Raw genomic sequence first — 251,217 nt, forward strand, 5'->3', positions numbered from 1 at the left:
TAGAAAAATCCATAAAAAGGAAGCAACAACCACAGTGTCTACAGATGTTCCATCTGACATCTCAGGGAGAATTTTCCAGCCAGAGTACAGGAAGATACAGTGTAGTAGCTGTCCCCCTGTCATGAGAAGAGCCCAAGAGCCCAGAAAAGGCAAAGGAGCTACACTTAGCAGAGCAGAGTTCCAGAGAGGAGAAAACCACACAATGACACGGAGGCAGAGAAGATGCTCTGAAGATCTGCCCAGGTGCTCTGCTGATTTGTCAGCTGAACACTGTTGTGTGAGGAAACTACCAGGAGCCATGAAAGGAACCACAGGAATGGAACAGAAGGAGCAGTGCTAGAGAGTTCACTGAGACCAGAGGTAGTTGGTGTCTCCATGTTCCACATCACAGGCAGGAATCAGCTAGAGTCATCAGGAATGAAGTGTTGCAAAAGTAAGGTAGATCCTTTCTAATCAAACTTTGTTTGCAGGAATCAGAGGTATGTATTCCATGGAGGGGGGACCTTTGAGTTCATATATAGGAGTAGAGAAATATACAGAATCCACAAAGGTGAAATTTGCAATGCCTATCCTGTAATAATAATTTAAAAATTGCCAGGCATTCAAAGAAACAGAAATAGTCTGCTTGTTTGCTCTCTATTGCTGTGATAAACATGACAACCAAAAGCAGCTAAAGGAGGACATGTGGGGTCAAAGGTTTTGTGGGTGTGTTGACCTGAATATTCTTGAACCCCAACAAGCCTTCAGAGGTCCTTCATTTGCTAATGAGAAAATTAAAGATGGAACATGGAAGGCAAACCAGGTCTTCCTCGTCCCTAAATATATATTCCATTAAAAACATAAAATAACATAATCCAGAACTGACTGGAAAACACACTTAGCCATTTCCGCATAAGGTTTTCACCAATGCTTTTTCTAAAAATAATTGACCATAAGTTTCAGAGACTCCTCATATCAACACATGACTTAAAAGCATGCTAGTTCAACTGTATTCAGTCCTTGCTCCAAAATGTAGGCTTAGGGTTGGGGAGTTGGACTTAGGGGTAGTTCTTACATTACAAGCATGTGAACTTCATTTCAAATCCCCAGCACCTACATTTTAAAAACAAACATGGATGCATGTGCTTTTAGCCTCTGCATTGAAAAGCAGATAGATGGACCCAGAGCTTGTGGGCCAGGCAGCTTAGCCAAAAGCAAACTTCTAGTTCAGGAAGACCCTGACTCAAGCCAATAACAAAGGACACCCCGCCTCCTGCTCTAGCCTTCAGGGGTACTACACTTGGGCACAGACAAACACATACACACACACACACCATCTGAATGTCCACTAAGGCATACCATTGGTAAAGATAGTCTCAATAAAAATGCTTTATTGTCACTAAAAGCTTGGCCAAATGGTAGCTGATTGATTCATTGGTTGGTTGGTGGATTGAGCTTTGAAACGGGATCTCACCATGTGACTCTGGCTGACCTAAAATAGCTCTATAGACCAAGCTGACCTCAGACTCAAAGATCCACCTCTCTCTACCTCTCACATTCTGCCCAGCCAGAGAAAGTAATGTGAATGGCTGTAGTGTAGGTCGTTGTGAAAAGCATGGCCCCTAAAGCTAAAAATTCTTGGGTTCGAATCTAACCTGTATTTCTTACCAGAGAAGTGACCCTGACATGGTTTTTCTCTTGTCTGTACCTCAGTTGCTTCTTCTATAAGTGGCAACAGTGGTGTGTGTGCCCTCCCTGTGCATCACTGTGAGCATGAACAAGTTGGCTTACAGTGCTACATAAGCGCTAGCCAGTCGGTCTTAGAACAGAGTTGGTGTCCTACCAGGAGTAGAGCATATTCATGTGTTTGAAAGGCATGATTGATTAAGTCAAAAAGTGAGAAATCAGATGTTGCTTGCACAGGGAACCTTTCTGTGTTAAGGGCTGCACTCTCTGTCTATGTCTATGCCGCTGGATCAGCACTCTGACCCCTCCCAGCCAATCAGAAGTGAGTTTGTCCACCGTGAGATGGAACTGGAACTTGAGGGCCACTTTGTCATTCACCCACAGTCCAGTTCCAATTTCCAAATATCATATTTATAGAAGTGCCAGCCTGAGTTCACTTAACCCTGAATGGGTATTTTAAGCATTATTTTCTATATTGCCTTGAATTTCTTTTAAGTAACATCAGACGAATAACTTTCAATTAATACCGAGCAAGTGGAATGGAACTCCTTGAGATCAATACTCATTTTTTCCTTTGCTTTATAATTAATGGAGTGACTGCTATGCTTTGGCAGCTACAGCTTACTATTGGAAAAAAAAAAAAACCCACAGGATTGGGGAGTAGAAAGAGCTGTGAATTCACACTGTGTACATATTAAATATTTCAGTTTCTTTTCCCGTTTTACGTTGGGCTTTCTTTGAAAGCTTCTGCCCCATTCCATTTTTCCTCATTTTGTTGAGAATGATGGTGTAAACTCCATCAATTTGTTTCACAACGAATCAAGACCAAGGCTTGTTGTAGCTTTTAGACGTGTTTAAAGAAAACCGTCTGGGCAGCTATCAAGGCATTAAGGGAAGCTTATGCACAGCCGTGTGATGAAGCTGCCAAGCAGAGGTGCAGAGAAGAAATTACAAGCTGGAAGGCTGGGGAATGGCAGCTCAGCCCTGACCTGCTGCTGCAACTCAGTAAAAACAGGTTTGTCCTCCCGGGAACTCACTCATCTTCTTTAACCCTCACTCTTGGCTTAGGAATTTCCAGTGGGACCACAAAGCCAGAGCATCTTAAGAACTAACATTTTGTTATTTAATTGTGTATATAAAATTTTTAGAGTATGTATTTTCCAATGCACAAATTTGCCTTATTAAATTGGTAGGTCCACAAAATAGTTCTATTCTAGAATCATCTTTCTTTTTTTTTTTTAATTACTTTTATCTTTTTACAGTCCAGTCATCGCCCCACTCCTGGTCCACCCTCCCACAGTTCCTCATTCCTCCTCCTCCTGTCTTCAAGAGGACGCCACCCCCACCCCAGTCAGATCTCCCTACTCTCTAAGTCTCTCATGCGTTAGGCACATCTTCTCCCACTGAGGCCAGTCCAGGCAGTCCTCTGCTGTATATGTGTTGGGAGCCTCAGACCACCTCTTGTATGCTGCCTGGTTGGTGGCTCAGTGTCTGAGAGATATCATTCAAAACAATTTTTCAATAATACGATTTTTCCCCAGAAGAAAATATGCCCAACCATTTAGCATAATGGGTAGGGAAAGGTATTCTCTTTATACTAACTTCTGGACATTTAAAATAATAAAAATGGGTGGGGAGATTCCTCAGTGGTCAGGGCATGCATATGGATCTGAGTTCTAATATCAGCACCCACACAAAACGCCAATCATTGTTGTGCATGCCTATAACCACAGCTCTGGAGGCATGGAAGCAGAGAGATCACAAGTGTTCACAGGAGTGCTAACCTGGCCAATAGGGCAATTCTCCAGTCCAGGGAGAAACCCTCTCTCAAGACAACAAGACACAGAATAATAGAAAAGGCACCCAACCTCCTGATCTGGCCACCAGGTGCACGCACATGGATACACATAGCTGCACATGGATACACACAGCTGCATGCATGCACCACTATACATACACAAATACTAATTATAATAATAACAATCATAATAATATGATAATATATCATAATAACAATATAAACATAACAATAACCATATATTACTAATAATCTGTTGTGGTAAATCTCCAACCCAAATATGCCCTGACAATAACAATACAACTCAAAAAAAAGTTAACCATTATAGAAATTAGTTGTAGAAACAAGCTAAAGGATAATTAATAAAATGAAAAATTAACGTGAATCATGTAATACTTAGCCCATCCAACAAGGTGATCTTACATGTGAAGTTTTCCCTCCCATTCACTCTATCTTAATGATAGCTCAGCCAACACCATTCCAATCAGGCCTTTTAAAATGCCCTGGCATTACCCTTTCAATAGACCCAGTTTTTAGACAGGGCCTTACTATGTAGCCCTGGCTGGCCTGGGAACTTTCTTTGTAGACCATTCAGACCTGGACCTCAGACATCTGCCTGTCTCTGCCTCTCAAGCATTGGAATTAAGAGTGTTCATCATCACACCCAGCCCAATTGATGCATTTTTAAGAAAAATAAAGAGAACAGATTCTTCATGATTGTGTAATGTTTCATGGGGAGGCAAATGATCAAATATTCATTTGCCACAGATTTAGCAACAACAGACAACATAAATTACTCCACCCAAATAGATATATATTATATGTAATTATATATGTGTATATATACATGTATGTTATATAATGTATAATACATAAATATGTGTATATAATATATGTAATCTATTATATATACAACTAAATAATATATGTAATGTGTACATATATATGTATTATTGTGTGTATGTGGTTGAAATACAAAGATTTAACTATGGAATGATTCTGATCTTAACTGCAGTTGTCTTCATGAGAAACACTAAATCATTAGGGAAAGAAATGACCCCATCCTGATGCAATTTTTTTCTTCATTATCTGAGAACCTTCTTTTAACTTCATGTTTACCAATATGCCAGTCTCTGATGGCTTACTTGCTAATTAAGGGCAGCTCTGTGTTCTCAGTCTTTGCTCAGGGTCTGTTTCATCACCTACAGGTCAAACTATAACTATTATTTAACCCTTAACTTGACACCACATGATTGAGAACCTTAAGAAGGCACATACTTCTCAAATTATGCTTTGTAAATCTCCTAGCACAGCAAGCTCTTCATCATGAGTGAGGTCAAGGATTATGTTTATAATGAGTTTGGATAAAATAAGATAATAATGACGAGCCGGGCGTGGTGGCTCACGCCTTTAATCCCAGCACTTGGGAGGCAGAGGCAGGCGGATTTCTGAGTTCGAGGCCAGCCTGGTCTACAAAGTGAGTGCCAGGACAGCCAGGGCTACACAGAGAAACCCTGTCTCGAAAAACCAACAAAAAAAAAAAAAAAAAAAAAAGATAATAATGACGATGATGGTGGCGGTGGTGGTGGTGATGATGGTGATAACAATAACGGTAAAGAGAGTAAGAAAAATCCATTACTATTTAATAAGATGATGCTGTCAAATATTCTGTCGCCATCTGAATCAGGGCTTCATTTCTGAAATATAATTCCCACTTATTATGATAATGGTGATCAATAATAAGGGCCACTTAAATAGCACAAATAAGTGCCATGGAATTGGGGGAGGGAACTTCCAGGCTTCCTTTCGTGTTCCTTCATCCATTCAATGAACCTTTACTGGTAATTGACCAAGCCCCAGGATGTGAGGCAGTGCTGAGCAAGCTAGATGTGTTTTTTCTATCATCGTAGGCATTTCAGTTATACAGGAAATGGTCACACAGAATAATCACAAAATACAAAAAGACCTACGCCGGGAGCTTGTAGGAATAATGGTCAATGTGGAGTGGGCCATGATGAACATTTGGAGGGAAAAGAAGATTTATTTGGGCTATAGTCAACTACTAACCATGTTCATATGTGTGTGTGCATGTGCGTGTGTGTGGTAGGCCCCCCTGGACAGAAAGGATAACTTCTGGGTACGTTTAAAGTGTGAGCACTAATACTAATAAGTTGATCTAGCATAAATGGTACATAATACTTCCTGTAGAAACATATGGACTGAAATCTTAAGACCCATCTGGTGGTCCCTCTCATCTTCCCTCTGTCATGGCAGTCATCGGTATTCCAGAAGCAAGTTGTTCCACATCCTGAGTCCTGGAGTGAGGATGACACAGACACCCCATAGTGAGCAGGCAATACGAGCATGAAGTAAACACTAGTGAATTAAGCCCTTGAAATTCCATAGCCAGTCATTAACATGGAATAGTGATAATAGCAGTTCTCAAGTGTGATCCTCAAACACTTGTGCATCCTCGGACCTTTTGTGAGTATCCATGGAGTCAGAACTACTCTCATGATGATGCTGAGACACCACTGACATTTCCATTAGAGGCAGAGAATTAACTGTGGGTGAAACTGTTGGCCCTTACATGTGTCAAAACAGCAACAACTAGCTGTATTTAGCACCATTGGCTTCTTGGTCCTACTCAGTCACCATTCTGACAAAAACATCTTTAGTGCATCAGTTGAAGAAACTCAGGAAATGACTAGTTTGATGATTCTTCACATAAAGCTCTCTCACCACTTATTAAAGCACTCATTAGGGCTTGAGAGATGGCTCAGAGGTTAAAAGCACTGACTGCTCCTCCAGAGGTTATGAGTTCAATTCCCAGCAACCACATGATGGCTCACAACCATCTATAATAAGATCTGATGCCCTCTTCTGGTGTGTCTGAACACAGCAACTGTGTACTCAAATAAATAAATAAATAAATCTTTAGGGAAAAAAAATATTAAAGAAAAAATATCTATATCTCACCAATGCTGCACCCCTTTTAAAAAAAGTACTCATTTGTCTTGAGGAACTACACAGGGATCATTTGATGACAAGCCAAATTAGTCATTTCCTTTAAAAATTATCTTCCTGTTTGAGAAGACAACTGACAAACAAATTGTGATTACTTGAAATTAATTGTTTGGAAAATGTTTTCTTAACAATGATAAACTACATAGTCTTAGATGATTTGGAAAAAAAAAATATGCCTGCCACTCTAAACTTAGTAACTCCTAAAACTCTGTTTTGAAAATAATATCGGTAACATGAAGGAATGTAGTTTGCTTGTTGTATAAAGAAACAAAGAAGCATTGAAATATCTGAACAACTCAGAAAACCAGTATTTTCCAAATGGCCAATAAATGCCATCCCAGTCATTCATGGTCAAAAACAGAGTCAAAATACCAAACAGACTTATGGATTTTAGTTTCAGAGTGGTCAGTGTATTAGCCTACTTTCTATTTAAGGAAATAGCTTGTACCAGCTAGTTTTACTTTTTAATAAAGTGCATTTTATTTCATTTATTTTTAATGTATTTTATGTATATGGGTACTCGTCTGCATGTACATCTGCTTGCCAGAAGATGACAGTTGTGAGCTGCCATCTGGGTGCTGGGAATTGAACTCAGGACTTTCAGAAGAGCGGTGGATGCTCTTAGCCACTAGATAAGCTCTCCAACCCACAAGCTCTCCAACCCACAAGCCAACATCATAAAGAGAAGAGTCTGGTTTCACTTACAGCTCTGGGACGTCCCAAGGGCACAGCTCCTACATCTTCTCAATTCCACCTTGCTCTGACAAATTCCTCAAGGTGGGTGGCAGAACACATGAAAGATGAAGATAAAACCCAAAAGAGGAATGCAGAGAGATTCCTGGTCGTCTTCAGTTTTCATCCTGAGCAGTCCCTCCGGGACAGCAGCATGCCCTAGCAAACAGCTCTCCATCTTCCACATTCCCACACTGGAAACCAAGCTTCCAGCACAAGGATCTTCTGTTGACAGTCCCTCGGCTATAAAGCCTCACTACTCACCTGGTAGATTCTACCACTGTGGCCTTGTGCTTGACCTGAAACATAATGGGGGTCAGGGGAGGTAGGGGGCCACAATCAGAGCAAAACTATCACTAGTTGAGTTTTGATGTAGCATCAAAGAAGCACCCCACACTTCCCTAAAGGGTTATAAACATCCTCCTCCATTTATTGCTACGAGTCTGTGAGGAGCTGGGGAATTCTGAGCTACATGACCTATCCCAGCAGAGGAGGAAGAGGATACGAGAGCCGTGATGACTTCTATCATCAGGTATGAAGACCTTTGCAAAAATGACTGTCTCATCTCTTCTCACTAACGCCTTTTGTGTTGAAAATGTAGATTTTTTTTTCAATGTTGTAATGTAATAGGTTTCGCCCCTTTAAGGAATCAGCTTTAAAACGTCTTTCAAATGTCTTACTTCTACTTCCCTGTATAACAAATATCAATAAATACAACCTACCAGAAGCACTTTGGGGTCTTTAAGGATATAAATGGACCCCAAGGTAAGTATTTGAGAGTCATTATTGTATTCTGACTGTGTGAGTCACGAGTCTAAGGAGACAAAATTTGTATAGGAACCAGAGCAGGGCAAGTTTGACACTAAAGCTTATTAACCGCAAGAGAGTAACTATAACGATGTAAAGTGAATGTAAAATGAATGCTAAATATTACTCAAAGGCCAAGGAAAAGTACTCAAGGAAGGACAAATTTGGAAGTAGGATTCTTCCTCAAAGCAAGGATTCGGATACAATTAAAACACGCGGGGTTGGGGCTCTTCAGTTTGCAGAAGATCCTTGAAATGCCAGACAAGGCCTGATCCTCCGTGTTGAGGTAAATAGAAAATCCCTCTAAAGAGTGAGCCTGAGGGCTGAGCTCTACAGTTGAGAGCACTGTGGGGCTGAGTGCGTGGAGTCAAGTAACAGCAGGGCGAGCCGCTCCTTTCTCCTGCAATGTTCCTCCTGCGCCCTCTACTGACGAAGCTGGAGTTTGCCGCAAAGGAGAAATACTTTATGTTTCCTTTACGCTTCAGGAAAAGGTGAGTATGCAGCTGAGAGATTATAAATAAGAACAGCACTCGGGGGTGGAGGGCGGGGGGAGCGGGGAACCACATCTAAGCCTCCTAGCATAGAGTACACCTACTAATATTTCCAAAACTGTTCCATGGAATCATAGTGTAAGACACTGGTGCAAACGGTTGGTTTTCAGCCTCCTGTCTCTCTTACATGCACCCGTTATTACGAGATTCCAAAGTCCACGCGTTCAGAAGCACATCTGGAAAGGACCACCACATCAGGAAGACTGCCAAGAGCCAAGTCCATGGTGTTACAGGAGAGTTAAATCTGCAGTATTTCTTGTTATAGTGCAGGAAGCCAGAGGGATCGATGACTCAATAAGGGCAATTCAGAAAAATACATCAACAAAATGTTGCATTCAGAGACAATACTATGAAGATTTCCCTGTTAGTCCAGACCTCTCATTATGTGGGTTTTGAAATGCCCAGATTTCATGCACCTCCTAAGCTAGTGTATCTGTGGCATGGAGCACAATGCCCTAAAGTTTCAGAAACAAGGCCAGATGCTTTTCAGAGCTCACAGAAAACTCTCAAGGTCTTGGTTGTCCTTCAAGTCATAGTAAATAGGCTCAAGTGCCTATTTACCCAAATTAAGATAGATCTCTGCTTCCTCTGGACTCTGCATCTTTCATCTTTTTTCATCCCCGGAGCTAACTTATTTTGTCTATGCAGTCCTTTTCCCCGTAGACAGTGAGCACCTCAAGGGCAGGAAGCAAGCCTCATTCATCTTTGTCCCGAGAGCCATGCACAGTGGATTGATGTGAACTAATCTCCCACCTGTATTTGTTGACCCAAATATGTTAACATTAAGTGAAAGTGAATCTTGTACTTATTCCCAGCTTGCAGGAGGCTGGGCTAACACACTTAGCTGGGTTTTGCCGTGAGCAGTCTTCGAGGCATTTTGAAAATGGTGGTCTTCAGGGCAATCACTTTGAAAGAGGCAGTGTTCAGAATTTGTGGATCTGGAATGCAGGAATATAACTGGCTAATTCAAAACCCTGAAAAATAAGCAGGCATTACTTTATACAGCACTTCTGATATCACTTGCCTAAATGTGATGTTGCTCTTTTCTTCATCCTCATATCTCTTATCTCTTATCTGAGTCTTGATCATCCATCATTTAAGACAGTACTATCTGGTACAACCTAAAGATCATCAGTAGCATGTAGATTGCCAAGCTTATTTTAAACCTTCTCTAAAAGTAACTGGTTATGATCAACTGGCTTAAAAGGCTTGAACGTGTGTGTGTGTGTGTGTGTGTGTGTGTGTGTGTGTGTGTGTGTTGCACAAACATACATTCAAAAGTTCTCAAGTTTCAATATAAATTTATTTCTCATGATTGAAAAGTTCTCCACACATAAGAGCAGCTTTCCAGGGCGACTACAGTGCACGTGACTCCGTGATTAATGCGACCCTCACATTAAGACTCAGACTTCTCAAGACATGAGTGGAGTGGGGATATCGTGTCTTTGTACCCTGTGCCTGGGCTCTGAACTGGCATTGCATAAGCCATAGCACTATGGCAGAATCAGACACATACATATACCTCTTGCTTGCTCCAAGGACGCTGGGAAACACATTCCTCACTGGGTTGGTGAGCTCTGATGTCCACTTAGAAAGCATCACAGGGGCTTTATCAGCTAACCACATACAGCGATTCTCCCATCAGCCCACTCCCCTGGAAAAGCCACCCAGGACATGCACCTAACAGAAACAACAGGTGGAAGAGGCTGCTTGCTGCTTCCACTGAAAGTGAACCTGAGCAGAGACCTAGTGCAGGTTCCCTGCATGCCCTGGAAGCAGAAACCCCTTCACTTTTCTCACCTATGACATTATTATTATTATTATTATTAATTTATTTTTAAAAGATGTATTTATTTTGTTTGTGGGCACACCTGAATATACGTGTGTGCACCACACACATGCAGGTGCTCATAATGGCCAGATGAGGGCCACTCACCTGTATCTGGATCAGATGATTGACCACTGAATTGCCTCTCCAGATCCTCTTTTTTTTTTTTTTTTCCTTTCTTTTCTTCTTCTTTTTTTTTTTCTTTCTTCAATTAGCTTACTAGGTAACTGATTTTTCATGGCATTTTCATAAGAACTTAGTTTTGGTTGACTCTCCTCCCACCCATTCTTCCATTTCTATACTCCAGTCCCTGCTTAAACTTCCCTTCCCTGGGCGTCCCCTTCTACACTCCAACTGCATGTGTTCTAGTACCTTCTCATCAGCTCCTTTAAAGGCTCTCTTCTCCTCTCATGGGTTCCTTTCTAGTTGCCTGGCCACTCACTCACTTGAGCAAAGATACGAACATACACAATCGAGAAGCTGTACACACAAGAAAGAGAGAGAGAGAGAGAGAGAGAGAGAGAGAGAGAGAGAGAGAGAGCACGCACTCACCTTATTTATGTGAATGCTTGTTTGTTGAACACATGTGTTCCAATATGGTTGAAAGTATTTAGACAAATAATTTCAAGACATCTGACCTGGAAGGGTGTCTTAACCAGAAAACAAAACAAAAGTTAACCCTGAAAGGTTTCAGCATTCTCAAAAAAAAAAAAAAAAAAAAAAAGAAAAGAAAAAAAAAAGAAATCAGAATACCATCCAGGAATGGAGTCATGTGTGAAGAATCTTGAGTGCTGGTGAGAACATCCCAAGAAAACAAGAGTCTTGTGACCTCTGTTTCTTCAAAACACAGGCTTGTTCTTGGAATGTGTTTTCATGCTGCTCCTGGTGAGTTGGATAGGAGTGAGCTTACTTCAGATTACTCATTATTGCTTGCTGTTGTTAATCAATTAAAATGTTAAACTATCCTTTATATGCCTCTATGCACAAACAGGCTCCTGCTGCCTGTGGCTTGTCCTTGTGTTGTATACAGCTTGAACTAGTGAGAACAGTACTTATGTGGTTTCTCTTAAACCTCTGGGTATAAATTGTCGGATGCTCTCAGTTTGCTAGTGCATGAGACTTTCATCTTGCCTCGTTCATTGGCTCAGTTCTCCCAGATCCCCTCACCTCTAGAGCAATGGCAAAAAATAGCTAATTTTATTTTTTTAATCTGGTTATTAATATAACTCACCACCTACAACAATTCTTTTAGCAATTCCATAAATCCTCAAAAGGAACATGAATGCAAATAATGGTAACTATAGAGCTCTAAGTTTCACACTAACTCCTTTCTTCAAAGAAATGGATTCATTCTTTTTGTTTGTTTGCTTGCCTGCTTTGGCAGCCCTTTGAGGTTATTGTTACTCCCATTTCTTAGTCCAGTAAACTGAGGTTCAAAGCACTAAGTCAAATGAGGTAGCCAGTGGGTATCTTAAGCGGCCCTCTGTCCTGCTCACAAGAAACCTCCCGTAGGCACCTCACATCAAGCAGAACTTGAAGGCACTGGGCTGACAGCCAGGGTCAGACACTGTGCTGTGTGATAAGTGTAATCAAGAGACCTGTCATCAGAGTAACCACAGTTCTGTTAAAAAATACAAGATAATCATATCCTTTTGTACTCATCCTTACACCAATTTCTTTTTCTAATGAGTCACGGAACAAAATGTAGTCTTGGAGCACGGTCAGAACTGCACTCCCACCCACAACTAAATAAGCACTCAATAAAATCCCTATAACAAGTAAGTAAGCATATGGATTTTTTTTTTAAATTCAGCTTTTATTTTGTTTGGAAAATTTGCAGAACACTGGTTCTTATTCTCTTATAATAAATGAAAATAAAATAATAATGAAAAATGCTAATAAACACCAGAAAGCTAATAGAACTGAGGTAAACGAGACAATAATTATATTCACATGGCTGAAGTGACAGATCTTTAGCTTCAGATGATTATTAATGGGGTGCGTAATCAATTGTGATCATTATATGGAAGAATAAAACTAAACTAAGACCACCAGGAACCAATGTGATGGCAGCACACCTTAATCCCAGCATTCAGAAGGAAGAGGCAGGTCGGATTCTGTGAGTTCAAGGCCAGCTTGGTCTACATAGTGACTTTCAGGCCAGAAGGAAGGAAGGAAGGAAGGAAGGAAGGAAGGAAGGAAGGAAGGGAGGGAGGGAGGGAGGGAGGGAGGGAGGGAGGGAGGGAGGGAGGAAGGAAGGAAGGAAGGAAGGAAGGAAGGAAGGAAGGAAGGAAGGAAGGAAGGAAGGAAGGGGGAGGGATGGAGGGAGGGAGGGAGGGAGGGAGGGAGGGAGGGAGGGAGGGAGGGAGGGAGGGGAAGAAGAGAAGAGGAGAGAAGTGGGGAGGGGAGGGGAGAGAAACGGGGACAGAAGAGGAGAAAAAGACTGAGGGAGGAAAGGAGAGAGGGGGTCCTAAAATTATGAGCAAACATCAATGCAAGTTATAAATTGAGGCTTTCTAACGTTTTTGGTTGAGACCAAACCCTTCCTTATCTTACCTGTGATTTTACGCACATTGTCAGTAGCCACCGTCCACACCATTCTCACAAGCAGTTTAGTGGTTGCTGCTGCTGCTCCACCCAGTAAGGCTACTTGTCTACAGTACCCCAATACTCAGTGCAGTACCTTCCGTGAATACAGTCTCTTAGGAAAGTTATTTGTTAACATTACACATGACCAGATCACACAGGACGTGATGCTATTTAGGGAACAGGACAAAACAATTCCAAAGTGTAAGCTAAATATTTATGAAGGCGAGACCTCCTTTCCCTTAGTACACTGTGATGGCAAACTTCACCTGTCAGCTTGACATAACCAGGGGAAGCCAAGCATTTGGTCAAACATTCTTTTAGGCACGTGTGCAATGGCGTTTGTGGATGAGATCCACATCCTGGATGCACAGACTAAGTGAACGTGATGGTCCTCTCAGAAGTGCTGGGTTCTAAGCCTCCTACAGTTCACTGAGGAGAGCCCTAGAGTTTTGAAAGAAGGAACTTATGATTGGCTCTCTAGGCTGGGACATTGTCTCTCCCAGCTGTTAAATGTGAGCTGAAATATTAGCTCTACTTGAGTTTTGAGCCTACGCTTTTGGACTGAAACTCACATTGGATCCCCTGGGTCTCCAACTTGCCCATGGCAGAGTTAATACCCTTCCAATCTCCACAATCACATAAGCCAATACCTTTTATAAACAATCTGTTGGTTTCAGAAGAGAACCCTGACTCATCCCTAGTTACAAGACATTTCTGTCAAAGGAATAGCTTAGATGTTTACCCATCCAATGAGGGTGGGTGTTGTTCTAATGCTTTGAATTAATCCGGTCCCCCAAATTGGGAATCTGTGTCCAAATGCTGAAGGTCCTTGTCCCCAATTGGCTTTTGGGTGACCAATAAAGAGCCAACAGCCAATGGTTGGCAGGTAGACTGAGGCAGGACTTGGAGATTTGCATGGGATGGGAACTGGGAGACAGAAAGAGCTGAATCCCTCATGATGACTGTAGGAGAAAAAGCCATCCAGCCATGTCAGTATTCAGGTAAGTGGCCACTGGCTGCTTCCCTGATTGAGCCTAGGGTAGCACAGGAATGTTTAGGAGTGCCCATCCTTTGAGCTAGTCATGGCATGTCAAAAATTAACATGTTTGTGTGCATGCATGTGCATGTGTGTCTTTCACAAATCCAAAGAGCTCCTGGGCAGATGCCTGGGTGGGGCATATATGCAACCCACTGGGAGCCTAAGGGGTTAGCAAAACTCACTGCTACAGGTGGGCACTAAGTGCCTAATGTTGAAAGGAATATGCAGGTGATTTTTTAAAAGGGTAAATGAAATAATAACTGCAGGTCCCTGAGCTGTCTGGAAGCCGTGCCTCTGTGTCATCCACTGAAGACCATTAATGTATGTTAGGCTGGACTGGGAGAAGAGCTGGGAGACAAAGCTGAGAGCCATCCCAGAGTGCCCTAATCTTTGTTTTATTGCCAACTTTCAAAATATGACCCTCAGTTTTACCTTAATAAAAGACACACACTCCAAAGGTTGTGCTTCACTTATGAAGGATCCACCTTGTTGACTGGATGAGGGCAGGGCTAAGCTGTCTGGCCCTTTCTGAGGGACACTGATGCATCTTCTATTCAAGAGAGTCAACTTGTATTAAAATGTTCCTTCCTTTGCTCAGTCATAAACTGTGAAGTGTTACCTGCTTAGGGGCTGTGCTGCTCTTGACTTTGGTGTGGAGGTGCCTCTGCAGTAACAGTGATTGTCTGCCAGGCTATCGCTCATGCATTGGCATCATGGTCAAGTTGCATCTGAACTCAGCCCTGAGTTTAGCAGGCAGTTTGCTCCTTGCCCTGAGGACTTCATACCTCCAATCTGACACTATAGGCACTTTTGAGACAGGCATGACCAGGAAGGTTTCATCCAACCAATCAACCTGATACAAATAATAGAGAAGAAATCGCCACACCAATGGCAATTCTGAAAGGTGATAACACTATATTTTCAAGAAGCATTAGGAAACAGTAGAGCTTTCAGTTCAACTAAGAAGTTTTAAAATCTGTATTTGCTGCAGATCTGCCAAGTATAGGGGCAAGACTGGACCAGACACACACACCTAAGAGACAGAAAAACAGTCAATAGCTTCACATGTCTTCCCATACCTGATTTTCATACTTTAATCAGAAATTTTAATACCCAATCTCATTTTCTTGTAAATGTTCTTGTTGAAGCATATCCTACACAGAGACATCTTCATGAATGCACAGCTCAATTAATTTGGGCTAAACTGATACAGTCTTGGTCAAGAAATAAAATCTACTAATGCCTGACCTTGGTACCTTCAGACGGTTATTTTTTAAAATAGATTTTCCAGCTTGCATACTTTTAACATTGGAAGAATGGCTATCACTTCACCCTTAAGCAGAAGATCATTGTTTGTCACTGAATTTTCACAAATGCCTATGAGACGGTGGGCCAGTTGCTTTTCTTGTCACTGCAGGAAAACATCTGAAAAGAAACTTCTTGAGGGAGTGAACACTTGCATAAACTCACAGTTCTGGGGACAGGACCCATTGATCAGCTAACGAATAGCAGCAGTGGACTCATAGCTGCAGAGATAGAACCCTCTCACATCTGGGCAGACATCTGCTTCTCTCCTTCCTTCTTTTGTATTCAGTCTGGGGCTCTGGTCTATGGTATGTGGGTGATGACATTAGGGGCGTGTCTTTCTAATCCTCCCTAGAAATGCCATCTTGTAGTAAGAAACCTTGAGCAAATTTTTCCAGACCCTGACCAAGATACTTTCCTCCCCCAAGGTGAATTGAAACCCCCAGCCTCCATGTTGAAATCCCAGCTTCTTCCAATCTCACTGCCATCGCCACACTCAGTCACCTACTATGGCCAGCATCCTGATAGTTAGGGCAAGGCAGTTTCTAAAGATAAAGCCAGTCTTATCTGGACAAACAACTCCAGAAACTGTCGCTTGCATGGGGTCTCAGAATTTACGTCTAACTTTCATCCTCCCAACCCCCTATACCAAGTCCTAGTATCCCCCTTCTTTTTCAGCAGTCACTCCTTAACTTCTCACTGATTCCCCAATCCTTTCTGACTCTAGTCAAGTGGCCACTCAAAATGAACCATCCTAAGCCAACCTCTGGTCAACTTGAAACCCAAATGGCTCACTTGAAATCATAATCTTCCACCCCAGGCTCTTGTAGTCTCATGACCTTGTCATAATTTGAAATGCATGAAGCCCATCTCGAAGTCTCTCCCAAATCTTAACAGGGCTCCACTGTAGGACTCAGTCTCAAACAAGCAAAAAAAAAAGGAAAAAAATATTACTATGATTTAGACATTTATGACCTTGCCAAAATTCATGCTATGATTTATCCCAACATTACAACATTAAGAGGCAGTGCCTTGAAGAGGGACTCTGTCCTCATGAATAAAATAAATGGCATTACCAAAGGTTGGAAGACTTGCCTGAGCCCTTCCTGCCATGCTGTCTTCCACATGAAGACACAAGGCAATGCTCAGGCTTGGAAGCAGAGAGCCCTTCCCAGATACTGAAGTTCTGGCAGCAAGGTCATTGATTTATAAGCTCCCAGAACTGTAAGAAATATATCTCTATTATTTACCAACTATCCAACCCTGATTGTTTTGTTATGGCATCATTAATAGGTTATTATATATAGGTTGATATATGGGTATATTATATAAGATGAATTCTATTTTTAAGATATTATCTCATTTCATTACCACAAGGCTCCCAGGAAAAAGGAATTGGTCTTCTAACATGAAATACATGAAACCTGAGACTGAGAACATCTACAAACCTTTCCTAAGTATGTGGCTAGTAAATACTGTGACTCCAGAGACTGGCCATCCCTCCACTAATCAGAACCAGCCCACATATCCATGCAATCTATATTTAAAAAGAAGAAATAGTGTAGTATTCACTTGTAGCTATAATTTGATAACCAGGACAATTCCATTGTACCGAGATCATTCCCAAACCCAGAATGGTGTCTACTGACTGGCTTAAAGTCAAGCCCTGTGAGAAGAGATAGGATTCCATCATCATGTGGCATCTTTGGGTTTTTTTCTAGGACAACTATAACCTATCTCCAGATATATCTCTCTCCCTCCTGGCCCTAAGTTATTATTTACTCTGAAAACAAAGAAAGTGGGAGAAAAGAAGCTGGTATACTCAGGGCTGGGTACACAAGCAGAGTACTCTGCTAGAACTTAAATATGGTATCTTTAGGTTTTGATAAGCTCAGAAGGGAGTGGCTAATCTTCCAGGTTAGAGATAAGGAAGTAAAAAATGGAGAGGAGAAGTAACCTGCCAGAGGTCACACAGAAACCTGAGGACTGGAGAGCTGGACTCTCATCTACCTCACAGTGCAATTGTAGGTCCTTTTCTGGGATCTAAAAGCCTTAAAGGCAGCAATCACCCATAGGCACAATGCCAATCCCATGGTGAAACTGTCCATAATCAGTTACTCAACCTCCGTGGTTCTCAGTCCTTGTCATGCTGCCTCGCCAACGTTAGATTTATGGGAGATGCTGCCTTATGCTCACTTTCCTATATAACAAGAGCATACTCAGCAGTGTGCTCTCTGGACTCAAGGTTCTATTCTACTTAGGAAAGGCTATTTCACTTCCTACACAGACAACCCATCCATGAATGCTACCCAAGAAGACAAGACACATTGACCATTGAACTGTCTTGTCCTCTAGGAATGGGACTTCCAGCTTGGAACCCACAGCTCAGGAAAGTGCCTAGCCACTCACAAAGCCTTGATAGAGGGTCAAAGAAAACCAGGAACAACAGAATCCCTTCCCTATATTGTCATCCTCACCATATTAATTTTCTTTATTTCAACTTTGTTATAAAATCAAGGAAGGCTTTCTGGGTAGTGTGAGACATGCATTAGACAGCCCATAATGTCTAAATGTTCTAATACCATCCACTGATAAAGTCAGTAAGACATCAATGCTAAGCTGTCTTTTTTTTCCAAATAACAGTAACATTTAATTAGAGTTTAACCTGGTTGCCTGCTTTCACCTAATGACGTACAAGACACCACAGTTCCCTGAAACAGGAAAGACCTACATCCAGATCAAATGCCATATGTCATAGAGCTGAACACTGCTGGTGACTAATTATAAATCTCACTGTCATTAATTACATACTTTTCAAGTAGCTTGGGGTTCAGCAGGATTTGGGTCCTTCATATATGATACCAAGTTAGGTGACATCTTTCCCAGGCTATCACAACTGCTTTGTGACGATTACTTCTACTGAGACCCCCCACACTCATCCCATCAATCTGTGAAATGACTCATTATGTTTCTTGATGCCATTTCAACTAAAAATACAAAGAGAAGAAAGCCTAGAATCGTCCCCAGGACACAATAGTTCTTTATAAACTGTAGTTATATGCATAGTGAATGCTTACACCCTTAAAATAGCTACCTTATTTCTAATTATGTATCTATCTGTGTGATGGGGTGGAGGGTGACGACATGAGTACAGGTGCTCAGAGGTCAGAGAGGTCAGAGATCTCCCTGGAGCTGAGTTTTAGGCAGTTGTACAATGCCCAACATGAGCGACGGAAACCAAACTTTGGTCCTTTGAAAGAGCATGTGACCTCTTAATTGCTGAGCCATCTCTCTAGCCCCAAATGTTATAGATTTTTGGGTTTTTTTTTTTTTACTTTTTATTGATTCTCTGTGAGTTTCACATCATGTACCCCAGTCTCACTCATCTCCCCAGCCCCCCATATCTTCCCTCTCTCTGCCTTTGCAACCTCCCTCACAAAAGAAAATAAAAAACAAATAAAGAAATAAACAAACAAAACAAAGCATAGAAAACATCTCGTGGAAGCAGTAGTGTATCACAGTGTGTCCCACAGTGTATCCCTCTGTCCACACATCTTCACTTGCAAAAAATTCATTGGTCTTGTTCAAGGCCTCTAGCTGCTGTCATTAGCGGATCCTCATCCACACTCCTCCCAGTTTTCCTGTTGTTGCCCTGTGTCATGGAGATCCTACAGCGTTGGATCAGCAGGACTGGCCCTTTCACGTGTCCCAACAGTTCACAAATGAGATAGATTTTGAGGTGGGCCAACTCAGAGCCCTGGATCTGGACCTGGGTGGTAATGGAGGTGATCAGTTCACTGGCCTCTCCCTTATCTGCAGCACCAGGGCAAGCTCTCCAGCACTGCTGCAGCCAGCTCCACAGTGCCACCTACAGGCAGAGGGCAGGGTCAGCTCTCCAGGTCTCTTGATCTTGGGGTCCAGCCCACCAGAGCCAGCTCCACTGTGCTGCCCAGTCAAGGTGTGGGCCCCACTCTCCTGAGTGCTGGAACGAGCAACAAGCAGGGCCAGCTCCACTCTCTCACACCTTCAGGGCTGGCTCACCCTTGCCTTCAGGGCCAGCTCCACTGTGTTGCGCAGGCGAGGTACAAGGTCCACTCTCCCTAGTACTGCAGCCATTGAGGAGCAGAGTCACCTCTTCTGTTCTCATGACCACTGAGCCAGCTCTCCCAACTGCCACAGGGGCAATGGGGGAGGGGGACAGGGCCCGCTCTCCTAAGTGTTGTACTGCATGTACCAGGGCGGGCCAGGGCCAGTTCTGCACAGTCCTTGGACATCCATGTGGTTCCAGGCTGCTGCTCACACCAGGGTTACCTCCATGTCTCTAGTAATAATATGAACCACGGACCAACCCCTGCCACTGCCTGACCACAGACCTAAACACGGCCCTCAGCAGTAGCACTGGCTGGGACTTCATCACAGCCACAAGTAGCAACTTTGTCTATTCAAAACAGGCTTTTCCTCTCTTCTCTCACATTTCCAGGATTGTCCTTCTTCTTAACGCTCAATCTCTGCTTCTCTTTCTCTCCCACGTGTACATGTAGTGATCCCGCTGCCTGCGGGCCACACAGTAGGCCTCTGGGGGACCTCTTCTGCCCATACTATCTAGCAGGGTGGCAAGCAGGCCTCTGTATGTCTACAGTCTGCCCATGTGGCATGGCAGTGGGTGGGTCTCTGAGAAGTTTTTTCCTGCCCACACTGCATGGCATGGTAGCATGTGGGCCTCTGTGTGTCTATGGCCCACTATGCCATGCAGCAGGCAGCAAGTCTCTGGGTGTCTTTTCCTGCTTACCCCAAAGGTTATAGTTATACATGTAATCATTGCCATAGCTGAGGTTATACTAAACTGTGGGGGAAATCATCTTTCTCACTTTAGCCTCCTGAAGTCAATCATCCATGACATCTACTAATTAACTCATGCCCCACACACAACTGGATACTTGCTCAGTGCTAGGCACAGCTTCTTTAGACAGTGACCTCAAAAAGACCTCCCTCTTAGAGATTTACAATGCACATATTAGAGGCTCAGAGAAGTTCTCCAAGGGACGGTTCAATACACACATGTATGCAATCACACACATGCATTCATACATATATGCATGCAATCATACGTACATTCACAATTATACACACATACAATTATATATATATGTATATATATATATGCATGCATACCTGATAAATAATGATAAAAAGATAACAAATGGTGCAGATTTGAGACATAGACAATATATAGATATAGATCAACTCATAAATGATATGGATTAGATATTAGAGATAGATGATAGATGACAGGTATATGGTAAATACATTGATAGAAAAAGAGATGATAGATGATGACAGATGATGATAGATAGATGGATGGATGGATAGACAGACAGACAGACAGACAGACAGACAGATAGATAGATAGATAGATAGATAGATAGATAGATAGATAGATAGATAGATTTGGGTATTTTTCTTGGCAGTGATACCTTAATGTCAAAGCCTCCTGGTCCCACCATGACATAATGGTGTACTAAGGAACACTCTTGGTCATGGCATAGAAGATACTCTTGACCAAGATTCTCTCCCTAACTACATTTTAACCAAGTTCTGAACTCTTTCCAGACTGTTTATCAAGCTTGGCACAAAAATACTTGAGAAAAAAAAAATTCATTTCCATAGTTCCTAACAGTTCAAGGCTGTATCACCCTCGGCCATCTTACAGTGCCTGCCAGAGGAAACTAGAAGCTTCCAAAAGAATGTGCCGCCTTTTTGAGGATTCTCTGAAGATAGGACTCATCTCCCACGCTCTATGGAAGGGAGGGGCCTGACCTCATTAAGTGTCAGTTAGCAAACCTAGATAGGTTGCACAGAGACCAAGTCCTCCATCTCACACTTCATAAATTGTCACTGTCCAGACTCTCCTGCCCCTCCCCCACTCTTCCCCTCCCCCTTCATTCTTCCTTTAAAATATCTAGCCAGCTCTGCAAGTTCCGTTTTTCACCCATTATGGTAGCCTGTTGCTGACTGAATCCATCCTTAACACTTCAGTGTCTGCTTTTGTTGATCTTTGACACCCTATCAAGAGCCATTCTCCACACCAAACCACCATCAGGGAACAATTACCCAGCTTGACCCTGAAGGATCAACTTGATACAAGGCTGAAGTCCTGGCAAGACTTGAGATTAGCAGATCCGAAGCAGGCACCAGCATACCTGTTGCAAATTCCAGAACTCCCTTGGAGCCACACAGAGTTGATTGGAATTCTAGCTGGCTCTTTCAAGGCCAATGTATAGTGTTTGTGGATCCAAGGGTCATGGTAAGGACTCCTGGGTTAAAGTAAGAGGAAGACCAAGACTCCCCCCATGTTTGGCTCAGGTTTGCTCTTCAGTTTGCCTGTGTCTGTGTCACTTCTCACCATGGGTGCTCCTCTCTGTCACTCAAGATGCAGATAAAGAAATCAGCCTTCCATTAACTGGGGAGAGGAAGGGATCAGGAAGAAAAATTTTAGCCATCAGGAGTCCGTCATTTCTTTGAAGCACATATGATATGCCTGTGCGTACGCGTGAACACACACACACACACACACAATTTCTAAATAACAGAAAAGTTGCAAGGCAAAAATGAAACCCTCCGGATAAATCATGAACATGCCAAGTGTGCACAGCCTTGATCCACCTCAGCAAAGCTGAGTGCAGCCATTACTCTAAGTCTTCTCCAACCTCCGTGTGGACAGATCAACTCTTTGCACCCTTAACTTCCAGGTTTAACTCCAGGTCACCAGTTCCCCCAAAGGGGGTCTCATGACATGGCCTACACTTACTAGTAAGTGATTTCACTTTCAGATACGGACGTATTCCTCTGCCTAAACCTTATCCACAAGGGTCCCAAAAGAGTGCAGAGTCCCAAAAAGGCCTTTAAGGAGGCAGCTGTGACATAAGGCAGTATTTGCTGACCTTTACTTGGAGGTGTCCCTGTATATTCATCCATGTCTACTGTAGGATAAAATAAGGCCCCCAATATGTAAGGAGCCTGATTCCTGGAATCTAAGTGTATGATATTACTTCACAAAACCATCCTTACACATATGATAAAATAGGAGATAGAGGGGAAGAGGGGGAGGGGAAGGGGAAGAGAGGAGAAGGGAGAGGAGTGATTTCTGCTAGATTTCCCAGTACCAAGTTTAAGAGCCGGAGTTTACCTGTAGGCCTCACGTATGCAAGGTCAAGATAACTTCCTGGAATACTGGAAGCTGTAGTTCTTGGGAATTAACAAGCCATGCATTTTGACTCCCCTGAACAAGTTTAATTAATCTTTTTATACCAGATGTATTTGATTGGATGTAGGCAGAAGACACATAGGCAGGAAAATATGTCAGGATATATTTTTGCCCCTGGTTTGGAACTAATGAGAAATGCAATGAATTGTGGGTTTTGCCTTTTTAAGTCCTTGAAAAATGTAACTTGTGGCCATTCCCTGGGAGCCCAGGAGTATACCTGGCCAGAGTCCTCTGCCTGGACAGCATTTCATTAAAGCTTGCTTTAAATTTGGTTCAAAATTGTGGAACTGAGTTTTTTTTTCTCGAGAATCTCAGGATGGGCACAAGCCTGACACATAGTAAGTACTCAATAAATGTTAAGTGGGCCTAAACTAGGGTCACTTACCATTTTCTAAGTATGGAGAGTGACAGAACCTATACCAGGGGTCCTGATACAAACAGTAGGGGACCAGGTCTTTCCCTGGGGCTAGGATATACTCTGGAGAAATGTGCTAACATGGAGGCTACTCCCGTTGTCTGTGCTGTGTTGTGTTTCTCTTTCAGGGACTTTAAGGACCTGCTCGAGCGATGGCTTAGAGCAGTGGCTGTGACCCTTTAATACAGTTCCTCCTGTTGTGGTGACCCCAGCCATAAAATTATTTTCGTTGCTACTTCACAATTGTAATTTTTCTATTGTTATGAATCACAGTGTAAATATCTGTTGTGCAGGATACCTAATGTGCAACCCCGAATGGGCTGCAACCCACAGGCTGTGAACAGGCTGTGAATTTAGAAGCAACCACCTTGAGAAGTTTAGGAAGCGTCTGCTATGTCGTCAACCAATTTTCATTTTGGTGAAAGAAGTAAACAGGAAGGATGAGGGAGGGGGAGGTACATGAACAAGAAGGTGGCAGCATGCACAGCAGTGGTCTCCAGCACTGGCAGGTGGCTTGTCATCCTAGGTCTGCACAGAGTCTGAGTCTAAGGAGCCTTGTTCCTTACGAGCTGCCCAGCACGTGTGTGCATCTGTTGCCGACGCCTGCCCCCTTGTGGAATTGTTTCAAACTGCATGCTGCCTTCAAAATGCTCTTTTCTTTTCTTTTCTTTTTTCTCTTCTTTTCTTTTTTTCTTCTTCTTTTTATTGGATATTTTCTTTATTTACATTTCAAATGTTATCCCCTTTCCCAATTCTCCGCCCTAGAAAAACCCCTGCCCGCACCTTCCCCTGCTTCTATGAGGGTGTTCCCCACCCACCCACCCACTCCTGCCTGCCTCCCCGCCCTGGCATTCCCCTACACGGGGTCATTGAGACTTCACAGGACCAAGGGCCTCTTCTCCTATTGATACCTGACAAGGCCATCCTCTGCTACATATGCAGCTAGAGCCATGGGTCCCTCCATGTGTACTCTTTGGTTGGTGGTTTAGTCTCTGGGAGCTCTGGGGAGGTCTAGTTGATTGATACTGTTGTTCTTCCTATGGGGTTGCAAACTCTTTCAGCTTTTTCGGTCCTTTCTCTAACTCCTCCATTGGAGACCTGGTGGGTTGGCTGTGAGCATCCACCTCTGTATTTTTCAGGCTCTGGCAGAGCCTCTCAGGAGACAGCTATATCAAGCTCCTGTCAGCAAGCACTTGTTGGCATCCACAATAGTGTCTGGGTTTGGTGACCGTATACGGGATGGATTCCCAGGTGGGGCAGTCTCTGGATGGCCTTTCCTTCACACATTGTCTCCATATTTCCTCCTGTGAGTATTTTGTTCCCCCTTCTAAGGAGGAGCGAAGCATCTACACTTGGTCTTCCCTCTTCTTGAGCTTCATGTGGTCTGTGAATTGTATTTTGGGTATTTCGAGCTTTTGGGCTAATATCCACTTATCAGTGGATGTGTACCATGTGTGTCCTTTTGTGATTGGGTTACCTTACTCAGGATATTTTCTAGTTCTATCCATTTGCCTAAGAATTTCATGAAGTCGTTGTTTTTAATAGCTGAGTAGTACTCTACTGTATAAATGTGCCACATTTTCTGCCGCAGACCCTCTGGGTTCCTTTGTCTGCATGGAAAGGGTCTCTGGGTGCAGATGGGCAAGGAGTTGGCGAATGACAGACAGATCAACACACGAGATTGTGTAGAATCTGAATGTAATTTGTCAAGTCAAGCATCAAACTTTTTATACAGAAGAATAGCAAGAAACCAGACGAGATACAATCCACCAAGTTACAGTGACATAATACAAAAGGAATGTATACATCAAAAGAAGGCGGGGACCAGGCCACTGCCACTAAGAAGGGAGCCACGTGTAAAGCTAGTCTATTGTTAAGCCCACCACCAGGAGTTCTACTTTAGCAGACCTTCTCATGAATAATGCAATACCACAACCCCCCTATTTCCTGGGCCCTGATAATTTCTAGTATGAGAGTAACTTTTAAGTATCTGTGGAAAATCTCCATTTGTCAGAAGAATTCACCAACTTGCTTCTAATATGCAATGTAGCCTGTACTGAAGATTTCTATCTCAGTGGGATTCCCTGGCTCTTTCCTGGTATTCCCTTGATTGGGTGAGATTTGCTACTGTCCTTAGTAAATACTCTGCAGACTAGCCCTGAGCTGCTGGTTCCGTCTTTTGTAATGCTTAATTAGTTACTGAATAGGTAACTTCCTTACTGCATTCCTACCGGATTCCAAGCTCGTTGGCTTCAAGCATTTTCTAGGACATTGGAACGCTGGCGAAGGCTTAACTATGTCAAAATTCAATCTTTAAAGGCACTTATAATAAAATAATACTAAAAGAGAGCATGTGGATCCAAACACCAGACTAACATGGGGATAGGGTATGAGTATACGGGTTAATGAGAATGCCAAAGCTCCAGGAGGTGAGTTTCCGTGAAACTCTTTGCCTCGTGAGTGCTTCCAGGCCTCTCAGCCTGCCAAGCAAACTTCACTGGAGTGTTCGAAGCAATTTTCTGAATCCATTCCTCCATTGAAGGACTTGGTTTCAGTGGTCCAGTGTGCCCTGTAAACTACAAGATAAAACTACTAGCTAAGCACATTTTATGATGTGGTCGTTGCCACCTGAGTCTTCCTCCTCTCTCTGTATTCCCTCAAGCCTGTGTTCTCCCAGAAGACTTGTCCATGGTTCCTTGGTAATTCAACAGAAGTAATCTTGGGAATCTAGAGCTCAAAATTGATGTACTTCCTTCCCAAAGCCATGTGACTCTGCAACCTAACCTCTCTTACCTTCTTCCTCATGTGTGAAATAGGTAATAATAGCATCTGCTATCTAGGGTTATTGTGGATTCAAGGAGATTAAACAGAAAGCTCACTAGGGAGGCCATGAGCCTCCAGTGCCTAGCCTGTGGGTCATTTACAGACCCACGATCTCTCTCTTTCTAGACTGAACAGCTATGAACCACCACATGACTGATGAAGCACTCTCTGCTAACAAGATCTTGCAGTCTGATGAGACAGGAATTCAATATTAGCAAACTTGACAAAGGCAGTCATAGAGTTTTAAGATAGTTTACATTGCCACCACCCTCCAAAGAGGAACAGGAAAGATAAAGGTTGCAGGTGAAATGAACTGAGATAGAAGGTCTGAGGGCAGGAAACCCAGGAAAAGAAACAGGGAGGCAGGGGAGGCAGGGGCCAACACATCCCATTATCGAGTTGGGTCAGTGCTGGGCAGTAGAGCCTGGCCCTTAACCTAGGCTGTGATGAGTCCCCCAGCACCTGGATCAGCAGACAGCAGTAGAGCTGCCTGTCAACTGTTTAAACTTATGTGTGGATTTAAAGCATTTTGATGTCCCACAGTCCAAAGGATTCCTCAAAGGACAAACCCCAGAAAGGCTAATGAGAGAAGGTGAAACTGTCCTAGTAGGGTAGGTTTTACCAGTCATTCATATATATAGTCATACCTCATTGCACCTGTTTTCTCATCTGTAAAATGGGAGCTAACAATGCTTATTCAATAGGGTCATCGCGAGGATGGAGTAAATGGTGAGGAGTTAGAACAGTCCACGACCCACAGTAGTCACCAGGCATTGTCACTCCTGAGACTCACAAGTAAAAGAAAGTGTCAATCAATGAGTTAGTATTCATTAACATCAGGGTGCAGATAAACAAGGTCTGCTATTATTCATCAGCCAGCAAGAAAAATGAACAATACATAACTGAGGACAAATAATTAAATGAGGAGAAACTGAATAAATTATATTTCTCCAGCAGAAGGCAGTACTGGGGATGAACTTGTGTATAAACTTAGGGAACCTCCACAGGAGTGGGAGAGATGGCTCATCAGGTGAGAGCACTTGGGACTTTTCCAGAGAACTCGAATTCGATTCCCAGAATCCACATCAAGTTGCTCACACCCTTCTGTAACACTGACTCCTGGGGGATCTGGAGCCTTCTTCTGGCCCCTGAAGGCACTGCACTCACTTAATATATACTCTGGCAGACAGAGAGATAAACACACACACACTAAAGAATTAATAATTCTAGAACTGACTCTGCCAGTACTAGCTGGAGCAGTGCTGGAGAACATGCCCTGGTGTTGTGGATAAGGGAGAGCCCAAAAGCTGACTACCTTGGGTACAACCCAGCCCCAGATGCAGGGCTCTGAGTTGAACCACCCCAAATCTGTATCATCTGGGAAGAGTTTGGATGTGTGAAAGGGCTAGTCTTGCTGACCCAAAGGTTTCTGCATCTCCACTACACGGGGCAACAACCGGATAGCCAGGAGTCCCAGTGCGGATCCAATGTTGATGATGTCACAGAAGCCAGAAACCTTGACTCGTTGCAATGAATATTTGTAAGTGAAGATGTGTGGACAGAGGAACATACTGTGGGACACACTGTGTCATACTACAGCTTCCATGATGACATGTTTTTATATGCTCTGTGTGTGTGTGTGTGTGTGTGTGTGTGTGCTTGGGGGGTGGATATGAGGGGATAGGGAGATTAGCAGGACTGGGATACATGATGTGAATGAAATTCACAAAGAATCAATAAAAGGTTAAAAAATAATAATTCTAAAATAAGACATCCTATGACCAGGGCCCCTAGCTCATGTTGATACTTGCATTTTTCATCTAGCCTTTTCTATCTATGCTACACAGTATTTCACTGAATCTATTAACAGTTATGTTATAGATTCACCATTACTCAGAACATAGCCAGCCACACCCTGACCCACTAGCCATGACAGGACAGCAATGATTTCAGTAATGGTGAAATCTTCATGATGACAGAATGTTTTAGTGTGATTGGAATGACCACCTATATGACATGTGTGATGAGGACTTTCTTACATCGCTAAGAATTATCTCAAACAGATCCTTAATAACACCATCATGTATATTATTAACAGAGTTGTGCTAGTTAAGTGCACTACTTATTTGCAGTCTGATAAGAGTGCAGTGCCCTGAAAGCCCAGCTGTAATGTAGCTGTGTGATGTGGGCAAGATTCTCTCTTTTCTAGTGCTGGGGGTTGGGAGGGAGACAGTAATTCTCTCTTCTTTACTCTCCTCAGCAAAACAGAGAAACAGAAGGTCCCTTGCTGAATCTGTGAAGATTGCACAATACCCATAAAGTCGATCCTATAACAGGTAAATGTTAGAGAAATATAAATGTGGTGGGTATTTCACAGCATCCGACTGAGGGTCTTTGGGGTTGTTCCTAAGATTTCAGTAATTTATGACATAGGATACGTCCATTACCAGCCTGTGTCCTAGTGTCTGGTTCTTACCTAGCATTTAGTGGAATTATTAGCTCAGATGATGCAAGAAAAATGAAAACATACAAATAAATTTTCACATGAATATTCATAGCAGCACACTTCATAATGGACAAAAGGCTAAAGGGACTCAAATATCAACCAACTAATAAGTGGACGTGATATATCCATATGAGATGTTATTTGGAAATAAAACTGAGTCACTGAACTAACCAGTACCCCCAGAGCTCATATCTCTAGCTGCATATGTATCAGAAGATGGCCTAGTCGGTCATCATTGGAAAGAGAGGCCCCTAGGTCTTGCAAACTTTATATGCCCCAGTACAGGGGAATGCCAGGTCCAAGAAGTGGGAGTGGGTGGGTAGGGGAGCAGGAAGTGGGAAAGGTATAGGAAACTTTCCGGATAGCATTTGAAATGTAAATAAAGAAAATATCTAATTAAAAAAAAAACTGAGTGACAGCAAAGGTAGCTCCATAAAGAAAACTTATAGCTGTGGTTACATTAAAAATAAAAATAAATAACTCAATGGTATACCTCATGGTTTTATGTAACCAAGAACAAGCAAAACTCAAAGCAGTATATGCAAAGAAATAATGAAAGTTAGGGGAAAATTAATAAACAGAGACTAAAAGAACAAATATTTTCTTTCATATGGGGAAATAAACATAGCCATAAATATATATGTCATATCAAAGGAGAGAGGTATTACAAAGGAGGAAGGGATCTAAGAAGAGGGGACAAGAGGTTAAGGTAAATTTTCTCTTATATGCAGAATATAGATTGATTTATATGTATATATATGTGTGTATATGTGTGTGTGTGTATATATATATATATATATATAAATAAATAAAATATATTTTGTATATATATATATAAAACATGTGTATGGGTCTCCCTTCTCAGGGGTCACTGACCACTCACTCACAAAGGCAAAGGGAGCAGAAGTGGCAAGCAGAGTTCAAACAGCTCTAAGTATGATGTAAGGACCTCCAGAGAGACAGCCTCAGTGAGAAGCTCTACTCCAGGATAGAGTAGATAAGGGGTTGGGGAGTTATGGGTGGGAAGGGTTAATTGATCATAACAGAGTACTCAAGTATCACTCTTGGGAAAGGCTGAGTGGGACTTATGTGCTGAATCATGCAGCGTTTGCAGGAAGCTGTATGCGGGGTCATCCTCCAGATAAGGCCAGTAGAGAAGGGGAAGCAGAGTTCATACAGCTATCCAGACATGGTGGACTGCTACCTTAATAATAGGGTCTCCCAACACATGCATGCACATGGCATGAAGATAGAAGGCTACTGTTTGAAGGGAACCAGGGAGAGTGGTGGGTGATTGAGCAAGGTGCAATGACTTACATGTACAAAAATGTCATGAAATGCATTGCTTTGTATGCTACCTAAAAACATGAATAAAAATGTAAAGACCAGTGAAGCTGTCAATAAAGCAAGCAAGAGGACCTGGGTTCAACCCCCAGCACCACGTGAAAAGCTGGACACAATGGTGCACAGCTGTGATCTCAGGGCTGGGAGGTGAAGACAGGTGGATCCTGGACTCACTTGCCAGCTAGTCTATCCCTATGAGCGAAGCCCAGGTCCTAGATGTTAGAATAATACCTGAAGTTGATCTCTGGCTTCCATATGTGCACACACATGCTCACATACCAGCTCATACATGTGTACTCACACATACACATGTGTATGTGCATGCATGCACACACCACACACATACACACATTCACAAACACACACACACACAATGAGCTGTTGATACACAGTATCACATGGATGGCACAACATTCTGAGCACGTGAGTATGCCAGACCCTTAGCCTACATTTGTTTCATCCTTGGAGATGATTTTGACCTCACCCTATTACTGAAACATGCAGAGTCTCAGGCTTATACAGAAATAAGTGGAATAACTGAATGCCAATGCAGAACACCTTCCTCAGACTACCTAGTTCTCCATCCCACTGCTGTGGGTGAGTTAGACTCAATCTCAATTGCTTACTTAACAGACCACAACAGGCACTTCCTTAGCACTCTACAGTCATGCCATGCAGCTCTGACCATTCCCAGAAGCTGTGAAAAAGCTGGGCTTCTGGAAACTCACAGGCTGACCTCCCAGCTAGCAAAACCCATTTTGAGAACAATCTGGCTGAAAATGAGCACCTAGGGGGGACACACTCCAGACAGGCTGACGGAACCTGAAAAGTTCAATAAACCAGAATTCAAAGCCCATGTATTGTATCGACTCCTCAATAAACTTTAGCAGTAGAGCCAACCTAGGAACAACGCAGAAACGAAGCCTGGTAGACACTTCTAGATTATATGCAAGGATTAAGTTCACAGTCCCCATCCAGTATGAGTTAAAGGTGTCTGTACTCATATAAGGCTGATTTGCTTCCTGCACTAGCAGAGGTGTGATCTTTCCCAGCTGCATATAATTTAATTCTGGGAACTCTGGAGAGGACACAAATGAGAGCGCCTCAGGGGGTAGTTCTAGGAGGCTGCTGGTCCTCCTTGCTGTTGTTGCCGCTAGAATAGAAATTGGTGGCGCACGCCTTTAATCCCAGCACTTGGGAAACAGAGGCAGGCAGATTTCTGAGTTGGAGGACAGCCTGAACTACAGAGTGAGTTCCAGGACAGCCAAGGCTACACAGAGAAACCCTGTCTCAAAAAACCAAAAAGAAAAAAAAAAAAAAAAAAAGATTATGCTTGCCTCAAGGAACCCAACACACCTGATCATTATAAAATAGTTTATTTTGTTGGCTAAAAGAGGCCTACACCCTCTTTTCCTCTAATCTTCTTTCTCTCCTACCTAGTGTTGGGGCAGTTGTAGGGGATTAGGGTGGAATAAAGGTTGGAAGGAAGTAGAGATAGAAGCACCCAGTCTGCTATAACTTGGATATGATTTGTGTCTCCTAACTGTTGACCTGCTGAAGGTTAACCCCACAGCTCATGAAAGCCTGTCTTAGGAATATCCCACTATGCAGGTACCAATTTGTCTTGGTCAGGGTTTCTATTCCTACACAAAACATCATGATCAAGAAGTTGGGAAGGAAATGGTTTATTCAGCTTACACTTCCACACTGCCGTTCATCACCAAAGGAAGTCAGGACTGGAACGCAAGCAGGGCAGGAAACAGGAGCTGATGCAGAGGCCATGGAGAGATATTACTTACTGGCTTGTTCAGTTTGCTTTCTTATAGACCCAAGACTACCAGCCCAGGGATGGCACCAACCATGATGGGCCCTTCCACTCCTGATCACTAATTGAGAAAATACCTTACAACTGGGTCTAATGGAGGCATTTACTCAAGGGAGGCTCTTTTCTCTTCAATAACTTAAGCTTGTGTCAAGTTGACACATAAAACCAGCCAGTATAGAGCCCTTGGACCTCTTGAAATGTTAGCAGCATAAACCTTGTTTCTTTATAGTTACCCTGCCTCTAGGATTTCTATTGCAGTAGCATAAGATTGACTAGTTTTTCTTAAGTTCACTCTTATGTGAATGAATGTTCTGCTAGCATGTATGTCTGTGTACCACATGTATACCTGGTACCCACAGAAGGCATCAGATCCCCTGGAACTAGAGTTACAGATGGTTGCTGGGAATCGAACCCAGGTCCTCAATGTTCTTAACCACTGAGCCATCTTTCCAGCCCCTCCCTGGAAATTTTATTTTATATATATATATTTTTTTTTAAATTTTATTTTGTATATTTTAGCAAACTCAGTCCCTGGTCTTCTCTGCATAGTTTTAGTGCCAGTTACCAGCTAATTTCCTCTCTGCTCTAGTCAGCCCATTGCCTGCACTGACAATATGCGAATACACCTACATGAATGTTGACAGCGTTAGTCACAGCAGCAGGAAGAAGCAGCCCAAGTATCAACTGGAGACCATGCCATGTGTGAGCCGGTCATAAAATATCAGCTAACTGCCTCTTTGTGAAATATCCAGAACAGAAAAATTCGCTGAGACGGAATGAAGATGGGTGGTGGCCAAGAGCCAGAGGGAGTAGGGCACTGAGAACTTCGTAAGGGCCATGAATTTGATTTTGCCAATGAAAATACTTTGGAACTAGAGGTGATGGCTATACACCAGAGTTGTATCCTAAATGCTGAAGCCCTTGCCTTACAATGGCAGGGATGTTTCATTCCATGAAAAGAGAAAGCAAACTAAAGGTCTTTATAATTTGTGACCATCTGGTGATGGGATTCTAGGCTCATGAAAGTCCTAGGGGCAATGATGATGCTAGTCATCTTTCTGGGCTGCAGCTTCCCCATCTGTAAACTGACCAGACTGGATCACATCCCCAGTCCTTAACCAGAAGGATGTGAATCAGTCACATGGAGAGCTGCTTCTGACCTCATGGAGCCATCCCACCCTCTAGTCATGTGCACATGGCCGGCTGGAGCCTGTGTTGCCATGTGAAATATACTCATCTCAGATCCACTCTACCCTCTTTTACTACAGCAGGAGAAAAGACCCTCATTCCTCATACTCCCGTTCTTCCAGGACCCCTATGTGTAAGTCAGGACTTGAGTGAAAAAGACAACACAAGACATGAAGTGTGTTTATTAGGAACAACACTCCAAACACTCACAAATGGTTTTCACAAACACTTAGCCTAGGCTGGAACACAAAAGGATATCACAACAGAGTCCATTGGATTTTGCTTGCTTACATCACCAAAGACTGTACATGGCAGTTAATTTTCAGGCTGTAAAAACTACATCTATGGCACCAACAAGGAATTTAAAAACAAGTTGGATTTCAAAGTGCCCCAAATGCCAAAAACTGAAAGTACTATCAAACGGGTCTCCAAATAAGTCTAGGATGCTGTGATGCAGGCCTGTCCGTATACCTCCCTGGGCCCTCAGCACTGATGGTGCTACCTACAGGCCTCTGCTCATTTCCCATAAACATACCTCACCATCCCAGGACAACAAAGGAATGCCATGTAAGAAACAAACAAGACTGATTATCTCCTACCACAAACAGGAATACAGAAAACATGGGGCCAGATTCAGCAACACAGACAGGTTAGTGATGTTTCGAGAGGGCTCTCCCAGGCACTGAGATGCAGCTTAGAAATATGCTGGAGTAAGCTCTGTCTTCCCATCTGTGGTTACCACCTGGATTAGGCTTCCTGAGTTTGGCCGTTTGTTCCCAGTGATCCAGTCATGGAAGGTTCTAGAATAACAAGAGATATGTTATACTTTTAAAGCATTCTTTGGGCACATACTAATATTCATACTGGTAGCCTTGGGTGTGAAGGGTGGTTTCTAGAAGGGACTGTGAGAAAGCCACTAGGCATCAGAGACATATACACAGGTCCCCAAAGAGCTCAGTACCTGACTCAGAATTAATGTAATCTTAGCTTTCAATTTTGCCTTTTTCTACATGGTCAAAATGCTTCACAACACAGTAGTATGATTTTAACTAACGAGACAATTTTAGACGATTAACTGTAAGAGACAGATATATGCACCAGACAGGCGTCCCTACAAGTTTTCCAGACTGCTGAGGACTCTGACATCCCAGGAGGTCAGTCTGACCCTTTAAATAAAAGGACATGCTATCTGCATATAACACACACATTCTCTCAGATGTTCCCCAAATCACCTCCAGACTATGGACAGTAACTTACATGACACATGTGCTATGTAATATACAGCAGTTAAAACTATACTGTCTTTAGGGAATGGCAACTGGGGTGGGGGGAGTCTCCACCTATTTAGCACTGAGCATATCCAGCGGTTTGATGTGAAGTTGGTTGAAGTGGCCATAAGCCAGCTTATGCTCTGTTCCTTCTCAAATTAAAAAAAAAAACAAACAAACTCGTCCTTCAATTTTAGCAAACATGCCTTGGGTGCTCAAAACAAGTTGTAAAGAAGCAGGCTGTTACAGAAAAGTGTATTGGGACTTAAAGCAACCAGATGATTGCGGAGGGCCAACTAAGTCTACCTGGACCACAAGGAAGACCCTGTCTATGACATTTAAAAAAAAAAAAAAAAACAGGGAGGAAAAAAGGCTCAAAGTTTTGTGTGAAAAAGCAAGGAGCAGATGACAATTTCTATCAGTGAGGCATTTACACTGGAGTCCCATCCACCTGAGGATCCAGTGTCAGGACCTCAAACCCTTAACCAGGAAGTACTTGGCTCTTGGGACACTGTGGTCCCAGTGTATAACCCTGAGGACTAGGTTAGACATTCAGTGGCCAGACACTTGGGTATCTTCTCTTGATATTGTACAAGCCAAGAAAGTGTATGGACTCAAAACCCAAAGCACTGATAAAAACACCCTGAAATACTGCCAACAGATTATGGTCCCATTTCTTAGCTTTCACTTTTGCCTTTTTCTACATGGTCAAAATGCTAGAGCTGAGCTGGGTGTCTGGGAAAAACAAAAAGTGACATTTGGGGATTTAAGGGTTTCTATTTTCATCACAGAAGTCTGTCTTGCCTTTGCCTTCCCAGGAGTGTGGAGTGGATGAGAGCGAAGGCATGCTTACCACAGGGGGTACAGAAGGTATCGTGCTCACAAGCATTTCAGACAAACTTCACACTAACTTGCCAAGCGAGTTTCAAGTAGGAAAACTGATTGCTAGAGCAAAGGGTGCCTGATACCCCATGTCGTGATTGGGTACTCAGGCCCAGGAGCCTCAGTGCTGGGTCCAGAGTCTAGATTCTAGGTTAATATGTCACTCACGCATTGTGGGAGCATTGGCCTTTAAGGAGAGATGGAAAAGCAACCACAAACCAAATCACGGTGTCTTCTCAACTTCCCTTCTCCAGCCTGTGTTAAAGCATGACTGCAGGCTCACCGTGGGGTGTGCAGGCCCACCCAGGCCTGCAGCCATACTGCCTAAGTAAGAGCCTGGCTTTGCTGGTCTTTGGGCAGGTTACTCAGTCTTAAATAAAAAGAATCTTCTATGAGCACTAAATAAAGTAATGGGAAGTGTCTGGGCTGGGCGGGTCAGGGGGCAAGGGTTCAGTTCAGTCACTATGCTTGCCACAAAAGCACAAGGATCTAATTTAGATCTCTGGAAAGTGCATTGAAGAAAAAAAAAAAAAGGCAGGCACAGCTGCACATGCCTATAATCCCTATACTGGCGAGGTGGAAGATATGAAGCCCTCTGGTGTTTATTCCAGCCAGTAGAGCCAGAACAGTGAGCTTCCAGTTACTGAGGGACTCTCATAGACTAAGGTGGAAGGGCTGCAGAGGTGACTCAGTGGGTAAGAGCTCACACTGCTCTTGTAGATGAGCCCAGTGCAGTTCCCAGCATGCACATCAGGCAGCTCAGAACCCCCTGGAATTCAAGCTCCAGGGACCATCTCCCCCCTAACTCCAGCCCCATGGACCTCCCAACACCTGCCTTCATGGGCACACATCCACAATCAGACACAGTGCATATAGAAATTTAAAAAAAAATACATCTTTTAAAAAATGGGAAATGGCTGAAGACACCCAATATTGATCACCTCTGATTCCCAATGCATGCATGCACACACACACACACACACACAACTAGTAGAAAGGGTTTAGAATAGTGCTTAGTATATAACTAGCACTATGCGGTTAAACATAAGTAGAAGTTCTCTCTATTTAATTTAAATGACTTGTAACAGTAGGTCAGAACTGCAAACACCGAGTACAGACATCAAAGCAGCTATGACATTGGCACCATGGGGAAGGTCACCTATAGGAACAGACGGTGACCTAGCCATCTCATGTCCAGGCAGCACCTGACTGTGGTAGGTGCCCAATGAACCTAGACTTATTAAAGCAGGCTTTAAGGAACTGAGATCAAAGGGACACCATAAAGAAAGACCTAGTCTTTCTCCAGGGAGCTTTCAAACTGTGTCCAGGTTCACTAACAGTTGACGAGGATTTTGAAAATGAAGGCATACATCAGTGGCTCAGCATCGATTGAGTCATGAGACTGACTTCCTCCTGTCTTCCTGCCTCCGAGTTGCTCCTGGATACACTACCAGTTTATAAGGAGGAGATGGGGCTGACAGAACACGTGGGTCACACACTGCCAAGTGTGTAACACACACAATCCTGCTTCCTTCTCATCATGGACCCTCGTTACACAGGCGAGCAGTCTGTATGCTAGGACACTTTACAGATATGCATACTTTGGTAGGACAGGGATAAGAAATAGAGTCAGGACTCATAGCAGGGCTATTAACCCCTTCATATAACTGCTCTTCTCCTAGACCAGCTGCCTCAGGCCCTCAGAGCCCCAGACCTTCACCCAGGGTCACTGAGAGTCCCCAAAGGGCAGGGAACAGAGCCTGGGGGCTGCTTAGTCACCCCCTTTCCTGTGATACTCACTCCACCAGGAACTCTAAGGGTGTCCAGGAGCTGAAGTCTGCCTCAGGCATTGATTTCCTGTTCATTGGGGTATCCAGGGTAACGCTGCAATGTAGAGATAAGTGTGTCATTTGTGCATCGTCTTCATAATAACAGGAGTCTGGTTCTTGACCATGAAAAGACAAACACAGCACTGCCACAGGGAGCCTCTGGCACTGAGAGTGACATTTACATGGAGAGATCAGACAAGATAATCAGAGACCAGCAAGCTGTCCACATTAACAAAAATCACAGCTGAGGGGAATCCAATAAGGCTCTTGGTGGCTTATACTTGGGGCAGACAGAAAGAAAACAGGGTGAGTCACATTTTACCTTTATGTCAAACACAGCCTTATCAAAGGCAAGTGCCTCATTAAAGCCTCCAATACTCTCTAAAATGTGGCAGATTCACTTCTAAAGATTTATGTGAAATAATATTCCTCAAAACATCAAAATGGTAAAATGTCATTTTTAACCATATGGCTGCCTTCCAGGAAATTTATGATATTCAGGAAGAAAATACAGAACTGGCTCAACACATTCGGCCATCAGTCAGAACAACCAGAGGGCAGCTCAGCCATCGAAACCTCACAAGTGAAGGACTGGAAAGCTAGCCAGTCCCGGTGCTGCCCCGGGAGCCCTTACAGCACAGAACGCAAGAGGCAAGCCAGTTGGCACTAGAATTCTTCCACTGAGAAACAACATGCCATGCCCAAGGCAGCAGCCTCGACCTGAGACAGACAGCTGACTGGGGATTTGCTTCCTGTCAGTTAGAAATGTCCCTGTGCATTCCCACAATCTCCTACAGAACTTCCCCAGGCTGCTGCACATGCCTGGCTCTACATGCACACTGACCTTATAGCAATGTGAAAACACAACTATATAAAGAAGAATAAAGTGTGTAGATAGATACTTGAAAAGTAAGAGTGGGCTTGAAAAGAAGGCACAAAAGATGAAAAAAGATAGATCCGTCCTCAAAACAGATGAATGTCTGAGATACTGCTACTGGCTGAATGTGCCTCCCAGGTCAGAGTCTTAGGTTGAAACCGAGCCTGTAGGGTAACAAGAGTAGGGCCTTTAAGAGATAATTAGGTCAGGGTGTGGCCCCATCGATGGATGGGGCACTGAAAGAAGGGCCTGAGAGAGCCCCTTTGACCTCCTACCATATGACAGTAGAGAGGTATCATCTAGGAACAGGCTCTCACCAGACACCAACCCTGCTGGCACCCTGTCCTTGGACTTTCCAGCCTATACAACTGTGATGTACAATGCTGTGGCTTATAAAATACCCAATCTAGGGTGTTTTGTACAGTAGCAAGAATACAGACAGGAGCTTAAGGGTCTTCAGTGTCACACACTCAAAGCCCTGATAGAAAGAGCCTCTCAAACCGTCAGCACTCAGAGGTGGACAAGATGTAAGCAATGGGACTCCCGTTCCATGCACTTACGGGAGCACAGCAATGGCAGCAGCCCCGGGGGGCATGCCACTGTTCTTCCCTGCAAGGCTCTGGCAGAGCTGATGGACGGCTCCCTTGGCCATGCCATAGCCGATCATCCCTGGGAAAGAGGAGAAAACAGCTGGTTACATCAATGTCAGATGCTATAGCTCCTCAACCTCTCTGTCCCCTTAGAACTCTAGCCACAGCTGTGTCCTTTAGCATGGTACCTCCACTAGCCCTGCCAGAATAACAGCAAACAGAGCAAAGTGATGGGACAGCTAGGCCTCTGGCCAGTTTGCAAAAATGCAGGTTTTTAAAGGGCACAGTGCCACAAGCTATTCCCCTTCTTCAGGTGACACGGAGGAGTACAAAGAATCCTAGGAGTTTTTTGTTTTGTTTGTTTGTTTGTTTGTTTGTTTTTTGGTTTTTTGAGACAGGGTTTCTCTATATAGCCCTGGTTGTCCTGGAACTCACTTTGTAGACCAGGCTGGCCTCGAACTCAGAAATTCACCTGCCTCTGCCTCCTAAATGCTGGGATTAAAGGCGTGAGCCACCACGCCCGTTTTTTTTTTTTTAAAGACAGGTTCTCATTATGTTGTTCTGGCTAGACAAGAACCAGCTATGTAGAATACACTTGGCCTCAAACTTGCAGCTATCCTACCTCTGCCTATGAATTACTGTCATGAGCTACCATGCCCAACTTCAGAAAAAGGCATTCAATGTATTTTTTAAACTACTTTATTTATTTATTTATTTATTTATTTATTTATTTATTGTGTGTGTGTGTCTGTGTGTGTATGTGACTATGCACATGTACACACATCATAGCACATGTATGGAAATCAGAGGACAGCTTGTAGACGTTGTTTTTTTCCTTCTACCATGAGAGTCCTAAGGATCAAATTCAGGTCATCAGGCTTGGTGGAAAATGCCTTTTCCCACAGAGCCCATCTCCCCAGCCCTCAATACATTTTTATTTATACGAACATGATAGTCATGGTGGCACAGACCTCCCATCCCAGCAATTGGAGTATGAGTTCAAGTCCATCCCAAGATACGGAGGATGCACTCTGCTCCAAAACATAAAAAATGCTTTTAATATAAAAATGTGTGTCTAGAAAGAGTGTGGTTGGCTGCACATAAGATCACATATAGAATGCTTCTGGATGCCTGAAGTCTATGACTAACTGTACCTGGGGAGTGCTGTAGGGATCAGGCACTTGAGCAGGCGCCAACCTCCCTATTAAGTGTATGTCTTTCAGCCCCATGTGAAATTTCCTATATATGCTGGTGAAAACGAGCTAATAAAATTACACTAATAAAAATAAGACATTGCCATCCACTTTCTCCCTAAGTTCTACTCATCCCTTGGACACATCAGCTCCTCCATACAACATTTCCAGGGACAGAATCTTCTCTATTCTCTCTTTTTCCCCCATTTCTCCCCTTGACTCATCCAGGGTATTTGCTTAGAAAGTAATTTAGCAGCACAGGTTCCCTGCTCCCTGCTGCTGTGGCAGGCCCTCAACACCCTGCCAACAGTCAATATATGAACCAGATCAATCTGCCATCTGCCAGCTCACTCCTCACTTCCCAGCCAGGAAGTCTCAGAAAAGCCACCTAAAATCACTCAGGTTTATCTCAACTGTAATCAAGAGACAGTCACTTTCATATCTTCCAGGTACCTCTCTCTGATAAACAAAAGAACATTACACATAGAATTCCAAAAATCTTATACTTCAAAAATAAATGGACCAATGTGCAATGTGCATAAAAAGCTGCACATGTTCAGGGTGTCCCATTTGAGCCCATCTTGACACAAGTACACAGGCCTCCTTCAGCTTCCTCTCCCACAACAGCTCACTGAGGCTCTAAGTGAAGTCAGAGATGCTCTGTCACAGACGGTCTGCAAGTGTAATAGCTCAAGAGGCATCCCAAGTCCAGGGAGGTGGGATTCGCAGTCCAGTCCAGGAACCAATCAGTGATCAGCTTCAGCAACATCAGATTGCCAAAGAAGGTCAAGGTCTCAAGAAGTTACTTAGAGAGGGATTTCACCATCCTCCTTTCTCTGTCTTATCAGAGGGCAGGGAGCCAATGGTTTAAAAATACAACAAACTCAGCAAAGCACAGGGAGCGCTCTACCTCTCCACTCCCAACGCTGTAACAGCTGGGAAGCTCTGAAAGGAAAGAAATGAGCACCAAGCAACCCAAGAATAATTCAACAGGACTACACAGATTCGACGAGGTTGTCTGGGTTAGGTCCTTTGCAAAAGACTTTTTAAAAGTACGGACAACTACAATGAACACTTTCTTCCAAATTATAATGTGATCATATGGTCCCTTAAAAGTGGCTTCCAAACACAGCACAGGATGGCTGCAGAGCAGAAGGGTCATTCAGAGGAACCATCACGTCGAACTATCTGCACTTATAAACCAATGGAAATGGGAAACTGCTTTGTCTTTTAGAAAAATTAGTCTTTCAGTCCCAAGGTTTTGTTTTTGAAATGTCAACCTATTACTCATTTCTCTGTTTACTTTCTAGTGCCGCTGCCCTATGTTCCGTTTAATAAAAAGCAGCTCTCAAGCAGAAAGACACCTAACATTTACACAGCTTTAATTAGCAATAGCCACGGACCTGTTAGCTCTTGTGCCCTGCGAAATGCAATGAACAGCAAGAAATTACTAATGAGCAAGAGACTCAGGGTTCAAAGAGTTTCATTTAAAATTGAGAAGGGGCCCCAAGATCTCTACTACTTAGATTTTCAAAGGAATACATTTTAAACCCAAGCAATACAGATAAGACTGCTTTCCAGCTGGAGAGATGGCTCAGCGGTTAAGAGCACTGACTGCTCTCCAAAGGTCCTGAGTTCAAATCCCAGCAACCACATGGTGGCTTACAACCTCATAAAATAAATAAAATTTAAAAAAAAATCCACAATGAGGAAAGAATTTAAAAAAAAAAAAAAAAAAAAAGACTGCTTTCCACCAATCTGTCACCTACTTAAATTCCTCTAGCCTTGGCCCTAAATGAATGTACAAAATGCACCCATCCCCCAAATGGGTGCTGTCCTAATCCTAAATTCAGAAAGGTACTGTGTATCTAGAGACAAGGTCTTTAAAGTGGTAATTAAGTTAAAGTAGGATCGTTAGGGTGTGACCCTCATCTAGAATGACCAAGGTGTTTCTAAGGGGTAGAACTTAGGACACAGACACACAAGGCAATGACTATCTAGAGTGCAAGAAGGCAGCCATCTATAAGCCAATGAGTGAGGAGTAAGGCCTCAGAACCAACCTACCAACATCCTGGTCTTGGATATCTCATCTCTAGAACTGTTAGGAAGCATGTGTTTGTTGTTTGATCAAGCCAAGGCATGGCAGCCCCAACAAACATATACAGGGAATAAGAAATGCAAAAGAAAGGGTCTTTGTGGTGGCACATACTAGAAACAATCAGGGGTTTTCTCCAAAGTATATTCACTACATATTAATTAAATAATTATGGACAATTCATTTAATTCTCTAAATTTTGTTTTCCTAACCAAGGAATTGAAAAGGTAATAAAGATTCAATAAATACATGTGTGAAGTGGAAAGTATGTATAATAATACTTGATATTTCATATGAATATAGTAAGCTCTAACATGTGGTAGGCACTATATGTCTATATGTCAGCAACTTTGTGGTTGCTCTTAAGTTAGATAATACAGTTTGCAATTAAAGAAACTGGCAAAAATTTGACCAGGAATCAGGGTCAAGAATCCATCTGCCAAGATTATTTCCCTGGGACAAGATTAAGAGTGCTCCTCACTCATAAGAGGATTCGGCATAAAAGGCAGTAGATCCACCCAATGGGAAAGTTCTTGTGGCACAAAGGGATTTGCACCTCCTCAACCCAGGATGTATCCATCTCTGCAGCAGGAGAATTATTCACACTGCACACATGGAAAATGAAGGCTTACCAGGAGTCCCATCCAAGGCAGCTTTGGCCCCAGCCAGGGTCAAGAGGCCTCCTTCCTTCAGGTGCTTTGTGGCCAAGTGGCTAGAGATAGTGGATGTCCACATACTCTGCTTCCACATCATGTCACAGTTTTTAAAAAGTGCTGAGGAATAGGACAAAAAAAAAATATATGAGCTCATCATTTCCAAAGAAGAACCCAGAAAGCAAGCTCAACTCACACTGCCTGCACTACAGGGACCCTCCAGAGCCTGCTGGTCTATCACAGCGTTTAATAAAAACAGCACAGGGCTCAATGGTGAGAGTTGCAGATTCAAACACAGGCCATACCGTCTCCCAAGGCTCAGCTTCCTCGCCTGCTAACTGCCAAAGTTTTAGCCAATAGACTTTAGCAAATAAGTCTGGGGTCAACAGACTCACCAGACTGTCATGGCTTTTAAAACCATGGCTTTAAAACCAAAAATGGTTTTACTTTATAAAAACGCTTAGATTAATAATAGGAATACCTATCCCTATTCTGGCTTTTACCAATGATAAAATTCCATGTTACTACTACCCCACAGCCATAAAAAGGGTCTTTACAGAGTTACATTTTCATGGATAAAACTTTCATGAGAGCCTTTAAGAGTCTGTAAAAGAGCACTGAAACAGTGACCACTTCATAGCTGTGTTGGCCTTCTGGCCCTGCCAGAGAGACTGGGAAGGAACAGGTGGTGACACTGTCACACTGTCAGCCTCCCCCACCCTAGCTCTCATGCTCTCTTGACCTCCCTCCTTTCACCACAGCATGATGCTGGAAGAAAATACCCACTAGACACCCGCCTGTGACTCTGGACTTCCCAGCCTATAGACCTATGAGCAGTCAGTCTCTACAAATCATCCACTGCTTTCACCACAAACCAAAGAAAGAGACGGAGCTGTGGCAAGGATCCCGAGAGACAAACAGAAAAGCAGCTGGCCTGCCGCTTCATGTATACCAGAGCTCTGTCAGCTAGATAAAGAGCAGAGCAATGATTAACTCAGAGAAGGACTCACACTTGGATTTGGCATTGCCCCCGGCCCATCCTCCAGCCACACAGAGAATTGCGTCCACCTTCTGGTCACCTAGGAGCTTTCCAACATCAGCAGTGACCTTAAACAAAAGAGGCAAAAAGATGTACAAACTGGAAGGTGAGTTTGCTTCTTTATAAGCTAGTTTACCAGCCGAGCAATTGGCCTGGAATATTAGATGGGAGAAGTTCTATACGTTTTAGATAGTAAAGTCAACCACCTCTCAATATGGCTTCCATAAAGTAGCACCTCTACATGAACATTCTATAGGGCAGGGACATAAGCACTCCCTGAAGCCAAATAATAAAGAAAGGGAGGGAAAGGGGTTTTAAGAACATCACTAGGGCCTTGTGACAAACAGGTGAAGTTTTGATATTGCCTTTCCATATTTTCTTCAGGAGTCACAAACTCATGATCCGAGAAGGTTCATTTCACTCACCCTCCCCCACCTCAAACAAAAAAACACTTTAACAAAGAAATATCACTAAAAACCAAAAGAGGAGAAAAAAAATCAACTGCAAAATGTAAGTATGTGCGGAGTACACAGAGTTCATTTCAATGGTCTCTATGTTTAAAATCTTCAAGCCCTGAGCATATACCACACACTCTCACTATCATTTATTAAAAGGGAAACCTGGCACACAGGCTATGTTGGCTGGCCACTGTGGCTCTTATTTGCTGGAATGTCTGAGGTAATGCCTCTGAGGTATTCAGAATGCTCCATTTTTTTTTTTGAAAACTCACACTAAGACCCAACATCTCTCCAGTGGCCTCTCCATGGAACCATTACTTCTTCTCTGAAGGCTATTGTCTCTGTAAAAGTAATGCTCAGCCAATGAAAGACAAGCTTTTCCTGCATACCCCACCTAATGCTTTCCTTTTAGACAGATTCTAGAACCCTGTGCCTTTTACTTAGCCAGGTATATTGTTTGTTGATCTTCCTCCTATGGCCCTGATCCATCCTATGGGCTCCTCCCTTCTTTCAGAAGCCAAGTCTCTCTGCTCAGAACCTGGACCCTGACTGAAAGAGGCTGTATTCACTCTTCACTCTCCACATATGCATGGGCCCAGCATCCATGCCATCCTGCCTACTCGTCAAGACGCTCATCAACGCTTTTAACCTTTCTTCATTCTTACAATAAGATAAGGCCAAATCCCAGCCTCTTATATTTTGCTCTCTGCCCAAGAATCTCCTAGAGATTCAATTCACTTCTCACTTCTAGAACTCTTGTCCCTAGCTGAATTTCTTGACCAAGAGACCAATTTCACATATGCTAAAATTAGAATTTCCTCTTCTGGTACCTCAAAATTAAAAACCAAGTATCATATAGTTGACTCAGAAATTCACAATGGAAAGGAAGGAAGAAGATCTATAGATTTATCATAAGGCATTTTGCCCTACTGATACATTCCATGTAGTCAAGTCTTAGGTGGGGAAACTTTGACATTCAAAAACCTATACGGTGGCTAGCAAGATGTCTCAGCAAATAAAACTGCTTCCTGCACAGACCTGTTAGCTGACTTAGACCCCTAGATCCAGTGGTGTAAGGCAAGAACTGCTTCCAAAAGTCACCCTCAGGTCTCCATACAACCATTATGGCATGAGCATCCACAATAACGTTCTCATTCATTCACTCACCTCCCCTTCTTCCTCCTCTCTGATAATAGCAATAACAATAATGATAATAAATAGATCAGTCCACACTGATATCAGAACTTATACTTAACAAGAACTGAGGAGACTCTAAAAACAGAACCCTCACCTAGAAGAGCTATGCCTTTCCAAGACCAGGCATTGCTCTTCACATGAGTTTTTCCTTTTATTACTTTATTCACACGACGTTAGTTTGTTTTGAGGCAGTATAGCTCACTACAGAAGAGCACAACTGTAAAGCCCACTGCCCAGGCTCAAACATTAGCTATGCCACTCTCCTACCTGTGTGACTTTATGCAAAGATCTTTCCCACATTTGGGATTTAAAACAGTCAAGGAACATGAAACCTCAGCCAGTGCTGAGACCACCGGAGAAAGCACAACAAAGCAGACCGACTTACAAACTAAGTTTGGGTCAGGAAACTGCTGCCCTAGCTGTAGCACCAACTAGCTTTTCAGACTGTCACTGGCTGAAACCGAGTGACCCCACTTGCCTCCCCATCCTGAAAACATTACTAATGCAGAGAAGGAGCTGGGGATTCCTTGGGAATGAGGGTGGGAACACAGGCCTGAGTCCTCCAGGCAGTGGGTCAGAGGCCTGCTCCAGATGCAGGACTGCTTAAGAACTCTGAGATACTCATATTAAGCTATCCATGAAATGGGCAATATCATCCCTTCTGAGGAGGAGTGGTATCTTGGGAAGAAGGGTGACATCACCATTTATTTACATGTCTCTAGAGTTTTATTGTTTTCCCTGTTTTATAATTTGTCCACAATTTCACAACTGAAAATACTAAGTTCTGTCAGTATTTATGCTTTGAACTAGCTTAACTTCACTTTTCAAAAGATACTTAACCACACTATTCTCATTAAATAGTAAAAACAAATTAATTTAAATAAGAAAACCTGAAGCCTACAATAAGGAAAAATCTAAGTAAGCCACAGTTAGCCAACAAAATAAAATTTTATACATCACCAAAGTGTTTAGGTGAGATAAAGTATTTAAACTAAAGGGTAAATTTTTTTTAAAAAGCTAACTATCAAATATAGAACATAAGACATGCAAAAAAAAAAAAAAATCACAGGACACACACAGGAAAGACGAGGACATTTGCCAAAATCAGCCAGTCAGAAATAGAGCCTAGAGTTTACTTTTTGTTGTTCAGGTTTTCTAAGTGATCCCCCAGAGGACTTTAGAATTGGCAGACAAAGAACACAGCCGGCGGAACCTTCCCTGGGCCTCTCCCGTCACAGCGAGGGATATTAGAATTACCTGGTCAGCCTGTTCTGTGAATGAATCCGTCATCTTAACAACCACGCTGGCGCTGGCCTCTTCGTTCTCCACCACATCGATGCTGGCTACCCACTGGGGCAAGGAAAACAGCTTCGGTCAAGAAGTGGTGGCTTGTGACTTCTCTAAAGAGCAACCCCCAGAAATGGGAGCAAAGAGACTTAAACTGAACGACACAGGACCAGAAATGTTTCCAGTTTGCAATTTGGTACTATGAAATGTTTGCATATACTTATCTTGGAGATGGGACTAAAGTCTAAACACAAAATTCACATGTTTAATATAATCTGTATAATTTTACATAGTACGTTAATAATCTTGACCATGCAACAGACTTCATTCATGGTATGAAACTTCCCATCTGGGGTATCATATAGCCCTTTAAAAGCGCAAGATTTAGAAACATTTCAGATCTTTGGATATTTACCATGTAAACAAAAACCCACTAGAGAAAGGTAATAACAACTGACCTCCCAGACATCCTTCAGGGACCACTGACTGCAGCCCAGGGTGCTCTGAACACCTTCCTTCCCCTTCCCTGCTGGACTCTGAAGGTCTAGAGACACCTGATCTCTGCCACCAAAACTTAAACCTGCGCCCATGGGAGACAGCTACAAACAATATGGAGTTGGAGGGGCAGGGATGGGCCACCCTGAGAATGACAGATGCTGAAATAGAAACTATGTGTCACATATTGTTACTCTTCTCATGTTATAAAGCCATTTCAAAATGTAAAACCCTTCCCAATTCACACCGCTTGGGTTCATAGAGATGATGGCTGGCCTATGAAAGACCCCTGCCCTCCAGCAGAGGCAAATGAGCCTTCAGTGCGGCCATCCGACTGAGGTATTAGCGTGGCAATCTTTTCCACCATACAAAGTGGGTGACTGATTAACAGGGTCAGTAAAAGTAAAATGATGTGGATGCTCAATACTCCATGGCAGAGTTTTACCCCAGAAACCTCCAGGTCCTTCAGACTGAAGACCCAGGTGTCAGTATCTACCTTTAAGAGCAATTACAGCCTTACTCAGCACTCATTACTTGTATACCACAAACCATGGGGAATAATACAAAGTCAGCTCCAACCAGCCCTCCCTTGGGTGCCAGGGAGGAGAGGGAACAGAATCCAGGCAAATCAATTAAATTAGCATATCAGACTCAATACAGGGGCCAAGGAGGAACAATGCTTACTGGCTGGCTCCCTGGCTCCTGTTCAGCTCCTTCCTAGCCATAGTGTCACCTAAGGCCTCCCATATCAACCATCCACCAAGACAAGCTCTCACAGACACGGACAGCCACGGGCAAATCGGCCTGTGCAATTCATCAGCTGAGGGTCCCTCTCTCAGGGTGACTCTGGATTGTCAATGTGACAATACAACCCAACCAGCTCAAGAGGATCAATGAAGTTAGAATCCACGAGAGCTGCTATGTAGGAGTACAGAGCCCGGTGGGGGCAGACACACCCCGCACCTTCAGTGCTGCCTGTCTCCACTCTCCAGTACACCAGTCTTCGAAGATTGTAGAAGACATCCAGTCTCCCAAGGATCTAAATAGGTCGTGGTATTATTCTTGTACCATACTTAAGCCAGAACAAAATCCTGTGTTCCTCTTTGTAGTCCCAGGAGATCCTTTGCTCAGGCTGTGCCGCTTCTGCTAACTAAACTCTCAGGAAGGTGCCCCAAACTCCAGGGCTTACTCTAGAAGTGTCCAGTGCTGAGCCATTCTGATCCCTGCTAAGAGGCTAGGGCCATGATCAGCTCTCTGCACTCACTTGCCACCATCTGAGGGGACACCTGACAAAGTAGGTGAAATATCCTTTACTAAGCAAAGACGTCAGCAGCTGCGGGGCTGAGCCTTCGACTACGCGTTCCAACAAGGCTAATAATATTGCCTGCAACACAGACTGCAGTGTCGGTAACAGCTAGCACTTAAACGGCGTTTACCTACTATCTCATTTACTCATCACGATTGGCCCAAGAATAAACAGGATCGTTAATGCTATTTTAATTTACAAGGGAACTGAGGCTAGCGGGAATTAGGGAAATCAATTCAAGGTCACTAGGCTAGTAACTTAGGGCAGCCCAATTCCAGAGTCTTCATTCTGCTTTTCCCCTCCCAGTTCGCCCACACCGCTCCACTTCCCTCCCGAGTCACGCTGGACCTTCCGGGCCTGGAGGAGGCCTAGGGAGCACCTACACCCCACGCTCTTTGCAGGGCAAAGGCCAGGCACCTGTGACCCAGAGCAGACCGGTGCGTGCGCGTGCAGCCTAGTCACGCGTGCACATGGCCGGCAGTCCCCGATCTCCCCGCTACTCCGAGAGCCTGCCGCTTGCAGCGGCCGTCACGCAGTGTTACCCAGTTGCGGGCCCGGAAGGCCTGTACGCAGCGCGAGCCCAGAGCGCCCCTGCCGCCGTACACCAGCACCCGGCGCGCCTCGCCTGAAGCCGCCATCCTGCTCCTGACAGACTCCCGCGGTACTGAACGCCGAGCCCAAACGCACTTCGAGGCTCACAGCTTCCCTGAGAAGAACTCAGGAAGGTTGCCTAGAACACCCGCCCTGCCTGTGCTCCGCCCCCAAAGCTCCGCCTCGAGGTGGAGACGGAGACATTGCAGAGCCACGCCTCCTGCTTCGGCCAATAGGAGCGCGAAAGCCGGAGCGCGTGATCTCGACTTGCCCCGCCTACTTTCCACGCCCTAAAACTAAGATACAGTAAACCACGCCTTTCTCCTGTGGACCTTTAGAAACTAAGCCGCGAGACACACGCTCTCTACTGCGCCCCGCCCATCTGCCCCGCCTTCACCTCCCTGGAGCCAATAGGAGTGTAACAACCTAGGCGCGTGCTCTAAGCTGTGCCCTGCCCACCTGCCCCGCCTCCTCTTGTAGCCCAGTAGGCGCGCAGCACGCTCTTTGCAGTGCAGTGAACCCTACCTAGGGCGCGGACAGATGCTAGGTTCCGCCCTCAGGCAGGGAGTTTTCTGGAGCGCCACCACGCAGCCAGAAGCAAGGGTTTATTAGAGCAGAAGCTGCTGGGCTCAAATTAGTGAAAGTAATTACAGATACAAACAGACCACAATATTTTAACTCCCAAGTAAGACATGAACTTTGACCCCATTGTATAATAGCTGCATGGCCTAAGCGACTTCAATTGTTTTGTGCTGTGCGTCCGTTTCCTAGCAAATAAAATGTGAATAATAGGCTGTGCCTAGAGTTGGAGAAAAGAGTATAAAAGGTACATCGAGTAGTGCACAGCTATTAGCCTAATCAATACTGGTTATTAAAATTCCCTGAGCATCTTAGAAGTCTGTTCCATTTGATCAAAAGGAGGACAACTGTGTAAGAGGGGTCACATTTAAAAGTGAAAATCTGCCAAAACAGTAATACAGAATGTGTAGTGCTCTGAAGTTTAAACCTTTCCATTTCTTGAATTAGTGCCTTTAAAACAAAGAATATGATGGGGAGCTACTACTATATTTAAAATAGTATTAGTATATAGCACAACAGCTTTTGATCTGGTAGGGGCACAAATTTCCACTGTCAGGACCTGTGCTATCCAAGGTAGAATTGTTGAGAAGTCTGAGGAGAGAGAAAGGTACAGTGCCCTCCACAGGTCAGGCACTGCTTCACACAATGTGTGTGTGCGCGAGTTCACTTTCCTGTACACAACAATCCTAGAGCTGGCTGTAAAAACTAGCATGGGAGTCTCAGACACCTGCCTAAGGAGAGCAACCCTGAACCTGGTCTTTGATAATTAAGAGTTGCTCTTGACCACCACTTCAGTCAGCATGGCATGAGTTTGCTAGAACTCAGGTGTGACACACCCCACCCCCCAGAATTCTTCTGAAAACCTCAAAACATTGAAATTTAATATAAGTTCATCATTTAATTCAGATCTATGACTCCGAGGTATTAAGTATATCCTATCCTCTCATTCCGAGTGTTAAAATAAGAATGCCAGCTAACATTATTTGCCATGAATTAATGTGCCGGGCAGTCTTCCAGAGCTCTTGTGTGTACTGTCTCATTTATTGGCAGATAAACATTTTCTACTTCCAGAACACTGTGGGAACGTTGAACTGCCATACTTCGAAGACCTACATTCCAGCCCAGCATCTGCATTGCTTTGCCCATAAGGAAAACAATGGCCCACAAGGTTGCTGGAGCATCAGAGATGCTAAATCCCACGCCAAAGCCCTTTGTACCTGGTAGAGCACCCCAACAGGCTTCAGAATGCTGTTCTTTATTTCCCTATGGAGAAGCCACCGTAGCGAGTCCCCTCACCAGTGGGAATCGTGTCACTCCTATAACATGCTCACAAGTCTCCATGAGAGAATCCCAAGGTTCCCACTGACCAACAATGAAACTTGAGAAGCCCCTCCAGGGATAAGTGACAACACTGGAGAGTTTACTGTGCCACTTTTACCTAGCTTTGCTCCCCAAGGTTTTCACAGAATGGCTTTTGCCAGTCTCACAGGACACCTACATTCAGCAAGACAGTGAAGGTCACAATTCTAAAAGCCTAAGTATAAAACAGAGAATAGAAATTTTTCATTCCTGGGGTCTACAGATTATAGAAAGAGACAGAGGGGCTTGCTGGAAATAAGGGATCCAGAGGAAGTGGGAAGGGAATAAGAAAGGGAAAGGGGTGAAGAATATGATCAAAGTAACATTATATGCATGTATAAAGTCACCAATGAGATAGATATAGGTACATACATACACACAGATACATAGATAGATAGATAGATAGATAGATAGATAGATAGATAGATAGATACAGAGAGATATAAATAGATGAAAGATAGATGATAGATATAGATATATACATGCACAGATATACATAGATGATAGATATATGTACATACACAGATATAGATACATACATACACAAAGATCTAGATAGATAGATAGATAGATAGATAGATAGATAGATAGATAGATGAAAGAAAGAAAGAAAGAAAGAAAGAAAGAAAGAAAGAGAGAGAGAGAGAGAAAGAGAGAGAGAGAGAAAGGAAGGAAGGAAGGAAGAAAGAAAGAAAGAAAGAAAGAAAGAAAGAAAGAAAGAAAGAAAGAAAGAAAGAAAGAAAGAAAGAAAGAGAAAGGAAGGAAGGAAGAAAAAGAAAGAGAGAAAGAAAGAAAGAAAGAAAGAAAGAAAGAAAGAAAGAAAGAAAGAAAGAAAGAAAGATAGATCCTACATAGATGGATAGATAGATCTTCAGTTTTAGATGATAACTTTTCAACCGGACAAGAGCCTCACTCCCTAATCCCAACACCCAGGAAGCTGAGGTAGGAGGACTGCAAATTCAAGGTCTGAGATGCATAGGGAAATCCATTAAAGAAAAAAATAAAAGTGTCTGACCCGTGTCAGATGCCATGGAAAAATGGAATCAGGAGAGAGGATGGCCCTGCAGCCACAACCAATAGATTTCATGTTACAGTTCAGCCAGCAACAAATCCCTACAGTTTTCATTCATACATGTCAATTTAAGTCTTATGAACCGAGGTCAGTTCACGGTATTAGTAACAGCTCCAGGGACACTGTCAGCAGTGACATTTTAGAGAAAGAAATGCCAGGGCACGCCTGGAAGAGATCGACATTTGATCCCACACATTGTTGCTAACACACGTGAGCATTAATGGGTCCGTTTCTGTTTTGTTTCTAGCACGCAGTTTTTCAAAGTCTACTTAGCATTCTTTGTCAACAGTTCTACATGATTTTGCTTGATAGTAACTCTCTGGTCATTAGGATGTCCACAGCAGGATTACTTAAATACTTGAAGGGAGGAACAATTAAAGCCTCTGCTGAAACCCTAGTCTGTTGGGAGATATAGGGTTACTTCCTTGGGTAACACACTCTGCTATATCAAGCAAGCGGAAGGTTGTCTGCAGAGGCTGGGGATGTGCATGGGGTAAACAGAAGCTGAGGAGGCAGGCACTGAGGGAGGATGAGCTAGCGTGTATGGAGCAGGCTATTATGGACTGTCTGAAAGATGTCCACTTGCCCAAGGGTTGCCCAGAGCTCTGGGGGATGATTTGCACTCACTAGCATGCCTGGATGGTTCAAAAAGGTGTGGTACGGGCTGGCATCTCTACTCAGTTTCTCATCCTTCCTTCTGATCATCGTCGCTTTGTCTCTGCCTCATTGGTTGAGTGGGAAAATCTTGTGTCAGACTGGAGTGGATTTGGTCAATGCCACAGACCCAGAACTGGTCAAATTCATCGGGGACATTTACTACGGGCTCTTCCGAGGATGCAAGGTGCGGCAATGCGGACTTGGGGGACGCCAGTCCCAATTTACAAGTGAGTATATTTGGGGATGTGTAAACTGATGTGTGTGCACTTTTTGTTTGGCAGGGTGCTTATGTCTAAACGTGAGATTTGAGTATTGCCTGTGTAAGACATAACTACAAAGTCTGTGGGGCAGCCAGTATCTCCTATACAGCAATGCAAAGAGAACTTTCTTTTCTAAAAGAGATAAAAATGCTATGAGAAATAGGAATTTGTGTATTGTGTAGTTTACTTCTAGTAATAGTAACTAGTAAAATACCACGTGCTCATGTGTCAGGCATCCCACTAGAAGCCGCACATTGCCTGATTCATTGAAGCTTCACAACACACTTTCATGGGAAACATGGTGAACATGCCCATTTTTCAGCAAAGTACATTGAGTCTTGGAAAGTTGCATAATTCACCTGGAGTCACTCAGACCCATGCCATGTGACTCTGGTAATCTTAACCTGTCCGCAATAGTGTACAGGTGCAGACAGCCTGCCGAAGGGAACCTCCAGGAAGCATGGTAACTCCTCCCACATCCATGTGTCTGAAAGCTTCAGAGCCTGAGGAAGATTGGAGGGACTTCTCAGGGAGCATTGAGGAGAAGCTGACACGTTTTCTGGCAGGGAGGCTGGGGAAAGCACTTGATGACTTAAAGGTGAGCAGCCAGCAGCATTGGCCTGCGTTCAGAGCTCCTCAGAAGGTAAACGGAGTAGTCCCTTGAAGCCCTAAGGCAGGAGTCCAAAAAAGGCTTGGGAAAGAGAAAACAAAACAAACAAAACAACATTCTGCAGCCCTTGGAATCAAGCAGGTAGATCACTAGTAAGAGGAGAGTTTAATAAAACTATAGTTAGTCAATGGCTTCTTAGCACATGGGCATAATCATACCCATCTCTTGATTTTTTTTTTGTACCTCAAAAACTTTGGCAATGTTTAAAAACCTGGCCAGGGCATATATCTCATTAAATACATAAAAATAGAACATCAAACCCCTGACTACAAAATATAAAGGGTCTTCATGTCTATACAGAAAGGAAGTACACATTTATTATGTTTATTGAGAAAAAATCTGAGTATATTTCTATTCACCCAGTGATTAAAATGGAGCTTAAGTGTTGGGGAAATAGCTTTATCATTGCCACAGCTGAGGCTCGAACATGGTCAAGTGCTTGCCTGGGACTCCAGAGCTGTCGGGAATGGAGGTAGATGGATTCTGACTTCAGTGAGAGACCATGTTTCTAAGTAATAAGCCAAAGATTGATATAGTAGGACATCCAATGTCTACCTCTGGTCTCTGAAAGTGCACACACAGATGTGCAAATTATACACACACCCACATGTGCATTATATATATATATATATATATATATATGTATATATGTGTGTGTGTATATGCATATGTATTTGTATGTATATATGTATACATATGTATGTATATGTGTGTGTGTGTGTATATATATGTGCTTATGGCATGTGTATACACACACACACACATGAGCACACACACAAAAGTCTAAGTTGAAAAATAATGACACAAACAAATAAAGAAAAGGATATGTTTAAAGGAGACCAGGACAACGATGGTACTTTATCTGTGTGCTCTGCTGCCTCGTATGTCTATTGGACACTTAAAAACTTTAATATGTGGGAGGATGGCAGGGCAGCCACGTGTCTGTGGTCCTTTAACGTGCTACTGGTACCTGAATGGTAAAGCCCTGCCACCCTCAGCTCCCAGAAATTAAACCGCTTCTAGTGGGAGCTGTAACAATGAGTACTTTCTGTTTGCCCTTTGGGAAAATTCAAATGTCTCTTTCTTTCCTGCGCCTTCCTTCTAAGGAAGATATCCACATCCTTGTTTCCCCTAGAGTGGTCTAGTCTCAAGCATCACAGCTGTGCGAGATGTATAGAAGGTATTTCATTTTCAGCTAGTTCGGCGGTATTTGAGAGTGCTCTTTTCAGCTACTCTCTGGTCATCCCAGAGGAGGTATTAAGTGTTCATTCACCAGTACCTTGGAAGAGGCCATGCTTGAAAGATCTCAGGAAGCCCAAGGCAGCTTCTTCCTGTAATCAGCTCACTTTGCATGCTGTAGTTTAAGGTCATTGTATGTCTTACTACCTCTCTTTCAAGGTCACAGCTCTCAAGTCCAGTACAATTTAAACTCGAAGTAGTTATGGGGCATATTAGCATCTTCCACCCTTAACAGAATTTCCCACTTTCTGAAGGTCTACAGAAAACTATCCCTGTTCTCAAGGCTGTACACAAATCATCAGAAAAGAGTTTGTGCAAGCGCATTATAAACCTTATAATAGGGAAGTTTTTATTGAGTCTCATTTACATGCAACTGCTTGCCTTACCTGGAGACCCATCTGAGAGACTCAACTCCCACATTAGTCATGGGAAAACCAAGAAAATAGCCACCACCAACCACTAAGGTCCTTTTTATATCTAGAACATCTGAAATCAATAATGTCTGAGTAGAGAAGAAAGAAAGCAACAAACATTAAATTAATTAATGATTTGCACGCCTTTGGGTATACTGTTCAGTAGGTACAGCCAGGCACCACCAGGAGAGGAATGAATGGTGCCTGGCCATTCACAAGGGCTTGCCCAGAGAAGGCTGCTGTGTGGCAAAAGAGTCATGAAACATACTTGAACTAGACTCTAGTGACTAGAGACATAGCACATTCCTCTCTGAAGCCACCTCTGTGGTTCGTTTCCTCTGTCCTAATTTTATCATAATATTTTATTAAAGGAAAAGATGTGAATCAGAGAAACCAAGGCATGGAGGAACTTCTGTGAAGGTGCCTAACATACAGTATGTTGCAGTTTTAGATCTATAGCTCTCCCTATTGCTTACTCCAGAAGCATCTCCCTAAGTGCTCAAACCTGGGTAGACTTCCAATTCCTTGCTTGTTTATTTATCTCACCAGAGCAAACGATCATATGTATCTAGAATCAGGAAGAAACAAACCATTTAAGTTTTAGATGTTGATAGGATAATCCGTTCTGATAGTCAAGCAAGGTATCACTTCCATAAGTAAAAAAAGAAAAAAAAAAAGAATTTAAATTCAAAGTGAGCCCTCTAGAATTTGAACTGCATTGTGATTAAACTTTTAAACTCTCATTTATCGAAGGTTCTGATTTGTCCCCTGCCAGCCCTTTAGCAGAATAGTTAAGGCATTGCTTCCTGGCTGTGTTGGTCTTGGCTAAACTATTTAACTCATTTGGGCCTCAGTTTTCTCATCTGTAAGAATTCGAGAGGGTGACCTGAGGACCTCAGTCAGCAGTGTGCTCTTCATGCAGGCATGATCAGTTCTGTCCCCACTGTCCATGTAAAAAGCCAGGTATGGTGGCATGCCTCTTTGTAATCTTAGTGCTGGGGTCCTACAGATGGGAGGGTCAGTAAGGCTTGTTTGCCAGCAAGCCTGGACTAAATAGGAGAACCCTGGGTCCCAGGGACAGACTCTCAAAAAACAAGGTGGAGAGCATCTGAGAGGCAACCTGAGGCTGACCTTTGACCTCCACATGCATGAGCACATACTCATGCGAACACACATACAGGAAGAGAGAGAGAGAGAGAGAGAGAGAGAGAGAGAGAGAGAGAGAGAGAGAGAGGAAGGAGGGGGGAGACAGAAACAGAGTCAGAGAGGGAAAGAGAGGCAAAAGAAGGAATGTGTATGACATGCCTGCACAGAGCTTATACCTGATTATCAGTGGAGCCATGGATCAGCTGTACTCATAGCTATGGATTCCAAGCTACTCTTTGGGAGTTTCAATGCAACACCTGAATTTCTAAGTGGTGATAAAAGGTAATCAAAGCCATGGGGGGTCCTGAGCTAGAAGAACCACATATGAGCATGAGAGTTAGAAAGATTTACCACATACCAATAGACTGTACGCAAAATTAAGACTTCAACAGGGGGCTTGGCCTGGGTTCTCTTTACCTCCTTACTCACAGTACTCTTTGTACCCCAAGTTTCCTCTTCTCCATCATCATAATATAGTTCTCAATTTCTCATTTTATCAACTCCAAATATAGGTTAGTATTATCATGTGCCATGGCTGACTCTTTCTAAAATCTGCATTGCGATATAAATATATTCAGCCAATTTGCTGATTGAAGGAATTAATCTATCTTCAAATTTCTGCTATTGTTATGAATAGCCAGTTTATATACTCAACTGAATGCATTGGTCTGAACAATAACTACCAATGAAGTTGCCCTGATGTTGCCTCTGATTAAGTTGCTTTTTAATGGGGAGGTAGGAATAAGGATCCCTACAAGATTCCAGTGTGCCTTTCTCCTATACCACCATCAATGAGTAGTTTTGAACTTTGCCAATCATGTGAGTGACTGATTTGGATTTTCAGGATTTAGTGAGGGTTGCTGTGCTAGTCGTGTGTCTTCAGGATCTCATGATCAAGAAAAGGGGAGGATGAGACAGGCAACTAGGTATAAGCTACTATATCTGGACTAAGAAGAGGCTCAGGGTTTGAAAAGTGGGTGTTGGGTCTCCAAGAGGAGGGAGTTGGAATGGAAACAAAGGGAGTAACATGCCTGAGAAAGACAAACTCCTTGGAAAGGAGCCCATCTTCCTGGTCAGAGTTTCCAAAGTCATGGGGATGACGGTGCAGAGATAATGACAAATGGAAAGAAAGTTGATTCAGAACCTAGGATGTAAATGTGGGTGGTGCCTGGAAACAGATGAATGGGAAGGACTCAGTACAGGGATGAGAACTAGATCTCTCACTCCTGCCCAGTGTAGTGGTACATGCTTTAATTCCAGCACTCAGGAGGCAGACGCAGGTGAATCTTCGTGAGTTCAAGGCCAGTGTGGTCTACACAGCCAATTCCAGGCCAGCAAGAGCTATATGATGAGACCCTGTCTAAAATGGTCAAAATAGACTCTGGTTCTCAGGCTTGAGGGATTCCAACCTTGGCGTGTGCTCAGGGATTCTTTAGTATTCATCCTCTTAAATTTCCCATATAGAATCACTAACAACTCACCTTAAACTCTTGATACCACATCATGCACAGGCCTGTAATTCTATGTAGGGTTCAGGGTTGCCTTGTCCAAAGACAATGAACTTCATATCTCCAAGCATGTGGGTGAGGCGAGCTGAGAACCTTCACCAGATGCCTTATCACAAACACTGAATGAAGTGATGACCCTAACGAGCTCACTCAACCCCTAACTGTGGTCAGCAAAAGGCAATGACGCGTATCCCACACAACCATGGCTAGATGTCCGCTGTACTGGCAATGACAGGAGGCTCTGAGAGGCCACATGCCTTTCCCAAGTTAGAGAGTAAAGACTCATGACAGTGATACCTACAGATGCCATTTCAGAGAACAGATTGTCCTGGGCAGTCTTTGAAATACTCTTAGTACATCATGTCAATTTTTCTACTAGCACCAAAGGCAAGCATAGAGAAACAAAACACAAATGAGTATTTCACTAACCCTTCCTACCACATTCATATGGAAAAATCAATATTTTCATGAAGTAGTACACAACAAGAGTATTATGTGTTCTTGATACTTGGTACAATAACATTTACTCTGCCAAGCCAATGCCTTGGGCTTATGAGAAGTGCAGCAGTCGACATCAGATCCCAGAATTGCAGGGTCACTGTAATGTCAACTGTGAGGCACATTCAGATTTTGTGTCCACTCCAAGACAGAGAAGATTGCTGGCCAGTTAACAAGTGGCAGCCCTAGGGTCTGAGGACCCGTGTCAGGAAGTCTCTTGGCTTTTGAAAACCGAGCATTCTTGTGTCTTGCTCTCACCCTCTACTTGCTTACCTTGGGCTATGCAAGTTCTGGCATTTGTGAAAGGAGCCACACTCTGACCTTGAAATATCATTTCTCTTCGCAGTCTTCCCGCATCTGGTGAAGGAGCTCAATGCAGGCCTCCATGTCACGATTCTCTTGCTCCTCTTCCTGGCCTTGGCCCTGGCTCTGGTCAGCATGGGTTTTGCTATTCTCAACATCATTCAGGTCCCCTACAGAGCAGTCAATGGCCCTGGTGGCATCTGCCTTTGGAATGTCCTCGCAGGTAAGAAGTCCCCAAGAGAGAAAAACTAGTGTCCAAACCATCAGGCTGGGCTCCCAAGTGTTAGCCAGGGAATCTGGGGGTTCCTTTTGGGGGTTCTTGGTCTTGTTGATGAAAGAATTTATAAACAGACTCAAAAGGAAGCTAAAGGGCACTTTTATTGCGGTCTGGAAGAGAAAAAATGAGAGAGCAGACAAGCTGTAAACCTTGCCAGCTGCCAGGAGGCTGGAGATGGAAAAGGGAAAGGAGCTCATGTCTCTAGCTGCATATGTCTCAGAAGTTGGGATAACACTGGAAATGTAAATGAAGAAAATACCCAATTTAAAAAAAAAAAGAAAAGAAAGCAAGAAGCTTCAGCCATGGAGGTTAGTAAGTTGTGTGGTCAAAGGCGGACCTTCAGAGAATGACTGAGATAGCCCAAGGTATCCTGGCAAGAATGCTCAGGCCTTTGGCAGTGGTCAGTATCCAAATAGTGAAAAGAGGGAAAAAAGTTACATTTTCAGCAGTGGGCAGGCTGCATAAGAAAGAAAAGGCTTTGGGGAAAGGTAGGAAAATGATCTAATTAAGGAGACAATTACTTCTTCCGTCCCCGTAGCAGATTCTCACAGAAGTCAGATTTCCTAAGGGACATGGAAGGGTGGTCACCTAATTGGATCACTGGCAGGCCTGGCAGGATAACTCCTCAACATTTCCATTTCCAGTGCTACTAGGGAAACAGAAGACAGAGGTGCAAAGACAACCAGGAGGGGGGAAGTCCCAAACTGATGATGACCAGGGAAGGGTCCACCTCAATGGCCTCCAAGGCCATCAAGCACTGAAACATAAGTAGTTGGGTGTAAAGTATGAAGAAATTAAAATATTTATGCTCCACCCCTTCCCATGCACCTCTCTGGGTCCATAACCTTGGTGGAAATGAATGTTTTCTTTGCCGAAAGAGGCAATGTATCAGTATGTGTTCATATTGATTAGCTAATAATTTATTAATAATAATTAGCACAGAATTTACCTTTAATTATGTACTTAGTAAATCATCTATAATGAAAATAACAAAAGCCCATGAAAACAGAACTCTCTCAAAAGCCCATATTGGATGGTCAAGGTTCTACTGTGGCAATAACCTCTCCCTTCCTTTGCTTTGTATAAGAGGACCATAAAGTAGTATAAACACGGGTGCTGGTTTGGTAACATATATATTACAGTGCATCAGCTGTTCTGTATCTGCCTTTGTGCACAAAAGTCATCAGTTTTGCAGGTGTCTTTTACCTGTGCAGACTCTCATCATAGACAGTAGTCTACTCACTAAGTAAATACTTATTTCCATACACGTCCTTCCTCAGCAGTTCTCAACCCTTGGCTTGAAACCCCGTTGGGGGTCATAGTTTAGATATCCTGCTTATCATGTACTTACATGATTCATGACAATTACAAAAGTACAGTTATGAAGTAGCAACAAAATAATGTTACGGTTGGAGGTCATCATAGCATGAGGAACTGTATTAACAGGTCACAGTGTTAGGGAGGCTGAGCACCACTGCCCTAATTCCACTGGTGAGATCGTAACAAATCCGTGATCAGAGGAAACATATTGTCAAAAAGAGATGTAGATAGACTTTTATGTTTTTAGATTCTTTTACTGAAGAATTCCATATAGGGATTCAAAGTTTTCTTCAACTGCTAGGGAGATAAATGGGGATGGAATTCCAGAGTTTCCTTGCTTATAGAGAGAACACAGAAGGAAGAGAATACAGAGACACATAGGATTCAGGCTTTCCTGCAGCCGTTCATATTATCTAGAGTCCTAGAAGCTAGGCCATCCTTCAAAGAAGTAGGTAAGGCTCAAGAATAAAAGAGTGTACATGTTTTTAAAGTCATGCCTTTATGGGATGTTTAACAAAAGGGGAAAATGTTCCTGTGAAGGGAAAAAGAAACCAAATTTAAATTTTAATTAAGAGAACTTTAAATTGTATTAAAAAGAATGAAATGTAAAGAAATATACTAATGTGTACAAAGTATGTCTGGCCTTCAAGGTGAAACAAAGTTTGAATTTCTCACGCTTATAGTTGTCTCTGTTGTTCAAGTTTTCTTTAGTGACTATGTAACAATCTTTTATAAACACAAAAAATATGTCTGGTTATACTGTGATTTTTTTTAAAGATAAGGTCTTAAGCTGTATCCCACCATCACTGCCAATTCAAGGCCACACTCATGTTTCAGTCTCCCAAGTGCTAACATACAGGTGTGAGCCTAAACACACAGCTAAAAATGAGTTTTTGTTTTGTTATTTTTTTTTTCAAGACAGGGTCTCACCACCTGGATGGCCTGGAACTCTCTCTATAGACCAAGCTACTCTCAAACTCAGAGATACAGAGAGACAGAGAGACAGAGAGAGACAGAGACAGAGAGACAGAGAGACAGAGACAGAGACAGAGACAGAGACAGAGAGATCCACCTCTCTCTGCCTCCCAAGTACTGGGATACCACTTTGCCCGGCCTCTGTTTTTTCCCTATCGGATTCTTTTTTTATAGGTCAACTGTTCTCAGACTGTCTTAGCGTCACAAGCCTTGACATGACAGACATACACTACCAGACTCAATCCAACATGTCTTTTTTGGTTATCAATTTAAATCAAAATGGTGGGGGAGACCTACCCAACAACTTCAAAGTTTTCCTCAGTTGCTAGAGAGATAAATGGAATTTCCGAGATCCCTTGCTACTTCCCACCTTCCTGAGAACAGTGCAGCCAGAGTGTGAACCTCACCCTGCAGACTCTTCCTACCCGGCGCTCACCATCTACACAGAGGTACAGGTGCCTAGAGAGCAGTCTTCTAATGGGGATACTGCTGGATAAGAGGGGGTGAGAGACAGCATTCCTTTTCTCAGAAAACCCTCACTCTTGCCTTTCACACTGTATAGATCATCCACTGCTTTTAATCGCGAATTCAAATTTGTGATGCTCTATCAGTTCTTAAAACCCAATCGCCGGGCAGTGGTGGCGCACACCTTTAATCCCAGCACTTGGGAGGCAGAGGCAGGAGGATTTCTGAGTTCGAGGCCAGTCTGGTCTACAGAGTGAGTTCCAGGACAGTCAGGGCTACACAGATAATCCCTGTCTCAAAAAAAAAAAAAAAAAAAAAAAAAAAGACAAAGCAAACAAACAAACAAAAAGATCTTCTTTCACATGGCATAGAAGTGCCACCTTATACCTGCAAAGACGTGTAGTAAATAAAGGTGCTGTTTTGGGTTTCAGGTGGAGTCGTGGCACTAGCCATCGTCAGCTTCATGGCTGCGGTGAAATTTCACGACCTGACAGAAAGGATCGCCAACTTCCAGGAAAGGCTCTTTCAGTTTGTAGTGGTGGAAGAACAGTATGAAGAATCATTTTGGATCTGCGTGGCGAGCGCCTCAGCCCACGCAGCAAACTTGGTTGTGGTGGCACTCAGTCAAATTCCTCTTCCAGAAATCAAGACTAAAATGGAAGAGGCCACAGTCACCCCGGAGGACATCTTATACTGATAACTGACTCCTGCGTACACCTTGTGACGTCAATGGGAAACAGGTTTGCATTTTCCAGCTTTCTCATTCCACAGTGTCCCCATTCTTGGTAGTAAAAAGGCGGCTATGGAGGGACTAAATGGGTGGTTGGGCCAGAAAGGAAAAAACTCTCCTGATGACCCGGGTACTTGTGCTTCCTTTTGATGCCCTTGGAGATGAACTGGAGACTCCTGAACTTGTCAGCTGTGTCTGACACTGGACAACTCACTCACTCATTCTCGGTTCCCTCGTCTGTCAAAAGTGGGTGTAATAACAACATTGCATGATCTGTTGTTCCAGCGGTGCTGCAGGTGGTGCCGCAAGCACGGCTCTCTGCAAATAAGTTATATATACTCCATTAAGATTCTGTAGAACCTTGCTCTGTTCTCTATAGTATTGGAGGTGTGCAAAGAAAACCGTGATGATCGTGTCTCTGCCCTTGAAAAGTAATAATGTATTCACATGACACAGAAATCAAGCATCAAAGAACAGAATATGCGGCCACCATGTGTTGGACACTGACTTCTTTGCTTAATCTTTTTTGGGGGGCGGGAGGGAGGGGCAGGGGTCCTGATGATGCTGATGATACTTTGCCTACACTAAGCAAGCACTCTGGGAATAGCCCAGAGCACTATTCCACCCGTTAGCTGGCTAGATCCTCTTGATATTTCCAAGTAGCCAGCACCATTCTAGCTTCACTTGACAGATAGAAAAACCAAGGTACAGACACATTATATAGTGTGGGTGAGGTGAGGGATGAAATTTAGTAAGTCCGGTACCAGAATTTATATTATTTTTAAATAATATAAGCTTTTACTTCAATTATGGTAGAAGCTAGGCAAAGACAGAAGAAAATGCAGAATATACATATCCATACTAACAAAGTGTATATCCATACTAACAAAGCAAAGCAAAATATCTTTACAATTTCCCACCTCTAGTTACTTGTGACAGCTGTAAAGTGTGGTCAACAGCAAACAGTTGATGCCCATTCTTTCTAGGTCAGGGTCTCTGGTTCATGTGGCCCATCCAGCAAGGCTGGGCAAACCAGAACCTGACCAACGGTAGCCATTTCTAGAAGTCTTTCAGCTTCATGGAACCCATTTTTGAGCTTCTAAGTTCTCATAATTCTAATGTCTTCCCCTTGTTCCTCCTTGGGTCAGTGGTTCCCTCCAACAACTGCCACCTTCAGGGGATTCTATTATACTTTTAAACCCATGCTGTTGATTTGCAGTTTGGTATACAAGGGAGGCAATGTAAGAATATAAAATAGCCCAGCATAGAGGGACAGGAAGGAAGGAAGTCTTCTGGATGGGGTGCAGTATTGAAGTTTCTCTGAGCTAACATTTGATCTGAACTGTGAAAGATGAGTACACTTTTTCCAGCGGTGAGAGATGCAAAGTTGGTAAAGGATCCCAAGATGAACCAGTAATGAGAGAAAACACAGGAATGAAGTTCCAGGGAGGCCAGGCATGGGATGAGAATGTGGCCTTCGTGGACCTGTTTTGAGTGACATTTTCTAGGCAGCTTGCAAGAGTTAATCTAATCTGTTAACTCACATAGGCCATAACAGTCAAAATTTTAGATGCTTCTTTGAAGACACTTTTTGATAAAGTTAACATTCGCATCTAACCTTTTACAAGTTCGAGAACCTTGTTCAACCAATTGAATGCCTTAAGTGGGAAAAACAAAAAACAAAACCTGACCTCCCCTTTTGGAGAGAATTCTCTGTTTGGAATGGATCTCTGAGTCTCCATTCAGCCACTGATGTTACCAGGTGAATGGTTCTTCTCAGTTCTTGTCTTCTTCAAGCAAAGGATTCAAGAAAGAGGTACAGGCAATTTAAGCAGGCATTTATTTGGCAAAGCACACTGATATGTATACTCCAAACAGAGAATGAAGTATACTATCCCAAAGGAGGGAGAAGTCCAATGGGTCAAGCCCTGAAGGTTTATAAATACTTATGAAGTGGATGTTACATTCATGGGGGTAAGATGACCTCTTTTCGCTCCCAAATCATGGGAGACCAAACCTTCCTTTGTAGGGTCATTCTTCCCACGGTAGTCTTGGAAGCTGCAAAAAATATCATAATGCAAATGATACAATAATAAGGTCGGAATCATTTGAGGATGCAGACTCCTTCATTAGTGTGTGTGTGTGTGTGTGGGGGGGGGCGATGGAAGAAGTGCCCGAGTTACTCAATTATTTATATAGAACAAAGAACATAAGGTAGTATATTTAACCCCCAAGTGGAGTTCTTACTATCAGGAGACAGCTACCAAGATCTGTGCTGTTTCCTTGGTTCTCTGACAGCTAGCTCCCAGCCTGCCCAGGGACAAACTCCCACGATCCAGTTGCCGTTTCCTTGGATCCCTCACATGTATCTCCTGACCTATCCGGTTTCAGCAGCAAACCCTGCAGAGCTCAGACATATCATCCTCCACAATCATATGAACCCATTCCTAAGAATCAATCAGTCGAGACCTCTCTCAGACATCCAAATGTCTTCTGTCACATAGCCTATATGAAATGGCATGATGGTCACATATAACCTCATATATTTGCATATACTTTACATTTTTTTTTGGAAAATATCTAATTTTTTAAATTAGGTATTTCTTCATTTACATTTCAAATTCTATCCCAAAAGTCCCCCATACTGCCCCCCCACCAACTCCCCTACCCACCCACTCCCACCTCTTGGCCCTGGTGTTCCCCTGTACTGAGGCATATAAAGTTTGCAAGACCCAGGGGCCTCTCTTCCCAATGATGGCTGACTAGGCCATCTTCTGATACATATTCAACTAGAGACACGAGCTCTAGGGGTACTGGTTAGTTCATATTGTTGTCCACCAATAGGGTTGCAGACCCCTTTAGCTCCCTGGGTACTTTCTCTAGCTCCTCCATTGGGGGCTCTGTGTTCCATCCAATAGCTGACTGTGAGCATCCACTTCTGTGTTTGCCAGGCACTGGCATAGCCTCACTAGAGACAGCTATATCAGGGTCCTTTCAGCAAAATCTTGTTGGCATATGCAATAATGTCTGCATTTGGAGGCTGATTATGGGATGGATCCCTAGGTGCGGCAGTCTCTAGATGGTCCATCCTTTTGTCTTAGCTCCAAACTTTGTCTCTGTAACTCCTTCCATGGGTGTTTTGTTCCCAATTCTAAGAAGGGGCAAAGTGACCACACTTTGGTCTTCATTCTTTTTGAGTTTCATGTGTTTTGCAACTTGTATCTTGGGTATTCTAAGTTTCTGGGCTAATATCCACTTATCAGTGAGTACATATCATGTGAGTTCTTTTGTGATTGTGTTACCTCACTCAGGATGATACCCTCCAGGTCCATCCATTTGCCATTTTCTCCAGGTAACTTAGAATACTTAATAAATGTAACCGCCCTGTAAACATTTGTCATGCTGTGTTCCTTAGGGGATGAAGATGAAGGGGAAATATGTATGTGTTCAGTACAGACACAATCATTGGCAGACTCACATCCATTTACAATCTATGGCTGGCTAAATGCATTATTGCTGAACTGTACATATGGCAGTTTGACTGTGCGCACACATACACACATATACACACTATTGTCTTTATTTTTCTGGAGAAGTTTTACTAGTAACTATATCCATTCATCTTTTTTCAATGATTCTACCTAGCTGGGATGACCGTATTTGTAATATCTTATCTTTGGGCTAGGCATAGGTTATCTATCTCTCAAACTACCTACCTCTTTAAAAAAAAAAAAAAAAAAAAAAACCACACCTTACCTTATGATTTCAGGAAGTCTATACATGGCCACTCTGTATGGTTGTTGCTTTGTTTTATTATTTATAATTTGATTGTTCCCAAATGATTTTTATTAGCAAATATTAGTTACATGTACTGGAGCCTGTTATGATATTTTCACATTTATATGATGCATTTTGATTATATTCACTCCTGGTTACACTCTCTTATACCCCTTCCTACATCCACAGACCCACTTCCTCTACCCAACTAATATGACTAATGTTTTGACATGATTTCTTTCGTCTTTTGATGACTTGGTGAATTACACTAGGGTTGTTCATAAAAGAGTGGAGGAATTTTTGCAGGAGTTTGGGAACCTTACCAATGACTATGCCACTGAAGCAAACATCTTTCCCTCCCTCGACATGCATTAACTGCGTATAAATCCTCGGGCAGCAGGGAGGGCTTCATGGGCTCCTCTCCCTCCATGACAGGATGTTGGCAGGTTCTGTCTTAGACAGATCTTGTATAGTAATCACCGCCCATTCCTACCCATCCATTCCACACTCCCCTTTACCCTTTCTCTAACTCTTACATTTTTCCTTCTCCTTTGTGCTGGTTAATTTTTGTTTACTTTGTTTTGTATGTCAGCTTGACATAAGACAGGGTCAGCTGGGAAGAGACACCTTCAACTGAGAAAGTGCTCTCATCAGATCAGCTCATAGGCAGGTCTGTGAGACATTCTCATGATTAAAGATTAGTGTAGGAGGGTCCAGCCAACTGCGAATGATGGTATCCCCTCCCCAGGCAGGTGATCTTGTGTTGTATTAAAAAACAGGCTGAGTGAGCCATGCAAGCCAGTAAGTGGATTCCCTTGTACTGTGAGCTTCCCTGTGTCTTGATACACACGATACAAGTGATAAAATATTCAGCTATAAGCTGTCATTTATTTATTCTCATCACATTGGCCAACTATGAGAATTTGTAGCCACTGACTGATGCTCATTGCATAGTGAAACTTCTCTGATCAAAGTTGACAGCATCTATAATCTTTCAGTATAAACTTGGTTCTTTAGAAAGTAATTTGATAGCCACAGCACATCTAAAGAATTAATCTTTTCCCCACTAGGACTTTTGATATCATGAGCCATGGTCTTTTGAGTAGATTAGCAGTACCAGATAACATTCCCTCCAGCAAAGTGGACTTCAAATTAAGAACTGAGTGATTGGTTATCCCTGAAAACACAGACTTGTCACTGTTATACCAGTGGGAGCATTTTGACTAGCCTCTTGGTAGTGCTGCATGCTGGGTAAGACAACAGCTCACTCACAGCAACTTTAAAGCACCTTCCAGCACTATGGGAGTATATGAGTCACTTTTCTACTCCTGTGATAAAACAAAGCAGACAGAGCAAATTAGAAACAGCACGGGGCTTTGAAACCTCAAAGGCAGCCCCAGTGAAGTACTTCCTCCAGCTAGGCCACATCTCCTACACACTCCCAAACACTGCTACTAACTGGGAACTCAGTATTCAAACAGTCAAGCCTGTGGAGGACAATCTCAGTCAAACCACCACAGGTAGCATCTGTGAGGCAGGAAGCTGTCAGTACAATCTCAGCTTGATTTCTCTATCTCCTAAAAACATAGACTGTGGTGTGTCTTTAGCAGTGGAGTTTTACCAGACTTCAGGAAGATTTCATGGTGTCTTCTCTGTTCTAAATGCCTTTGACTCCTCTCTACCCCTCCATCCCTAGCCCAGGCCAGACTTCAATATTATCTGTATTTTCTATGGACAAATAGTTGGTAGATGGCTAGATGAGACAGTGAATCTGACAAGAAAGGGATCCAAGAGAAAGCAATGGACAGCCATACTTCATTGAAAACAAGAGGAAATGTTATATTGAATGCAAAAATCTGTTGACCGGGGCTTTTTTTTTTTTTAATTTAAATCAACATAAACATAGAAGAATCTGAAAACAGTTTAGGTGGTAAGTATATTTGAGGGTTTTAGGACATATATCCATTCAACAGGCGTGAGACTGACCTAGACAGCACACAGCACTGAACATGCAAGCACGAGTCTCTGCCTTCCAAAATCCCCATTCTTTGAGGGCAGGGTGATTCATTCATAAGCAGAGTGCCAGGCCTCGAGGAAAGTTAGCACTGGTCTGGTGTTTGACTGGTCACTGCCGTCAGACATGTGCATAGCACCTTATGGAAAAGGAGGCAGAGTTAACTGAGTTCTGCTTCAAAGACTAGAAGTGGGATTGGCTTGCATCAAGGTGCATGTGTTCTGGTGTGTGGGAATGCAGGGTTCTGTGAGTTTCTAGCGAAAGGACCCATAGCTTTTGAAAGAATCAAAGAAGCATCTATAACCTCTTGGAAGTTTCAAACATTCCAAAGAGAATCGGGTTCAATCTGAAAGAGCATCTCTCATAAATACCATGGGAGAAAGTCTTATGTGAAATTTAGCAAAATTTTAGGAAGGGAAATTTAGCAAAATTAGGAAGGGAAAATCTGGAAATTTAACAATGTGAGAAGCTTCCCACCATCATCTCTATTATATATTGATTATATAGTCTGTGATATTTACAGCTGAGTTCTTGGCTTAATAAAGCTGATATAAAAACATATGAAATTATTTTTCCCCAGAGTTTTTTTTTCAAGGTGGGGGAATGAAGCAGGATAGTAATCAAAATGACAAATGACTGTCCAACAAAAGCTATCTTTCTTCTGCTCTTGAACTCTTGGATAAGAATATACATTGGCTACCATGTGTCTTTTTCTCATTTCACAACAATTTTCTCAAGTTTAGGGACTTGAACAGGTAGGTGTGGTTCCATTTTTCCATTTCTTTCCTCGGGATGTCAAGACACTGCTGCACACCAAGTGGGGAAAAGATGGGGCAGAGCTGAGTTCCAAGGTTCACCTCTTTCCTGAAGTGTCCAAGGTCCAAAGTACATCAGGCAGAGGACAAAATGAAAGCGATGGCAGGAACAGGTGGATCAGCAGGATCCTCATCTGGCAGTGAATGCTGCAGGGAAGGAGGTCTCCAAGTATTTCAGAGTTATAGCTCTTCAGTGTTACAGCTCTTTTGAAAAACAGCTCTCTTGCTGAAGGGGAGGGCAACCCTATAGGAAAAACAACAGTATCAACTAACCCAGTCCCCTGGGAGCCCCCAGAGACTAAGCCACCAACCAAAGATCATGTGGGCTTCTCTGTGGCACCAGGCACATATGTAGCAGAGGACTGCCTTGTCTGGCCTCAATGATAGAGGATGTGCCTAATCCTGTAGAGACTTGATGCCCAAGGGAAGGGAGATCCTGGGGGAGTGGTTGGGGTGGGTGGATAGGGGAGTGGAGGTGGGCAGAGGACCACCCTCTCAGAGGCATAGCAGAGGTAGGAGGGGGTGAAGAACTATGGGAGGGGGGACTGGGAAGAGGGGCAACATTGGAATGTAAATAAAGGAAATAATTTAATAAAAACAAACAAACAAGCAAACCCAAAACAGCTCACTTAGTCAACTAAGCTCATGTGCATGCATTTTATTGGGGTGAATCGGGGGCTATATAAACCTTGGAAAGTGGGAAGAGATTCTCCTTAGGGGGATGTCTCATTAGCTGAGGTTTAAGGTTCTAGGGATACCTCATTTGCATGGAGAGGCATTCCAGAGATCAAGCAGAGAAGAGGAAGCCCCATGTAGAAAATTTTGTGCTTAGGAAAGCTATCCAGACATGGTAGACTACAACCTTAGTAGTGAGGTGCAGCAGGGATGGGGCAGAGAGCGCGCATGGATGTTCATGAGAACAGAAGGCTTCTTGGTACTGCTGGAGAGAGAAATGCACTGTCCTCGGGATGTCTTTGTATGCTGGGGATGCTCTCCTCCTGGGTCCCATCTAGGAGGTGCCTCTTCATGTGCTTGCTGGCTCCCAGCTGTGTTGTTAAGGGGGACCTTGGCTTTCCAATCAGGCTATTCTACAGGGATTTTTAAATGACACACACACATACACACAAGTTTGTTACTGAACGATTTGAGCATGAAGTGCAGATGTTACTTACCCATAAATACTTCAGTCTGTGTTTCCTAAAAGCTAAATAAATACAGTGCAATGATCAAACTCAAGAAATTAATGTTGCCACAGTTCTGTTCTCTTACCTGTAGTGTTTGCTCCAATTTGCTGGAGATCCCAATTGTCCCCAGGCTTCCGTATTAAGCACAATATCCACTGGAGCCATGGCCTCAACCCTGGGGTCGTGGGTTTTTTTTTACTATTTTCTCCTGATGCAGGGACCAGGTTACACCTAGGCTGTGCAGTTCTTTCCTTTCCTTTACACACAAAAGCTCTTGGGTCATTGTTGATGACCTTGATATTTTTTAATAATACAGATCTGCTTAATAGGGTCTTCCTCAGTTTAGAGTTCCTGCTCTTCCCCTTCAGACTTGGACTGCATCCTTGGCACAGACATCTGCAAAGTGACTTGTGCCCATCCTACAAAAGACCCACAGAACCCTCGCCTCCAGCTCGTCGTGGTGCTGACATTCACTGAGTGGCACAGCCACAATTTTTCAGTGTACTACTTTTCTCATGATAGTCAGTATTAAGCATATGCAGAGGATTCTAGTTCAGCACTCAGGTGCCATGTTGGGAACTTCCCCACCACCTGCAATTCCAGTTCCAGGAAATCCAACATCTTCTGGACTCTGAAGGCAACTCTACTTAGATTCACACACCCCATAGGGATCCCATGCAAAGATATAATGAAAAACTACATAAAATGAAAGGGACAACTTGGTCACTTCCAGAATCATAGTCATCACCCCCAAATAAAACCCCTCATATCCTCTCTCTCTCTCTCTCTCTCTCTCTCTCTCTCTCTCTCTCTCTCTCTCTCTCTCTCTCTCTCTCTCTCATTTTCTAGCCGTCTCTATAGATCTGAGGATTCGTGGCATTCCAGGGAAATACAAAATTAAGAGCACGCCCTTTATGGTTATAGTTTTCCATTCAGCCAAATGCTTTGAAGGCTCATCCATTGGCGTAGTACTGTATACCTCAACCTTTTGATTTATGTAGTTAAGCTGTGACAGTATTCCACATCTCTAGGTCAACCAAGAACTTATTTTTAGTCTCTTCACATCAAATCTACTTCTCACTTGTATGTAGTTTTCTGTTGCGGCCGACCCGCAGTCCACAACGCGAACGGTTCAACTGAGGATGGCAGTTCGAGCTGAAAAGAGAGGAAGCTAGACGGGGCGGCCGCAACAGTTTTCATCCTTAAATTTCTTTAATGGCTAAATTTGGTATCAAATCCCATGACATCATCCCCCTGTAGTGGAAATTTCCAGGCGTCTCACATCAGGCAATGCCATCAGTTCCTGTGATCTCTTGTTCCGGCCATTGTTAAAGAGGAATCGGTTTACAGAATCTGAGCCAAAGCGTGACTCATGACCATGCCCCGTTTATGATCTGATTGTTACTTCTCACAGCTGAATGGGGGTTTTATCCCTTGGAAACTGAGACCCGTTTCAAGGGCTGACAAGCCAAGGCAGTCAGCACCCTCATCTTGGCTTCTCCCCCAGAAGACAGTAGGTATCATAGTCATTGTTCCTCACAAAGGGTTCATGTGACAAAATGCAAAGTAAACAAGCTGGCTCATTATCACTCTGCCAGCTCCTTCTTGCACCTGGGGATCTCAAACAGATGTGAGTTCGTTTTTTTTACTTCTTGCTGGGGGAACATTTTGAATATAATTAGAAGCAGAGAGACTGCAACAATGTAGTCTGTATGCCAATTAGCTTGTTTGCAGACCATCAGCTTGATCTGTTCTTGCTACAGCCAAACCTTGAACCCTGTACCCTATTCTCCCTGTCCTTTAGCAAGTCTTAATGTAATACCATCAGGTGTGCGTTGTGTTGACCCTGCTCTGTTCTCTCCTAAATCCAACTATTTTAGGTTTACTATCCACGTCTTGGGAGAACTATACTAGCCCTCGAGTGCTGCTGGGTCCTGAGGACATAAAGATGAATATGCATTGTTTGGAGGCAGAAGCACAAATAATTCATTGGCTCATAGCAAAAGGTTGGGCACTGGACCAACCCCACCCTGACACAGCCTTGCTCCACCAGTGGTAGGTTTAAAAATGAAATAATTAGCAATAACCATGTGCCAGGGCAAGAGAAATTTCCAGAGAAATTGCCGTTATGAAAAATGCTTGGCTGATTTTATTTTTAAAGTTAGAAAGGATGGGCACAGTTATTGCAGTGAAGTTGAAACTGGCTAAACATGAGAAAACAGGGCCACCCCTTGGAATTTGATCAGCTGGACAGAGCATAACAAACCTCCCCTAAGTAATGCCTGGCACCAGCTTGACTGGGGAAGGAAAAGGGTAGGGAAGGAGAGTTCTGAGTTCAGGTTCTCTTCTCGGGTAGCTGCACATCAGGGTAACAATCAAAGCTACCTACTAGGACAGTAAGTAACACAATCACATGCATATCTTTCTTTAAGGTTACTTTGCAGCAAATCAGAATTAATGTGTTTCACGAGTTGAGATGGTGAGTCAGAAAGAAATTAGATGGGTCACGACGACCTTTGACTGCCGCAGATACTATTGATTCTTTTGTTAAGTAGCTGCAAAATGGTTTTGGCATTATGATACAGCATCACACACACACACACACACACACACACACATATATATATATGTGTGTGTGTGTATCACTAATTCAAAACAATTCACAAGAAATTCAAGTCCTAAACACATGTGGAACTCAAGTACCAGAGCCATCTTCACCACTAGGGGGAAGCAGACTATCGCCTATCAATTATTATCCTTGGTTCCTGGGTTGCAGGATGGTTGATCCATAGACATTGAATCATAATTCTAACATGCTAACTTCCACTTTCCAGTCTCAACTGAATAAAAAAAAAACATTTCACACTTTATTCACTATTTCTATGTATAGTAGGAGGTCATTTCTCAGGGTGTTGCAGGACCATGGGATCAGAAAAAGGACTGTAGAGATCTGACATCTTATTCATCATCAGTACGTAACAAAAGTCTTTCTGATTTTCTGCAGCAACAGAAGGTCAACAGATTGACCTAAAACGACAATCCAACAGGCATAATGACAAATGACAGGGCTCAATATTTTGCCTTTAAATGTCTACCTTTTGGGGGAGTTCCTGTTATTCTAATAATACAAAACTAATAAAATGCAAAATTAAAAGAAAAAATAAAGATTAAAGCACTGCTTTATTTTTATTTATTTTCTTAAATTCTCAGTTTCCTAAACTACTATGATGAGTCAATATGTTTCATCATTTGGGGAGAGTAAGGAAATCAATACGGAAGCACGAGAACTTATTCCAGTAGCAAAGTTCAAAGTGCCCTGGTTAAAGTTCAAAATTATCTATCAGGAGTATTTTGTTTATAAGACCCAAACACTAGGCCCTGTTCATGTTGGCCAAATTCTGAACCACCACTAAGCTACATCCAGTCCCAGCAAAATGCTTTTGAAAATGAACTATAGTTCATTGAGAGATCCTGTCTCAGAAACTAAAGTAGGGGTTGAAAGAGGAAGGCACTGGTCTCTGAACATTTGACTGTAGGGGTGTATTCAAAATACACTGCACACACACACATGGAGAGAGACAGAGACAGACAGACAGATGCACACGGTGGGAGGGGGGAAGAAATGGGCAAAGGAGGAAAACAGCAAGAAATGCAAAAAGGAAGGAGAATGAATAGGCAAGGCCACTACTCAGTGAGGGTTTGAGCCAGTAGCCGTGGCAGCGGCAGGCAGCGGCAGCAGCAGTGGCTGTGGTGGCTGTGGCTGCTGTGGCGGTGGCGGCAGAGAACTTGATGTAAAGGCATCTCAGGGCCACCCCAGTCCTACAGACTCAGAAAGTGTATCTTCACAGGACCAATAGACAACTGTACCTCCTTGCAGTTAGGCATTCTAAGTCTCCCCACACCTGTGAGGTACTGCCCTAGTATAGAGGATAGTGCTGTGTGAGCCATACCAAGGATGCCTGTGATGAACGTATTCCTAAACTCAGGTGGACCGACCCTCAGCCTGCATGTTCCAATATAAGTGCAGAATTACCTAAATCTGTAAGTGATCAGCCTCCTCTAGTAAGAACATCAGCCAAACCCACAGATCTCAAGGGCCCAGGAGGGAAATGTGAGGTTATATTCTTCTTGGGAACTAGTAAAAGTGGAATTTATTTATTTTTCTGAGCCCGTCTCTTTTCAGAGGCCAGATGACATGTTCCTGTGCTCTAGCATAGTCAGGCCTGCCCCGTGCCAAGGGTGCACTACCGGATACACACCATTCGCACGTGCATGCGTGCACACACCCTTTTCCTTGGGTTGAATCCATGCCTAGCTGGAAGTGGTTGCTTCTGTCTATGGCTGTATTCCACTCATATTGTCCAACACTGATTTTTCTAACTAGAACCAGAGTTTACAGAACTACGGACAGAGTTAACAAGTATTAAATTGGCCTTACAAAATATTTTAAAGTAGCAGATTTTCATGCTACTTTAGAGGTTCTGAGGAGTGGAGCTAGGGTGAAACTGGGAGTCTCTTCAGTAAACACTGGAGTGAAATTATGCTTTGGAACATGGCTTCTTCTGAGAAATGTGGTTCTGCCTATGAAGAATCACTCCATACACATTCCTGGGTCACCTCCCAAGGAGTGAAGATGGATTAATTAGCAGCCCCCAAGACAGGCTGGCTTTGTAAGCATTCCCATTGCACAAGCAACACGTCAGGCTAGACAATAATGCAGTGCAAACTGCCTATTGAACTGCAGCCAAAGAAAATGCCTGCCAAGTGTGGAGGGATGATCGCCAGTGTCTGCCACCCACGGCGGAGAACAGCGACTCACGTTGACATGAGAGCATGCTCTCGAGACAGAGATACATCTAAGCTGATGCAACCCCCCTCCCCCATGTTAACAAAATGCCAGCAAACTCTCCTCCCTTGAGACTCTATATGTGTCTATAAGACAGCTGTCCAACTGTAATACTCGTAGAAGTTACGATTGTACAAGTTTGCCCCGGGTGCTGTAGTTGCTGTTGAAAATACTGTGAAGGTGTCAGCTTTATTGGGTGGGGGAGGAATAATTCTCAGTCACTTGTGGGAAGGATGAGCCAGAGTCAACGGTGCTATATTCACACCTTCACAGACACAGCCACTGTCAGCTACATCCACCAAGTTCTCTCAGATACTAAAAGTACGCCAAACACAAAAGTCTATCAACCTTTAACCTGTCTTTGAAAGTTGAGAGGAAACAGTTATTGCCAGTGTGACTGAGCCCCTTTGGTGGGCAAATCTCTATACAAAGGACTTTTGATGTGCTGATTATTTCTCACAGCCTTTGTAAAGTAGGTTTACTGCTCTTCTTGTACTGTGAAGATGCTGAGATAATTTTTTAAAAATAATAGTAAATGATGCTATGAAAAAATAATAAAGTAGGAAATAAGGACGGAGCTCTCAGGGACTCTATGATCTAAATGTCTATGATCTAAAGTGTCAGCTGGGGTCACTTACAAGTAGCACTGAAACAAACCTGTGGAAAGCAGAGACAAGAGGTTAGCAGAATCTAAGAGCATCATTCCTGACTAAGCAAACAGGCACCAGGGCCCTGTGGCAGGAAACTCTGGCTTTCCCAGGAACAGTAAAGAGTCCGTGTGACCAACAAAGCAGAGATTCCAAGATGAGGCCCATGGGTGGTTGTTTGGAGGTGGCGAGCTTCACACAACTCCAGGGTTGTGCAAGGTCCCCGTGAATCTGCTAAGCAAGGAGCAGGGAAGGCCTGTTGCTTTGAACAGAGAAGTGGTGTGAGTTGGCTTTATATTTCTACATGGCCTGTTGGAGATGGCAACAACCAGTGCACTCTCTCTTGCCAAGATGAAGAATGAGCTCCACATTGTAAACCTGTAGGATTCTTAGGTCGTTATTCTTGTTGAGTGGCTTCTCCTCACCCACCTGTCCTTTTGCCAGGCGTCTACCACCTACCTGTCTGGACGACTTCCCGGGCTCTTTTCCTCTCCTGTGCTTATGGTTATGCGGGTGGTGCTCACAGCCTATGAGCATGGGTGGTCTTCCTGGCTAATCTCACGCCTCCCTGTCTCATCTGCAGCAGTGCACTCGGGCTTCCCTCACTGGCAGCACTCCAGGATAGCTTACCCGAGCTGCTGCCAACTCATCTAGGTGCCTGTTGCATGCCCCCTCGTGACCTGGGTGGCCCAGGGTTCTTTAAATCAGCTTGGGAAATACAAGGGCTGTTTTCCCAGCTTTCCTGAGAAAATCCTTGTCTAGCTAAAGGCAGGACACAGAGGGCTGGGAATACAGCCCAGTTGGGAGACTGCTTGCCTACAATACACAAAGCCTTGAGTTCAGTCTTCAGCACCACACAAAGATAGGCCTGGTGGCATATGCCTGCAATCCTAGCATTCAGAAGGTGCAGGCAGGAGAATGAGCAACCCAATGTCACCTTTACATACATATCAAGTTTAATGCCAGACTAGGAGAGTTATTAAAAAAAAAAAAAAAAGCAAGGCATCTGCTTTGTTGCTTAAGCCAGATGTCTATGATTATTTTAAAAATCTCCTTCTCTCTTCAAATTCAGTCCATTACCAAACCAATCTTGCAGCTAGCATGGCCATTCCCAACACCTCTTCCTTGCTTCAGCCTTATCAGCTCTTCCCAGAGTGCTACCCAGCTCTTAGCCACACAACTGTCTACCGATCCTGCTCCACTGTCTCTGCTCTGTCTACCCTGCAGTCACAATGGCTGCTCATGTACTCTTTCGCTTTTTCATGATCTCCTCATCTGCCTCCTCTCTCCTCCCTTGTTTAAAGCCCATGTGTTGTTCAGGTGGTAGCTTCAGTGTCACCTGTCACACAACAGTGTCAACACAGGTTTCCTGAAGCACACAGGTGAGAGCCCCTTGGCTTTCCTGTCTAGCCCTTACTCACTACACATCATTGGTGTTGCCCATCAAATTTTCCTTTTTCCCTTGTTATGTGATCCCTGAGTGAAGGTAGAGATTGACAACTCTTTATGTTTGATTTCTAGTGTCTAGCTCATTACCTGCCATATGGTAAGTGCTATGGTTTAGATCTAAAATGTTCCCCAAAGCTGTGTAAAGGTTTGCTCACTAGCTTGTGGCACCATTGGGAAGTAGTGGGACCTTCAAAAGGTAGGACCTAGTTTTAGGAAGTTACGGGACACTGGGGACATGGTCTATGCCTACCCTCTTTACTTCCCAGTTCCATGAAGTGAACAACTTTAGTCCAATACACAATCTCTGTAATGACATCCAAAACAATGATGCCAATTGTTTATGGAACTATGAAACTATGATTATAAGTCTTTCCTCCTATTATGTTGATTGTCTTGGGTATTTTGCTACAGTATTGGGAATCTAACTAGCACAGTTGGTTCCCACGTACCTAAGTGAATACCTAGCTCCTGTGGCTCACATAACTTGGGATACCTCTTCTGTCTTGTTAACAGCTACTTCTTCAGGACTTGGAAAAGTCCTGATAGAAAGCAGGTGTCCAGTAAGAACAGAAGTGTGAGAAATTACTCACTCTGTGATATTGTTTCCTTGAGAAATAGCTCCTCAATTCTTTTTTCCTGGCTTATTTTTTTATTGACTCTTTGAGAATTTCATACAATGTATATTGACTACCGTCCAACATCCCTTCCACATCCACACAGATGTTTGTACCCTTTTTATTTTTCATCCAGCTAGGGCAATTTGTGTTACCCATACATTCTTGGGTATATGGGCATCCACTGCCACATGGCCAACCTATCAGGACATACCTTAAAGAAAACCAACTCTCCTCCTAGCAGCTATCATCTACCAATAGTTCCTCAGCTGGGGCAGAACTTTGTGCCAACATGCCCTCTCCATGCTGTGATTCTGTCTGGTTAAGATTTGCACAGTTCTTGTGCATGTTGTCACAACTGCTGTGGGAGCATACCTGCTTTGTTATATCCAAGGCTTTCTTATAGTCAGTCAACCGTTACCTCTGGCTCTTAAATAAAAAGTATTCCCCTCTTCTAAAATGACCCTGGGGCCTTGGGTGGAGGAGGAAGTATAAAATAGATGTCTTGTTTATGGTTGCGTACTCCCCAGTCTCTTATTTTCTGCACCCTGACCAGTGGTGGGTCTCTGTGTTAACCACCATCAACTACAATAAGAAGCTTCTTCCATAAGAGCTGAAAGATGCCATAATCTGTGTGTGCAGTGCCATAAGGAGTCAGTTTAATTCAGTGCCATTTACCAGAGTAATTTTAGTAGGCTCTCCTCTAGGGCCTGATAGAGATTGGTTCTAATGCTCTGATTCAATCCAGAATCTGCATGTTCAGATGCTGAAGATCCTTGTCCCCAATTGGTTTTTGATCAATCAAAAAAGATGCCAATGGCTAATGGCTGGGCACTGGGTGGGACACTTAGAGTTGCGCAGGTAGGATGAAGAGAAGAACGGAGCAGACTTGGGGTATTGCCATGACTTGGGGTAGAATGATGGGATGCAGGAGCTGCAAGAAATAAAGCCATGTGAGACTTTGGGTAAGTGGGGGAGCAACTACTTACCTGATTAGGCCTGGGGTAGCAGGAGAAGATTCCAGAGTGCCCAGCCTTTGAGGTAGACAAGGCATTTTAAAAATAAGCTAGTGTGTGTGTGTGTGTGTGTGTGTGTGTGTGTGTGATTCTCTGATCCAAAGATAGCTCCTGGGAGGGTGTACACATTCAATCTGACAGAAGCCAAAGCGATGTAGCAAAAACTTACTGCAACAAGGGCCTATGACCTACCTAGCCATAGGTTCTTGCAATCACAACACCAAATTAGGAAGTAGAAAATGAACCCAGAACCAAGAAACCATAGAAGCAGGTGTCTGGTGAGGCACATGAACACCGGTAAGGGGTGGCATGCATCAGTACACACATCCAGAGGCTAGAGCAGGATGTCAGATGCCTTCCTTTATTCTTCACCTTAGTCCCTTGAGACAGGGTTTCTCGATGAACTGGAAGCTAACCAGTTAGCTCCTGATATCTGCCTATCTCTTCTCCCTAATGTTGGGGTTGCACTTTAGGCCATGCCCCATGCTGGAGATTTGAACTCAGGTCCTCGGGCTTACAAACCAAGCACTCTTAGCCACTGAGCCACCTTCCTACCACAGCAATAGTTTTACACACGTCTGTTTTCCCTCCCTCTGGCAAATGTATTTTCCTCAGCTTCCCAGAAAATCAGGTCTTCTATTTTAATGAGTAGATTGGAGACTCCCTAGATCTCGGGTCCCTGGGAACAGCTCAAGGAAGAAGAAGTACCTAGATGAATATAGGGAAATTAGATAAAAAGCTAGAAATTAGATTATTCAAACCAAGCACTTTCTTCTTGACTTGCTCCAAAAAACCAATAGTTAGGCTACTGAAGCACAGACAAATGAAAGAAAGAGCCCATTTAGGGCAAAGGTCTGACCAAAAGAAAATTCTGCAGATTTTTGACACTTTGGGAGTGCTAATGAAGTGACTGGGTTCCATCAGTCATCCAGGGTAACAATTATTGCGAAGCTTCTCCCCTGAGCATAAAACAGTTTGGTTTAACCTTTGATATCTCACTTTTAAATATTACCAAACAGCCAAAGATGACTCTACAGCGCAGTGGAAATCTGACAGCAAAATTGGAATAAAAAAACAAAGAAGAAACAAACAATTCAGGGAGCAGAACAAAGTTTTAGAGAAAGCATAACTAATGTTTATAGACAGGTAACAGCAAATCCCACACAAACAAGAAAATAAAGCTCTTGAAAATTAAATATTTGATAGCAGCAATGATATATTCATAAACCAAAGGGTCAAAGAAATGGAAAGAAAGGACATTGATATTAAAATGTATGACTTGTTTTCACTTGCTCAGATTAGATCCTTAATATATTATAGCCTTGTGGGTCTTATTCAGAAGATAAACTGTCAGTGAACCTTGTACATGAGAGTCCTTCTCCCTGGAAAACAACGTACAAGATTGTTTTATTAAAGTGTGAATCACAAAGTTTATCACACATTATCTTAAAACAGCAAACTTTGATCCACACGCCACAGGGAACTCACTCAGCATACATGATAAGTGATGCAATTGCATTGCATTCAACATGGCAAATGCCTGATGACTGTCCAAAAGCTATCCAAATGAGCTAGTCTCAATAACTACAGTGTGGACCAGTCTCAGGTCATACTTATGAATATGGCTTCTAAAAACATTCAGAAAGTTCCCTTTGGCTTTGTGTGTAATTTTAAAAAGACCTGCTGTGCCAAAACAAAGAATAAACTTAACTTTTTTAAAAATCGAATTTTTCTACGTAGACCATAAAAAATATGTTTAATATAACCGTTGAGTCTTTTTTGTGCATTTCCATTCACTCTGCTGATGTAAAATTAAGCATATAATACTCATGCTTAAATAAATAGAAAAAAAAAATGTACAGAGTAACTGTGACCATTATATCAGGCACTTGTGTCCTGAAGCACCCACTGCTTCCTCTGGAGTCCTTTGTCCCCATTCTCCTGGGAAGCCAGTCAGTTGTCCTAAGAGCTACATACAACTTCCAAGTTCCAATAGCAGCTGACTTACAGGTTCATCCAGCCTTTGGCTTACAGCCCAATGTGACCAGAGGCAGCCACGAGCAGCTAAGAATGCAGCCCAACACAAGACTATAAACTTACTGAAGATGCTTTCCCAGTGTTTTCTTTTCTAGAAGAAAGGAACTAATATTGTATGGCAAGGTTAAAAACCAAAGCAAAAAGATGCATTTATTAGATTACCTAATTAAACAGTGTAGGTAACTTCATTTGTTTATGTTGCTTTCCCACAAATGAAGAGATTTGAACAGGGAAGCCCTCTGTGATATTTGCCTCTTGTTGATTGCACATAATTGAAAAAGATGCTGCACTTGGCCATCACAACCACAGGATGACCATGAAACAGCTGATAGGGAAGTTATTCTAATGTCTCGCGCAGGCCTATTCAGACCCTCAGACTGGTCAGCAGTTTAAATAAACAAGATAAGGAAAAGACCAACACTTTCTTCCTGAGCCTTGCAGTAAAAGGTCATCAGTACTATTGATGACAAATTCAAAGTTCATTGTATTCTCTGCTCTCAATATAAGTTTCTGGTTCCCCCACCCCCACCCCCACCCCAGCTTTTCTGAAGTCTTGGAAGTTCTAGAACTTGGGACTTAAAGGTACAAACTCTAGAACTAGGAGGCCAGGATCCAAATCCCTGTTCCAAGGACTATAGTTTAGCCATGGACGGGACACGTCATACCTCTGAGCCTCGATAATTTATCTGGCACCATGTAACAAGCCTAAATCAACAGCAGCTGACATGTGGGATTTACACTTTGACGCCAAGTGACTACAAGCATAGAGGTCACATCTATGACTAATATGTCATATCCACGTAGCCACCAGGTACACTCTTGCTCTGTTTTCCACCCTTTCCCTGAACCCTGTGTGTGTTCGACTTCACAGCCCAAGATGGCACCAGGAGCTCCATCCACTTCACCCAGGTCCCAGGCCACAGGATGATGGAAAGGACTGAAATATGGGTTTCTGATTCCTTCAAGTGCTCAAATACCACATACTTAATAATTTCCTGCCCTTCCTTCCTTTTGTCCATCCCTCTTTTCTTCCTTTCCTCTTTTTTCCCTTCCCCACTCCCTTTCTTCCTTCCTCTTTTGCTTTTCTTTCATTTGTTAACACATTTCTCAGAGGCTGCAGGCCCCACAGTCCAACAATCTAGGATCACTTACACAAAAATCCCAAACTAGAATCAGAGACCAGATGGCCTACTTTACCTTATAGGAAATCAAAGCAGTCTCTACACAGGCCAGCTTGAGTGTTGGCGCCCAGGAGTCACCAAACAGACAACTCTCCATCAAGCAGACCCTGGGACTGATCAATCAAGCAGGTCTGACTTGGAAACTGAGCTACAACCTTGACTGTTTCCTAGGGAAAGCTTATAAAAGCAAGACCCACAAAAACTCATAGCAACCATAAAAGCTCAGACACATGTACAAGAAGTACTGCCAGGCAGTTGTGGTGGTTGGTTCGAGTCCCAAGTTTACAGCAGCTAATGATACAAAGCTATTTGTTGCTGTTGGATCTAAAGGAGGAAGAGGGTTTGGGGAATTTCAAAGAACACCAAAGCATAGAACTTAACAGGATATGCCTTTAATGGTTAATTTGGGCATGAGAATGTTCCCCTCTAACAATGTAACTTGGCTGGCTAGAGGCATAAAACAAAATGGCTACAGTAAAGGCAATGGCTACATAGGTCTTAACAAGAGTACTATCACAAGAAAATCCTTCTGCTTTAACCTTTACAAGTCAAGTATCTTTGAAAAAGATCATCTATTTTTCTATTACTGCCCTTTCCTGTCTACACAACCAACCTCTTATGTTCGGTATCTCAGAATAAAACAGGGCTCCTATAAAAGTGGACTCCAAGGAGTTCAAATTTCCTCAGGAGTCCTGGAGCCTAAATGCGCAGGAGGAATGTTCAGCCGGAAGGACTTTCACCCAGTGCTGTCCATCTGTCCTATGGCTAACTCAGCATATTCAGATTGTCCATCTCTTCCACAAGGTTGATATCCTACCACAGAGAAGGCAGAGAGAAGAAATTGAGAGCCTTTCTCTTTTTCTGGTTTGACTAAATTGTAAATAAACCCAAATTTCTTCATCAGCTCCACTCCTAACTTCTTTGAAATTCAAGAAAATTAAGGCTGTGAATTTATGAATCTGTGTGTTCAGTGTAGAGATTTAAAAGGCCAAAAGTCTCACTGATAAGTGGATATTAGCCCAGAAACTTAGAATACCCTAGATACAATTTGCAAAACACAAGAAAATCAAGAAGAGGGAAGACCAATGTGTGGATACTTCATTCCTCCTTAGAATAACTCCCATGAAAGGAGTTACAAAGTTTGGAGCTAAGACGAAAGGATGGACTATCCAGAGACTACCCGACCCAGGGATCCATCCCATAATCAGCCACCAAACCCAGACACTATTGCATAAGCCAGAAAAATTTTGCTGAAGGGACCCTGATATAGCTGTCTCATATGAGGCTATGCCAGTGCCTGGCAAATACAGACGTGGATGCTCACAGTCATCTATAGGATGGAACACAGGGCCCCCAATGGAGAAGCCAGAGAAAGCACCCAAGGAGCTGAAGGGGTCTGCAACCCTATAGGTGGAACAACAATATGAACTACCCAGTACCCCCAGAGCTCGTGCCTCTAGCTGCATATATAGCAGAAGATGGCCTAGTTGGCCATCATTGGGAAGAGAGGCCCCTTGGTATTGCAAACTTTATATGCTCCAGTACAGGGGAATGCCAGAGCCAAGAAGTGGGAGTGGGTGGGTAAGGGAGCAGGGCAGGGGGAGGGTATAGGGAACTTTCAGGATAGCATTTGAAATGTAAATAAAGAAAATATCTAATTTTAAAAAAGGGCAAAAGTAAAAGCAACAATTTAGCAAGTAGATGGTTGGCTACCTGTAGCCTGATCCTTATGACTTTAAAATGCTTATAAAACAAACATCGAAATGTTAAAACCTAACTCCTAATGACTGTTGGTGTGTTGAGGCCAATGCCTTGTCTCAAAAAAAAACCCCAACAAAACAAAATAAAAACAAACAAACAAACAAAAACCCACTGGAATCGAAAGACTTACTTAAGAGGTTTACCCTTATCCTGACATGCACTCCACAACAGTGGCTGGAATGAGCACACCACCTTCAAGAACTCTTGTCATGCTTTTGGATACTCTGTGAGATTGCACAATGACCCCAGAACAGGTTTCACTGCCTAAGCAGCAGATAATTAGTGCATTTCTTGGGAATACAATGGACGTACTGTACATAATTAGTGCATTTCTTGGGAATACAGTGGACTTACTGTGCACAGTATGCCCTGTGTAGGATTTGCCTCATACACAGGTCAATGATGCTACCAAACAACAAATGTCCAATTCACACAACGCTAATGGAAACTAACCATTGTGCCACAGCCCAAGGGGAGTAGCACTGCCGCACATGTAGAGAAGTACTGAGGTTGGTAGCTGCTTGGGTACCTGGGCCATATGCCTCTGACATTCAGTCTGTGATAGCAAATTCGGTGTGTCCATTGTTTGTTTTTATTCTTTATATTTTTCCTGGGGCTATCTTGTGTGGTTCAGCTCTCATGTTACCCCAGGTAGGGTCCTTGACACTGATCTGAAGGCAAGGGTTCCCCTGAGGAGAATGTCCATTTAAAGGGACCTCGACATTACCACTTGTTTTTTGTTTGTTTGTAGTCTTGATTTTTTTGAGTTTTGTTTTGTTGTGTTGTTGGCTTTTGATTTTCTTTCTTTGCTTCTCCTCCCCTTCCTTTCATCCCCCTCCTTCTTCAATTTTCCCTATTTATTGAAAATAGATTCTTTTTTCATACAATACATTCTGACTATGGTTTCCCCTCTCTCTACTCTTTCCAGTTTCCTCTCCTCTCCCTCCAAGTCCACTCCCTTTCTGTCTCTCACTAGGAAAGAACAAATTTCTAAGAGATAACAACCAAACATGACAAAATAATATATAATAAGATGATGCAAAAAATTATCATGTCAAACTTAGACAATGATAACCCAAAAGAAGACTCCCCAAGAGCTAGAACAAGAGTCAGAGACCCATTCACTCTCATAATCAGGCATCTTATAAAAACACTAAACTATTAGCTATAATATAAACATATATAATTTTACATATTTATAATACATAACAACATATTATATTGTATATGTCATATAATTATTATATTGTATAATATACAATATATTATATGTGTGTGTGTGTGTAGTGACAATTTTGGAACTTTGGTTTCTTTAAAAAAAACACAGGAATATTTATAAAAATGTGCTTTCATTTTAATCCCAGGTGTAGGGATGTGGGGCTGCTTCAGACTGCCCACAGCCGCTGAGCAATGGATGATTTGCCTCATGCTGTAGCAGAGGCATGGTTTTGCCAGCAGCAGATAAGATTCTACAAGTGTATGATGTTTGGAATTCTGGGAAATTTTCAGAGGTTATATAAATGCTAGGGCCCTGAAGTGAGGGGTGGTGGTGGTTGTTGGTCATTTAGGGAGGTTGAAATTTGGTTTGCTAGTAGCCGTGGTTAAAGAAGAAGAAACAAAAGGAAATAAATTAGATTCAGGGATCTCTCTCTTTCTCCCTCTATCCTTCTTTCTCTTCTATCTAGTGATGAGGGTTAAACTAGGGGATAAAGGGTGGGAAAAAGAAGAACCTACAAAGTAGCAGAAACCCAGCTACACTGTGTTTTATATACTGTATAATGATAAAAGGCTATAATATAGACACAGAGGACCTGGCATACCCTGGGCTTGCTGCTTCAGTCTCTGTGAGCTCATAAGTGCCTTGCTTAGGTGTTTCAGAGTGCTTTGTTCTCCTGCTGTCCTCTAGACCCTTGGCTCTTAAAACCTTTCTGTCTCCTTTTCTGCAGCATCCCCTGAACTCCGAAGGAAAGGATGAAGACCTCCAATTTACTTAGATTCTTTCTCCATATAATGTCTAGCTGTGGATTTTTGCATCTGTTCCTGTTTGCTGCCAGAAGCCTCTCTGATGATGACTGGATAAGGCATCTATGACTATAGCAGAATATCATGAGGAATCACTTTATTGCTTTTCTTTGATATTACCCTAGGTCTCTGGGCTATCTAGTCTCCAGTTCTTGGTTACCCAAGCAGTGTCAGTTACAGATTCCTTCTCATAGAGTGGGCCTTACATCAAATCAGATATTGGTTGGCTACCCCCCTAAGTTCTATGCCATCACTGTTCAGGCATATTTTATAGTCAGGACACAAAGTAGATCAAAGGTTTTGTGACTGGGTTGGCGTCCATGTTTCTCTTTCAGTAGCCAGCAGAGTACCTTCCCACAGTAAAGAAAGTAAAAGATCAGGGTGAAGGTTCCATGTATGCACCAACTTGATTTAAAGTGAATTGTGTGAGTGTTGTCTTCAGCAATGGGCCCACCCCTGTCCGTTTGCAGAAAGCAACACTTTGCCTTAGCAATAGCATGGGTTGTTTGGGGATTTCTATGGGACCCTTTTGGCCAACAACTCAATTGAATGCAATCCTCACCTGGCTACAAGAGATGGTCAGCTGAAACTCGGTGTCCACCATTTCTAGGAGTCTTTAATGCACTGCACCAGGGTTTCACACCACCCCCGAATGTCCCTCAATTCCACCTGACTCTCCTCAAACTCTCTCCCTCCACTGAATCTTCCCCAATCCAATTTCCCACCTCATTTCCATCCCCACCCTCCCCTAGTCCACCCATGAATCCATTCTATTTCTCCCTCCTTTTTACCTAACCTCTCTGAGGCTTTGGATTCTTACTTTGTTATCATTTCTTTAACTGCTATATCCCTATGTAAGTGAATAAACATTTTTATCTTTCTGACTCTAGGTTACCTCATTCAGGATGATTTTTTTTTTTAGTTACATCCATTAGTCTATAAATTTTATAATGCCACTTTTTAAAAAACAGACAAACAGTACTCCAGTGTGTCAATTAACACATTGTCTTTATCCATTCTTCAGTTGAAGGGCATCTAGGCGGCTTCCTGCTTCTGGATATTATGAGTGAAGTCACGATGAATGTGGTTGAGCAAGTATCCTTGTGGTAGGATGGAACATCCTTTGGGAATATGCCCAACAGTGGTATAGCTGAGTCTTGAAGTAGATCGATTGCCAACTTTGTGTTGAACTACCATATTGGTTTCCATAGTGGCTGCAAAAGTTTTCACTCCTACCAGCAATGGACGAGTGTTCATTCCTCTTGCTCCACATCCTCTCCAGCATGAGCTGTTACTTGTGTTTGAGATCATAGCCATTCTGACAAATGTGAAATGGAATCTAGAAGCCATTTTAATTTGCATTTCCCTGATGGTTAGGGTCGTCTTGATTAGGGTTTTTACTGCTGTGAAGAAACAAGGTCATAACAACTCTTATAAAGGAAAACATTTGTTTGGGACTGGCTTCTAGTTTCAGATGTTCAGTCCATGATCATCATGGCAGGAAGCATGCAGACAGAATTGGTGCTGGAAGAGCTGAAAGTTCTTCATCTTGATCCCAAAATCAGCAGGAGGGGGCCTGCCTTCCACAGGCAACTAGGAGGAGGCTCTGATTCCAAATTAAGTGAAGCTTGAATATAGCAGACCTCAAAGCCTGCCTGCACAGCTGCACACTTCTTCCCAACAAGGCCACAGCTACTCCAATAAGGCCATACCTCCTAATAGTGCCACACCATATGGCCAAGCATTGTAACACATGAGTCTATGGGGGCCGAACCCATCAAACCACCACAGATGTTGACCGTTTCTTCAAGTGTTCTTCAGCCATTTGAGTTTCCTCTATTGAGAAATCTCTGTTTAGATCTGTACCCCATTTTAAAATGACATTATCTGTTCTTATATGTCTAGTTTCTTGGGGTCTTTATGTTTTTTGGACATAAGTCCTCTATTAGATGTGGCAATGGTAAAAATCTTTTCCCATTCTGGAGGCTGTTGTTTTATCCAATTGACAGAATCCCTCGCCTTACAGAAGCTTTTCAGTTTCCTGAGGTCCCATTTATAAATTGTTGATTTTAATGCCTGTGCTATCTGTGTTCTGTTCAGAAAGTCATTTCCTGTGCCAATGCATTCAAGTTTATCCCCCACTTTCTCTTCTAACAGATCCAGTGTGTTTTATATTGAAAGCTTTGATCCAATGATACTTGAGTTTTGTGCAGGGTGGTGCGCATGGATCTATTTTATTATTCTATATGAAGACATCTAGTTTGACCATAGCTATTTGTTGAAGATGCTTTCTTCTTTTCCAGTATTTATGACTTCTTTGTTAAAAATCAAGTGCTCATATGTGTATGGATTTATGTCAGGGTCTTCAATTTGATTCCATTGATCACTGTGACTGTTTCTATGACAATATGGTGTGGTTTTTATTGCTATAACTGTGGTAGAACTTGAAATCAGGAATGGTGAGACTTCTGGCATTCTTTTATTATTCAGGATTGTTTTAGCTCTTCTGTGTTATTTTGTTTTTCCATATGAAGCTGAGAATTGTTCTTTCAGGCTCTGTAAAGAATTGTGTTGGAATCTTTATGGGGATCGCATTGGATCAGTAGTTGCATTTGGTAAAATGGTCATTTTTACTATGTGAATCCTACCAGTTCCTGAGCATGGCAGATATATTCATCTTCTAATATCTTCTTCAATTTCTTTCCACAAAGACTTGAAGTTTTTGTCATACAGGTTCTTTTCTTGCTTGGTTAAAGTTATCCCAAAATATTTTTCTATTATTAGAGGCTACTGTGAAAAGTGTTGTTTCCCTGATTTCTTTTTCAGTCTATTTGTTATTTGTATATAGGAGGGCTACTAATTTTTTTTTTTTGAGTTAAATCTTGTATCTAGCCACTCTGCTAAGGTGTTGTGCTTATCAGCTGCAGAAGTTCCCTGGTAGGATTTCTGGGGTGGCTTATATATACTATCACATCTTCTGCAATTAACAGTACTTTTGACTTCTTTTCTGATTTGTATCCCTCTGATCTCCCTCAGTTTTCTTATTGCTCTAGCTAAAGCTTCAAGTATTAAGTTGAATAGGTATAGAGAGAGTGGACAACCTTGTCTTGTTCCTGATTTTAGTGGAATTGCTTTGAGTTTCTCTCCATTTAAGTTGATGTTAGCTATGGGCTTGTTGTAAACTGTCTTTATTGAATTGAGGTCTGTCCCTTTTATTCCTAATCTCTCCAAGACTTTTATCATGAAGGGGGCCTTTGAGCTGGGATTCTTCTTTCTCTTCTACACGAATTATTCTTAGGTCTGGCCTTTTCATAGTGTCCCGGATTTCCTAGATATTTTGTGTCAGAAGTTTTTCAATATTAGCATTTTCTTTGACTGATGTATCCATCTCTTCTAGCCTATCTTCAACACTTGAGCTTCTCTCTTCCATCTCTTGTATTCTGTTGGTGAAGCTTGCCTCAGTACTTCCTGTTTGAATTCCTAAATTTTTCACTCCTAGAATTCCCTCAGTTTGTGTTGTCATTATTGATTCTATTTCTGTTTTCATGTCTTGAACAATTCTATTAATTTCTTCCACTTTTTTTTGTGTGTGTTTTCTGGAATTTCTTTAAGGGATTCAGCCCTTTCCTCTTTAAAGATGACCTTAAGTACCTCAATCATCTTTATATAGTTGGTTTTAAGGTCTTTTATTTGTGCTTCAAATATGTTGTAATATTCTGAGCTTGCCATGGTAGGATAGCTGGGCTATAGTGGAGACATATTGCCCTGGACATTTTTAATTGTGTTTTTATGCTGGCATCTAGGCATCTGGGTTTAAGAAGATAACAGATCTAGGTGCTGATTTCTGGTTTTGTTGCGTGGGTGTTTTTGTTTCTTGGTTTCTGTTTCCTTTCTGTAGTTTTGGAGAGTATGAAGGCTGTGTGTTGCCTGATTTCCTGGCCTGCTCAGCTGGTGTGTTCACAGGAAATACCTGCTCGTAAGGATCCTGGGATGACGTGGGGAAGGAAGGTTAAGAGAGAAGGTCTTTATGATCTGTTGGGGATGGGGTCAAAAGGATAGGGAGATCAATACAGAGCTGGGGATGAGACTAGGGGGCTGGATCTCAGGAACAGTAGGAGAGGTGTGGTCTGCCTTCAGCCTCCTTGTTGCCCTGTGAAACGTGGCTCATGGGTTAGTAGAGTGTGCCTGCTGGGTTTGGGGTCTGGGACAAATCAAGAAGTGTGTGTAGTGAGTTTAGAAAGAGAAGATCTAAAAAAAAAAAAAAAAAGGAGAAGATCTGTGGGATTCACAGGAGATGGGAGCAGGAGGCCACGGGCAGGAGACCAGGGAAGGCTGCCTGCTGGCTTCTGGTTCTCAGAAGATGAAGATGAAAACAGGGGCCTTTGGGGGTACTAGTCAAGTGTTCTACCGATAAGCTCATCTCCAGCTCTCTCATCTCCACATGGATGTCTAGCGGAGTTTGATATTCCTAATCTGTCTACCCACACCTTTAAATAAATATTTCTAAATGACTGGATGAGTAGACAGGTGGGGTGGGAACACAATTGGAGGTGGCAATGGACTTGCATTCCTTCCTCTGACCTAGAACCACAGAACCACCCTTACTGCACTCATTTAGAAAGTATAGTCTTGTTTGGATAACATTGTATTTTTTTTTAAAGCTTCTATTACTGGAAGGTAATAGGAAAGATCAAGATGAGGGTTACAATTCACAGACTCAGCACCTTTCGGAATGTATGAGTGACAATAACTATCCACTTGTGATCTCCCCACTATTGGTCTTTCTTTCTTTATCCTGGACACCAATACGCATCGTCCTTCTGTGGTGATAAGTTATTATAAAAAGCTTTCTTACATTCTGAGACTGAAACTTATGCTGGACCCCATAGCCAAGTTAGCACAACTGGAAAGTTTTTAAGACTTCAGAATTATGTCCTATTGTATAATCAGCCTCTTTGTTCAACCTGCCTTTCAGAAAACAATACAAGAACTAACCTTACTTGCGTTGGATTTGTCATGTGATCACTAGTACAACGTAAGCTAAAGGATACCTTTGATGTCAGTTATTTATTCTTCCATGTCCCTGACCCAGATAGCAATGTACATTTTGTGCTATGATAATCATTTGCTAAAAACATTAAAGAGGTTAAAAGTGACCTTATAAAACAAATAAATTTCGAAAGCAACATGGATATAGGCTGCAAGAGTTTGACTTATTGTCCTTACTCATCTGAAGGCTCCTGGGTCAGGTGGAATCAGCAAAGTTCAGTTCCTTGTAAAACTGCAAAAGATTTCTGTAAAGTAGCCCCTCTCCCTTCCCCCCATGTGATGCTTTCTGTGCTGCTCATTAAAAGAGAGAACTAAAAGCTTTGTGAGGGACAAATTCACAAGACAGCACTGAGGTGGACACAGATTCAGACTCATAACAACAGGCAGATTGCAGACAAGCCAGGAAACATGAGCCATAGATACTTGGATGACACAGGGAGAGAAGCTGGGAGGTCAAACTTTGGCTCGCTCTTGGTCAAATTACCCCAAGGGGGAGGTGCTTTGGTTTCTTTCCTTGAGCTGACCCAGACACATTTTGGTGCCTCAGCTTTAATGCGTTTAACTGATGCATCTATTAAAGCATAGCTTTCCCTGCAGCTTCTGTGAAGATCATTCCTGGCTCCCTGCTGACTCCCTCATCCACAATAAACGGGCTTCTTGCCTTTTAAGATTCTCTTTAAACCAGGGACTTTGTCTTTGTATCTTCTTTTTTATTAGGAGCAGGCTGATGTCTCCACCCCATGCCAAGCTTGTGCTCTTCCTGATCCCGATGTCCCTTTAATTATCTTTCTACTTCTCATGCAGTTTATTATCAGGAAATCACACTGGCAGCTAGCCTGGTCTTTAATTAAATGCTGCAACCTCAACTGGACTTTGATCATACTTTCATTCAAATATTTATGAGCACCTTGTTTGCATAGGCCCTAGATATGGACTAGATGCTAGATTTTGGCATGAATACACAGAAGTGAAAGCTATGCCCTTCTACACACACACACACACACACACACACACACACGAGCAGGATACAGGTGATTAGCAATTTGAAACGATTGCTTTGGGAGTAGGGGACATAAAACCCACAGTGGGATGATCTGGAGACATTTCTTGTGGAAGAAATGGCATTTAACAAAATAAAGAAGGCAGAAGGAACTTGAACTTATTACGTTAGTAACCTTTTTATCACCATGACAAAACTTTCTGAAGCTGTCAAGTTAAAAAGAGGAAAAACTTACTTTAGTTCCTAGCTCCAGAGGTTCCCGTGGTCATTCAGTGCACAGGTTTAGGGCCAGCATAGCAATTATGCTGAACGCACATGATGGGATGCCTCTTCATCTGTGGTGAATCAGAGACAGGCAGCCGGGTGCTGGGATCACAGCATTTTCCTTGAAACCTTCCAACTTCTTTCTACTAGGTCCCACGTCCTAAGCGTTCCACCTCCTACCTGAAGCACCAGGAGCTGCTGACCAAAGCTTTAAAATATGAGCCTTGGCAGTAGTGGGGGTGGGCTACCAATGGGGACAATCATGGCCCATATCCGTATATGTCTACATAAGACACTCTTCAAAACAGTTTTTGTAATCACTGTACTTCTTGCCCTTACTGGATAATGAAGATATGCTACATTAAAGTATGCCACTTAAGCATCAATATTTTGCACCTAAAAGGCACTTGCATAGAACTAAATGCAAGAAGAGCCATCTTTGGGTCTACCAAACCCCAAAGCAGAGCATCAAACCACCATGTAAACTACCGCTATCCCCAAATACTTTTACCTGAGGTGAGAAGTTAAGGAAGCTAGAAATTTGCCCAAATGAACCTTATTTAGCTAATCCTTACATTCTTTCTGTTTTCCTTTATACTTACTTTTTCATAACTATTTACTCTATTCAATATAAGCACTTAGACCTAATCACTTTCAGGATCCTCATTTTTCAGTAAGGGCTCCCATGTATACACAAACTTGTTAAATAAAATTGACATACTTCTGTTAATCTGCCTTAAACCAAAATCTCAGGCTTCCCAAGCGAGCACGAGCAAGCTGACACGCCCCTGAGCCCGCAGAAACCACGCCCACGACGCCGGCCCGCAAGAAAAGAAGCCCCGCCCCCAAGGGCCTGCCCGCCCTTCCCTAAGGCTCAGAAGCGGGTCTCCGCCCAGTTGCCGACGGCCCCGCCCCCAGGGGCCCGCCCCTTAGGCCCAGCACGGGTCCGGCTTTCTAGCACGGGTCCGGCTTTCTAGCGCGCGTCCGGCGACCCCGGAGGTCCCGCCTCCAGGCGCGCGCCCTGCCACGCGCCACGTGCTCCTTCTCTGGAGGGCGGCGCCGAGGGCCGAACCGAGAAGATGTACTTGCTGCCCCTTCCGGCTGCCGCGCGAGTCGCGCTCCGCCGCCTGGGAGTGAGAGGTCTCTGGGGTCGGGGTCTGTCCACCGCAGACATGACGAAGGTGAGTGGGGGCGGCTCGCTCTCGGGCGGCCGCGCGAGCCCTGGCGGCGGGCAGCAGGGTGACCCGGCGAATCCAGGCCGCGATGTGTAGACGGACGCATCAAGTTGCAGAAATGTTCCCTGGGTTTGCAGGACACCAGCCTGGGCCCGGCTTGCGACGAGGGCGGCCGATGCTGTTTGCCGAGGGCGCGTCCTTTCTTCCTAACTGGACAGTGCTGGGTTCTGAAGGCTGAGCAGAACCGCTCACTGCACCTAACCAGTCTTTACTGACTCCTCCATCTCTCTGATCTCCGAAAAGTTACACGCGCCTATTTCGCCAATTCTTTTAGTTCTCACAGAGACCCTAGAAAGGACAGCGACAGGATTGTCCCAAAGCCTGCTAAGCAGAGTAGCCAGTCACGGCCTGGACCCCCCCCCCCCCCGCTGAAGTGAAGTGGAAGGCCCTGGGGGAGGAAACTGCTGGATTGGGTTTCTGTCCTTTTAGGGAAAAGGGTTTTATTGAGAGAGGTCATCTTGAAATTGGAAGAGGGTCTTCTCCACAGTCTGAGAAATTATGAAGGACACTCAGATGTGAAGAGTCTGGAAGGGCTCATTGGAGTACGTCATGCTTCCAGGACCTGGTGAGGGAGGAATGTTCCAGATGAAGCTTTGAACTCAGGTCGCCTGCAGTTATCACAGATAGCAGAGGAGTTAGGCAGACACCTTTCCAGCCCTGGTCAGTAACAGTGGATAGTCTCAGCTCGATCTCATGGAACCCCAGAATGAGCAATCTTGGGAAAGTTAGAACCTAGCAGTTACCATTGCTAAGGAAGCCTGTTTTCTTCAGTGGAAAGATGGGTCCAGAGTACCTGGGGTGTTTTTGGAAAGGACCCAGACCAGAAAGAAGGCATGTGCACTGTCAAAGTTTAACTACGCAGGAACTCCAGTGTCGGGGACTAGGTTTCCTTACCTGGCAAATGAGAGAAAAGTACTCCTTGAAGTGGCCGTAAGGGAGGCAGTATTTCAAAAGTCGTGAATTGCCTTGTGAAGTCAAATGATGAGCAGTGGTTTTACATCCTTATTTCAGGTGTTTGGGGCGGGGAGCGTGTGATGGAGATGTGGAGCCACACCATTAAGTGCTTGGCAGAAGGCCCTGCTTCTTCTGCCCTCTCTGCAAAGTCACACACTTTCCTCGATTGACAGGGTACTAAGCAATGTGGACATCCCTGATCTGAAATTTGAAGCACTCCCAAAACTGAGCGTTCGTTCACTAGACTTCTGAATGTCTGTAGAAGGTCCTGCAGCTAACCCTTGAGTCAAAACACAAGTATTTTAAATGACCGAACCCTGAGACAGTAGATCTGAAACAAGTGATTTTCAGGTTTAGGGCTGGCCCAAGATGTCTCACATAACCCCTTCTGCATCTGGACAGCCAATGCTCTCTGGGGGATCTACTCTGTATTTATCTTTCTTGATTTTTTTTTCAGGGTCTTGTTTTAGGAATTTATGCCAAAGACAAAGATGATGACCTGCCACAGTTTACAAGTGCGGGAGAGAGTTTTAATAAGTTGGTGTCTGGAAAGCTGAGGGAAATGTTGAACATGTAAGTGTTACTATAATTGGGCTTCCTTTTTGTTTGCGTGTGTATTTTGCATTGTGAGACAGGGTCTCTGCTGTGTAGCTCTGGCTGTCCTGGAACTTGTAGATCAGGCTGGCCGGCTTTAAACTCATAGACATCCACCTGCCTCGTTCCCTGGAGTTCTGGAATTAAATGTATTTGTCATAAAACAGGGCGGGGTTGTAGTTCTTAAAGGCCCCAAGATTTAAAGAGAGTATTCTCCTTGTATCAGATAAACTTAATGGAGCCCTGACCAGCAGGTTCTCTGGAAATGAAAGTATGTTCTTGAAGAAGCTGGGCAGTTGTTTGAGTGTGGGTGGGTCTGCAGTTCTGGGAAGTCATGTGGTTTCTAGCCAGTCAGGAACCTATTGTGAAGGATTTCGGGGGGGGGGGGGGGGGGATCCAGAAAGGAATAGATTTCCTCAGCCCACTCCCTAGGCTCAGGTTCACAATTCGTACTCTCCTGTCTGGCACCAGCCTCTGAATGCACTTTAACTGAGTAATTTAAAAACAGCCTAAGGTCCTGCCCTTTTATTTCATGGCTGGACTTTGAAGGCTTTTCAAATGTTAAAGTACGAGTGGGTCATCTGATTAGCAAGAGTACAGCCTGAAATTCAGTCAGTCTGGAGAGGGCCTGAGATCCGATCTCTCTCTCCTAGATTAGCAAGGTCCTAGAGGAAGTAGGAAGACTTTAATCTGCTGACCACATTTGGCAGAAATAGAGAGAGCAGCATAAGCCCCTTTAATGACCTGTTACTCAGGTAACAGACAGACTGTATGTTAGAGGGTCCCAGGTGTCACCTGATAGCTATAGTAATTCTATCTGATACATTGTAAGTACATTGTAGGACTTGTACCTCCTCTTGCTTGCTAGTTCTTTATTAGTACATAGCCTTCACTAGGACCTAAATCTTTAACCCAGAAACTAACCTGTTAAGAGTCCAGAGTGCAGAGGCCTCCCTGCAGGGTTACTGTGGGGCTACAGCCTCAGCCTCTGTATTCCTGGTCTCTGGCTACAGTAGAATACCTCTTTTGTTTGGAAATTGCTATCTCTCATCTCAGTAAACAGTCTGGGAAACGCCTATGCTGGAGACAGTACTGTCAAGTCTGTGGCTTTGGTCACCACTCTGGGTTTGTTTGTTTGCTTGTTTGTTTGCTATTTTATGGTATTTCTTTTAGTAGAAAGGTTCCCACCATTTAGTACACCATCCAGTGCTCAGAGGGGTACTTTACCTATCCATTGGATTGCCTTCTCTTTTGAAAAAAAAAGGACATGGCCACATTCGGTAGTCTAGGCTGAGCCAGAACTCACTACAGACTCTAATGTTTAAAACAACCGTCTCCTCTTCCTTTAGATCTGGACCTCCTCTCAAGGCAGGCAAAACCAGAACCTTCTATGGTCTGCATCAGGTATGAAGTGAAGGGCATGCTGGTCTGGTGAATCCATATCGAGACCTCCCGTGTGCTCATTACTGTGGGCGCAGTTTGGCTAGCACTTTTGTGCTTCCGTTAAGCAAAAGCACTCCTTATGGTCAGGAAGGAGAATGGCTGTCTCTCTGGCTCGTATTCCTCAATGTGGAGGGGAGGCACCACCTCATGCAGAGTAACTTGGAGGATTACCTCACTCTGCCTCTCACATCTGTTGCACTTACCAACACACAGGGCTCCAGTTTGTTAAACCTAGAGTGGCTCTCTGCCAGCTCTGTCTCCCTCTATCATAACTTTCTGGAGGAGCTGTTTTAAAAGTTCACAGTGGTTGATGGTTGACTTGGTGTGTTTGTGGACCAGGACTTCCCCAGCGTGGTGGTGGTCGGCCTTGGCAAACGATTGGCTGGAGTTGATGACCAGGAAAATTGGCACGAAGGCAAAGAAAACATCAGAGCTGCTGTTGCAGGTTGGCTTTCTTGTTATGTTTAATAGCTGAAGGTTCTCGAGGGCTCGTTCCCTTTTGTCCACTCACTGCCACCAGCCTTACCCTGCCCCCGTGCAACAGCTCAGCAAGTTCAGTGTATAGAGATGTGTTTGACCTTACCTAGATACAGAGGCTAGCTTGTGACATTGTCATGTTTAGTATGTTCTGCTTTCTGTTGGGAGGTTTGCTTCCATTTCTTCTTAGAAATATCTTCTATCAGAAATTGTGATGTGTAGACAGTTTTCCATTTTGTAATGCAACCACAGTGCTGCCTGACTTTAGATAGTACAGAACCCTTAGATTTACAAACTAGAGAAAAGAGTAACAGAGCGTGGGATACTTATTCATTGCTAGCAAAAGACGAGGGCCTGTCCCAGTTGGCTTGATAGGTGGGTTGGGGGAAATGAGGCCGATGTCATTGAGCCACTGTGTTGCTTAGCAGCAGGGAAAGCCTTTCCCACAGGACAACTGCCCCAAATGCAGTTGGAGAAGCACTCTGAGGCAGCAGTAATTTGCTTGACTAATCCTTGGCCTGGGTATTATCATAAATGCTTATTAAGTTTACTTTCAGAGTTAAGTGGCGATGCCTAACTTTTATTTGAGAGTCTTTGTTGACACAGTTTTAATAAATGCTGTTGATGATGGCTTTTGCTCAGTTGCTTGGCTGAAAGCTCAACGTCATCATTTCTTGGTCCCTTTAATCTGGCAGCTCCCGGTGATTGGGAAGCTTTGTCAGGAAACGCTAGCACTTCTGAAGTATTCATGGTTGTGTCTGCCTCTCACTGATGGTTTCCCCCTTGAGAGGTTCTGTGCCTTTGTCCTCTGTACTCAGCTCGGCTAGTGAGGCACATACCATCCGCACTTTATAGAAGGGGAAATGAAAGTTTAGAAGTAGATGACGGTTGCCAGTTGTTCCCCTGGCACACCACCGCGTGCCTCTGCTTTGTGTTGACTCGGTTGGTTTTCTGCTTCTGCTGTCTGAAGCGGGATGCAGGCAGGTCCAAGACCTGGAGCTGCCGTCCGTGGAGGTGGATCCCTGTGGAGATGCGCAAGCTGCTGCAGAAGGAGCTGTGCTTGGTCTCTATGAGTACGATGACCTGAAGCAGAAGAAGAAGGTGGCTGTGTCGGCGAAGCTCCATGGAAGGTGATGGGAGGAAACCAGGGTATGGGTGGCACTCACAAGCAGGCATTCTGACAGCATGCTTTGGAGAGACGAGCTGCCTGCTCTTCAGGGTCCAGCAGTGCCAAGTGGCTTGTGTGTATCCTGCTTACTGTCTCAGCTCTCTTTACAGTGTGATAGTTGTCCCCAAGCTCCGCTCCTGGTACTTGTCATGTGTGTGAATCCTCTGTGGCTCCTGAGAATTTTTTGTACTTGCTGGTCACTAAGAAGCATTCACAGTGTTGGCTTTTCCCAGAAGGAGGGATGCCTTGACAGAATATCCTAATGAGCTTTAATCCAAATACTTCCCATTTAGCTGGGAATGTTTAGCTGACATGCTAAACATTAGACCTGTGTGGATGAGAGCCTTCCACCTCTGCCATGACAGGAGATGGTTTTAGAAGATAACTGACTACCTATGACTGCAGCCCTATTCTAGTCTTAAAGGGACTGGTCTGTGCTGTCAGGGACAGACAATGAAAGATCTTCAGTTCCAGGAGCTGTGATGCCAGCAGGTTGCTCTTGGCATAGAATGATGGTTAGTGTCTGTTAAAGAGGGGTTGGGAATGAAGGTTCTCTAGAAAGTCACCCACATTTCAATCCTGTCTATCACTTACGTGGGGAAACCTCAGTTAAGTGACCTGAATCAATAGTCCTTTCTTTTTATTTTAGATTTATTTATTTTATTTATATGAGTATACTCTAGTTGTCTTCAGACACATCAGAAGAGGACATGAGATCCTATTAGAGATGGTTATGAGCCACCATGTGGTTGCTGGGAATTGAACTCAGGACCTCTGGAAGAGCAGTCGGTGCTCTTAACCACTGACCCATCTCTCCAGCCTTTTTTCCCTCTTTTTGTATAGAAGAGTTGTAATCCTGGTGTAGAGTTTTGAGTTTTAAGAGACAGTCTCATTGTATAGCCTTAGATTAGTGTTGAACTCACAGTCTTGCTGCCTTGACCTCTGCAGTGCAGCAAGTACAGGCATGTACCATCATTCCTGGTTGATCTCATAGTTTGTATGATAATCCAAAGACAAAATGTGTCAGGTGGGTGGCACATAGTGACTGCTCTGAGATGCCAGCTATTATTTTGTCTGTCTCCGTGTTGCCCATAGTAACTGCTGTCAAAGCGCTAGGATCATGCAGCATGCACCTTTGTGTGTTCTCTTCTAAAGCCAATCCTTGCTGTCTAGTGGGTTGGGATTTAGAGCCTTGATTAGGCACAGTAAGGTGGGAGAGCCTCCAATTTCCCATCTGAATCTTTGCTGCTTGCTGACTTCCCAGTGAATACTTGGGATGGTCATCTCTGCAGAGGACTGGACCTTGGGTAGGAATCACTGCATAACCTTTGCAGGTAGATTTACAGCTTCAAATACGCATCAGACCACACACACACACACACACACACACACACACACACACACACACACAATATGGGGGGGGGGTGTCAGGTCTCTCTTCTTCTTTTTTTGACACAAAGTTTCTTTTCATAGCCCTGGCAACCCTGTAAATTGCTCTATAAACCAGGCTGGTCTCAAGCTCAGAGAGATCTGCCTGCCTCTGCCTTCCAGGTGCAGGGATTGAAGGCATGCGCCACCATGGCCCAGCAAAGGGGGAAATTTGTGAAGTGGACTGCTCAACCAGATTTATCTTACTTCCTCAGTGGGGCGGGCCTGTTTTCTTACTCACAGGATGGATCTAGGTCTTTGGCAATCATTTTTTGCTTGTAGTCTGATTTTTTTTTTTTTTTTTTTTTTAAGATAAGTGCCTCAGTTAGCAGCAGAAAGGTCAGTGTACTTGAGGTTATTTGAGAGTAACTCTTTTCTTCCACAGCGGTGATCTCGAGGCCTGGGAGAAAGGGGTCCTCTTTGCTTCTGGACAGAACTTGGCCCGTCATCTGATGGAGTCTCCAGCCAATGAGATGACACCTACCAGATTTGCTGAAATTATTGAAAAAAACCTCAAAAGTGCCAGTAGTAAAACCGAGGTCCATATCAGGTAATTTCTGATTATGTCATGGACTCGTGGGACACACAGCCAGAAGAATAGTGTGTGCTGTCTTGGCTTTATATCACTTTGATGGTGCAAGCTAAAGTCACTTTGGAAGAAGGAATGTCAGTTGAGAAAAATCCCCTGTGGTGTATTTCCTTGATTGACAGTTGACGTGGGAGGTCCCAGCTCACTCTGGGCAGTGCCATCTCTGAACCAGTGGTCCCGGGTGCTGTGAGAAACCAGGCTGAGCAAGCCATGAGGAGCAAACCAGTAAATAGCACTCCTCCATGGCCTCTGCAACAGCTCCTACCTCCAGACTCCTGTTTGATTTCCTGTTCTGACTTTCCTCAGTAATGACTGTTTCCTAAAAGTGTAAGCTGAAATAAACTTCCCCAAGTTGCTTTATGGCTGTGGTGTTTTATCTCATCAATAGAAACCCTGACCAACACAAGTCAAGATCCTACAGTTGACCTGTGTTCAGGGGAGTGAATTGAGCCCACTAGCAGCTATACACAAAGTCAGACAGAGTTACATTTGAGGTTTGTTTTCCTCACCTTCAAGAAAGTTTCATGATTTCATACTGTGTTGTGGGATTTTTTTTAAAAAATCCATTTTATGGATTAAAATGGAGACATAACTTTCATGTTTATTTCTCTTGAATAAAAAATGGGGAGTTGAATTCCTAGGTGAAAGGATAACTGGTTAACTTTTTTAAAAAAATTGTTTTTATTTTATATGTGTGGGTATTTAGCCTGCATGCATGTCTATGTAGTGTGTGAGTGCTTCAAAGCCAAGAAGACCAGAAGAAGGTGCTGGATCCCAGAAACTGGACATAAACCAGTTATGGGGCACTATGTGGGAGCTAGGAATTGAACTTGAGCCCTTTGGAAGAGCAGGTGGTACTCTTACCTGAGTCATCTCTCCAGCTCCTTGTTAGCATCTACAAAGCTTTCATGATTTTATGTGTTGTCCTGTCTCCGTTTCTGCTTATGATGCAGGTGAAGAGTGCAGTATACTGACTGAGTGGGCACAGGGTGAGAACCCACCTGCCTCATGACCTTGGCTACAACGCATGGGTGCCTTGCCAGGCCTCCCGAGTGCTTGTCAGTGGTATTCACAGTCAGTTCCTCTAGTTTCCATTTCCCTTTCAAAAACTGTCTTCAGCCCATTGCACACCCAATGAGCTTGGGAGTTCTGATTAACATAAATGAACAGACTCTTCTTCTACTTTACTTTCAGGGTTGTTTCTCAAGGGATCGTTTCATGTAAGGGGGATTTTTCAGCACCTAGTTGTGATAAGAGTTCATGGTTTCTGTTTGGTCTTTTAGGACAGTCCCGGGACTTTAGACAGTTTCTATGTGTTGAGGCTGTCAGCGTGTAGGCTCCATGCATGTGTCCTGTCTCAGAAGTGTCTCCTGTCTCAGAGAGTGCCCTGCTCTGTCAGCCTATAGTGGCAATGCTGCCAGGTCAGGGATGGCACGAGGTTCGTAGGCAGGCGTGCACAGTGATGGATCTTGCTGCAAAGGGAAGGACAGGCAGGAAAATGGCTCTGGGAGGCTGCTGCAGAAGCAGGAGCGGGGCTGTTCTGGTAAGGTGTGCAGCAGAGTCTTGGAAAAGCCCAAGGCTATGGGTGAGCAGAGGAAAAAAGAGTTCAGAGAGGGCAGCACGATGCCCAGGCGGCTTGTGACTCACGCTGCTACCCAGCTGCACCACACCCCACTCAGGGTGGGTAGAGCTGCTTCAAAGAAATACAGCTCTTCCAGAAGGGCAAGGCAGCAGTAAGATACCAAGTACTAAGCTTGGATTCAGACATGTGTACACGTTATAAGCTTGTCTTTTTTATGTGATTTATGTTTCTGGTTTCCCTTTGAAATAAGGGGACAGTTTTGGTGTAATGGTCTTGACTAAATGGGCAGGCAAGTACAGGAGCAGTGCTTGGATCTGGCTACTGCTGGTCTTCTCTGGTAGTACAGACTTTGTTATTGTGGCTCTCGGTCAATACAGAACACTTCTTCCTTACCCTAGAAAGAACAGCAATATGGTGTCTTCTGTGTTCTAGCTTGCACTACGATGGGGGTTCATGTTCCTACACTGAGTCTGTGTTTATCATGAGAACTAAATAGTTTTCCCGTTCAGAGACGTCTCAAATTGCACTTGGAACTAGGAGAAATGCTGTGCTAATGTTGAAAAGACAAGCAGGGAAACCGGATATTTTATTCCTGTTGGTGACGGATAGCCTTGTTGTTTTTGTTAGTTTTGTATGTATGCCATTATTAGTAACACAAAAGAAAGCTGAATGCCTTGACTTTAAATTCCCTTCTGTGGACTAAGAGCCTTGCTAATTTCATTTTCAAGTTAAAACCAGAAAGACTTGAGTATTGAACACTATTTATTACCCGAGCTTCCTTTAGTTACCAGGTATAAGCTCTCTGAGTGGTTGTCTCATCCTTGGTAGAGGAGTGCCTGATTTCAGTTTACTGTTGACGCATCCCCAGAGTCAGAGTCAAGTCTTTCCCCTGCGAGGAGACCGAAGCAAATGCTAGGCTCTGATCACTGCTGCCTTCAGCCTGTGTTTGTAGCCTGATGCTGGGATGGAGCTCCTGGTCTTGTGCATACTAAGGATGAGCCCTATCACTGAGTGCACCGGGTCCTGTTCAGCATTTGAATAACTTGCATGTTGTACATTTTTTAGCATACTGTTGAAATTTTTCTAAGTTATTTTGGAATAAATGTAACAGTTCTCTCCTTTTTTTTTCTTTCCCCTCTTTCTGCCCTGTAGACCCAAGTCCTGGATAGAGGAACAAGAAATGGGTTCATTCCTAAGTGTAGCCAAGGGGTCTGAAGAACCACCAGTCTTCTTGGAAATCCACTACACGGGCAGCCCCAATGCAACCGAAGCACCCCTGGTGTTCGTGGGAAAGGGCATCACCTTTGACAGGTACATCTTCGGGGTGACTGACTGGGCTCTCTGTTCTGGTGAATGCCATGTGGGTATAGTGTGATTCCTAAGCACGGGGTTTGCTTGGGTCTTACACATTATAGAAAATGGACTGTGCTGTCAGTTTTGAAATGCAGGGCTTATATATGCCTAAAACAATTGGGAGTTTTAATAACCATGCTCCTGATCTTAGCCCTGTGACCAACAGGGGAGGGAACCACAATTCAGAAGTTCTTTGTTCAGTCACATTCCAAGTACAGTCAGTGGGTTAGAGATGGCAGCTCAGTTGGTAAAGTGATTGTCGTGCCCACACACATGCAAGCATGAACTTCTTACATAGATACCTTTCCCATGCCTTTTCTCTCTCAGTAGCTATCTGCCACCAGCTGGTGTCAGAAGAACTCTTACCTTTTCTGTCTTGTGTGCTTCATAAGAGTGTTCCAGTGTTCCATGAGCTTGTTGGATTTCATGAGTTAGTTAATTCAAAGATTAATTAATTTATTTATTGCTGATGAGATACTCCTTGTGGGTATTGGTGTTAATGATCGAAAGCAGTAATGAATCATAGGTGGCTTGATAGTACATGATGATGTTTCTAATGGCACCTGGTCAGGCTTCATTCAAACAGAAATAAAAGGACCTACCTCACTGTCCATATTTCTGTAATTATTTTCTATCTGTATAAAGGCTATAGAATTGAAGTAATTCAGATTGCAAGTTTAGAAACATGACTTTCTTTGGCAGATATGTGGTGCCTTTGTGTGGTAGTGAACTCTGGGTTTGTATGGGATTTGGGTTTGTTTTGTTTTGAGACAGTCTTGCTGTGTCACCAAATCTGGCCTCCAAGTTGAAATCGTGCTTCAGCTTCCAGAATTCTGGGATTGCAGGCACACACCGCCACATGGATGGTGTTGTGTTTTACATTTTCATGTATTTATTATGTATGCATGCATACATATGGAGACCCAAGTGCCATAGCAGGTCAGGGGAATCACTTCTCTCCTTCTACCATGTGGGTTGGCAGACTCAAACACAGGTTATCACACTTGGCAGCAGGCACCTTTGTCCCTACCCGTCTCTGTTTTAGAGAAAGCAATTTGAACTTTCAACATTGCCATTATTAATGCTGCACATGGTTTCCCTTTGTCTTACAGTGGGGGTATCTCCATCAAGGCTTCTGCAAATATGGACCTCATGAGAGCTGATATGGGAGGAGCAGCAACAATATGCTCGGCCATTGTGTCTGCGGCAAAGCTCAATTTGCCCATTAACATCATTGGTAAGGAGGGAAGGGTTGCCTCTCGTAGTGCTTCCGAATCTAGCCGTATGGTAGAACCGAAACATCCAACAGTTTCTTTCCTTAGACACTTTTAAGTAGCTTCTCATCGGGCAGCAGCTGATTGGCTGAAAGAGGCGTTTTCTGTCTTGAGGTGACTGAGTTAACTGTGTTGTGCAGCCAGCAGGCTGTAACTTGTGCTCAGCCGGCTGTAACTTGTGCTGACTCGTCTTACTTAGGCAAAAGTGGTTAGTGTCAGGAGCACAGATGTCACATCGTTACCTCCTTCCAGCAAGAAAGCCTGCCTGTGTGGAGTGGAGGGTGTCGTCTTGGCCTCATTTATTGATGCCTCATAGGACTCTGCTCCACTCAATGCCTGCTACAAATAAGCAGTTAGTACGAGGGTCTCCTGGCATCACAGATGCGAACTTCCGGAAGCAGTGCTGAGAGTTTATACCATTGCTAATACCGAGACTCAGAGGAAGAAGGGGCTGGGTCTCATGCGTTGTGTGGGGAACCGGCTGGTACTTTAAATCTGTCCGACCTGAATCTCCCTTCCTGAGCCATTCCAGCATCATACGTGGTCTTTTTGTTCTGTGATCAGTCCTTTTTAAAACACAAAAACAAAAACTTACTAGAAATCAATATGCTGACATTCCAACTTGTTTTTACCTCTGAGTACTTTTAACATGTCTAAGGAAATGACATTCTATGTAATGATAATACAATTACATTTCAAACGAGATTATCTAAGAAGGTCCATTTTGTAGATACTTGGTATTTTTTAAGAACTGTTTTTTAAATTATATATGTTAGTGTGTGGTTCTGGGTACATGTGAGTGCAGGTTCCCATGGAGACCAGAGAGGGCGTTGGAGCCACTGGAGCTGGCGTCACAGACTGGGTGCTGGGAACCAAATTCAGGTCCTCTAAAAGCAATGTACACTCTTGGCCCTGAGCCATATCTCTAGCCCCCATATTTAGTTTTGAAATCTAGATCGCCAGCAGAGATAGCATGTTGCATCTGTCTGTTACATTCCCTTACGTTTCTTGCCAAGAGTGCCATTCCTTTCCCTTTCCTTCACGACACTGGGAGTGAGAGAGGTCTAGGCTGTTCTGCGGTTCTGTAACCTGCGTTTACTCCTTCTGGATTAGGATCAGTTAGGCAATGCTCCACGTGCTCCATGCTACCTGACACAGCCTCAGCTGTGCCCCTGGTGATACCACGTTTTGTCACTTGTGAAAGTGAAGACTGTATCTGTCTGTGTGCTTTCCATGGCTCACCGGCAGCCTCCAAAGGATGGTGTTTTTGGATCCAGCGTGTTTCATGTTCTTTACTATATCTTTCCAATAGGTTTGGCCCCTCTTTGTGAAAATATGCCTAGCGGCAAGGCCAACAAGCCAGGGGATGTCGTCAGAGCCAGGAATGGGAAGACCATCCAGGTTTGTGAAGGGACAACACAACAGCCCCATGTGGCATTTCTCAGAACCCCATCCTGGCCACACAACTGCAGTGTAACATGGGTATAGGACCCTGGCTCCTCTTTGGGTCAGGGTGATGGTTTTAGTACAGTTAGTTTCTGATGGAGATTTTTAAGAGTATTTTTTCTTCCCTGTTGTATCTCCCACTAAATTTGCTATAGGTTGTAATCCCAGATGTGCGCCTGGCCTGAAGAGCGCGCCACACCAGGAGAGCATGGGCTCTTAGAGGTGCTTGTGCCATGATGAACTTCTTTCTCTTTGTTAATGTTCAATTAGAAAACACTGCCCTGCGCTTGGGCTCTGTGCTCTGGCATGTGCGGAGCACAAGTACACATGTGCACACAGCTCAGGACCCTGTATCTTTTGCTGAGGGAAGGGAATGGGATTAGAAAAGGTTACCAAAATTTTAAGAGTTTTTGAGCTCGGGGTTCTGATTGCCATGTAATTTTTACTTCCTTGGTTTTGTTTGGTAAGAGAGGGAAGCTAGGGACGCAGGCATGCTGCCCCCTCAGCCCTGTCGCTCTTTCACTATCTCTTCCCAGTTTTCCTTCTTGTTAACAACTGCCATTCTAGTGGACCAGACACTTCCCTACTTATTTTCAGTGTGTGTGTCAGCAGCCAGGACAGGGACTTACAAAGTCACCTTCCAGGTTAGAAACATTCCTGCAATAGCTAAAATAAGTGTCCTTTAACTGCTTCACAACAGGCTGACTTTTCCCATGTCGCCATCAAATGCTGTTGTGTCTGGGTTTTGCAACACGGGTTGTCTGAGCCCTTCTGTTTTTATCTGTGCAGGTTGATAACACTGACGCCGAGGGGAGGCTCATCCTGGCTGATGCACTCTGTTATGCGCACACCTTTAATCCCAAGGTCATCATCAATGCTGCCACCTTAACAGGTCAGACACAGACTCCTGTCGCTGAAACCTGACTTGTTGGTGCAGTGCACACACTGTACTCTGGGCGTTATTTTGCTGAAATTTGGTTTCATTTACTCACATCCAAAGACCCTTCACTAAAGAAACTGCCTCTGCAGTTATAAAAATGTTCTCAATATTAGTTCTGTTGTTTTAAAGCATTCCACAGTCACTTTATGAGTGCACACTACGTATGTGGAGGGCAGAGGATAACTTGTATGACTTGATTTCCCTCCAGCACGTGGGTGTTGGGGATCAGAGTTAGGTTGTGAGGCATGGTGTCAAGCACTAAGCTTATCTTTCTGGTTCTTCAGTGGTAACTTTTAACAGATGGGTCAAATCAACTCATCCTGATTCAAAGAAAAAGAGAGGTGTTTTTTGTTATGACTCCCATCTAATACAAATCTGAAAAGATCAATACATTTCAAAATCAGTGGTATTTATAATATACTAATCATATCATATCTGATTTCCAGTCAATTTTCTAAACTTATAGTTCATACTGTAAAGAAATAAAGACATTTTGAGGATAGCAAGACCTTTGTTTAATGGACACACGGCGGTGTGATAGGGCATGCAAGGAAAGCCCTGGCTTTGGGCCAGCTTGGGTGTATCCCCTGCTCACTAGCTGGGCAGCCGCAGGGAGTTTCTTGGCCTCCAGTGTCAGAACCTGAGGCTGGCTCTGCTTGCTTCACAGATATTAAGGGTTGGGAAGAACTTCATGGAGCTTGTTGAATGCCAGTGTTCCCTGCAGGCCTTGACTTGGCTCTGTAGAGACTGCAGAGCTTCCTGAGGGGTGAGATGGATGGAGACTTGTTACACAACTCCCAAACTCACGATCTTCCATCCAAAATCTCTCCCGAGGAATTCATCTGTACTTCTTTAAGATAAAATTCAGATCATTTGTGTCTTTTGGTTTTGACCTTTCCTGAGTCAAGGAAGCCTTTGCCTGAGCAGAAGTGATTCCCTGTTCCTCTTGTGGGTATAATAACCGTGCACCGTGGTTTACCAAGAATTCCTTTTTATTTCTATTTTTTTTGGAAGTCTGCTCTTTTTTAACTAATTTTTAAAGCTGCCATACAAAGATACAGTTTCGTTTGAGCAGTTTCATAAATGTTTTGAATTGGGCATTATATTATTTCTGTGTCATTTGGTCTCCCTATTCATTTCCTAAAAACTTAAAACTTGGAGAGGCTTCTATCTATGGCAAGGTTGGGGCAGTGATGGATAGGTGGCCTAGAGCCAATGAGATAACACTGGCCCATTGTACTGACCCTTGTCAGTAAGCGTGCTTCTATATTGCAACTGGAACTGTGACAACAGCTGTAGGGTTTTAGAAAACACAGTAAGTTAAAATGTGTACTATGAAATCCTCTTAAATCAAGATACGACATTAAGCCGGGCAGTGGTGGTGCACATCTTTAATCCCAGCACTTGGGAGGCAGAGGCACGTGGATTTCTAAGTTCAAAGCCAGCCTGGTCTACAGAGTGAATTCCAGGACAGCCAGGGCTATACAGAGAAACCCTGTCTTGAGAAACCAAAACAAAAAAAAAAAAAAAAAAAAGAAAAAAAAATGACATTAAATATTTAAACTTATCATTTTCTATTCTTTTAAGTGAAAATATCACATATTGTTTGTAGCTAGTTTTTAATCCTTTTGTGAGAAGTTTAAAAACTGATGGAAATATTTATTAGTTTAGTAGAAAACTTTTGAGGAAAAATGAATATTATAGCAAAACCTACCAACTTGGAAAATAAGGCATTAAATTGATTGGCTAAAATGTGACACACATATCTCACATAGATGGGAGATCTCAAGTGATTACTACTTGCTAAAGTGCCCGATATATAATTGATAGCAAATGATGGCAGTCAGCATGCATTTAACTCCTGCTGAGTGCCAGGTCTCTGCTGGGACCTGAACATAGAGGACATATTCTTAACTGTTTAGAATTCTAGGAATAACTATCAAAAATAAATGATAATTACCTTGGAATGGGCTTGTTGCTAATTGATATCATTTTCCACAATGAAGGGGAATTCTAGCTTTAGAATAGACATAACTAGCTACAGAAGTGACTATTTCTCAAGCTTATATAAGTTTTATAATGAAGGACCATTACAAAACTTTGAGACCACAGTTGTGGTCTGAACAGCAGGAGAGATTGGCCTGAAGAGACTGGCACTGACCTCAGGAACTGTGTCTTACAGGTGCCATGGACGTAGCCCTGGGGTCAGGTGCCACTGGAGTCTTTACCAATTCGTCCTGGCTGTGGAACAAACTATTTGAGGTAGGCCTAAAACATACACCTACAAGTTACAGTGATGATAATTTTGGTGGCCCTTGAATAATATGCTTATACAAATATTAAAGTGATTTTTTTTTCCTGTTGAGTTGCCTTTGAGTTGAAAATAGGTCATTGCAATAAACTTCATTCAGTGGCTTTGGGGTTTCTAAAGATATTTCTAAATTATGGGTGTGATGCCACTTCTCTGTCCTTATAGATGCAGAATGGTGTTAGAATAACTGACAAATTTCATGGCCAAGACTGAAGCTCTGAGGTGCAAAGGGCATGAGGCCAACTCTGTGAAAGCATGCCCCTCTACTGAATGCGTGTGGATTGAGCAGTGTAGACAGTCAGTGGGTCAGGAAGGAGGAGTCGGAGTCTATTCTCTGCTCTGCTCTGCACCTTCCCAGTCATCTTCCATCCTTGCCCCTCTCCCATTACACATTACACTGCATTCACTGCTATTGGCTTTACCTGTCAATACCACGCTTAGCCTAACCTAGCCAGTTTGTAGCCAGCAGGTGACAGTGATTTCTTGGTGACCCTAGTCCTTGCCTTCTGTCATCCTCTCTTCTGGCTGACTTATGTGGCTGTCCTGCTCCTTTGCTAGCTCTGCACTTTGTCCTCCTCTTTGGACAGTGTTTAGTCCTTGGCCTGATTCGTGCTCAGAGTCCTCATGATAGGCTTGTCTGTTCCATGCCTGTTAACAGCCGTGTCTCCAGTGCTCCGTGTGGCTGCTTGGCAGCTCCATCTGGTGGCTCATGTTTCCTTTCACAAGCAGTTAAGGCAGCTTAGCATGGGAATAGACACGTAATCCATGAGGTTTCTTTAATGTCCTAGATTTATTTCTCACTTGACAGTGCTTCTCCCACGTCTCCATCTATTTTGTGAAGCTCACTCTCAGCCTCTGTAGTAGCCAAGCTGTTTCCTTGGAGGCTGAGCCAGGAACCTCTCCTGGTCTTCCTTCCATATTACCCAGCATCTCTCTATTATCATGGTACACACAATATTTGGGTTTTTTGAGTTATTTACTTTTCTAGCTAAAATGATGTGTTCACAGGCGCAAGTAAGCCAACAATCAGCAGCCCATAGTCTGCTTTTCCCAGCGGTAGCTAATGCCTCTGACATACTTAATTCCTAAAACAGGTGCTTTTGGATCTTTTGCTCTAAAGCTTTATTTTTTTTTCTTCTTGTGAAAATGAGTATACCAGCCTTGCTTATCTAGTTTGAGCCTAAACCTTTGATGGCATAGATGTCAACACTGCAGCTCAGTGCCAGCAAGTGAATGGGGAGTTAAGCAGTACACGAATGATGCAGTCTTTCTCAGGACTTGGTGTTCAGTGATGGAGGTCTAGCATGCGTGTCTCCTGCAGACCAAGGTGACCACACCCTTCCTAGTCTCCCACCCTAGTTAAACTCTCAGAGCCTAAAGGTTCCAACTAAGAATTTACTCAATGTCCTATTTCCTAATTCTGTGATAAATCTTTTGTGACCTAAAGCAATCTCAGACATCTCTCCCACCCTTTCTTTGTAGTAGCAGGCTAGAATGGCTCTTCCTTCATGCATCAGACTGTAGAGTTTCTCAGAAAGTATTCTCAAACTGTCACACTTCCTTTCAGGCCAGCGTAGAAACTGGGGACCGAGTCTGGAGGATGCCCCTCTTTGAGCATTATACAAGACAAGTCATAGATTGCCAGCTTGCTGATGTCAACAATCTTGGAAAATACAGGTATGTGAAATGATCTAAATTTCTCTTTCCAATCATTCTTGGTTCCCAAACTACCCTTTAGTGTCTTCCTCCTTACAGAAGATTTTAAAACTAACCAACTTCCTTTTAATGTAGTACTTCTAAGCTTACTGGTGTTAGATTTTTCTCTCATGCGTTCTCTTAATGTTAGAAATTTTCAAATCTAAGGCTTATTTTAAGAAAGTAAGAAAAAGTGATGGGAACTATAGGAATCCATTACGCAGAAAAAGAAGTCTAGAATTTGTCATTCATCCTACAAAGCCGTATCTAAAAATATAGGTTCTCGAAGTGATTTCTGGTTAATTTCTTAATAGATTACATGAGATTAACTTTTCCCTGTTCGTAGTAGAATCTAGCTAGTACAAAAGTAATATTATTTTTAGAAGTCATTTATCGTGTGTGGAGTGATGGATATGCCATGGTCCTGTGGCATGTGTGTAGACAGTAGAGGGCAGCTTTGTGGACTGGGTGCTCTCCTTCTGCATGTATGTGAATATGTGTGTTCCAGAGACTGAGCTCAAGCTGTGTGGCTTGTAAAAGAAGCATACAGTTCCCACTGTCCCACTGGCTCGGAATGTAGCTTCTTAATGACATGTTAGTGCACCCCGACATAAGGAAAATGACCCTGTTTTGCCTTTCTCTTCAGATCTGCAGGTGCGTGTACAGCTGCCGCATTCCTGCGAGAGTTTGTGACACACACGAAGTGGGCACACTTAGACATAGCAGGAGTGATGACCAACAAAGATGAGATTCCCTACCTGCGGAAGGGGATGAGTGGGCGGCCCACGAGGACTCTGATCGAGTTCCTACTTCGCTTCAGTAAAGAGAGTTCTTAGTTCACTCACAAATTGCTCCATCTGTCTTGAATTGGATATTTGACCTTCAAAATATTTTTGAATGAATGAAAATCTTTTAAAGACTAAAATGAATGTTGTTCTTTTTTTTAATCTTAATTTTTGGAATATTTTAATATGCTTGAATCATGGAAATCTAAATGATATATGACTTAATATAGGCCCTTTAAACTATTAAAACATCTTGTAATAATATGCATTTTCAAGCCATATTTACTATTTTTACAAGACAGGGAAAATCTTAAGTCCATAAAAATGGACAAAGGCCAGGGGGTGCACAACTTTGATCCCAGCATTTGGGAGGCAGAGGCAGCTCAATTTCTGAGTTTGAGACCATCGTGGTCTACAGAGTGAATTCCAGGATAGCCATGGCTATACAGAGAAACCCTGTCTTGGAAAAGCAAAACAAAATAAAAACAAAAACAAAAACAAAAAAAACAAAGCATACCACCACGACCAAAATGTAGAAAGGAAAATATAATGAATGACTTTGTTACATTTTTCAAGTTTTGATTCTTAAGGTAGATTATTTAAGTGTTCATATAACTTTCAAAATCTGATCCAATACAGTAAATAAATTAAAATATTTCCTTCTGATAGTTGTTTTTTCACTGTGATTCAGTTCTGTGAAGGGTCATCCTTTAAGAAATGTCTGAGCTAGAATCAGCCATATCTGGTTCTAGGTCACTGACAGAGGAACACACCAGATCTTCACTGGGGTGTATGCAAATGCTCTATGGGGGTGTCCCTTATGTGCGAATGTTCCAAAAGGGTGTCCCACACATAGAAATGTTTGTCAGCAAGCCCCATAGTGCCGTGCCTCATTACTGCTGCCTGCTGCCCCAGGCGCTGCATCCCTGGGGTTGGATTTGAGGACACACACACACACACATACACACACAAACGATGGCATGTGATCTCTCACAAGCTCCTTTTCCTAACCTGTAGTTCCTTTTCTTCACTTCTGCTAGAATCCTCCATTCAGCAGTTAACCTGGGAGAGCTGGGTGTGTTCCCACTTTGTTCATGGAAGGCCTCTCAGTGTTGGCCTCATTAGTCACAAGCTTCACACTTTGTCCCTTGGCAGCATAGCGAGAGGCAGACTCTTGTGAGGAGAGAGACTAGCTGGCAGAATGCCTGAAGAGGCTGACTGTTCCCACTGCAGTTAAGTCTTAATAGGACTTTTCCTCTCTCTGAGCTGGGGGGCTAGGAACTCTGTCCCCGATGGCACTTGTAGCAGGCGTTCCTTTGGGGTGGTTAGAGCCCATGGCAGCACCTCTCGCTTCTTTTTGAGTAGATGCTTCTTTTTGTAGGTTTGCACTTCAGCTTTAATTCATCTAGCTTAGCTCTCAGTCTCGTAGTTTCATTTTGCAAGCTGCTGGTATCTTTCATTTGCATTTCTGCCCAATATACAGTCTGCTGTTTCTGAAATATGCTTTCGCCCTCTGCATGGATGATTTGCCTTTTGTGTTTTCCTTTTCCTTAACTTGTCAAGCTCCAGGTGAAGTAAATCCTACCGAGTCTCTCCCAATCCTTTGTGTCTCCCTGCCCAGTTCACTGGTCTTGCCTGTAAGTGGCAAGACCAGTGGATAACTATTTTCCGATAACTATTCGGAAAATAGTTATCTGCAAGTGAGTGCAGATGTCTGCAGAGGCCAGGGGAGGGTGCAGTTACAGGTGGTTGTGAGCCATCTAGTGTGGGTGCTGGGATGTGAACTCATCCTTCTAGAAATGTAGCGCATGCTTTTAATCATTAAGCCATCTCTCCAGCCAATGGATAACTAGTTTTGAAAGTTACATTATAAAATAAATAAATAAATATAAAAATAAAAAAAGAAAGTTACATTGTGTTACTCTTAAGTTAGTCTGTCTTGGGCTATGGAGCTGACTGTGTTGCACATTACTATAGTGTAAACCACTACAGAGAAGTTGTCTCACAGTAATCTTCCCAAGACTGCTCTCCTGTTTTATGAGTGAAGAAACAAGAGTTAGAAAACCAAGAACTGAATGCTTTATGCTCTGGATGCATCCACGAGAAATACATTGATGTGTTCTTTGTCAACTTACATCATGGTTAGACTAACTGGGTATTAGATTTGCAAAAAACAAAACAAACAAACAAAAAAACACACACACACACAAAAGGAAAAATATTTTGTCACTAAGTGTCACCACTCTAGAGGCAGTAGGACTTGGGAGACTAGAGCATGAGGCTGACTAAAGTCTCAAGCAGTAGCTAGCAAACTTTATTCTGAGCCTCAGACAAATTATACTGAGGGTCAACAGGGAGTCATCATCTGAGTGACGTCTCATGAGTTCAAGCTGTACACAATCACAAGGACAAGGCAGGTGTCCATAGAGGAATGTAAAGGATAGTTTAAACATTTCATTAACAACAGCAAGCAACGAGTAATCGAGTAATGGGCAGTAAATTCTCTCCTATCCACTGCACTGGGGAGGGCATGAAAACGCATTTCCAACAGAAACTCGTGTTTCAGCCTGAGATCACCAGACTCTTGCTTGGAGTGCTCTCACAAGCACTTAGCATTCTCCTCACATGAATCCATTCCTGGATCATGTTCTGACAACTAATTAATTTGTTGCTGTTGTCTTGGAAGAGTTGTGATTTCCATAAACAGGTTAAAGAGCTGGCTTTTGGGTGCCAGAGGCAGGCTGAAGAAAGCATCCTTCAGATTGAGCATGGTGTGTGTGGTGGGTGGGCTCAGGGTGGAAAGGGTGCTCATTGGGGTGGAAGGGTTTGGAACTGGAGGTGGCGGGGGGGGGGTGTGAATATCCTTTATCTACTTATTTACCTCAAGTCCTGCACAGGTCAGTAGTCACAGGAATGAGGCTTTTTGACTGGAAGGAGGTAGGTGTTTCATGCTTGTTGACAAGGGATCAGGCTTCCAGCTTCCTAGAGCCAGGTGATGTGTGGGGTTATCCCCAGTGGGTCTCTCTTGGCATTGGATATTGTCTGCTGTTAACTGGGAGAGCCCCAACCTTCAATTGTAGTATTATTGGGGCCCTCTGATGGGCTAGTCTAATTGGATTTCTCTGTCAGGAAACTCTGGAGCAGTCGGCTTGGTGAGGGTATTGGCTGAAGGAACAACTTGTATTCTTCTAGAGCCAGGGTCAACACATAAATAGGGCCATTCTCCCCACCCCCCCACCCCCCCAGACAGGGTTTCTCTGTAAAGCCCTGGCTGTCCTGGAACTCACTTTGTAGACCAGGCTGGCCTCAGAAATCTGCCTCCCAAGTGCTGGGATTAAAGGCGTGTGCCATGGCTGCCCTGCTATGCAGCACTTCCACTCCCTCTGGGCCAGAATGGATTTGGGCTCCCATTTTGGTGAGATCACTCCCCATCATAGGGAAAATCACAAAAGAATGAGTTACGTGTTCCACTCCCAAGTTTACCTTTCTTCCTGTAGTCCATGGATAGGGCTTAGTGCCCATTGTTCTTTGTACCCATGTTTGTCAATCTGGCAGTGGTCCCAGTGGTTGTTTTAAAATGGAATGTTGTGCATCAGTGTCCACCAGAAAATCTATTGGTTTTCACCTTCAGGTTACCCAGGGCACATGGAGCTGGGTTGAACCCTGCCACTGCCTCAGAAGTCACTGACTTCTGCTTATTCCAGGACTTTGGGTCTTCTATTGGAGCATTTATTTTCCTAATGGCCCATTTCTTTACAATAAGCACATTTGTCTTTCTTCAGTTGTCACTTGGGCCTGAGATTCCCCACCAGTTGTACCCTACTTACCTTTTTTCTGGGTCATGTCTCTCAATCCCCTATTGTCCTTGTGGTCTTGGTTGGCAGCAGCTAATATTATTTTGGTCAGTCCTCCATTTTGTCGCTCCTCGGGGATTTTCCTATTGTTGTACACTTTTTCTGCTATAGCTACCAGCTCTGACAACTGTTTGCTTTTAAACCCCTCCAAGTGTTGGAGTTTTGGCTGACTGTCAGGGACTGTCTGGTTAACAAAAGCCACATTCACAGTTGACTGGTTTTTCTCTAGCTTTAGGATCAAAAAGGGGGTATATGTTCTGTAGGCCTCTATGTGTCTTTCTAGAATCCTACCTTCCTTTGGTAACCTGGCTTACCTTGGATAAATATGTAGGCCACCTGGCAGCCTCTCGGAGCACCCCATTAGAATCTGGTGGTAGTCCCAATGTTTCTCCTTACCTCCATCAGGGTTAGAATCCAAGTCAGGTCGAATCAAGGGAAAGGCTGCATCAATATCAGCCTGAACTTGGGTTGGGGTCCTGTTTGCCCCGGAACCCACTTCTGTATGGCAACCACAATCCTTTCCCTTTCTTCTATGGTAAAGAGGATCTGAAGCAGTTACTGATAGTCACCCCAGATGGGCCAGTGAGTCAGCATGACTGAGTCTAGAAGGGCTGGAAGAGCTGATAGCCTTTCTGAAAATGGGGGTGGAGGGGGTTGCATCTTCCAGTTATACAGGTCATTACTGGCAAAAGGTAAATAGGTCATAAACTGTCTCTCCAGGGGATCTGAGGGGTTGGGTGGTGGTCTGGTCAGAGTAATAAGAAGCTGAGTCATCTCTCTGGGGTATGGGGTGGAGAACGGGAGGAAGTAAGGCTGACCCCCAGGGTGCAGCTGGTAGCAAACCATTCCATCCAAACAGGGGGTCTTTCCACTAAATACAAGGCACCTGGTCTGGGTGACCGAAGGCTTCATAAACTACAGCTTTTACCTGGTCAATGATGGGCAGATGGAAGGTCATCTCCTTGGAACAGCCAACTTTAAAGATGGGCTGTTTATTCCTTTAAAAGGTGATGGGATTATTGGAATGGACAACCAGCCCTGAATCCTCCCCAACTTGGCAGAAGTTGCTAAAATGGCCCAGAATGGCTACAGGCAACATCCTGAACGGCTACTTTATAGCCTGTCATGGCATCAGCCTGACTCAGGTCAGTTTACTCCTTTCAGCATGATGATGTATACCTGTAATCTCAGCACTCGGCGGGTAGAGGCAAGACTGCTAGATTCAGGTCTTCCTGGGCAGCAGAGTGAAGCCCTACCTCAGAAAAACAAACCCAGTCAGAGGGGAGAACACAGCAGTTGGACTTTGTTGGGGGAAAAAAAAAACTTATACAATAATTTTGTGGCAGCTTTATTTGTGATAGCCCCAAATTAGATACAACCCAAATGTTCTGCAATGGGTAAATGGTTAAACAAACCATTATTACCATAGGATTTTACTTTACAGTAGAAAGGAACATACTACTAATATATGCAAATATATGCAACTTAGATGAACTTTGGGGCAAAACACACACACACCAGTTAATCTTAAAATGCCTTTGCTAACTCGGTGACTGGACACTGCTAAACCTCTTCTGCTACCACAGGCATAATTGGATAGAGTAGCCATTGACCACTCAAAAAACCAAAAACTCACAAGGCTGGTTGGCATTATCTCCTACAGTTACTCCCAGCTTCTTTCCCTGCTCTCCTGATTCTGCCTGTATCCACCTTTGCAACTCTAAGTGCACCCACCATCCTCAGTCATTGGTCGCCGGTGTCTTTATTGATGGATCAAAAGACAACTGAGGAACAGGACCTTAGCATCAGAACCAATGCTTACATCAGGAGACCAGACCTAACTTTCTATTTCCCAGAATTAGGCAAGTCAGCTACTAGAACAACTGTAGGCTTATGAATGCACATCAACATAGGAAGGCCAAGTGGTTTTATGAGGATAGAAATAACAACAGCCAACAACTCTCATAGGGCAACCTGTTAGTTTAGCCAACAGCTTTGCATCTGTTGAGGCTGCAGATGGCTGTAAAAATAACTTTTATTCACCCGAGGGAACTGTTGTCTCAAAGGCTTACTGCCTCCATCTGCTAACCTAGGCCTAGTCCTGGAAGCTTCTAGCCTCCATACAGTCTTACCTAGGCCTTGAGTGTTTTTAGCCTCTGAGACTTGCTGCTGTATGGGGGCACCCTTTCTAGCTCTAAGTTCTGTTGGCTGGTTCAACTCAGATGTTCTGGCTCAAACTCATCTCTAGGCTGACTGGTTCATTCAGGTTTCCTTCTCTCAGCCTCTCCCGAATTGTTCTGCTTTGCCTAATACTAACTCTAGGAATCTGTTCAATTCTTCTGGTTCCTTCTCATTCTCTGGCTCATTGTGTCTTCACCTGTGTCTATCTAGCTTGTTCTCTCTTCAACCTGTGCAAAACTCTCCTGGTAAACTGCCTCTCTCTCCCCCTCCCCCTCTCTGCACTGCTCTCCTAAGTAGCTTCCCTTTTCCTCTTTCTTCTCATCCTATTCTGTCAAAATCTTTCTCTGATTCATTTATTTGTCTGCCTCTCAATTAGACATCACTTACAAACTAACTTTTACCTTCATTATTTAGGATTAAAGGTGTGTCCAAAGGGCATGTCCAGCCAGAGGGATTAAAGGGGTGTGCTAAGCCTGAGCCACACAACAACTAGAAACACAGTCTCACTGTTCACAATGTGATCAAATATTCTGCAACAGATGACTGTTCTGAAGAAATCTCTACATGCTCCTTTCTTTTGTCACAATGTTGCAAGATAATGCCAGAATGAATGTGAACAGTTCTGATGGTATCCACCTCACATATACATAGCCCCAGCACCTCCTCGTCTGTGCTCAGAGCATGGTTGAGACAAGTTAGTTAAGTGTCAGACTCAAGAAACTGCCAGCACAACTTGCACCAGCAACACTGCCATCTTTGTTGGTTCAACTTACATCTGCCATGGGCCCACTGCAGCCTGGCCAATCTAGTGCTGAGATGCAGTCTTCCCAGCCCGAGCTCAGCCATCTGCTCAAGCCTCTGTGCTTATTTTTCAGTCAACAAGTGTTTCTTTATATTTGCCAGACAGAGTTCTGGATGTTGGGCGTATAGATAACTAAAACCTGACTAACCAGGCAAAGTATTTCTTTAGGGTTTTTTTTTTTTTTTCCTAGAAAGGTCTTCCATTTAAATTTTCATTCAAATGAGATCTCTTTAGAGAGGCCCTCCACATCAAAGAGCACTTAGCTGTCCAGTCCCAAGCATTTTCCCTCAGTACTTATCTCTACAAATAATGTTGTATGTATTTATGAGGTTTTTCTTCCTATTTGGGATATTTACTACTATGTCTAGATTATTAAACATGCCTATCTGGAAACTAGAATGACTCAGTTAAGTTGAAGGGATGCTAGTCCACTTGAGCATGGCTCTGGCAAGCCTTGTTCGGCTCCTCCATTTCCTCTGCTTTGCTAAGAACTGTTAGATTGTGTTCCTAAAGCTAGCCACCGAGTTGTTTACTTATTTGGCCACTTCTCAGCTGAGGCTGACTACCAAGGTGCAGATATCATCGTATTGAAGTCCAGCAATGAAAAGTCCCCGTTGGCTCACCTAATTAACTTGTCCAATTAAAACACGTCATTGTAACACAGGGGTTCCCTTTATACCATTATAAACGTCCATTTTCCTATATGCCGCATCTGTCTCCTCTCTATCTAGAGGCAGTCTCTTATCCTCCAGTGACAAAGGACCCCATCCTTCCCTTCTCCTTCATCCTGTTTCCTGTCACTTATTCCCTACCCTCTTGTCTAGGGCAAAGAAATCTCCTTTCGGCGAAAACTTGGTCAGCTGATAATTTTCCTTTTTTTTTTTTTTAAAGTGTTGTAAAATTAAACAACAACGACGACATCAAAGCTATTTGGCTTCTGAATTAGTGAGCAGGCAAACATTAAAGCCGTTATGAAAACAGATGCAGTCACTTTCCCTCCGATGTTATCATATACGATTAGAAAAGTGCCAGGAACACTGGCAGCTTTCAAGATGTCACCTCACGCCAGAATTTAGAAGGAACTTGTGTTGTTCCAGCCAGAACAAGTGACTAGATTGGCATTTGGTACATCTCAAGCCCTTAATCACCCTAGAATGAACTGATGACTCCTCATTTTACTAAAGGTGCGCAGAAAAGATTCGGCTAAGGTCTTTAGGGACAGCCCAAGGGCTTGGCTGGTGGCGGGGAGGCCAGCGCCCGTGTTCGGTCTCTGCAAGTGACTGATTTAAACTAGCCCCAGCCTTTAGTATTTAGGTCAAAAAAGAGTAAACCCAGGTCGGCTATAAATTGGACAGACCTCACAGAAACAAGGATGATGGTAAATCCTTTCTCCCGGCGAATAGGCGAACTGCCCGTCATGTGACCAGTCCTGTCACGTGATCAGGCTGCCCGCGCCTGCGCACACAGGCCCGACGGCGTTTCCGCCCGCCGTTGCAGACATGGCGGCGTCCCTGGGAGGGATGTTCACCGGGCAGCCTCCAGGTCCTCCGCCGCCGCCGCCCGGGCTCCCAGGCCAGGCGTCGCTTCTGCAAGCAGCCCCTGGGGCCCCGAGACCATCTAACAGCACTTTGGTGGACGAGTTGGAGTCATCCTTCGAGGTAAGCCGAGATGTGAGGGCGTCTCTGTGCAGCCCTCACTGGCGTGCGGAAGGCGCGCAGCTTAACTCCTTTCTCGGTCCCTGCGTTTAGTAGAGGCGGGGGCACCGGAGAATGGAAGTTGCCTGCCGTAGATTGGGTACTACCTGTGGCCGGTGGTCTCAGGTCTGCCCCCGCAACTGCGACATTTCTGGAGACCGTGGCCTTGAAGTTCGCTCAACTCCCATCCTCCTCGGGGCTCGTTTGATCCCCTGCGGGTCTAGTAGGATCTGGTCTTCCCTGGAGCGGGCCCACTCGGCTGAGGTCCTTTGAGTTTCCAGGTCACATGCTGGACGCTTTTCCTGTTTTTCTCTTGTGTTCTGTGTAAGCCTTCCAATGGTCCCTGGCACCTGCCTACCTGTTAGCTTTTTTGTTTGGGTGCTACCCCTTGACGTCTCTGGCTTTCGCTTTCTATTCATTTGGTAAATGCTCTTTGTTGGTAAATGCTCTTTGTTGGCATAAGTTGAGTTCTTACTGTGGGAGGAAACCTTGGTAGAACGCTTGGGTCCTTACACTCTTGGATGCAGGGATGGAATTCAGGTGTGGTGGCAAACATCTTTACCGGATTAGCCATCGCACCAGTCCTAAAATACTGGGCTTTTAATAGAAGGGCACGCGTTGTTTTTACATCCGTGAGACTGACTGTCCATAAAGGTCCATGCTTTAAATGTTTTTCAAAGGGGGGGGGGCTGGGAGGTGTAGCAGGAACTAAAGTTTCTGAAGTTAGTTTTTGTCTTTTTGTTTTGTTTTTTTGAGACAAGTTCTCAGTGTAGCCCTGGCTCTCTTGGAACAAGCGCTGTAGACCAGGCTGACTTTGAACACATACCTGTCTCTGCCTCCCTAGTGCTGGAATTGAACAAGTGCAGCACCACTGCCTGCCTTGCAGTTAGGTTTGTGGTTTTTTTTTTTTTTAAAGTCTGCATGGCCTACTGCGGTTGAAGCCCCCCCACCCCCAGCTTTGTGGGCCATAGGTTTTCTGAAATCTGCACATCATGCTCACGCCCCCAAAGTCCAACAAGACTTAACTTTTACCGTACACAGAATAGGCAGTCTGGTTGGTCGAGCTGTTACAGGAGTGGGAAATCCTTGTGACTGTTTCTATCCATCAGATCTGGAGCTAGCCAGGAGGATTCATTGCCTCTGAGAGGAACTTTGGGTGTAGTTTTGACTTGTGTTCGGAACCTAAATTTGGTTCTGTGTCTTTGTGTTTAGTTTTCGGTGCTTGCTCAAGGCTGTCAGGGTCTGTTCTCAGACTGTGTTCCTCTGTCAGCTGCCGTCATGCTTGTCTTTCTGAGGGCTGCTTGTGCCCCTGGGGCGCACTCACACGTACAGCTCAGTTGGCACCCTTTCAAAACTCCCTCTTTGGGATTTGGTTATCCACGCGACACCATTTATTTTACAGACAGCTGTTAGTTATTAAATGCCAAATGGTATCCCAAGTACTTAGTGCTGAATCACACAGGCAGAGCTGTTGGGAGAAGTCAAGTAACAGTGGCTGAAGAGTGGATAGTAACATCAGTTACTTTTCTGAAAAGCTTGCCAGGCTCCACTGTAGAGCATGAACAGGAGTTACCATTTAGAAAGAGCAGACAGATAACATCTTGACATAGGAATATATACAATTCATGTAAGGGTCAGCCAGAGTGGCGTGGCCGTGGTGGGGTTGAAAGGCAATCCAGGTGTGGAATAAGACAGCGAGGAAGAGGCGGGTGGCAGGCGTAAGACCATGTGATGAGGCCAGCAAATACCAGTGTCTCAGGTGCCAAACCAGCTGGGATTTGCTTTACCTGGTGCCTACGCTGGCCTGATGTCTAATCAAGTACAGGTGCAAAAAGTGTCCATTTATTGAGTGGCCTCAGGAGAAGCCCTTTCCTGTTCCTAATAGCTGCTGTGTATATGACATTTTTGTTTCCTTCACTCAGGCTTGCTTTGCTTCCCTTGTGAGTCAGGATTATGTCAATGGGACTGATCAGGAAGAAATTCGAACTGGTAAGAGTTCCAACTTCTTTGCACACTGTGTTCTTGTCATCAGCAAGATGTCTGTTGTTGACTTTATATCTGTGCGTTTAGCCCTGCATGTATCTTGGAACATTTCCAGGGAGTAAGATGTGTGCAGAGTCCCCATAAATTGCTGGCTCTCTGTTTGGTTCACTAGCTGACATGTTTTCTGAGTCCTTATAAATTGCTTAAAATGAGCTTTTCATATGAGTACAACGATGTAAAACTAATGAATGCTGTTTATTAACCCACAAATTTTGTTGGTTTTCTTTTTCATTAGCTCTGACAGAAATATAAGTTTTATGCATATTTTTTCTTTGATTTTTCAAGACAGCATTTCTGTGTGTAGACTTCGCTGTCCTGGAACTCACTCTGTAAACTAGGCTGGCCTCAAACTCACAGAGATTTGTGTCTGCCTCTAGAGTGCTGGGATTAAAGGAGTGTACCATGGTTCTCCCTGTTATGCGTATTGTTATGTCCAGTGCCTCGTAACTTTTTTGTAGTGGAAATTGTCCTAATCTGCTGAGAGTCTGGATTGTGTTTCTTCGGAAGACTTAACAACTTCTGTGTTGTGTAAAGTCTCTGACCTGAGAAAAAATGAATTACCTATTTCATGCTAGTTTTACATGGGAACTTGAAGATGGTTATTATCGCTGTCATCCAGATTAAAATCCCAAATTATGTCTATGAGAAAGTGCTGTTTTAATATTTTAACTATTCATTTAGGTGGGTGTAATATATATATATATATATATATATATATATATATATATATCTTGCGTATATATAAACTTTTGGGTCTCTCTCTCTTTATTTTTTCTTAAGGTGTTGATCAGTGTATCCAGAAGTTTTTGGACATTGCAAGACAGACAGAATGTTTTTTCTTACAAAAAAGGTTGCAGTTATCTGTCCAGAAACCAGATCAAGTTATCAAAGAGGTACGAATTTGACTTTCCCTCAACTTTTAAGAACAAGTATCATTTGGATTCCACTGTCTTTAAACAAGATAAACCCTCATCCTGTGAGTTGTAGGTCTTTATGGGTCTGATGAGGGTGCCAGCATTTAGGACATCCTGGACACAAGGTGGTCATTGGAGAGGGAGCAGAGCTGCAGACAGCCCTGCCTACTCATTTCACACACTGGCTGTCCTGGAAAAGTTTTCTTAATGAGCAGGCTTTGCCTCCTGAGAAAAGTTAGGAAACCACCAGTATAGAGTAAAAGTTAATTTGAACAGGAATTGTAACTGTGTTTCCAAATTGCTTTACATGGTACTTTGCGCATAGGAAATGGTCTATTTACTTTACAGAGTAGAAAATAAATATTGTAGCCAGACATGGTGGCGAATGTCTTTAATCCCAGTTCTCAGGAGACACAGGCAGGCAGATCTCTTTTAAGTTCAAAACCAATCTTGGTCTGCATAGCAAGTTCCAGGCCATATTGTGTGATTCTGTTGATTTTTTTTTTTTTTAAAGCAGAAGAAGAAAGAAAGGAAATTGCTGGAGGTCAGAACCCCAGCAGGGTTCTGGTCTGAATGGTGGATGTGTGGAGTCAGCAAAAATGAGCCTGACCACCATGTTTTTCAAACAGATGGCTCTGAATAGCTTGCGCCCTCTTTATTTGTACAAGTTCCAGAGTATTCAAGCATGAGCAGTTTTAAATCACTTCTCTTTAATCATTCCCAACCATCATTGACATTTACCCATTTTGGTTCCTTTTCCTCCTCCCCATCCCCATGTTGTCATTAGTTGACCTTTAACTCACATCTAAGCATTTAATTTTTTACTTCGTATCTGCGTACATTCTATATTGCAAGCCAAATGATTGTATCTATGTAGCCAGGCATCTCCTATTAGTACTGTACCTAGACTAGTAGGAGACATGCAGTTACAAAAATGATTTTTCTTAAAGATTGACTTATTTATTTTATATATGTGAATACACTGTAGCTATGCAGATGGTTGTGAGCCTTCATGTGGTTGTTGGGAATTGAATTTTTAGGACCTCTGCTCGCTCCTGTTGACCCTGCTCTCTTAGTCCCTGCTTGCTCCCGCCCAAAGATTTATTTATTATTTTACATAAGTACACTGTAGCTGACTTCAGATGCACCAGAAGAGGGTGTCAGATCTCATTACGGGTGGTTGTGAGCCACCATGTGGTTGCTGGAATTTGAACTCAGGATCTTTGGAAGAACAGTCAGCGTTCTTACCTGCAAAAATGATGAATCTTTAACAGTATGTTTATTTTTTTATTTTAGTTGAACTATATGTCCTCCCCTTTTTCTTCTTCTTCTTCCTCTTTCTCCTCTTCCTCTTCTTGCTTGATTTTTGAGACAAGGTCTCCCTGCATTACCCAAGCTATTATTGAACTCACTCTGGCCTTAAAATTCACGATTCTGCCTCCACTTCTGAAGTAGCTAGGCTTACAGGCGTGTGCCCCCAGGGTCCTCCTTAGTGTTCCTGACTAAGGGGGACCTTTCCTCATTTGCTCGTGTTTTGAGATGGCTGACCTCCTCACTTTATCTCTCCCCCTTACCACTTTCATCTGTAGGATGTCTCAGAACTAAGGAGTGAACTGCAGCGGAAGGATGCGCTGGTCCAGAAGCACTTGACAAAGCTGAGGCATTGGCAGCAGGTGCTGGAAGACATCAATGTGCAGCACAAGAAGCCGGCTGACATGCCTCAGGGATCCTTGGCCTTCCTCGAGCAGGCGTCTGCCAACATTCCTGCACCTCTGAAGCAGACCTAAGCACTCCTGCCTGTGGTGCAGCCTTGCAGTCTTGGCAGACACGTTTCCTTACAGACCTGGTGTATTGGAAGGACTCTGTTGGATAATGAGTTTGTATCAGTTTCTGTCCCTATTTATAAGGTAGGGTTTCAGTATGAAGCCGGGATGGGCCTTGAATCTATGATCCCCTGCCTCAGCTCCTCTAGTACTCTAAACTCCTGAATACTTTATAAAATATCTCTATCTTTGATAAAGTAAAGTTTGGTTTTGTTTTTTGTTGTTGTTGTTTGTATCAATCTTTAGCACTGTTTAATCTTTAGACTGTTAGAGTACTCACACACATTTCTTATTTGGCCTTTGCCATTTGTTTTGACAACATTTTATGGCTTCATCTCCCCTTTTTTTCTTAAGCTATGAATTTGGTGAAAAACCTGAAGGAAACAGTGTTTAGTAGTTTGAGAAGCCAGGGGATGTACAGTTTGGTTATCAGCCTTAATAGGCTACACTAGTAGTAGGTAGTGTAGACAGATATGTAAATGTGCTGTTCCAAAACTGTGAGCTACCTCTTGAGGAATCTGGCACTGCAGTGTGATGCTTCTAGGGCGGCACAGGGCGAGCATATTTCACAGGTGGCTCAGAAGAGGTTAGAATCTGCTGCTAATGGAGGATACTTACCTTAATGCTGGGTGGGTTTTTGTCTGGGCTAAGTTTCATTCTCTGAGTCCTTACTCACTCTGCCTTGAGGGCACACACATGAGGAATATGGCATGCTGAGTGCTCTTGGGCTGGGCTGTGCTGGTCAGGGTAAGGAATGGAGTCCCAGGGAAGGCTCGGGTGAGGTATGAGGCCAAAAGCCTGCTTGGATTGTCTCTTTGTCTCTGAGTTTTATTTGCTTGTTTTTTGTTTTTTTTGTACCCCCACCCCTCAAGGCCAAGCACCTTTCTTTACCCAAAACAAATACTCCATACCTCTTGAATAGTCAGTGCATCTCCAGCTTGGCTTTGTCCATTTTGGTTTCTGGAGCCTTAGCCCAAGGTCATAAGCATTACCATCCACTCACTGCCGGCCTAGGCTGGGCACTGCCATCTGGTCTCTGGAGCTTCAGTGTGCCCCTTTGCTGCGCCTCATCTCAGGGCACAGGGTTTTGTTTTTAATTTTGTCAACTTTCTTAAATTCTACATATGCTTTATAAGTAGTGACTATGTTAGTTGCTCTATTGAATGCCTGTTGGAGTTAGGGACTTCCTTGATTACGCAAGGTCTTACTAGTTTCATGTGTATGCTTGACTGTATGATATTTAGTTCCTGGAACAATTAAAACCAGTCTGAGGCCATCAGGTTCTAATTAAGGAATTAGAATATAAAAATAAAACAGTGTTGAAAAATTTAGGCTGGCATGGTGGCATTTGGGAGGTAGAGGAAGGAGACTCAAACTGTAGCCTCACCTTCAGCTACATAGCAAGTTTGAAGCTGTTGTAGATTACATGAGATCTGCCCCCGTCCCCTCTACCTCCGTCAAAAAAAAAAAAAAAAAAAAAAAACCAAAACAAAACAAACAAACAAACAAAACACTTAATTAAAACCCATGCATTTTCTGAAGTTCTGATTGACAGCTTGGCTGGTTTTGGATTTCTTGGCTAAAACCTAAATAAACTGCTTACATTTTGGCTGGTTTTTCAATAATGAGGAGGATGGTGAAAATACTGAAATCATTCTTGGTGCTTAGTGAAAATATTTTTTAAGTTGGTATATATACAAGTTATTGTTTATTTTAAATTGAATTCAATGGTTAGGTTAAAATAATTTTCCCATTTTGTCAGTTTGTGTGTGTATAGTATATCTGTGAACATGTTTGGGGAGGGGTACATGTGTGTTTTTGTGAAGGTCAAAGATCCATGTGTGTTAGACATTAGAGATCCAGGTGGGGGCTATTTTCAGATTACCTTTTGAGACTCAGTTTCTCACTGAGTTTGTCCTTGTTTACTGGCCAAGACTAGCTGGCAAACCGCAGTGATCTTCCTGCCTCTCTCCTACTTCCAAGCCCTAGGATTAAGCTCCTCTGCTCAGCTTTTTATCCTGGTACAACCACATGAACTCAGGGCTTCAGTCACACACACGTGCCTTACTTACAGAACCATCCCCCAGCCCCATCTCTCTCCTCCTAAGTGGCACTTTGCTGGCTGTTGAACACAGACATTCCAAGCTGCATGTCTTTCGGGGGTTTCCGTTGGCTTGCTGCTCCTATGTGTAACCTAATGGATTCAAGGAAGTTTCCTGCTTGTTTCAGTTGCCTACCTGAGTAAGACCAGCCTTTCCATATGCATGGCTCCCAGACCCGTTGCCTTCTCTAGGATGAAGCACTCAGGTGATTTCTGCCACTTGCAACCGTCTTCCTTGGCTCCTTCCCTGTACCTCACCCAAATTCTGTCTTAAACATTTACCTTGATCTTTTCCAGCTCCTTATTCTGTCTCCACTCTGCTCCTTCCTCCGCAACTGTATTTGTCTGTCCTGCAATTGTGCTTGTGATCATCTTTGGCAACAGATCAGATGGGACGTTCACTTCCGTAGTTTCTACACATGAACTTAGCTTCTTTATCTGACTGTCGACATCCCTGATTGTTGGTTTTCAGCTGAAGACTCCTACTCAGCTTTGCTTTCTAAAGTGCTGCTGTATGAAGTACAGTTCCAGACACTACCATTGCTTGTGCCAGTCCTGGGTATTAGTTTGCCTAGCATGGGTGCTACAGTAGTCAGGTCTGTTTCTGGAATCCTCTAGTGGACAGTCTGGTCAGGAGCAGTCAGTCACCCTAGTCCACACTGCAGAACTATCCTTACACAGATAGCACACACCTGCCAGTGTCCAGAAGCTGACCCAGCAGTGCTCCAGTTACTCTGCTGAGGTTAAACAGGCTCAGAACACCAAACCTCAGAGTCACCTGAAACAATGATAAGGTGAGACAAATCACTTATAATTCTCATTGGGGCACATATACACTCAAAACCAAGTCACCGTGTCGTTCAAACCACCAGACATCCTGCTGGATGAAATGAGTGACTGTGACCTTGGCCCCCTTTGGTTAATATCAACTTGACAGAATCTAGTCCCACCTAGGAGACAGACCTCTTAGCACGTCTTCGAAGAAGTTTATGTTGGTTGAGGTATGTGGGCAGCAGCATCCTAAGGGCTGGGGTCCAATACTGAATAAAACATGAGCTAGGCATCATTATTCTTTGCTCTCTGCCTCCCATCTGGACACTGTGACCAACTGCTTCAGCGCTGTCCTTCCCAGCCATGGTGGACTGAACCACCAAAATCTTGAACCATAATAAACTCTGAGGTCTTTTTTGTCAGCAGCAAGGAAATGCAGAAGGCGGCAGAAAAGCAGTCTTGTGCCTTACCAAGAATTACAATGCTGAGAAATGCCCAGATCAGAAAAGGCACAACCACCTGTATCGCACAGTGCTCTCTGCTTATTGGCAAACATTGGAACTTATGGCAAACAAGAGTGGGCATTTCCTATCCAAAACTCCAAATGCTCCCAGATCTAAACTTTTCCAACAATGACCTGACACTGAAAGGGGAAACTTGCATACTTGATGCATTGAGTAAAAATGAAGGTTTACCAAGAAAATAAGGTGGATATAGAAATGTAAGGGAATATGTTTAGATTTTGGTCCCATGTTTAAGATAACTCGTGTATATTCATGAATCTGAAAATATGCAAACATTTTTTTTAAGTCTTACTGGTGATTGAACTCAGGACCTTGCACATGCTAACCACGTGCTATACCACTGCTATGCACGCTTAAGCACTTGTGGTCCCAATTGTTAGGAGGTGATAAAGCAATAAAGGCTGCTTGCTCATGAGTGGCATTAATGCCCTTGCAAAGAGGCAGCTCTGTTGTGCACGAGTCCCCATAGTGGAGACATGAAGAATGCTTCCCCACTTTCATCTTGGTTTCTTACCCACAAGTAATGCATTTCTTTTGTCTGTATACTCTCTCCATCATTAAAGTTTTAGTGTAACAGCCTCAACACTCCAGTGTCTTCAGCTTATGCAGGAAGGACAAAAAGTTAGCACTGAAAAGTCATGTGCCATCCATTCCAAATATGGTGACAAATGGTTGCATTCAAAATGGAGAAAGACCCATGAGCACCAATCTTTTAGGACACATACAGTGTGGGTTCTAGCTGGGTATGGTACACTTGGGTCAGGGGCAGAGATGGGAAAATCTTTGAGGCCATCATGGTCTTATTATATAGTGAGTTCTGGACATAGTGAGATTCTGTCTCCAAACACCAACAAAAAAGTGGATTCTCATGGGCAAGGCAGTTCAGTAGTAGAGCACTGGCCTAGCATGCCCCAGGTCCTGGGTTCTATATGTAGAACTACCAACAACAACAACAGAAAAGAGACTTTAAAATTTGAAAATGATTAATAAGCCAGGTGGTGGTAGTGTGGAGGCAAAGACATTTTTATTGTCCAGTTCAGAGTTTTATTATTCAAAGAGCAAAAATTTGACAATGCATAGAATTGACATCTGTTGATAGGCCACTTGCTGGGCCAGCACCAGAGAGAAGAAAAGTCTACCCACTAAAAGTTGTGTCAAAGGGTAAGACAGAGTGCAGCTTCAGCACCATGGGCAGTTCCCTGCTCTCCTGGGAGTCCATGCAGTGGGAAAGCCATACTTACATCTGAGGCTGATAACACAGATGCAAAGAATGGGTCCAACAACGGTTGACATCAGAGAACAGACAGTCTAGAAACCTTTGCAAAGACTTAGCATAATGGTCATCGAAGCTGAGATGTATAATAGGAGGCACAGTTGTTCACCGAGCATTCCAAGTCAGACTTGATAGTATGCTGCTTAATCTTGTGAAGTGCTGTTTGAGGTAGGTGTTGTCCCTCTGCAGTCTGTGGCCTGTGCCAGACCTTGGAAATCAAAACATGCAATCCAAGCATGCTGCAGTCCATTCCTGGTAGGTTTGGTGTTCTGTTCTCATTGGCTTGCCTATATTGAACTTTTATTCCTCTTCATTTTGAGGTTAGATGTGCATTTGGAATTATATATACATATGCATATGTACATATGCATATATATGTAATCATAGCTTTGAGTGGAGATGACCAAGGAAAAAATATTTTTAAAGCAGACCATGGCAGTCACAAGTCTGATATCTCACAAGTGAAGTATGACATTACAGGCACTAGGAGTACAATGGGTAATTTGGTCATCAGAGGTTAATATCATTTCCTATGGGTGCTTCCTAAGAACTGGCTTGTTTCATCTTTAACTATAGGCATTCTTACATAAGCAGGTGTCACAATGAAGCTGAAATGTTAGTGCCACACTTTGTTTTAGCTATCCATCGCATGTAAGTCACTCCCCCAGCTAGTTACCAGGTTGGGTGGTTTTAATTTATTCCTTCAGATGGTTGAAATGATTTTCTAATGTCCTCCTTCAAACAGATCCCACAGGACAGTCTAGAATGAAAAGTACTTGGTAAACCATTCCTGATGCGGAGAGCCTTGCTTCTGTGGGGCTTCTTTGGGTTGGGCTAGTTCGCCATCTTGGGTCCTTAAAAACAAAGAAAATTTTTACATGAAACTATGAAACTTATTCAGTAAAAACCAATACTGTACCATCTTTCCAGGGGAAGCTCTAACTGCTTCAATAATGCCAAGTCACACTGAAAAGTAGCCCTAGCTATGACACACACTTCTGTGTCAGGTCTGAGGGTAGGGATATCTTAAAGGTTAGTTCCTTTAGTCACACCAGTCTGATCAGGTAGCTACTGTATGCATTTTAAAGATAGTAATTGTACTGGCTAGTTTTGTGTCAACTTGACACAGCTGGAGTTAGGAGTATCACAGAGAAAGGAACGTCAGTTGAGAAAATGCTTCCACGAGATCCAACTGTAAGGCATTTTCTCAATTAGTGATCAAGGGGGGAGGTCCCCTTGTGGGTGGTGCCATCTCTGGGCTGGTAATCTTGGTTCTATAGGAGAGCAGGCTGAGCAAGCCAGGGGAAGCAAGCCAGTAAAGAACATCCCTCCATGGCCTCTGCATCAGCTCCTGCTTCCTGACCTTGAGTTCCAGTCCTGACTTCCTTGGTGATGAACAACAGTATGGAAGAGTAAGCTGAATAAACCCTTTCCTCCCCAACTTGCTTCTTGGTCATGATGTTTGTGCAGGGATAGAAACCCTGACTGAGACAGTAATACAGGAGACTTTAGAGGTCACCTGCCCAAGGCCACACAGCCAAGAAAAGTGGATTTTTAGATACAGATCTTAAGTGATGCCATAAAAATTAGTCCTTTTACAGTCAGCACCAAAATTCTCAAGAACACACTTTCTATCATCAGTGGTCCCATTTGGCTAGGCTGTTTCCAAGGCTGGACTCCTACTTTTAGATCATATGTCAGATGCCTTAGTAGGTGCCTAAGGAGACTCCAGTTTCTTTCCTGTCTTTGGAGAGACACCTTTGCCTGCCGACACACACACCTTGAGGCAGTTTTCCCATCTAGTAACTGGGTGGGCTTGTAAGGCTGGCCACAGCTGGGGCTCGGGTCCAGGCTGGGTGACTTAGTTATGGGAGGGGCATTGATCCTGGAGCTCAGGTCTCCGCTCAGAAAGTTCTTCGCATAGGAGGCAAGGTTTGGCACGCTGACCACTCGGCTGGGCACTTCCTCCACCTTCTTTTTCTGTTTGTGTTAGAGGAAAGGTGTTAGTGCTTACCCCAGAATAAATGCAAATAGGCCAATGCCAATAGGCTCACCCAACCCAAACAAGGGAAAGAAGGAACAATCCTACTTCTATACTAAAATATTGTGTTAATATTGGGGGTGGCAGGGACAGGTATATCATCACACACCTTTCATAGCAACACTCAGGAAGCAGATGCAGGCAGATCTCTGAGTGCAAGCCTCGCCTGATTTACACTGTAAGTTCTAGACCAGCCAGGGCTACAGAGTGAGACCATGTCTCAATTGCTGTCATTTTTTTTTAAATTAATTTTATTGCAGTCCTGGGAACGGGATCCAAGGCTTCAAGCTTGCAGACAATTGTTCTTCCACTGAGCTATGTTCCCTGCCCTTCAAGCCATTTTTTTTCTCCCATCTTTATTATCAGGTTCATTCAATTCAGTCTTGGTTTGTTACTTTGTGAGCTATGAAATACCGGTTCTTTTCAACTTTAGGGGTCTGGTGATAGGAGAGGAGAGAGTCATTATGAAGTCCACAAGTATTATGGAGAAATAAAGGGAAGTGGGATAGTCTCTCCCGTCATCTAGATGGAGGGAATACTAACAGCCATAAGGGTCAAGTCAGAACGTACTCTCTCAGTACTGTTTGCTAGTGCTGTAGACTACTTCTGGGTTTTCCCAGCAACTGTCCCACCAGCCCATCAATGTGCTGCCGCGGCTTTCAGAAGGACAGATGTACAGATTTATGATGTGCTAAAATTAATTTACCTTCATGGAAGGGGTCAAGTATCCTGGGTGAGGATTGAAAGAGAAGGACCGATTCCGATGGGACACTGCACTAGGGAAGGCTGCGTAATGAAATCTTCTCTCTTCCTGGAAAACCAAAGGTTTTAAAGAGCTTAGGCATGGACCACTGGCTTTGTCTAAATGGTGGCAGGACAGAAGAAGAGAAAGCCCTGGAGGAGGGTAGGTGAGTGGCATCCAAGCAGGGCATCACTGGAGCCCCTAGGAAGTACCTTCCCCTCTGGCACCTCATATTACCAGCAAAGGAAAGGGCACAGTGCCTTAGCAAGTGAAAACATCTAACTATACTGAGCACCTAAAAGGAAAAGCTAGTACAAAAGTTAAAATAATGAATCAAAAAAAAAAAAAACAAAAAAACAAACAAAAAAAAAAACCTCTTCCCATATTCAAACATTTCAACCTTTCTCTCCCTTGCCTTTGTTTGAAACAGGGTCTCAGGTATTCCAAGCTGGCCTCAAACACACCATTTAGCCAAGGATGAGCGAGCATAGCCTTGAACGTCTGATCTGATTCTGACATCCTAAGTGCCGGGATTTCAAGCATGTGCTACCACATTTGATTTGTGTGGTGCTAAGGACTGAACCACCATGTGGGGGCCAGGAACTGAACCTGGACCCTCTGCAAGAGCAGCAGGTGCTCTTAATCCGAGGAGTTATTTGTTTAAAGATAATCATAACTGGGTCTGGCGCTAGCATGGCTGTTAATAGCGCTTACTGCTCTCCAGAAGACCCAGGTTGAATTCCTAGTGCAGTTCATAACTGCTTGTAACTCTCCAGCTCAAGGGGATCGGACAACATATTTGGGCCTCCAAAGGCACCTGCATACTTGTGGTACACACACACACACACACACACACACCCTTAAATACAAATACATTTTAAAAAAGACAGTATCTTCCAGTACTTACCAAAGGAGCAGTTATTCCTTATTAATATAATTCTGTGAGTCAAAGACAGACCAAGGGGAGAGAGACCCCTAAGGAAGAGCATCAAGTCTTGATGGCTTTGAGGTACAGAATTAAAGGCGTTGGAAATACTTCTTCAAGGGGTCTAGGGAACGGCTTTGCTAACTAGAAAATGAATGGTTGATCTTACAAAAGGACGATCAACAATGGTAAAGTTGAATAATTCTATTAAAATTCCAAGGTAAGTAAACAGATTTTTATCAGATTTTGTAGGATGAAAAATAGAATCAACATCAAACAAGTGCTGTTAAACTTGGGAATAGGATGGCTTTTTTTTTTTTTCTTTGCCAGTGTCTTTGGTATGAGTACTTCTTAGTAATAGGAGGAAATAATGAAGGATCGACAGACAATTTTTAGGCAGCTATAGAAATGTCAGGTTCAAAGCCAGCACCCTGACTGTGAGTGCTGGCCAGTATCTCCCTATCGCAGCCTAGGCCTCACCGTTAGCTGCCGGATGATGTCTTCTCTCTCCTTCAGCCGTGTCTGCAGGCGGCCTATGAGCTGCAGATCCTCAGGCCGCGAAGTTCCTTTTCCTGCCTTCTCTCCAGACTCTTTTAGCCTGTTTAAAGAATGCAGTCAGTCCTACAGAGGTTTCTCAATAGGCAGGTGGGAGACTGTGTGTTTAGGATGGCCACCCAAGCCCCTACTCCTGGTCTGGCTCCCATCAGTTCTCTCAGGAGTGTGCACATAGATTTTGCATGCAGCCTAGCTTCCTGGGCAAGGCATGGCTCTGTACCAAGAGCCCTACCGGACCCTGGGCCCTCAGGATCCCCTGATGCCCATGCGGTTCTTGCCCCATCTGGCGGGGGCATAGAGTACAGCATGAGTTTGTCTTTGAGGAGCGGCTGTGAAAGACAGGATGGCGATTGTGGGAGGAGCTATGGCTATTGATTGATGACAAGTGAGGACTTTGAGATGAGAAAACTCCACCTCCACTTCTCTTCTAATCCTGGCTCTGCTGCGCTTTAGTTATTTGCCTCATTGATAACACCACTGTGTCCTGGAGCCAAAGTTCATTATTGGGGGGGGGGGGGGAGGGCAGGGGAGGAGAGTGGTGGTGCAGGTGAGACAGAGCCTCACTATGTAGCTCAGGCTGGCCTTATCATATAGACCAGTCTAGCCTAGAACTCACAGAAATCCACCTGCTTCAGCCGCCATGCGCCATGACGTGCCACCACTCCCAGCAGTTCCTTTCTTTGTAAAGTGAGCACTTTATAAAGTGGTTGGTTGTGGAATCAAGGAGGTAAGGGTTAACTGGCACAAGACTGAGAGGCGCGTGGCAAGTGCCCACTGGGTGGCGCTTGCCTGACACATTTCTCTGCAGTCTTTCTGTCAGTGCTAGGGAATGAACTCTACGTAATATCCATAGGGTGTTTGTTTGTTTAACTTTTTATTCTGAGATAGCATTTCACTGCTCTGCCCATGAACTCATTTGACAGCCATTTCTGGCTTGTGATCCTCATGTCTCATCTCCTTATGGACTATATGCCTGTGGTTCTGGGCACAACACATTACAACTGTTTGAGGTCAAGACTGGTTTTTAAGAGCATATCTCTTAAATTCACTTCCTACTATATAACCACGGGGAAGAGGTTTTACCTTTTGGCACGGATCGCGATGTCATCTCCTAACTGGTCTCCCTGTCAATCATCCCTTTTCCTAGTTTCAATATTACCCAGCAACCACAAGAAAGCTGCTTCTGGCCCTTTACCAACATACACATAAATGAAAATAAATCATTATAGATCAATGCATCCCTCAATTCACACCAGAGAAGATTCTACTTGCAGTAAATAGCAACTAACACAGAGACCCACAACCAGTCGAAGTGCAGAGAATATGAGACAGCTATAGATGCTCTCTACAAACAGATGGCAAAGCCCTGCTGCTGAAGACAACATCTACACAACTCACTGAACACGGAGACGTTGAGCTGGTGCCTACGTGCAGCCTTCACCCTACATGCTAGTGTCTCTGGTATTCTGCATGCTACCAAAGGAGAAACAAACACCACATCCAGTCATAAACTCTCCGATCCACAGTGGTGTCCTGACCATAAGGCACACGAGCTCAGTGGTGGTATGAAGCTTGAGGGAGTAACCAACTAATACATGATTTGGCTTACGGCTCACTCCCACGCCACGAGATGGAACCCATAACCTATACTGCTTGGATGGCCAAAACTAAGACTAGATAGCCCCAGAGCACAAGGTATCAGTAAAATGACTCCTAATGACATTTTACTATACTCATAACTCAGTGCCTTGTTCATCCATCATCAGCAAAGCTTCCTATTTCCTATAGCATATAGAAATAAGTACAGATAGTCTGCAGAGAGTGACAGACCTTTGAACACTCAGCCCTAAATGGAACATCTCCATCCAGTCCCCTGTAGACTCAAGGAAACCTGCAGAAGAGAAGGCTGGAAGGTTATAAGAGCTAGAGTGGATGGAGGACAGCAGGGAAACAAGGTCCTCTCTCTCTACAGGATCGATGCATACTTGAGCACACAGAGACAGAGGCAGCACAGGGCCTGCCGGACTTTGTACCACACTGTGTCCTAAAGCTGAAAGGAGAAGTGGGACACAGGTTCTGACCCAGAAGATATCTCCAAATGATAACCACTTGCAAATGAAAATTTAGTTATTTCCAAGGGAGTCTCACTGGGAAATAAACTGCTCTTAAGGGTAGGCTGCCTGCCCAGCAGGAGATGCCAACAGATCATGCACTCAGTGGCATTGTTGGAAGTTCCTCATCTCATATTGTTGTGTTAAAACTTTTCCTTTCCATATATATTTTTTTTTCTATCTCTTTCTCTCTCTCTCCCTTACAGGTCCTTTGCATGTATATTCTGGCTTCCATTTTAGTGTTTTTAAGGCATTCCTGAGTGCAAACAAGCGGGCCTCTGTGTCCATCTGTTCCTTGTGCCTCTCCTTGGTTTCTTTTCCTTCTGTTTGTTTTGTGCAAACCTGCAGTGTTAGCTTTTGTTTCTTCTTACTGTACTATATTATAACTTACTATTACTCCTTAGAAGCCAATTTGTTTTCCAATGAGGCAGAAAGGAGACAGATCTGGATGGGAGAGGATGTGGGGAGAAACTGAGAGGATCCATGGGAGGGGAAGCTGTAACCATGCATATTATGCAATAAAAATATTTTTAATTAAAGGGAAGAAAAAAGAAAGACTGCTATACTCCCTCCTCGGAAATCATTGCAGAAGGAGTGGGGGGTGGGGGCAGAACGACTGTAAGTTCCTGAAGCGGTGGATGACTGTAAGGAAAAGTGTTTCTCACACTGCAGGACAGTTGCACATATAAGCTCACAGTGGTGGTGACACAACTCATGAGACCTGTACAAGCTCCAGGTGCATAAAATCCCAGCATGGAGAGGGAGGTGGACACCAAGTCCCACCCCTAGCTGAGGGGCTATTGGCTGGGGATAATTGCAGGGATAGGAGGTCAGTTTTCTTAAGAGTGTAGCTCCTGTCCTTAAGAGTATAGTCACCCGGGAGCGCAGGGTTGCCTGACACCCGCCAGCTACCCACGACCCCCGCCGCAGGATTTTGGGACTGCTGGTGAGTGGAACACAGCTTCTGCTCCAGTCCAATCACGCGGGACCTGAGACTGCTCTGGTTGGGGAGAGAGAAATCCGGCCCACACAGGGCCACAACCCTCTTCCGGTCAGAAAAGCACCTGAGCAGCTGGGGCGCAGGGTCTGCTGACACTCGCCAACTGCCCACAACACCCGCCACAGGATCTTAAGACTTCTGGTGAGGGGAGCACAGCTTCTGCTCCAATCCAATTGCGCGGGACCTGAGACTGCATTAGTTAGGGAAGTAGAAACCGGCCTGAGTAGGACCACAGGCCTCATCCGGCTGGATCAGCGCCGGGGTAGCGGGAGCGCAGGGTTGCCTGACACCCGCCAGCTACCCACGACCCCCGCCACAGGATTTTGGGACTGCTGGTGAGTGGAACACAGCTTCTGCTCCAATCCAATTGCGCGGGACCTGAGACTGCATTAGTTAGGGAAGCAGAAACCGGCCTGAGTAGGGCCACAGGCCTCACCCGGCCGGATCAGCGCCAGGGTAGCGGGAGCGCAGGGTTGCCTGACACCCGCCAGCTACCCACGACCCCCGCCGCAGGATTTTGGGACTGCTGGTGAGTGGAACACAGCTTCTGCTCCAGTCCAATCACGCGGGACCTGAGACTGCTCTGGTTGGGGAGAGAGAAATCCAGCCCACACAGGGCCACAAGCCTCTTCCGGTCAGAAAAGCACCTGAGCAGCTGGGGCGCAGGGTCTGCTGACACTCGCCAACTGCCCACAACACCCGCCACAGGATCTTAAGACTTCTGGTGAGGGGAGCACAGCTTCTGCTCCAATCCAATTGCGCGGGACCTGAGACTGCATTAGTTAGGGAAGCAGAAACCGGCCTGAGTAGGGCCACAGGCCTCACCCGGCCGGATCAGCGCCAGGGTAGCGGGAGCGCAGGGTTGCCTGACACCCGCCAGCTACCCACGACCCCCGCCGCAGGATTTTGGGACTGCTGGTGAGTGGAACACAGCTTCTGCTCCAATCTTTAAATAGTGACAACGATAACAACTAACCCTAGAGATTACCAGATGGCGAAAGGTAAACGTAATAATCTTACTAACAGAAACCAAGACCACTCACCATCATCAGAACCCAGCACCCCCACTTCACCCAGTCCAGGGCACCCCAACACACCGGAAAAGCTAGACACGGATTTAAAAGCATATCTCCTGATGATGATAGAGGACTTCAAGAAGGACGTTAATAACACACTTAAAGAAATGCAGGAGAACACTGCTAAAAAGGAAGAAGACAATAAAGAGGAAGCACAAAAATCCCTTAAAGAATTGCAGGAGAACACTGCTAAAGAGTTACAAATCCTTAAAGAAAAACATGATAACATAATCAAACAGGTAGAAGTCCTTACAGAAAAACAGGAAAACACATCCAAACAGATGATGGAAATGAACAAAACCATACTAGACCTAAAAAGGGAAGTAGACACAATAAAGAAAACCCAAAATGAGGCAACACTGGAGATAGAAACCCTAGGAAAGAAATCTGGAACCATAGATGCAAGCATCAGCAACAGAATACAAGAGATGGAAGAGAGAATCTCAGGTGCAGAAGATTCCATAGAGAACATCGGCACAACAATCAAGGAAAATGGAAAATGCAAAAAGATCCTAACTCAAAACATCCAAGAAATACAGGACATAATGAGAAGACCAAACCTACGGATAATAGGAGTGGATGAGAATGAAGATTTTCAACTCAAAGGACCAGCAAACATCTTCAACAAAATTATAGAAGAAAACTTCCCAAATCTAAAGAAAGAGATGCCCATGAACATACAAGAAGCCTACAGAACTCCAAATAGACTGGATCAGAAAAGAAATACCTCCCGACACATAATAATCAGAGCAACAAATGCTCTAAATAAAGATAGAATACTAAAAGCAGTAAGAGAAAAAGGCCAAGTAACATATAAAGGCAAGCCTATCAGAATTACACCAGATTTTTCACCAGAGACTATGAAAGCCAGAAGATCCTGGACAGATGTTATACAGACACTAAAAGAACACAAATTCCAGCCCAGGCTACTATACCCAGCCAAACTCTCAATTAACATAGATGGAGAAACCAAAGTATTCCACGACAAAACCAAATTCACACATTATCTCTCCACGAATCCAGCCCTTCAAAGGATAATAACAGAAAAAAACCAATACAAGGACAGGAACCACGCCCTAGAAACAACAAGAAGGTAATCCCTCAACAAACCTAAAAGAAGACAGCCACAAGAACAAAATGCCAACTTTAACATCAAAAATAACAGGAAACACCAATTTCTTTTCCTTAATATCTCTTAATATCAATGGACTCAACTCCCCGATAAAAAGACATAGACTAACAAACTGGCTACACAAACAAGACCCAACATTTTGCTGCTTACAGGAAACTCATCTCAGAGAAAAGGATAGACACTACCTCAGAATGAAAGGCTGGAAAACAATTCTCCAAGCAAATGGCATGAAGAAACAAGCTGGAGTAGCCATTCTAATATCTGATAAGATTGACTTCCAACCCAAAGTCATTAAAAAAGACAGGGAGGGACACTTCATACTCATCAAAGGTAAAATCCTCCAAGAGGAACTATCAATCCTGAATATCTATGCTCCAAATACAAAGGCAGCCACATTCATTAAAGAAACTTTAGTAAATCTCAAAGCACACATTGCACCTCATACAATAATAGTGGGAGACTTCAACACACCACTTTCACCAATGGACAGATCATGGAAACAGAAACTAAACAGGGACACAGTGAAACTAAGAGAAATTATGAATCAAATGGATCTGGCAGATATCTACAGAACATTCTATCCTAAAACAAAAGGATATACCTTCTTCTCAGCACCTCATGGTACCTTCTCCAAAATTGACCACATAATTGGTCACAAAACAGGCCTCAACAGATATAAAAATATTGAAATTGTCCCATGCATCCTATCAGATCACCATGGACTAAGGCTGATCTTCAATAACAAAATAAATAATAGAAAGCCAACCTTCACGTGGAAACTGAACAACACTCTTCTCAATGATACCTTGGTCAAGGAAGGAATAAAGAAAGAAATTAAGGACTTTTTAGAGTTCAATGAAAATGAAGCCACAACATACCCAAACTTATGGGACGCAATGAAAGCATTTTTAAGAGGAAAACTCATAGCTCTGAGTGCCTCCAAAAGGAAACTAGAGAGAGCACACATTAGCAGCTTGACAACACACCTAAAAGCACTAGAACAAAAGGAAGCAAATTCACCCAAGAGGAGTAGACGGCAGGAAATAATCAAACTCAGGGGTGAAATCAACCAAGTAGAAACAAGAAAAACTATTCAAAGAATCAACCAATCAAGGAGCTGGTTCTTTGAGAAAATCAACAAGATAGATAAACCCTTAGCCAGACTCACTAGAGGGCACAGGGAAAGCATCCTAATTAACAAAATCAGAAATGAAAAAGGAGACATAACAACAGATCCTGAAGACATCCAAAACACCATCAGATCCTTCTACCAAAGGCTATACTCAACAAAACTGGAGAACCTGGATGAAATGGACAAGTTCCTAGACAGATACCAGGTACCAAAGTTGAATCAAGATCAGGTTAATGATCTAAACAGCCCTATATCCCCCAAAGAAATAGAAGCAGTCATTAATAGTCTCCCAACTAAAAAAAGCCCAGGACCAGATGGGTTTAGTGCAGAGTTCTATCAGACCTTCAAAGAAGATCTAATCCCAGTTCTTCACAAACTATTCCACAAAATAGAAACAGAAGGTACTCTACCCAACTCATTCTATGAAGCCACAATTACTCTGATACCTAAACCACAAAAAGACCCAACAAAGATAGAAAACTTCAGACCAATATCCCTTATGAATATTGATGCAAAAATCCTCAATAAAGTTCTTGCTAACCGAATCCAAGAACACATCAAAACAATCATTCATCCTGACCAAGTAGGTTTCATCCCAGGGATGCAGGGATGGTTCAATATAAGGAAATCCATCAACGTAATCCAGTATATAAACAAACTCAAAGATAAAAACCACATGGTCATCTCCTTAGATGCGGAAAAAGCATTTGACAAGATCCAACACCCATTCATGATAAAAGTCTTGGAAAGATCAGGAATTCAAGGCCCATACCTAAACATGATAAAAGCAATCTACAGCAAACCAGTAGCCAACATCAAAGTAAATGGTGAGAAGCTTGAAGCAATCCCTCTAAAATCAGGGACTAGACAAGGCTGTCCACTTTCTCCATACCTATTCAACATTGTACTTGAAGTCCTAGCCAGAGCAATTCGACAACAAAAGGAGATCAAAGGGATACAAATTGGAAAAGATGAAGTCAAAATATCACTTTTTGCAGACGATATGATAGCATATATAAGTGACCCTAAAAATTCCACCAGAGAACTCCTAAGCCTGATAAACAGCTTCGGTGAAGTAGCTGGATATAAAATTAACTCAAACAAATCAATGGCCTTTCTCTACACAAAGAATAAACAGGCTGAGAAAGAAATTAGGGAAACAACACCCTTCTCAATAGTCACAAATAATATAAAATATCTTGGCGTGACTCTAACTAAGGAAGTGAAAGATCTGTATAATAAAAACTTCAAGTCTCTGAAGAAAGAAATTATAGAAGATCTCAGAAGATGGAAAGATCTCCCATGCTCATGGATTGGCAGGATCAACATTGTAAAAATGGCTATCTTGCCAAAAGCAATCTACAGATTCAATGCAATCCCCATCAAAATTCCAAATCAATTCTTCAACGAATTAGAAAGTGCAATCTGCAAATTCATCTGGAATAACAAAAAACCTAGGATAGCAAAAACTCTTCTCAAGGATAAAAGAACCTCTGGTGGAATCACCATGCCGGACCTAAAGCTCTACTACAGAGCAATTGTGATAAAAACTGCATGGTACTGGTATAGTGACAGACAAATAGACCAATGGAATAGAATTGAAGACCCAGAAATGAACCCACACACCTATGGTCACTTGATCTTCGACAAGGGAGCTAAAAACATCCAGTGGAAGAAAGACAGCATTTTCAACAAATGGTGCTGGCACAACTGGTTGTTAACATGTAGAAGAATGCGAATCGATCCATTCCTATCTCCTTGTACTAAGGTCAAGTCTAAGTGGATCAAGGAACTTCACATAAAACCAGAGACACTGAAACTTATAGAGGAGAAAGTGGGGAAAAGCCTTGAAGATATGGGCACAGGGGAAAAATTCCTGAATAGAACAGTAATGGCTTGTGCTGTAAGATCGAGAATTGACAAGTGGGACCTCATGAAACTACAAAGCTTCTGCAAGGCTAAAGACACCATCAATAAGACAAAAAAAGCACCAACAGATTGGGAAAGGATCTTCACCTATCCTAAATCAGATAAGGGACTAATATCCAATATATATAAAGAACTCAAGAAGGTGGACTCCAGAAAGTCAAATAACCCCATTAAAAAATGGGGCTCAGAACTGAACAAAGAATTCTCACCTGAGGAATACCGAATGGCAGAGAAGCACCTGAAAAAATGTTCAACATCCTTAATCATCAGGGAAATGCAAATCAAAACAACCCTGAGATTCCACCTCACACCAGTCAGAATGGCTAAGATCAAAAATTCAGGTGACAGCAGATGCTGGCGAGGATGTGGAGAAAGAGGAACACTCCTCCATTGTTGGTGGGATTGCAAGCTTGTACAACCACTCTGGAAATCAGTCTGGCGGTTCCTCAGAAAATTGGACATAGTACTACCGGAGGATCCAGCAATACCTCTCCTGGGCATATATCCAGAAGATGTCCCAACCGGTAAGAAGGACACATGCTCCACTATGTTCATAGCAGCCCTATTTATAATAGCCAGAAGCTGGAAAGAACCCAGATGTCCCTCAACAGAGGAATGGATACAGAAATTATGGTACATTTACACAATGGAGTACTACTCAGCTATTAAAAAGAATGAATTTATGAAATTCCTAGCCAAATGGATGGACCTGGAGGGCATCATCTTGAGTGAAGTAACACAATCACAAAAGAACTCACACAATATGTATTCATTGATAAGTGGATATTAGCCCAAAACTTAGGATACCCAAGATATAAGATACAATTTGCTAAACGCATGAAACTCAAGAAGAATGAAGACCAAAGTGTGGACACTGTGCACCTTCTTAGAATTGGGAACAAAACACCCAGGGAAGGAGCTACAGAGACAAAGTTCGTAGCTGTGATGAAAGGATGGTCCATTTAGAGACTGCTGTATCCAGGGATCCGTCCCATAATCAGCTTCTAAACGCTGACACCATTGCATACACTAGCAAGATCTTGCTGAAAGGACCCAAATATAGCTGTCTCTTGTGAGACGACGCCGGGGCCTAGCAAACACAGGAGTGGATGTTCACAGTCAGCTATTGGATGTATCACAGGGCTCCCAATGGAGAAGCTAGAGAAAGTACCCAAGGAGCTAAAGGGATCTGCAACCCTATTGTTGGAACAACATGATGTACTAACCGGAACCCTGGAGCTCTTGTCTCTAGCTGCATATGTATCGAAAGATGGCCTAGTCGGCCATCAATGGAAAGAGAGGCCCATTGGACTTGCAAACTTTATATGCCCCAATATAGGGGAAAGCCAGGGCCAAAAGAATGGGAATGGGTGGGTAGGGAAGTGGGGGGCGCTATGGGGGACTTTTGGGATAGTATTGGAAATGTAATTGAGGAAATTATGTAATAAAAATATTAAAAAAAAAAAAAAAAAAAAAAAAAAGCAAAAATACTAGATGATTCCACTTAAAGTACTTCCTGTCTGAAAGAATTACAGAGATGGAAATGGAGAACAGCTTGAGGAAACGAAGGTCCAGCAACAGGCCCAAAGTGGGATCCAGCTCAGAGGGAGGTCCCAAGGCCTGATACTACTACTGAGGCTATGGAGCACTCACAAAAAGGGATTTTCCATGACTGCCCTCCGAAAGACCCAGCAAGCAGCTGAAAGAAGCTAAGGAGAAGGGCGATCCTGTAGGAGGACCAGCAGTCTCAATTAATCTGGACCCCGGAGATCTCTCAAACACTGGACCACCAAATAGACAGCGTACACCAGTTGTTATGAGGCCCCTAACACACATACAGTAGAGGACTGCCAGGTCTGTGTTCATTCAGAGTTGAAGCACCTAACCCTTAAGAGACTGGAGGCCCCAGGGAGTTTAGAGGTCAGGTGGGGTGGGGAGTGGGGGCATCCATGTGGAGACAGGGGCTGTGGGGAACATTTACGGGATGGGGGGGGGCGGGGAATGGAATATGGAGTGTAAGAAACAAATTAAAAATAAAATAAAATTAAAAAAAAAAAAAAAAAAAAAAAAAAAAAAAGAGTATAGTCACCCACACTCCCCCCCATGCATGGCCACATATTCAAGGATATGTGGGCAGTACACCTTAGACTTACTGTGTTTTTAAAAAACTCAAGGACACAAAGTTGGGTGGGTAGGGAAGGGGGATTGATATGGGAGGAGATGAACAAGGGGCAATCATATGATCAACACATTTATAAAATTTTCAAGTAATGAGAAGGGGGAATTAAAAGTGAGAGATCATTTGTCTAGAAATAAAGAACTTCTAAACTCAGAGGACTTTAAGTTTTAAAACCACTGAAGTCTAAGGATACCAGGTCACTTTCCCAAAAGATACAATGCTAGCCCCCCTGAACCAGGGCCCAAGGCCTTGCTCACTCAGTTTCCAGAGCAGCCAGTCGGGCCTGGAGTCGGGCCTGGGCACCACTGAAATCTGCCACCATGGCTTGCATCTCCTTCCGATGCTCCTGGCGGAGTGCCTCCACCTCTATGGCTCTTTGGGCTTTCTGGTCCTCCTCCAGCAACCTGTGATGGATGGAAACACATTCAGGGTCACCCAGGCTCTGAGCCTGAGCCTTAGGACTTTGGGGCTATGTCTCTATTTGTTGGCCTTGTACTGAATGATACCAAGATCTTATGAGAAGGACACCTGGGTCTCCAGATGTGAAATTTTGGCTAAGCCTCACCATGGGGACCTCTCCAGGGTTTCCAGAAAGGTGGGTGGCATAGCCAGAAGAGGAGTAGTTAGGGCCATACTGCTCAAGTCCTTGGCTTTAGCCATTATTTTTAATGGTGCTACCTCGGGCTCAGTGTCTTCTTCTATTGGATGGAAGTGTTGGGGTACTTCCCTTACAAGGTCATTGCAAAGAGAAACTGAACTAATCTGTACCTTGAATAGTCCAAGGCACAAATGCCTTCCTTTCAACCATTAGCAGTCATTGTTTTTAACCTAGAGGAGGATCCTAATAGGTCCTACGGGAGCCATTTTCAGGAAGTCCATGGACACTTTTATGTGATTGCTTACCCACCTCCCCAGGTGAGGGATCACTGCTTTCCTCACTCGAAGGAGGACTTGCCTAGGACCACATGCTACATCTCTTGATCTGTGGTGCTCCACCTTAGCCAGATAGACTCCTGGCTGCCCTTAGATGAACTCAAGTCTCAAGTTCACCTGGGAGGGAGGCCCCATGACCTCAGTTAATTGGAGGTAAAGTTATTTCACAACAATTTTGAGTACACAGGGTGGGGAGGGTGCTATGAATATCCCCTCTTGCTGTAGTCAGCTTTCCTTACCACCAGGGGTATTATGACTACCTCAGAGATTTGTTAAACATGGCTCCCTCTTGTGTAGGAATCTCTGCCTGGGAAATCAGTATCCAGGGCTATTCCCACTAAAGGACATCATCTTTTGGTTGTTTTGCATTGTTTGAGGCAATTATCTGTCGCTCATGATGCCTGGAGCTCACTCTGTTGCCCAGGCTGGCTCCAGACTCTTGACAGTTTTGCATCAGTCTCCCAGGTGCTGAGATTAGAGGCAGGTGCCACTATGTCCTTCTTCTTTTGGCTGATCTTACTTAGATGCTCTGCCTGGAGGGGGCCAGTACCTTAATGCTCTTTGAGCATTCTCTCACCTTGACTGTTGCAAGGCTAAGGCAGAGTCTTAGAGTGGAGCCACAGTTTCCCCTGCTAACTCCAGCATCTGCTCCTGGAAAATCTAACTATTTCTAATTCTGAGGCTAATTCTCAGGCTCCTCCATCTCAGCTCCATCAAATCTGACGTGCTGGGGATGAAATTAGTAAAGTGTTAAGTGAGACTTGTGTGTGTGTGTGTGTGTGTGTGTGTGTGTGTGTGTGTGGTCAAGTGCAGGTTTTTTCCATAGTAGGAAAGTGCTCTAATATTCACACACACACACACACACACACACACACACACACACACAGTGAAACAATCAAAAACAGATAAAGCATACAAATTCCTTGACAGAAACAAACTGGTAAATCTTATTCCAGAAAAAAAGCAGATACCATAAGAAATCCTATTGAAGACACTGACTTTGTATTAAATACCTTTCAACAAAGGAGGAAACTCACACTGAGCCTGGTGCTTCCTCCATGGTTGGGAGGGGGTGCCTCTGGCATGCATATTACATTATCCTATAACTGCCCTGAGTCCTGAGCCATGGTGGTATTGTTCCTTTGTCAGGATGCTGCCATCGCTAGTTTTAATGCACAGCACTGTCTGAACTAGTCCATCTCATTGTCTCTCCTGGGTCTGGTTCTAGGTCTTAGGAGGCTTGTGGGGAGAGAAGAGTCCCACTGTAGATCTCAGAGGCTCCAACCAATGATGGAGGAAAGGGAAGAGGCAGGAATCAATGGAAATTGGGCTGCAGACTCACCGGTGCTGCTCGCGCAGATGCAGCGCCTCCTGCAGGTGCTGGTCCACCTCAGCACGCAGGCGCAGTACAGTGTCTTGGAGCTGCGCATTCTCCTCCAGGAGACCTTTCTCTGCAGCACAAGGCAGGGAACCAGGAGGGCCTGTAACACCCACATCCTGAGGGGACACCAGCAGGTAGAGACTTTTACATTTTATTTAGTTAATTGGTTTGTTTATTTATTTCCATAGGCGCCAAGGCCAATTCAACATCCGGGACTTGGAGGTGCTGCTGACAAAGCTTCGGACGAAGGGCTACCATGCAGTCTCTTCCTGACCTTTCTAGAGGCGTTCCAATGAGGGTAATGACCCTCAGAGTTTAATAAGAGATTAGATAATCCGAACACTCCACCCGCTTAAGTGGCCACGTCTTTAACCTTGCCACTCTTTGCCACACTCACTGTGGCCACTAACAGTGTCACCGGTGCCCCAGGAGATCTGAGGGTAGAAGGGCTGGAAGAACAGAGGCCCCAGTGTGGAGTTGTGCAGGACACCAAATAAGGAGAATAGAGTATCAAGAAAATAGAGCAGGATATAGGTACGAGGAGGAGACCAAGAGCAAACAGGGCTGTCGATGCAGTCGGAAGCCAGCGGTCAAGGGGGTTTTTTCATGATAAACTGCGGGCATCTCGAGCTTATTCCAGTGAGGACACAGATTTATGCTGTGTTACCCTAATACCTGAAGCATGAGACCCAGTGATGCCAACTAGAGTAGGAATTGGGGATGCGCAGGGAAGGGATTGATGGGCAAAGCCCGAGCAGCAGGAAAATGAAGGAGAGGTTCCTGGAGTACTGAGACTAAGATCAGTTTAGACTGAGGGCTAAACAGGGAGTTTGTCTGGAGAGTGTTCGGGAGATATTTTCCCCACAGACTGGAAGAGTGACCCAGACTAGCTACCTGGAGGCTAAGAGGTACAAACATGTGTCTGAACTACAGGTAACTTACAACACTTCAGATTTGTTTTCTGCTTTTCAAAGATGGGAGCCTGCAGATCACCAAGTGCCTCTAGGGTGAGAAATGGGAGCAGGGTCTTGCTCTGTCCAGCTAGGGAGGGATCTGTCTCCCAGATCCATCCATACAGGCCTATTCTCTATGGGCCTAGTGTTGTCTTAGAGAGAGTATTGTGTGGACACGGGCAAGGTACTGACCTCTGTAATAAAGGTGTGGTCTCTTCTGTCCCCTGGACACTGAGTGGTGGCCTGCCACTTCCCTAAGGGGCCCACCGCCCTGAGCTCATTCTGTAGCATTTCCAGGGCCTTCTGATGCTCGCAGCAGGCAACTCGCTGCTCTGTCAGCTCCTGCCTCAGGGACTCTGGAAGGAAGAAGTGAGAGATCATTCCTAAACTTATTCCAGGATCACCGAAGCAATGGGAGGATGTAAGGGGCATTCAGTAAATCCTGAAACCAAATGTATGTATGAACCCCACCCCCTACCTTGCTGTCCCCCGACCCTACCATCCCAGTTCCATTTCATTACAAGCAACAGAAGATGTGAGCAACCAAGAGCTACACAGCTATTAAATGGTGGAATAGGAGTCAACGTTTTGAGTGTTTCCTCTTTGATTTGAACCATCTGTGGTGGCTACTGCTTGCTAGTTAGGAGGAATAGCTGGTTATGGCATGCTGGTGTTGGTCTAGTCTAGATCTGAAGGGCCTGGGGACCAAGTCAGGAAACCCAAAGAAGCACAAGGAACTGTCCAGTGGGCGGAGGACCTCTTCTGAAGTCTTGGTCTCAAGTCAGGATCTTGAAACTTATGTCAGCTTTTAAGGAGACAAGACATTCAGAAGTTCTCCTAGCCTTGGGTATAGGATCTTGGCTGGGCCATGGTGGCAAGGGAGAGCAGTAGATTGTAATCCAGCAGGATTCAGCCTAAAACCAGAATCAGCCGGGAGTTTATAGCCCTATGAGGTGAGCACTATCATTGCCTACATTGGACAAATGGTCGGTTGCTCAGGGCACACAGCTAGTGAGTGCTGGAGTTAAGTTTGAAACCTAGTTTAATTTCAGAGATCTTAACTGCCTCTGCTAACTTCTGGAACACCAAGAGAGTAGGTTTTATGTTGAAATGGAACCAGAGATGTATTTCATGCTAGGGACAATAGGCAGAAGAAAGTCAGGTGATGCCTGAGTCCCCCAATTTGCATATATCACTAGAATGGAAAGCCCACAAAATTGAGGCTATTCAATGAAACCCTAGCCAAGGCTTGTATCTGTGTTCTATTGAGTGGTAATCACAGTATCCATGTTCACTGGACTCACATTTGCAACACATGGAATAGTTCATATCCTATTTAATCTACATAATGACCCTATGAGATAGAGATCATTAGAGATCCATTTTGATAGAAAAGGAAAATGCAGACCAGATGCCCCCTTCCCCAGCTCTCACAGAGTTGGAAATGGAGCTGGGACTGTTGCTGTGGTCCATGGGACCCCACTTGCCACTACTTTCCATGTGTAGAGCACACAGTGGCTGGACTCCCCCAGGTGGACAGTGGGTATTTACCAAGAAGCCCAGGCTGCTGGACTTGCATCTGCTCACAGTCCTCCTGCAGCTCTTGTCTGGCATTGTCCTCTAGGGCCTGGAGCTCCAGCAGGTGCGCCTGGAGGCTGTCGGTGGAGTCCTTGTTCAAACACTCTGCAGCCTGGGGGGCAGAAGCAGAAGGCATTGAGGCATGACACTGCAGGATTCTTGTGTGGTGGGCTTGTCGGATTGTGGTAGCCTGACTACAGCACACACTTTGTAATTTTTGTAAAAGATATGCCCTCTTTCTTCAGGATCCTAGGTAGCACAGGCTAGCCTAGAATTAACTTTGTAGCTGAGGATGACCCTGAATCATTTATCTTCCTGTCTCCATCTTCTAAATGGATCCTAGGTACACACCATCAAACATCCTGATTATGTAGTGCTGACGACGGAACCCAGGGCTTTGAGCATGTCAGATGAATACCAACTGGGCTACATCTCCAGCCCCATGCATTTTGTTCTGTTTTCTCCTCTCCACTGCTCTACTCACCCCTACCCCTGCTCCTCCATACCCCACCCCCTCTTGCTGCTCTCTTTTCCCCACTTCAGTACTTCCCTTTTCTGATCTCACATCACCTGTACTCCATTTCTCTGCCTCATTTCCACTTGCTCCTCCTTAGTCGGCTTCTTCCCTTCTTCTTCCATTCATGCCCTGTCTTTTATATCTGTCAGGGAGCAGAGAGGATGGACGGGGCACTTTTATGCTCTGTGTTATAAAGACATTTATATTTCATTTTATGGTATCTATGTATACATGTTATTAACTGCTTAGCACACACACACTGTTAAATGTTTGTTCAGACATGTGGCTCATCCTCTGAGCAAACGGGCAAGGCTGGGTTCTGGAATGATTATTTCCTGCCTCTTCTCCTATGTGATCTGCTGACTGGAGAGGAGACATAAGATAGTTAGCCTGGGACCTTCCTGGATTACTGGCTTTCTGAAAATAGTGAGACTTAAAGATTGAAATTCAGTTCTATCTGTGGTTACCGGCTTCAGCATCTGGGCTCTCTGACCTGTCATTGAGATAACAAGGAATCAATTGTTGGGGTTTGGTTCTAGGATGAGAGGCTCTAGGATGGCAAGTATTTTCACTTGGGGGTTCCCCCTCCTTGACTCCTGGCACTCTCTGCAGCTTTTGTCTAACAGATTGAATTGCTATACTTTTTGGTTTGGGTTCCTTGTTTTGGCCTCAGTTGTAGCCTGTTCTGTTTTTATTCCCAATTTCCTGCCTCTGATTTCAAAGCATCTTTCTGTCTTGTTCCATCTGGTTTACTTCAGAGCTTTGACTGAGAATCAGTAGCGATGCCTCTATTTCTGGTAACAGTCCCTGGGGGCATGTTCTGGCAACACGCTCTGCCTGTGCTCATTCATCTGTGGTCAAGAGGTTGCTATTTTTTCCCCAAGTTTGGAAGGGAGTAAATGGCTTTTGCGGCCCAAGTTGCAATTGTGGGGTTAAACTGTGTATTTTATCTTCTGCCTTTGTATTTCTCATTCAAGATAATTCACTGTCCAAGGCCACCAGAAGTTGTTACCTTGGACAGCTCTTGATGGAGTGTAACATTCTGGGACTGAACCCCCCCCCCCCAAAAAAAAAAAAAAAAAAAAAAAACCTTAAAGGAAACCTTCTTACAAATCCATGTAGCAAGGATGTCCAGTTTAGGACTTACAACACAAAAAGAACTTTACAATTTAATGGTGTGTGGACAGGTGATGTTAATTTGTTACATTATGTCCAAGATGTAATTAGAATTAAACTTTCTTTTAGTAATTGGTAAATAAAAGCCTGGTTTGGTGCCAGGCCTCTAATTTCAGAGCACCAGAAACAGAGGCAGGAAGATCTGAGTTCCAGGTCAGCCTGTTTTACAAATGAATTCCAGGGCATTCAGGGCTACACAAAGAAACCCTTTCTCAAAAAACAAAATCAAACAAACAAAATAATAATAATAATAATAATAAATTAACTTGATTAATAGGTTTGTTATTTTGTGTCCTAATTTTCAGAAAGGAAATGAAAAAGAAATCATTAGGAATGAGAAAAATAAATTTAAGAGAAAATGTAGACATCTAGCTATATTTTTGATAAGAAAAGCTATAAAGATAATGTTCTTTTAAAAAGCCTTTTGGATGGGAAAATAAGGGTTTGTCCTAAGATAAAAGCTGAGCTTTGCCAAAATGGAAGAAGAAAGATGAACACAAAACAAGAATATTTATGTACATCCTACAAGGTTCCGGTAAATCATATAAGGTTTGATGTATGTATGATGCTTGCAGGTTATTAAATTTCCTAAGGTCACCATTCAGTACATGGATATAAAAATAAAATCCAGTCCTCTGCTTTAAACAATGAGTGTTTGTTAAGACACAGGTCTGTTTTGATAGCATTTATAAAACCCAGCTTAAAAAAACAAAGATATAAGGTTGCAGAGATGGCTCTGTGGTTAAGAATACCAGCTTCTCTGTCAGGACTCAGATTCAGGTCCCAGGTCTCATCTCAAAACTGCTTGTAATTGCAGTTCCAGGGTTCCCCATGCCTGCTTCTGTCCTCCATGGCACAGGCACACGCATGCCATTCATACAGACCTGTGTGGTTATTGTCATCCCTGGACACAGTGGATAAGAGGCATTGTGCAAGGCCTGGCTTTTGTGGCTCCTGGAATCTTAGGTGATTTTAGTGCATCTAATACCGTAGGTAGCTGTGACTAAATGAGTGTCTGAACTGTGCATCATGCAAAAGTTTGTAATTAAAGGTATGCAAAGTAAACAATAAGGGCTCTTCTTATATAAAATCCATTATGGCCAATGAAATTCTTTTGATATTTCTACCTTTTTAAAATCAATACCACTCAAACAAAACCAAACAAAATCCTAAGCCACCCAAACCTACAACTTGGGTGGTCCTGTTATTTTAAAGTCTGGTCTACTTCTATGGTCCTGAAGAAAATAAGTATTTTGTTATTACATATGTGTTATACTTAATTTTTTAAAAATTGAGTTTATTTCAGAGACTACGTCTTCTAATACCATTCCCTTAATTTGAAAGAAGTCTAAAGTTTTGATTTTTCCAATGCTATAGACCTATTATTGTATTGAGCCAAACATTCTGAATTCTGCTTCAAAAACAGGAGCTAAATTACTTTATTATTATTATTATTATTGGTTTCTCAAGACAGGGTTTCTCTGTATAGCCCTGGCTGTCCTGGCGCTCACTTTGTAGACCAGGCTGGCCTCGAACTCAGAAATCCGCCTGCCCCTGCCTCCCAAGTGCTGGGATTAAAGGCGTGCGCCACCACCACCCGGCCCTAAATTACTATTGACCTAATTGATTATTAGGACTTTGGTAGTGTCCTTCTGTGCCATAATGCTCATTGCCACATGTTCCTTTCTATGCTAAGTGCCTTCTAAGACAGAAAGTGTAGGAGAGCGCTCTACCATGCCAGTATTCACCTGCCTAGAATTGATACTGAGATTAAACTTTTTATGGGTTGCCCTAATATCACACACTCTGATCAGTGTCTCCTATAATTTAATAGTATTATAAATTTGCCACATATAGATTACAACACTGTGGGGCAAGTGGAACCGTGTCACTAGGCATAAGAACTGGTAAGGTCAGGCAGATTCTCATAATTGCAAAAGGGAGGCGTTTAAATCTACTCCCAATCAGGTTTCTGTCCTGGAACATGTGACCATGACACCCCACTAAAGGACCATGACACCTGGTCAAGTAGCATAGAAACCCAGAGTTCTACATTCTAATGAGGTTTCTAGATGCACCCCAAGGTTTTGCCACTGTGATGGTTTGTATATCCTTGGACCAGGGAGTGGCACCATCTGGAGGTATGGTCTTGCTGGAATAGGTATGACCTGGTTGGAATGGGTGTGTCACTGTGGGTGTGGGTATAAGATCCTCACCCTAGTTGCCTGGAAGTCAGTCTTCCACTAGCAGCCTTTGGATGAAGATGTAGAACTCTCAGCTCTGCCTGCACCATGCCTGCCTGGATGCTGCCATGCTTCCACCTTGATGATAATGGACTGAACCTCTGGACTTGTAAGCCAGCCCCAATTAAATGTTTTTTATAAGACTTGTGTTGGTCATGGTGTCTGTTCACAGCAGTAAAACCCTAACTAAGACAGCCACTAAGCTTCCCTTCCTGGGCATCCCATTCTACAAAAGGTATTTAATCTCTGGCTCATCCTGAGTAAGTCCTATGCATCTTTATCCAGTATGAATACAGTTTGGACAAGTAAGATTGTCTCCTTCATGAAGGACCACGGGGTGGGGGGGGCACCTAAGTCTCCCACAGAAGGCCCCTCGTCACTCCTGGCACTCACCCAGAGCTTACCTGAATCCCTCCACCCCCACCCCAGGCTCATCTCAGTGCCTTTCCCAATTCCTTGCAGTGCGGTGTCTAGGTGCACAGGAGTTTGAGAACTCTGCCTCCATCCCAGCCCCCACCATTTCCCAGCCAGGGAAACACAGGCTGGGACCCCTATGTTAGGCTGTGTTTTTCTTCCCCTGAGCAGCATGTTGACCTCCCATGAGTCTGGAACTCCAGCAACAAAAAAGGAAAGTAGCTTAGCACCTCTGTGTTTCACCTCCCTGAGTAGCGCTCAGACACCCCAGCAATCAGGCAGAAACACACAACCATACAGCACCAATCAGTATGTCAAGATATCCCTAAAAGTGCATTACTAGCACTTAGATCTTGATGGTAACCAGGGCCTTGGACTTAAGACCTAGTCAACAGGAGAAAAATCATGACTGATACTATACCTGGGGCCAGTGAAGTCATGGATCTTGGAAGAGAATCTACTACTGCAACTTAATTGAACCAGCATAATTCCTAACTGCATTCTAAAACAAATCCTTAAACCCACAAGTTAAGGTAGCTCTCACCCCTCAACAAAGAAGCCTCTCTTGATAGCAGATGGACACCATTACAGAGAAACACAGCCGATACAACTCACAGAAAATGGATGGTGGGGAGGCCACCCCAATGGCTATATCTCTAACACAACTCCTATACCTAAGGTTCAGGAAATATCACAGAAGAGGAAGCAGGAAGATTCTAAGAGCCAGAGGGCCAGGAAGTCTGCCATGAGACTGCGTCTTCTAGAAATAGCTGCCCAAACAAGGTCTGAAAAAATGACGATGTCAATAGATATGCTATTGCTTATCTCACAGGACCTTACCCCTAGACAAAGAACTACAGGCAACTAATGACTGCTGAGAGAGGAAAATTAGCCTTTCTCAGAGACGAGCCTCCTAGACGGTTATCCAATACAAATAGTACCCTGAAACCATATATACACAAATAAAAGTGGACACACACACATACCAAAAAAGTAACAATGTTAAAGAAAAAAAGACCATCTATTTGAGAGATGGGTGGGGGGAGAGGGGAGTGGAAGGAATTAAAGAGGGACATGGGGGGTATTGGAAGGAGAAAAGGATAGAGAAAGTGATATAATTATATTTTATTTAAAATATATTTTTAAAAATTCATAAGCAAGGATCTAATTTTAACGTGGTTCCCCTTAGTTACTTGTTTTTGTTGCTGGCATGGCAGTGCCCTGCCATGAGAATCACATGGGTACTACACTGAGGGCTTACCTGCCTGAGGATTCCCCAACCCCTGTGTTCTTTCATGGTGTAGCATGTCACTTCTCTGGGAGTCCATACCACCCCATCTCTCCATGTTGTACATTATATATAGGGTCTCTTGTCCCTATGCACCTAGGTAATGATCTCATTCTTTTAGAACTGAGCTCCATGAGCATAAACTATGTGGATGAAATGTTGTCCTCTACACTCAGCACCACGAGGCCCTCTAGAGCTGTAGCTATGTATCTGCAGACCAGGTGCTTCAGTGGCAAGACAAGAACCTTTAGGAACTGAGCTCTTAGCTCTCTCCTAGTCTAGGTTCTTCACATAGATTATCTCTGGCCTACACCAGCTAGCTCATAACTTCCTATTCCATTTAATACATTAAGGAACTGAGCTCCCACCATCTTGGAAGTGCCAAGTTTGCTTTTAGTCATGATTTGATCCCCATATCTTACAGCTTTTGTCCATGTTGGGTTTGAATCTTGGTCCTAACAGATGCAAGGCTCTTATGCTACCATTGAGCTATACTCCCAACCTGACTTCTCTGATCTCATTTTGGAACCATTCCCATGCCAACTGGAGTCAGAACTGAAGACACCCTATCTATTCCAGGGTCTCCAAAATCTTCCCCTCTCTTCATGGGGGCCCGAAACCCTCCTTTTCTAATTCCCATCCACTGAAGCTTTTCATATGGCTGGCTGAAGCCTGGGTTGGAAATCTCTGTTTTCCTCTAAAAGACTGAGGTCTATAGCCCCGAGGAAAAAAATCCAGGTAAATACACAGGCTAGATAGAGTTGGAGTAACTGACAGACTTAGGATCCCATGAGCTCGTTGTTCTTATAGAATGGAGGCAGAGCTGGAAGAAGATATAGAAGAATAACAGAAAGGAATTAAATCTGATTGATGTTGTTATTGCTGTTTTGTTTGTTTGTCTGTTTCTTCTCTTTCTTTCTTTCTCTCTCTCTCTCTCTCTCTCTCTCTCTTTCTTTCTTTCTTTCTTTCTTTTCCTTCCTTCCTTCCTTCCTTCCTTCCTTCCTTCCTTCCTTCCTTTCCTTCTTTCTCTCTTTCTTTTCTTTTTTTCTTTTTTTGGAGTGCCTAGCATAGTCTGTTGCACAATCCCATTGTCTTTCTAAATCTTATTTTGTATTTTTATCAAAGCAATCCACTTTGCTATAAAGAACCACATGGCACTAAGCAAAAGGAAAGTGAGCAGGCTCCTCTTTCTCTCTCTCTCTCCACATACATATTCTTGCACTGCCCACTGTTGCGGGTTTCTTCTGGCATTTACTGTTATAGAAAAGAGAGCCTCCATCCTGCTCTGTTTGGTTATTTTTGAGTTAGGGTGTATCTTCTCTTCAAGTAGACAGGGGTTTCCCATCTCAGGCTCTGAACTTACAGCTATGCCCTTTCAGTCCTCAGTCATCTCATTTTGAAAATAGATGTATACTCTAACAGCCTTCTCTGCTGAAAGTAAACAGGCTGTCGTGGCCAAAGCACTCCCTTGAACAACTTCCTGGCTTTCATTTGAATAAGTAAATGCTCTGTTGAAAGCAGATTTGCTTAGCTCTCTTTAACTAACCCTTGTCACAACTTCTAAAACTGAGAAGCAAAAAAAGTTCTAACACAATGTCCATATCTCTGTCCTTCTGTTTATCCTTGGATCCACATCTCTGCTGCCTTGTCTTCTAGGCTGAATGATTGTCCAGAGGCATGGGCCTTTGATCCCTTTCACTCTGGTCTGCTTCCTTTCTCTGAAACATCTTTCTCCTTCTCTCTTTCTAATATTTATTCTATGTATATGTTGTCTTCAGACACACCAGAAGAGGGCACCATATCTAATTACAGGTGGCTGTGAGGCACCATGTGGTTGCTGGGATTTGAACTCAGGACCTCTAGAAGAGCAGTCAGTGCTCTTAACTGCTGAGCCATCTCTCCAGCCCCATCTGAAGCATCTTTTTAAAGGCTTCCTACCAGGAAGGATGTGATGCTAGAGACTGGCCAGAAGGTAACAGGTACAAGGGAATGTAGTTTCTTAAACTGCATGTTGGATTAAATGTCATGACTTGGCCACCACACTGCAGCTTCCCCTACCCTCTGGAAGGATTTTCCATCTGAGTGGTCCTTCTCAGCTTGTTCTCCTTTCTCTTAAGGCTGCCATGCTGAGCCTGAGTCTCTGGCACACCTCACACACACCACCACCCAAGATACCAAAACAAGATGTTTGTTTTCTTTGAGACAGGTGCCCTTAGTTTCATAGTGATCCCCTCCTTCATACTTTGGAGGAGTACTAGGTTATAGGCATGTGCCACCATGATGCCTGATATAAGTTGTTTTTATATTGTTAAGAGTACATAAGGTACCCAAATGGACTGGTCTGTGGCTGGCAAGCTACCGAACCTCTCTGAGCCTTTCTTCATGTGGAAAAGGGTACTAGAACATCTCTGTGGTTACTGTAATCCTTGGAAATGGTGGATGGAAGGTGTTGTGCAGGTGCCCAGCAAACTGCCCACCTCACAAAGTCACCATACCTTGAGCTCTTGGGTCTTGGCTTCCTTGGGCATGCACAAGGCTCAATGGTGAACAACCTCAAGTTGGACCCTGCTACTCTAATGTAGGCTTTCCTGGAGCCCCTGCTGTAGCTTCTCCCACCACTGTCTGACAGCTGCTTGTGTGCCTGCAGGTCCTCCCTGTAGCCACTGGCACATTGCCACAGTGCCTGCTGTGGCTGGAAGACATGCCGAGACAGACATTCAGCCTCAAGCCAGGACCTTGCCCTCCCTAGGAGTACTGTAATTAAAGGAAACATTTCTAGGGCTACCTCATCCTCGCTGAACCTCCTTCATCTTTGTAAGTGTTGAAGAGTTAGGGAGGGTGTAAGCCTTCAGATGTTCTGGCAGCACATGTTCCAGAAGACTCCTCAGGAAGAGCCCAGAGTGCTGGGAAAGAGGGGATTGTGGGCTGAGACCTAGCAGGGGTTCCCAGGCCAGCTGCCCACACCTTAGATCTCACACTTTTGTGAGACTTTCCTTCCTGAAGCTCTCCTAATGTGCTGTGCTTACTGTTCCTGTACGTCTCTTCTGAAAGATAGGAAACACACCTGTGTCTCTGTAGCTGCAGAGGACCAGGTCCAGGACCACTAACAAGAGGATAGTATCTGTATATCATGTACACACACAGTACTATATCTATGAAAGCCTTCCTAGATTGAGGAATGGGGGACTGGCCAGGTAATCAGGTGTCTCTACAATTGTTCAAGTTTGAGAAGCTGTGTTTGGTGCTTCCTATATACCCAGGTGATATTGAATTCGTTCTCGGATTTCTGATGGGGTTGAAGACTAATTATAGTCCCATAAGCAAACTTAAGTTGTTTAACATTAAATATGTGATGTAGAATTAAAAACATGGTTTTCAGATATGTTACAGGCTAAAACATAATTCAAAACATAATTCAGTATAGAACTGTAAACTCATTAAGTCAGGAATGATTTTTTGAGTACTTTCTCTAATTGACAAATATGATGGACTGGATGTCAATTGTATATCATACTCTATGATTTACATAATTGTTGTGGTTGTACTCAATTTATGTATGAGAGAAGAGTGGGTTTTTTGTTTTTGTCTTTGTTTTGTTTTATTAGACAGAAAGGGTGAGATGTTGGAGATTGGTGCTAATGCTTTGAATATGCGTGTCCAGATGCTGAAGGTCCTTGTCCTCAATTGGTTTTTGGTCTAACAATAAAGATGCCAGTAGCCAATGGCTGAACATGGGGCAGGACACTGAGAGTTACACCATAGGACACAAGAAGGACTCTGGAAGAAGAAGCAGAAGCAGAAGCAGTGGCAGCAGGAGATAGTCAGCCAGTCATGTGAGTTTTCAGGGAAGTGGCCAGTGACCACTTACCCAATTGGATCTGGGGTAGCAGGGAAAGGTTTAGGAGTGTCAAGACATTTTAAGATTAGTGTGTGTGTGTGTGTGTGTGTGTGTGTTTTCCATTCACAGATCTGAGATAGCTCCTGGGTGGGAAGCTCAAAGTGGTGTAGCCCAAACTACACATTACACCTTATAATACCAAATGCTATATAAATTGTTATTAAGCTGTTTTATTTAGGAAATTAGGGGGAAAAGGTATGCATACATTCAGTACAGATGCACTTTACACTAATTATATTCAACCTGAAGGTGACTGAATCTACACATATGGAAACCAAGGACCGACTGCTTGTTTGTTCCACCCTTGCTACACGCATAAATATCCCCTATGTATAAAACACAAGGACTTTTATCTGATTTGTTTATTGATGGATCCTCATGGTTCAGAGAATGTACTCATGAGTATGGGAAGTTTTTAATGAATAAGCAAAATCAAGGAGTCTACTCTGCCCTGGACCTACAACACCCTCCCCAGGGGATGGAAACCAGTCCATGTTTTCCATAGGTATCTGTAGGAGGCACAGTTACACTCTGTGAAGAGTGAGATATATTCTATCCAGAGCTGTCCATCTACCTGTGTTTGTAGTTTGGTCCTTTGGCTTTGCCAGTCCTCTGGTCGGTGTCCAATCTCCACTGCCTTCTTCTTCATCACAGACTCGAATGGAGGTTGTAGGTCACTTCTTTCCTTGACTGATTCTCCAGTCCTTCAAAGATATGAACAACATAATGATTAAAGGCTGTAGATCTTTCAACTGCTCCTTCCTGCATGTAGGGAGTTCCTGGAGGAGATACTGGGGTAAGAGACATTTTCCTCTATCAAAAAGCAACCTAAGTTGTAAGTTTTAATGTACAAGGTTCTACTGATCTTAGTGAGTTATTAAAAACTAAGAGACTGCGAGCTTAGAGTTCTTCTGAAGGTCATAGGAAGCTCCAAAACCTATCTCTATATAACCAAGTTTCATAAGTTTTTCTATATATGGAAAAAAAAAAAGAAAGAAAAGACAACATTTTGCACAGTCCTCCACACTTATTAAAGCATGCTATATTTTTTAGTGGTTAATCTAGGTGTAAACTGGGAGATTATACATAGGCTTTTCCCTATTGAAAAGATGGTCAAAAGCTTAAATAGTTTCTCATCTTAGATAAAATGCTGACAAATGGATTTTCAGGACATCCTTCCTCACTCCGACTTTGGAACTTGCTGAAAATTTAAAATGCTTAGATTGGGATGCTATGTGCTTGCTTTAACAATGTGCAGTGATGTCACATGAAGGCCTTAAATTTCTCATGACAGGAACATTGGGCCAGGGGACCAGAGGTTAGAGGATAAAAGTCCCAAGGAAAAGGGGCATGGAGATGAGGGCTCTGCATTAGAGAGAAACGGTCCCAACACACAGGCATAAGATATGTATATACAGAAATGGAGAGGTTTCTCAGTGGTTAGGGGGATGTGCTCTTCTTGCAGAGGACCTGGGTTCAGTTTCCAACACCCACATGGTAGCTTACAACCATCTGTAATGCCAAATGCAGGAGATCTGACATTCTATGCTGGCTTCTTCAGGTACACATACATGCATGCAGGCAAATATTCATACATATAAAATAAAAACTTTAAATCTTTAGAAAATATACCTGTATGAAAATTAAAATAATTAAATACATCATAATGTCATGTTGCCATGACAACAACATGCCCTAGTTAGGGACTACTTCTTCAGCCTGGGTCTCAGCATGGAAAAATATGAAGAAGAAACTCTAGCATGGCAGAGGAGTAACATCTCACCCTCAGCTAGGAGCCAACCATATGTACAACCAACAAAGCATGGGTGAGTCAAGCACAAAGGTAGCTCCTCATGAGGTAAACATCTTATATTTTGAGAAGCAGCAGCTAATACAGACAGAGTAGATGGGGGCTTCTTCTGGTAAGAGAGTACACTTTTCTTCTTAATAACAAGAAAAGGTGGTAACTGCTTGTGATGGCTATTCCTGGTTGTCAACCTGACTACATCTGGAGTGAACTACAATCCAGAAATGGAGGGCACACCTGTGATCCAGATATTGAGGCTGGAAGACAGGTTTCTGACCTGGATCTTAACATGGAGATCTTGGTGGGACTGAGCAACTACCAGATTCTTCAACTTCCCATCCACAGCTGCCCATTGTTGGGTTAGTTGGATTACCGACTGTAAGTCATCACAATAAGTTCCCTTAATATGTAGAGACATTCCATAAGTTCTGTGACTCTAGAGAACCCTGACTAATACACCTCTCTAGGTTTGAATCTTGGGCAGAATTATTAATCTCTTTGAGCATCAAGTTTTTTATAAAATGTTATTTATGCTATTGTAAAAGTTAAATAAGGTGGTTTATGTAAAGTCATAGCTGTGCAGAAGACCATGCAAGAGAAGAGAAGAGAAGAGAAGAGAAGAGAAGAGAAGAGAAGACAAGACAAGACAAGACAAGACAAGACAAGACAAGACAAGACAAGACTGTTCTCCCTCTGAGTATCAGGGCAAGACCAGACATAAGCACTTGAAGACAGAATGAATGAACAGACATATCCTTCCCATCTGAATGTTCATGCTTGGCACACTCAGAGAATGTTCATGCTGCCAACCTGCCTGTACCTTTCTTCTTCATCGCTGCTGCTTTCTTCTTCATCTGTCAGCTTCTCTAGGACCTCATCTCGGACATGTTTCTTTGGCCTTGAGCATGGGTCCTAGAGCAAAAACAATGATAAGACAAGACTACCTAAAGTTCCCAGAACACAGAGGTGAAAGAGCCTACAGAGACCAACTAGGCTCCCCACTGGCAGGTGCAGGAGGGTAAGGCTTGGGATGGTAAAGTACCTAGAGCACAGCCAGGTGTGTGACTCGAGTGGGCTCTGACCCTTGTCAGATTCACAGTCTGCAAGGTAATTTGCATGGCTGTAAAACAAACCCAAGAAAGAGAAGGTGCCTTGCCTAGTCCTCACCTCAGTGAGTCGTGTTATGAGACATGCAATGGAGCCTTCCCACATCAGGTCTGAACTTTTCACCACATTACAAAATAGTCCTGAGTGTGTTGCACAGATAGTCTTTATTGGGCCTGACCCAGGGAGTCATGAGGAAAGTCAAAGGGCAGTCCTGGAACTCAGTCAGTGGTCAGTGACGTTAACTATAGTCATCATAATTGCTATACGCATACCCTAGGCTGTACCATGCTCACTTCTCATTTTACAGGATTAGAAAACATGGAACTCTGCAAATGACTCGAAGTCCTGACAGATGGGGAATGGGAAGAGTAGAAATTATTCCTCACAGTGAGGCCACAGAGTGTTTAATCAATTGAATTTGTTTGTGTTATCTTTCTCTCCTTTCCACAGAAAGATAAGAGGGCAAAAACTTTTTTCATTTCTCTGTTGATTATGAAAGTCATTGTCCTTGAAGAACATGAGAGGCAGGACAGATTTATTCTCAAGTTTCAGCAACTGGTGGGAAATTGCAACCTGATTATTTTTCCCGAAAGATAGTTGCATAGCCTTGAGTAGAGGCATGCTTTTTTGAACCTATTTGTTGTTGTTGTTGTTGTTAGTATGTAGACAAGTACATTGGCTTGCACCTGTGATTTTCCAACTGTTATTGAAATCCTCAGAGGTATAAAGTGCCTAGGATAGGAAGAGACAGAGTGAGCTAAGGCGTGATCCTTGGGCTGCCATGCCCAACTTGATCTGAAACAAAACAGTCTTCTGTACTGCGTTTTCATGTACTGTAATGTCTATTAAAGTCCACCATGTAAGTGTGGATCACTTGCACATGGAAAACACACTGTCAGTTTCCTGGCTAAGCTAACTGGATTTCAGTAGAATGTGAACTATCCAACCCCACTTTCTTTCATGCAAGACTCTGCATTTGCCCAGCCAGTTAAAACACGCATGCCCCACTAGTTAGTGCAGGCCAGCAAACTGTAATCCTTTCCTGGGCTTTCTCTGTTCCACCTTGCACCAGCAGCCCTGGCCCAATCTCCTCTGTTAAAGCCCCCCTTTCTGCCCCAGACCTTAGTCTTTGGGCTTCCCTACTTTCCTAAACTAGTCTTGTCTAGTCTCATTGCATTAACCCTCATGTGGATCTTGATGCCATGGAAAGACAAACAGTATGTCAGTCCACTTATTTGGGAAACAAAAGGTTGTCAAGTTAATCAAGTTAGACAGTGGAATAATGATTCCCAGGAGCCGTGGTGCTGAGATGGAAGTAGAGAGTTTCATTCAGGTAAGATGGCCATCACCTAGAGATTTGCTGTACAAGACAGTGCCTTTGGTCAACAATGATGCACAGTACATGACAAGTGTTCTTCCTACAATACCAGACAGATCAACCTGAGAGATAAATGGCACTTAATTTCTTCATTGAACATGGAAATAAACTCAGAAGTTCTTTCTGCTCATATTCATTGATGTGTGCTATTCAGCTTCGTGAACACAGGAGACAGATTTCTATTGATATTTGGGTGTGGTTTGCCCCTGAGGGTTCCTATAAGCATCCCTGTACTGGAGGCTGTCCACAGTTAGAGGTCATAGGAACTCATGGGCACAGCCTAGCAAACAGTTCTAGGTTACTGAGATACAAGACTACACTAAGAAGGGAATACTGGTTCATTGAGTGAGTTTTGGAAAGGGCAAGTAGTAACAAGGGCCCCAAACTGATTCTCTCTGGATTCCTGTTTTTTACTTGAGTTCTTATATCTGCACATGCTTGGGCCCTCTTTCATAGACTTTCACTGCAACTGAGCCACACTCCAAAAGGGGTTAAATAAAACTCTTTACAAAGCCGTAAAGATCCCTAAGGTATTTCATATGACACAAAACAGACTAACACAGCATCTTCCTCAAAGGAAGAAAAGACCATTCCTTCAACACCAGTGATTAAAAAAAAAAAAAAGACCCATGGGTTCCTCTAAAACAAAGGTGTGTTTTAGAAATTTCCTAACCTTTTACTTATTGGGACTAAATAATGACCTTGTCTGTTCCCATCATTCAACTATCATGTCAGGTCCAAGTTTATTTGAAAGGTGTTGACCATCAGCACCTTTTTGTAGGTGCTGAAAGAATAACCAGCATTTTCATTCCCACAAATGTGGTGCAGCATGGGGAAGAGACACATAGCTTGACAATCTTAAGAGACCTTAAAAAAAAATCCTCCCCCCCCCCGCCATGGTTTGTATATTCTTGGACCAGGGTGTGGCACCATTTGGAGGTATGGCCTTGTTGGAATACTGCCTGGATACTGCCATGCTTCCACCTTGATGATAATGGACTGAACCTCTGAACCTGTAAGCCAGCCCCAATTAAATGTTTTTATAAGACTTGCCTTGGTCATGGTGTCTGTTCACAGCAGTAAAACCCAAACTAAGACAGAAGTTGGTACCAGGGACTGGGGTATTGCTGTGATAGGCCTGACCATGCTTTTATTTGAAAGAATGTGGGCTTTGGGACTTTGGATCTGGAACACAGTGCAATGCTTTAAATGGGGCTTAATCAGTCATCCTAGTAGGAATATGGAAGATTTTGTTCCTGGGAGTAATTTGAACTGTGTTAACCTGGCCTAAGAGATTTCAAAGGAGAAGAATTTCAGGAAGTGGCATAAAGACTGTTTTTGTGGTATTTTGGTGAAAAATGTGGCTACTTTTTTCCCTTGTCTGAAAAGTCTGCCTGAGGCTAAGGTGAAGAGACTTGGATTAATTGCATTGACAAAGGAAGTTTCAAAAAAGCCCAGCAGAGACTTTGTTCTCTGGTTAAGTCTTATGAAGAGAAGTTTGAACAAACATAGCAAGCTTAGAAAGGAAAAATATAAAATATTGGTTCAATTATTAAAGGGGTACCAGGAAGTGAAATGGAGCAAAATCCTGTGTTCTAGGAGATAGCAGATTAAGGGAGTGGGACCTTGGGGCAAGATCCTACCCATCTAAATTTAGATCCAGGCATGGTGGTACACACCTTTTAATCTCAGGAGACAAGCATGCTGATCTCTGTGTTCAAGGTCAATCTACAGAGCAAGATCCAGAACAGCCAATCTTAGGTAGTGAAGGAGTTGAGTTTGGAATTTGCCCAGCTGGTTTCCTGTCTTTCTTTGAGGATTACAGTTAAGTGATTGGATGAATCTCAGAAGAGACCTTGAACTTTGGACTTTTAACATTGTTGAGACTGCTATAGACTATGAGGACTTTGAAAGTTGGACTAAATGCATTTTGCATTATGCTATGTTTAAGCATCCCCCCCACCCCCATAGACTCATGTGTTTGAACAAGTCTATGGGGGCCAGGGAGTGGAATGTGATGGTTTGTATACTCTTGGACCAGGGAGTGGCACCATCTGAAGGTGTGTCCTTGTTGGAATAGGTGTGACCTGGTTGGAGTAGGTTTGTCACTTGAGTGTGGGCATAAGATCCTCACTCTAGTTGCCTAGAAGTCAGTCTTCCACTAGCAGCCTTTGGATGCTCTGCCTGCACCATGCCTGCCTGGATACTGCCATGCTCTCACCTTGATGATAATGGACTGAACCTCTGAACCTGTAAGCCAGCTCCAATTAAATGTTGCTTTTATAAGACTTGCCTTGGTCATAGTGTCTTTTCACAGCAGTAAAACCCAAACTAAGACGCCCCCTATAACCTCCCTCCCTTGCCCTGACCTTGTGCACCTGGTGTTTCAGGTCAAACAGATCTTTCTAAAGGTGGTGCAGGGTGGGCTGGGGAGATGGTTCTGCAGTTAAGAACACAAGTTGCTTTTTTAGAGGACCCGGGTTTGATTCCAAGCACCACATGGTGGCTCACCACCATCTGTTGCTCCAGTTCCAGGGAATCTGACACTCTCTTCTGGACTCTAAAGGCACCAGGCACACATGTTGTACACACACATGCATGAAGATAAAGTAATTTTTACTTAAAAAGGTGCCAGGCTAACACTTGACTATTACACAAATTGACTTGACTGTGGGGAACAATAAGGGATGGCTGAATGAGCCCTTCTAAGCCCAGTGACAGTGTTAGAACAGTGCAGGTCTCTGAACTCCAGGCGAGAATGGCTGTTTCCACTGTCCACTTTTCTGAACTCCAATTGGAATAGACTCGCATTATCCTGTAGTAGTTACTGACCTGGCATTCTAGCAAGCCCCCGGCAGGAATGGTACTCCTGGCTTATGGGCCTGAGGCTATCACATGCTACTTGCCTCTGGACCACTTTCTCCTGCTCTCTATTGAGTTCTTAGGTTCAGCTCAGTGTTCTTTCCACTGCAACGAGGGCCCGAGTACAATCAGTGCACACAGAAAAACAAATTCCAACTCTGCTTCTCCTCCACAATGTCCACCAGAGAGCTACTTCCCAAGCAACGGTGCCTATTGTAAAACCTTCCCGTTATTTAACCTCATCTAGCTTCAGGAAATCTCCTGGACAGGAACATTCAAAGTCATTTTAAAGTTCAGCTGACAATCTTCCAAAGGTAGCATTTTATTTATCTTAAAATAGAACACCTAATGTAATTGTGTTTGCTGAAATGATTGCTGGGGATTGTAATAGATACTATAAAGTCACCTTACATTTATTGAATGACTAATGGTTTCAAGAAATGCTGTCATATGGTTTCTGCTGTCTATGACCGCAAGTCTCTGGGGTATGGTCGATAGGGGTTATTGCTGCCATTTCACTAGAAGAAGTAGCACAAGGCCTCATTTTTTTTTATGCATAAAATGAAGAGAGTAGTTGCATGTGCCTAGAGGTTGTTGTAAGCCTGTAGACACCAAGTCAAGTCTTTGTCTATGTTTAGCACCATGATATATGTTGGAACTGATCTTGAGGAGGTATTCAGATTTGCCTGTGCTCCTGAGCAGGCCTGGGGTATAGCTGGCAGAACTTAATATCTCAGTCCCAGATGGGATTTACTGCCCTTCCACATGCTGTCTTCTGAGGTTCCAGAGCATCTCCACTGATGCCAGGACTCTCTCCAACAGATGAAATCAGCATGCCTTGCTCTCCGTGTGATGGGACTGGACCCCTGGAGTAACACCAGATGGACAGTGCTGGCCCCTCACAGCCTGAGGATACTTGAGACATTGCAGTTGTTTTCCTCTTGGATAGCTTATGGCTTGGACTCATATAATCCTTCAGGTATGGATCCAGCAAGTCATATAGGGCTTCCAGTGAGCAAAGGATGCTCCTTAGGCCTATGTTACCTGCTTTACCCATTTCCTCAGCCCTTGGGGATCTCATCTTGTGCTTTCTCCTAGAATAATTCTTTCTGGTGACATCATGCCAAAACCCCAGTGCCAGCTCATGTCAGCACATGTTACTTTTCTGAATACCTTTCTAAATCCTCCCAGAGAGCGTGTGCTTTCTTGCTCTCTCCTCCCTCTCTCTTCTCCCCTCTTTTTACTCACATAAGGGCTATGCAAGAGCCTTTCTGCCACTGTTGTAGGGCTAATAACACTATGCTATTCCTTAAATAAAGATCTATTTTTACCCCTTTGAATTTGAGCCTTCCCAGGAGAAACCTGGGCCTTATTCAGCTAGGCAGCCAGTGTACAGTGAAAATACCCACACACTCTTGGGAGTGGAATGACTTCAGGAACAGTGACCACAGCATTTCTCTTTTCTTTCTGCTGAGAACAAAGGCATGGGCTGCTCTAACAGTCTCTTCCCCTCTTTGTCCCTAGTTTAATATCCATGTACCAAGAGGCTTCCAAAAATTACAAAAATTACAAAAAAACTAGGCTTGTATTGTGGAAATCAATGAACAACACCATGGACCCAAGAGAACTACAATATTGGACATAAGAAACAAGGAAAAAGGTTTAGCTGGACATTAACTAACCTTGGTGGGGACATGCCCCAGAGCCACACCCAGGCCTGGCAATCATCTGCATGCTTGGGGGGTGAAAATTCTGCTCTCAATTAACATTGTTATTTTTATCACTCTTGACTCACAAAGATACTTTGGTCAGACAACCAACAGCCTAAATTTAAACCCCTGACTCTTAAATTTTATAGAACTCAATCTAGATAGAATATTACTGGGGAGGCTGGCATTTAACACTGTGCTTTGATGTCCCTGTGTCACCAGCAGAACAGCCCCTCTAAGGCTCTTTAGTAAGACCCGTTCCCTGTATCATTCATGTTGCTATAGGTTTGGCTGTAATACAGCATGCTGATGTTAGACACATGAAATCTAGATCTTGGCAAAGATTCTCATTGGGTTCTCATGAAAGTATATGAACTAAACTCTAAAACTCTGATTGGCAATGTTCAGAAGTTTTAGAAATTGTCATATTGACATAATGTGTTAAAATAGCCACTTGCACATGCTGCTGATGGTAGTATACACTGGACCAGTATCCGTGGGAAAATGCATGGTGATATCTACCAGAGTTAAATAGCCATACGCCACAGGAGTGAGCAAATCCTACCGCATGAAGAGTTGTTACACATGCTCAGGGCTGTTTCCAATACTGGACGCATACTACTTCATTTGGCTTTCACAAACCCCTCTGAGGTAGATGGTAGCATCAACTTTATTTTATACATGAGAAAAATAAAGCAAACATATGCTAAATATCTGCCCAAGATTATCCAGCCAGTAAGAACTCAGGAGGCTGTTATGCCGGTGAGCTTGTCTATGCACTGCATATACTATATGCCTTTACAGTGCTAGTCACTGAAGAGGTTTTTGTTTTTGTTTTTGTTTTTAATAATATAGGCCCATCATAAGAGTAAATATATTGTGGTTTCTTTTATAAAGGAAAACTAAATAAGTTGCTTTTAAAAAATGAATCTGTAACATGTCATATATTGATGTGCTATAAACTCCAGGTATATAGAGTAAAAAACAAACAAACAAAACAACAAAACAGCAGACCAACAAAAATATGCTATGGTTGGTGAAAATTATAGTCACAATTAAGTGTGCACACACACACTTTACATCTCTAGAAAGATATACAAAGAGAGATAAAACAAGTAGTTATTCTGGGCTAAGAACATGGGTTCAAGGAAAATTTTCAATCGTATAAAGAATTCTATACCATACTCACAGATTGCATTTTGAAAAAAAAGAAGACATTATTTGAAAGAGAATATAATACCTTCAAGGTGCAAAATATTTGCCTAATAGAAACCATAATGATGAGATGCTTAATTCTATTACCAGGGTCCTATATCACTTTAAAGGTATTTGTTTTGCACACTTCTCTGCTAGACCCTCCAGTTCAGAAGCCAGCACTTCCGAGATATTTCATGATGAATAAATGAATGACATACACAATGAACTAAATCAAATAAAACTGACAATTGTGGAGGTCTGTCCTGCGTCTCCTTGTCAGAGAGGACTGCACCTCCACATAGAAGCTGAGCTTGGGCCTGGGCAATGTTCTAGATGAATGAGATCAGATGGGGGCTGGGTTTTATGGTGAGCTAACTCAATCCCTTTCCACATACTTGTATTTGTAACTTCTCTAGGATTGTCTATAGAATGTGTAGCAGTAGTTCTCAACTGGGGCGAATGTGTTCCTAGGAGACACTGGTGGTGTCTGGAGACATTCCGTTTAGGAGGGTGTACTACTCCTACTTGGTGTAGAGAACTAGAACCATCTGACAGTACATAGTCCATCCCCACATCAAAATATTTTCTACCACAAAAAAAGCCAATTAGTGAAGTAGAGGCATCTTGAACTACAATGATAGCACTGGCTTATGTACAGGTGACTGAGATGGTTAGATTCATGTTCATCATCCTGGTTATAGGCTGATATCCATGTGTGTGCATTTTTTTTTCTCAGAAATACAGCCTGCTATACTGTCTTCCTAAAGTGTATTGGTGTTTCATCTTTAGATTATCTGCCTTATTTAATCTCAATGAGGAACTCAGACAATTCTGTTCTACCTCCCTGCAGTAATAACCCAGAGGAACTGAGAAATACTGGAATATTCTAGGGACAACTTTTCTTAGCAACTCTGGATAGAACCTGTGAAAAGATAGATCAGCTATCTGGGGATGTTTCTTTTTCTCTCTTGAATGCAGGGTAATAAGGCTAGTTGCTAAGGAACTATGGAAGAATAAGAACATCTCCAGGTTTCTCAGGCAGAGTGGATGAGAATAGCCTGAGAGCAGGAAGTACCCACCCTGGGGAAGATGTAGTCTCTGGTTCTTTAGGCGTCTTTTCTAGCGTGACATGAGGACAAAAGGGCTGCTGACAGGTTCTCTGGCAGTCCAGTACCAGAGGCGACAGAAGATGTCCTGGTCACTTAAATCCCAAGAGAGTCAACACCCATTCTCTCTGCAAGGTTTGAGGGTCTGTTATACACTAAGAACATGACAGAGTCAACTCCAGTGGTTGCATCCTGGCTCTGCTGCTAGGGATATGGTAATCACTTAGCTACTCTCCCCTCTGTTTTCCTCCTCTATAAAATGGATTAATACTCTAATGAAGTCAAAGATGGAAACAGGGATTTATAATTGACCAGTTCCAGTCCAAGTGTTATTCAACCCCTGTTTGCTCGATTCTTGGCTTATGTTTTCCCTGGTAAATATATGTTTAACTAAGGCTCACCCTGTTACAGTAGCACTGGAGACCCATTAGAGGGAAAGCTGTTACCTACTTGCTAACAGAATGAAAGCTGTCTCTGGGTAGATTAACTTCTTTAAGAATTAGTCCAGTTGGATAGGCCAATCACCTGGCCAAGGAAAGTCACTCTACTGATCTAGTATGGAGAGATCTATTTAGATAAGTTGATAAGAAAATGCAGAATACCGTCTAATGTCTCATCTCTTTCTAGAACCAAGAGAGCTGCTAATTGGTAAAGGCTTTTGAAGCATCCTGCTTAGAATGTGTCTAGCTGACCCAGGGGAACTGAGTCCCAGATTAATGACCACATCCACAAAGCTGTGTTTTGTCACTTGGGTTCGCTTCTCTTCTGTTTCAGGTTTTTAAAGCTGGAAGAATTTATTCAACAACATAAGGCACCTCAACGAGGAACTGAGGCACAACTCCAGAATTTAAGTTGCCAGCTCTGTGGTACAATAGAGAACCAGATAACTTTTATATTTTTGTGCATTAATTAGGGATATTTCTCTTTTCCTTCCCAGCCCTTCTACACCCCCAGTGACATGTGCTGACGTTAACAGTCTTTTTTTTATGTGCCCCCTCAGCAGTGCCAAATGCTTAGGGAGAAGAAAATCAGCACAAAACCCATTTGCAAAAACCATAAAGGAAATGGAGTTCGGAGGAATTATCCTTGTGGCTTCAAAAAGAAAAAAGCTTGTCAGATTAATCTCCTTCTGAGTAGGCTGCCTAGCAGAGGGAATAAATGTGGGGGAGGGAGCCTCGAATCTGTCCAGCACCAACCACAACAATAACAGCCCCCAGCCCTTCCTGCACACCCCTGCTCCTATTTCCTGTCACAGCGGTCTTGCTTATGTCTCTGGCAGGTACACCTAAGGGTGTAGACTGGGTCCCATGTGTTACATTTGCAGGAAGCTGTATCATTTGCCTAGGACAGCAGTGATGAGTTTCTACTGGTTCTTGGCTTAAACAATAGAAATGTATTCTCTTCTAGCTCTGCAGACCAGACGTCTGAAGGGAAAGTGCTGGCTGGACTGGTTCCCTTCCCAAGCTCTAAGGGCGAACCTGCCCCCAGCCTATCCATCATTCAGGCTGCTGGCAATCCTAGCTTTTCTATGGTTTACCAGACACATTATTCTACAATCTGCCAGTGGCCAGCTGGCTTCCTTCCCAAAGAATTTGTCTTCACATAGCCTTCTTCTAAGGCAGTGGTCCTCAACCTTCCTAAGGCTGAGACCCATCATAAAGTTATTTTCATTGCTACTTCATAAATTCAAAAGTTCTGCTACAGCCAGCTGGGCGGTGGTGGTGCACGCCTTTAATCCCAGCAGTTGGGAGGCAGAGGCAGGCGGATTTCTGAGTTCGAGGCCAGCCTGGTCTACAAAGTGAGTTCCAGGGCAGCCAGGGCTATACAGAGAAACCCTGTCTTGAAAAACCAAAAAAAAAAAAAAAAAGTTCTGCTACTTTTATGAATCACAATGTAACTATTTTGGGGGACAGGGGTTTGACAAAGGGGTGGCAACTTCAGGTTGAGAACCGTTGCTCTAAGGACAATAGTCACTGAACCTAGGACTCACTGTAATCCAATGCGACCTCAATGGATTGCTTCTATCCAGTCTATATTCCCAAATAAGGCCACTTTCTCAGGGATTGGGATTTAAGATTCCAGCATGCCTTCCCCAGACACAATGTTAACCCACAGAACGGGCACAACGTGGCACTCTGTTAACACGTGTTAATTCACAGGTAGAAATAAGTCAGTAAGTTACACTTAGTTGGCTACTGATTGCTACCACAATTAAAGCTTTATAATTTGATAGTGCCTTCTGAAAACTCGTCTCTCAGTTCACCTGTCAGTTCTTCTATGCTGTCGTTTTACCCGATACGTTTTTCTGAAAGGCAAATGAAGGGACCTGATACTTATGTGCCTTAGGCCTGTGATAACTTTTGTCTCTTCTGCCTTCTGTGACTCTCCCAGACACATTGGGCTTTCCCTTGGAGTTTGTGAATGAGGTCCTGACTAGAGTAGCTCTTGATCCCTATTTTGGCAGTAGGAATCATAGAAAGGCAAACCTTTAGTGTTACGTGTTTAATCGCTGCTCGGGTTTTTAGCACACTTGAGACTCCAGGTGGGAGAATACCATACAATAGAACCTGAGTCCTAAGCACTGGGATCCCCAGTCTCCCTTTATTCATTTTTGTGGACCTTGGTGTCCAGCACGTTATCATCCAGTCCTCTAGGCACCAGTCCTGTCACCAATTCGCAGGGGGAGGCCTTGCTAAGATGGTGACTGGAATATTTTGGGAGCCCTACCTAGGGTACCACATTAACTGGAAGATTGGGGGCCCTTCTAGGGATTCTTAATCTCATTAATGAAAGAGTTTAAGAACAGGCAGAGGAAAGCTCGAGGACACTTTCATTAGAGTTTAAAAGAGGAAATCCAGGGCAGCCAACCTAAATCTAAGCAGCTACCCATAAGCAGGAGGTGGAAAGGGGAAGGAATCAAAGCCACACCATTCACAAGCAGCCACATAACAGAAAGAGGACGCAATAACTTAGAAAAATAATGAGAAAACCCCACATGTCTGGGAACATCTTGGAAGGCCTGTTTCATTTTGTTCTCTTTTTCTAATAAAGAAAGAAAAAAAGAGACAAAAGTTATCACCCGCCTAAGGCACATAAGTATTAGATTCCTTAATTTCTTTTCAAAAAAAATTAGTGGGTAAAATAAGAACATTGAAGAAGTGCAGAGCTGTCTAGAAGGCTCAATTAAATTATAAAGCTTCAATTGTGGTGATAATCACCAGCCAACTAATTGTCACTTGTCAATTAAGCAGATTGTTTTTCCCTGCAGACTCTCAGGAAAAGGAGGCCAGTACCCATAGGGAGGCTCAGACACTGCCAGCAAACCTGCATAGCTCTCATATTTGTCATACACCACAGTGGACACAAGAAGGGAAGGGAAAGGACAGAGTAAGGGACAGACTATGTGATAGTGAAAATGGTTGCTGTCTTTAAGCCTCTTATTTTGAGGAAGATACAGGTTTATAACCATAGCAATACTCAGTGGAGACATGGAAACAGCAATATGCCACCGTTAATAGTGTATTTATGCCAGTAACATCTGAAAGTATTTATGGGTGATTTAAATGAGAATGGTCACTATAGGCTCATGTATTTGAATACTTGGTCCCAAGTTGGTAGAATTGTTTGGGAAGGATTAGAAGGTGTGCCACTAGGAGATGTGCCACTAAGGTGGGCTTTGAGGTCTTATTTTTATTTTTTTATAGATTTACTTATTTTATGTATATAATTATATACATATGTAGCTGTCTTCAAACACATCAGAAGAGGGCATTAGATCCCATTTCAGATGGTTGTGAGCCACCATGTGGTTGCTGGGAATTGAACTCAGGATCTCTGGAAGAATGGACAGTGCTCTTAATCACTGAGCGGTCTCTTCAGCCCCAGGGGCTTTGAGGCTTTAAAAGCCCACACCTTTCCTAATTAGTTCTCTGTGTCTTGTGCTGTGGATCAACATGTAAGGTCTCAGTTCCTGCTCTTGCCATTCTTGCCTGTCTCATGCCATGATCCATAGAATGTCCATCACTGATTCTAACCCTTCGTAACTATAAACCCTAGATAATCACTTTCTCTTATATGTTGCATTAGTTGTGTTGTCTTATTACAGCAAGATAAAAGTAACTAAAACAGTATTTTTGTTATATTAAATCTTTTCCTCCTCGTGACACCCACAGTGATGCAGGTAGTACTTTAAGGCTATGAAAGGTTGGGTAGGAGTCTGCCAGGAGCAAGGATAGGAAAGGGAATTCTAAAAAACAGTATTAGCAAGTACAACAGGAGAAGGGTAGGTAGGGTTAGAGTAACAATAAGAACCCAGTAAGGACTCTCTGGCCCAGGTAAAGGCCTAGCATTCCAGTTGTGTTGGGTCAATTGCCTGGCCAAGGGGCCACCTCTAGGAAGGCAGACTTACAATAAGCCATACTAAAGAGATAAGTAGAATAATTTTTCCTTTAATGAGACATTCTTCTTTTCTTTCCCAGAATTCCTGTTCAGCCTCTCCCATGACACAGTCTTTACAAGAAGCTACAGTCTTTGGCTAGGTCACTCCACCCGTCTGAGGCCTGAATCCAAAAGGTGCAACTGTTCTCTTTTTCTGTCTTTCTTTCAGATGCAGGTCAGAATGGTGTGCTTGTTCTGATACTTTGAGCTTCTTTACTCTTTCTTTAAAGCAACGCTCCCTGCTGTGTGGCTGCTTACCCGCCATGTGTCCACCAGCTTCATTGGCCTGGCTGTTTTCTTTCTCTCTTCTGTTCTTCTCCTGGCAGCTTCTGCGATTTGCAGCTTGCCTGTCCTGGGGCTTTTCTCTTTTAAACTTTAATAAAGTCGTTCTTGGGCTTCCATTTGAGTTTATGTTAAATTTGTTTTATTAATGAGACTAAGAACCCAAATAGTAGATCCCAATCCTCCCTGTATAATTTGTCAACCATAAAGAAACACCAAGTACACCAAGGTCGGATGTGAGACATAAGGCTCCATCTGATGGACGAATACATGACAGTAGTCAGGGCAGGGAGATTCTGGGGAGCAGTGGCTGGTGGTGAGTTAGGTTGAGTCAAGATTGGAAAAAATAGGGATTGAAGACTTTTGGGAAGGAGGAATGGGCCATCTTATTGCAGAAACGCTTCAGAGTGTATCTAAGTTTATGAAATATAAAATAGCTCTGTTTTTTTTTATTGTTGTTGTTTTGTCTTGTCATGTTTTATTTTAAGTGCCAGGATGGTTATTCTTAAACTCCAGGGCTTAAGCAATCACCACACTTTAGCCTTCAAGTGTCTGGCACCCTATACATGGGCCACAATGCTTACATAGCCTGTAATGATTTATGTAACACCTCTAAGTACTGTACTGGTGTGAACGGTTCTGAGAGTCTTGCCCAAGACATGTGTAGAAAGCAGGGAGGAGACAGACAGGCTTGAGCCATAGGACCCAGGTGACTTTACATGAGTGTCTGTGAGAATGGGGTTACGAAGGGACTGGGGTTGAGAATGGGAGATCTGAGAGATGTTAAACCGGCCCAAGATGAAGTCACCTAAGATACCAAGATGGACAACCTGTGTGGGAATGGGTCCCTTTGGGAAAATGGAAACTGCATGCTCTGTACTTCTTAGAAATCATATGACCCTTATCTCAGCAGAACAGCTTGATCACAGCATCCTGATACCTTAATGGCCAAAAGTTTCCTCAAAAAGGTTTTGCTCACAATAGTAAAACAATAGATTTATTATTATCATCATCACTCTTAATATCGTCATCATCGCCGTATTGTTTACAGTAGTTCCTTTTGCCTTAATGCTCTCCTGCCGTTCTTTCATCTAACTAAAGCCACCTGATAAAATCCAAAACTCCCCTTTTGGTTGGACTGCTCTCCCTTTTCGTGGGGACAGCTTGGGAGGTGGCATGTGTGTGAAGTTCACCTCCCAGAAGAACTGGGTGTACTGCAAGGGACGTTTCCATTTCCAGTTCTAAGGAGTACTTAGTTAGGAGTACCATTGGTGGGGCAGAAAAGGTTGAAGCCATGCTAACAGAAATCTGCTCTGTCCATGGTCACGACTTATGACTGGTAGTCACTCAGGTCCTGAATGATCCTCAGTCATTAGAAGTGACATAGAGCTGTAGCACTGTCCTACAGACGAAGAGTAGAGAGCAACATGGCCAGAGTGTGAATCTCAGGTTTGCTACTTATTAATTATGCACTTTGGGGGAAGTAGATTTACCTTCTCTCTGTGTCTCTGTTTTCTCAATTTCAAATTAGAGATAATAACAGCATCTATGTTATGAGATGGTTGGAGGCAGAAAGAGTTAATACATGCAAATCCACTCAGTCTCCTGGTTAAGGAAACAGTTCCATTAAGTAAGCCATTTTTTATGGTGCCCGCTGGTGTCACACACATAAATAAAGCCACTTTAAGCTCTGCAGCGCACAGTAGTCACAGGAGCACTAAGAAGATGGGGAACACTGAGGGAGGGAGAAACAGAAGGAACAGGGTGGAGAGCAGGGAGAAAGGGGGGCAGAGAGGCCTTACAACGCATTTCTGCAGAGATACATTCAAAGGCAACTGGAGATCCTGAAATGATGGGGCTTAGGCAGGGCACATAGTCTCTGAGTTCTTGAAAGTACTTCAGGGTTATTAGGTGTGTAGCTCAGTAATTTGGCTATTGCCCTGCCCCGCACCCCAAAGCCATAGGTTTGCTCCCTAGAGGTTGTGGCACATGGGCAGGGCTGAGGAGCACCTTCAAGGCTCCCTGAGGGCATAACATAGGTCTCTTTAAGGTTTAATGGACAGCAAGGAAAGAAACCTCTATATAATGTTGGTCTAACCAGGTCTCTTCAATCTTGTCGTTAGCCCCTTCCACTAGTACCATTAAGAACCTGTGCTTTAAGTTCATTTAAAAATCAAGAGAAAAATCTTTAGCTTGGGTTACATTGATCTATCAATGCAGTCATACAAATTGAATATACTTGTTATAAAAGAAGGGGCCTAGGAAGGCAAGGGTGCCTCGGATCCACAAAGGTGACGATGCATCTTGGAGTAGAAGGACAGAAAGAGTCACCAACCTGACAGTCACTTAGTTCCAGAGTCAGCAGTGGCCTCCTGCTTCCTGCCTTTATGCAAGATCCTAAAGGCCTCTTTGTCTAAGACCCCATAAATCAGACTCTCTGTTCCTTGCAGCTAAATTTATGCACCATCTCCCCTCCCCGCAGACAGCCTTCCTGCCTGGCTGCATGCCCTTTACTTTGTGCAGAGGACACAGGGAGGTGGTGAACCTCCGGATCCCATTTAGCCAGAAACTCCCAGAGGTCACAACCTCCATTCCCAAGCAATGAGTTTTAAAGATTTACCTCAAGTAGAGAATTCTGGAGCTTCGTACTGAGGGCAGCTTTCTCCTCTTGCAGCTGCTGTATTTCTCTTTCCGATTTTGTCTTCACCTCTTCCAATTGAGCTTCCACTTCCTAAGTGAGGAGTAGAAGGCTTAGCCACACAAGGTAGGAAAACAGGCCACCTATGCATTCACACCTTGCCTTATTCCTGACAGGGGGTCAAAGAAACTAATAAACTACTGTAAAAACACATGAATTCAAAGTACATAGCCAGTCAAGAGAAAACAAGTGTTAAATCCATGTAACATAGCCTGCAGCACATACAGATGGGGTAGGTTGTGGCAGGTAGAGACTTTACTCGAGTAAAAAGCAAGACACACCAACAAAAACCACCCAACTACATTTTCATGGCATCTCCCTATCTCAGCAGGACCTGTACTGCAGCCAGAATGTTGTCTTCTTCACAGTGCCTCCCACAGCCTTCCAGTATCAGTGTGAAGCAGTTATACATCTGTGGGGACCACATGAGAAACAGCGCAGCATCTTAGCTGTGTCATATTGAGCACATTTCCTCCTATGTGTGCTGTGTTACATGCTTAGCACAGCAAGAGTTCAATCAACAATAAGTGTGTAATCATTTCTAGGGATGCCTAGCCTTTCCAATATGGCTTACTTTATGGAGAAAGTGTCTAAGTATTAAGAGGAGAGGAAAAAGTAGCCTAAGCAGGCTCTTAGCTGGTCTTTAGATAGACAGTGTCATTCGTTCATCCAATAAATCTTTACTGAGCTGTACCACATGCTGGGCATGATTCTCAGAACTAGAATATAAAAAGAAAAAACCCTTACATGCTTAAATTGACGTGGAAAAGACCAAACAAACAAAAAAGCCAATCAGTACAGGGTGATAAATACTATGTGAGACAGAGAAATGATAAAGAAAAAAGAAGCTGAACATGGTTACAGGGAGGATAGACTGTTGGGTACTTTGGCCAAAGAAGTGTGATGAGAAAAGGTGGCTTTTGAGTGAGATTGGGAGGCAGGTGGGCCCATGGTGACAATGTGACTGGATGGGAGGGTAGCTATGTGGACTTGTTTGGAATGTAAGCTGATAGGACTTACTGAAAGGAGATGGCTCAGTGGTTAAGAACAATGGATGTTCTTGAAGAGGACCACGGTTTGATTTCCAGTACCCACATGGTGGCTCACAACTGTGTGTAACTTCAGTCCCAGAGGATCTGACATTCTCTTCTGGCCTCTGTACTCACACACACACACAGACCCATACTTAAAACTGAATAAAGTTAGAACAAGTTTAAGAGGTCCAACCCAAGCCCTGAGTCCCTCCAGCCTTTCCTGTAAATATGAGGCTATAGTATCTGAAAGGAATGTGGGGAGCAGAAATTTTATGCTGGTTATGGGCCTTTCTGGTCTAACAGAGAGTGGATGACATAATAAATACAGCTGATGTTTACCAAGTAATTAGCATTCATTCCCACCCTTCCCAGATGAGTTCTTCAATTTTTATGAAAGCCTTCTTCTGGTTTAGGTTCTACTACTAAGGTTTATTATATAAAAAGAGGAAATAAGGCTTAGAAATGTGCAAAGACTTGCATGAGGTCATTCCTACAGTAAGTGGACATGACAAGGTTGGAACCAGGAAAACATGGATTGGTTGGTGCATTTCTGATGACTTCTCATGGGGAATAGTTCAGATACCTGCTTGTCTGGAGAGTTTCTCACTTCTGCTGCAGAGAAGCTGAAATAATACCTGGGCCTACCCAAAGCAGGCTAGAGAAGCTGCACCAACTAGAATTGCCATTTTACACGGGAGACAAAGAACCCTGGAACCTGTTGACAGAGGTTTGTACTGGGGCAACTCTGGTTGTCACACAAAACACTGTCATCTATCCATTTGCCCAAACAGAGCAAGAGTAACTGAACAGCTACAATGTGTTAATTCCTAGGATAAGGAATTACAGATACAGTCAGTGAATGTTGGTAAATGTCTACCAGTTGACTTTTCAAATATATAAATGAACAGATAATAGCACATTCATGGTGGTATTTCTTGGTTTCCATGGTAAAAGTACTTTTTTTTTCAAGGCAGGATTTCTCCGTATCGCATTGTCTGTCCTGTAACTCAGTCTGTAGACCAAGGCTAGCCTTAAACTAAGAGATCCTGCCTCTGCCTCTCCAAGTGCTAGGACTAAAGACATGTGCCGCCATCACCTAGCGGTATAACTACTTTTACTGTGGCCAATGTCTAATTATTACAGTGATGTATGAAACTGGAAAGAGGTGTGACAACTGCCTCCTGAGCCAGTCAGAATTGGCTGCAACATGTCCAGGTATTAGAGAACCAGGCAATGTAGTAGGGGAACACAGTGAAAAGCAATTACAAGTGTTATCTTCTAGTAAACAGTAATATAGGGATAGGGGGCTATATATATGTCCCCAGCATCACAGAGCTAGGGATGTAAAAGACTTCAGGGAAGATAGACATTCAAGCCATGGCTGAGATCAGTAAAGACTAGGAGAGTAGATTCAAGAATGAGGAAGGAAATGGATACACAAAGGCCCAAAGAGAAGGAACACAGAGACCATGAGAGATAAAACGTCTAGAAGGCAGAGTGGACAGAGGCAGGAGAAGCAAACAGAAGTGTGTCTCTGTAGGACTTGAAGAACAATGTGAGGGAAGTCAAAGCTCACTGCTATGATGGCAGGGAGCTGTGAACAGCTGGCAGCCAAGGCTGAACAGGCACAAAGTCCCTGGACTGGATGAGATGAGGCGAGGCAGATGGAGCAGGCAGTCTATGACATGGTCCATCAAATCACAGAGGTTGGCTAGGTCCACCTGGAACTATTGAGGACACAGAAGGATAGGCAGGTATTCTGGGGTCAACAGAACAGAGCAGACTTCACATACTTATATGCTGAGGATGAGGGGCACAGAGAAGTCCCTCCTGATCCCCAGGTTTCTGATTTGAACCCCTGAAAGCATGTGCTACTGATCACCTGCATGGCATCTCTGCCTTCTCTGTAGGATCAAGCCTAGACTAGACCAGCCAGTGGCCCTGGGTGAGCCCTTAGCACTGTCTGTCCCTTGGGGATCAATCATTTTTAAAAAGTCTAAAAGAGGTGGGTGTGGTGGCGCACGCCTTTAATCCCAGCAGTTGGGAGGCAGAGGCAGGCGGATTTCTGAGTTCGAGGCCAGCCTGGTCTACAAAGTGAGTTCCAGGACAGCCAAGGCTATACAGTAAAACCCTGTCTTGAAAAACCAAAAAAAAAAAAAGTCTAAAAGAACTTATAATTAGATTATTAGAGCTGAATGATATGGCAACTTGGTATATGGTCTCACCTCAGTCAATCCATGCTATCTTTTTTGGGATTTCCTGTTTGGGAGCCCTTGCTTCTTAAAGACAATATATAAGTTACCCTTTGCTACCAAATAAGTTGAAATAAATTAATGTGCCACCTAAATCCCTTAGCAAAACATTGCCCTCTCTCTCATAATAATTTCATGTATGAGTTTCATATTCACAGAAAATTTGAACAAATTCTAGTTTATTATGCTCACTGGTCTGGAAACTAAATCCGCCAAGACACGATTCACACTGTACCAGCCAGTGAAAACACTCGACTGTAATGACTTTTGGCATAAAGGAAAGGCACTTGTTCATGTTATACAGCACACCTTTCTGGTAAATACAATCAATCACAGCTTCCGCGGTGCCTTGACAGATGGCCCTAGAGTGAAAAATAAAACCCCGGCAGGTGGAGATGTCAACTGATGTCAGCAGTAACTTTTAGCATTAATAAACTCCCTCATAGATTCAGGGTCATTTGGGCTACTGGGAGAAAACAGCTGAATCACCAGAGTGCAGAGGGCAGGAGGGCACAAAGCAATATGCTCAGCTCAAAGCGACCTTGGGGGATTTCAACAGAAGCATGCATGTTCTCTCTCCTCAGGTAGAAAGCAACCACAAGGTCAAGGATACAAGTAAAGAGACCAATGCTTTCAAATACATTAGTCACATCACCCCTGGGAAGGGGATTCATGCACTGAGGATTTCTCAACTTCAGAGTGCTTTCCTGAATTCAGTTTCCACAGAACTCTTATATACCCAGCCGTAGGTTTTACAGGGAGCAAATCCCCAAGCTAATAGGACACAAGCAGGACGGAGTCTTTTTTCCTGGCTTTTTGTCTACAATGTCCACAGTTATTGGCAATTTAAGGAAAGAAACAGCTGGGAGTGAGTTGTGGTGCACAGCTGAAATCATAGGAAGCTAAGGCCAGAGTTGAAGGGCAGCCTGGGCTACTTGGCCAAACATCCTCCACTTCAAATGAACAAAGGTGGGAAAGGCAGGCATGAAGGAAGGGGACGAAAGATGGAGGAGCCACTCTGTCCTAAGTCTGTTTTCTGTTGCTAATAACACAGTGCCGATGACTAAGTTATAAAGAAAAGAGGTTTATTTTGATCCAAAGTCAAGGGGTCAAGTTTCTTGAGCACAAATTTGGCTACAGAGTGAATTAAAAACCAGCCTGGCAACAAAATGAAATGCTATTTCTAAAAACAGAGTAAAAATAAAACTAGGAATTCAACTCAGTGGTAGAGTGAGTGTGTGCCGGGCCATCGGCTTCATTCCTGGGATAGCATCCAAGTGTACACAGGCAAACACAAACATGAAATGCCAAAAACACATTTATAAGTGGGCTGGAGAGACACATCACAAATTTTAGGGCAGCCAAGATGACATAGTGAGACCCTATCACAAAAACTTATTTTAATGTAAAAGTAATGTTTGGTAGTAAAATGTACGAAAACAAATATCCAGAGGGCAGGGAAGAAGAGATGGAAAATAATTGCTAAAACCCTTTTATATGTTAAGAAATATATTATTTGAAAAAGGCTGTGATCAATTTAAAGATACATATTATTATCTGTAGTGTAAACATGAGATCTCCACCAGAAAAAAAAAAGCATAAGAAATCAAAAGTGGAGATAAAATGAAATACCAAAAGTAGTTGATGTGTCAAAAATAAACAGTTAAAGTGGGGACATTCAATAAATGATAGGAAGGTAAAAATGTGAAGTTAGTAGACTTAAGCATTAAATAAAATATAAATGCTGTAAATTTATGTATTATAGACATTCAAACTGAACACACAAGTAGAACACAGCTAAATCACTTGTGTTATTCAGTGGATTTGGGACATTAGCACTTGTTTGGTAGCTGCCAAGTGTATTCCTCTGAACTTACAGAAAAGTACCTATCACCCTATATTAAATTATGCTAAACTGTCCAGAGGACCTACGAGCCTCGGGAGGATTCGTAACTGGTTCAAATGAGATGGGAAATGCAGACAGGTTAAGCAGACCTCGGGAGAGCTCCATAAATCTGTTTCCATTCCTTCCCAAATAAGCACTGTGTGCAAATGTTAATTACAGGACATGCTCTAAGTTCTATCTGCTAAGATAGCATGGGAATGTCCTCTAGTCTTGTGACAGGACAGATATTCAGTCTTCCAGGCCAATCTAGTCCACATCCTGCCATTTGCTCCTTTAGCTCCTTTAGGTCAGGATAGTATTTAGGATGTGCCAAAGGCTCAAAGAACTGCAGCAATTTGAATGCTACCGGGACAACTGTGTATTTTTAGCTCATAAACCCTGGATGCCTCTTCAAAGCTTTGCCTTGTTTATAGTATCTATAGTCCCCAATTCAAATATGAACAAGAAGTAAAACAATGCCAGAAACTAAACATGGTTCATTTCTGTGTGACTTATTTCCCAGATGGACTTGTGACCTGATTAAGGTTGAAGCAAGATGTGCACACTGAAAGTCAGATTTTTCCCATCAGGTTACCAGGGCAACCTGCAACTTGAAAGACTGACTGTGCCTCCTGATGATGCGGGCCCAGTACGGAGTGAAGATTGGATATGTACAACCCACAGAAGGTCAGATGAAAAATCCTTTCAGAATGACTGTCTTCTCCTTAGGAAGGTGGGGAGCACAGGCTTTGGTAACAGGCTGTTGGGTTTGAGTCGAAGCTCTTGTACCCACTATCTGACTGAAAGATACACAGTTATCTCTAGATTCAGTTTCTTACCGTCTAACATTGGAAAGATTCAATGTGTTTTTGAGCACTCGATATAAAATGTAATAGGTACTCTATAATATTTTTATTTCACATGCTGTCCAAAACTCACGGTAATTAGCACTAGCTGCTATCTGTTGAACTGTGTCTGCACACTATACACCCAGCAAAAGGTTCACAAGTAACACCATATTTAAATATGTGCAACAAACACTGTTTTAGAATTCAGCCTTCAGAGAATTTAAGGCTCATAGTCACAGAGCTTGTGGAAGAGCCAAAGCCTAGGCCCAGAGATAGCATGAGTGTTTCACACGGCCATATTTATTTATTTATTTATTTATTTATTTAATACATACGTATTGAATACTTAACTGTTTCTAACTAATGCATAGCACTGACCCACAGTGGTATCTGATTATCTTTCAGTGAACACTCAACACAGGTACTTCTCGAATCACAAAGATATTATTTATCTTATAATCAAATGAATCTTTACCCATGTTCAGAATAATATTGATTTATACTGCATCCCTTTTTGATGCAGGGTCTCCATGTGTAGCCTTGAACTCAGGATTCTCCTGCTTCAGCTTTATGAGTTCTGAATACTCTCTCCTATGGTCCTCATGCATGGGACATGCTCTTTCCAGCCAAGAGGAGAGAGGAGGCTCCCTCCCACGAATTCTCCATGGAAAGGTGAGGTCAGCACACAGACACTAAGGCAGGGTGCTAGTAGATACTTTGCTTCTTCATAGGATTCCCTTCTGTAATCCTCAGAAGAGATTCTGTTATTACTATCCATTTTATGGATAATTCTGATATACAGAATTTCTGAGAGTAGGTGGGAGGGGGCAGATAAATAACTTCTGGTGGGCAGCAGAGTCGGAATTAGGGTCTAGCCCTGAGTTTTCAGTTAGTGGAGTTTCTCTGGTTTTGTCCTGTAAGCTGAGCTGAATTTACTGAAGTAAAATGTCACATGATAAAATCCTGCTCCCCAGAAGCTAGCCTGCTTCTCTGTGGGGTGTTTCCTATTATCGCCCCCAAGAGACCCATGCTGCCTGTAAGCAGCAACTGTTTTCTTTACCTGTCTGTCCTAAGAGAACCAGCCTAGATATGCACAGAGTAGGAGCACAGTAAATATTTGGGTCACAAAAGAGGAAATGGGAAGGGGAAGGAGGCAGGAGAAGGTGAAACCCCAGACCCAGTTTCTGCAAACACCCCTCACTTTCAGCTTCTTTCTCTCCACCTCCACTGTGGAGCACACCGACTTCATTTCCATGGTGTGCTTCTTCACCAAGTCTTCCAGCCGCTTTCCCAGCTGCTCTCGGAGCTGCTGCTTCTCCTCTTCAGTCTGATGTCTGACTTTACGAAGGTCTTCCTCGAATTGCTGCTTCATGTGTTCCATTTCACCACTTGCCTCTTTCTTGGTCTGTTAAGGGAAATAAAACTTGGTAAGCGTACTGCTGGGGAGAAACGTGGTCCACTTCTCTTTTACACATTTACATTCTGATTTCATAGCAAGTATCGGGAAATGTGAATCATTTTACAAGACTATATACATATACGATATTTATGAGAGATCTCACTGTGTATAGCACTGGAAAAGAGATCTGTACAATGCTGTAGCTGTCACAGGATCAGTTGTTCTAGCACACACTGTAGCTTCTAAGGAACACATTGCTTGTTTTAAGTGGAAATAGGAGCTAAGCAATGCCTATATCCTTTGGTAAATACAAACTCGGGGATATTCTGCTGCATTCCTGTTCTCCTAAATTTGAATGACCTGGAAAGAAACCAGTGGTAGTGGTGGTGGGAGCTGGAGAGATGGCTCAGTGGTTAAGAGCAGTAGTTGCTTTTTCCAGAGGACCCAGGTTTGATTCCCAGTATCCACATGATGTCTCACAACCATCTGTAACTCTAGTTTTAGGAGATCCAATACCCTTTTCTGGACTCTGCAGGAATTTGGCATGCAAGTGGTATATAGACATAAACATAAACAGAGGCAAAGCATCCTTACATATAAAAGGAAAGAGAGAGAGAGAGAGAGAGAGAGAGAGAGAGAGAGAGAGAGAGAGAGAGAGAGAGAGAGAGAGACTGACTGTTGAGATCTTTGATCTTGCTTTGATTATCCCTGAATAGTGGGGTTTCAGGTTCCAAGTGACTCTACTATGCATAAGGGGAGGACCTCTACCTTAAGCTCATGTCAACCTCCAGTGACTTCACTACCTGTGTTTCTGAGCCTCCATTCCTGCAGTGACACAACTTGGGAAAGCCTTGTTCCTGCTGAGGATGGAGACTGCAGACTTCCAGGTCATCTCTTTTCCCCAGGACTCCATCCTCAGGCTTCATGTCATCTGTAAGGATAAATTTCAAGATCAACTGAGATGTTCATGTCAAAGCCATTCTGAAGTCAGGTCTGCTAACTGACTGTCTTGCTTACCCACATTTTGCTTTACTATATAAAGGAACCTTTATGTAGTGCCTGCTAGAAGGTCTATAGCCCTTAAGTGTATTCAGTGTTGTCTTGTGTGCTCAACTGAACTCAATTCTTGTCTTTATTCAAAACAGTATCCTGAGCTTAAATAATATCCACATACATCTTTCCTGAATAAAAAATGTTATTTCAGTTTTATGAGTTAAAAAAGTTGAACCTGCTCTCCAATATATGTATATTTATGACATATTTTTGACAATTATTTATGGAAATTTTAAGGGAGAGAAATAATAGTTAAACTATAACTGCTATTTTTTTCTTCCTCTGTTCCCTGTGCCCTATTTCCAAAGATCAGTGTTTTAAACCCTCACCACTCCTCTGTTCCCAATATGAACCTCTCTTCTTCACCCTTCCAACCTAGAGATTTTTTTCTCTTTTTCCCAGACATCTTGGTCCTCTGCTTCCTGGGTCACACCCCTATCCCAAAGCATACATGGGTTACACTGGAACAATCTCTCAAGCTTCCCAAAGGCAGAGCCCATGTTTCCTGTCTTTCCCATAATGCCTGTCATAGCTCAAGCACTCCAGAACTTTTTGTTGTCGACACTTACAGTCAGAGATCTTTACATCTAAACACTAGCTTTTATCACCACTTAGCTGACCTTCAGTCGGTCATTGAGTCACTCTCTGCTTCGCTTCATCATCTATAATATGGGAGAATGACAACACCTGTTTCACAAAATTATTGGGGTAACCCCGTGATGGAACAGTGAGAGATGCTGTTAAAAATACAAAATCCCGATCCGTCATGAAGATGAAAAAGTGGAATTCCAATCACTGTGGAGAGCATTAAGAGGGTAAGGAGCCCCTTTGCACCAAAACTTTAGATATCTGGCCTGTGCAGCTCCAGGTGAGGAGCCGGGGTTGGTTCATCAGCGTCTAGGACACCTTTGTTTTACTTCCTAGCCAATCAGATGCAACGGTCCTGTTTCTGATCTCCTGGTCTTCAGAGTATCCCTGGGAGCCAGACCAAACCTGGCCGCTAATCCTGCATGTTTAATGAAAGAATCTGGGGCATCTCACCAGTTTTCTGTGTCACGTGACACTCCTGCAGCATCAGCCTGTCTTTGGCAATAGCCAACTTCTCGCCAAGTTTTCTTGCTGTGCTCTTCAACTCCGAGTTCTCCTGCCGAGCCTCCCTTAGCTGCACATCGAGATCCTGAACAGAGGGAAGATCTCACTTTTCTGCATGGATATGCTGAGTGCACAGATAGCTGTTAGATTAGAAGGGTGGCTGAGGGGGCATAGCAGGGGTCATGAGGCTCTAGAATTAGCAGCTGGTAGGGGAGGATCAGCAGTCACCTTCTAATGGCAGTCTGGCCCTGGAAAAGTTATTTAACCCTTCTGCAGCTGGGACAGGCTAATATAAAGTATATAATACTTTTGAGAGTATTACAAATGCTAACTGTAGCTTTGAGAGACGGGGTTTTGTACTTCTGTGGGGCTCACAAAAGCTGGCTCATCGATGGGTCTGCTCTCTCTAAACTCAAATATCCTAAGAGTTTTAGGAGAGTCAAGTTCTTGTAGGATGAGCACAGAAAGTTAAAATAATTTAGAATTAGACTAGCCAGAGTTGAAATTTTTACTATTTACCACCTAGACCAGGCATTAAGTCCCTCAGGGTTATCTGCTCATCTGTAAGCTGTAGGGCTTTGCATTCTCTGAGGCTAGGGACAGTCTAGCTCACCATGCAGCCCCGAACCATAAACCTAGCCCTAGCCCAAAATAAGTATCCAATAAATATTTGTTGAATGAGTCTGGGAGAACCAGTGCCAGAAATAATACCGACCTTGATGGAAGTGGAGTGCTTAGCACAGTACCTGGCTAGTGGTGGGTGTTAGAAGCAGCAACTTTGCCTATTATCCCCTTGGGGAGGAAGAAGAGGCTTTACCTGGATCCGTTCTTTCAACTTCTGGGCATACTTCTTCAGGTCACTTATCTTGCGCCCTCTATGCTCCAGGTCCCCTTCCAGCTTCCTGACCTGAGCTTGCAGGGCCGACTCCTGGACCTGGAAGTTCTTTCGAAGCCCCGACTCCTTTTCCTGCCACTGCCATAGGGCCTCGCTGACTGACTGCTGCATGGCCTGACGGATGGCCTCATTTTCCCTCTCATAGGTGGCCTGTAGCTCCTCCGCCTTGCGGGCATAATCCTGGCTCAGCTGCTTATTCTCAGCTCTCAATCGCTCCACCTCTAGCAGGACCTGGTGCATTTCCGGTCTTTGGCTAGACTCAGCTGAGGCATCGGGGCTCTCCTGGGAGAGCTGGCCCCACTGGGGACCCTCGTGGCTAGTTAGCAGCTGGAGCCTCTTCTCATAATCAGCTTTGAGCTCCAGCATCTCCTTGGAAAGTATCAGGACTCGTTCAGCATGCTCAGCCTCGACCCGCAGCTCTCGCTCTTTGGTCTCTAATTTACAGGAGGCTGACTCAGCCAGGGCCTCCTGTGTCAGCCTCTTCTGCAGCTCCAGGGCATTTTCCAGGGTCTGAATGCGCTTCAGAAGGGCCTCTGCGTCTTCACTGGTGCGGCTCTGTTCCTGCGGGAGCCTGGTCCTGGTTTCAGCCCCTGTGTCCTGGAGGTCCTCCTGGTGGGCTTCCCTTACTGACTCCACGCTGGCCTCTACCTCATCCTGGCGGGTATTGAGGGCATAAATAACCTGCAGGACAGCAGATGGAGCACAGTTAGGGCAAGGAGGTGGTGCCAGGGACCTGATGCTGACTGTGACCAGAGATGCTTCACTTCGACACCCAGGTCCTTTCCCATGTGCTGTGCCTGAGGATTTTCAAGGTGGCAATGATGACATATTGGGAATGGTTCCCAGGAGAAGCCAGTAAGGGAAGTGAAACAGGCAGGGAGATGAATCAATGTAAAGGACTAACAATGTACAAAGATTTGGGGAGGACTCTTTGGTGGAACTCTGTAAAGGATCTCCTGAGTACAGTAGGAATCTAGGGGAGGGTTTGAAAAGAAAGAAGTGATGTGAGCTCTTTGTTAAAAGCCAATGATCTGGGATGCAGAGATCCAGTAAAATCTTAGAGGATTGAATCCAGCAATATACTTAACAGGTATAGGAAAAACATTTGAGAAAACCCAGCATTGCCATTCTCATACCTAGTATTCCCATCCCTACCTAGCAGAATTTCTCTGTGTAGACCTGGCTGTCCTGGAACTCACTCTGTAGACCAGGGTGGCCTTGAACTCAGAGAGCAGCCGGTCTCTGCCTCCTGAGTGCTGGGGTTAAAGGCACATGCCATCACACCCTACCTGGAAAATCCAGCATCTTTCTATGATTAAAAAAGAAAATACACAGCAAACTATAGATTCAAGGGAAACTCCCCAACTTGACAGAGCACATAAAAACTCTTAGTTAATAATCATACTCAATAACAAAGACTGAACACTTTCCTCAGAAGGTCAGGAACAAGGCAAGGATATCTGTCCACTCTATTTCTAAACAAAAGAAAGGCAGAGGATGCTTGGCATGCAGATTATAGAATGGGGCTTAGAACCTAGTACAAAGCCCACGAATTGAGAATGATGCCCATGAGGCTGGCTGATCTTGGAAACAAGTAGCTGTTTACTGAAATTTTAAGAAACCCGTAAGAAGGAAGATCTCTGTCTGAGGCCAGCTTGGTCTATTTAATGAGTGCCAGACTATCCAGGGCTACATAGTGAGATTCTGCTTCAAAATGATGATGAAATAATAATAATAATAATAATAATAATAATAATAACTGAAGATAGTGTGGGCATGGTGACGAAAATTAGAAATTGTGCTCAGTAGTATTTGACTCGCCTCTAGACATACTGAAGAAGAAGGCACCAAGGTAAGAGCTCAGAGGAGGAAGTCTGAGCTACAGATGAAGGGCCAGAGAATCCCTGCATTTGCTGCTGTTTGCTTTAGGAGAGTCTAGAATATATCTCTGTGTAAGGTGAGATTGACTAACAGAGAACCCCAAAGCAAAGCTCCAGGAATAACGGCAATAAATGATCAAATTCCCTGAAGAGGGTGTCTCACAGAGATGGGTGTTCCACCTCTGTGGAAAGGGAAGATGGAGGCAGCTTCTTGGCACTAGTGACAGGAGAATGAAAAGCTCCACAATGCAGTGGGGAGAAGGTTGTATCCACATTCTCAGCCAGGAACAAAACAAGGTCCCCAAATAGTGGTGCTAAGTTGGCTGAGAAAAGACACATGGGATGTTTGAAGAGTGGGAAGTTGTAAATTGTTTTTTAGAAGAATGAAGCAAGTAGTCTACCTGGTGAAGGAGCAAGGCATGTTATATTTGATTAAAATTCTGATTTTCATCAGCTGTGTTCATCAGACTGAATGCAAGGACGAGATGAATTGATCATCAAGAGCTGGGTTTCATGTCTTATGTCACAGGAGAGAAAGTCAAGGTAGTGGGAGTATTTTCAAAGCTTGATGAAGTGGATGAAGCAGAGTCAGGATTTTTTGTTGTTGACAAGGTTAAGGGTTTGGTGAAGAAAACTTGTGACTTAGGTAAGAGGAAAAGATCACTGGTGATGAGTGAGCCAAGAGATGGGAAAATCAAGAGGCTGGGCAATACTCACTTGAAGTGTTCCCACTGATAAGAGTTTAAAGGAAGACTCCGGTGGGGTTTAAGATAAGTTCTCCTGGAGGATCCCCACCACACACTTTGAAACTTATCTACCTTAGCCTTTGTGAGTTCTTAGTGTTTTCTTATGGGTCAATCTATAGAACTAGACTCTCGTGCCATGGTCAGAGTCCTACTAATCCTTCACCTAAGCTTTGCAAACTGTGGCCTTATTCTCTTGACTTCTTTGGAGTTTGAGTGTCATTTCAGTGTGCTTGGTAGAAGCAAAGCAGGAGGGGACCCTTTCTTCAGCCAGAGAAAAACAGCATTTACACTAGAGACTCCTTTTTATGTATTTTAGGAAAAAACAAAAGGCTTCTACTGCTTTTTTTTTTTTTTAGATTGACACACTTATATAATTATTAAATTGAGAAAAATCTGATCAGAAAGGATCTATGAGAGGAAGTTGTGGCTGCCCAGGCTCTGTGTGTGCACATATTCATAATTACAAGAAAACTCATAAACAAGGCCAAATGCACCCACCAGAGTTTGTCAGCCTATCTCATTTCAATAAGCATTTACTAGAGACCACAAACCTCAAAGAAAGAGTAAATACCCAGTATACAGTTAAGATCTTATTTTTCATTGTGTTCATATGATATTGCTTACTTCTTGCCTTTGCTAACAGAATGCAGGCTCCATGAAAGAATAGTTTTTTTGTTCATCATTTCTGTCCCCAGTGTCTGGCTCCAATTGAATATTCTCAAAACATTCTCAGTGGGTAAGTGAGAGTGAAGCAGTCAGATTGAACCATGAAGTCTTGAGAGAACAAGCTCCATTTTAAAACCATGAATCCAACATCCTCTGTGTTTATTCTTTTTCCAGTCCTCTCTCCCTATCTCTCTCCCCCACCCCCACCCCCTTCCTCAGTCCCCATCCTGAGGCCTACTAGGTTATAGCAGGGATAGTATGATATGATTCCCATTCCTAGATCACAGCCAGCAGGGCATGGGCCTCCATGAGTGCCAGTGGTTGCTGTGAGTGGGTGTAAGGTTTGTTTGTATAAATATGTATATTATTTATACACACACACATATATAACTTTATGTTCCTCCTTCAGGAGAATGTGCCAAGGTTAATGGCTCCATGATAATCAGAGACAGCACAAGTCCTGGAGGTGAGGGTTTGTCTAATGTCTCAGCAAAATGGTAGAATGCTGTGACCTTCAGGACAGCTCTCAAGGCTGTGGGAAAGAACACTGAAAGCATGAGTTCAAAACTATATAATTTCTCAACTATGCAAAATATAAGGATACAATATGAATTATTGCATCTCCAGGGGCTTCCCAGACCTAGAAAACAGAGACAAATGCACTATGAGCCAGCTTGTCAGAAAGATACTAAGCAAGGCGATAAAGAGATTTAGGAATTGTGATCATAGGGTAAGATCCTACCCAGCTAAGTGTTTTTTTGTTTTTTTGGTTTTTTTTTAATTTATTTATCTGAAAAAAAAGGCAGGCATATTCCTGAGTTCAAGGTCCTGGGACAGAAGGAGTTTAGGTCCAGGCCCAGGCATGGTAGGAATGGTAATATTAGGATGGGGTCCCACCCAGCTATCTTATTGTCTGTGCTTGTGCTTGCTGTCTCTTTCTAAGAATCAAGGGACTGGGGTCATGGTATTCATGGGGTAATCAAAAGGGAACCTGGAGTAATGACTGAATTGATATATCAATAAAAGACTGGGCTTTTGATCTACAAGTGATGAGCTATGCAGAGTTTTTAGAATAGCAAGAAAAAGCTGTCTCTAGCAGATCGTGCACACACACACACACACACACACACACACACACACACATGGGGGGCAGGTGCGGGATCCTTGAAAGTCATCTTGAGCAGAACATAGGCCATCAGCTTGATCCTCAGTTTGACTTTGAGTCCTTGTTTACTGCTCCCAGACATCCCTTCCTCAGAATCCCTCTCCAAGCTAAGGCTTGCCCTTGGCACCCATGCCCCAACTCTTCCAGGAAGACTTCATAATGAAATGAAGTTACTGTCTCCCCAAGTCACCCTCCCCACATACACAACATTGTACACCATGTACATTATTTAGCTATTTCTGATAGTTTCTGTGGTCTCCTAGTGACTTTTGGCTAACAGCATACATATCTTTAGTAAGTGAAGCTGAAATTGAGATCCCACTGGCTGTGATTTGTGTTCTTAGTAAAGATTATTTTGAGGCTTCCACATGATTAGGTACTGGATATGAATTCTCATTTCAGGAAATTTCACTGGCAACTCAACAAAGTTGGTATTTTTCTTCTTGTTCTAACCCTGAGAATTGAGTTATAGAGAAGCTCCACAACTTTTAGAAAGCCCAAAAAGGCATTGCTCAGGAATATAAGCTTACTGCCCAGGATTGCAATGTGTCTCACTTACTCTTTTAGTCATTTAATTATTTATGGATTTTTTTCTGCACTCCTGGGAAGAGCTAGGTTCCATACAAGGCAGTAGAAATTATATATATATACAATCTTAAAAATAAAACTTAGGGGAATTTAGAGATGACTTAGTTAATAAAGTGCTTCCCATGAGGACTTAAATTGGCTCCCCATACCCAAATAATAGCGGGGCATGATGGATGCCTGTAATCCCAGCACAGGAGACAAACTGTAGGATTCCTGGGTCTTGATGGCTAGTCTAGCTTAATCAATGCACTCCAGGTTCAATGACAGATCCTGTTTTAAAGAATACATAAACATCTAGCTGAGATTCCTACCAATGGGGGATATGGAGACTCCCATAGCTAGGTGGGACTTCCAGTGGAGGAAGAGGGATCAACCCACCCACCTTCAACCCAATATTTGTCCTGCCTACAAGATATGCAGGAATAAAGATGTAGCAGAGATTGAGGAAATGGCAACCAGTGATTGTCCCAACTTGAGACCCATCCCATGGGAGCCAACCCCTGACACTATTAGTGATACTCAGGTATGCATGCTGACAGTAACCTAGACTGTCTTCTGAGAGGTTTCATTCAACAGCCAATGGAAACAGATGTAGAGAACCACAGCCAAACATCAGGCGGAGCTTGGAGAGTCTTGCAGAAGAGTGGGGGATAGAAGTGAGCAAGAGGGAGGTGTCAGGGACATCGAAAGAATACCTACAGAATCATTTAATCTGGGCCCATGGGAGCTCTCAGAGACTGAACCACCAACCAAAGAGTATGTAGGGGCAGGATCTAGGCCCCCTACATGTTTGTAGAAGGTGTGCAGCTTGATCTTCATGTGGGTGTCCTAGAAATTGGAGCAGGGGCTGTGTTTGACTCTGTTCCTGTTATTAGACCCCCTTACCCCTACTTGGACTGCCTGGTTGGGCCTCAGTGGGAGAGAATGTGCTTAGTCCTGCTGGGGCTAGATGTCCAGGGAGTGTAGGTCTGGAAGGGAGCTACTATTGAGATGTAAAGTGAATATTTAATAAAATAAATTACTGAAATAAAAGAATAGATAGATAGATAGATAGATAGATAGATAGATAGATAGATGAGTCAGGCCAGCTTTCAGATCTCTTTGGATTCAAGGCCATCCTGGTCTACATAGTAAGTTCCAGACCAGCCAGAATTACATGGTGAGACAGACCCTGTATCAAAAACAAAACACACAAAAAAGGTAGAGAGAGATTCAAGGAGAACCTGACATTCATTGATGTCTAATACACACACAGACACATACACACACACATTGAAGTATGTGTATGTGTGTGCGCGCATTTTTTAAAAATACATACTACCAAGAGCTATGAGAACTACAAGTTACTATAGAAACAGAAGCAGGACTCTGATAGGAAAGACCATCCAGAAAAAAAGTGAGCCTTCTTGTCTCTTTAGTCTTGAAGATACCAAGTCCTCCTTTACTGTCAAGTTTTGAATGCACAGAACAACTTCATTTCTATATGTTGAGCCCCAGCACTGTATATTAAGAGGGGGGCACAGCAAGCTCATAACAAGTGCCTATTATAGAATTGTTACCCGTCATCAATAATGCATACCTTCCTCCCACAAAGAGGAATTGCTGCTAGGAACAGACATCAAAAGAGACAGCATTTCCTAGTCACTTGCACTGAAATGAGGCCGTATTAATAGAATTTGGGTGGATGAGACAATCTGTTTCATCTTAGGGGTTAAGATTAACCAAAGGTGTATGCCCTTCCCTGTCCTCCTGTTACCATTCACAAACTCAAACTCAGAATTTAGAGGTTAAATTTAAAATGAAAAGTACCTGAGAACAAAGTGATCAAGAAGGGTTTCCTACCCACTGTGACACTAGATATATGCTAGAAATGAACTACTCTATTGAGCTTCTGACCTCCCGGTCTTTGTCTCTTATGACATTTGATAGTTCCCCTGATGTAGCAGAGCTTGTAAAGACTACCCCAGGGGTAGTGATTCACTGGAGAACTCACAAGCTCAGCGCATATTCACACTCATGGCTGTGATTTACTACAGCAAAGTCGGCTAAGGGAACCGGCACCTGAGTGTAAATTTGAGGGAAAGCTTTCTTGTCTCTGTCTCTGTCATCAGAGCTAAGCCACTTAGTGGGAAGTTGTGGCAGTATATGTGAAATAATCTGCCATGGATTTCTGAACAAGGATAACAACAATAGATATGCCAAAGTGCATGGGGAAAGACTATGAGGCGTCCACCCTACACAAAGAACTACGAGCAACCAAAGAACACTGGAGAGTGGGGGAAAGAAGTCTTCTCGGGGGGAGGGGGAGAGCACATCAATTCTTTTATCTCCTACCAAATGGTCAGCCCTGAAAAAATACTTAAAAGTAACATTATACAGACTGAGCAGGTTGTATTTAGGAATATATATATATATATATATATATATATATATATATATGAGAATAACAATGAATAAAAGAGGGCATGAATTTGAAAAAGAACAAGAATGGAGGGATCAGAGGGAAGAAAAGAAAGGGGGAGTAATTATGATTGCATAATTATCACCTCAAAAGTAATAAAAAATATTTAGCAACCAATATTTTTACTGCCCATGTAAACAATTTCTACTTGACATGCACCGAAGTTCTAAACTCAAAGACAGAAAGCAGGTATTCAGCAAAAATGACATTTGTAAAGACTCTTGGAACTAGTGAGAGCAGTTCTCACTGTTTTGAGCAGTAGGATCCCTTTGGAAACTGGTAATTTCTTAGATACCAGCTGAAGATCAACCTTGAAAGCAATGTATTAAAAAAAAATTAAACCTCACACTGCTGCACTAACTCCTTTCTGTATTTTTAGTACCCTCAAATGATAGAGAAAAGCTTTTATTTCTTTTTAACTGACTCTCTTTAATGGAGGCAAATCTTGAGGTGAGTGGGTGGTTCTTGTGGAAAAGAACAAATACCCTTGAGAAGATTACTCCATGAAAATTAACTTTGTGGGGGCTGCAAAGATGACTCAGTGTGTAATGTGCTTGCTGTGTAAGCATTAGGGCCTGTGTTCATACCTCTAGAACCCACATATATGCTAGTCAAGTGTCTGTAATCCCTGCACTGGGTGAGTGCAGACAGGAGGATTACAGGCGCTTTCTGGTCAGCCAGCCTAGCAGAAAAGGTAAGCTCCAGTGAGAAACACAGCCTTAAAAAAATATAAGGTGGTGAACAATATAAGAAGACACCCAGTGTTGGCCTCTGGCCTTTCAATGCATGTGCATGGGCCAGTGTAACTGCACACCTAATTATACACTATATACCCATATATAGTAGAAAGAAGATAGCTTTGTGGCCTTATTCAGGATAAATTATGTAATGATTTTGGGACAGTGGATTCTTTAGATAGAATCAAAAGCAGCTGCAGATCTGATATATCCTGACATAGCCATGAAAACACTCAGTGAAAGAAAACATTCAATGTCACACCAATTTGAGAAAGAGTCAGGGAGGAGGGATGGACTGTATTTTCAAGGGAGGTCCTATGAACATTTGTCCTATGTACCCACACCTATATCAACATATAATGGAATTTCACGCTAGAAGTAGCAGGAAGAGTCCCATATTGTATGCACAAATTGCCTCAGAGCAGTTTGTCATAGATATATTATTCCTAGCATCTACCTGAAGACCCTAAACAGTCCTGGGTTTCTCCAAACTACTGTGTTGTGCCAATATCTGTCTAGATAGCTACTGGCTTTTCAAGGATGCCCATATCCAATATTTCCTACCCTCCCTTTTCCTCACCTCACCTATACGGTTACCCATGCACCCACCCATGGATAGGACTCAGAAACAAGAAAGTTAAAATGGCTTTCGAAAATTCAAGTCTTTATAATCAGTATAAGATCCTTAGGAAGAAGTGAAAAATGCATGTTCTTGTGGAAAGGGAGTGACGAGACATTTTGCACCACAACTAGTTTGAAGAGTCTGTAGTATATCTATAAGCATCAGTCTGATTTTGCCATGGACCATGAAATATGGAGGCATATATAAATATTCATGAGTATAATCAGGACAAGGGGATTCCTTGGACTGCCACATTGGTCACTGGCCCATTTTCACACCCCCTTCTTTCTTCCACCCTTTCTTCTTCCTTCTTCTTGCCTTCTTGTCTTCTTGCTTTCTAAGATAAAAATCTTTATTCTACTAATCTCATCTTGACTTCTGTCCTTTCTTACCTTGGATTCCATGGTCAATTGTTTCTACCACCTTCCTATTAATTTCTTGAAATCCTCCTCCTCTTTCATCATCCACCTCATTTTCAATATCACATCCTTGACATTATCACCACCTTATCAAACCAACCACCTCAGTAACTATTACATAATAATTTCTCCTTAAGAGTTCTGACCTCATCTGTGCTCTGTATATGATGCTATTCAACTCACAGTCCAGCATTCCTTTTCTGGGGATCTGAAATCACAGGGATGGTTTCAATTTTCTGCCATGTTTGTTATGACCCAAACCTAATTCCCAGCTTGATTATGCTTTCAGCATCGAGAGAAGGGCTGATTAAGAGCTTGGACTTTATAGACAAGAGTCGAAGTTTCATGGTATTTTAACAGGAGAGCTTGGGCTCATGATTTAACACTATCAGAGGTCAGTAGTTAAATTTGAAAAAGAATAATATCAGTCTCTTAGGGTTGTGCTGAGAGCCTATAATGTACAGGGACATAAGTGCTGTCACCAGTCTAGGAAGAAGTAGTTGAACTTACACCGAGGAAAAGCCAGTGTTCAGTGCACTCGGAAGTATTTAGTCCGTGTAGGGACAATCAGCAGCATGATTCCACGTCCTAGAAACTACCCCAAATCAGATCATTCTGCTGAGAAACTTAGAGGCTGGTAGAATGCTGGAGACTGAATTGTTCGTCAACATTTTTTGTTTTATTCTCCTCACTTGCTTGCCGTGGTCCTTCCCAGTATGTAAGTGGAATTTATTTCTCTTCCATAATAAGGTTGAACTTGACTTTGTGACTTGTCCTGGGGGTTAGAATGTGGACTTGCTGCTAGCAGAGCCTTTAAATGTGTTAATGCATTTTGGCTTGCTTTCTTGCCCTTTGGCCATTTATCATAGGAAAAGTATGTACAGAATTGCCATTGGTCCCAGAATGAGAGGCATGTGGAGTGTGCACAACCCCCATTAACAGCCTGGAATTAACAGCAGCTAACCTGAGCATGAGGCCAATCACTGTTGCAGCCATCAAGGTTTAGAATCTGTTGTTAAACAACAAGATTAGACGGAAATCTCACTGACATACAAGAAGCGATTGAATGTAAGTCAATTAGTGTACACAGTGGGTAGCTGAAGTCTGTAGAGGCACAGAGAAAGGAAAGGGGGAATAAGTGCTCTCATCTCTCTGCTACTTCTTGTACCTCCCACACCAGCATATAAACTTGCCCTAAGTTTTGTTGTTATTGTTGGTGTTTCTGAGACAAAGCCTACCTCAGTGACCTTGGCTGCATGGAACTCACAGCCTGGTGTGGCCCTGAAATTACAGGGATCTTACCTCAGTCTCCTTAGTGCTCAAGTTACACACCTGTGCCACATATCTGGCCCTACGTATCTCATCATTAATAAACCTCATTCTTTTGGTCCTCCCATATGTTCCTCTATTAGCTTTAGCAAACTCCTCTAATATTTTGTCTATAGTCACTAATTTCTCACCTCCCCTTCCCTTGTGAGTCCTTTTCAATCCGTTCTTAGACCAACCAATCTACTCAGTTGCTTATCAAAGTCACAATGACCCCCTTGCTGTTAAATACCTAAGTCTCAGACTTTAACTTTTCGGCAACATTTGACTTAGTAAATGATTTCCTCCTCCTTGGAGTATTGTCTTCCCTTGCAATATTTCCTACTGATCATCACATATCTCTATCTCCTCGGTTAGTCAGTTCTCCCTCATTTCTCATCTTTCAAATGTGACATCCCTAGAGCCAGATGTCAGGCTGCAGGTGTTTCCTTTTTTCAGGCACCATCCTTGGAGTCCCATCAAATCTCACGAGCTGTACATGTTCAGTTGGCTAGCACTTCCCCAGTTTATTTGTCTCTGTTGTTGTATTTGCCACCTAACTGGTAGTCATGAATCCTGTTCCTTGCCAATATCTCAATGCAGAGATCCAGTATGCATCTCAATTTAATTGTGCACTTTGCACTCACCAACATCGCTTTCAGCAGCACTCCCCATCTCATTTCATGTCAACTACTTTCTTTCATCCTTTTAGGTAAAAAAAAAAAAAAATGGGGTTGACTAATCAGCACATGAAACTTCACTTAGTGTCTATAATAACTAGGGAAATGTAAACCATAACTATAATTTTATGATATTGCATACTCATTAGAATAACTGTCATAAAAAAGGGGAAAATGATGGTGAGGATGTGGAGAAATGACGCCTGTATACGTTGTTGGAAGGAGTGTGAAATGGTAAGACCCAGTGTGATGGGGACACTGGAGCCAGGAGTATAGTAAGATATAAACATGGGCAGGTAGGCAAGGGTCAAATATTCAGGGTATGTGGTGGTTTGAATGAGAATGGCCCTCATAGGCTCATGTGTTTGATGCTTAGTCTCCAGTGAGTGGAACTGCATGGGAACAAGTAGAAGTGTGGAGGAGGTGTGTTACTAGTGGGTGGGCTTGGAGGTTTCACAAGCACAGGCCAAGCTCAGTCTCCCTCTTTCTCTGCCTGAAATTTGTGATTCAGATGTGAGCTCTCAGCTACTGCTCCAGTGTCATGGCTGCCTCCCTGCCACCATGCTTCCTGTCTTGATGTTCATGGACTAACCCTTCTTTTAGAAGTTGACTTGGTCATGGTGTCACCTCATAGCAATAAAACAATTATTAGTGAAGGGTCCAATCCCCACCTTAAAGAGCTTAATAGGCTTTATTCTGATGATGTAGCAAATTGCCTACATAAAGACTCTCAGGTCTTGACCTAGATCTACCTATCTCTCTCTCTCTCTCTCTCTCTCTCTCTCTCTCTCTCTCTCTCTCTCTCTCTCTCTCTCTCTCTCTCTCTGATACATGAGTGCATACTTTGATGATCTGAACTGTGAATTTCATGCAGGAAGTTTTTCTCACAAGACTCAGCCTTTTGGGAGTTGTAAAGACACAAATAGGTCCTCTTCACAAGTTTAGCTATGTTCATTCTAGATGCTCTGGTGGCAGAAGAGGTATTCCAGGATAGGAAAGCTATATCAGTTTAGGGTTAAAGAATGGTATATGAGTTCAAAAGCTGCCAGCAAGGAAAACTGACAGGGCCAGTGACTCTCAGGCATGGTGTGGAGGAGAGAGAAGTGTTCTGAGCATTCTCTGTCCTGATGTCTGAGGGGATGACCATGCCACCCCAACTTGGAAGTATAGTACTATAAGACAAAGGGACACAGAAAAAGACAGCCTGTTTCTTGTCACCAAACTTTGAACTCATAACACTATACAAAGAGAGAAACCTGGCACCAAATGAGGAAAGCAAATTAGCTGATTCTTTAGAAGGAACCCTGGATTTAGGCAATGAGCTGCTCAGAAAAGCAAAGGTCATGGATTTGCTGTCTCTTCTTTTGAGAAAACAGGTTGGAACAGGTCCCAGACAAGGCTGGGCTCCTTCAAGCAAATTAGCTTGGAATAAATTTCTAGATGGATCCAAGATGCTAATTAAAATCTCATTATTATCCATCAGAGAGCTGTTGCTAGGTGCCTGGTACATGGCATTGAACTGTGAGATATACGCTTCTCAGTAATTGAAACTCAACTGCTTCCCAAACCAATTTAGAACGAGACTCTGTTGAAAGCTGCGGACAGCCTCTCAGCAAGGCTCTTAATTACAGCCACTGCAATACTCAGACTTGGAAATGGCCTTCCTTCATTTCACGGACTCTCACAGAGCCATGAAATGGCTGTAGGCTGTAAAATTTGTGAGACCTGGAAAGGAACCATGTCCTCCATCTTAAACCTCAAACTGATCAACCAACATGCACATGTGTGAATCATAATTTTATTATGACTAAATAGAAAGGCTAGCACTTTTCCCATGAAGCAGTCCAAGCAGTGATAGAAGAATCTGTAATTGTAAGCATAGAAACACAATTGTGTGGACCAAGGTGGTGGCTCAGTTGTTGAAGGCACTAACTGTGCAAGCCTGGTATCTGAGCTTGAGCTCTGATACCCATGAAATAAACCTGATGTATGTGGTGGTATACATCTGTGATCCCAGCAATCCTAAAATATGGGATACTGAGAATTTCTTGAAAGCTCCAGAGCCAACTAGCTTAGAATACATAGGACAGCAGCAGAAACAAGAGAGACCTTTCCTCAACAAGTTGGAAGGTGAGAACTGAGTCCTGAAAGTTGCCCAGTGAGCCTCCATGTGTGGCATGGCATGTATGTACTTGCATGTATGAGCACATAGTCAACTAACTAACTAAATAAGCAAATAAGTACAGTTTATAAAAATAATTTTGTGAACACAAAAGTAGACATAGTTGCTCTTCAAGTTCAATTAGCTACATTACAATTTTATATATTTAAAATTTAAAAGTAGGCTGTGGTATTTTGAATGAGAATGGCTCTCATAGGTTCATGTTTGAATACTCGGTCCCCAGTTGGTAGAACTGTTTGGGAAGGATTAAGATGTGTGGCTTTGTTGGAAGAGGTGTGCCATTCAGAGCAGGCTTCAAAAAGCTCTTGCTGTTCCCACTGTGCTCTCTGCCTCCTGTTGCAGATTGAGATGTGTGCTCTCAGCTTCTGTACCTATACTATGTCTGTCTCCTGCCATTATCCTACCATGATGATGATAGACTCCTATACACTGTGGTCCATAAACCCCAAACAACCCTTTATTCTATAAGTTGCCTAGGTCATGGTGCTTTATCACAATAGAAAAGTAACTAAGGCAGAGGCTTTGATTGCATACTTAGGTATGAATATCCATTCTCCCAGTTATATTACCTAAACAACTAAGAGTGCTAACATTACTTTTACACAGCATTTTTTTTTCAGGTTACATGTAACTTAAAGGAAAATGTCACATGTGATAAATATAAATATTCTCAGTGTTCATCCCAAATTGTTTTCTCTACCATTTTATGTGTTGGGGTATGAGAATCACCACAAAAACCACTCAAACACCAATCTCAGTCAAATAGGGATGGTTTATTGAACACCACACCCCAAGACTGATTGATAAGGGCCATAGGTCAAACTCAGGAGCTGACTGTGACATTGAGTTAAGATTGTACAGTGTTTTTAAGCCTAAAATCCACAAACATCAATGCCAAGTTATTCCACCAATCATGATTTAGGGCTAGGGGATGTCCTTAGGAACATGTCTTTGTTGTATACTTATCCTGCTCCCATTGGTTGGGGTATTCAGCTGTGGCAGGGGACACGCCTTGTCTAACATTCATGTCTTAACTTGCTAACCAAGATGTCAGTTACTCACATACATGTCTCTTTCTGCCAGGTAGAATGCCAGTTCCCAGGGAGGTCTTGGGAACTTAAACTTTACTCGACCCCTACTCAAAATGGAAGTGTTAATTCTAAATAGATGCAGGTGCCTCTCTTTTGTTGGGATCCATCCCAGGGGCAGCTTATAAAAGCAAATACCATGCAGGATTATACACAGGTGAAGGAAGTACTGCTGGGTTGTTGGTTCAGATCCAAACTTATTGTGGGTATCTATACAAAGCAGTTCTACTGACTTCTACCAGGCTTGGTTTCCAGTATGCATAATCAACTTGGGCGTGAGAAAGTTTCCTAGTAACAGCAGAAAAAAACATATGAGAAAATGTCCTTATATTAGCAACAGCACAAATGATGGGTTAGCCAGGTAATAGTCATCTAGTCCTTAACATTCCATCTAGGCCTTAATATTTTACCTAGGTCTTAACACTATGGCACATTTTCTCTAAACATTTTCCAATCTGTTTACTGTAGCTTTTGTAAAGCCATCAAAAAGACAGTGTTTCATACCCTTGTTCAAACATCACTTAAAAAAGCCCAAGCATGCACTTATGATCTGCTTACCTTTGCAAATTGTTCTTCCACTCAATGCTGGATTCTTTTGCTCTGGCTACACATGGCCCCAAGAGCAACAGAGGAGAATTCTGCTAAATGCTCATTCATAACTTTAATGTGTGGGTAACAGAACAGATGCTGTGCATTCATCCTGTAGCCAAGAAACAGGGGCCTCTCCAGGTTGAGTTTATGGCCAGCCTATCTTTTGACTGCCAGGAAGATCTGTAGGAATATAGTCTTTGCTCATCCACTATGACAAGGACTTAAAAACAAACAAATCAATAAAACCAAACAACCAACTACAAGAATAGATTGAGTTAGAGATTTTTAAATGCACATAAAGCCGATGCTAATAATTTTAAAGTCTAATAATTAAAATAGTACAATTTAAAATTCTAAGTACATGCTTCCACTCATGTGAATGCATCTCAACAACTACAAGGGGGTCAAGTAGATCACAGAGCACGACTAGGTGTCTTTGGATGCTACCACTTAACCAGTCTTCTCCCATCTTGTTCTTGTGGGTTTTTCCGTTTCACTATGATAGATATCCTTCAAATACAACCAGGAAGCAAATGTTGTTTTTTAAAGGTGAGGCAGTATGTTTTGTATCACCTAATCCTCAACTATATGCACCTGAGTGGCAAGTTCTGGAAGGAGGAATAAATCCAGCCAAGGAAGGACCACGGTCTAAGGATTTGCCCTGCAAGATTTGGCTTCAGTGCCTGCCTTCTGCCTGGCTGATGAAACCTGAAAATGGTCTGTTTTGGTTTGAGCAGTCTAATTACTTTCTTTAGCATTAAGGCCCTTGGTTCCACAAAGAAGGGATTAGGAGAGTCTTGCTGTGACATAATGAGGCATGAAAGGTGTTCCTTAACCACAGGCCACAAACAATGTTGACTATAGCTAACCTCAGGCCTGCAGTTGCACTCCTGAACTCACCCTAACATAGGCCTCTCCAGGGAAGGAAGGCGGTAGCATTAATAAGGACATTTAGCTTTCATAATGTGAAGGGCAACCCTGCTCTTGACACTGCCTAGAAATGTCTGCAATTATTTCCCTAAACAGCCCCACCTAGGACTATTTCACTTTACCTTGCTTTCATTCCTTGCCTCTCTAGAGTGTTCTTTTATAAACCAACAGCTTACTACACTCTCATTTAGCAGTCCCTGAAGTCCTTTCACGAACCACACTTGAGTGCAGGACACAGTAGGTGAGAGACCCATCAAATGCAGAGCCTGCTGGCCTTGATGTAGGGTCACAACTTAATCATCCCTGTGCCCAGATGCCACACACAGGGCAGACAGCTAGCAGGCTATAGTAGGTCCTGTAGTAGGCCCTTAATGGGAGGTACTAGTAAGGACTGTTTGCTGTTAAACAGTGTAGCCTTGTCACCTAGCAGATCATGATTAGTCAGCTGTGTTGTCCTGAAATCAACAGATGGTAGGTAAATCAACCAATGGGGTGTGAAAAATGAATTTTGAAGGATAGTTGAAGCAATTAACTGTGAAGAGATTTGTCTAATGGATTTTATGAAAGAGGAACTTGGTGCTTTTAAGGCTTCTTCTTTATATTCATATCACTGGCATTCTTTTCATAATCTAGAAGCAAATCTTTAAATGAGAATGGGGGGATTCCATTCTCATTTCAACGGTTTTGTTTTTCCTATTTCTTCTCTCTTTTTTTTTTTTTTTCAGGTATTCTGGCTCTTGAGAGAATGTCAGATGTACAATGTCATGGGCACAGGGAGCACCACGCTTAGTCATTCTGCCAATGACATACCATGAGGATAAATGCAAAGGCAGCAGCTCACCTTAGAATACAGACCGTGCATGGCAGAAAACTCCTTGTGGGCTGCACAGATGCTCAGAGAGTCTCAGAGTATAGGGATGAGTGGTTGTTTACAGTGAGCTTCCTAAGTGTGGGGTGTTCACCAAATCAGTTTTATAACATCTGAAGAGACCATGGTGATGAGACAGTGAACGATCTGGGTAGCAGTGCTAATAATTATATTAGCAGTTAACACTTCCTTAGGGGTTTCAAGACATCATGGTAACATTTTCATCTATGTTTTTCCATCTAACACTCATAACCATCCCAGCAGGTAAGTCTCATCATTGATGCAACTGTGCAGACAGACAGACAAAATCAGCCAAGCTGGTGATGTTCTTGAGGTTGTAGGGATGGAACACAGCCAAACCAGGATTCCCACTTAGGTAGCAATCAATCCTCACTGTGGTGTATATAGTCTCGAGCCAAAGTCGTTCCTAATCCTAAGATTGGCAGAGTTCAGCCTAAGACATTCTAAAAAGATTTTGCTAAATGTACATGTTAAGCAAGGTGCAAATGTATTCTTCTCTTTCTCCGAACAATCCCAACAGTGGTAGTGGTCATCAATTGATTAAGGCTCTGATACGTGGCTGCTGTCTTCTGTCATACTTTACCAACCCTTACACTGATGCTTCTGATATTGAGAGTAAGGTCACTGTTGTGATCATCACTATTCCTAAGAACAGGAAGTAGAGGAAGTCCTGGGTGAGCAACTTATGCTTAGGTTGGGAGTGACTGAAGGTGCGCACTTCACCGTGCCTCACTTCACTTATACTTAATTCTGTGTTCACATCCAGTCACACCATAGGGACAGACAACAGACCAGACATATGATCCAAGCCAGGCCAAGCAGAGCCTTTCTTGTGTATTACACAGTGAGGTGGGAGAGAATCCCCTTTAGCTGATGAGTATAGGGGCTATAAATTAAAATAACCAGTGACATTATTCTCCATTCATCAGGGAAAGCCTGTTAGTAAGACAGAAGAGTAACTTCCTAGACAGACCTATACAAAGACATGTATAAGAAACTAAAGATCTCTGTCTCAGAGTAACAGATACCCAGATCCTTTCATGGTCATGATGATCAGAGTGAACACATCTAGGGCTTCCTTGTGCCAGGAATGATGCTTAAACAAAGCACATGCATTGGGTATGACAGCATCAGATAATAATAGCAGCACTCACACAGTTACAATGGTTTTAGTCTCTCCTTACACATTAGTAAACTGAAAAACCAAGAGGATATATAATCTATGGGTTGGTCTGTTGCTCAGTACTGGAGACTGAAGCCATGGCTTTACATATGTTAGATAGGCAGCCCATCTCTGACCCACAGCCTTGGTCCTCTGAGGGCAAATAATTTGCTAGTGGTCACAAAGCTAATTAGAGAACTGAGCCATTAACCTTAATTGTCTTACAAATCTTACAATTATTATTTTTTTTTACTGGAGTATAGTACTCTGGATTTAGGCAGCAATGTCTCATATATAGCTAGAATTCAAGTAAGTACACTATATGGCTGGATTTGACTCCGGACAGGCGTTCTCCATGTGATTCCTGAATGTCCCTGCTGCATCTCACTGACCATAGGTGGAGATCTTCTTACAGGCAAGGGAATTTCAAGTCCTGTCCCAGGGTAGATGCTGGATTCTGCCTCTGCAGTTCCCACCTCTGTCCAGGACAGAGAACTACCTATATACCTGTGACACCTATTGAGCATTTCCAAAGGTATTATTTATTCTAGGCTTGTGAAAGATGCCAGGTTAACCATGGAGCACCCAGCAGGATAAAGGGCTTTAGGCTAGGAAGTGTATATAGAATAACAATAAATAAATAGACTGACTTCCACCATGAACATTTTCTACCAACTTTTAACTTTCTACTTCTAGACTCCCATCATGTATTATAGAAAAGCAATTTATTTCTAAGTTGTGGTTATTTTTATTTATTTTGTTGTTGTTGTTGTTGTTGTTGAACACAGCCCAACCTATTCCTATATGTTCCATATCATTTTTTTTTCTATCCCATCAGTCTTCACTGTCAGCCTTGCATAAAAATCAGGCTGGCCAAACCTTACTATCTCTTGCTCTGTATTCCTGGAGGAAAGGAAATGAACACCCTGCTATGTTTCTAAACATACATACCACCAATTTCTCTATAAGAAGAAAGATGGTAATGCCCTTAGGAAATATATATCTTTTTTTATGCACACATCTTCCTTTTGATAGGTCATTTAGTCAACATTTAAGTGGCCACTGTGTGGCAAGTGCTGTTCTTGATGTTGATGATATAGCATGCTTAAAACCAATAGGAACCCTGGTGTGCATATGAAGCTAATAGTCTATGAAGAACTCAGAAAATAAATAATGAAATAAATAAACATTAGGTTAGTATGATATATGCTCAGCCAAGATCCAGCAATCAAAGTATTAAAGTCCAGCAACCAAAATCCCCCTTTAGCTCACGTAATTAACATGCCCAATTAAAATCAAATACCTCATCCTAACACAGGGTGTGATAGGTTGTATATGCTTGGCCCAGGGGAGTGGCACTATTAGGAGGTATGGCGTTGTTGGAGTATAAGTGTCACTGTGAGTGTGGGCTTTAAGACCCTCATCCTTGCTGCCTGGAAGCCAGTCTTCCATTAGTAGCCTCCAGATGAAGGTGTAGAACTCTCAGCTCTGCCTGCACCATGCCTGCCTAGATGCTGCCATCCTCACACCCTGATGATACTGGACTGAACCTCTGAACCTGTAAGCCAGCCTCAATTAAATGTTGTCCTTTATAAGACTTGCCTTGGTCATGGAGTCTGTTCACAGCAGTAAAACCTAACTAAGACAGTAAAACAAGCAGGTTGCTAGGCAGAAATCATTGCTAACAGAAAGAGTAAGTCAGGAAAGGATAATTCAGAGAGGGAGTTATTTATATTTTTACACAGGAAAATCAAGGAGAGCTTTGCTGAGAAAGAAACATTTCAGTGAAGTTCTGGCAAAGATGTAAGAGTGAGAATCGTTGTGTCTAAAGAATTAGCACTTCTGGAAGATTTCAAGAGACAATCCCTACACAGCGTGGATGAACCCGGTGGATATTACGCTGAGGGAAATAAGCCACTTCTAGAAGGACAAATGGCTCCACGCATGCAGATTCAAGAACAGTCACACTGGTGGAAAGTAAGGGTGGTGGTAGCTCTCCAAAGAGCTGAGGCACATGAAAAATGAGATGATAAGTAAGCATAAGGTTTGAGTCAATCAAGAAGGCTTAAGTTTCTAGAGATCTGTGGTAAACATATAGACAGCCATGTACCACAAACCTTGGTGATAGGTGAGATCCCGTGCTAAGTCTTCTTACTGTAATAAAGTATCTTAAAATAAATAAGAAAGACAGAGAAAAGAGAGGGGAGGGGAGGGGAAGAGAAGGATGGAAGATGGCAGGGAGGAAGGGAGAGAGAGAAAAAAGGAAAGGGAAGCAGTGAAAAATAATAGGCTTCAAGCGTCTTCTCACAGCAGTGAAAGGAACTTAACTTTTTTTGTTTGTTTGTTTTTGTTTTTGTCTTTTTAAGTTTAGTCAGGACCTCTTTAGGTGTAAATAAAATAAACTCAAGTATACTGTGTTTCTACTGTGACAAATGACCAGTGTAGCCACGTAAAATAAGGCCTGCACATCAGAAGTATAGATATGGCATGGTTGAATTCTTTGCTTAGGATGTTCTAGACTGAATGAAGCCAAAAAGTTGCCTGGCTGGGTTTTTATCCAGAGGAAATAAAGGACAGAAGCCCCATTAACTCAGTTCCAATTTGTCTATAATCTGTCATCAGGGGTCTGTCTCAGCTCCCAGAGGATCACAGCATCTTTTTAAATATAGTTTCGCCATTTCCCCTCTCTGAATTTTTCTTCATACTTCAAGTCTGATTTCTTTATCTTTAATATCTACATTCAGCTTTAATGGCTCATGTGATTAAGTTTGATGACATATATAATCTGCTATTCTTCGAGTTAGTTTACTTGGTACCTTAATTACAACTCCTAATCCTTCATAGCAACACTAGCTCAGTGTAACTGGGAACTTGGAGGCATCTTAGAAATCTGCCTTCTATACCAACTGAAATAGATACACTGACCCAGTGTCAGAGGAAGCACTGGGGGTAGAAGGAGTTCTAAGTACTGTTGCCCGCCGCTTTTGTGTGTCCCCCTGGTAAGAACACGCTCAGGGCAACCGGAATCCTTTGCAGTACAAACTTTATTGCTTACCCCATCAGGAGCCAGTGGAGAAAGGAGACAGAGAGAGAGCCACAGATGGCGGAGCCCCCTCCCTTTTATGGAGGACTGTCCTCCGCCTCGGAGTGTCACTCCCTGATTGGCTGCAGCCCATCAGCCAGAGTTGTCATCACGGGAAAGGCAGAGCACATGGGGTGGGAAACTACCCCAGCGCATGTGCAGATGGTTTGTTTACTACTTAGAACACAGGTGTCAGTGCCATCTTATAATGGCGAATGTGAGGACGGCTCCTTACATCTCCCCCTTTTCTTTTATTTAAGAGCAATAGGCCACCCATAATAATGAGAGTGGAGATAGAGGTCAAATCCCCAGTGTGCAGGTAAAGGAGCCGTACACAAAACCTCCTCCCAGGCTCATCACCCGGAGGGGTCCTGGTCTGGTCCCGTGTCGTTTTTCCTGGGGGAAGGACATTTGGACACTCAACCTTCTTGAAAGATGACATGTCTCCCTAGAATAGGCTCATAAATGCCACAGAGCCCTTCTACTGCAGTGCTTAGCCGTGCAACTCTCTCGGGCTGCTGAAGCACACTCACTCTATCCCGTGCAATGAGACTAGCCTCGTGGGGTGCAAGAGCTGAGTGGCCAGCGACCTATTGCTTAAGCATAGATAACCATATATCAGGGGAAGCACCATGTTCTAGTGCTGCAAGCGCCTGGGAAATAACCACCATGTCTCTCCTAATTTGGGCCTTAAGCTTACAGACCAATCAAAGAAGCAACACTAATCCACAGCAAAGAACAGCTCCAAATAATTCCACCCCCACCCATTCTTTAAAGAAGGAAAATGTTGAAAAGATAGTCCTTAGGTCAGGGACAGGTCCAAGTGCATGGGGCAAGTCTTAATTTTCAAAGGGTCTGTTCAAATTTAGCCGTCCAATTCTGTATCTCCCAACACTGCTTTCCCTTTGTTGTTGTCGCACTGGACATCACCAAGACGAGGGACATCAGTATTCCCTTGGTCAGTCTGGATTTTTCGGGTGAGTCTTTCTGGTATGGGTTGTCTTCATTCTGTGGAAAAACACAAACAGCTCCCCTGGATCTTATCAAAATAGGATCCGGGCCTTTCCATTTGTTATTTAAAACATCTTTCCATTTAACCATCTCTTTGGGCCTATCTGGCTCTGAACAATGTCGTTCAGCCGCGGTATGGCCATGAGAATCAAGATTTAAAAAATTGAGTGTAAAAGTGCTGTAGACACAGACACTCTTGGTACTCGGGGTAGAGCCTCCTCTTTCTGTTTTATTAGATGGAAGTCCAGTCAGGTGGGTCACGTCCATCTGACGGCAGAACTGTTGGAATTTTTGAGATGTATAAGCTGGTCCATTATCAGTCTTAAGGAGTTTGGGTTTTCCCCAAGCACTCCATGCCTCAAGACAATGTTGAATCACATGTGAGGCCTTTTCTCCGGTTAAAGGAGAGGCAAACATGATGCCAGAGTATGTGTCAATGGACACATGGAGATATTGAAGTTTTCCAAAGGAAGAAACATGTGTAACATCCATTTGCCAGACCTGTAGAGGTCGAATACCGCGTGGGTTAATTCCCACCTGAGGAACTGGCAAGAACTCATAGCAGCTTTGACATTGAGTAACAATGTCACGGGCTTCTTTTCTCGTCAAGGAGAAACGGCGGCGTAATGTTTCAGCCGTCACATGAAAATTGTTATGAAAATTTCTTGCAGCCTCTATCGGGGATGTTAGGGCAGCAGCCACCACTTTAGTGGCTTTATCTGCCAGATCATTCCCCAGAGCCATGGGGCCAGGTAGGCCTGAATGGGCTCTAACATGAGTAATATAAACAGGAAATCTTCTAGATAACAAAACTAATTGTATCTGCTGAAAAATATTGGCAACTTTACTGGAAGGCTTAATCACTCCAGCCACTTCTAAAAAATTGAGGGGTTCTAAAAAGGTTTTTAAAACTTCTAAAACCACTAAACATTCTACCACTTGAGGTGAATTTTCATTATATTGTTTGGATACTACTTCACCATTAGCCACATAGGCACCTATGCCAGTTTTTGATCCATCAGTATATACCACAACCCCATTTTTAAGTGGGTTTCTTACTGTTATTTGTGGAAACACAACAGATTGATTTTGGGCGAACTGTAAAATTGGATGTTTTGGATAATGGTTATCTATTTGTCCTGAAAAGGAGGTAACTAAAACTGCCCAATCATTAGATGTGGCTGCCAAGGTCTGAACCTGTGCAGCGGTATAAGGTACAATTAAAAGATAGGGATTTCGTCCAAAATGGGTGATCGCTGCTTTTAGGCCTTTAAGGGCGAGCTGTGCAATTGCATCAGGATACCAATTTATTATTTTAGCTGGAGATACATTTGGATGGATCCACAACAATGGCCCATTCTGCCACAAAACTGCGGTTGGCAATTGTGCTGTCTTAAAGACACATAAACTAAAAGGCTGCGAATCCTCAATACGTTGTAATTGTGCATTCTGTAAGGCATCTTCCACCTTTTGTAAGGCCTGGCTAGCAGCTAGAGTAAGAGCCCTAGGGGAGGAGATATGAGAATCTCCTTCTAAAATATCAAACAAAGGCCTTAACTCAGCGGAAGGAATCTTCAAAAAAGGTCTGAGCCAGTTAATATCCCCTAACAGCTTCTGAAAATCATTTAAGGTATGGAGGTGATCTCTTCTTATCTCTACCTTTTGGGGCACAATTTTATTTGGGGACACCACAGAGCCCAAAAATTGTCCTGTATCAGAAATTTGGACCTTTTCTGTGGCTATCTGTAAACCCCACTGACTTAAAGTCTTAAGTAGAAAAGGATATGCCTTTTGTAGTATGGTAAGGTTTTTATGGCATAGAAGGATGTCATCCATGTAAAGAAGCAAAATTAAAGAGGGGAATTGTTCCCTCACTGGCAAAAGAGCTTCCTGCACATAAAGTTGGCACATTGTAGGACTATTGGACATTCCCTGTGGTAAGACCTTCCATTGATACCTCTTATCAGGTTCCATGTGATTAATAGAGGGGATGGTAAAGGCAAATCTGGGCCTATCCCTTGGACACAAAGGTATAGAAAAGAAACAATCTTTAATATCTATAATAATTAAATTCCAGCCACGTGGTAAGGCGGAAAGTACAGGGAGACCTCTCTGTACGGGGCCAAATAAGTTCATTTGCTCATTAATGACTCTGAGGTCATGGAGCAGTCTCCACTTTCCTGACTTTTTCTTAATTACAAAAATTGGAGTATTCCAAGGTGAGGTAGATGGTTCAATATGGCCCAGTTTTAATTGTTCATTTCCTAACCCTTTTCCCTCTTTATAACCCATCTTTGCCATGATATTTCTTACTTTAACCGAACACCCTCCCGACGGGGCATTCTCATTGGACAAAACAAGGCCCAAATGCTGCATAATATCCCTCCCCCAGAGGTTAACCGGGAGTGGGAGCACATAAGGTATGAATTTCCCTCGCTGCCCCTCGGAAGATTCCCATGTCAAGGCAACAGAGCTTATAGTGGGACATGATTGATATCCTAGGCCCTGTAATGAATGAGATGACTCTGTGGTGGGCCATGCTTTGGGCCACCAATGTGTAGAGATTATACTTTTATCTGCTCCGGTATCAAGGATGCCTTCAAACTCTTTTCCGCTGATCTTAAGGCGGGGCTTAGGTCTATCATTCAAAGATACAGCCAAATAGGCAGAATCATTTTCAGAGGAGCCCATTTTCTTTGTCTCAGGTCCTGCAGATTTCTCCCTGGTATTATCAGGGAGGAGTAGCAGCTGAGCTATCCTATCTCCTTTACTAATAGAAAAAACGCCCTTAGGGCTTGAACACAGGACCTGTATTTCAGGGGAATGTTGACAATCCATAACTCCAGGGTGGACTACTAAGCCCTGCAAGGTGAGTGAACCCCGGCCGAGAATAAGGCCCATGGTTCCAGGGGGCAAAGATGGTATAGGCTCCACCGGCACCGGCTGAATACTCATTTGAGGCATTAGTAGGAAATCGGAGGTGGCGCGCAGGTCCACCCTTGTGGGTCTTCCTGGGTCGCCTCTCTGACTGCTTCCTGGGTCCTGACAAACCGGTTCCCATATCTTTGAGGGCCCTGGGACCGAGGGCCCGATAGCCCGTTTTTTTGACACATCAGCTGATTGATTATCAGGTGGGGGAAGGAATCTGCCCTTTATATCCCTCACAGAGCGACACTGGTCGTCTCTATGATAGCCCTTGCCACACTTAGAGCAAAGAGTGAGGGTCCCCCCCTTTTTGTCTGGAGCTCTACAATCTTTCTTAAAATGCCCAGGCCTCCCACAGTTAAAACATGTCCTCCAATCATTTCTGCCTATGAAGCGTTTTTGGGATTGGAGGATGGCAGCCGCTAAGCCTGCATTGGTGAGAGGTCCCCCGAGCTCTCGACAAACCCTGAGCCAATCCTGTAAGCCTTTATTCTTTCTTGGGGCTATGGCCGTTCGACACTCCTGTGTGGCTTGCTCATAAATGAGCTGTTCTATCAGAGGTGCGGCTTGCTCTGAATCTCCAAAAATACGCTCTGCTGCCTCTGTCATTCTGGCCACAAAGTCTGAGAAGGACTCCTGGGGTCCCTGGATGATCTTGGTTAATTGTCCAGTGGCTTCACCTGTTCGGGAGAGCGCCTTCCAGGCCTTAATAGCCGCGGAGGAAATTTGGGCATAAGCTCCCCAGTGATAATTTGTTTGATCAGCGGTATAAGCTCCCTGACCCGTTAACAGGTCAAAGGTCCAATCTCTCTGCTCTGGAGTCAAAGCGGCAGCATTTGCTCGGGCCTGAGTTTGTGCAGCCTCTTGCCATAGTGCTCTCCATTCCATATATTTGCCCATACTGGGGAGAGCGGCTTTTGCAATCATTTGCCAGTCGGCAGGAGTTAGTGCCATGCCAGCAAGCCTGTCTAACTGCACCAAGGTAAAATTAGCATTGGCTCCATATTTACGGACCGATTCGGCAAGCTCTTTAATCTGTGTATAGTCTACCGGAGCGTGAACACGCCCACCCTCGGCTCCTTCAAAGACCGGAAATGCCTGTTGCATCTTCCTTTGTTCCTCTCTTGGAATGAACGAGTCTGCGCACTGCCTCTCTGCGCAGGGCTGACGCACTACGCAGGGCGGGGGCTCCGCATAGGGCGGAGGTGCACTAAGACCCTGAAGCTGACTGCCCTGAGGCCAAGCAGCAAGCTGGCCTTTGCCAGTCGCTTTTGGCTTTTTTCTTGACCTATAAGCTCGCATTTCTCTCTCATAACAAGCTGCTTCCTCCTCCAAGTCTGTTTCCTCAGAAGGGCTAATTTCTTCATCTGATTCACAGCTATTAAGAACTGGCTCCTTAAACTCATCTCTTTTCTCCTCTTTCCTTCCAATCTCTCCCCAGGTATTTTTCCCTGACATTAACTTTTCTTTTTTCCTTTGTTTTCTCTCCTCTTTCCTTCTAATCTCTCCCCACTTTACTTCTGATAGACTGTCTTGAATTTCGTCCAGAATTCTCCACCCTGCCTTAACCACTTGTTGACATGTGAAAAGAAATAAAAGGGCTTTTAACACTAGAGAAAGTTCAAGACTAGACATACCTTGTAAAGCTGTAACACGCGTCCCATCCCAGCAGTTCTGGTTCTGCTCCGTTCCCCAGCTGAAGAGTTCTGAACCCATGCCGGATCCTTCTCAACAGTCTGTTTTGTGGGAACACTTCATTAACCGCTCCTTCCCCGTGATGCAGTAGTTCGCGGGTTCCGGCACCATTTGTTGCCCGCCGCTTTTGTGTGTCCCCCTGGTAAGAACACGCTCAGGGCAACCGGAATCCTTTGCAGTACAAACTTTATTGCTTACCCCATCAGGAGCCAGTGGAGAAAGGAGACAGAGAGAGAGCCACAGATGGCGGAGCCCCCTCCCTTTTATGGAGGACTGTCCTCCGCCTCGGAGTGTCACTCCCTGATTGGCTGCAGCCCATCAGCCAGAGTTGTCATCACGGGAAAGGCAGAGCACATGGGGTGGGAAACTACCCCAGCGCATGTGCAGATGGTTTGTTTACTACTTAGAACACAGGTGTCAGTGCCATCTTATAATGGCGAATGTGAGGACGGCTCCTTACAAAGTACCCCATAAAGCTTTAAAGAGTGGCTAGTGTCTGCATCTCTCCATTTACCATTCAAGACTTATTTCAATTCATATAGTGAATAGTTCTAAACTTCTAATAGTTTCACTATTTTAGTAAAAAGAAAATGTTTCTTTTCTAGTGTTAGAAGACTGACTCAATGAAAGAATGTAAGTGGCCCAGCTTAAATCTTGTCCTCATAACTGAAATAGGAGGGAAAATATCAAGATCAAGGGCTTAGTAAACTTGGAAAGGGAGTTGTGGATGTTTCAATAAGAGAGGCTCCCATAGGGTCATAATGTTGGGATGCTTGGTCCTCATCTGGTAGAACTGTTTGGAAAAGATTAGAAGGTTGTGGTCTTGTTGGAGGATCTGTGTCACTGGGGGTGGCCTTTTGAGGTTTCACAAGTCCACATCACACCCAGACTCATTCTCTTTCTACCTGACATTTACTAATCAGATGTGATTCCCTCAGCTACTGCTCCAGTGCCATGCCTGCCTGCTTGGCTCTCCACCATGATGGTCATGGACTCTGAAACGGTAAGAAAAGCTCCAATTAAAAGTTTTCTTTTAAAGGTTGCCTTGGTTATGGTGTCTCCTCACAGTTATAGAATCAGAACCAAGACAGAAGTTGGTGGCAGGAGTGGGTATTGCTATGACAGGCCTGACCATGCTGTTGGAGAATTATGAAAGACATGGGACTTTGGACTAGAAAAGCAATTGAATGCTTTAAGTGAGGCTTAATGGGGCATCTTTATATGAGTTTGGAAGATAGCAGTGCTGAGAGCAATATGGGCTACACAGACACAGGTCTAGAAGTTTCAGAGGAGAATAACAGCAGCTGAGATTTAGAACATTCTTGTGATGTTTTGGCAAAAGATACAACTTCCTTTTGCCCTTGTCCTAAGAATCTGCATGAGGCTAAATTGAAGAGTTTTGGATTAATGCTGTTGGCAGAGGAAATTTCAATATAGCCTAGTATTGACTGTGCCATGTGGTTATTAGTGATCACTTTTATGCAGATTTACAACCAAAAGGAGCAAGTGTTGCAAAGACAAATACAAAATGAAGAAAGAAGAACACCAATGAATATAATATTGGAGTAAGTCCTGCATTTAAGGAGATAAGAAGCTTAAAGAAAAGGCTGATGCTAAATAGAATAAGGGGAGAGGTACCCTCAGGGTAAGACCTCACCCAGCGAATTCTGCAATTTGTACAAAACAGAATCTTATGCAACAGAGGAAACCATTAACAAGACAAAGTTTATGCAAATATTAGACTTGGAGGGGCCAGGTTCCAGTCCCAGCAGGCAGCAGAACATGGCATCTTCAGCCATGATTCTGAATTGAGAGTCAAGGATACAGAAAAAGGGTTATGGGATCTTCCTCTGTGGTTAAGGAAAGGTACTGATTCTACCCAACAATGAAGCCTATTAGTGATACCAACTTGGACTATTTCTGCCTTACACAAATCACCCAAAGTTTAGTCTTTGCCAGAAACATCTCATTGGCCTGGTCAAGACCTTTTCTATACTGATGGCATATGACAGGGGAGTCCCTGCAGGAGGCCCAGAGAGGTTTGTGAAGTTTTGAAGGTGAATCCTGGAATTGTGTTGGAGATGCCAACATGGAGGAGATGTCAGAACTGTGGGATACCCAACAAAAAAAGCTACAGACAAGGTGTACAAGAGTGTTGCAGTCAATACAGCTGGAAGAAGTGAGAGATTAGGAGAGCCATCTAAGACAGAATTTGTGGTTTGCCCTCCTGGTTTCAGTCTTGCTTTGGTCCAGTATTTCCTTACTGTGCCGTTTTCTCAGTTTTGGAATGGTAATGTGTATTCTGTGCAATGTATGTTGGAAACATATGACCTACTTTTTAGTTTGGCTTTATAAGGGGTCACAGTTAAGAGACTGCCTTCAATCTCAGAAAAACTTTGGACTTTTAATGAGGTTTTTGATATTGAACTAAATGTATTTTGCATTATGATATGGCTATAAGCCCATGGTGGCCAAGGAGTGTAATGAAGTAGTTAGAATGAATGGCCCCCATGGGGTCATATGTTTGAATGCTGGGTTCCAGTTAGTGGAACTGTCTGAAAAGGATTAGGTGTAGCCATGTTGGAAGAGTCATGATCTTTGAGATTCCAAAAGCCCATGTCAGGTCTAGTCTTGCCTCCCTCTGTCTGCATTTGCTGATAAGATGTGAACTTTAAGTTATGCCTGCCTGCTTGCATCCATGCTCCTCACCATGATGGCAGTGAACTAACACTCTGAAACTGTAAGCAAGACCCTAATTAAATGCTTCCTTTAAACGTTACCTTGGTCGCAGTATCTCTTCAAAGTAATAGAACAGTAACTAAGACGGAGGAGAGGGACAGTAGATGGACAGCATGTGGGATAGATGTAGCTCACTTCAGACCCTCCTAGTTAGACCTGCTTCACCAGTTTTGCACCACGGTCTCTCTTTCCTTCCTTTGCTTATCTGCCTAGTTAGTCCTGTCCCAACTCTATGGGAGTTGAGAACTAGTGTTAGTACCCACAAAAATTAAGTTTGGGGACATGGGATAGGCACTGGAGGAATAATGCCTTACACAATAATCCAGAAATATTTCTGGACTTTTTATGCTCCTAATTGTGTGATTGAATAAGTTATGGTGGCACAAAGGAATGCCATCTAGAACCTGATGTGGTGGTGCTTTTAGTTGTTAGCTGTAGTCTTATGCATCTTTGTGATATTCATACCAAGATAGAGACCTTCCATTCTCCATTGATTCTACCCAACAACCAAGCCTATTAGTGATACTGAAAAAGTGAAACATAAAAACATAAAAACTAGGCCTTTAGGCCCAGGCTTGAGAATGTGACCTTTGAGACTCAATGCTCCAAGGCATGCTAATCATAAAACAGATAGCAACATTCCTCCACCCACCCACTTCCTGGGTTCAGGGAGTGTTTGTTCAAAAAGGACCACCCTGACCATTGCTGGAACCCGCTATGCAAATGTGCTATTATTAAGGAATCATAGAAACTGTCTTGAGAAATAACCTGCACAATTACCAAGTATTCCTTGTGACTCTTGTGACTTTGCACTTCCTTGTGACTCTTAACTGGTATTTTTGGTATTTTCCAACAACACCCTCTCCGCCCCCTTGAGTTGTGGTTTCTTCCTTTAAATACCCCCTTACCCAGATACTCGGGGCACCACAGTCCTCTACCCCTGTAGAGGTGTATGACTGTGGGCCCGAGAGCGCTCTTGAAATAAAAGTCCTCTTGCAGTTTGCATCAAGACCGTTTCTCATGAGTAATTTGGAGTGTCGCCTCTCCTGAGTCAGAACGTGGGGGAGTGTTCACATTGTGGGTCTTTCAATAACAAACTGGACTTTTCTGCCTTATACAAATCACCTGATGTTTAGTCTTTGCCAGCAACATCTCATTGGCCTGGTGAAGACCTTTTCTATACTGCTGGCCGAAGATTCTTCCACCAAGCAGTGCTCCCTTCCATCCCTTTATAACTGTCAGACCTACATGGCAGTCAACAGATATTTCCTGCCTTGGCCCAGAGACACATCTCTCTATAATATGTATACATTGAAATTCATCTTGTTTTCTAATTTTGTAAGAAACTAATTGGCAGATCACCAAACTTTCATTAATGCTATTAAACTGGGCTTCTGTGGTCCTTTCTTGCAAAAAAACAAACAAACAAAAAAACCAACAACAAACAAACAAACAATCAAAAAACACCTCTTCTATACATTTCTAAGATTCCCAGTTATCTTTACTTAATTAAAGAGAGGAAGAAAGGAGGATTGCACACTTAGATCTGTGTCCACAGCATTTGGGTGTATGTCTATGATTCTTTGTTGTAATTGGATTTTTCCATTTCAGACAACTTTTGTGTTGATGATAATCTTATTCAGTAGATAATTCTGGGCAATGTTTCAAATAATGATATATAGTTCCCTAAGAACTAGAAACTTGACATGTGATACAAACTATTTTTCTTTGTCCAATGGATCTTGTACTTTAGCATGCGTACAGACCTTTGGGAACTCATTGAAAAAGGAAAGGTCCTGGGTCTTATAGAGCTTCCTGTAAAAACAGGGCATCTCTTATAACTTTGCATCTTCATAAAGCTCCCTTGTGACTCTGGTAAAGGCAGTTCAAAGATTAAAACTTTAAGAATTGTTGACCTATCATAAAATGATTTGAATTTCCCCTTTAGTATTACAAGACATGTTTTAGGTGCCTATCATGTTCTGTGGAAAGTCAATCACTGACTGCATGGTGGAGGTCAGGGGAGAAAAAGGTGCTATCTTGGATGACAATCCACTGGGTCATAAAACACAAGGAGGCATTTGTTTCCCATGTGGCAATGTGGTGAAGCCATTCTCTGTGTGCTTTGATGATAGCTGAGGAGCTGCAGGGACAAGGAGCTAGTTGGCAATAGAGCAGGTTATTGGACACCACACAAATCTTTGTTTATCTCCATTTCTGGTGTGAGATTTAATCTGGAGATGTGAATATGGATAGGTGATGTCGATTCAGAAGTTTAGGGAACAGCTCCTAAACAAAATTTAAGCAGGAGCTAGAAGCAACAAATGACATTTGTTTTTTTGTTTTCATTCCTGGAATGATATATGCCAGAATCTGGATGGTCACTTGATGAGACCCTTCGTTTGACACTGTGAAATGTGCGTTCCTGTGCCCTGAGGTACATGTGGCATTCTGGGGCTATGTCACAATCTTAGGATGAGGTAACTATCGAGACTTAGCAACCTGCTGCCTATCTAACCCAGGCCCACCTATCTCCCAAAGATAATATGGCATCAGTTAGGACATCCTCAAAAGGGTTCAAGATTTTTTGGCATGTGTACTGAGTCCTCAGAGTTAATTCATTGCTGCCTTTGTATCTAACTCATCAATCGGTCCCTTATATTTCTATCTTCCTCATAACCTCAAAAATCATTTTAATTTTTTCATATACTTTATAAGACTTACCTTGGTCATGGTTTCTGTTCACAGTTGTAAAACCTTAAGACAGTGCTGAGTTTTTTGTTGCTTCCTCACACTTGAGCTGATTGACAGAGTGATGTCAGCTGAGACAGACTCTTGTGCTGAGGCAAGACCAGTGGACATCACATGATGTTTGGAGATTATAAAAAGGACTTGATGGACAGTGAGGAGGCTGAGCTAGGCTTGTGTATAGAGCTAGCTGTGCAATGCTTGTTGGTCTCCACTCTTTGCTGATCCTCATTTTGCTGAGAGAGGCACAGCCAAGAAATTCTCCTGGTGCTCCTGCTGGTCCCACCTGCTGACTTGTGCCAATTTGGCTGAGGCCTGGCTGTCTTTGCTAGGTCATGCCACTGCTGCTGATTCGTGTTTGCTATCATGAATCTATCAAACTGGATTTCTGGCATATCTGTGAAGTGTTTGTAAGTGGATCAAGCTGCTGACCTGTGAACTGAACTGCCAATTTTCAGATAACACAGATGGGATTTGCTCCAAAGAACTGTTTCTAAATAGGTCACTAACCCCATATCCTTTCTTTTCAACTACCTTTGGTGGGTGGTAGGCTAAATGGGAGGTTAAAGAGTTTAGGAAGCATCATTAAAAATAAGGTTTGAAAAAAATCAAAAGCTACACTTTCAGTTATTCATGTCTACCTTACTAGAACAATGTGTCTGTCTTCATAAACATCACACTTGAAGCTGATATAAAGTTCCGCCATGTACTGCAATAATATCTTATTGCTACTCATAATTATTGCTGGAAATATTATTTTCATTGCTTTCTTATAATTAAGAAGTATTTTGAATAAAGATCTGCATCAAAGTTTTTCTTATTTTTTGTCTCTTATGATAGATTCTCAGAAATGGTCCTCAAATGTGACAGAAATGTGAGCTTTCTTTCTTTCTTCCTTCCTTCCTTCCTTCCTTCTTCTTTCTTCCTTTCTTTCTTTCTTTCTTTCTTTCTTTCTTTCTTTCTTTCTTTCACTGGCTCTACCATCTCCCCACCTCCTATTTCCCTTTCTCCCTTTTTCCTTCTTTTCTATTTTTGAGACTGGGTCTCTATGTATAACCCAGACTAACTTGGGGTGTGATATCCTCCTGCCTCTGCCTTCTGATTTCTGTGATAAAGACATTTCCTTCCACATCCAGCTAATGAGGGGTTTCAACCTCAGCCCTGCTGGCTTTGGAGAAAGACATCTCTGTGGTTGCACTTGGTTGTTTTGTGCATGGTAGGGATTTGAAAACATCTGTAGATTCTAGTAACTCCTTTAGTTGCAACAACCAAAAACATCTTTCAATACTACCAAACTACTCAGGAGAAAGTAGTTTCTGACTGAGAACCATTGTTCTGATGGAACACACACAGCTCTACTAGTTCAGGATGTGTGCCAAGGTTAAATTCTCATTCAGTAGCTTAGGTATGATACTCTGTTCTCAATGCTTTCATCTTCTCTTTGCCAATACAGCCATAATTTTGCTAATATGAACTCAGGGGATGAATTTCATGTAATGCTGCCTGGCTTTGCTGGCTCTGTAGTCATCTATTCATAGCAACTGGATTTTGTTTGTACCCAGAACTCTGTCCTGAACCAAAGGAGCTGAGCAAGCATTGACATCTGAGGAAGATTTCCTTTACTGACCAGAAGAAACCTTCTTCTCAAGTAGACTCTGTCATCATGTATCATTTTAATTGGCTTTTTAGGAGCCGATTTAGTAGGTAGTAAACTACGTAGAAGTAGTAAAATAGCTAAGAATGAGAGATAGGCAAGACCAAGGTCACAAGCATCATCTTTGATCAGAGTTAGGTCTCCAGTGTGTTTCAGCTTGTTGAAGAAATGCTAATCTAGGGAAGAGAAAACCAAGGGACTTATTCCAGCCCAAGCAAGCAAACAAGTCCAGTCAGGTGGGAGCATAATGAGATTAATTCCAAAAACATTTTATTCAGAAACAGGAGCTCTTGGTACAGTTATTGGCTCTGTGATCACTGGGCAGAACTGCAGTTGAATAGTTTTAGTACTCATGGTGTCGATGGATGAGAACAATAAAGGCTGATGGAGCCAGTGCTTCTGTATCTTGAGGAGAGTACAGGGTATGATGGAAACAGCCAGGAAGCAGGGACTCAGGAAAGATTTTGATCCCATGATTGACATGGGTTAATGGGTGAATACTGGATAGGAAAGAAAGGTAGATATGAAGGAGGGCAGATGGGCAGAGGAATGGTTGGGCAGAAGTTTGGATAGAGGGAAAGAGTAAGGAATGGCTATGTGGTGGGTTGGTGAGTGGCAGGGCAGATTAGTGGAAGAGCAACGGTTAATTGGTAGCAACAATGCTTGGTTTTCACTTTGATTCCAGAGAGCCATGTTCTTAACATGAGAAAGAACATTTGAAGGTTTCAGTGGACTATACTCCCTTTTTAAGTATGGCTCCATTATAGGGACTAACAATCATATATCAAGATTGCTCAAGATATCACAAGCTTACTACACAAAACTTGTATGTGTTCCCCAGTCTTCTTCCTTTGGACACAAGGTTTTATTATGTAGCCCTGGATGTCCTAGAAATTGCTAAGTAAGTTAAGTGGCTTTAAATCTGTGGTGTTCCTCCTATCTCTGGCTCCCAAAATGCTGGGATTACAGGTGTGAATTTCAATGCCTTTTTGTTCTTTTTTTTAAAGGACAGAAATAACCTAGTGTAAGTCAGATTGTATAAATAATAATTGTACATGAACTCCAAATGAGATATGATGACACTTATAAGTGCCTTGTATCTTATACAAAGAAAGCTTTGGCCTGCACTGAATCCAAGCAGTTGCTAAAACTAAAATGACAAAAGCAACTGGAATACAGTATGGCTGATACCTAAGCACTCAGTAGTTTTTTAAAACTGTAAAACTCTGGGGAGTCTTAGCTTACTGGGGACCCCCTGAGTGAGCCATGTGGAGCCAGGATCTATGCAAAAAGCAAGAGGAATTTATTGTTCCAGTGCACTGGGGTTGTCCCAGACCCGAAGGAGAGGCTGCGACCACCAGCACCAGTTTGGGAGTATTTATGGGTTTCCAGGGGCAGAATAAAGCATCAGCAACTAGGCATACTATGATTAGTGGAACAGTACACCCCCCCTTTAAATTGATTGGTCTTTAGGGAATGAGGTGACAAGGATTTCCCTTGTCAAGTCTTGTGGAATGTGTCCCCACCCGAAGTTCCATTCTGCCCTGTGGCCTGAGAAATGCTAATTAGCCTCTCCCTTTCCGAGGGGCAAGTGTTTCATGACCTTCCCAAAGTTCCTATGCTGACCTTTTCAAAAACAACATTTTGAGGGGAAAAAAAAATGGTTTGAGAAAGGGTCTCCCTATGTAGCCTTGACTAGACTAGAATTCAGTGTAGATCAGGCTAGCCTTGAGTTCACAGAGACCTCGGCCTCCTGAGTTCTAGGATTAAAGAAATGCCACATCTGGTTCCAGTTTCTTAAATAAGAAAAAGAAAGGTGTGTGTGTGTGTGTGTGTGTGTGTGTGTGTATTAAACTATACATTAAAAGACAGTAACCAATTGGGACATACAAATTCTGATAAAAAAAAAAAACACATGTAGTGTATAGGCTAAAGCTACAAAAGTTTTCTTCTAAACAGGGTTTCTGAAACAGGGCTCAATATGAACACTGAATATATATTAGGATTTACTGTGAGTTTTAAAATATGGTAATGGCATTGTAATATGTTATAAATGCTTAAGATATATATATATATATACATATATACCAAAACATGTATAGATGAAATAATTTTGAGAATAATATAAAATAATAGATTTTAGGAAGCAGATATTAATCCAAATAAAGCAACATTACATGTACTGGTAATTTTTGAGGTTGTGCAATGGGGCTTGAAAGATATACTAAATGGTTTTCTGTAATGCTACTGTAAGGTAAAAATTTAAGTTTGACCCCCAGACCAAGTTAGAGCCAAGAAAGAAAAATAGTCGGGCCCTGAAACAGCCTGTTCTGAGAACTGGCTGACCACAGAACAGATAATTACACAAGCTGGTTCAATGACCTTGTTACAGGACCTGGCTAATCACAAAAGTTAGATTAAAATCTTGAGAACAATCTTGAGAAGCAGGGCGTTTCCCCTTGTGATTTTTAGTTCCCCCTTGTGATGCTTCACTGGTATTTTTGGTATTTTCCAATAACGCCCTCCCTACCCCCTTGGGTTATGGTTTTTCCTTTAAATACCCCCTTTCCTTGCTACTCGCCATCAGATTGAACTCCTCTACCCCTGTGTGGGATACAAGTCAGCCCCAGCGCGCTGGTTCCTGCCAATAAACCTCGTGTGATTGCAGCAAGGATGGTCTCTCATAAGTTCTTGGGGTGGGGTTGGGGGTGTTGCGTCATCCTGAGACTTGAGTGAGGGTCTCCCCTCTTTAGGTGTCTTTCACTATTCTATCAAACTTTAAATCTCATAGAAAAATATTATATAAACAACAATTGCTTTGTCTAAAAGCAAATGACTTGTATGACCAGAATTGAAATTTCTCTGCAAGTACTTCTGAGAAATATTATTTCCAGTTTTCCAGTGACTTTGCTGGAGTAGGTGTTTCATTGTGGAAGTGGGCCTTAATACCCTAGTCCTAGCTGCCTGGATGTCAGTCTTCCACTAAGAGTCTTCAGATGAAGATGTAAAACTTTGAGCTCTGCCTGCACCATGTCTGTCTGGATGATGTTGTGTTCTCACCTTGATGATAATGGACTGAACCTCTGAACCTATAACCAGACCCAATTAAATATTGTCCTTATAATGTTGCCTTGATCATGGTGTCTGTTCACAGCAGTAAAACCCTAACTAAGACCGAGGGAGAGAGGGAGGGAGGGAGGGAGAGAGGGAGGGAGGGAGGGAGGGAGGGAGGGAGGGAGGGAAAGAGAGATAGAGACAGAGACAGAGAGAGACAGAGAGAGAGAGAGAGAGAGAGAGAGAGAGAGAGAGAGAAGAGAAGAGAAGAGAAGAGAAGAGAAGAGAAGAGAAGAGAAGAGAAGAGAAGAGAAGAGAAGAGAAGATGAATAATAGTATTCCTTCCCGAATTTACACTTCAACATGACCTCTCACTTAAATAACTATTAAGACTTCCCACTCCCTCCTGGACATTTGGTCCTGAGTGTCTCATGGGAATCCCAAATCTAGAAACAGAACTAATATCAAACTCTAAGTAATCTCTGTGGCATAACCTCAAAGCAGCCTCTCAATCCACTACTCCCCAGTATAGGGACCGGAGGAAATCATTAAATTATCTCTATGTTACTTCCAGTTACTACTTCTAGGAACAGAAGAACTAAAGCTTGCTTTGTTTTGCAATTACCAACACACACACACACACACACACACACACACACACACACTCCACTTTATAAATGGTGTCTATTTTTAGAAGCAGCAATGGTAAATGGTTGTATCTGTGCAGGCATCACTGATCACATATTGGTGAAAAGATCAGAAACCCATTTCCTCTTCATAGCAAAAGCCAGGGAGTTGTCTGATGTTAATAATATTATTTAGATTGTTGGCATTCTCCAGCCCAGTGTTTATACCTGTTTTAGAAGTGTGACAGGTATAATTTTTTTCCAAGGCAAGGTGGTTTGACTTCTAGAATCTGTGGAAGCATCTATAGAAATTTTCATTGCTGTGTTTATTGCCTAAGTGAAGGTATTCCCACAGTAAAGTTAAAAGAGTAATACATAAGATCTTGGAAGACTGAGCCACAGCTGGGCACTGCTCAGGAATCACAGCTTTGTCCTTTCCTGTGCGTGTCTCCCCACCCCCCACCTCCCCCACCCCCAGCCTTGAGCAGGCTGGTTCAGACCTTGCTTGCCACAGTTGCTAGCTCACCTAGGGTGGAGTCTTCCTACCTAGGTAAAGTCTTTTGTCTGCCTCATCTGCAGCTTCCTGCAAGAAGCTACCTGCTGAGCAGCGACCAAGAGATCCTGGTATAGTGGGGGATGCCCCCCCCCCATTTATGGAAGCATTGGGCCTTGATCAGAGAACTTTGTTTTGGCTCATTGTTGCTCATTGTTTCTCTCACCGCCTTTCCCATCCAACCCCATCTTTCCTTTCAGGAATCCAGTAATCCATGTCCACTGGCGGCTACACTTCCCATGGAATCTACAATCAAGGAGCACTGGGACAAAAGTCAATGCAGCCTAATACAAGTGAAAAAAAAGGATTGTTGTAAAGGGTAGAGAGGACATGAACTAGCCTCTTTTCATCATTTCAGAACTCAATCCAAGAATAAAGACCATGAATTTAGAATCCATTTAATGTTTTCTCTGAAGTACTGTGGGTCTAACTTCAGCTTAAGGATCAAATGCCCAGACACTCAAAGAAAATGTGACCTGAAACTTCATTAAATGTTGCTGGGAGACCCCAGTGCACTCATCAGGGGTGACTTTCTGTTCCTACCAGACCCTCCTAGTGCTTGTTTCAGCAGGTGACCAACTCATTTCCCCAGATACTCCATGGCTTCTACAAAAACTGTCTCTTGGGGGTTACTTTCTGGATTCCACGTTACCAGGGAGCACACTATAGAAACCTAGGGTGGCAGATGTTCCTGTAGTATTGGTACAGTGTGACTCTTGAAACCATCAGTGCCCATCAGGCTTCTTAAGACTCATTTTAAAGTCTCCAGTTTTTTCTGTGGTAGAGCCAGTAACTATGCCATTCCTATTCTCTCTGCCAAGGGGGTTACAGTTCCAACACTTGTTAGAGAAGGAATCTTAGGAATTTGGTGAGTGATTTTTTACAGTCTCCATATTGCACATGACAAATGCTGATGTGATTTCATCTTGACTACAGAGCTGAGAGTCTTTCTTTTGGATCTCCTTGGGTTCCCTAAACATCTCAATATTTAATGAAATGCACATACACAAATTATCTTGTAAGCCTAGAACACCTTGAGGAGAACCCTGAGAACAGTACACCCATTACTACCTAGTCTCTATTTTTCCCCATAAATAAACCAACAAAAAGACATATCTTCTGGACACAGGCTATGTTTGTAATACTGTTTGCTGTTGCTAGTTAGGCATAAAACATTCTTTTAATTGCCACAGCACATACTATCTTGAAGGTCTTCTGGGAAAATGGGAGTCTATTTCTTAGGTCCTTCTCAAAAGCTTAGGTTGATATACAGGAGCCACCATACTGTTGCATATGTTCTAAGAGCTATTTGATACCTGGAAAAAATGTCTTTTCCTCAGAGGACTCCTAGACTTGTATTGGGCCCTGCTGTCAAAAACTGGGGGCTATGCAAAGTCAATGCCAAGAGTATTTCAGCTCTGAATGGACAAAGACCTCTCACCCTAAGTCATTTGTTCTCATTGGTTGATTTGTACAGGCTATGCTCACCACCCTGGGGGAGTCTGGCAATGTCTCTAGACAGCATGGGTTATCACAACCAAGAGAGGGCTATGAATATTCGTATTAAGGCCAAACAATGCTGTTGAACCTCCTACCATACACAAGATGGCACCTACTATGAGAAATTGTTGACTCAAAAATGTCAAAATTACTCAGGCTGAGACTGTCTATGAAAGACCCACAATGTGAGGACTCCCCCACTTCTGACTCGGGAGAGGTGACACCTCAAATCACTCATGAGAAATGGTCTTGATGCAAACTGCAAGAGGACTTTTATTTCAAGAGTGCTCTCAGGCCCACAGTCATACACCACACAGGGGTAGAGGACCATGGCGCCCCCTGAGTATCTGGGTAAGGGGGCATTTAAAGGAAGAAACCACAACTCAAGGGGGTGGGGAGGGTGTTGTTGGAAAATACCAAAAATACCAGTTAAGAGTCACAAGGAAGTGCAAAGTCACAAGAGTCACAAGGAATACTTGGTAATTGTGCAGGTTATTTCTCAAGACAGTTTCTATGATTCCCTAATAATAGCACATTTGCATAGTGGGTTCCAGCAATGGTCAGGGTGGGTCAGGGTGACTTTCTTTGAACAAACACTCCCTGAACCCTGAACCCAGGAAGTGGGTGGGTGGAGGAATGTTGCTATCTGTTTTATGATTAGCATGCCTTGGAGCATTGAGTCTCAAAGGTCACATACTCAAGTCTAGGCCTAAAGGCCTAATTTTTATGTTTTTATGTTTCACTTTTTCACCTACCTTAAGTGTCAGCCATGCTTAGGCTTTGTGTAAGACCACAGGTCAGCAGCAAGGAAGCTCAGGATGGGGATATCTTTTGCTGTCAGCCTGGGTTTTCACAAATTTGGGGAAGTAGGGAGAGAGTCAGAAGTGCACTTAAGGCTCCTACCAGGAAACCCCAAGTCAAAGGTTACAAAATCTTCCTTCTCCAGGAGAAACAAGAGCAAAAGAGGCCAGGATCCCCTCTTTCCAAAAAGAGGGACCCCTTCCCATCAACCACAGCAAGGAGGAAACAGGAAGTGGTGCCACACCCACTCCAGTGCAGTCTATGTGATAAGTCCAAAAGCTTGGCTGAAGTCCGGAGGCAAAAAGTTTCACAAAAACTGTTCTCCTGGAGAGTCTTTGGCATCCTATAACACAATGTAGTCCAGATATGTCTTTGTGATAGTCTGGTGAAGGGTTTTGCGTGCTTTCTTTCAGTATTATTTTATTATAAGTGCCTCCAAGGAATGATTTGACAAATAGCTAAGTTAGATTGGCCTCCACCATTGTTCCAGTATCCTAGGCAATCATTGAGCCGACCTTGGGCTTTGAATTTCCTAAGAAGGTTACTTATTCAGATGAATTACCTCCAGTGTTGAAAGAGAGATAGTGAAAGAAATCAGGAATTATAGTTTACTGGATTAGAGTAGAAATCTCAGGGTAAGTTCTACAAAGTAAACTTGGAATTCTCATTACAGTCAAGTATGGCAGACTACATTAAATATAAAAAGAAAGTTGGTGGGCTCCTCTGTTAAATGGAGGTTCCCTACAAATACATAAAATAACCACTAAGTTACTCCCATATACAGGAGTTTACAATGGCCCTGGAAGAAGGTGGGTTGTAGTCTGAGAAGGAAGTAAAGTAAATACTTAGAATAACACCTAAGTCACTTCTATATACAGGAATTTACAATGGCCTAGGGAGAAGATGGATTATACTGTATAGACTAGAATTGGAACTATGGCATGGGCATAAAGCCCTTGCTCCTGGCTTCTAAGAATGAGCTGACCTTAGGTAGGGCTGATTTTTATCGCAGTTGTAAACACTGATTTTTATCCCAGCTGTAAATACTGATTTTTATCCCAGTTGTAAACACTGCCTGGTTCCTGTCAGCATTTATGTATGCATTTCTCTGTTTTGTTTAAAGAGTCATTTTGCATCGAGTAACCTCGATGTACCTTGGATGACCCTAATGTATCATGTAATTTCCTTGTTTTCTTTTGTAATATAAGTCTGATGCTCGCTTTGAGAAATTATGTTCAGATACATCACTCTCTTGTGTCCATGTCTGTTTGCCATTTTCGCCAACTACTTGTCCACTTGAGTACCAGGACCCTGAATTCTCCTGCAGGTTTAGGGACAGACTGAGTCCGGTCCGTAGCAAAGTGGCCAGCTTGGAAATTCACAAGGAGTTTCATTTCACTTTCTTTTGCAGCAACCTGGAGGTATGTGAGCAAGCTGAGCACCATGCATATTAGACAGGTAGAGGCAAGGAGCCCTGGCAAAGCTCAGAAGCTCATCTACCTAGTGGTAAAACAGGAGCTAGAAACAAGTCCTTTGATGTTGTAATGGGTTGAACTGTGCTCTCATTATATTCCACATTCATATGTGCCAGGCCTAAGCATTTGCAAATAAGACTGTAAGGAGACAATAATCTCTCTCCCTCTCTCTCTCTCTCTCTCTCTCTCTCTCTCTCTCTCTCTCTCTCTCTCTCTCTCTCTCTCTCTCTCCCTCCCTCCCTCCCTCCCTCTCTCCCTTCCTCCCTCCCCCTCCCACCCGTGTGTGTTTGAGTGTGTGTGTGCGTATAAAAGGACAACTTGTAGGAGTCAGTTCTCTCTTTCTACCATGTGTATCTCCCCTTTCTCTTATGAAATGTAGGTCACCAAACTTGGTGGCAAGCAAGACCATTTGCCTTTTATCTACTGAACAATCTGTATGGTCCCTGTTGGGAGGTCCCCCATAGGGAGGTAACTGAGGTTAAATAAAGTCACAAGGGTGGGAGTGGTATACTCCTGTAGGAAGAGGAAAAGACCTATAGCTTCTCTCTCTCCATGTGAGTACTCACAAAGATCATGTGAAGAAACAAGAAGAAAGGAAAAAAAAAAAACTCTCACCAGAAACACCCTGCCATACCTGTATCTTGGACTCTCAACTTTCAAAATAATGAGAAATAAATATTTGCTGTTCCAGCCATGCACTCCATGATATTCTGTTACGGTAGTCTGCATAGATGGGGAAAGATGCCAGCAACGAGCTCTGTACCAGGCTCTCTCAACCTAGCTCATCACTCATCATCCCAGTAATCCTAGCTCATTCCTGACAGTAAAGCCACCAGTGACCAATTCTGACTTTAGGACTTTTTTTCAGGCCTCAGCTCACTTCATGTCTTTGCCCTACCTTTTACCAGACATCATTCTCTCCTTTATGAAGGCCCTCTTTCCTTGTTCCTTGGTTTCTGAAGTACCACCTTCACTCTGAGTCCTGGGTTCCTTCCCAGGTCCTTTATCATTGCCTAGCAATCCTCATAGTTCAGTTTTTGGTAGCATTCTCTTCTCTCCGTCAACATTCTTCCTGGGAAAGTTGTCACAAGATCTATTTCCATCAGGATCTTAGTGTCTTCTACACTGAGGAATTCACATACTAAATTTATTGTAAAGATCTACTGAGTAAACAAATAAAAAGGCAAATAAACACTCTATCCCTTGTTAAATGATAACTTTAAAAACTAAATCTAGCCTAGACATCTTTTCTGAGTTCTAGACTTAGTACATCAGTCAGTGACAACCCATACAAATGCCAGGAAACAAGCATCACCCCAAGTTCAGTGATCTAGACACTGAGAAGCATTTCTGCTCATGTAGGTTAGCAATGGTTGAAAGATGGTCTGCTCTCAGTACTGTGATTTGGATTGTCTGGACTCTAGCTAAGAGCTGAAGTTGGATGCAGGTCTGGTCCCTTAGGGCCAAGTGGTAGCAAGGGTAGCCACTCACAGCATGCTTTCCTCCCAGGGATGGCTAAGCTTCACAAAGTCATTTAAAGTCTCTGACTATGTTCATACTCTCTAATGTTTCAGAGACCAAACTAAGTCTCAGGAAGAAGTCTATCATCACTAGTGGGATGAGGAAGGATCTGTAGGTAGATATAAATATTTGATCACTGAAATAAGCATAGCTGTGTAGTCTACAAAGTACCTAACTATTTAAATATTTTATAAGTTCCTAAACTATCTGTGCTTTGGCTAAGAGTGAAGTTGGGTCATTATGTCTCCATTCCAAATTTGGACAGAACATCTATTTCTAACTGTCGATTCCTCTGGCTTGTCCACTTCACCTTCTGGAAGCCCCCACTACTGCAGTCTCCGTAGCTGGGCAGCTCTCTTCCTACAGTCATGTGTGTGACCCATTCCTATGTTTTTTACACTTCTATATTGATGGTACCTTCTAAATTCACTTCCCACCTCTTGTTCCATTTATGTGTTATCCTCCTGTCTGTTTGTCTCAGCTACCATGGCCTCCTCATGTTTTCTGTTTCAGCTTGTCTAAGTGGCAGCGAGGAAACTGGTCACTGGGTAGCCCTTTTAAACCCTGATGAAATAATCTCTACATCAGTTTTTGCTAGTGATAGTACCTTTGGATTTGGCAATTAAAACTGACATTAGGTTCCTCCAAAGGAGAGAGAAGTCAGTTATTGGCTAGTTTTGCTTTTCCATGGATTGGTTTAGATTACATTTATGAGTACATGTGCACACATACACACAAACACACACACACACACACACACACACACAGAGAGAGAGAGAGAGAGAGAGAGAGAGAGAGAGAGAGAGAGAAGAGGGGGCCTATATTTGGTTCTAATTTTTTGTCTCATATTTATTTAGGTTGTTATCAGATAATTTGATAGTTTTCTACAGGACAAATGGGCCTTGCTCCCAGTGGCTGAGGACAGGAATAGCAAGTCTGGATAAATGCACTTCGGCAGCACAAAGAGGGAAAGCTTTGCAAGATGAATGTTGGCCGTATTGCTGGCTCTTTCCTGCTGTATTAATTTCTCTCTTAAAAGAAAGCTGACCTAATTTTTCCAGCTCAGAGCCCTAATGGACTCTTATTCAGAGGCCATCCTTCTACATAAAGAGCTGCATTGTATTTAATGATAAGCCTTTTAATGGAATTTGCTATTTCTGGGTCTCTGGGAACATGTCATTAATGAGTTTGCTGGTGCAGGGAATAGCAGATGCTTGGGGGAGTGGGGGCGTGCTTTTCAAGGACAGACTGCCCTGGCAGGAAAATGAACAAAACCTGAAATGGGTTCTTTTTACTCCCTTGGAACAGACTTGGCTTTAACTAAACTCTGATCTAGATAAACTTAGGTTTCAACATTTGAATGTACCATGCCCCATCGCCTTACTCCCTAGCACCTATCTATGTGCATTATCCACAAATGTTTCTGCCATAAATCCACTGCAACTTCATCTGCAGAATGTAAAACTAGACAAAGAGACACATATAAACTAAGAGGCCAACATTCTCCAAACTGGTTTGGTCATTCCCGTTTAAAAACTTGAAGAGAACAAGAGAAGAAAGATAAGGGAGAATGGTTTGAGTTAAACCTTTTAACTTCCAGAAGCTACTTAGCTCTGGGCCTAAATCTGTATCTTTACATTGTAAAGTAAAAGCCTGTTGTTATCCAGAGAGTCCTCATTTCACAGAACAGCATATTTATCATCATTTATTACTCCCCAAGGCAATTCCAAATTGTACCTCCACAGGAGAACAGCTCCCTGAGTCACTGAACCACGTGAAATACTCTTGGTGGCAGAGCCCTGCCATCTGTGCACCTCTTGGTGTTTATGGTGAGCTGGCACCCAGCAGTGACTTTCTATCCCTTTTCAATTGGAATTTTGCTTACATATCCATTCTTTAATCTAGATCTTACTGGTCCTTCCCTGGGCCCTGACATCAACGGTGGCCCTAAAGATGTATTAAAAACTTCCTCATCTGGCAGCTCAAAGTCATCAGTTCATGTTGTTGAATGAGTTCCCAGCAGCAGTGTGTTAGAAGCTGTTGGTAGTTTCAAGAGGTTGAAGGTAAAAATCAAACCACACCAAACCAACAGCCATACAAACAACAACAAGAACAGCAAAAACCTTGATCATCTCAGAAAATGGTCAAACTACAGTCTGCAGTGTCACCTTGTAGCTTACTTAAAATGTGAGTCCTCAAACTAATTCTGATGATTCCTAGGGAATTTCAGCAGTGATGTGAGAAGGAAGAAGCCTTTGGTGATAATAGAGTGATGTATCAGGCTGTCTGTTTCCTGTGGTTGCCACATCAAAATATTTCACACTTGCTAGTTTAAAATAATAACTTTATTCTCTCAGAATTCTAGGAACCAGAAGTCAAAAGTCCACATTACTTCAGGATTTCCTCCCTTCTGAGCCTCACAAGGACAATGTATGCCTGGTGGCTGCAGGCATTCTTTGATCTGTGGCATATCTCTACAATCCTGCCCCAGTTTTCACATGTCCTTCTCCTCTGGACCTTATTCTCCTATTCTGTCTTAAATCATTGTCTTAGTTATGGTTCTATTGCTGTGAAGAGACAGCATGACCAAGGCAACTCTTATAAAGGCAAACATTTAGTTGGGAACTAACTAAATTACAGGTTCAAGGATTCAGTTCACTATGATCATGGTGTGAAGCAGGGCATCCTGTAGGCCAACTTGGAGCTGGAAGAGCTAGGAGTTCTACATTTGGATCTGTAGGCAGCCAGGAGGAGGCTCTTTTTCCATATTGGGCAGAGCTTGAGCATAGCCCACACATACAGTGACAAACTTCCTCCAACAAGATTACACCTACTCCAATAAGTCCACACCTCCTATGAGTCAATCCTTTCAAGCATGAGTCTCTGGGGGGCCAAACCTATCAAACCACCACACTCATCCTTTGTCTTTCTCTAATAAGGATGCTTGTCACTGAATTTAAGCACCAGTCAAATAACACAATTCTATCTCATCTCATTGCTTCATTACATCCACAAATGCTCTTTTTTTTTTTCCTAATAAGATAGTCTTCATAGGGATTTGAAATGGACCGTGTGTGTGTGTGTGTGTGTGTGACTTCTTTTTAATCTTCTATAGTCAGTATCAAGAGAAAACAATATCCACTGAGAGTACAGCAAGAAGGAAAGCTGAGTGATCTTACAGGCTTGCATTTCAATGAAGCAAGAGTCTTGAGGTGAAGGAGAAAAGTTACACAGTGCTCTTTCAGAATTCAGCTGGGGAGATATATTCTTAGGAAGAAAACTTTTCTGTTTTTAAAACATTTGTTACACCTCAGAAGTTTGGGGAAGACACTGTTTTTTTGTTTGTTTTGTTTTTTTGGTTTTTTTGAGACGGTTTCTCTGTGTAGTCTTGGCTGTCCTGGAACTCACTCTGTAGACCAGGCTGGCCCCAAACTCAGAAATCCACCTACCTCTGATTTCCAAGTGCTGGATTAAAGACGTGCGCCACCACTGCCCGGCCAACACTGTTCTTGATAATACCAAATAATGCAAAAGTAGGTCTTTCTATTTATTTAATGATCTGTAGCTAAGAAAAAGGTTTTCTGGGGAGACCTAGGTCAGTGACCTCACATATACTTGCTAGTATGCTTGCTTTTATTGGGCCTCTGAAATATGAGGAAGGCATTTGTTTCTCTGATACTTCAAATTACCCTAGAGATGTACCAGGTATAGTCTCATTTCCTGGACCTCACAATATACTAAGTAGTTTTTAAAAAGGCCCATTAAATAGTCAGAAAGTGTATACCTGTCATACTCAGCTGATGGAGAGATGGAGAGATGTTACTTACTGGCTTGCTTCCCCTGGCTTGCTCAGCCTGCTCTCTTATAGAACCCAAGACTACCAGCCTAGCGATGGTCCCACCCACAAGGGGCCTTTCCCCCTTGATCACTCATTGAGTAATGCCTGTCATACCCGGTATGCACTTTCTGACTTGCACTTTCTTGACATGATCGCAATCCAGAAATGCCTGGATTGTGATTATGTCAAAGTAGCTTGAAAGTAATGATGTCACTGGGCATGGTGTTGAACACCTTTAATCCCAGCATTCAGGAGGCAGAGGTTGACAGATCTCTGTGACTTTGAGGCCACTTGGGTACAGTGAGTTCTAGGATAATGAAGGATACATAGAAAGACCCTGTGTCTTAGTCAGGGTTACAATTCCTGGACAAAACATCATGACAAAGAAGCAAGTTGGGGAGGAGAGGGTTTATTCAGCTTACACTTCCATACTGGTGTTCATCACCAAGGAAGTCAGGACTGTGACTCAAGCAGGGCAGGAAGCAGGAACTGATGCAGAGGCCATGGAGAGATGTTACTTACTGGCTTGCTTCCCCTGGCTTGCTCAGCCTGTTCTCTTATAGAACCCAAGACTACCAGCCCAGGGATGGTCCCACCCACAAGGGGCCCTTCCGCCTTGATCACTAATTGAGAAAATGCCCCACAGCTGGATCTCATGGAGGCATTTCCCCAACTGAAGTTCATTTCTCTGTGATAACTCCAGCTGTGTCAAGTTGACACACAAAACCTGCCAATACACCCTGTATCAAAACAAAACAACAACAAAATGATGCTATTGTCTCTGTAACTGTAGAGTCTCTTAGGGGTCTGTTTTTGTGTTTAGATTTGAGAGAGAAGAGAGTTGTAATAAATGTCTTTTTTTTTTTTAAGGTGACCTTATATTGAAGAAATCAGGCATTCAATAATGCCTGATTGTTTGCCATCAGATTGTTTGAAATGCCATTAAATATTTTTCCTTCTATGCTGTTTCATTTCTATCTTCCTCATCTTCACCTGTAACAACGTTGAGCTCACTAAAGGAGTCAACCTCCAGGAAAGAATATGACAGGTGTGCAATGACAGAGAATCAAGAGTCAAAAGAGTTAATAAGAAAGTCATATTACTGACTATAGTGAGGAAAAACTAGAATCAACTGAAATGCTGGCAAAATTTCAAGGAAATTTTGTGATCATTCAGAATATGTAAGGCTTTCCCAGTTCTCCCTTGGTAAACTGTTAACATTTCTGTAATTTATTTCTGTATGCAAACAATAGATGATCTTTCGCAGGTCTTCATGCAATCCCCATTTAGAAAAATGGATTTTTTTTTCTGTCCAGAGTTGCCTGTTTATACCAGCTTCATTTATTATTGTAATTATGCGATTTAATGCCAGATTACATCGATTGTTATTTATGTGAAAGAAAGTTCTTTCTGAAAGCTTCTGATAGACAAAAAAAAAAAAAAAAAGAAAAGAAAAAAAGAAAAGAAAAAAAGAAAAACAAATTGCAAACAAAACAACACTCACACACACATACCAGCCAACCAAACAAAACCAATTCAGTATCAAATTAGGTGTTACAAAGAAGTAAAAAAAGACTAGCAAGTGGGTTCAGATTCATATTTATGATATATTCTCAGTCTCCATATGAAAGACACCAATATTGGGAAAATAATACAGATGCTTTATGGTAAGTGTCTTAGTTTTATGTTGCTGGGATAAAATAACCTTAACAAAAGCAACTTAAGGTGGAAAAGGTCTATTTTGGCTTACATTTCCAGAGGGATATAGGCAATCAGGCTGAGGAAAACATGGCAGCAGGCAGGGAAGGCATGGAGGAGGAAACAGGAAGCTGTGTGGTCACATGACAATCACACTCAGAAAGCAGAGAATAAACTGAAAGTAGAGACTAGCTATAAAATGTTAAAACCTGTCCTGGGTGACCCATTTCCTCCAACAAGGCTCTACTTCCTAAAGGATCCATAACTTTCCTAAACTCCCTCAAGTTGGGAAGCGAGTATTCAAACACACGAGCCTATGAGCAGCATTTCACATTCAAGCACAGCAATAGGTGATCTCACAGTTGAAGGGCTATAGTAGGCTGCTGTGGCAGAGAAGACTTAGGCATAGGAAATAGCCACTTCAAGTAATTGTGGTAAATGATTTATTATAGATGAACAAATTTTATTCTAAGTGAAAATGGGATTTTGCTTCAAAAGAAACCGTTATTGAGTTTTAAATGCTGTAAGTAAATGCTTTGGTTCACATTAAAAGATCATTCTTGCCGCAATATGAGGGGTGAAAATGATCATTGAGAATGTCACAAAAGGAGTTGAGGGCCAGAGTTGAAAACATTATCTAGAATGTGGGGGTAGCAATGGAAACTAGAGTAGACTGATTTTTTATTTTTGGGGGGATAAAAGACCTTATAGAGATGGCTAAATGGCATTCAGTAAGTATATTGAGTTATACAGCCATAACCACATTCAACTTCAGAACATTTTTTTTCCTCAAATGAAACCCTTAGTCTGAGTAAGGCGGTGCATGCCTTTAATCACAGCATCCAGCAGGCAGAGGGGGGAGGATCTCTGAGTTTAACACCAGCCAGGTCTACACAGTGGGTTGTACGTCAGCCAGGGATACATAGTAAGACTATAAAAAAGAAGAAAGGAAGGAAGGAAGGAAACAAAAGCTCTTAGCTCCTCTCCATATCATATTTGAACTGCATTCCTTAGCAAATTATACATGCCAATAATGTATTTTATATAATTTATTCACCTACTTCTTGGACTTTTAGTTTGTTTCTAATTTTTAGCAATATAAGTAATATCTCTATGAACAAACATTCATGGACCAATATGTATGGAGACAGTTGTTTTCATTTCTCTTGGGTACTCAGCAATGTAATTGTTGGATCATGTAACATTCTATCCAACTATTTAGGAGAAAGTTGAATACTTCTTCAAAGTGGCTACATCATTGTGTATTCCTACCAGCGATGTAAGAGGGTTTGAGATCACTCTGGTTGCTGCTGTGTGCAGAAGAGATTGAAGGAAGGCTGTGGGATGGCGGTGGGGAGGAGGGAGAAGACTGGAATGGTAATGTAAAGTGGAAACATCTTAGTGGGAGTTAAGGACACTCAGCCTGGGGAGCACTTTATACTGTTTCATGGATATGATGCAAGGAATAGTGAGCTCGCTTTCTTTACATCAGGGGTTATGTTGTTAAATTGTAAGATTCCAACAGTGTGGGCTTGTTAAAACAGATCTGTAGTTCTCAAAGGACAAACTGCTTAAACATCTGTCTCCAAACAAGCTCCCACAAGCTCAAGAATATTTTCAGAGAAGGAGATGGAGTCAAGTCAGAGGATGTAATAAACCATGTACTCCTTTAAGCCAGGAAAACATAAGGGTAAATCAAGTGGCAGCCTGTGATAGAGGATGCCTTTGCCAAGGCATCATTACCGTTGCCTCACCATACTTCCTGGCTTCGAAGGCTAGGGAAGGGCCCGCTTTTCTCCAGTTTACTAGGGTAACAGTTTATTCTGAAGTTTACAGGGCAGCTGTCTTCACCCTCTACAGAGCATCAAGATGGGAAGTTAAACAGCTAGAAACTCAGAACAGCTGGCACTGGGTTGTAACATCTCTAATGCTAGGAAGCCTCAAGTCAAACCACCAGGGTTGGATCCAGTTTAGGGTCACCACCGCATTTGGGGTGTGTGTGTGTATGTGTGCGTGTGCGTGTGCCTGTGTGTGCGTGTGTGTGTGCGTGTGTGTGTGTGTGTGTGTGTGCGTGTGTGTGTGCGTGTGTGTGCGTGTGTGTGTGCGTGTGTGTGCGTGTGTGTGTGCATGTGTGTGTGCGTGTGTGTGTGTGTGTGTGTGTGTGTGTGTGTGTGTGTTACTGGGAATCGATCTAGGGGCTTGTGTATGGTAGGTGAGAAGACTACCATTGACTTACATCCCCAGGCTTTTTAAATTCTGAGACAAGGCTAAGTTGCCTAGGCAACTCATTATGTCGCTGGACAGGCTTGAACTTGCAATTCTTTGCCCTACTTCAGCTTCTCAAGTAGGGATATTACAGCCATGTGCTATATAATACCCAACAAACTGCTATATTGTCAAAAGCTCTCCAGGTGGTTTTCATGTGCATCTTGGATTGTTTGATTATTTATTCACTAGGCTACCAGCAGTTGTACATAAAACTAGGACTTTATTATTTTAGGAGATAAATCACTATATTTCTTATGAATCAGTATAAGAGAAATCTTAACAAAATATATGCAAAGAATTTTTTTAATGCAATGGCTGCTTTGTCTGCATGTAACTATCTGTAGCAGATGTGTGCTGTACACTCAGAGACCAGAAGAGGGCCTCAGAAACTTCACAGATCCCCTGAGACTGGCGTTATAGATGGCTGTGAGCTGCTATGTGGGTGTGGGAATCAACCCAGCTCCGCTGAAGTGCCCCTAACCACTGAGCCACCTCTCCAGCCTACACATGGAGAAAGTTTAGTAAGGTTCTATTTTGTGCCTGTTACTATATCAACTTCTAGAGTTGGATAAGAAAAAGAAATTACCATATAATAAACACATTTAAAATAAGAAGGTTTTCAAAGGCTTTTATTTTTAGAGGAAGTAGAGCTTAAAAGATAAATACGATCCAATTTTTAGAGACAAGGACATTTCAGGAAATGAAACAAGAAGGAAAAAGAGAGGGATGAAGATGTAGTCATAAAAGCCACGACACGAAACACACCTAAATGTCCACTAATGGGTGAACAAACAAACTGTGTTATCTACATACAGCAGAGGACTATCCACTCATACAACAGCATAAAAACCTGTCACTGCATCATGAATGGAGCTGGATGTATCAGGGTAACTGCAGTAAGTTAGGCACAGAAAGACAATGCTGCATGCTCTTACTTACATGTGGTAGATAAAATAATTGATTTCATGAAGGTAGAAAGTAGAGTAGCAGTTCCCAGAGGCTAAGAAGTGTAAAGAGGAAAGTGACAGACTGGTTATTGAATATAGTGGTACAGTTGGAGTAGGTGGAATGCCTTCTAATGTTCCAGAGAACTACAGGATAACTATGGTGGATGCCAAGTAATTGTATCTTTCCAAATAGCTAGAAGAGAGTTTGAACAGTATCACCACAAAGAAACAGCAAATAGTTTCGGTGATGGAGACACTGATACCCTGAGTTATTACATACCTGAAACATCTGTATCCCACAAATACATACAGATTTTATGCATCAATTAAATTTAAAAATAAGCATTAAAAGTGAAAGATTTTGCTTTTCAGTATGTAACCAAGGGCACATAAAGTCTTGCATATGGATTTATCATGTCCATAGCAGTACTGTTGATGATAACCACAAAAGATGGAATCCAAAATTATCAGTTGGTGAATAGATAAATCATGATAAATCAAACTCGAGATAGCTATATAAGAGATAGATGCATATGTGACGTTATGTGATAGGACATGGATGGTCCTCTAAGAAAAAGCCAGAAATAAAGGATTAAGTATTGTATGATTTCATTTATTTGAAATACCTATAAGAAACAAGCCTGGATATTTGGGCTGGAGGGAGAGATTGCTAAGAGTGTATGTTGAACAACCACAAGAAGAGGAAGAGTTCAAATCCCAGCACCTACACAGCCAGCCCTAACACCAGCTCCAAAATGGGTAGAAATAAAAGGATAACCAAATTTTGCTGGCTGCCAGCCTAGCTGGGAAAACTTGAGCCTCTTGTTTCAGGGAGAGACCTTGCCTCCCTCATAGGAATAAGCAGGGAGAGATAGAGGACTCTTCCTGTTTCCTTCTGGTCATCAGCACGTGCACACACAGCATGTGTGTATATACTTACTCAGACACATATGCACTAAAATCATTAAATAAGTAATTGTTTTGGAAAAGGACAGAAAAGAATAAAAGGTTGCCTAGGGATGGGGGTGTGAATAGGGACTACCTTCAAATGTGCATGAGAAATGGACATGTTCTCCAGCTAAACTTTATGAATCACTGGACACAATTGTGTTCACTAAACACACATGGGACTACACTGGCAGATGAAAAGAGCTCTTCTGTAGGAAAATTCTGTTTAAAACCTTTAGTAGAAAACATCATAGTTAAGTAGCTAAGTTGAAACATGAGTGACAGTCCGGAGACTGAGTTGAATGAAGCCTGGAGCTCTCAAACCAGTCACAGAATGTAAATCATTTTTCCTAATCTTACAGAACATGGGAATAGAGACAGAGAAAGCACAGGGGAAGAATGGCAAAGGAAAACCACAAGTCATGATGGAAGAATATTCGTGATCACCTGGATTAAATTCACCTATCAAAGAAAAGCTCATGGAAATACTAAATGTTCAAGTGTAGAAAATATGCACCATACAAAGAGTTGGCAAAAGAAGAGCGGTTTATCAGAAACCAAAATCTCACTTTAAGAAATTAGTGTGAAAAGTGGTACTGAGTGGTCCTACATAGTAAGACTCAATCATGATTTGTAGCGGAGAACATACTCTGAGAAATATTGCTGATTATGTACCAGGGATGGTGTTGGCCTTCTGTATCGCTGAGTCTTCATGGCTTAGCAAAATAGGTATTCCATAAATATTACTGAATGGAATCACCACCCAGTTACATTGAAATAATCTATCTACTACAAAGGAAAGGGCTATGCTTTTGTTAGGGTTTCTATTGCTGTGATAAAACACTATCACTGTTAGCAACCTGGAGAGGAAAGGGTTTAATTTCATCTTACAATTGGTAGTCCATCATCCAAGGAAGTCAGGGAAAGAGCCTGAAGGCAGAAACTAAAGCAGAGGCCATGGAGGAGTGCTATTCAGTGGCTTACCCAGCCTACTTTCTTATAGTGCCCATGACCACCTGCCCAGGAATAGCACCACCCACAGTCAGCTAGACACACCAACTATAATTTTAAAAACTACAGACTTGCCTACAGGGAAATCTTATAGAGGGATTTTTCTCAGTTCAGAGTCCCTTTTTCAAAATGACTCTTAGCTAGAACAGAACCTGCCTAGGACTTATTGCACCAATATTCAGTATATGGAGCTAGTGAGATAGCCCAGTGGTTAAGAATATTTGCTGCTGTTACAGAGGATCTGAGTTTGATTTTCAGCAACCACATTGGGTGGCTCATAGTCACTTGTAACTCCAGCTTCCTGAAAGCCCACATCTTCTTCTGGCTTCCATAGGCACCCACCAATGGGGTATATGTACAGACACACATGTGCACATAAATAAAAGTGATGTTCAATCTTTTAAATAGAGCAGGCACCCCATAGATCATCACTATCACAAGTCAAGGATAATTCTTTCATAATTTTCCCTTCCTTCTGCACACACTGCCGTGCCCTGCTTTAACTTGAATAATCACATGTAGCTCCTGCTATGTGTTTTTAATTGCTTTTGCTATTTCAAATCTTGCTTCTTTTCCAACAAACAAACAAACAACAAAAACTTTAACTTTTTGAAGACAAGGAAGGTGCCCGGATACTATAATTGCTTTTTCAGATACTAAAATCATTTTTAAATAATAAACTTAAGTAAGTTTTTGATCGGCGCTATTAGACAACTGTGGGTTAGACATCGTGGCACACCTGTCTGGAGACAGGCTCTTGTGCAAAGAATATGCAGATGTCAATGGGAGGTCAGGAGAAGAAAGCTAGTGCTGTTGTTTCACCCTATGTTGGATTCCAGTGTGGTAAGGATGCTCATCCATCCTTCAGAAAAGCAGGTATGGAAAGTAAGAGGAAGATGTTTAGGAAAGAAATCAGAATATGTCATTCATTATACTCTGGGACAAAAGCTGGAGCTAGTCTTTACTAGTAGGCATTGTGCTAGGAGTTTGAGACCAAATGGAAAATACCAAGTAAACAAATTAACTACTCAAACCCTGCAGGAAAGACATCTCTACAGATATGTGGAGGGAATCTGTGCGGAGTTGTTCCTAATTGGGAAATTGCCAGGGATTAACAACCTGCATTGGCAACATCTCAGGTACACATATTGGATATATTCAACCAAGATCCTGAGATGAAGTAGGGATATGGGCTGGCTGACCTCCCAAGGTCTTTTCCATTACCACAAGCATGCATCCTACCCTTTCCCATTTATGATCCAACACATGCCTGTAGTCAGTTTGACAGTAAGTCCCCTGGGCTGCCTTCCAGGTTTAGTACGATGCCACGAAAGACTGCTAGCACTCAACAAATGATTCAAATATTTGTTGAATGAAGGAATTAATGAATCGTGTTTAAATAGGTCTCACATGATCTCCCCAGATATAGAGAATAAAATCACAACATTCCAGGCATGATGGTTTGAAGGTTTGAACAGGGCTAGCAAAGGAACATGATCTCTCCCTCTCTCTCTCTCTCTCTCTCTCTCTCTCTCTCTCTCTCTCTCTCTCTCTCTCTCTCACACACACACACACACACACACACACACACACACACACACCCTCTAGCCTTGGGAAAGCACAGCCCACCTGCTAAGCAAGCAGGCTGCGGAGAGTTTCCTTGGCAAAGAATCCTGTCTGCTGCTTCCAAATGCAGTCTCCAGAAGGTCACTTCACTCAGATACAGAACAGCTTCCTTTGGTCTCTGTGACAAAGTTTGTGGGGATTCAGTGCGGTCCTCCCCTGGAGTGCTTCTACACTCCCACCCCTACTCTGGGTGCCTCTGGCACACAGCTGGTTTGCCCGCAGCACCCCGCCTTACCTTAGTGAGCTGAGCGATCTTCTTGCACATTTTCACGTGCATCTCCGGATCACAGTCCATTCTCCAGCCCGAGCCACCGCGGGCGTCGGCTTTGGAGCTCGCGCAGGTTCCTGGCGGGTGAATTTTGCTGTTGAGGGCAGATGCCATCGCTTTAAGGCGCCCTGCACTGAAATGCTCTGACTCGCACGCTCTCAAGGCTGGCCGTGTGCACGTGCGTTCGAGCACGGGCGTGAGAGCTTTCTCCAGAGAGGTGGCACTGCAGTCCTGCCAGCACAGCCGCGTGGCTCTCTTTCCGGAGGTGTCGTCTCCTTCCCGGGCCCACTCACGCACCACCTTCCTCTGCTCGTGCTCGTTCGCGAGCTAGCTGGCTCACGGGCACCCGCACCATGCAGCGTAGCGCTGGCGCCTTGCACGTGAGGTTTACCATCTGCGGATGCTTCCGAGAGTGTGTGGGCTATACCTGCAAGAGGACAGCTTCTGGGGGATGTTGGGGGATAGGGGGTGGGGGGCGGTGCCCTGGACAGGTTTTTTTTTTTTTTTTTTTTTTTTTTTTTTTTTTTTTTTTTTTTTTTTCCCCCTCTCCTTGGCCAACTGGAGACGGGTGGGTGGCTTGGAGCTTCCAACTCCACTGTGAGCGATCCAGCCCGAGGTGGATAGTTCAGGCCAAGAGGAAGAAATGCTGGCTTTAGTCCCTAGCAGACCGGCAAATCAGAATGAAAATATTAGAAAATCCTGTGGTAGTAGATGGGACAGGTGAGAGAGCGGGTCTAATTCCTGCAGCCCTGATGCTTAGAGCGAGGGTGAAGAGAGGAGGCGGGATGCTGAAGGGCAGAGGTGGGGATGAGGGAGCTAACCACTCCGATTCTAGGAGGTTGAGATCTGGAGCTCAAAGTGGGATAGAGCTGGAACCTCAGAACTATACGGTGGGACTAAATTGGAAGCCCCCCTTTCTGACCTTGGATAGGACCTGCTCAGTGCCAAATGCTAGAGCTCTCCCCGCATCGTCCACTCAAAGGTCACTAGTGACCGAAACTTGGGGATGGGGTGGGGGCGGGGCACCGCCAGGTTTTGGTCTCAGAGAGGCAAAAGAGGTAGCGACAAGAACAAAAAGTCCTGCAAGAGCTAGAAAGGGTGGTAGTGGGAAAGGAAGGTACAAGGAGCACCAGATAGGGCTGGAAAGCCAAGCCTACCCAGTTAAAGCAAAGGAGCTCATCTAACCTTTGTACCTCAGACAGACCCGAGGCTGAACCTTGTCGCGTTTTGTTGCCCTTAGACTGGGAAAGCAGGTAGGTATGGAGCCAAAATCGTTTCTGGCTTTTCTTGGTTTTGAACAATGACTTTGAGAAACAAGACAGAATCCTGGTCAGATTTTTCCGAAGTGGGAAGTGTCATTATTATGATTTTGCCTGGCTAATATATTTTATTTTATAAACTTCTCGCCCTCCAGTGACAATACTCATTTTATAGGTGGGAAAAATTAACTATTTGATCAGGTGATTACAAACGGCAGTTGGGTGTGAAATGGAGACAGTGATACCACTACTGTGAACCCCTGTCTGCCTCCCAGGCATCACAGAGCACCCAGAGAAGCAACCAAGAGAACCTTAGGCTTATCCCACAACTCCTTGGGACAAAAATCTCTGGTGATCAGGGTCACGTGAGTCCATGTATTAAATACAAGCTTCCTATTTATTTCCAAATTATATAGAATACTATCTTTAGTATATAAATAATATCATTTTACAGGAATTCAACCACTGTGCAAATGAGAAGAAAATTATCCTTCATGGAATGAGAATACTGAACCAAAAAGTATTCACTATCTTGGATTATCACATCAGTGGCCCTGTGACTCTTGGTATTTGAGTGTAAACACACACTTGCCACATTGGTGGCAAGTCTCTTAATGTGCAAGCACCTGAATACTACATCATCATCAAGTTACTGATAATTTATATACTGAAAGACATACTATTTAATTTAATTTCATCCCTTTCATTTCTTCCTTGCATTAATATCAAGAAATTAAACAATTTTTTTTTTTTTTTTTTTTTTTGGTTTTTCGAGACAGGGTTTCTCTGTATAGCCCTGGCTGTCCTGGAACTCACTCTGTAGACCAGGCTGGCCTCGAACTCAGAAATCCGCCTGCCTCTGCCTCCCGAGTGCTGGGATTAAAGGCGTGCGCCACCACGCCCGGCAACAATTTTTTAAAATGTGTGTTGGGACTGGGTATGATGGCGAACTCCTGAAATCCAAGCCCTCAGAGACAGGAGAGGAATTTCTCAATCTTCTCTCCCAAGGGAACAAAAACAGATCACCTTGTCACAAAATGGCAACATTTGCACTGAGATGTCATTAAGTATATTAATATAACAGCACAGAGTATGTCATTTTGGAATAAAATGTGTTAAGACAAAAATATAATCAGGCTATATAAAATATTAATATGATCATTAGGAGGACCACAATATATTTTGGAAACAGCTGCCTGTAAGTATTTGGTAATATCATAATTTCTAGCTTCCCACCTTAAAATTGTGTTAGTGGTAATAGGTGTGGAAACCAGTGGAAAAAGGAGAGTCTGGCACATGGGCACAAGAGTTTTCTCAGTACAGGTAACATGATCGGTTTGCAAAGTGTACACTTGACTTTGGAGTACACTGGGAGGAATGAATCTGGCATTAATATAGTTTTATTTCTGGCCTTTTTCTAGATTCAAATTAACGGAACTCTCCAACACCCAAAGGGGGAACTGACCTGAAGTATTGTTTGTAACAAATGCTTCTCACTAAATAGAAAAGCAAATTTCTCATAATTCTACTCCAAAAGGGTGAAGCACATGTTTTTGATAGGTATACAACTGTGAAAAATAACTTAGCTTTCTTTTAAACAAAGGTAACATTCTGTATATGAACTGTAAAACCTTTAACATAAAAAGTAAATTTTATCGAGGCAAGAATTCTTACCTGTTGCCAAAGCCCCAGTGATTAGAATAGTGTTTAACAGGGTTTGTTTTTTTTTTTTTTTTTTGGTTTTTTGAGACAGGGTTTCTCTGTGTAGCCCTGGCTGTCCTGGAACTCACTCTGTAGACCAGGCTGGCCTTGAACTCAGAAATCTGCCTGCCTCTGCCTCCCCAGTGCTGGGATTAAAGATGTGCGCCACCACCGCCCGGCTACTATTAGGTTCTTAAACATTTATCGAATGACTAAAAGAATGAATATTCTTCTACAAGAAGTGGTATTTTCAATAGTAGTATGTGAATCATGTAGATTATGATTAATAATCATATAAATGTGCTTAATATCACTAATCATGGAAATATAAGTTAAAGCCAAATTAAGATGCTACTACACCACTTAGAATGTATAAAGAGAAAATGTTTACCAGAATGTGTAAAATAATGAGCAAAATATAAAGCGTTTCCAAAGATTTAGTCCAAAGACTAAAATGAAGTTTTGTGTGTTACTAGTAGAAGAGTAAAATGATACAATCACTTTGGAAGGTGTGTGGCAGTTTTACTACAACTAAAGCACACATGACTTATGATGTCAGTTTGATTCCTAGGTTTAATACAAGAGGAATGAGTGTACACATGCACAAAGACATAGAATGTTTAGGACAACTTTATTTGTAATAACTCAAACTTGTAAGAAGTCCAGTGCCAACAATGGGTAAAAGGTAAATGAATTGTGGTAATTCATATAATAAATTACAGTAATAATGTTGAAGTAGAATGTGGTAGGAAGAAGATGACTACAGTATATCACATAGTGTATGATCCCATTCACATGAAGTTTGAGGAAAACCAGGACTAACTGACCTTTATAAAAGTAGCTATTTTGGAATTCAGTGGTGTTGCATCCACTCTCGACCAGCAGGAACGACACGACCACCAGTTCTTCTAACAGCAGTTTATTCAGTAAGCTTCAGTCTTCATCTTTCTCCCTCTCCCCCGAATCCTGGGCCTCTCACTCTTATATACTCTCAGCCCCCATCCACTCACGGCAGGCCATGTCACCTCACCAGGCACCGGCTTCAGCCAATCAGGGCAGCAGGGGCGCATCTCCACCAAATATGGACTTGTTTACACCGCCAGCATCATGGTGTACCTGCGCAGATCTTGATTGCTGCAAGCAAGTCTCATGGGTGAAGGTAGAGGTCTGATCCCCAGTGTGCAAGCATAGGGGCCCTACACAAAACTATCCCTTGGGCTCATCACCAGGGAAGGGAACTAGGACACTGAACCTTCATGCAATCAGACGTGCCTTGCACAGGATGCCAACAGCAAGCTATCCTCTGTGCAGTGCTTAGCCTCGCAACCCATGGCATAATGCAGCATTATTTCTTTAGGGCAGCAAGCCAAATCTGAGGAGATTGTCCCGCCTCCACTGCAGCAAAGGCCTGTGCCACCATGGCGGAAGTGTAGGCCTGCACACGCTGCCGACACATGCACCAAACACACAACACACACACTATTACAAGCATACATCCCAGGGCTCCCATTCCCACCCATCAGCCCTGAAGCAAGGGATAGATAGCCAGAAAGCCATGATTTAAACCAGGCTTATCAAACCAAGTTGCAGACTGATTATAAAGCTGAACACAATCACTACTTTCCTTAATCTGATTAACTATAAAAAAATACCCTTTAACTTAATACTAACGTTGCCTTCTATAGGGGCTATCTCTTTAAGGGGTATTCAGGGATCTAGCAAAAATGCGTGGAAAACCTTGAGCATCATGTCGAACTAGCATCGGCTTTGGGACCACTGAAAGGATTTCCCATCTCAGCTCCATCGTTTGTGCTCATGGGATCATCCACCACATCCACAGGGGCAATTGGATCAGGAGCCTCATTCTTGCAGAGTCTCACCAACCTCTCCGGCACCCAAAGGGGTTCCGTCTGGTCCTGTGGAAACACACAAACAGACCCTCTTGCCCGCCCACATCAACACTGGATCCAGTCCTTTCCATATGCCTGTAAGCACATCTTTCCACCTGGCATATCCTTGTAGGCCAGGCACTCTTTGAACATGTCTATCTGCTGCTGCACGGCCATCTTTATTCAAATTTTAAAAATTTAAACTATAAAGAACTAAAGAAAGTCTCATCTTAGGGGTGTCGCTATGGCCTATTCCCCCATTTTGTTTTTGTAACATCTCTTTGATGGTTCTATGGGTTCTTTCAATAATCCCCTGCCCTTGAGGATTATAGGGCAAGCCATGCTTCACTTGCACTTCCATTTGTTGACAAAAGGACATAAAGGTCTTTGCAGTATAGGCAGGTCCATTATCTGTTTTAAGCTGTTGGGGTTTACCCCAGGCAGCCCAGGCATCGAGACAATGCTGGATAGCATGAATTGCTTTTTCCCCCAACATAGGGGTGGCATGCACGAAACCTGAGTAGGTATCCACTGAGACATAAACATATTTAAGATTTCCAAATTCAGGAACATGAATAACATCCATTTGCCATACCTGAAGGGGCAATAAGCCTCGAGGATTCACTCCAAAAGAAGGAGGATGTTGGAACACGGCTCAATGCCCACAGGAGACAACTATGTCTCGTGCTTCAGCCCTAGAGATATGGAACCTTTTCTGCAAGGTACTAGCATTAACATGAAACTTATCATGAAAGGCTTTGGCCAATTCTAAGGTAGTAGATAAGAACACAAGTTGCATGCACGTGCAGGCATCCACAACATCATTCCCTCTGCTCAAAGTTCCTGGGAGCCCTGTATGGGCGCGAATATGATTAACATGCACTGGAGCGAAGCGCTACCAAATGAGCTGCTGCAATGTAGTGGCCAAGTCAAATATGGGACTATGCGATCGAATTTGTCCGGCAACTTCTAATCCTTTAACCAGATTAACCACATATTGGGAATCAGAAATTAAATTGAAGGAAAAAGGACAATTTTTAAATACTTCTAACACAATTTGTAACTCCACCAGTTGGGGTGTTCCAGGTTGATATTGCCTAAGAACCGGTTGTTGAGATTCAATAAAATAGGCTCCACATCCAGTTTTGGACCCATCTGTAAACACATTCTCCGCTCCTGAAATGGGCCTTTCCTGCACTATCTTAGGAAACACAACAGCATGAGCTTTATAAAAGGTAACCAATGGATGTTTAGGATAATGATTATCTATTATGCCATTAAAGCTGCAAAACAGAATGGCCCATTCATCCACTGTGGCTACCAAAACCTTTTGCTGATGACTGTCATAGGGAATAATCAACATGCCCGGTTGATATCCAAAATGCTGCAAACATTGTTGAATTCCCATCAACGCCAAATTTGCTACTGTAGTAGGATTATGTTCCACAGTCTTACCCATGGATATTCTTGGATGAATCCAGAGCAAAGGTCCTTCCTGCCAAACTAAACCAGTGGGCTGCATTTCTGTTTGCAGTATCAAAAGATTGATGGACACTCCCTCCTTACATTTCATTAATTGTGCTTTACTCAGCTCCTTTTCTACAATGGACAAGGCTTGTCTAGCCTCAGGGGTCAGACTCCTCACTGAATTTAAATCTGAATCTCCTTCCAATATCTTAAACAAGGGCTTTAATACAACATTAGGTATCCTTAAATATGGTCTAATCCAATTGATATCTCCAAATAACTTCTGAAAATCATTAAGGGTATGTAAAAAATCTAATCTTAACTGAACCTTTTGTGGCTGCACCCCAGTAAGAGAAATCTTGGCACCCAAATAGGAAACTACTTGATCTTGTTGAACCTTTTCAGGTGCTATATACAGCTTCCACCTTTGTAACTCTTTTACCAAGGCAATATAGGCTGAATGAAGATATTCTTCTGTCTTTGCTGTCAAGAGGATATCATCCATATAATGCGCTCAACACAATTTGGGAAAGGCTTTTCTAATTGGCTCTATGGCTTGACTAACATATAACTGGCACATGGTGGGACTATTAGCCATGCCTTGGGGCAACACAATACACTCATATCTTCCATCAGGCTCCTTATGGTTACATGATGGAAGAATAAAGGCAAAACGCTCACTATCCTGGGCACAAAGTGGAATAGAAAAGAAACAATCTTTAATATCTATCACTAAAGGGGCCAATCCTGGGGCAAAGCAGACAACAATGGCAAGCCTCTTTGTATGGATCCCATAACCTGCATCTGTGCATTGATGGTTCGAAGATCATGCAACAATCTCCATTTGCCTGACTTCTTTTTTACTACCAAAATAGGTGTGTTCCATGGTGAAACAGAGGGACAAATATGGCCTAATGGAAGTTGCTCCTCAACCAAACTTTTGGCTGCTTGTAATTTTTCTTTAGACAAGGACCACTGAGGTACCCACACTGGATCCCCCTTATTCCAGGTTATGGGAATGCCCTCCTCAGTGGCCCCTAGGAAAAACCTACGCCTTCAGTATTCATTTTCTTCTTTTGTATCATCGGGGACTTTCTTCCTTGCAAATATTTCCCTAACCCATAGGAAGGGTGCCACCCCATATCCTGCATCAGATGTCGAGAAGTAGGTGAAGATTCATTGGTAAGTCTCAAGCCTAAATCTTTTAATAGATCTCTTCCCCATAAAGAAATGGGGAGCTCCAGTACGTAAGGCTGAATTTTCCCTGAATGGCCCTCAGCATCTTTCCATTTCAGACTCTGTGCACTCATATCTGGAGCTTTTGCATACCCTAGGCCTCGCAGCATCTGATTAGAACTTTGCACTGGTCATCCCTGGGGCCAATCCTTCTCTGCTATGATGCTGCGATCAGCTCCAGTATCTAGGAGCCCTAGAATGGCCTTGCCATCCACCTTCAACTCCAGAACTGGACGCTGGTGCATCTGGAGAGAGAGACATGTCAGGTCTACGCCTGAGGCACCAAACCCTCCTTTTCCTCTTTGTTTACCAGCGGAGGGAAAGAGCCCATGAAGGCTAGGTAAAAGGACAATTTGAGCTACTCGATCCCCAGGGGAGATGGACACAATACCTCGTGGTGAGGAGACCTTAACTACCCCTTGATAATCAAGGTCAATAACTCCTGGATGGACAAT

The 251,217-nt window shown here is 43.1% G+C and overlaps 6 protein-coding genes across 7 annotated transcripts; 3 read left to right on the plus strand and 3 right to left on the minus strand.

Annotated features, from left to right (window-relative positions):
* Nucleotides 1-32,872: 32,872 nt before the first annotated feature.
* Qdpr (quinoid dihydropteridine reductase) lies at nt 32,873-48,635 on the minus strand. Of its 2 annotated transcripts, none has more exons than XM_021161951.3 (7): nt 48,418-48,635; nt 46,045-46,137; nt 43,104-43,200; nt 42,073-42,213; nt 38,123-38,231; nt 36,657-36,740; nt 32,873-33,506 (listed from the first exon to the last, which is right to left on the minus strand). In XM_021161951.3, the coding sequence occupies exons 1-7, from the start codon at nt 48,511-48,513 to the stop codon at nt 33,401-33,403; spliced, it is 726 nt and encodes a 241-aa protein (XP_021017610.1). In that variant the 5' UTR covers nt 48,514-48,635; the 3' UTR covers nt 32,873-33,400. The 2 variants fall into 2 exon arrangements, with proteins under 2 accessions (XP_021017610.1, XP_085692805.1); XM_085836679.1 differs by lacking the exon at nt 48,418-48,635 and adding an exon at nt 46,533-46,679.
* Nucleotides 48,636-52,009: 3,374 nt separating this feature from the next.
* On the plus strand, nt 52,010-61,914 carry Clrn2 (clarin 2). The gene is made up of 3 exons (XM_021161952.2): nt 52,010-52,360; nt 58,214-58,393; nt 61,639-61,914. Exons 1-3 carry the CDS (start codon nt 52,108-52,110, stop codon nt 61,902-61,904), a joined length of 699 nt encoding a protein of 232 aa, XP_021017611.1. The 5' UTR covers nt 52,010-52,107; the 3' UTR covers nt 61,905-61,914.
* Nucleotides 61,915-92,568: 30,654 nt separating this feature from the next.
* Nucleotides 92,569-111,398, plus strand: Lap3 (leucine aminopeptidase 3). Its single transcript, XM_021161950.3, has 13 exons — nt 92,569-92,794; nt 94,260-94,375; nt 95,746-95,800; nt 96,179-96,284; nt 97,287-97,446; nt 99,298-99,462; nt 102,236-102,394; nt 103,549-103,673; nt 105,023-105,111; nt 105,946-106,048; nt 108,279-108,358; nt 109,975-110,084; nt 110,749-111,398. Exons 1-13 carry the CDS (start codon nt 92,693-92,695, stop codon nt 110,936-110,938), a joined length of 1,560 nt encoding a protein of 519 aa, XP_021017609.1. The 5' UTR covers nt 92,569-92,692; the 3' UTR covers nt 110,939-111,398.
* Nucleotides 111,399-119,187: 7,789 nt separating this feature from the next.
* Nucleotides 119,188-124,416, plus strand: Med28 (mediator complex subunit 28). Its single transcript, XM_021161953.3, has 4 exons — nt 119,188-119,382; nt 121,341-121,407; nt 122,242-122,354; nt 123,965-124,416. Exons 1-4 carry the CDS (start codon nt 119,224-119,226, stop codon nt 124,160-124,162), a joined length of 537 nt encoding a protein of 178 aa, XP_021017612.1. The 5' UTR covers nt 119,188-119,223; the 3' UTR covers nt 124,163-124,416.
* A 4,729-nt stretch (nt 124,417-129,145) lies between these two features.
* Nucleotides 129,146-243,511, minus strand: Fam184b (family with sequence similarity 184 member B). Its single transcript, XM_021161949.2, has 16 exons — nt 243,178-243,511; nt 187,034-187,792; nt 186,166-186,301; nt 184,875-185,002; nt 183,874-184,077; nt 176,576-176,686; nt 160,698-160,789; nt 158,645-158,774; nt 148,508-148,646; nt 147,149-147,312; nt 145,965-146,119; nt 143,947-144,093; nt 133,056-133,173; nt 131,615-131,719; nt 130,648-130,847; nt 129,146-129,721 (listed from the first exon to the last, which is right to left on the minus strand). Exons 1-16 carry the CDS (start codon nt 243,322-243,324, stop codon nt 129,628-129,630), a joined length of 2,829 nt encoding a protein of 942 aa, XP_021017608.1. The 5' UTR covers nt 243,325-243,511; the 3' UTR covers nt 129,146-129,627.
* On the minus strand, nt 208,931-214,376 carry LOC147005141 (uncharacterized). Its single transcript, XM_085836680.1, is given in 4 exon segments — nt 208,931-209,297; nt 209,300-209,491; nt 209,494-209,552; nt 209,554-214,376. Coding segments are annotated over 4 exon segments (4,782 nt in total). The 5' UTR covers nt 213,957-214,376; the 3' UTR covers nt 208,931-209,169.
* Nucleotides 243,512-251,217: the final 7,706 nt, after the last annotated feature.

The sequence above is a fragment of the Mus caroli genome, unplaced genomic scaffold (genome assembly GCF_978045245.1).
Source record: "Mus caroli unplaced genomic scaffold, Mus_caroli_1 scaffold_4, whole genome shotgun sequence".
NCBI lineage: Eukaryota > Metazoa > Chordata > Mammalia > Rodentia > Muridae > Mus > Mus caroli.

What these genes read in the sequence shown, in the direction of transcription:
- Qdpr (XM_085836679.1), bottom strand. Translation starts at nt 46,664, where the DNA reads ATGGGCGCAGGTTTAAGTTTTGGTGGCAGAGATCAGGTGTCTCTAGAC. An exon ending in TGCCTTGGATGGGACTCCTG is followed by an intron (nt 38,232 to 42,072) that starts GTAAGCCTTCAT and finishes CCTCTTTCCCAG; the next exon opens with GGATGATCGGCTATGGCATG. An exon ending in GCTGCCATTGCTGTGCTCCC is followed by an intron (nt 36,741 to 38,122) that starts GTAAGTGCATGG and finishes TCTACATTGCAG; the next exon opens with CGTTACCCTGGATACCCCAA.
- Clrn2 (XM_021161952.2), top strand. Translation starts at nt 52,108, where the DNA reads ATGCCTGGATGGTTCAAAAAGGTGTGGTACGGGCTGGCATCTCTACTC. An exon ending in ACGCCAGTCCCAATTTACAA is followed by an intron (nt 52,361 to 58,213) that starts GTGAGTATATTT and finishes TTCTCTTCGCAG; the next exon opens with TCTTCCCGCATCTGGTGAAG. An exon ending in CCTTTGGAATGTCCTCGCAG is followed by an intron (nt 58,394 to 61,638) that starts GTAAGAAGTCCC and finishes TTTGGGTTTCAG; the next exon opens with GTGGAGTCGTGGCACTAGCC.
- Lap3 (XM_021161950.3), top strand. Translation starts at nt 92,693, where the DNA reads ATGTACTTGCTGCCCCTTCCGGCTGCCGCGCGAGTCGCGCTCCGCCGC. An exon ending in CCACCGCAGACATGACGAAG is followed by an intron (nt 92,795 to 94,259) that starts GTGAGTGGGGGC and finishes TTTTTTTTTCAG; the next exon opens with GGTCTTGTTTTAGGAATTTA. An exon ending in GGAATGGGAAGACCATCCAG is followed by an intron (nt 105,112 to 105,945) that starts GTTTGTGAAGGG and finishes TTATCTGTGCAG; the next exon opens with GTTGATAACACTGACGCCGA.
- Med28 (XM_021161953.3), top strand. Translation starts at nt 119,224, where the DNA reads ATGGCGGCGTCCCTGGGAGGGATGTTCACCGGGCAGCCTCCAGGTCCT. An exon ending in TCAGGAAGAAATTCGAACTG is followed by an intron (nt 121,408 to 122,241) that starts GTAAGAGTTCCA and finishes TTTTTTCTTAAG; the next exon opens with GTGTTGATCAGTGTATCCAG. An exon ending in CAGATCAAGTTATCAAAGAG is followed by an intron (nt 122,355 to 123,964) that starts GTACGAATTTGA and finishes TTTCATCTGTAG; the next exon opens with GATGTCTCAGAACTAAGGAG.
- Fam184b (XM_021161949.2), bottom strand. Translation starts at nt 243,324, where the DNA reads ATGGCATCTGCCCTCAACAGCAAAATTCACCCGCCAGGAACCTGCGCG. An exon ending in TGGAGAGAAAGAAGCTGAAA is followed by an intron (nt 176,687 to 183,873) that starts GTGAGGGGTGTT and finishes CTCCTCACTTAG; the next exon opens with GAAGTGGAAGCTCAATTGGA. An exon ending in GATGGGAAAACTGCCTCAAG is followed by an intron (nt 129,722 to 130,647) that starts GTGTGTGTGTCG and finishes TTTGTTTTTAAG; the next exon opens with GACCCAAGATGGCGAACTAG.